Consider the following 288,358-nt stretch of genomic DNA (forward strand, 5'->3'; position numbering starts at 1 on the left):
GAGGAAAAATATCCTTTACTTCATGGCCATGAGGGAGGTGGAGGGACAGAATTGAGCTCCACTCTCTGGTGACAGTGGCAGGATCCAAAGGAATGACATGGAGCTGTCAGGGGAAGGTCAGAGGAGTGTGAGGAAAAGGCTCTTCATGGGAGGACAGTGGGTATGACACAGGTTCCCCAGCCCTGAGCTGCCAGAGTTCAAAGAACATTTTGGTACCACTTTCAGACATAAGGTTTGACTATTGGTTGATTCAGTGTAGAACCAGATATTGGACTTGATGATCCTTACAGGTCTTTTCCAACTCAAAATATTCTGTGATTCTGCAAACAATGTTGCTTAAATATCTCTTCCGTTTCTATCATTTTGAAAATACAGATAAGTATTAACATTTTTCAGAGTAAACTAGCCATAATCTTTGGGAGCCCAAATCAGAGAAGAGAAATTGGAAGAGTGACAAAGGCAAAGAGAGAGAGCAGATCACAAGTTGCAAGCAAACTAAAAGTTTGAAGAAGAGTTTCCATACTTAAATACAAGCAGTAAATAGCAGTGGCTCAGAGCAGAACATACAAACAGGCTGCCCAGAGAAGCTGTAGTGCCCCATCCCTGGCGGCACTCAAGGCCAGGTTGGATGGGGCCCTGGACAGCTTCAGCTGGTGGGGGACAGCCCTCCCCATGGCAGGGGGTTAGAACTGGATGACCTTTAATGTCCCTTTCCATCCAAGCAATTCTATGGGACTATGATTTTGACTGTCTGAATCACAGAATCAAGAATGGCCCGGGTTAGAAGGGACCTCAAGGATCATGAATCTCCAACCCCCCTGCCACATGCAGGGCTACCAACCTCCCCATTTAATACTAGACCAAGTTGCCCAGGGCCTCATCCAACCTGGCCTTGAACACCTCTCTGGGCAGAATCAAGGCAGAATATTTGCATGTTGCTTGCAGCCTTGTGACTAGAAGAAAACCTTTTTTTTTTCTCTTCTTTTGGAGGGAGAGGGGAGTAGACAGTTGTATTTTGATAATAAAATCTAATGCTCTCTGAATTATTTTTGTTTTTTTGTTTTCTTTTTTTTCCCACCATTATTGGAGAAGTCTGGGCAATGTATACATCTTTGAGTTTAACAGCTCAAATTCATTACAACTAATTTAAAAAATAATCAAAGATCATAACACAGCACATAATATATCAGATATGGTGGGCTTGCAGTCTATCTTTAATGCCTCCAGAAGAGATTCGTGAGCTAGTGTCAGGATAGACTCATCAATACAGAAAAGCTCATTTTTCTAAAGCTGAAAAATAAAGAAAAAGTCAGTTGAAACTTTCAAAAAGCATTCATTAATGTTGAATTTCTCACAGAACTGAAAGACCTTGTAAATGGTTACTTGACATAGCTGTAAACTAGTGGTGAGAAAAAAAGTGCAAAGATATCTCCTATCAGAGCTGGCGGACAAACTAAATGCAAACTGCTAGGTGTTCTTTCCTCCTAAATACACTGAAAAGTGTTTTTTAGGATTTGAAAGTTGAAATCTGACATGTCTTTGACCAAAATCAAAAAAGGAAACATCACTTTGCCTTTCTGAAATCTGTAAAAAAGAAGGACATCACTAAAATCAATTTCTTCTGCCAAGTGCTTATTTTATCTGAAAAAAGCTCTCGTTTCTTTATCATCTCTGTATTGAAGAGTTTACTTAAGAAATGACTTTGGGATTCTTCATTCTATCTCTATAACTGTAAGGTCAGTCTCTGGTACACTGAGCACTTAGTGTACCACAGGGAGTTGGAGCTTGTTTCAGAAATTCAACAGAAATTCAACACACTTTCTATGACCAGCTTTTTCTGATTGTTTGAGCCTGCTGCAATTTTGCCACTAATGGCTTGAAACTGGGATTTTCTATTTATGGTGATTGTTATTGCTACACAAAACTTCAGGCTCACATCAGGACAAACCTTTATTATTTTCTAGTTCAGTATGCTGATGCTTCTTTTATTATTGGGGATTGGAAGGGAGAAGTTTGGGGGAGGGGGAGGTACTTACAGTCCATGAGAATTCTGAGTGTCAGAGAAATGATTTCAGTTCCCTTCTGTTTTAGGATATAAATCCTTAAGTGTTTCCATCAGGATAAAACTAATTTTCTGAAGCATCTGTTGAACTACATCCAACCACCATTTGGGAGAGTTGTTTTGACTCTCTAAGGATGATGTGGTACTACTTCTCTTCCAGCCTGCTGTGAGAAAACCCTACGCACCTGGAGCCCAAGAGAATTGCAAAGGAAAGTTCAGAGCATTTCTTTCACATGGAGAGACCGTGTAAATACCAGCAGTATCATATTCATAAGGTGAAAAACAGGAATCTTCCTACCCCAAATATGATAAAAAAAACCCACCCCCTAACATTTCTAGCGTCATAATAAAAAAGCACAGCAGGAAAATGGAACCTTCATGGAGGTTCAGATTTTCAGGTGATGTCTTTGACAAAGGGGCAGAAATTTGTATGTGTTGCCATTGTGTAACTTGTATCTATCTTCGTTTCTATCTTTATCTGTCTGTCTGTCTACCTATCAACTATCTTCTTTTTCATCATTACTGTCATCTAAGCCTGTTTGCACTTCAGAATCCTTAACTGTGCAAGTGTGTGCGTTCATACATATGCATGTTCACTGTGCCACTGAGCAGAAACCAAACAGACTTGACCTGGGACACAAATTTCTATCGCCAGGATACTCTCTGATTTCCTGCTTCCTCAGATGCTGCCTGTATGTTTTTGTGTCCTGAAGATTTCTACACCACCAAGTCAGACGTAGATTTCACTGGATTTCACTGGATTTAGGATACAGTTGTAACTTACGTTTTAGCGAGCTTTGACTACAAACTGTCATGGGTCTGTGATTTTTGGTTTTCAGTATTCCACATCATAACATCATGTGGGGCACTGGGAGTTTAACTGTTAATGCTCAAGTTCTGGGTATCTGCCTGGAAGAGAAGAACTGCATTCCCCAAGGGACTTCGTGGTCACACAGAGGAGATATAACTCCTGGCAAGGTCACCTGATGCGCTCTTCTTCACCTGCTCTTCTTCATCGGCTCTTCCCCCATCTCCCTGCTGCTCAACTGGACTGCGCATCTCACCTCAGCGCTGTGGTGAGGCCTACCCACCTTTCGGACATTCTCTCTCTCATTATATTTGATTTATTAGTTTCAATTTTAATTATATTGTATTATAGTGTGTTATCTTGCATTCCAATAATATATTTAGTAAATTAGTTTATTTCTCCTCAGATCGTTGCTGCTGTTTTTAATTATTTTGGGGTCCCCTGTTCCCTTTTTTCCAGAGGCACAGATTTTGCAAATCCCTCCGCCCTGCTAGTCATGGAACCGGGCCAAACCAGCCCATAAACCGTTGACATTCTTGGTGTAGAATGCAGGCAAAAGCTGCTTTTTAGCTTTTTAGAACAAATCTCTCCCTATTCTCGAGAGATTCATTGGGAAAGTTTATCTGTTTCACAGGTGCTCACTGAAAACTTGACCTTGAAAATCCAGGCGGACTGCCAATATTCTGGGATATTTGTAAACTTTGAGCACTGCTATCTTGCTTCTGTAAAGAGAGAGAAAAAAAAAAAAAAGCTTTCTCTTGTAAAACTGCCTTTCAAGGGTCTGCATGCCATCATTTTTTCTTTTTTAATGTTCAAAACATACTGGGCCTTAATTAATTTTGCCACTTTGCTCTATGGAGCTATAGTTATATACAATCGATTGAAAACACTGATGGAAATATGTACCTGGTATCTGCATACAATATGGCATACAACTCCAAAGGGAGCTGCTAATTCTACAGAACTTGTGATTTTTAAGCAGGCTCCCAGTCTCTCCTTTGAATCCTTTATTCATTTTTTGAATGCTCATCTGATCACGTCAGTCTCCCTAAATGTACTGTTCATCATTTCACTCAGTATTTGAATTTATCATATTTTGAGGAAGCCTTCCCCAAATCCAGAGAATACTGAGTGGCAGGGAGTGTGGAGAGACTTGGGAGAGACTTTAGAGAGATGGACATCTTTGGTGTCATGGAACTTCACTCCTGAACACCTGAAAGACTCTGAGAGCTTAAACACATATTTGATACAGGAATGTTGCGGCTCAGGCAGATCTGAGGAGGCACAAATGATTTGGGGCCTAGCTAATGCTTATCGGGCCTTATTCAATAGTATCCCAGAGAGGGAGAGAGTTTGTGAAATTGAGAGAGAGTGTCTGAGAGCTGAAAGGGAGAACCTCAGGGAGACATTACAAAATGAGTGAGAGAGTCTCCAAGCTGAAAAGGTGAGTTTCCAGGAGAGACTCCAGGCAGAAGGGAGAATCTCCAGGCTGAGCGAGAGAGTCTCCTGGTAGAGAGAAAAGTCTCCAATCTGAGCGAGATGCCCTCTGGTCTGAGAGGGATATCCTCAAGTCCAAACAGGATGCCCTCCAAAATGAGAGATACTCCCTGCAATCCCAAAGAGAGAGTCTCCAGGGCGAGACAAAGAATCTCCAGGTTGAGAAAGAGAGTCTCCTAGCCAGGAGAGAGAATCTGGAAAGAGTGTCTCCGAGCTGAGAAAGAAAGTCTCCAAGCCGAAGGGGAAAACCTCTGAGCTGAGAGAAGGAATCTCCAATCTCAAAGAGATGCCCTCCAAATCGAGAGAGACTCCCTGCAATCCAAACTCGATACCCTCTAATCTGAATAGGATACCCTCCAAACTGAGTGAGACACCCTCCAGTCTGAACTAAATGTTTTCATAATTGAACAAGACAGACTCCAAGCCGAGCTGGAGGGTGAGAGCATTGGAACTGACCAACCTGATCAACCACAGGAGGCACCACAATTGATGTCAGTTGCCCCTGTGAGAGGACGGAAAATGAAACGAATCTTGACTCAGTTAGAACAGAAGAAAGAGGAGCAAAGAGGTCCAGAGGAGTGGCTCCGAGATCCAGGGGAAGCGCCCCTGAGTCCAGGGGAGGAAACCTCAGTAAGACCACGGTCACCAACGTCTATAGGGGCAACAAGAAGTCCTGAAAGAGTAAGAGGTGAGCAAGATATCGTTACCACTGTTGATCGATCTCTGAAAATGAATGAAATTTGAAGTCTGAGAAAAGACTTTTCACGTCACCCAAATGAGCCTATTGCCACTTGGTTACTTCGTTGCTGGGACAATGGGGCCAACAGTGTGTGGCTAGATAGTAGAGAAGCTCGCCAGCTGGGTGGCATTGCTAGGGACTCAGCCATTGATAGAGGTATTTGTGCATGCCAGAACAAGACCTTTACCCTCTGGAAGAGGATGCTGTTAGCTGTAAAAGAAAGATACCCCTTCAAAGATGATCTGATGCCTGAGAAAAAGAAATGGACTGATACAGAAAAAGGCATCCGTTATTTGAGAGAATATGCTGTGGTGGAAACGTTTCATTCCTGATGAGCTGGATCAACAGCATGATCCTGAAAGAGTCAGGTGTACACCAAATATGTGGTGTACATTCACAAAGACTGCACCAGAAAGGTACGCTAGTACATTTGCAGCAATGCATGGCAGAGGGGAAAGAAGACCCCTTATAAATGAACTGATTAATAAACTGTTGGCACAAACTGACCATGAGAAACATGCCCATGGATTATTCTGCTATTTGATCTTTTCCATTTGAGTGCCTGCATTTGAGTCTGTCCTTGTGTGCAGAACAATTTTTTATGCATGCTGGCATCACCCGAGATGGTGATGAAGTGTGAGCTGAAAGTTGCACACTGTCTGCTCAATGGGAGAAGAGGGCTTGATGGTGCATCACTGATTAGGCACGAGCCTTAGCATCACCTACACATAGGGTGGGCAAGAATAACACCTTCTGACTTCTGTACAGTTTATATCTTTTGTTCTTTCGGAGCATTTTGAGGTTGAGGACAAACAAGTGCATTGAAGAATGTTTTCTTCCCCTCTGGAGGCTGACTATCGTCTCTCAGAATCTTCTGAAAGAAGCTAAGTAAAGGTGTGAAACAGGGCTAAAGAGCCCTCCAGAAGGGTGGTAAGGGTGGTTTTAGTTTGCTTTTAGTGCTCACTGCATTAGCCTGTTAGTAATAAGCAATAAATTACACTGATTTCCTCATGCTGAGTCTATTTTGCTTCTGATTATAACTGGTGAGTAGCCTCCCTGTCCTTTATTCAACCCACAGTCTTTCTTTTTTTTCTTTGCATTTTCTTCTCCAGTGCTTCTGAGGAAGGAGACTGAGAGCAGAGTGGCGGCGCACCTGTCTGGAGTTTGCTTCTCTCTGAATTGCTGAAAGGAAGCAGGATATAGAGGAGTTCTCTAGCTAAAGGTGCCTTTTTCTTGAAATGCATAGTCATGTTAACAAGTCTGGAAGTGTAGATATTTAGAAAAAGAAGTGTTTCTATTTTTGGCCTTCTCTGTCAAGAAATCCTATGGCAGTTCAGATGCTCTCTTCTCTCCTGCTTGACTAGCTAATGGTTCTTACAAGGTCATTTGGAAACTGAAAGCAGCTGTGCTTTCAGCTAAACACTGAGAGATCCTAAAAGACACATGCAGCTGGTGTAGAAGAGACCTCACTGGAAAATGACCACAGGAGAACACATAAGCCAAGATGGGATTTTTATTTTTTATTTTTTAGCAACTCAGCAGGTTCTGATAGTTCCAAGGCTTGCCATGAAGAAATTGTCATCATGATGAGAACTACAAATGTAAGGATAAAGCTGCCAGAAGTATGGTCTATTGCTGTATGGTCACTGTTGGGTATCTAATCTACATGCAAATGGAAAGTAACCTCTGCTTATGCAGAGAAAGACAGGTACTGCTCCCTGCCTGAAGATGCTTTTGCTATGTTCCTCAGGTACTGATTTTTGGCCTTAGTTGTGCAATTTTTCCTAGAAACTTAAGGGAAGATATTGAATAATAATTGAAAAAACATGCTTGTTGAAAGGAAAATTGATTTCTTAATAACATCTGGAGGTATCTATGATTATTACCATTTGCACTAGCCATTTAGTTCTGTGTGTTTTCAGGGATAAAACCTGATTTTTGAGAGCCTTCCTTCCTCTTGTGAAGGATCTGGCAGAGGAAAGGCAACCTCAGCCTGACAGATGAGTAGTTTGATATGGCAAGAATTTCCTTTTATTTTTTCTTTATTCATCAAAATTATTTCAGTGATTGTTTCACTGTGAGTAGAGGAAACCAGCTGAAGTTGGGAGAAAGAGCAGGGATTTTTTTTTTCCCCCTGTGATTACACATTAGGAGACTTGAGTTTGAGATCATGAAAGTGTGGTGATTGTAACTGGGCAATTAAATCCGTTTGTTTATTGGTTATGTTCCTTTTGTTTAAAAAAAGTGTTTTCAGAATGCAAAACATGTTTTGATTAACATTTCTTTTTTTTTTTTTTGTACATTCAGCAGATGTAAGGCAGATAATATAAATAAAAGCAGTTTTTAAAGGCTGTTTTGCAGACCTAATTAATTTCAATTTTTGTTCAAATACAACTTGACATGATGGCATAGCTATAAAACTGATTCATGTTAGGAAAATGATGTTTGATGCATTTGTACTAAATAAAATTAAGACCCCAAATATATGCAATATAATTGGCGTAGTTTTCTGATTACCAACAATTATTAAATTAAAATTGCTAGGGGAAAAAAAGGAGGCAAATGTTTTGGAAGCTAACAACCATTATAGATGTAAAATAGGGCTGATGCTTATTTACATCATCATGTCCTGCTTCCTGATTCAAATTCTTCTGCTCCACTATGTATGACCCAGTTCAAATGGAATAACTGAATGGTCTTAGAGCCTGTCTTTGTTTGATATCTGGATTAACAAGGAGAGTTTGTCCACAACTACAGGTAAGAATTCAGTATGCTCAAATTTATGAAGAATGGCTTCAGATTAAAAAAGAGAAGCCCGGACATGGGAACAGCATTCTACACCAAGGATTGTGCTTTGTTGGTTCAGTTGAATGGGTCACCAGGTTGCCTGATCTAGTGGTTGGCAGCCCTGTCCATGGCACAAGATTGCAACTGAGTGGACTTTGAGGTCCCTTCCAACCCAAACCATTCTGTGATACTGGAATACTGCGGTGGAGCAGTGAAAGAATGATGAAAGTCTTGCTGAAGGACATGCTACATATCTTTCAGAGAAAAAGCACAGGTAAAGCCAAATCCATCACGATTCAAGAGTTGGAGACATCCAGGTGACTGCCCCTGTCTCTAATTTTTCTGTAGCACAATCATTTGTGAATGTCAGAAATCTTAATATTTATTGAGAGCAGAACTTTGATTCCATATTCATTCTTAAGTGGACTTCAGTTTGGAGTAACTGGAAGAACAGCTATGTCCTGTGCGTGTCCCCCGAATACCCTAATGCCAACCATCTCTACCAATTCTCTTTTTCTTGAAGGAACATCACTCTTTGTCTACAGGACAATGGGTTTGGAGGAGGCACATAAAGGTGAGTTGTTTCATGTGAAAATGGAGAAAGGATACAGGACAGGAGGGAGGTGATACATCTTATGAATATTTGGTGGCTTGTGAATTGCGGTAACTCACTTCAGAACAGCAGGACATCTGGATGCAGACACTTCTGTTGAGTCAGCAATTCCTCCTGTGCATTTGAATGCCCTCCAGACTGTCAGGATAGACTCCTGCTATCTAGAAAGGCGAGTGTTCTCCTGTGTTCTTTTTGAGGCTCTGGGAGAGGACTCAACTCAACTCTCTTGTTTTAGAATGAAGGCACAAACCTCTTCTCTCACTGAATGTTGGTGGGTGTGACTTAGTAATTCTTTCTACAGCGGGAAGGTAGGACAAATGAAGTTGTTCTTCTTGGAATCAGCTAAGCTGAGCAGGCAGTAAAAAGCACGAGGAAACTTTTACATTTCTGTGCACTGCAGTAGTGAAGCTGTGGACTGCTTAAGAGATAATTAAAAATGAAAGTAAATCAGGAGTTGAGAATGCCACAATTGTTGAGAAATTAAGAAAGTCTCCTGAAGTTATGAACAACAAAAAAATAGGAGCGCTAAGTAATTATAAAAAGAAGAAACTGTAGTACTCACGGAAATTTATTTATTTTTGTTTGACTGCATGACAGCAAGTTCTCAGAGCTTTTCTAAATGAATATTTATTGAGAGCGGTATTCATAATCCTTATGTGATGATTGCACTGAAAATCAGCCAAGGAACACAAGCTACTTGAATGGGGACAATAAGAAACTGAGATAATTAAATGTTTTGAGAGTCAATTTGATTTAACATTGCAGTGATTCCTGCCACAACATGAGTTATAATTCTGTCAGCATTCCCACTGCAAAGGCAAGATCTTGACTCAGCCATACATATTTTCACCCTGGAATTGCTTGGCAGAAGGAATCCTGAAGATGAGCAACAGTAATGGAAATAATGTTACTCTTATGTAGGTCTGTTGATGAGTTACTGCCCCTGTCTAAATGATTAGTAGCGTCTTGCTTCTGCTGCATTGTATGAACTCATGTAGACATTCTGTAGAATAATGCAGACTGTAGGAATGTGGAAGTAATTGTGCTGACTTGCTTAGAAAATATATATATATATATATAAAATTATATATATATTTTTTCCCAGGGATAACTAGAGCTGGTGAAAGTGCGTTCTGGTGACCAGAATCACAGCTCAAGTTAAGGCTTATCAATCAAGTCAAACAGCAGCAGAGCACAAGGCCTGGAATCTAGCAGTTATGTCAGTAATAATACAGAAAATCTGGTTTGAATCATACTGAATGGGGACCTGCACAACTGTAACTAACAAACCCTGTCCCTACCCAAATTGTGTGTCAGACAGTGCTATCTATAATTTTCCACTATATGTCTGATGCACAGAGGCCAGCACTGATCACTAAAAAAGAAGTGAATGATTTTTGCTGCATGCTTTTCAACAGACATTACTTATCATTTCCTTGCATCAATGTTGAAAACACATTCACCTCCATTCTCAGTCTATTACTACGTGAGACCATTTAATTAGGTCAAAAGACAATAGTAAGTGGAATATTATTAGTATCGTTAAGGGAGCTAGCTTAAGTTCTAAGACTGACTCAGATGTATGTCTCCAGAGATAACCAAAATATGACATGGAGAAGACCTGTGGCCTGTCCAGCTCCAGATCTGTTGGCAGTCTGTTGCTCCTTTCAAGAGTCCAGATAATATCTCTACGCTGCATCACATAGACATGCCAACTTAGTTCAGAACAACAATATTGCTTTCTGTTGCGTGGAGGTGGCATACCGTAACTAACCATCTCTAAGGGCCAAGAGACAGTAAGAACCTGTGCTGATGTGTTTGAATTGCTGGACATCTTTTATCAGTCTTTTGCTGGCACCACAAATCAAGAAGCCAGGTGCTATCAAATGCAGTGTCTACATGGATTTAACATTGTGGTTGTGGCTGTGGTCAGTCATCTGAACTTCCAGATGCATTCAGAATAAATTCGGGTAATGGATTCTAGAAATAAGCTCTCTCTCCAAGCCATCTGAGTGAGCTGAGCAACTAATGAATCCATCTTTGCATGTCTGACAGCCTTTCGTGCTTCTGGGCGTTCCTTGATAACCACTTTTTTCCTTTGGATGTTCATAAGTAGTTCTCTTTAAAAGAGTAAGATAGAAATCAAAGCTGTCTTAGGGGCAGAACTCAACACATCATTCTTTTTTTTTTTTTCTGAAAACAATGACTTTTTTTTTTTTTTTTCCTGTGGTATGTGCTGTGCCTTCAGACCAAACCAGGTAACAACAACAGCTGCGATCATAACTGCCAACCAGACATCACAAAGCAGTATTTTGAAGGCACTACTTGAGGTTATGGGAATTTACTCTGTCTCTAGTGGGTTCATATAATGACAGGCAATGTATTTTCGTTTCATTTCTAGGTGCCCTTTCATCCCTAGATAGATACCAGGAACTTGCTTTGACTTTTTTTAATAATTGTGATAAAGAAACTAGGTCAGCATGACCTCAAAGGTCAGACATTAAGTACAAAGGAATGTCTACAGACATGGCTGTTCTGCTTAATAAAGTTGCCACAGGGGTATTAGTGTACATCCTGAAACTTCTTAAAATACAATGCATAAGAAGCAGTGTTTCAACTGCTCAAAATTAGTATTGACCTTTTTCTGTCAGGACAGAAGGAATTTAGAGATTAGCAAAATGTGGTCATTGTCATGGAAAAAATAAACCTTCATCCTGTTTGCAGGCTGTAAAAATCTAGTGTCTCTAGTCTAATCGGTCACAACAGTGATGACTCAGAAGAACTTAGTTTCTGAACCAAGAAGTCTGTGTTTTGGAAATGTGTGCTTTTCTTTGTGTTGGTCCTATGAAGGATTATTATGCTATAAAAAACATGTTCTATTTTCTTACTGTACCTTAAAGCAAGTTCTTTAATTCCAACTCAATGCCGTTAACCTTGTATGAATAGATTCCTGCTAGTGGGACAGTCAAATGATCTCAGTGTGGCATTCCCACTGACTTTAGCAGCTCTTACATTGAGCCTTTATATGTGGTACCTAGATTTCACAGATACTCCTTTTTCAGCTTTTTAGATCTGTCACTGAAGACTATTTCCTTTCATCTTATCTCTCTCAAGAGTAATCTTTTAACACTCCAAAAACATTTCTATCAAGAGGAAGTTTGAATGTGAAGGGAACAGAGCAAAAATAGCATCAAAAATGTTTTAAATCTTTAAAATCATCACCCTTAGTTTAGATTTTTATGAAGCCCATCAACTCTTAGCAACAGCCTCTCAGCAAACAAGAGGAACCCTGCCCTGAGACTGCCATTACAAGTGACACCCATCTATGCCTCTGATACCTGAATTTTATTGACTACCTAAACCCAGCTAGGAATCTGGGAGACATGAAAAAAATTTCTATTTGCATATTTTCAAACAGAATGAATCTTGGGACGGTGGTAAATTTGTGGGAAGTGAATTTTTTGTTGAATCTTTTTTTTTTTTTTTTTTTTTTTTTGTGAAATCAATTGTGCAACCTCTTTTATGTTTATACAGCTTTTAGGATAGCAAGAAAGCTTGCTATTGTTACCATATTAGATCAGTGTTGTTAGACCATATTTGTTTTCTTGTTCACTTTCTCTGACACAGTATTAGTGTTAGATGTGGTATTTCTGAATGTAAGTAAGAGCTTATGATACTTTATATCATATTTTTGTTTATTATTCCAGTATTCTGCAATGCATGCTAGGCCTTTCACATCTTGGAAATTAGGAGCACTGGTTCTGACTAGCCACATATAAACTGAAGACATTAATGAGGTGAAATGCTAACTATCAACTTTTTCTTGTGTCCTTATCTCCCAGTGAATTGTGAAAAATGATTTTTTTTCTCATCTGAGGGATGTCTTCATCAGAACGATTAGCTTTTCTTGAAAATTAAGGGACAAAAAAACACAACAAAAACCACATTCACAATAATATAGATTTATTCTCTCACATTAGTCTTCCAATCCTAAATGGGATTCTCCCTGAGAGAAAAGATGACTGTGAATCCACAGAGATTTAGATGTAATAAGTCTAAACTCTTGATGTCTAAACCTTTTGTAAGTTACATGAGACAGGAGAAGTTTACAGCTAGAAGTGAAGTCTTTGAATGTTGAATGACCTAAAACACTTGTTATCAATACTCAGCAATCAGACTTCACAGAACACAGGCACTTTTTCATTTACTGCCTTTGATTAATGAATTTGCGTATTTTCAGCTTTCTGGCTACCAGCTGCAAGTTTGTATGTGGAAAAGACTGAATGTGAGAAAGCACTACGTTTTTGGTGGGCCTGCTAGGCCAGGGAAGAAAGACAAATAGAACTTTATTCTAGGTCTTAACTGCCAAATCTTGTCTCCTTTCTCCAGAAAATTTAATAATGTTAGTCTGACCTCAGGATCTCAGATGAATGTCTAATACAGCCCCAACCCCCCATATTGGAGTTTTCATGACACATCATGTTTCCTTGAGGTCTACCTTAGTTGAGTGTCTGCATAAGGACAGCAACTTCACAACACACGTACCATTCAACTCATGCTTCCTAAAATCGTGGAAGCTAGTAGCTACGGGAAACACAAAAACTTGATGGAGAGTCATGGCACTAATTTGTGCAAAAACGTGAAAATCCTGTTTGGACTTCAAAAGGAAGTTACCCATTAGTAGAAAGAGGCATATAGAAATAGCAGACTGTGGGTAGGTGCTGCCTGTTTCTGAGGTAATTTGCCAGGCTTGCTTAGAGTGACTTCATACTGAATAAAAGTCCTGCTCTCAGGGTGTTTGTAGCATCCTGGTTTTGTGGAATTTTCAGAGTCCTATTTTTTTGTTGTTGTTGTATAGATTCAGAGGAAAGTCATCTTCAAGAAACATAGCAAAAATGTGTTTGAAATAAGATGCCACTCATCTAAAAAGTGTTGCTGGATGTACATATTTACTAACTACAGTTATGTCTTTCTGGACTTTCATGCCTTGCTCCTGGCTGTAGTCCACAATTCCCAAAAGAATAAATCTTTATAGAAACAGAAGTTGCAAGTTGCATCAGATATTGGTCTTTCTAGCTCAGGATCTCAACACTCTATGTCCTTGCTATGGACTAAAGCTAAGACAGAAGAAAGTCAAAGCACAGTTCTTATGGAAAAGTTTGTCAAATGCGGAGAGTTTCAACCAAAGCAGAAAAGGAATAAAAAGCCTGAAGTTTGTGGAGCATGCAGACTTCTGTCACCTGGTAATTTCAGGATTTTTGATTGTAGGCTTGCATTCTGAGGTTATCTATTTATTCATTTACTTAATTAATTATTTTTTTCAATTAATTATTTTATTAATTATTTTATTAATTTTTATGGGCCAGAGACGCTTGCAAAAAAAAAAAAAAAAAAAAAAAAGAAAAGAAAAAAAGAAAGAAAAAGAAAAAGAAAAACAAGAAAAAATCTGCCTCCCAATGAGGAGACCAGTTGGTTGAACTGCTTCCAACCCTACTGATTCTGCTTTAGACCCGAGGAGGAGTATGTATACAAAATCTTGTCTTGGGAGAAGACTTCTGTTCTTTCCACAAATCATATAACACCACCTCAAGACAGTTCTCCTCTTCCTTTTACACTTACGGCCACTATACTGAGAATGGTCTAGGCCTTGTGGGAATCTCCCACCACCAGAGAAGAAGGAATCTCTTTCTATGATGACTCAGGTGCAAATTGTCACCTTGGTGACTGTACTGGTAATAGCCAAATTCCTTTTCTTAAGCAGATATGTAGGTTTTCTGTGTGACCTCTAATGCACCATTTATTTTACTTTATTCAGGTGCTAATAATAAAACCAGTGTTTTATTCTTGCATAAATCGATTTGTGACCGTGGCTGTGTCTTATTCTACATACTCTTTCTTCTGAACTCTGCAAAAATACTAATAAATAACATTAACATCAAAAGATCTTCTTGTAGAGGGATAACTGTATCATAGAAGAGGTGCAAGAAGCAGACAAAAACATTCCCATCTTCCAAAAGTTATGGCCATCTCTCAATAATAACACATGCCCCGAGGCTGGTTAATTGATACTACTGAAACCACAGCTTGCAGGACAAATTGTATTTCTGATGTGTTAAATGAAAATGAAATTAGAAACTCAAAATGTCAAAAATCTATTTCAGATCACACACAATTCACTCTCAACCCTGACTTCAGAATATTCACTAACTAATCATCATATTCCTCTCCTTTCATCTAGTCAGTTTGATAAGGTCAATGAATGCACATGAAAAGTCTTCACATTTAGTATTCAAAGAAATGCCTAGTCTGTATAGGATAGCAGCTGCCACATGGAGTTTTCTTCTCCTTTCTCCTCCCTTGAAAATGAGCTTTTATTGTTATTGGTTCTTTCCTTGGTCAAAATGAATAAAGAGAGTACTGTTGTTAAACAAAATGTGCATTCACCCTCTCATGATTAATATTTTTCGTATTTTTTTGTGAGACTGCTGCCTTAATACTGGGGAGTCAAAGTTGTTGCGCATACTTCATGTGTTTCATTATAGTAAGGGTTTTAACTGATCTATTCCAGCACACTTTCTTCCTCAGTCAAATGAATTTATTCCCCACCAAAAAATTGAGTGCTATTAACTCCATCTGTGGGTGAGAACTAAAGTTCAGAAATGAGGACGCCAAGTTGCAAGGCATTTAGAAGGAAGGAATCCAAGTAATCAGATCTTGGCATTCAGAATTACTTGAAAGTTGCTTGAAGGGGTGGCAGATATATGTTGTTTATTTCAAAGAGTGGAAAGATCATGGAACAAATCCTTGTAGAAGACATATTAAGGCACATGAGGGATGAGCAGGTGATTCAAGACAACCATAATGGCTTTAACAAGGGAAGGTTATGCCTGACCAATCTGGTGTCCTTCTATGTCCATTGGTGGACAAAGGGAAGGCACTAATGTCATCGACCTCGACATGTTCAAGGCCTTTGACGTGGTCCCCTACCATATCCTTATCTCTAAATTGGAGTGATACGGATTTGAGGGTAGACTATTTGATGGGTAAGGAGTTGATTGGAAGACTGTAAACAGAGGGTTGTGTTGAATGATGCTATATCTGGATGGAGTCTGGGGATGACTGGTGTACCCCAAGGGCTGTCTTGGGACTGGTGCTTTTCAACATAATCAAGGACATTGATGATGGGCTTGACTGCACCTTCAGCAACTTTGTTGATGACACCAAGTGAAGTGGTATGGTTGACACATTAGAAGGAAGGGTAGTCATACAGAGAGACCTCAATAAATTCAAAAAGTGGGCCCGTGTGTGAACCTCATGAGGTTCAACATAGAGAAGTGCAAGATTTTGCACTTGGGTTGTATTAATCCCAGATACATATACAGACTGGGAGACGAACTCTTTGAGAGTAGCTCTGTGGAGGAGGACCTGGAAGGATGAAAAACTGAACATGAGCCAGCAGTGTGTGCTTGCAGCTTGGCAGGCCAGTGGTATCCTGGGCTCCATCAGAAGAGGAGTGGCCAACAGGGACAGGAAGGTGGTTTTCCCTCTCTGTTTGGCCCTTGTGACTCCCCATCTGGAATACCGCATCCAGATCTGTAGCCCTCTACATAGGAAAGATGTGAAGCTTTTGGAGAATTTTCAGAGGGGGGCATGAAGATGATTAAAGGGCTCAAGCACCTCTCCTATGAAGACAGACTGAAGAAACTGGGCTTGTTCAGCTTGGAAAAGAGAAAGCTGTGGGAAGACTTCAGTGCAGTCTTCCAGTGTTTAAAAGGTGTTGTGGTTGTATGATTTTTGTTATCGGTATTTCACATCATAACATCATGTCAAGCACTGGGAGTTGAAGAGTTAATGCTCCACTTCCATGGACTGCCAATTTTCTGAATACCTGGCTCTCAGAAGAGAAGAACTATGCACCCCAGAAGACTTTCCATTCAGAGGGGAGGATAATACCCACAAGTCACAGGACTCGCTCTCTCTCTTGCTGCCTGGCAGTGTGTGGGTGTGCTCCACAGCCATTTTGCCTTCAATTCAGTGTCAGGCCTTCGGTTTCAGACGCTCTCTCTCTCATTTTATTTGATTTATTAGCCTCCATTCAATTATATGTTGTGTTATCTTCCATTCCAGTATCATATTTAGTAAATTAACTCTCCTTCTCAGATCATTGCCGCTGTTCTGTTTTTGGGCCCAGCTCCCATCTCCCTACCATTCCCCCTTTCGCTTTTCCCCTTTGGGTCGGTGGGCCTGCTGTTCCCCTGTTATGGAAACAGATAGATCTAGATAACTCTGTGACAAAAGGGGATTGTAAACAGGAGGGGAATCAACTTTCTACTCAGGTGGATAGTGATAGGACAAGAGTAAATGGTTTTTAGCTCAAGGAGGGAAGGTTTAGATTGGATGTTGGTGGAGGTTCTTCACAAAGCGTGTGGTGAGGTGCTGGAACAGGCTGCCCAGAGAGGTTGTTGATGTTCCATCCCTGGAGGTGTTCAAGGCCAGGTTGGATGGGGCCCTGGGAAACCTGGTCTAGTACCAGATTTGGAGGTTGGTGGCTCTACCTGTGGCAGGAGAGTTGAAACTTGATGATCCTTGGGGTCCCTTTTAACCTTATTCCAATTTAAATTTCTATATCCAATCATTCCATGATTCTATGGTTCTATGACACAGCCAGCCTCCTGAATTGGAAGATGTCCACATCAGCAAGCAATTACAAGGATGTGTGTTTTGATATTGCATCTCTGTGGGAAACTTAGCTGATGATATTTTCTAGAAAACACGGTCTATTACCTTCTTTTGAAAGTATCTGTGATAAGACAGTGGAGCAAGGGACGGTTCACAAGTGGAAGGAAGTGAACCAGCATGTTCCAGCCCTTTTGACTAGGATGGATAAAAGTAGCTTTGGGACAACTGAAAATTGAATACACAAGCTATCGTGTAAATCAAGTAAGTGGAAACTGATTTAAGACTCAAAGTGGCAATAAAAGTGTGTCTGTGGTTCTAAAGGTTCAGTGGTTAGTATTTATGTTCTCATAACCCATTTGATTATGACTGGAGGAAGGGCCACGTCACTCCCATTTACAAGAAAGGGAGCAAGGAGGACCCTGGGAACTACAGGCCGGTGAGTCTCACCTCTGTGCCTGGGAAGATCATGGAACAGATCATCCTGGATGACATGCTTGATCACATGAGGAAAGGGCGTGTGATCCGTGACAGCCAGCACGGCTTCACCAGAGGAAGGTCATGCTTGACCAATCTGGTGGCCTTTTATGATGGAGTGACGGCATCGGTGGACAAGGGAAAGGCGACCGATGTCATTTACCTGGACTTGAGCAAGGCCTTTGACATGGTCCCCCACCACATCCTTCTCTCCAAACTGGAGGGATGTGGATTTGATGGGTGGACCACTCAATGGATAAGAAACTGGTTGAAAGGCCGCAGACAGAGGGTGATCATCAATGGCTCTATGTCCAGGTGGAGGCTGGTAACGAGCGGCGTCCCCCAGGGATCTGTCTTGGGACCGGTGCTCTTTAACATCTTTATCAATGACATTGATGACGGAATTGAGTGCACCCTCAGCAAGTTTGCTGACGACACCAAGCTGAGTGGTGTGGTTGACACAGTTGAAGGACGGGATGCCATTCAGAGGGACCTCGAGAGGCTAGAAAGGTGGCCCGGGTGAACCTGATGAGGTTCAACACAGCAAAGTGCAGAGTTTTGCACTTGGGCCGGAGGAATCCCAGGCATCCCTACAGACTGGAAGGAGAGGTCCTTGAGAGCAGCCCTGTGGAGAAGGACCTGGGGGTCTTGGTAGACGAAAAACTTAACATGAGCCAGCAGTGTGCCCTTGCGGCTCGGAAGGCAAATGGGATCCTGGGCTCCATCAGAAGAGGGGTGGCCAGCAGGGACAGAGAGGTGATTGTTCCCCTCTACTCTGCTCTTGTGAGGCCCCATCTGGAATACTGCGTCCAGGTCTGGAGCCCCCAGTACAAGAAAGACAGGGAGCTGTTGGAGAGGGTCCAGAGGAGGGCCACAAAGATGATCAGGGGACTGGAGCACCTCCCCTATGAGGACAGGCTGAGGGAGCTGGGCTTGTTCAGCCTGGAGAAAAGAAGGCTGCGGGGTGACCTCATTGCAGCCTTTCAGTACATAAAGGGAGCCTACAAAGAGGAGGGGAATCATCTCTTTGAAAGGGTGAGTGACAGCAGGACAAGGGGAAATGGTTTTAAGCTGAGGGAAGGGAGATATAGGTTGGATGTCAGGGGGAAATTCTTTACGGAGAGAGTGGTGAGGTACTGGAACAGGCTGCCCAGGGAGGTTGTGGATGCCCCGTCCCTGGAGGTGTTCAAAGCCAGATTGGATGGGGCCCTGGGCAGTCTGGTCTAGCATTAGGTGGAATGGTGGTGGCCCTGCATGTGGCAGGGGGGTTGGAGATTCATGATCCTTGAGGTCCCTTCCAACCCTGGCAATTCTGTGATTCTGTGATTCTGTGAAGTAGTGCACAAGCTGTTGAGTGCCACTCCCTGGCTTTTCCCAACAGCTGGTTTCATCTCTCAAAAACAGGGTATGTTCTGCCTTGTTGAAAGCATTGTTGTTAGAGAGATACTAGCTGGTTGCATCGAGGGGGAGATGAAACTGGTTGAATCGTTATTTATGGAAAGACTCAGAGTATCTTGGACACTTCCACCCTGCTAAGATTTGTCCTTGAAGGGGCAGTGAAACTGGGAAGAAGGCATCTTTTTCTTCTCTCCAGTCAACCTGCCATTTATCATACATGATTGCACTTTGAGGGCTGATTGGTTGACAGTTCACTTATGGTTGTGGATTTCTGTCTTTGCAACTACTCTTTGTACATGATTTATCTTGCAGGAACAGATAATCCATATTGTTGTAACTCCCTTATACTACTAGATGTTTGGAAGTTCTTCATAAGCAGGGATATGAGGAAGACTTGATTTGTTGGCAGATGTGAATCAAAACATTTAATTTCTGAATGAAAAATCCATAGATATCTAAGCACTGACAATATTTAATAAGGCACCTATCCTTCCTCTTCTTCCAAGCACCAAGAATTCTTTTTTTTATTTGCCTTCTCCTGCTGGCTGCTTTTGGTAGTTTCAATCAATTCAGTAAAAACCTAGGGCTCTTCTTCTCCACTGATTCTGATAGAATCACAAGTCATGTCTTTCAAAAGAACAACTTAGGCTCTGTCTGCAGTGCTTCTTTAACCTCAGACCTCCAACTGTATAATTCTAGAATATCTCAAACAGTAGCCTGTGCTAAAAATGAGAGAGTTAATTGTGAGTGCATTCCTTACGGTCTGTTTATATTCCCAAGCAGTTTCTTTGCCTCAGGTAGCAGAGATAGTACTTTCTTCAGGGACAGTAGCAGCTGGTTTTCTGTCAATTCCTGTGCTTGGTGCAAATCACATGACTCATAAAAGTAGCATCATGAAATTCAGAAATGCAGATGTCTCCCTGCTGAATGCCCATTAGCCAAGAGCAGCGAATCAGCATTAGGGAGAGTAGCTAATCCTTTGAATAAGACCTTATAAGATCTCATAAGCCTTACACTAAAGTAGAGAAAGAGTCAGATCTGTGAACTAGTGGAAATTAAAAGCTGTAAGCTGTAGATTCTGTGAGTGCCATTAAAGTCACATTTAATTTAGTGTTTTTTTTTCCCTTTCCCTTTTCTCCCTCATAGTGTCACTATAAGGCAGAGTTAAGAGTCGTTGAGTGATTTAGCTGTGCATTTTTATATACTAAGATTTCATTTTCAGCACAACACTAACTTCTCTGTTTCTGATGCTTATTCCTGGGGAATTGCACCATCTGTGCAATTTAATTTACCAATATGTACTCTGCCCTTTAACTCCATCTTAATGGCACTCGTGTGGGAATCCATAATGTACTTTAACACCACAAACCACCCAATGGCTTAAAGTTTAAAGTTTTTTTTTTTTCCCTTCTGCTTTATAAATGAGCAATTAAATTATTTAACAACTGTTCCTAGAGCTGATTTCTCTCAAAGATTGTTTGCAAGGGGAATTTATTTAGCACACATTTCTAGAATAGCTGTTTCCCATGAACTGTTTTCTTTCTGTGCTAGCCATTAGACTGTTCTGAGCAGCTAGCCAGTGTTGTGAAATGTTTGAAATGCTTTTAAACTATTCTGGTTTTCTGTGTGAAGTGTGGACTGCTCTGGCTTTGGTAACATCTGTTTTCTCACGAATAGCCTAAATTCTCAGCATGGGCCTTCCTGAAGATAGAATTTAACTTGTGGTAGGGAGGAACAAGTTCTTCCTGCCCATATTATCTTCTGACAAGAAAATGTCAAGGTGAGAACACTTAATACTTCAATGGTAGGTGGAGATAGCAGTGAGCAATGTGATCCTGTATGAATGTCTTTATGTTAGTGGACCTAAATTGTGTAATATCCCTCTATGGGGCTGAGCTTTTAATAAGCTTGATTTTTGCCCATACACATATATATTTGTTTTTATTATTGAGGACTATGGGGAAAGAAAATTAATCAGTTTTTCCCTGTTTATAATATACACAAATCTTCTAAAAAGCTTTGTACTTTTAGGGGCAAGAGCCCTAATTGTTGCTATTTGACTTGGAAACAATCACAGCTTTCCTCTCAGGGGCAGTCACAGCTGCACAGTAGATCAGGTACATAATTTAGGATTTGGGAATGCCCTAGCTGTCTCGTGTTTTCATAATCTCAGACAAAGAAGCCAGTAGTTGGAAGCTGTTGAGAGTTGCTGGCCAGCTACATGGCTTATTCCTGAGAGATCTTCAGAAGTCCACTTCTCTTTGAGCATCAGCCAGATGCTTGTAATTGAGGCAAGGCTGGCCTGCATCAGGGTAAACATGCTTTTTGCTTGGGTGGGAAGCACCTTGTTGCCAGACTGCCACCTCAACTTTGTCCCTGACAGTCTTCACTGGAGACATCCCACCATCTGGAGGGGAGAAGCAAGGAGTCAGTGATGAAAGAGCCTGCCTCTTCTCTAATGTTTTCCATGACACCGTAGTGTGCCCCTTCTTCGACACTCTTTTTCTTCCTTGTTCACAAGAAAATGGGAAAATTTCAGTTCTGCCTTCTTGGATGAATATCTGTCTCAAATCTTCTTTTTAAAGGTGAGCAGGCAGCAGGCCTCCTAGCAGATGGGCAGAAAGCTGTTATTCAACAAAGAAATAGCCTGGCTCAAAAGGCCTGGCTTGTCCTGATTTGAGAGTGCAAAGGTGGATTGGATCAGAACTGTGGAAGTACTAGGCTGATTTCAAGCACACGTCACAGCTTTTCTAGTATTATTTCCTTGAGGGATTCGTCTGTTGTGCCTGATTTCCTATCATGCAGTTAAAGGCCCCACTTAAACAGTGAAATGTTGTTTCCCTCTGTATATGAACACTTAGGAATACTTCTCTGAATACTCTGTGCTCCGTTCTCCTCTGCTGGCTATGTCCTTTGAGCTATGAGTAGCTGTTTTTCCTTGAAACTTGGACCTTCGGATGATATAAAGACCAAGGCCACTCTCTTTTACTATCAATAGACAAAATCCTTTAGAAAAAAGGTAGCTGTCTCTGTCTAGTTCTTTTCTCTTTCCTTGGCATTTTTGTTGGTTTTCTTCCCTCAACTGACTCTTCAGAATAGAGTCAGCAGAGTGATCTGCAAACACTCTCTTTTGCCTTGCCTTGACAGTCTGGATGTGACAGATATGAAAAAGGAGATGTTCTTCTGCTGCCAAGTATTTGCTTGCTTGTGTTCCTGCCTACACACCTGCAGATGGACAGATGCACATATATGCAGCAGCTCAGTCAGCTGTTTTCTCTGTTCTCAATCATCTGATCAGAACAGATGTACCATCTCACATAGTCCATGCGTTGAAGGATGTTGCTTCACAGAAAATCTAAAGTGGTGGCATGTAAGAGTTTTAAACACCTTTGCCATCTCTGCCATGGAGCAAATATATCTTGTGTCAACTCAAGCAAACATATTCAGATAGACAGCTTTCCGCCTTAGTTTGCTTAGATGCCATGTCTTCTTTTTGAGCCTGATACCTGTTAAACAGGAGGAGTTTTCACCAATGCCTGTTTGATTCTCCACCATCAGAAGACTTTCACTGGCACTTGTCTTGGATATACTGCAGGTATGAATCTAACTAGATACAGACAAGGAAAAGCAAGAAGGATTTGCAACTATATCTTGTACAAAAGGGTATCTCCAAGCTGAGAGCTGAGACCTAGAAAAGGACTGTTGTGCTGAGGAAATGAGTCTTTGCCACCTCAGATAAAGCAGACAGTTAGGATGATTTGGAGACACAGACTCACAAATTGTTTTCATGAGCAGATGCATTCCAGCAACTGCTGTCTCAAGCAAAGAAGAAATATATAACCAGACTCTAGAAACAGCTTCCCTTTGGTCCCCATTAAAAGCTATAGAGGAAATGCCCTGGACAAAGCAGGACGTGTTCCTCTGGGACTGTTCTAGGGTGAAAAGAAGATTGTTTGGTACTATGGATTAGATGCCAATCCTGAAGTTTCCCCTCACATGAGAAACAGAATTGTTCATACCAATGAGGACTTCCTCCACCACTGTACTGTACTGTTGCCAAGTACAGTGGTTATCAGGAGCCAAATTATAACTTGGCATGGTAACACAACCAAGTCTCACTTCCTGGTGCAGTAAGAAAGCCTGCTCAGTTGGACATGCATTAAACTTTAAGCAGTGAATATCAGTAAAACAGCTCTGATGTAGTCCTGGCCTGAACAAACCCAGACCGTGGAGGACAATGCTAAATAATCATGATGATGTCTTGAAACTTGAGGCATGAACCTGTGACCGCAAACCTCTCCTTGCTTGTGGAAGATGATGGTGAGGAGAAGCTGCTTGTGGACCCCAGCCTGGATGCGCAGTGGAGCTTTCAGCAGAGGTATCCAGCAGCTGGCTTCCAGAAATGGGCATGCTTGTCTGTCACCATCAGATTAAAGTGGTTTTCAGGCACCAGCTTCAGTCAGCCATCAGAGGAGGCCCATAATTCCATAATTTAAGGAGAAAGTGCACAGCTTAGGAGGAACTCATGTAAGAGCAAGCAACACATTTTTAAAATAAGACACAGCACTTTAATTGTGACCAAGAGAGACAAGTAAAATTATGTTAATCTTCAAATATGTAGAAATTCACCTTTCTGGTCCATGACAAATAGATATGCATTTACATGTATAGGTCAGAATTAGTTTTTGCCAATAGCACTTGGACTTGATGATCCTTATGGGTCCCTTCCAAACCAGGATTTTCTATGATTCTATGTCAGGCATACACCATCTACCTGGGTGAACCTGAAGGGACTGTGAGAACATGGAACATCTCCAGGAAGATGGAGAAGGCTGTTATGGTGTTTCCAGTAAGAGGAAACATAAGAGAAAAGTTCCTCCAGCTAGGTTATTAGCATTACAGATCTCCCTTCATTCCAGACTAGCAGATCTGCTTCTCCTTTTAGTCCAGAGCTGCAGCACTTGGTCCTGTGTTTCGTTCAGGCTTTTTCACCTCTATAACTTTTTCAGGTGACTCAGGTAAAACACTCACTCCCTTCTTATATGTAAAGCAAAAGCTCCAGCATTTCTATGTAAGCTTTTCTGTTCCCAAAGGAAGTATGCAGAGGCAAGTTAACATTCATCAGTTTAATAGAGAGATACTCGTTACTGGTAGCAGCCAGCCTGTCTCATCACTGGTGGCAGCTGTCCTGGGGTTTCCCCAGCAGATACCAGTGGCAGGCCAACAAGATGTTTGCTAACCCTCCTTAGTACCATGGCTATTTGTTTGTAACAGTGGGAGACAATAAAACATCATGTATCGGGATATGCAAGGCTGTTCACAGAAAGTGAGGAGACTTGGTTGAAGCTAGAATGCAGTTTCTCACAGATAAGTTTCCTCTAGCTGCGCAGAGAAGCTCAAGGCAGTTTACTTTTATGCTCCTGAGCTAACAGAAAGCTGTTGATCATCTTGAAGTCTCAAACCTGACTGTCTACAATGTTGCAGAAAAGAACATTTCAATTAAGAATTGTCTTCTATCTCGTGACAGATACTATAATTTCTTTACTTCCAGGAACATTTTGTCTGATAAATATCTTTTCTATATTGTTATTTCATATTTAGTTAGTTAGTTAGTTAGTTAGTTATTCACGTATTTCATATCCATGATTCACTGAGATTTTTTGTTGTTCCTAGTAGGAATTTGTTTTTCTTAGTTGAGCCTTGAGCAGGCAAAGAATATTGTATTTTTCTTTAGCAACTCAGATAAAATGTAGATGCCCAACACAAGTAAGTAGCAGATTGGTACACATAATTCTACCACTACCTTTTGCTGGCATCTCGTTCTGGAATCTTAACAACTCTACAGTGGTGCATATCTTCCTGTCTTTCTGCTCACAATCTCTCCTTATTTTCCTTTTAACTAATACTTCTGCAGGAATCCAACAGTTGTGTATAGGCTCAGTCTCAGGTAGTACTTTGAAACCAGGAATATACTATCACCTTAGTTGGATATTGCTTACCTCTGGGTTTTAGGATGGAGCTACAGTACGTAGTCTTTAGTCAGGGAGGACTGATGCAAGGAGTAAAGGAATAAGCTTTTTGCTGTGTTGAATGGGGACAAAAAGCTAGAAACATATTTAAAAATCCAGATGGAAAATTCAAGATGTTAAGAGAAACTCCCTTACGGCAAAATAGTGCCAGCCTACCTTTCATTGCACAACTTTTTTTTAGAATTCTCCGGTGGGTTCTCCATCCTCCAAAACAGACTTGGACAATATCCTCATTTTCTGCATCCAGAATGAGTGCAACAGCAGCTTCCTTCATCCTGATCAGTAGCCTGCTCTGATCTTCCAGGGAAGAGCCAGGAGCACTCAGACTACAATTGCGTAAACCAGTGTGGTTTATGAAGCAAACATCTGTGAAAGAGGATAGAAAGCTATGCATTACTTGCTCCATGCTGTGCCTCAGTTTTGTGGGCTAATCGGGAGAACATCAGGAGTATGCATTTCATGCTAATTACGGCAGGGCAAGAGGACAATTTGATTACTTGTTAACAGCTTAGTATTGCCAAGTGATCTACTTAGTTATAAAACAAATAAGCAGAACCTAATAGCCATGGGGCAGCTTTAATTCAGTCATGTATAAAAACAGTTTAATCCTCCTTACTTGTAGTTAAAACAATAACCAGAAATTCTGTTCACAAATGTGCTGTCAAGGAGAACACGATCTTAATTAAAGACTTCTTCCTTTCACGGAACTTTATTTTATGGTGTCCCATGATAAATGTAATTAAAATTCTTGGGAAGTTGGATACTTAAGCTGAGTTAGAATTAGGCCATGGGACATCAAAAATGCTGCTGCTGAAAAGTAAAAGGAACTTAAGATCTGTGATAACTGAAAACACACAGGATGTGTAGGATATGTATAAAAATCTTCTTTTACCTTCCAGTCTTCCCATCCCTTGCGTCAGGCCAAAGCAAAAGCATTCATCATATTAAGTGCTCAGAGCTCATACTGGCTCCCTGCTAAAAAAAATTCACCTTCAGCAAGTTTGCGACTTCACTGGAGAGCCGATTATCTGAACATCTTATCCAGCCTGATCTTGGTAGGACCTGTGATGGAAAATGGAACTCAACAGGATCCTGAAAGCTTATGGTCATCACTTGGGCAGTAAGAAATTCATATGGTCATCCATGTGCCTCTTCTGAAAAGAATTCACAGCCAGCATTTTTCAGTGACTTTCTTTTTCCCCTGGGCTGTTACAGATGCTGGACAAATGCTTTCCTTCACAATACAGAAACTGTTGCCAGCTAGTCTTGGCTGAGCTGATACCAGAGAAAACCTGCTAGTGTTCAGCCAGGACTAGCCCAGAATCCTGAGGCTGAAAGAGATGTCAAATAAAAGCAAAAATGGGAATGGTTTCTCTAAGGAGGCAGAGCGAGAGAAAGAGAAATAACAGTTCTAGATAAGTTTTTTAAAAGATTTTAAAAGGCTAGCGTTTAAGGGATTTTTCTTTGGTTTCTTTTATTAAGCAGGATTGAGAAGATCATTCCTTAGAAGAAAAAAACATTGCCTTTGCAGAGGAGCAAGAGAAAGAGCCCAAGGCAGCCTGTAGAAGAGACTGTCTGATTTGTCTTACTGTTCCACAGATTCTCACAGTCCATATCCAGATCCATATCTAAAGCTGGCCTTCCATTACAGACTGTTATGCACATCTACTGCTCTCAAAGACCTATAACAGATCCCCAGAGCAGTGTGTTCCATGGGTAACTCTTCCCAAAATTGCATGGAGTGTGAGCAAAAGTCAGCAGTGTAGAAAACTGAAGAAAACCCTGACAAATCAGAACTTCTTTGGTTTATCTTTCCTCTGCAGTGGCTAAGCAAGGCTGAAAATCCACAGCTCTTCCATTGCAGACCTTTATGGAGATTGCGGTCTTAGTCCTCTTCTTTTTTTCTTTCTACCTCAGACTTATATCAACTTCTACTCATCTAGAAGGACTTCAAAAGTGATTGCTTGCAACTGAATCTGTGTTTGAACTGTGGAATTTAGATATCAGAACAAGCAGCAGGTGGATTAGGCCACTAGAATTCAAGTGGCTCAGGTAGATTTGGCCTGACAGTATAAGAATGAAATTTTTCAGCTCGGTGGGCCATGTCACTTCAGGCCATCAAGGAAGAGGTGCAACATATAGATGGGCTCAGGATCAAAAGCTGAATTTGACTATGGACACTATTGCACAGATTATCTATGAATGTGAAACATATACTGTAATTAAACAAACCAAACAGATAAAGTCTCTTTGGTATGGAAGATGATGGCTGAAATTTAAATCTGAGGAGGCCTGGCAGGAGGATTATCTCACCCTCCCACACATCTGCCACAGCAAATGCTATGTGTTTACAATAATGGAAGCAATCACTAGATGGCTAGGAACATATTCTGTGCCCTATGCCACAGCTTGAGATACTTTCCTTGGCCTTGAAAAGCAAGTCTTGTGGCAATGTGGCACCTGGAAAGAATTGAGTCAGACAATGGGACTCATTTCTAAAATAATCTCATAAACTTCTGTATCAAAAAGCATGTCATTGAGTGGGTATATCACATCCCCTACCATGCAGCAGCTTGTTGGAAAAGTTGAAAAATATACTGGATAGTTAAGGACAACACTGAGAGCAATGTGTGCTGGGATGTTCAAACACTGGGATACACATTTAGCAAAAGCCATCTAGTTAGTCAGCACTCTGAGATCTACCAATTGAGCTGGTCATACCCAGTCAAAATAGTTTTGTACTGTAGAAGGAGATAAAAAGTCCTTGTAGTAAATATGAAAAGCATTCTGGGTAGGACAATCTGGGTTATTCCCACCTCATGCAAAGGCAGTCTCATCCATGGGATTGCTTCTGCTCAAGTATCTGGATGCAGTTGGTGATTAATGCATAAGGATGGAGAACTCTGCAGTGTACCTCAAAGGGGATTTGATACTAAGTGAGAACAGTCATAACCAATGGCATTGCAGTAAGAATTACCCAGATTAAATAATGAATTCTGACCTTATTATCCAAATCAGAACTGGCTCTAGAGTGTAACAATACAGCACTGTGCATCATCTCTCCTGCCCTGAAGGTCTGTAATGACAGATGGAGCTGAATGGACTAAACGAACTCCTTCGATGATTGAGAGATGGCCCATATCATATGGGGATGATATCTGTGTAATAAATCAGGGGAAGTGTAGGACCTGAGAATGATGTAAATAATATGAAATAAAGGGTGGTTCTACCTTTGTATGTTATTCAAGTCATGTATGCCCAACTCAGACAAACTCCTTGGTTGCAAACTGTAGGTGCAGTCCCAGTCCCTAGATCAAACAGTTGCAGGCTTGGAGGAGCAGAGTAGAAAGAATTATCCCACTTCCTCTCCCCACAAAAGGGCACTGTTCTCCATTATAGAGGAATAATTAAGATGTATACTGCGACCATAAGCTGCTGGTTAAATAGCCCTGCCTACTTCAGATGAAATCTATCCCTTTCAGGCAGTCTGCAGCAGAGCTGAAAAAGGAATCCAGATCATCATGTTACCTGAGCCTGTTTCAGTGGCTCAGCTTCTGAAAGGCCAGTCAAGAGACAGCCCTTAAAAACCCTGACTCGCCGGGAAATACTGGCTCCTCTCCTGCAGTTTTCTGTCCCAGGCAACTCAAGTCAAGCACACAAGCCATAAATGGGAGGAATCATTAGATGACACTCTGAAAAGCCTGAGGCAACAAGCCTGATTTGTGCTATCCGGGGACTACTACAGGATTTCAGAATCATAACTGGATTTCCAATGTGTGACCCATTAACTCTTGGGAAAAGGAAATGCTACTCAGATTATTCAAGGTACCAACTTCACACACTAAAGCAGCGGAAAATCAGCAAAAGGCACTACAGATCAGTGAAGAAAGAAGCCCTTCATCTCACCTGCCTTTCCACTGTATATGCTTCAAGCACTCTGAAAATCAAGGAAGACAGCTGAACTGCGCTGTAGCAGCCACTGACACTGCCCCATGGGCAACAGCATACAATAAGCATCTGTGAAGGAGTATCTGTAATTAAAAAGAAATGGGGGAGGAAATCTACCGACTTTCCCCCCACTTCATTCAGAGTATCCACTACTTCCATGACTGCCCTTCTTATGCTGTCCAGTACCTTGCATTACACATCTATCTGCAAGGAGAACCTTTGTCCTCTTCTCCCAACAGTGACAAATTGTTCTGCAATACTCCCCCCCCAACTCACCAAGCACAGTAGGAGGCTCTAATCATGTTCAAGTGCAGCATTCAAATATAGCACCTACTGGGTAGGCGTTAAAGTCTGCTACTCACAGCAAACCAATTTACCGTGGGGTAAACATCACAGCAATCAGAAGAACCTGCTATAGCCTAGTCCCCATCCTGCAGAAATTCTATACTAAAAACTGTATTTTGTCACTGGTAGTTTTTTCTGTTTGTATGCCTCTATTATGTTATTGGATGGACCGATCTGGATGTGGAAATATTTGTTATTTGTCCTGTCACACCAAGACAAACACATTACTTAGAACATTATCTCTTAAACAAGTAGGACTGCTTTCCCCCCTTTTTAAATAATTACAGGGCACACTGTGTTGTGACTTCAACGTTCAGACTGCTCCATCTTTCATTCTGCAAAATGTTACAGTCTTAGCATTTGCGCTGGCTTCTTTTGCTCAGTCTAGTAACACCAGTTGAAAGAATTACAGCAGAAAGCAAGAGTCTCTCTTTGGGTTACTTATTCTGTTCACATGGATACTGGTGAAAATAAAGTTTTACTAACAGCATTGACAAATCAGATCAAGACCTAGAAATCACTGCCCACCACCTGACCCATGAGATGTCAGTCATTTCCTGATTATCACCTAAATATAATATTTAAATATCAGATTTCTTTTAGAACTGAGAACCTGGAAAATTTCACTGGGCATGGGAAAAATCTGCAGAAGTTTCAGTTTCAATCTGCCAACATTTCTCACTAGAGATGGCTATACTGGGAAGTTCCTGAGTAGGCTGGTGGTTGAAGCCTAACGTTGATATAAATCTAGCAAAAGGACCAGAGGGTTCAATCCATGACACAACAGCATGACAAACAAAGACGGTAATAGCAATCTTCATCCAAACAGTTGATGTGAGCACACGCAGAGCCAGCACATAGATATTTGGGCACATACTGACTTTCAGACTCATTTCCCAGATAACAGGTAACAGTAGTCACAACCCACACTTGCAGTACAACTCTAACAAGGCATTGCTCTCATAATGTAGGGATTAACAGCGGGAAGGAAAAAGTAGATTTGTTAATTTCAGCTGAAAAGACTTAGCCACCTCATTTTCATGTATTAGAGAAAAAAAATATGTGTGGGAATTTAGGGAATAGATTATACAGTAACCAGAGGGGATTCTACTGAAAGAAAAGAGTGGACTGAAGAGGCTACTTTAGTACAAGAAAGCAAATTCTAAAGGATATTGAAGATTCTTCATGGTGGACAGAGGTGAGCTGGTAGAGTGGATTATGTAGGTGTTAAGTTGAAGACATGAGTGAGGAACCGACTTCAGTGGAAGCATATTTAATAGTCTGCTGGGGTTGGGGTGCTGCAGGCCTACATAGAGTTTCAGCCTTATGTTCCAGTTGTTGAAATAGGTGACCAACAATTCCAAATCCTTACCAAAGACACGGAAATGATGGCTGAAGAAAAGGTTAGATAAGGACAAGGGCAAGCATTCAGATCTGTAGAAGAAGAGAAGTGGATTGGAACACATTTTCAGCATTAAGGCAATGGGCAAGCATCCCTCAAAGACTGAGGAGACAGTAGGTTAAGTAGCATCATTCTCCAGACAACAGTCATGTTCTTTCCTGTAAGTCAAAGATTGCGAATGAACTTTCAGAGTAGCCCATTAGCTTGAGAGAGAGACTGTAAGTGCACAGCCCCATGATCCAGGTTTGTCTGGTACTCTCAGAAGACCGTGATACTAATTATGTGAAACATACACCAAAAACGTGTTCCATTCTTATTTGTATATTCTATTCTTGCACTTGCTTCAAACATGAAATGCTAAACTACACTTAAGATTTTTTTCTTACTAATGTGTTCTAACTTAAAATATGCTTTTAAGAACAGATTTGGATGATTAATCACTTGAATATGTTCTTTAAAAAGTCAAACTAGATATCACAGAATCACAGAGTCACAGAATAGTTGAGGTTAGAAGTGAACACTGGACGTCATCCAGCCCAACTGCCTGTTGTACAAGCAGTATCATCTCGAGCTCACTGACAGTATCATGTCTACATGTTTTGTTTTGTTTTTTAATATTTTTATGGTTGCCCTCTCCAGGAGGGCTCAGTCATCTGCACAAAGAAAGTGTGTTTCATTATGTTCAGGAGGAAATTCTGTTTCAGTCTGTGCCATTTGCCTCTTGTACTGTCCCAAGGCACCACTGGAAAGTCTGATGCTGTTCTCCTTTTTACATCCCAAACCGTACTCTATTCCACTGGGCTTTAGATTTCCTAACTTCATTCCTTCTTCCCAGGTTTCTTGTCCTTGCTTTCAACATCTGAAGGCCTCTTTTTTTGTTGTTGTTTACTTTCTTTTTCTTTCCTTGTTCATCCCTTTTTGCCTGTCTTCCTTTTTATTGATATGGACATCTCCTGAGCTTTGAGGTGATCCTTGAATATTAACCAGCTTTCGTGGGCTTCAATTTCCTCCAGGATCTTATTCTATGAGACTCTACCTAACAGATCCATGAAACAGCCTAAAACTGCTTTTCTGGAGTCCAGGATTGTGAGCTTTCTTTTCACCCTCTTTCCTCCCTGAGCATCCTAAACTTCACCATCTCACAATCACTGCAGCTAAAGGTGCCCTTGGCCTTCACATTCCCAACAAGCTCCTTATTGTTTGTGAATATGAGGTCAAGCACTTCTCCTCATTGGCTCTTACATCACTTTGAAGAGGAAGTTTCCATCATTATACTGCAGCACCACCATTGATTTCTTATGGCCTTCTGTGTTGTCGTGTTGCCTCTCTAGCAGGTAACTGAATGATTGAAGTCGCTCATGAGGGCCATGGTGTGTGAACATGAATCTTCCTAGAAAAGATGTAGGAGATTTACCCGTCATAGGCACTTTTATGTACTTCCATGTACATGTAAGTGCTGGAGGTGATCCTGCTTTAGCTCCATTTTGTTTATTTGCTGATCCCTTCCTGTCACATCATCCCAGGTCCTTTAAAGGCTAAGTGGCCATGCCTGTCACTCTATCACAGGACTACTGGCTCCTGTTTCTCTCCCCTGTCATTCTTAGTTTAAAACCTTCTTATGACATCTGCCATCTTATTGGTGAAAATACCTTGGCTCTTAGAGAGATGAATCACATCTCTCTCAAGCAGATGTTGAGCTGCAAACACAGCCCTATGTCTGTAGAACCCAAATCTTATTGCCAGCATGTTTTCCACAGCCAAATACTCACTTTTTTTAATTCTGAAAAATAACTGCTAGTTCACTGCTATGACGGTAGGGGTAGGAAAACAGAAATATTTAAAAACTTAAATCAGACTTCTTATTGTGATTACATAGATGTGCTGAGCTATTCTAGGTAGCCTAAGAAGGAGGAGAAAACAGTGTGTTACTAAAGATCCCTCAGGTTTATCCTGGGAACTGTCAGTGACAAAGACACAATGCAGTGAAACAGGACTGGAACGGGACCAGGACTTTTCCTCTTTGGAAGTAGCACTGACTGCTTTTGGTCAAATGATTCCTTCCTTCTATGGATCTTATCCTAGTGTTATCTGGACTGAAGTCTGGTGTAGTGATAGAGTCTCTCTACTGCTGTTCTTCCAAGGCAAGTATCCAACCCAGTTTTCAGATTACCTCAACATGGCTGAGAGAAAATATCCCAAGTAAAAACTAACAGAGCCATCAGAAAAAAGCAAAGAGGCCTTTTTGAAAAGAGAATCAAATCAAATAAAGGACTTGGAGAAACGTGTTTTAGCCTGGACTTTAAGGTTTCTTTTGCAACTCCAGCCTACTTTGACAGTAAGCTTCTGAAGAGGAAGTTCTACCCCGTGACATTTTATGTAGAATCCTTAGCCCTCTGGCCCCAGTCCAGACAAAATTATGTCTTTCTTATGTCTTTCACTTTACCCAAGTACCAGAGAAAGAATGTTTTTCTGCTTTTATGGGAAAAAAAAAAAAAAAAAAAAAAAAAGGAAATATAAACTGTAAAGGTAAAAAAAATAGAATGACGATAAGCGGGGGTCTTTGCAGGAATTCATCTAATGCAAAGACATTTGCTGGCTCTGTAAGAGCTGACATGGGTTATGTTGGTTCTGTTTTCCTGCAAATATTTTCAATAACTATTCAGGCACTCCTAAAAAATGCAGATAAGGTCAGAAAGCTGTCTCTCCTTCTGTCTCTGAAATGGGGGGATATAATTTATTGTTGCAGTACCTAGCTCTGCTGTGCTAATTAAGACCTTGTCAGCTTTCCTATTATAAAGCATGTTTTTCAGCTATTTAGCAAGAGCTGAATGAATGAACTCCAACAAATACTTGATCCAGCAAATTTGCCTTCTGTCTGAAACCAAGGAATGTAAATACAAGCCACAACTATTTTCCCTTAATGAATATGTGTTCATGACTCGTAACAACCCTGTCAGAGATTTTATGATGCCTGGACATCTGGGATCCTCATACCTTGCTTGATGCCTGGTTGTGTATGTTAATGTTTCCCAAGCTGAAACTGATCACATCAGTAGCAGAAAAAAGCACTGGATTTCTCTTATGTTCTATCTTCTGGAGGCAGCTAAGTACCACACAGTTGGGATGGGGGAGAATTTGAAAAGTAAAAGTGTGCACAGGATCAGATAAAGACAGTTTACTATGTTTACCAAAAGCTGCAGAACTAAAGCAAGGAATTACAGAATCACAGAATTGTAGGAGTTGGAAGAGATCTCTGGAGATCATTCATTCCAGCACCCCTGCTAAAGCAGATTCCCTACACTCGGTTTCATATGAAAGTGTCCAGGCCAGTTCTGAGTATCTCCAGAGAAGGAGATTCCACAACCTCCCTGGGTAGTGTGTTCCGGTGCTCTGTCACCTTCACAGTAAAGATTTTCCTTATGTTTGCATGGAACTTCCTATGCTCCACTTTGTGTCCATTGTCCCTTGTTCTGTCACTGAGTACCACCAAAAATAGGCTGGCCCCATTCACTTGACTCCTGCATTTTAGATATTTATAAGCATTGATAAGATCTCCTCTCAATCTTCCCTGAGCTGAACAGCCCTAGGTCTCTCAGCCTTTCCTCATACAGGAGATGCTCTGGACCCCTCATAATCTTTGTGGTCCTCTGCTGGACTCTATCTAGATGCTTCCTATCTTCCTTGTGCAGAGGAGCACAGAACTGGACATGGTACTTCAAATTTGTCCTCCCCAGGGCAGAATAAAGGGAGAAGATAACTTCTCTTGAGCTGCTGGCCAGGCTGTTTTTAACACACAATTAGAGCACAATTGGCAGGTAGATGTTCAGCCACTTCCAGAACAACAGGGCTCATCACATAGAACAGTTTACTGAGAAGACAAAGGCCATCATTTTGAACATCCTTCCCTTCCTTCTGCTTTACCGTAGCTTTTATTGCTGAACATGGACATCATGGTATGGGACATCCGTTTGGTTGGTTTGGGTCAGCTCTCCCAGTTTTGTATGCCTCCAACTTCTTGTGCACCTCCAGCCTCCTTGATGGCAGAGCTTCTAGAGAAGTAGAAAAGTCATTGACTTTGTTAACATAAAACATATAAAGTCAATAACCATTGCTCAACAACAACCAAAACTTAAGTGTGCTATCAACATTATTCTCATTCTAAATCCAAAACATAGCACCTTATCAGCTACCTGGAAGAAAATAAATTTTCTCTCTACTCACACCTGGAAAATACCCACTTCTTACCATTTATATAACAGAATCACAGAACCATAGAGGTTCTAGGACCTCTAGATATCATCCAGTCCAATTCCTTGCTAAAGCAGGTCATAGCTTTTTATGCATTATGTAAATATAGGGTATGTCATAAAAGATACAGTATTTAGTATGGATTATAGTATGAGTGCCATGAATCAGCAAATACCACAAGATAATAAATTTTTCTGTTGCGTCTGAAGCCTCAGACACATTGTCTTAATCTGTAATGTTATCCACCAGCCAATTTTTCCTGCAACTTGAACAATTTACACCCAATGTTTGGGGAAGGTTCTGAAGTGCAGTCAGGAATTGTGATAGTGTGTTTTTTGAAGATTCAATCCCCTTGTTTAAAAGAATATGTGCATACTTATGGACATGGGAAGGACATTTTGTCTTGCATTGGTAGCTACTACGTTTGTCTAAGCAAAAATGAAATTTATGGAAACCAGGGAGGACTGTGTTTATTCTTACCTATGTTCATCTGGCAGGAATATTGGGATTACTGAATCTTTTTAGACTAGCTGGAACTACTATAATGTTGGAAATGTGGATTTTTGAAAATGACTGACAAAAATAGATTCAAAAATCCCATCTGTAAAACCATATGGATCCTGATTCCAGATTAAGAGAATCAAAGCAAAAAAAAAAAAAAAAAAAAAAAAAAGGCTTAATGAAAACCTGAGCTTTAAGAATTTCCTCAGACTTGTAAGGAAAGTTCACTGCTTAAGAATAATCCTTTTTGAGCTTTCCAGTGACTTCTCTCCCAGTGAAAATGTTTACTTGCCTCACGCACCTTGAAAGAAATTTCGAGAAACTGCTGTTCTCATCTGATGTTTGTTTGTTGTACAGCATTAGTATTAAGGTGGGGAAACTAAATAGAACAACAACGTTTAATATGAAAGCTAATGAAGGACTGTTTTCTAAGGTGTTGCATGTAGCAATCTGCAGAAATTACTGACTTTTCTTGAGTGTTTTTATAGTCTCTGTTTCCAGCCATTCTTGATATCCACCAAAGAATCACAGAAGTGCTTCGGGTGAATGGGGCCCCCTGAGATCAACTCGCTTAGTATGCCTGATCAAGCTGGATCATACAGAGAAGGAGGTCCAGGACTGTGCTGTCAGATTTTGAATATTTCTGCTCCACACTTACACTAGACAACTGGTTCCACTGCTCTACACCTTCAGAGTTAGAAAAGGAGATTCTTGCATTTGAGTTAAATTGTGTTCTTCAGTTTGTACCCTTTGCCTCTTACCTTGTCACTGGTACCACTCAGAAGTGTCTTGTTGTATGTTTTTGTCTTAGTTTCAGCTGGGATGGAATTCTTTCCTTCAGAGAGTCTGGTACAGTGCTAGATTTTGGTTCTAGGAGAAAAAAAAATTAATAGCATACCAATGTTTATAGCTGTTACTAAGCAGTGCTGTACAGAGCCAAGACCATTCTCAGGACTTAAACTCACCAAAGGGATATTCCATATCATATGGCATCATGTGGAAGAAGTTTTAAAGGGGGTAGGAATTCTTACTGCTTTTTTCCACAGCTTGGGGGGGCTGGTGGAGCATCAGAAAGAGTTCCAATATATGCTAATAGCTTCTACAGCATCAAGGTTAATGACTCTATTCAAACTGATGTTCAATATCTCTTTCTCAAAGAGATCATTAAGGATGCAGGGGCCTGTGTATGTGCACATGCATGCATGCAACTAAGATCACCACAAGAAAAAATGAAGTATGTTTTACAATATTGCTGTATGAAGCATGGCCATACATGTGATGCTGGTCCTTTTCCATCTATCTCAACATATAGGAAGATAGAATGTACTATTAAATGATCTGAAAATCAGCAAAAAAAGGACAGTTGGTTTGTCTCGTTTAATATTTAGAAGGATGGAGTAAACAAGCCTGAATCCAATATAATTGATGACTTCTAAATTGTATGAAAAGCCTGTTCAAAAGGCAATTTGTCCAAAAGACAATTTGTCCAAAAAGCAGCTAAGACAAATATGAGATGCAGTGAAGACTCAGTAGAGAGCATCCACTATATAAAACGGGTCTTACTAAGAGAAGCTGGATGCATTCATTTTGCTGCTGATGAGTGGATACAAAAATGCATGTGGGTAGCTTAGAGATCATTTAAATAGAAATCTCTTCCCCCTTCAGTCTTGCAGTGAGATTTGCTACATCTTCATCCTACAGTGTGAATGATTGAAAGAGAACAGTATAATATCATGTACATTTCCTGAACATTAAAGGAGAAGATTACTGGGATGTGTCAAATCACTTTGAGACAGGAAAATGTCATACATAATTGGTGGGTTGCTCCTTCCTTGACTCCCTACATGGCATAGAACTTTGTAATTGGCAGATAAACACATTCAGGAAGCCATCTTACAGTTTTGGGACTAAGATATTTTCAGGCCAGAATGAAATGGGCATTCTGCTGATAAAGGTCAAGCTTTCTCTACTGTCCAAAAATTCAGATGGGTTGAAGAATCCTGTCCATTTATTTTACAAGTCCCAGATGAAAATCCAAGTCATATTCCTATACTTACCTGGATAAAAAGAGTGCTCCCTGTAATATTACAGACATAAAAACTCTTCTAGCTTAAAATATCACAGGAGACAGAAAATGAAATTAATCAACAAGCAAACACAAATGAGACCTGATCTTCAAATAAAAGAAATGGAACTTGCAAGAATAGCTTTAACTTTGAGTCCTAGAAAACAGGATTCAAAAAAAGTCCACAGAGGGTAGTATTTTTCATGATGGTTTACATAGAAAGACATTCTTACTTTAGATTGGATGCACCTTTTCCTCCATTTTTCACAAAATCTTCATATAGATTTTTCTCTTGTGAATGAGTAAAGTCTCAGGGAATATTAAAGCAAAACATCCTTCAGAACTCCTAAGCTTATGTATTTCTCTCAAAACAAACTGAAAAACCAAAGACTTCAGAAGAAAATATTACTGACAAAAGACCGATATTGTAGAAATTTCTCATTCATTTCTATTTCTGGTTTATAGAGGAGAAAATACACTCTGAAGCACAAAAGCAAGTTCCCTTTGTAAAATGTTTCTCAGTATTACAAGTATGTTCTCTGATCACAAAGAAAACTAACATCCCTTTGTTTTTGCAGAGAAATTCAATGGAGCAAAAGGAAAGAAGGTGGTATCTCTTCTTCCTAGGAAGAAGAGCTAAAAATATAAATGTAGGAACCTTCTGTAAACTTCTGAGACTCAATTAACTTCTAGAGAAGGGAAAGAAATAAGAACATATTGTTCTCCGTTTTAAAATTAAGTCTTCCAGACAAAGACAAAGACAGCCTCCAAAATCTAATTATCATCAGGTTTCATATAAAAATTTGTTCCACCAGTTCAACAGTATGAGGGGACCTCAGACTCATCTGGAAAGTGTTCCTAACTTCTGACATGGTATTTTAACAATCCTTAGCTCGTACTAGAAATTCCAAAATTGAAAAGCTTAATAGTTCAACAACCTTTTCTCCATGATTACCAAACTATATGCAGAGCTGTGATAGAGTTATTGCTTGATGACAGTACAATTTTATGTGAGCGTCAGTTTAAGCTGATTACTTGCATTGCTTAATTATAAGGTACATCACTGTTGAAATGATTTACTGTTTTGATTATTGTATCACGTGATTGCCTGTTTCACAAAAGTAATTACACTCAAACAAAATCACTACTGTAAGTCTAGAGGAATGAACTCCTGTGGTGAGTAAACTATGTCTCCTTATGTGGTGGCTGTGGACTTTTTTCTTTATCTTTTCATTTTTAAATCTTGTGCTTCTTAGGAAAGTCATGCCTGAAGTAGTACACTGAATATTTGCTCTGAATTAATTGTATGACCTCATCCTTTATGACTCATAAAATAGCACAGATGAAATATAATCTCTCCTAGCTGTCAGCTGAAATCAGTCAGGCTTGACATTCTTGTCAACCTGTCAGGAATAGGTGGTGGGTGACAACACTTACAGGCTGTCATGTTAGCACCTCTCTTCACAGGAATTGGCATTGATATTTTCACCTGTACATTCCTGTGCCAGGTTAACTAGAAATAATTTATAAAATAATAATTATCCCAAGACCTCCAAACACATGTTTCTCTTCTCCCAAGCTGCACAAAAATCATTCTTCTTAAAAATTTGAAATAAGGAAGTTACAGAGAATTTTTGTTGAAAAACTGTTGTTCCCATATGCACACCCAACTTCCTGCAGGAAATATTTTCCTTTTCTTCTTCTCTTGAAAAGATTTTTCAGGATTTTTGGAGCTATGGTAATGCACTTTCTTCACTGCAGGGAGGTGAGGTGGGGTGTAGAAAAACTGAAACCAATAATGATAATAGTTTCTTGTGTGTGGTGAGCAGAGATAAGTAAGTTCTTCAGCCCCAATCATTTAGCATGGGAAATAGCTTCCTTGTCATTTTTTACTTTTCCAAGCAAAAGTATCCTGTTTGTCAAATTAGAAAAGAATCTGCCTTTTGAGGGCTTTGGGAGGAGCCTGGAACACTGAAGCCTGGAACTGAAGCTAACACTAAGACCAGTTGTGATGGTGCACACATTGGCTGTGATGGACAGATTTCTGCATTGTCATATCAAAGGCCAAGTCCAGCCTTAGGACCCATTCCTGACCTTTTTTCAGAGAAGGAAGTCACAGCAGGCAAAGCAGGAAAAGAATCACTGAAACCTTCAGTGTCACTGATGTGGACAGTGACTTGTAGCCTCAGCTCTTATAGGAAACTTCTGTCTCCCATATCCAGCACTGCTCCATTTGCCTTTCAAGAAGCATTTTCATTACTTCACCAGCAAGGGAAGAACAAAAGCAAAAAGGCTAGAGGAGAATACATGCTGCAGAGTCTTGTTTAGTGAACTTCTTCCCCAGTCTTCATGCATCAGAGAAGTGGTAGATAGTATGTTCTCAGGATGGATTATTTCTGGCAGAACTCTTAATAAGGTAAGCTACTAGTTGGTTTTCCAGCTAGACTGAAAGTCATGGCTATGGGGTGAAAGCATAGTAGGCAGCCAGAGGGAAAAAACTGTAGTGTAGTTATCACAGAATTGTAGAAACATCTAGGTTGGAAAAGACCTAGGAAGTACATGCTGAAGATAACATTAATAAAAGGGAGAATATCTGTCTATGAATCCAAAAAAATTTCTGTTCTTGGATTCAAGATATATGGACTGAGAGCAGCTCCCCCTCTGTGCCTTCACTGTATCTATCCATCACAACACCCCAGCTGTGTGAGTTATCCCACCATGAAACCAATGAGATCATTATCTTCCAACAGCACACAGGCCAATAACTCCTGTTTGCTCCCTGTACTGTGCACATCAGAGCAGAGAAATTTTAGGACACTCAAGCATGCTGATTTCCCAGAACAGGCACGAGAACTGCAGAATATATGGGGACTATTCAAGTGCAACATCTGACTTAAATGAAATCATAGGAATGGAGATTGATGTCAAAATTTTCAAACCCATATTGGTTTGAAATTGAATTCATTTAATCACCTTATGAAGAGAAAGACTCTACTATCTTGAACAGAAATAATTGGTCAGTTTTCTTTAAGCATTTTGAAATATCACTAATGGTTTTTGTGTGTTTGTTTGCCTGCCTTTTTGTTGTTGTGGTTCTTCACCACCCTCTGGTGAAGAACCTTTTCCTGATACCCAACATAAAGTGCTTTCTGCTGTGATATACATCACTTGCAAATAAGTGCAGTTCATGCCGTTTTCTCTATTTGTGAATAAGAAATGCAATGAGGCCGTAAAAATCACACAATGGTTGAGGTTGGAAGAGTCCTCTGGAGGGCATCTGGTCCAACTCCCCTGCTCAAGCAGGGAGAGCTACCTACAGTGATTTGCTGAGGATGATGGCCAGGCTACTTTTGAAGATTTCCAAGAAGATATTCCACAGCCTCTCTAGGCAGTCTAGTCCCGTGTTCAAAGAGTCAGACAGAACAATAACTTTATTTACTGGTTTCATCAACTCAAGAATCAAGCAACAAGAACTCATCCTCTCTCTTCTTTTACAATTGACTCCTGTTACTTCAGGAAAGTGATTTGGCTCTGCAAAAATTCACTTTGGTTTTCCTGATGACACTGGAGATATTCTCTGGTGTTGTTATCTTGTTTGTGGATTAGCAAAATGTAGTTCCCGAAGCTCACACAAACCGCACCAAAGCAGAGAATTGAGGCCATATTTGCAGCTGTATGAAAAAGACACGTTATCATCAAATGGTTCTTTCCACCTGTTTTAATACAACAACCATGTTTAGGAAACTAGATCATAAAGTAGAAAAGAGGCTGAGCAGATAGCTGACATCTTGCTTTTCTGAAATTTATTAATGAATATTTGTATATAATTACACTTCCAGGGTTTATTTCAACATCCAATGGAGTCAGTGGAAAAGCTTTCAGTGAGACTGAGTCCATTCATTGGCAGAAATAAGCATTTTGACGTAGGGTTGTTTGTTCCTCTTACTCTCTTGCACAAGGAAGGTATCTGAGACAGGAATTCCTTGGCTGCCTGAGAGCAATTGAAAACTCTTAGCCTTCTGTATGCAGACTTCAGCCTCCTTGTCACTGGCAATCATGTCTAAGCACATAATCACAACAATAAAAAGCAAAAGAATCCATTCCTTTTCTGTGAATTTCAGATAAAACTTCCAAGTGCATGGCAAGTCAATAGAGACTGACACATTCACAGACAAGAGGAAATGGAAAATAAAACTCATATGTTAAATGTGAGTGTCCTCATGGTCAGATTTGTACTGAAGATCATGGAAGAAGAGGATTCTGTTAGCAAAACATATGATTTATGCATCTGCGATACTTTAAGTAGTTAATGCAGCAAGATAGAAGTGCCTCATTGCTCTTTAAGAGTTGCAATTAGACATTTCAACAATCTGAGTCAGAAATACATTTGAGGCCACTTTTAATTTACATTAAAACATTCTCCCTCCCCTCCCCCCCCCTTTTTTTTTAAGCTGGGTTAATCTGAAGGTTTTTTGATATCTTTGTCCTTATTTGATTACACTTTCTAAACCTGTCATTTCCTTTTTCCTGCCCTGCCGTTGCATGCTTTACATACCAATACAAATTACAAATAAAAATATTAGCACATAAGTAGTGGGGATACTAATGTAGACTTCTGAAGAAGTTTTCATGTAATTTATTTTTAAATGATTTCCACTATAAGTACTTATCCATTTTGTTGACTTCTGGAACTGGAATATTTCCAACCTCCTGTCTTGTTTCTGTCTGTCTCAGGAGAGAAATAATATCATTATACCTGCTTAATTTGAACTCACCACGCATCTAAGAACTGACTAATTGGCGACCCCTTTGATGTACAGCCTGTAACTGGTCACATCAGTTTTCATTACCAGCTGGAAGAAAAGTTGAGGGTCATTATTCCGCAGCAGCTTTGCTGTACTTATTCAGTCTGTAAGCTGCAACCTCATTAAACTCTGCCCACAAAGCTTTCTTAATAAGGAGATTTCTGAGTTGGTAGCTAAACAATAATTAATTGAATAGCACACATCTAGCTATCTCAGCATTATCCAGGTGAAGAAATTACATGGGCAGGAAATTTCAGTCCTTGTTAACTGTCAATCTGTCAGACCTGAGTGAAAGGCAGCAAGAACTCCCTTTTCCCCTTTTAGTCTGTTTGGGCTTTTCAGATCTCTTCTCTGGTAAATCTGAGGGGTTTACTCCTTTGCCTAAGATCTCCTTTGAGTCCAGACTGTTTTTAGAGCAGAGTTCTCTCCCACGCCATGGCTTACTTAGAGTGAGTGGAAGGGAAGAAGCTGGTACAGTTTTCAAAGATGTATTCCCTGGAGACTCTGGGCTTTTATGCAGTGTGTGGCTGGAGGCCATGAGGATGAGCAGAATGAGCGGAAGTGTGTGCTTTAGTATATCGAGTCTCTGCCTCTTGTCTGCAGGATTTTTGGACCAGAGAAAAGTCTTGCTGGGACAGATGCTGACATGGGGCACTGCCAACTTCTGTTCTAAGAATTTTGTCATCCTCTGTAGGAAAGAGGGGCTAAGACAAAGTAAAGTACACTGTGGAAATAGCCAGACCTTTCTTGGTGCTAAGAATGGACTCATTCTCGTTTCAAAAATCAGCTGGTGCAGGTGTCCAAACCACAAAACAAGCAAATTAACTGCTGATTCTTCTCCCAGACATGTAGGTGGCCTTGAAATGCCACTTGTTTGTTATGGCTTGTGTTGCCTCCTTGGATTGTTGGGCCCAGAAAGCCATGACAGTCCTTGTTCAAGTTTGTGCCCTTGATGCATACTCTTTCTGGTAAATTCATACCCATTGCTCTCAGAGAAGGTTTTAGATACATGGATTCTTCTGGAGTCTCATGCTGTGGGGCTAGTCAAATGCTATGAAGCATTTGAATACTTTCCTACTACACAAAAGAATTGGGAAAAGTAAGGCTGAGGGTTGGGAGAGTGCTGATAGATAAGGATGGGTGGTAATTTAGGTAATTTAGTTGGCAAGTAGGTAAATGCAAAGGTAAATGCATCACAATACCTAGTGTTATGAAGAATTCATCTGTGCATTTTTCAATGAATTCAAATTAGATCTGATTTTCATGTTTCCAAGTGACTGTGGTACTGGCAGCTTTGCCCCTCCTTGGAAATTAGTTTCAGGTTGAAGCTTTACTACCTGTCCTACATCACAACTGTGCAGAAGCTATATTGGTATGTGGTCTCATACTTCCTCTGCCCTGATCTAGATGCAGACACGACAGCTTGCCTGCCTTATTTAAACTCAGACCTGCCTCTTCACTGCAGATATGCCGATAGATCCATGGACTGTTTGACCTTGACTAGTGTCTCTGACCCTTACCCTCACACTTGCTGCCCTGCATCTTGCTTCTGGCTGGGGAGGTCTCTGTTCAGGTGTGCCTTGTTACTGTGTTTCCTCTCTGCAGCTTCAGCCAGCAGCAGAGCTGAGCACCTGTCCCAGTGGCAGACATGCATACGCCCAGAGGACAATGGCAGCACTAGTTCCTGCCCTAGCCCAGATGCTGCTTACAGCAGCCCCCATACACAGGACCCTGCACTCAAGGGGGTCCTGCAGGCCCACACATCACATCTCTAGTTCAGCACACACACACACCACCCCCAACAATGCATGACAAGCAGCCTGCCTGCACTCCAGGCCTCTCACCCACACTGAGGGCCTCTGCTCAACTGCTGGTCCCACTGCGAGCTTGACAGTGAGTTACACATGTACCCCACATGTGCTCAGGTCAGGAAGAGGCAGTATTGGACCCAAGGACTGTGATCTCTGTTCTTGCCCAGGCACCAACACAGAGCCCTGTATTCACCTGGTCCCACAGGAGGGCTGGGGACTCCAAGCACAGTCACCAGGGGAAGGTCATGCTTAACTAATCTTGTGGCCTTCTATGATGGAGTGACGGCATTGGTGGACGAAGGGAAGGCAACTGATGTCATTTACCTGGACCTGAGCAAGGCCTTTGACATGGTCCCCCATCACATCCTCATCTCCAAACTGGAGGGAAGTGGATTTGACGGGTGGACAACTAGATGGATAAGCAATTGGTTGAAAGGCCGCAGACAGAGGGTGGTGGTCAATGGCTCTATGTCCAGGTGGAGGCCGGTAACGAGCGGTGTCCCTCAAGGGTCTGTCTTGGGACCGGTGCTCTTTAACATCTTTATTAATGACATCGATGAGGGAATGGAGTGCACCCTCAGCAAGTTTGCTGATGACACCAAGCTGAGTGGTGCAGTCGATACGGTGGAGGGAATGGAGGCCATTCAGAGGGACCTTGACAGGCTGGAAAGCTGGGCTCGGGTGAACCTAATGAGGTTCAATAAGGCAAAGTGCAAGGTTTTGCACTTGGGCCGGAAGAACCCCAGGCACCTGTACAGGCTGGGGGGAGTTGTCCTTGAGAGCAGCTCGGCAGAGAAAGACCTAGGGGTCCTGATAGATGAGAAACTTAACATGAGCCAGCAGTGCGCTCTGGCAGCCCGGAAAGCAAATGGGATCCTGGGCTCCATCAGGAGAGGGGTGGTCAGCAGGGATAGGGAGGTGATTGTCCCTCTCTACTCTGCTCTTGTGAGGCCCCATCTGGAGTACTGTGTTCAGGTGTGGAGCCCTCAGTACAAAAAAGACATGGAGATTTTGGAAAGGGTCCAGAGGAGGGCCACGAAGATGATCAGGGGGCTGGAGCACCTCCCCTATGAGGACAGGCTGAGGGAGTTGGGTTTGTTCAGCCTGGAGAAGAGAAGGTTGCGGGGCGACCTCATTGCAGCCTTTCAATATCTGAAGGGAACTTACTCCCAGGAGGGGAGTAAACTCTTCATAAGGGCTGATAATAGCAGGACACGGGGAAATGGTTTTAAGTTAAAAGAGGGAAGATTTAGGTTGGATGTTAGGGGGAAGTTTTTTACTAGGAGGGTGGTTAGGTGCTGGAACAGGCTGCCCAGGGATGTTGTGGATGCCCCGTCCTTGGAGGTGTTCAAGACCAGGTTGGACGAGGCTCTGGGCAACCTGATCTAGTAAAGGTGTATGTTTGGTGGCCCTGCTAGGCAGGGGGGTTGGAACTACATGATCCTTGAGGTCCCCTCCAACCCAGGTCATTCTGTGATTCTGTGAGAGCCAGAGGTTACAGGGACTGGAGCAGAGACCTCAGGGCCCTGGACACCAGCCACACAGGACTGCATGGCTCCAGCCTCTAGCCTTGTCTCCACTCACCACGGTCTCACCAGTGGTGTGCATTCGGTCCATGCAACACACACACACACGAGATAAGGGTGAGGTCATGCAGAGGGCTCATTAAGAAAGGATATAATGAGAAGACAGGGTAGGCTGTGGTGCCCACATGCAGGGCTCATACAGACGGACAAACCGACCCGCTGTGGATGCACACAACTGACTCCTTTGAACCCTTCTTCTGCCCATCCACTCTCTGCTCACCCCCGTTCCCCTTCCTAGCACACAGCTCCACGGGCCCTCCAGTCTGGGCCTTGGGTTTGCATCCCTATCAGCTGCAAAGTCCTTATTTGCCTGCAGTTTCTTCATAGTCAATCAGTTGGTGTGGCTGATCAGGGCTCGTTGTGGTTATTGTCTTTGTTAATCCTGATTTTACAAGTTTAGGAACTCTGTCTCCCTCCTTGTCCTCCCAAGCAAGAAAATAAACATTATAATTATCTTCACACTCCACATATCCTTCCCAGTTAGTGCAACTGATCAGCTTGGCCTTATTGTGACCTCTTTATCATTTGCCATTCAGGTTTATCTCCGCATGTTCTTATTTGTGATTGCCAGGTATCCTTCAAGGAGCAGACATTTTCTTCCACATACTCTTTCAGCATATAGTTGAATGTTATGGGAATTAACCCAGTGAAGTTCATTGAGATAAACATAGAAAGAATACTGCTAACTACTAGCCCTAAAGAAAAAAAAGTGAAATGATTGTAAAACAACTGGGGATGAGTCACAGAACTGCTCTTTCCTGCTGTGATAAAACCTTACTTGTTGTTTTGTTTTGCAAAGCCAGATGCCTTCACTTCCACAAGTAATTTTGTTTTAATTAGATTTTTAGTTCACGGACACCAAAAACTTGTTTTAATACAGACTTTGGGAAATTCAAATTGGGAGTAAAGGTCAGCTTCACAAAACTCTCAGTAATTTGGCAGTGATCAAAGCTTCATGTATTTATTCTTTATGTGTCCCAGTTTTATAATGAATTGTTCTTTTGAGAATTAATGAGCTTTATAAAGAGCTGAAAAAATTTTATGCATTTTTTTGTTTGTTTTTATAAAAGGTGAAGCTTTGATAAAAGAAAACTCACCTCTTTAACTATTGTTAATTGGATATTAGAGCTGCCCCATGAAGTATCTCACACGGAAGTTCTTTGACAGTGTAGTATCAAAAAACAGATAGGAAGCAGTCATTTGCTTTGCATGTCCTTTGCATGTCCTCCAGCTCCAATAAATACAAAATGAATGAAAATGCTTTCCTAGACATGATATCAGCTGGCCCCATCTGGCCAACGGGGTGATGATCTTGCTTTTTGTTATCTGCATTAAGCTAGAAGAAGAGGTTACTTTTCTTGCACTGTACTTGAAGGGAAGAATGTGAAACAGTCAATCAACAGACTTCAAGGAGATTGCCATCCAAGAAAATGGAAATGTTTCAGAACTGCAAGGAAAGTGAGGTAGCTAAGGAGAAAATCTTTCCCATTGGGTGGGGAAGAAAACAGAGACTACTGATTTATTTCCAGGCCCCTGTGCTTTGCTTTTTCACTTGCTCACATAGACTGTCAGTATCTACCTGCATTAAATTGTTTATTTGAAGGAAGTGAATGGGAGTAGAATTTACGAATGCAGAGAAGACAGAAATACAAGAAAACCAAATCAAATGGGATCAATTAAAGCTTTGAAATAGTTAGAAACAAAGGGAATTTCAGCTGTTCATCACAAGTCTTTGTCCTATTCAGGAACATTTTGTAAGCAGTTTCATTCCTCTTTGTGTGGAGGCTTGATGAATCGTGGCCTCATGCTTTCCACTGACATGCTAAGGGTAGAAATGTGTGAAGACATCTCACCACTCAGTCTTCTCAGTCACATGATATCCAAAAAAAGAGGTGTTCTTAAAGAAAAAATGAGTTGACAATACTGTCTTTTCCCAAAATCTGTTTGCAGCAGCTTTCTCAGAGCACAGCTGCTTTATGTATTTGGAGGAGGCATTGTTAACAAAGTTCTTAAATAAGTCATGACTTGTGTTTTTTTTTTCCTGTCTTTTCTTGGTCTGTCAAAGTAATTGGCAATATTTGACCTGCATTTGAATGGATGAGTTATTAAACAGCAACAGCAGATCAGTGTTCTTGTGATACACAAGGAGAAGCTGTTTTAAATGTTGTCATTAATCATGACTCAATGGAACAGCTCTGTGAAACCATCTATCTATCTATCCTAAACACAGGATTCAGCAGGAAAAACAAGAGGCACTGTCAAAGCTTAGGAACATTCTTCAGATCTATGTGCATAGTAAGGGCAATAGCCTGTGCTTTGTTATAACACTAAAAGGTAGCTAAGCTCCACCATACCTCCCATGTTCTCTCATCTCCTCTCCTCAGAAGGACAGAGGAATAATATATGATAAAATATGATGAAAATACAGTTTGAGATAAGGACAGGAAAATCACCCATTACCATTACAGGCAAAACAGATTCAAGCATAAGAGAGATTAATGCAGTTTACTGCCTGTTACTAACAGAATAGACCAGTGAAAATAGAAACAAACTAAAACCATCTTCTTCTCATCTACCTTCCCAAAATTTACACAGGGGAAAGGAGAATGGGGGCTGTGGTTAGTCCGCAACACTTAATCTCTGCCTCTCCTTCCTAGTCACTCTCTGCCCACTGTCCAGCTTTTCATGATAAGTGGAAGCGGTTCCTAAGGACCAGAAGAAAGCAAATGTCACCCCCAAGATTAAGAAGGGCAAGAAGAACGATCAGGGAGCTACAAGCAGTTAGTCTCACTTCAGCTCTTGGAAAGGTGATGGAAGAACTGATCCATTTCTAGACATGCCAGATAAAAAGGTGATTGGGAGCACTCAGCATAGACTTACAAAGGGCAGATCGTACTTAACCAACCTTGGCAATCTTCTACAACAAGGTGATTGGTGGGGTGAATGAGGGCAGAGCAGTGTATGCTGCCCTTCTGGATGGAATTTTAATGTCTCCTGTCGTCATAGATAAAGTGATGGAATACAGGCTGGATATATTGAAAACTAGGTGAACTACCAGGCTGAAAGGGCTGTGATTAATGTCACAAAGTTCAGCTGGAGACCCATCACACTGGGCTTTGTGTCTCAGGAATCAATACTGAGGCCAATACTGTAACATTTTCAGTATTGACTGGGACAAAGGGGCTGAATGCACTCTCATTAAATTTTCAGACAACAAAAAATTGGAAGGAGCTGCTGATACACCAGATGATTATGCTACTGTTCAGACTTCAGAAATGGTCAGGCCTTATGAACTTGAACAAATGGAAGTGTGAAATCCTGTATCTGGGGACAAGTGCACACATGATGTGTAGCATTATGTGCTATGGCCAGCTGGAAAGCAGCTTGACGGAGAAGGACCTGGAGGGGAACCTTGTGGACAAGAAGCTGACTACGTACCAGCAGTATGCCTGTGTAGCAAAGAAGGTCAGTAACATTCTGGGCTATGTTAGAATGAATGCCACCAGCCGCTTGAGGGAGGTGATCTTTCTCTTTGCTTAGCCCTGGGGAGATCACACATGGTGAGCTCTGTCAGTGCTGGGTCCTGCCCATTCAAGGAAATACATGGTCTTAGAGGAGCTAACACATTGAAGGACCATAAAGGTGATTGAAGGGCTGGAGCATTTCCAACCTAAAAGATTCTTCAGAATGAGGAGAGGCTGAAAGAGATGAGGTTTTCAGCCTTTTCTGAGAAGACTCAGGGAAACCTTATCAATATGTATAAATTCTTGATGAGATGGCATACGGAGGAGAGAAAAAGACTCTATTCAGTGGTACCCAGTGACATGGTAAGAGGCAGTTAAAGAAGAAAACTCCATCTGAATACTAGAATCTCTTTTTCTTACTGTGAGGGTGTGAGCAGTTGAACCAGTTGTCCAGAGTAGCTGGGAGGGGTCTCTGTTTATAGAGAGATTCAAAATCTGACAGCACATTCCCAGGCTACCTGTGCTGGGTGATTCAGCTTGAGCAGACAGTTTAGACTAGATGATTTCAAGAGGCCCCATCTAGCATATGCTCTCCTGTGATTCTCTGATGGACATCAAGAGTGGCTGAAACCAGGGAACATAAAAGCATTGGAGGGAGTCAAAAATTTCTGCAGAGTACTACATTGAAAATATTAGAAAACTTTCCTTCATTAACTTTCAGATTTGTTATTTATTCAGTTGTTATGGTGTTCTTCTCTGTTTTGTTTGCCCCATGCTATTTGCAGTGTTTTTCAGACATGACTCTAGTTTTCTTTTCCTGTTTGCGGTAGAGAAGGAAGACTGTATATGTTCAGTGGAGCAGCTATCAGTCATAGTGAATGCACTGTTCACATCTCAAAGTTAAGTGTATGTGGCTGGGTGTCAAGCCATAGATGAGCTTTGTATTCCCCCCATCTTGGCTTTCTTCCTAATGGGATTTGTTTTTCTTTCTGACATAAGACAGCCTCATGGCTACCTCAGATTTTGTTTCACGGGAGTATGAATGGGCTCACAACCATGTTCATTTGCACACACATATGTAGCCACTCTGCTACTAACAAAACTCGTCTGGTTACATACTCACAGAAAGATTTTCTGAGTTAACATAAAGCAGCTTTTCATAGACTCTAAGTTATTTGAGAGTGATGGTGACTGTTTCTGTTCCTGCACTCAAACCAGGCAAGTTTCATCAGGATCACCAGAGTCCAACGTCTCTCTCCCTCAGTACTTGTATGGATAACTTTATCCCATATCAACCTGCAGAGAGAATGAAGCTGTGGGTGAGCATCAAGGTTATGGCTATGCTTTTCCACTGTACCTTCATCTTCTTCAGTGAAAAGTCCTACAGAGAAGGGGGTCAGTTTCCAAGGAAATATGGTATCCCATTGAATGAACACAGAGTAGGGCATGTAAACTTGTCATAAGAACAGGCTTAGCAAGACTATGGAAACATTCTTGTACAATAGCAGTGGCCAGTAGAAGAGTGGGCCCTATACCTCTGTTAGGCCTGCAGAGAACTGCAGTGGATGAGAAAGAAACATTAAAATCAGAAACTGAAGAGCAAAGACTATTTGGTTAGTTTTGAAACAATACTGATTGCAAAGAATAAGTGTTTTTTTTAGTACAGTTGACTGAGACTTTTTTGGTGAAACAAATTCTCATCAGAAATCAAGGTTTCTTCAAATATGACAGTGCTAGAGTTTTGCTCCAACATAAAGAGGTTTCTTGTGCTCAAACTGCAAGTGTTTGTCAGAATTAATGACAAGCAGTTGTAATCAGTAATTCTCCATTCTTTTGCTGTCGATGTCAAAACCAGTCAACTCTTCAGTCACATCCAGTCATGCAATGGATGGAAATGACCTATGTTGCTGGGCATTTTCATACTTTTAATTATTCGCTAATATCAAGTGAATTACTCTGGTTGATTTCTTCCCATATGCTTTCTGACCTCTCACTCTAGTCAATTATAGCATGTCTGAGATCTCATTTAAGTCCACTTGCATAAACCCAATGATTTCTAATACTCTTTCAAGGAAGCCAGCATTTTTTGCAAAACTTTTGCCAATCTTAATCTTTTTTCTCTCAGCAGAAACTGGATGGTGATAGAATCTTACAGGCAGAGGATGTGAATTCTTCAGGATGTGCACATGATGGAAGATAACTTATATGGTATAATTTGGCAGACAAGGATCAAAAGAATGTGACTGGATCTTACAAGATTGTGGCAAGCTTTACTCTTTACTCTTTTTAGTATTAATTATTCATTATCAAAGATGAGTCATTCTAAATGAAGTCTACCAAAGCTTTTCTTCCCTTGAAGACTGCTGTACCCAATGATTTACTGTCATTTGTGTGCCTATGCATTTAAAACTAGATCTGTGACCATGGAAGAGAAGTGAATACCTTTACTTAATGATAAAAAAGAACATACCTACCTACCTACATACCTACCTTCCTACCTACCTACCTATCTACCCGTGCAATTTCCAGCCTCTTCACTTAGAAGATATTACAAATAGTGAAATCATTGATTTCACTTGTGGTGAGACACTCTTCTTATCAGGTATAAAATAAGAGAGTAGAATTCTTATGTGAGGCACTTGCATAGCTAACTTATGCAAAGAAATCTGTGATCTACTGTGTGGTGGTCCTTAGAAGTGATACACAGCTATGTTGACCCACTAAGGTCACTGACAAATGTCTAGACAAGGTAATTCCTCCTCTGATAGATAATTCACCCGAAAATAGTCCACTACTCACAGGTCACCAGCCTTTTAGAAACACACTTGGCACTCTTGTATCAGCCAATTGTCTGAGGACTGAAAGTAGCAACTCTAATTATTAGAGTAGCTCTCTAACTTGAATTCAGTCTTGTAGTTGGCTGGTCCAGGGGTGCTCCCCAGCAGAGGAGATATTTGACATCTAAAAAGTCATTATGAATAGAGTTAAATCTAGTTGTTGGTTGATCTCAAATGGTGCTCCCCTGGACAAGGCCAGTTTTGTTTAGTATTTTTGTCAGCAATCTTGATGAGTAACACCAAGTTACTAAGTTGTGCAGGACTTTTAGTCTGCTTGAGGACTGAAACTCTGTGCAGAGGCATCTAGATAGGCTAGATCAATAGGCCAATTCCAATTGTATGACACTCAGCAAGATTAAGTGCCTTTGGGTTATAACATAGCTGTGTAGGCTTGGGGAAGAGTGGCTAGAAATTGACCAACAGAAAAGGAACTGGGCCTGCTGGTCAACAGTTGGATGAGCATGAACCAGCACTATGCCCGCTGTCATCATGATCTGCATCAGAAATAGTGTGGCCAGTAGGAGCAGGAAATGATTGTTACCTTGCCTGCAGCACTGGTGAGACTGAACCTTAAACAATTGTGTTAAATTTTGGGACTCCCACTGCAGGAAGGATATTGAATTGCTCAAATGTGTAAAGAGAAGAGCAATAAAGCTAATGAAGGGACTAGAAAACAAGACTTACAGGAAGTCTTGCTGAGGGTTCTCAGATTGTTTAGTTTGGAGAAGAAGGGGCTGAAGGATGACCTCATACTTCCAGCTACCTGAAAGGAGATTGTAGTGAGGGAGATACCAGTCTCCTTCTCTATCTATACACAAATTTCCATGAAATTCATCAGAACTCTTTATTTCTGAGACTTTTACTCCTAGGTTATATGACATTGAGAGACTTGTTGATGCATTCAAAAAAAAAGAGTAGACAGATTAATGTAACCATGCAAATGGTTTCATACAATGGTTCGTACAATGGATTGTATGGACTCTATTTCTAAATTAAAAAGAATTTGGCTCCTTTTATTCTGTGGGACTCTGCATCAAGCTACAGCTGTTTTTCAGTTTAGGGTATGCTTAGCCACTGACTCCTAACACATTATTTTGTATGGTTGTCGCTATCTGACTACAGTACTGAAGCAGAAAACTCTCCAAAGGAAGTGAGTGATTTAGTCCAAAGTGTAACAGTGGTACAGACAGAGTGGAAGTGAAACAGCAAATAATTTGTAGAGGAAGATCCAGAAGGGAATTTGACACCATTACCAGGAAGATTGGAAACCTGGACAAGAAGTAATTATAAATAGAAAACAAAATTTTCTGTGTGGTTGCTGAAGCTTGTTTTGAATATTAATTTCTTAATTCTGCGTGGGCCAAGCATGAGTGCAACATGAACCAGGTCTCTCCAGCTGAGCTCCCCCAGCCCTCCCCCAGCATCATAGGTAATTTTGAAAAGTGCATAAATTATCTCATTCTGTTATCTGTAACTCGTGCAGCAAGGGTGAGCTTTCAGATAGGCATTCATTTTTTATCTGCAAGAATAATTATCTGCTTTGGTTGATAGGCATCAGCTGGCTTTGTGTATTTGATAAATGCTTATTTGATGATTAGATTTTACAAAAGGAGATTAGATGAGAAAAGGCACGTAACTAATTAGTGGCAAGTAATGTGGAATTAAAAGGCAGATAAGTATATGGAACAATGCTTTTATTTCACAGAGATTCAGGCACATTAGTGATTAAGCATTCAAGTCATTGAATCCTGAAATGCTTTGACCCTCAACATAGAACATCTCCATCTATATATTTGCATCTCCTGAAAATTCACTGAACACAGTGCATTTTCTCATTTACTCTGTGACTAATTTTAGCAAGGACTGATCATAAAGGAAGGCCTAGGGTAAGAGTTACACTGACAGATCATGTTTCTGAATCACATCATTTGTATTCAGGGAAACTCATTGGTTGAGATGTTCATGTCTACAGAAGCTAATTTGAATTCAGCAAAGCATCTACACATGTGCTTTAATGAAAGTATTCACTTACATCCAGTTTTTTCAGTGTAGCCTAAGGAGGTCCTTAAGTCAAAAACCTTCTGTAGTGCTTTTGCTGAAACTGGGATCTGTGTTTTGGCCATTCTTTTCTATTACTCATCTCATTTAGATTTAAAGACTTTTTTTTTTTTTTTTTAATGTCTACTGAAGTATTATTTCTGCTAGTCAGTAGTCAACCATCCATTTCATGATAATTTAGTAGATTCACAGCTAATGCATTCCGCAGATATGGAATCAATACAATGGAGCTAAATTTTTTTCTTTTCCTTTTCATTTACGTCCACTGGGCAAAAGAAGAACATGGAAATGGAAAGAATCTAAAAGTCAGCTCTTTTTGGATCTATTTTAACCATAAATGCTATCACAAGGTCAGGATATATTTCTGAGGTCTGATTTGCTTGTTGCTATGCCACAAGAAAATAAAGAAATACTGTAATAGACCTAGTAAATCTGATATAAAAATCACCCTACTGAGAAATGAATTAAGGCTGAATTAAATATTTTAGCTCCATCTTCATTTGTCGGCACATGTGGACACCTTCAGAGAAAGAGTGATGGCATACAAACTTATAGTATTGTTGAGAGATCGTGTCATTTACTGAAGAGGTCTCAGAAAATATCACACATACAGAAAAAAATAAAGATGAAGACATATATCATAAGCTGACAAGACAAAGATGACTCAGGCAAAAGGATATTTGTTGATATTTTTGGAGCCTCTTGGAGAGAATTTGATGAAGGGTTAGTTAGTTATACAAGGCTGTGGCTGCTCTTGTAGATGGTGTTCCTCATTGCATGTTCCTCATGTTTGGTTATACGTTGTGAAGGTACCGTTTCTAGTATTTCTATTTTCATGTAACCTTGTTCCTACAACACCAATGGAGCTGTAATTGTCTGACACTGAAAGAACGAATGGAAGAAATACCAGAGCAGTAAAAGCTGGGAATACATTTATTGAATTTGTTTACTTATATGAAATAAAAACTCAATTCTTATGGTTCTGCTGAGGACAAAAAAATATTCTAAGGTGAAATGTGCATGTATATATACTTCTTGTGGATTATACAGACTTGTTATTTCCAGCTGCTGCTATTTCCTTTATCCTGACACAGCAAATATCTCTCCCTAGCAGATTTCTTCATCCCATGCTTATGTTCGTTATTGAAGTGGTGTTGTGTGAAAACAAAGATCCAGACTGAGACAGGAAGGTATGAAGACTCATGAGTTCAGTATGTTGTTCTATATCTTGTTATTATGGTCCCTTTGGAGACATATGCATGTAAACAGCAAAATGTATTAACTGCTGAATTGGTCAGCATCTCACAGCTAAGAGTAATTGTGCTAAAAGTATCTGAAGTATCTAAGGATACTTCATGCTTAGGGAAAAGATAAAAATAACAAACAATTAAGATGTTTGTTGTGGGTTGGGAAATTATACCTACTGATCTGAATGGCTCCCTTTCAAGCCCAGAACTTGGGGCTGCTTTCTCTAAACAGGTAGGGAACTATGGGTCACAGCATCTGTTACAATCTAGAGTCTCAGTTGAGCATGCTGTTTCCCTCTGTTCCTTTCCTTTGCCAAGAAGAAGAGTAATGACTGAACGCTAAGCATAGATATAGCTGGCAAAAAAGGAAATGCTGTTCTAAAGTATGCTTGACAAACCTTGATTCCACTCAAAATTGTAACAACAAAGGAAAACATAATGTGAAAAGAAGAGCTACTCTAATATGGTGAAATGTTTAGTTTTGATACAGACTTGCTTTGCTAGAGAAGTCCAGGAAAACTGAAGTAAAAAAGTGAAGCATTTTTTTCCATATCTCAACAGTATACAAGCAAGTCAAAATATTTTCTTTAGATTTCTTGCCTTTATTCTTATGCATAAACTGGCACATTTTGGTAAAACATACAGATTTGGATTATTCTTGTTTGCTGATAGAAAAATTTCTGTAAAACATACCCAAATATTAATCTCATAACAAAAGCTTGATATGCTCTGAGTAGATCATCAGAATAATTTAAATGGATTCTCAGCTTTGTGGCCAAATTCTGCCTGCAAAAGAAATCTTATCATATAGAGCTGTAAAACTGGGATCTACAGGATCTTTACAGCACTGTGCCTATCTGCAGGGATCACAGCCCTACTGAAACATGACTCTTAATCTGCCTGACAAGATAGGAGACAGAGGTCTTGTCTGGAGAAAGGGTACAACACAGAAAGAGACAGAGCTACAGGGGCAATGGGAACAGATAAGAAACCACCAGCAAGTAGATAGAAATTGTCACTGGATGCCCAACAAGGAGGCCTAATATGCAGGCCTGATTATGCATGTAAAGAAGGCAGGGCAATACATGTTTAATTCAGGTTTTATAAGCACAGCACCTAAAAAATGTTTTTGTGATATCTGTAGCAAATACTTACCTAGAAATCTGAAGTGTCTTTTTCTCTACAGCTAGCAGATATTGTTGAAAAGTCCTCTCATAACTTTGACTTACAGGGAAACTACTACTTACAAGATAAAGTATATATTTTTTTCTAGTTGGTTGGAAAATAAAGAATGTAATATTTTCTGTATGTTGAGTGGACAACAATAAACAAAGCAATATTTTTGAAGTGAAAAATTGCTTGAACTTTGAAATGTTTTGACAAGCAGCCACAATTGACAGCTCAAGAGCAAGCAGGAACATGCAGAATGTTTGTGTTCAGTGAGCTAAACAGCTGGAGGGTCTGGAACTGCAATGTACAAACTACATTAGCAACTGTCCAACTCTTCTGTCTCAGCAGCTATCGATCATTTTGCCACTAGCTAATCATCTTGCCACTGACCAGGTGCTTCCTGCAGTGTACTGAACAGTGCAGCAGTTATACCACAAGGTGGAAAAAGAAAAAAAGGAAAGGAAAAAAAGGAAGAGGGAAGAGTGTATGCGTGTGTGTACGTATATATATATATAATATGAGAAATGTGGCCATAACTGATTATCAGCTTACTCCACCTTCTTGAAGTGACATTCATAGACCGACAGATTTCCAGCTGGTAACCAAGAAGCCTGAGTTCTAAAGATAAAGTTTCATGGAGAATTTTGTCGTTAATTTTCCATGTCCTTCATCTGCACCAGACGACATAGCAGAGTGGATGCCTAGTACTCTGATTCTGCAAGGGAAGAAACAGACTGCGGCCAAAATCAGGACAAAGCAGAACAAATTTTGTCCCAGAGACGGCGGCGGAGCTCCTCTGTCCATGGTGCTGATAGAGAACCTGTATCCTTTCCCTGACCGGATAAACACTGCTATTTCTGTGGTTTGTTCTTGTCCACTAAAACATACTATCAAACTGCATTGCTGCCAGCTTCACAATGAAACAAAGTTATGGCCATAGTCTATGCCATCAGAAAGAAAATACATGGAGCACTGCTCTTATCATTGCTATGACTGGGCAAGCTGTTATTTATACTGTAGCCAAAGTCATGCATTTCTGATAAATCACATATCAGATCCCCCAAAGTCCACCCATACAGATGGGTGTCTCAGCATACTGAGGAAAAGTTGTGTCAGGCTTACTCTGTTCCATCTCAGAAGCAAAAGTGTTCTCCAGAATTCTTTCTGAATCTGTTATTAGGCAAAGTTCTATGAACTACATCACCTCTTTTTTTTACTATGTCCTTCCTTGTCTCAGTATTTGAAACCTGTGTGATGATGGTGAGAGTACTGGTGGGGTCTTTCCTGACTGATAGGTTAGAGTACCTTCTGAAAGAAGACACCAAAATCAGGTTTACAAGCATTTGAGTTTTTGTTGTAAAGGTACATCGTGTGAGAGTTGAGAGTTGCATGGAAGCTGATACTTGGGGTAGCAGAGAAATCCTGAAGCTGAGACTGTGTCTCACTGAGGTTTATAGTCTGGTGTCTAGTTCTTATGATGAAAAATGGACTTTGTAGTGATGGGTGCCATGAATCATGTGTTTTCGGTGCCATGAATCATGTGTTTTGGGTTTCTCTGGCAGCTGTATCATCTGGAAAAAGTAGGCACAGTTTAGGGAGCAGACCACTGGAAAGGACCTTTGGATGTAAGTTAGGGATTAAAACAAGAGGGCTTGTTTACTTGTTTCTCCCATCCTTGCTTGTTATTATTTTTTTATTTTTCTGAAGACTGTCAGTAAAAGCAAAGCACATCTCTATCCAGCTGAGCTTCCTAGGTTGATATTAGGGTCTGTCTGAGAGGTGACTTTCTGGAAGTAATCTGGGTCAGACCCAGGGAAGATGCTGGCTTGAGCACTGAAGCATGCCTTGCTGTGCCTGCAGCAGACACCGAGAAGCCACGGTAGCCAGCACTGCTGCACTGTAAGCAGGCTCTTTGTCTGCCGTGCATGCCAGACCTGCTTGTCTTTCCCTGCGAGGCTCTCCCTGACCTTCAGACGAAGTCAACTGGCAAGACTATTTTACTGTGTCCCGATCAAGCCATTGTGCTGCTCCCACAGCCCGGGCTCCCCCTTTCTACCATCCCCGTCCTCCCCCGATCACTTCAGCTCCAAAGGGGTTGCACCAGGGGTAGAGTCCCACCTCTCCTACTGGTGACAGGAGGCCCGATCCGCTGCAGAACTCATGCCCTCTCCACCCAACCCCGAGAGGGCTGTCGGCATGCTCTGTGCCCGGGGTGGGTATTGCTCTGCTTGGAGCACCGCTCCTTCCTCTTCTTCAATATCCGTCCCGAACCCGGGATGGACAGCGGACCGCAGCCTTCACGATCTACAGCAGGCGACCGCGCGGAGGAGGGTCCTTCTCCTCCCTTCCTTGCCCCCGCCCTCCACCCATCTTCTCTTGGGATACAGACGGACCTGAATAGGGAGGGAACGGAGAGCTCAGCCGGCGGTCCCTCCGGCCACAGTACAATCCAAGCCGAAGGAGAAGAAAGGACGAGGCGCTACTCTCTCCCTGTTTTCGTCGCTGTCTGCCAACTCTTTCCAGGACCTAGGGAACGAGAGGGGATGTCCAGGAATGACCCAGAGCGGAAGACGCGGATCGCTCCCACACCTTCCCACCTTTTGCAGGAGAGCAGACGTTTCCCCACAGACCTGAGGATAAGCAAGGAAGCAGTGGCAAAATACAGCAGCGGGCTAATCCCTCCCCCATCTCCGCCAGGCGAAGCGGCAGGGATCCGGGCGCACGCAGACAGCGGGGGATGGGGCAGGGGTACACACATGGACTCGCGCATCCCTCTGCGGGGCTGGCAGAGCCGGGGACCTTCTCCGAGACGAGCGCCGAGGGGCGAGGGCGGTGCGGGGAAGGGGCGGGGGAGCGGGAAGCAGGGGGAGGGCGAGAGCCCGGTTTCTGCAGCGGGGGGAGGAGGAAGGAGGGACCGTGTAGGTGGGATGGTCCGGAAATCCCGTGATAAAAAGAGGAGCGCGGGGGAAAAGTAGAGAGAAGCTCCGGACTCATTCTCTCTCCTCCACTCCACGTCCGCAACTTGCCCGCTGGCACGTGGGCGCCAGAACGACCCGCAGCACCTGTCTAGCACCGCACAGCGCCCGCATAGCTAGCGAGGTACAGGCGCGGAGCGGGCGGGACGGAGGGTGCGGTGCCGTGCCGTGCCGTGCTGAAGGGTTGCGTGCTGGCGGCGTGCGGGAGGGCAGCGAGGAGAGGCGGCTGTGGGCACGCGGCGGTCGGTGCAGCCCCCTCCCCACCGGAGAGCCGGCGCCGGGACCAGCGGAGGGAGGCAGCTGGCTGCGCGGAGGAGACACCGCGCTGCGCCCGCCTCCGGTCGGTCCCCAGCTCCGGCGGAGCATCTCCCGGGGAGATACTGGCGGTGCGCTGGGATACCTGGCGAAGTGGTGTCGCATCCCCGCGTCCCGCCGCCACGGCTGCATCCCCGCCGCTCGTCTTACCCGCTCGCCCCGCCGGGCACACGCGGAACGTTTCACCTTCAAATGCCCCCTCCGGAAAGCCAGGTGGCGGGAGGTGCGGGCGGGGAATAGAGAAAGTTCGGAGCTTTAACGCTTTCTCGTCCGGCTGCCTGCGGGCGCGCTGCCGGCCACCCGCCTTCTCGGGCCACCGCCGCTCCCCTGCCCTCTTGCCTTCCCCCCTGCACTGACTGGCATCCCCCTGCCTTGTCCTGTAGAGCCGGGGTCCGAGGGACGGCGGCTGGAAACTTGGCAGGGAAGGAGGGCGGTGGGGATGGAGGGAGCAAACAGTCGCCGTTTTTCCTCCGGGAGAAACCGCTCGTCTCGTGTCTGTACCCCTTCCCTCAGGCTGCCCGCCGCCGATTGCCGGACTCCGTGCATGCGAGGTGTGAAGCTGGGCTGCGCCCCTGAGCCATCGCCATGGATTTTGTGATGAAGCAAGCTTTAGGAGGTAAGTACGGCCGGCATGTGGAGGGTCTCGCATGGCCCTTTCCCCCTCTGTATAAGAGGTGAGGGACTGCTGAGAGCCTCCGGTGGGTCTGCGACCGGGAGCTATTTGGTGGCTGCAGGGGCCAGCTAGATTCGTGATCCCAGAGCAAAGTGCTGGAAGAATCTGAGCAGGAGAGGGCAGCAACAAGCAGATACCGAAGCCCCGTGTCAGAGAGGGAGGGAAGCCTCCCACGGCAGATGTGCTGGAAGTACCTGGGCGGTGCTGGGAACCTACCAGCTGTGTCCTGATGTACCACGCATAGGTGCTGTCTTGCTTTGTGAGGCAGCAGTGGAAAAGACAGCAAGCAGATTTAATCAGGGGACTCCCAGAGACCTTTCCCTTTGTGAGGGAGCCTCTCCTCCATCCTTCCCCTGAACTTTGGGCAGACACTCACCAATAGACAGTGCAGAGAAATTTGGTTTCTGTGACCTAGCATTTGGGAAGTGATGTTTGTTAGTACTATTGCTGCAACAAGCAGGAAAAAATAAGGCATTCCCTCATAACCGATGTAGTTACAGGACAGATCTTTAATATGGTTTTAATATATTTTCTTCCATGTGTGATGAATCGCTTTAACCTAATGGTGGGAAGTAGAAAAGGCAGCAGTGTGGGGAGAAAAACGGAAAACAACACAAAAGTGTTTGGGAGTGAGATTTCTTTTTTCTGCCACAGTTGCACTGCCTTGCTTGGCTGCTTGTCCCAAACGTTCAGAAAAAGTGAAATTGTCATTGGGATGATACCGAATACAGGCTGCCACTGTAAGGTGTTTGGCCCATGAGGTGTTTCTGATCATTCTCTCTTTTTTACTGTAACTGATGTGTGCATTTTCCATTAATTTTCCTTTGGTTAAACTGTAGCCATGGGACTGAGAGGATGTCTCATGCATAGTGTTACTGATACCATATGCTGCAGTACATGGTAGAGACATTTACTGCAGGACAGTTTTCTGTGGCATGGAAATGTGCTTTTCATTTTTGCAAGGAATGAACTGTTTTCTCACAAGGGAGCAAAATCTCATGATTAAAGATGGAGTGATATCCCAAGTTTTCACTGTGGTTTTTGAATGTGAGGGCCTAATTGAAGAAGAAAGGTATCTTCATATCCTGTCATTTTGTGTGATCAACTAGATCCTATGTGAGAAAATAAATGTTCTTATGGTAGCGGTGTTGCATTTCATCACTGTTTGTGCTTGTTTGAAGGAGAAATACTCCTGAGGAAGGCAGGTTTTACTCAGGTTATCTACACTGTAAGGTTGCTTACATGGAAGTAAAATGGGATCTGCGTGGAAAATCCAGCCCGTGGATTTCAATTTGGAAATCAGACAGCCCACTGAAGAGAAATAACTGCTTGTAGACTGAAGTTAGAGGCAAGGGGTGGAGGGCTGCAGCAGTGGAGCAACAGCTGAGATGCGTGCTCTTACTGTGGAATAGTGACTAGCTGGAGTAGGGAGCAGTGCATGCTTGCACCAAGCAGCATTTAATCTGGGCAGACATTCATTCTAACATAATCCTGCATGCCAGGGTCAGGATTTGCATTATAAAAGAAGATGCTGAGAAGTCAAGTTCAGAAAGGATCTGCTGGTGAAGCCTGAGTATATCATGTCTCCAGCAAGATGCTGCCCAGGGCGCCAGCTTTTCTGCCAGATGACATAGTATGTTAGCAAACTGTGCCTGGCATTTGCTCCTTGCTGGATAGAGGAGAAGGCTCTGCAGACTAGTAAAAAAACAGGAAATGTTTATTCATTATGCAGAGATGTATTTTTAACTTAGAAATGGTTTTGAAGAGAAAATAGCTACTTCCAGGGCAGATATATAATATAGAAAGTTAAGGTGCTTTTGGACACTGTTTTTCCATCCAGAGGTAAAACCACAAGTGATGCAATCATGATCCTTCTGGGAGTTCTCCCATCTTTGAGGCAATCTCTGAACAGGTTTCCTGGGTCTCTAGTGGCATGTGACAATCAGATATGCATTCCCCTGGAGCTTTTCTCATTAGAGGGATAGAAACCAGGAAGGTATTTTGGAAAGAGACTGAGGTGAGTTAGCAAGCAAGAAAAGGCAGTTGTGTTGTGTGGTGTAGGAGTTTGGGTGTCTGTGTGACTCCAGAGGATTGGGGTTATGTGAAATTAGTTTGACAGGTTATTCTGAAGCAGAATATATTCATTCTCTGACCTGTAGTTAAAGGGGGTCTGCAGAAGCTTGCTCTGTCTGTGCAATGGAGATCTTTCCTCTGTTGTGCTGCCAACACTGGGATTTTGCTGCTAGTCTTGGCAGCAGTCATTGCCTGGCTGTTAGCAGGCTTGAGATGTCTTTGCAAATTCTTGGCCCCTTCAACGTAAAATTCCTGACCCTCTCATCAGCAGTGGGGGCTGTGGTTCAGTAAAACACTACAAAATATTACCTTACTTGGCTAGCTAGTTTCTATGGCATTTTTATTTTTTTCTCCACTCAGGACATTTCACTGCCCTCTGTAGAAAGTCCCCCCTTGTGTTGTTTATGTTACAGTGCAGGCATCACAGCTTTGAAATGCAGTCATGATTCTGATTTGTTGTGTGGGATGACAAGAAGAAAACAACAAGGGGAAACTTGAGAGCTTAAAATCACTGCTTCTGCCAGAGAAGTGACAATGACAGCAAAAAGGTATTTTTACCTCTGCCCATAGCCAGATCCATGCCACACCAATTGATACTGACACAGATGTCTTTTGGTCATTTATCTATTTCTGTGACAATTCACTAAGTGTACACAACCAGAGTGGTTACATGATTACATTTCACATTAGGAGTGTTCTTCAGCAAGACAAATCAGAGCTCTGTATCATTGTCATCATGATTTACAGATGAAGATGTATGACTTCTCAGGAAAATGTTGGCAGTGAAGGACCTCATACAGTCCCAGGAAGAACTTAACTATAGTATTGTTCAATGAACATCACTTACCTTTGCACTGGTTATGTGAAAGCAAGGGTTGCTTTCATACCTGACTGCTAGTCACACTGCACTGGCTCATTTCCTCTAGCACTGTGGACTGGACAAACAGAGAAAATGGATTGAAGGAGGACAGATGCTAACTCTCATTAAGCTTTGCTTTGCCATGTCCTTTTACTGGAAGTCTTGAGGGTCAAGGGACTTAAGCATTTTCTTAAAGAAAAGAGAACTGGAGAGCCCATGGAAGGGTGAGGCAGATTTTGCAAATATGTGATCACCATGCAGGCTGAAAAGCTATGAAGCTAAGGAAATTACAGGGCCGCCAGAATAGCTCCTACTCTGCTTTATATAGTGTACTACTGGCCCCTTTTAGTGTGCTCCTTTTATCAACAGACAGGAGAAACATATAACTGCTATGCCTATCCTTAGTGGTGACTTTTCCTAATGTCAGCCACTGTATTAGTCACGTAACATATTTCATATAATGATGCATGTAAAGGGTACTGTCTAAATTCTTTCTTCATACTGTCCTAATCCCTTGAATTCACTGTTTAAGCCCCATGAAGGAAGAAGAGCAGACTTGTGTTTCTGATTAGACATTCACTGGGCTGTATTACAGGCATGATTTTCAGTTTTATTGGCAGCAGCTTAGAGAGAGGACTACTGCTTGGCATTGATTCTTTATCCATCAAGATTCAGTGGAAACTTTTTCGTAAGGATTCCTAAAATACAGTAGGCAGAAAACAAATGCAAGCAGATCGCCATCTGGAATATGTCAGCAGGTGGGACTGACTGCTTTCTGTCCCCCAGCTGCTGCTTTGGTTCCATTACGTATATCACAGATCTCAGTCAAGGAGGAATCCTCTTGTTCTTGAAGGTAGGCAGAGATTTAAACCCTCCCAAAGATAACGAGATTTAAATCACAGCCCAAAAGCTCTGAAAAAGCAGGCCCTATGCAAAGTTTGTATTAGTGAAGATATGAGTGTGAAAAGGGCAGCTAAGTCTGGATGGAAACTATTGGTGTTTAACAACATTTTAGCAGCTTCTTTCTCTGAAGCTTCTGAAATGCACGCTTTGCTGCTGGACTTCACTAGTTTGTGATAGGCAGATTAAATCCTTGATTTGTCCTGGAGATGTGGATAAGATTGAGCACCATGAAAGACAACACATATCTGTGTATCTGTCCAGGGTGGCACAGAGTGTGAAATGGGCACAGTGGTTTCAGTCTTCTCCTCTGACTCAGCTTTTCTCTCACATTTGCAACTCTCTGCTGAGTCTTTGCTGCTCTGGGACCTCATGCTTCATATAAGATGAGCTCCACTGCTTATGTTAATGTTTGGTCTTGGAGTGGGGTTGAAACTGCAATGCAGAACTACAAGTTGTAGCACCTAGACGTAGTGCTGGTATTCACAGCTGGGGTCTCCTTTGCCTGTAATCCTTGAGATATGTGACACATGAGGTATATTTTTTTGCTGCCAGATGCTTCTGATTTATAGACAGGAGAATCTCAGGCAGGAGACCTCCAGCACATTGTGGCATTTGGTGAGTACTGGGGGCCCAACTGCCTTTGTTCTCAACTTATAAATTGTTAAGTGAGTAAGAGCATGAGATGAAGTCTGCAGCTTCAATCAGTAATGTGATTGTGCTGCTGATCCACTGTCTTCTAGATCCTTTCTTCTTTGTCTAATGCTTTGACTGCATGCATTTTAATGACATTTTGAAGATGAAGAGGTAGCATTGATATCTGATGGATACATTTTTCAGAAGGGATGGTTTTATTGAATTTTTTTAACGCATACTGCTGGCAAAGATATTTTCTTCAAGGAATTGGATTATGCTGAATGCAATCATGATGTCTGTTGTCGAGATGGGGGCAACAGAAAAACAAAGCAAACGTAGATTCTGTAATTGTTCAAGGCCTTTTAATCTATAGCAGATAAGAATCTTCCTTGTTCATTTTTCTTGGTGCCAGATCCTTCTGTGGTAAGCTGTAGACATTTGTTCTTCAGGAATTCCCATTAAAACCAAGGGAAAAGAAGTTTCTCAAGGAAGCAAATCACTGGCTGTGGAGATGATCTGATGAAACAATGTAAGTGGGTGCCAGCTGACTTATTTCATCTATAATCCAAATTAGAAAAATAAATACTGGCAAAATTATATTTGCTTACTTCTGTTGGGTCAGTTGATTTTAGAACCATATAAATGCTCCTATGTTTCTTATCTTACTTCTGTTTGTCTTACTTGTAAAATTGTACAGAGTATGTGCTTACTTAGTTTCCTTGCACAAAATGAGCAGCCTTTGGCCTGCTGATTGTAGAAGATGTGCCACGAAGAGCTCAGCTAAGTCTGAGCATCTTCTTGCCACGAGCCAGCTTGGAGAAGAGTGATATGGGTAAGGAAGAAGCTTTCTCTCACAGTGACAGAGAATATGAGGAAACTTCATGTGCATTAGGGAATTCACCTAGAATTTGTTAATGGCAGAAATAAACTTCCTCAATGCTTCCTCAGTGCTGTCCTCTTTGACGGAAGTTGTGCATACTTTTCATTTAAACATCCATTGCCATACATGTGAATCTTTCTGACTTTCTTTTACTGTATCTTTCATAATGAAAGTTAGCTATCCTGGAGACCTAAGGAGCGTGGGGCTTTATTACCAATTGAATTCTTCTGGCATAACTTGAGTTTGTCACTGCTGAATTTTTGGCCTAAGCTGCATAGAAAATACCTCTTGCAGTAGCAGATGTGGAGATGGGTGGGAGTCCAGGCCATGACGTGTTACACTTCTTCAGGCTGTCCTGGTAACAGTGGGACTTTGAAATGCATGCCACAGTTTTGTCTTTGTGTTGATCCTTGGGGAGCAAGAAGTTCAGATGCAAGTTTTAGGGCCTCCAGGATGGAAATCCAACAGTTTTTCAGGCATTTAGAGAAGGAATATAGTTTTCAGAGTGGTGGGATATGAGTCCTCAGTACTGCTGAAATTTCTTCTCCCACTTCTAAGAATTGCAGATGAAGCATACTGTATCTCCTATGAGCGCTGTTCTCTTCCAGTGATAAAGCAGAGAGCAGTTTGCCTTGAACCCTTCTGGGAGGCTGCAACTCTTCACTACCTCTGTTTTCTCATTACATGCGCTGGGGTCAAGTGCTCGCTTAAGGCTGCACAAAATGTAGAGCATTAGCTAAGCTGTGGCTTTGAGAACTGTTTTGGTTGCTGTCTTACTGTCTCACCTACAGCTTGGTTGCAAAAGCTTAGTTATAGTCAGTTCTGCCTCCAGCAGGTTGGTATTAGTGAGTGGTGTAGGTCATGGCTGAGAAGGCTGAGAATTTCCACAGGTTGCTGAGTGGATGATCATGTGGTTTGCTAAGGTAACAGCTGTAATTACAGGCATGGTTGAGGTTACTAGTGATCTTCCTATCATTGCTATGAATCACAGTGCATATTAGAGACAAAATAGCTTAAGCAAATTGTGTATCTCTCTACTAGGAGCAAATCGATTATCATACTGTGCAATTCGATAATTGATTTTTTGTGCAGTTTTAAATGAGCTGATTCAAATCAGACACCGTCACTGCATAAAAGCATTAATACAAACAAGTAAATTTAATCTACTTTCTGATGTGCATCTTACTGAAATTTGAATTTTTCATTATGTACAAGAATGAAGCTGCTTAGCATCTACTTATTGTTTTGCAGCATAAGTTGAATCTTGCAGCTTATTTGCAGAGATTACTGACCTTGCAGGAATGTCAAACATGCAACAACAAGAGGAATTCAGGATTGAAAGGGCTGTGCAATATCTTCTGTGGAATATAATGAAAGAAATGAAGAAACCCAGTGTGGTAGACTGATGGCTACACTGCTCTCTCATTCTCCATCCTCAAATGAAGTTGGGATGGGGGAAAACATGATGCCAAAACCAAAAAGCTCACATGCTGAGATAAGAATAATTTAAAAAGAAAAAAGACAATCAAAGGCCACGTGGGAACGAAGAGAAAACAATTATTCTCTACTTTCCATCAACAAGTGATATTTGGTCACGTCTTGAGAAGCGGGGTCTCAGTATGTATAGCAATTGTTGGGAGGACAGATGTATTCATAAAGTTTTCTACTTCTCCTTTCCCAGATTTTATTGCTGAGTGTGATGTCATACAGTAAGGAATATCCTTTTTGACAGTTTAGGCCACCCGTCCCACTTGTGTTTCCCTTTCTCCTCTTGTCCTTCCTCACCTACTAACTTTAGGGGTGTTGGAGATAGCCTTGATTTTGTGCCAGACTGTTCAGCAATAGACAAAATATCAATGTGATGTAAATGGTGTTATACCTAGAAACCCTAAGAACAGCACTGTATGGAGGGAACCCCATCCCAACCAGACCAATACACCTCAGTCTGTAATGGTGGAGCTTTTTTGATAACTCATTTACTGGTAGAATGGGAGCAACAAATGGGAAGGCAGACAACGAAGGAGAAGGGATGGTAAAGGAATTTGTGTCAATGCTTAAGCTGACAAAAAGCTGAACTGTACATGTCTCTGCATCCCTGGATTCACCTCTTTTATGCTGCTGAGCACAGGCAAAGTTAACCAGCAGAACAGAAGTTTGAAGCTTGTGTTCAAGGTAGCTCGGTGAGATCTGATTGTCGCAACTGCTGGACTCATCTGTGGGAAAGCACTGAGTGTCCTTGGGACACTTGCTTGCTGGGTTAGACGGTGGCTCTCTCAGCTCTCTTGTATAGAAAACAGTTTGTGGTTTCATTATCCCAAGAGCAGGACAGGGTCAAGTGTGACCTAGGCACCTGAACATTGACTTCCTCATTGGAAGGCAATAGCTTTCCATTTTGTTCTAGTACTCCTTCCTCTGCTTCTTGGTTCTTGGTAAGACTTAATGGGCTTAGATGTTTATCCTTGACGTGATATCTGCAATGAACATGACTTTCCACTATTTTATTGCATATGCTGAGAGACCTTCTGCATGTCCTTTGAAGGGATAGCAGCTGTGAATCTGCTTGCTTGGTCTCTGTTCCAGTGCCTGTCCGAAATGTACTTATCTGCTAAATTCCTTGAAAATGATGCAGGTGTTAGAATTTAATTTGCAAGAGGACTTTAGAAAGAGTTTATTAAAATGTGGGTGTTTTTTTTTTTTTTTTTTAATACATTTTTTATACATAATTTGTATTTTCTCAGCAATCAAGAAGAGAAAGGCTTAGCATAAACTTGAAAGACTGTGCAAGAAAAATACATCATATCCAAACAGCTGTGTTTTTAATCTGTGACAGCCCGTTATTTTATTCTGGCATTAAGTGTATGTGTGCCACTCTTCCCTGACACCAGAAAAAGAAAAAAACAGAAAGAGCCAGTTTGTAGTATTTGATGGTGATGACAGTATTAATTTTTAGGACCTAGGCATCCTGTGAGAATTCATGGCAATTTTCTTATTGCCTTTGGAAATAGCTGAGTTTCATCCAATCTATTTCACTTTCTTTTAAAACACAGTTTCCCTAATCAGATGCAGCTGTCAACATCTTTGTTTCCCCATCAGTTATACATCAGTTGCAGCACTGAAAGTACTCTTGTCCAACTGCACTACTATTGCAGGTGAGACTGCTCTGTTGTCTTTTGAGCACAGTTCATTTTTCCAATTCCAAATGATGCTCAAGAGTAGGGTGTAGGTGTAGGGTGGTAATTGGCATGGAATTCAAACATTTGGTCTGAGTGTTCAGTTTAAGCTCCTAAATTTTTGATGAAACATGCAAATAAGGCAGCCCAAAAGAACAGCAGAAGTTAGTGCTGTTTTTTGTTGTTGTTGGTGGTGGTGGTGGTTTCCTCATTGAAGAACAAAAAAGAGATCCACGAGTGGCTCTGAGTGAAATGTTTCATTCCTTGTGAATGAACCGATTTCTTTGTACTTTCCTTCAGAACTATTTTTACATTAAAGATTTCTTTTTCTTAAAATTAAAAAAAAAAAAAAGAAAAAAGAGGAAAGGGAGAAATTGTTCAGAAATTGCCATTGTATTACCTATGTCTTTGCACAGTCCTATCCACAAATTAAACCACTTGTGAGAGTATTTAGACAAATTCTGACCTGTGTTAGAGACAGACAAGTCTCTGCATTTTTTTATTTTATTTTTTCCCCCTGTATTCTGTATTCTTAAAACTCTCTTCTTGTGTCAGTTGAACTTTCTTCTGTGTATTTTTCTTACTGTACAGTTTAAAAATCAGCTGTTCCTGTTCCACGTCAGCCAGGCTGCGCAGTGACAAATTAAAAGGAGCATGAAAGAGGAAAATTATAATTGCAGGGAGAAGCATTAAAATGCTGAAGAAAAAGGTTAAGAGGGGACACAACTTCTCTCTCTAAATACACGAGAGAGGTGAGCACTGCAGTGAAGAAAGAGCTATTTAAGGTGAAGGACAATATTGGTAAAAGAATAATGGGAATAAATTGGCCATGAATGTAGTTGAGTCAGGAATTAAGAGTTTTGAGTCTAGTGAAAGAGAGGAGGTGGGGAAGCCCACTGCTGGGGAAAGCAGGGAGAAATAGAAACTGCTTCTCAGGTGGGCTTCAAAAATTTTGTCAGTGTAATTGTGCATGCTACAGATAGGGCTAGTAAGGCAGGAAATTGTTTTCTATTCTGAGTACTTTTATACCTTCATAGCAGAGATATAAGAGCAGACAGCCTCTGAATGATCATTTATAAGAAGCTCCACAGTAACCACCTCATCTTTAAAAGAGGTTTAGTTTTTATACTCCATTTTGATATTATTCCAGTACATGGTAGTCTCTGAAGTGGTCAAGGGGTCCTGCCCAATTCAGTGGGAGTCACCGGTGTGCTCCTTGAGTGAGGGTGTCACAGGGCTGTGGTTACATTTCCCCTTTCTGAAAACTTTAGTCTTATTGTGTCTGTGTTTGAGGAGGAGGGAATGCCATTTGTATCATCTTACTTGTTCAAAGATGGTCTGAAATCAGCTGTCAGATTCAAATTGAAAGTGATTTAAGTTTCTTCTGAGTAAAACAAGTCCATATCTCCTCTGGATAGTTTTCTAGCTGTGATATTTTGGTCCAAGCAGAGATTTTGGGCTTCAAGTAACAGCAGTAGTTTGAATCAACTGTAGTTTATGTCCTGTGGCATCAGAATCTTTAGTGTTGTATCACTGAATCATAGAATAGCCTGAGTTGGAAAGGACCACAATAATCATCTAGTTTCAACCAGAGGCGAAGTGTAGGTGAAGTGGACTCACTGTGAGCCCTTCTGACTGGCTAAACAGAATTATACATCATGCTATTAAACTATGTCAATGAGATCACTTTCATCTATCCGTCACCTCCTTTTCCATTTTTGTTGTCTTTTTCTCTCTGTTCTCTATTATTTCAACACGCAGTTCACATGGAAGCAAGTTTTTCTGTAATGTTGTTTTCAGCACATTTGTTCATTTGTTTATTTTACATTACATATGAGAAATTAATTATTTCAGAGCTAAATGTCCCTGTGAAATCTCCTCCCAGTTTTGAGTAAGTGTCTGCCCCAGTAGATAAGTTAGAAGTGTGTTTTATATGCTGGTTTAGCACCCAAGCAAAGAGGCATATTTTCCTTGTAGGACTGAATGACTTGGTCTCAGGTGTATCCTGCTGCACTGTGAGGTTCTGTCCTCATTACTTGGTAATTTCCCACCCTAGACTCCTGCAGACTGCGGGATTACTTCAAAAGTGTATAGCCAATGACAGCCTTCACCAAAGCTACCCAGGCAGATGGCAGGAAACAAACTCACTCCCATAGTAAGATACTGGCTTCTGGAATAGAAGAGGAAGAGTACCATCCCTCTTAGCTGTCTGTGTATCTTACTGCATTGCCTGGGAGCATTCCTACCAGGCAGAGACCCCAGAGCAATTCATATTTCTCTGAACACCATATTCCCTTAGTCAGTGTCAAAGTGCTCTCTTTTTTGGTCTTGTGGCTGGATCTGTCCTGAGTTAGAGACGGTAGCTTGCCCTATGCTAGAAGGACATGATGGTTTTGCTTTTCAGCAGTCAACCGATTAAATGTTCCGGGTGACTGTGTTTGTCTGGTTTGCAGTTCCTCTTGTCCAAGACATGGGTCCTTGCTGTGCTTGCAGCTGTGCTGACGTTTTCTTGAAAATAGGTGGTGAAATGCATCCTCTTGATCACAACCACAGAGAAGATGATGACTAAAGTGAAGACAGACATGCTACTGTTTTAACTGCTTCACATCCCACGTTGTCTCCCCAAGTTGAATGCAGGGTATGTCAGTTTCAATGCTGTTTTAAGTCCAACAATAGCCAACTATTGTGAACTGCCTGTCCAGACTTAAGAACACACATTATTTTTGTCTTTCCATTGTGAACAGTTGTTTTACTGATGGTTCTTACATGGCTATTTGCCTGATATTTATTTAGGACTCACTTCGGAGTGCATTTTGCTTTGTACTGTATAATACTAGGTCCTTTTTACACACTTACAAAATTACTTCTAATTAAAATGCAGCAATTGAGCTCATCATTAAATAGCTAATCTAGATCAACAGAGACAATCTCTAGATAAGTCAGTGAAATCCTGGGCTTGATTCTGTTCCTACAGATCCTGAGCCTTCATGAGCACTACTCCGATACAGCATAACAAAAGTTACAAATGCCATCTATTTTAAACATGCTCTTTTGGGCAGAGATATGTCACCATACAGCAGCTAAAGACCAGTTTTTCTCCAGTTTTTTTTGCAGATGCAAGGAGAATAATATACAGTCTGAAAAGGATGGATCATATTTGACCATCTCCACTGCTGCAAATACATGGAAGAGGACTTTGTGGCCCATTCCTAGGGAGAGGCTGGCTAGCTCAGGCATGATATTAGTTACATAAGATCTCAGACATAGCCCAAGTACAGCATTGATGCTTTGGAGTGAAGCAATTATCTATTTTGTTGACTTAAGAGCAGAACGACCTAGATTCTCTCTTCTTTTTTTCTTTTTATTCCTTTTTTCTCCTTTTTCCTTTCGGGTTGGCCCACTTAGTTGATTAAACTGCAACTCCATTATAACTGGCTGTGTTACAATTGGGAATAAAGCAGATGTAAAGAGACAAGTTGATAAAGTCATTTATTTTTTGCCTTGTTTGTTAACTGGAAATTATGGTTGGGATTAAATGACAAGCATGAATTCTAGTAGCTTTCAGGTGAGAGACATCTCACAGTAGCTTTTCCTGGCATTATGTGGATCACATTCAGCTGGAATGCAATTCAAAGAAAAGTTGTTCATCTCAAAGTGAGGAAAAGAAAGGCACTGGTCTAATTTATAAAAGATTTAAAATGAATGTTAAATCCAATGGAAGCCCTAAGTCAGCAAATAAAGCAGCAGCCTGGTTCACATTTTATTTGAAGTGAATCCATGAAACACGTTGATATTCATGCACTATTTATAATTTTGATGCATCTGCAAATACTCTAACAAATCACCAGAGGTATCAGAAGGGAACATAAGTGATCCAGGAAGAGAGTACATATTCAGTGACTGAACTCCATCTGAAAACAATCCACGTGACACAGTCAAAAAATTATCCTTTAGGTTAAGGACATGACAGCTCAGTAGAAATAAACAACTAGCAAGGTAGTAAAGCCTGTTCTTAATGGAAACTAACATTGGCCAGGGTCGTATTTGTTCCCTCAGCTGCTGTTTTCTTGTGAGCTTTTTGTGAGCTGAGAGGACACAACAGTAACAAAACTAGTTAGTGCAGGACAACCTGGGAAATAAAATTTCTCTTCCTGTGAAGTTCAAGGAGGTAAATGATCCAATGAGATTTCTAACTCCTAAAGACAGGCAGAGTAAAATTGCATGCCTGGGTGGGTATCTGTAGGTGTATACCTGCAGCAGAGACTGAGCTTTAGGTGAGACCCAGCATCAAATTTGTTCACTGGCTCTAAGTGGAGGGAAGTGCACCTTGTGTCTTTTTGGGTCTTTCAGCCTTTGAAAGTGGGCTCGTGGAAAAATGCAAAGTCTCTTCTGCAGAGTGTGAGAAGGGTAAAGTCCTCATCAGCCTGGATTCCCATTTTAGTTCGGCAACTGAGAAAAGAGGTTTCCACTTGTGTTAAAAATGGCCTGGGATACTTTGGGGCTTGAAGAAGCCCCTCAGGGACCAGAGAAGGCCTCAAAAAGAAGGGCCCAGGAAAATCACTTTCTTGCATTTAACCTTTCTCCACCATGGAGGAGCATGCTCGTAAGGTAGCAGTGTGCAAGAAACACCGTACCAGGATGATGGCTGAGTTCATTTATGTCATTAGAGCCAGATCTTCTCCAAGTGCAGCTCACGTAGATCAAAAAAGAAAGATCGCACTCTTCTATCTTCACTTTGTAAGAATGAGGTGTTTTTCATCTGCATGGGGAAATATTCCTCCTTCAGGAGGGATTCATCAGATACCACAGAAGATAAAAGCCAGTGCAATAATTTGAGGGCCTTGAAGGCCCTAGAAGGCCTTGACTCAAAGCTGACTGACATCAAGGGGAAAGCTGCATTTGATTTCAAATTGTCAGAGTGCTGTTTGAAATTTGAAAACATCCAACACACTTGCACAACATTTCATATACTTTTTGTATTTCTTCTATGTTGTGCTTTTGTATTGACTTTCATGGTTAATTTCCTGTCCTTTCTCAATAACTAATACACAAAGGCATGGATATTGGTCTATTCCACAGTCTTTTTTTTCTCCTTTTCATGTACTTTCCTATCAAGATGTTCTCTATTTCTTTTACTTTGGTGCTAAGGTAGCATTCAATACACTTAAGAACAGAGCTTTGAAAGGTTCTCAAGGTGAGTGCACCAGGATCAGACTGTTCATATGGTATTTTTCTTGAATCTAGTGACATTTTGCTAATGCTATTTGGTCAGGTCAAAGCTGCTGTCTGTGTTTCATGGAAATGCTGTTCTTCCTTGTCACCTTTTATTAGGACAGTGATGGAAGGGAGGAAGTGAAACAACAAATCTGGTTTCATTGAAAGACAAAGCATTCTAGTCATCCACCACTGAACAGAAGGTGCCGTTATCTTTCTGTGCACTGCTGTTCACTTGCAGCTATGTGCCTATGTTCTGGCTCTTGCCATTGTCTAACATCAGGGATTTGCCAGCAGTCAGGACGGGGACAAGTATGTGATACTATGTGAAACTGTACAGCACAACACTGTGGATTACAGAGCTAATGTATAGATGGTGCTGCTGAGAAGCTGGTATGAGCTGCCGGCAGACCATGCATGCCACTGTTAATGCTGTTAGAGATTGTCTTTCATCCACTTAGACTTGGTGCTGTTTCTGCTCATGATGACATGGTAATTTGGTGATGAACTGTATTCAAAGTGCAACTGTAGCAATTTATACTGCAGCAAAGTGCGTGCATCTGTCTCTGAAGAAACCAGGACTTGCCTTTAGTGAGAGAGTGTGGTGAACTTTGGCAGGAATGTCTGTCCATGCGAGAGCCGGCTCTTCTGCAAGTGAGGCATTTCTCAGATCTTGGTGGCAGTGTACCCTGTACTATTGCCGAGTGTGTTGTACTGTGGAGTCTGTTCACATCCTCAATTCCGCCAGATTTCTCCTCATCAGAATGCTCGCTACACACTTTGAAGAGCCATTCTGTGAGGAAGAGGACATTTTGTCTCCCTCCCCATCTGTTAGATATGTTCATTGTCACACACACACACACACAAAACCACGTTGGCTTTGCTAAATTGCTAGCCTTGCTGAGATGGTGACCTCTCTGTGTCTCCCACTACTGTGCGCTCACAGTACCTGCAGAATACTGCTGTTGTGCAGGGTACTCTGTTGTACGCGGCAAAAATTGCTTGACTGCATGTCTTTCCACACATTTGTGGAGGTGGTACTGTTTAGCTCATAACGAAAATATTGAATATGAGCAGAAATGAACCCTTCCTTCATTGCATTGATTATATAAGGAAAGTAAGCTCAGAGTCCCTGTTGTCCACAGGAATTCTTTGTAATTTATAATCCTTATGCAAGTTTGTCCCAAGGAATCAATGGGTTGCCATGATTATATCACTGGCAGTATCCAAGTAGTTAAACACAGTTCATGGTTCAAGCAGAGAGACCTGAGCTTTCTTATTCTCTGTTAAATGCTCACTGCTCATGTTTGTTAACCTTTTAATTAGAGCCAAAGTTGTAAAAGGTAACTGGGTGGAAATGCAGAGCACTCTGTAGAGCGTTCATTTTAACAAGGCTCCTCTTCCCATTCTACTTAACTGCAAAGCTTTTGTAAGGGAACAGCCTCATGAGTCAGTCTTACATGGTATTAAAACTGGTAATAATTGCTCTTTAAAAAAGAAGAAATTAGTTGTGCTGAGCAGAGCAGGGTTTTTTTTTACTTTCACTCAAATCCTCTCCTATGCCCTTAAATGCAAAACAAGAAGCATACACCGGGGAGTAAGAAAAAAAAGCATCACCAGCATAGTTTGTCATCTCCTTGGAGGAGCTGATCTACCCTTGCAGCCTCTGCTGATCAAGGACAGAGCACAGCACGTGTAATCAGCCCCTTGGACACCTGGCTGACTTTTGGCTGACTCCGTGGACATGAGCTCATACCTATTTGGTAAATGAGGAAGAAGTGCCTATCTAAGGATTTTTCTCCCTCTCTGGATTAGTTCATTTTTCAGAGTGAATGTGGAAATCCCTGCAGTTTCACAGCATATCCTGGGTCTTGAAGAGGTTTGAGGGCACAGGAGGGCAGGCGGGGAGCTTTCTGCTTTCAATCCATCATCATCATAGCCCCCTACCTGAAGCTGGCATAGTTATCCTTTAAGCCCTCATTCCCAGAATGTCGTTGACTTCAGTTCCACAGTGCCTGTTAATTGTTCAGCATTTTTCCCAACACTGTTCATGCATACTGCCAACAGACCAGTTCAAACAAGCCTGATTTGGCTTTTACCTTCACTGACTTTTATGTATATCAGGATGATTTAATTTGTCATTTGGTGAGTTCAGAGTGTATGCCTCAAACCACAAGTCTTTCTTCAAAGATGGGATCTGTATCCACAAGTAAGTGAAAGGAACACAAAACAACAGGTCAGACAGTGTCACTGTTAATATTTTTTAAGATATAACCTTAATTTTCTGGTGCAGTGCCATAGCGGAATTAGCTGGGCTTCAGCAAGGAGTGGTCTGTCTGAAAAACAGTGGTCCTTTAGTTTCACTGCTACAAGATCCACATCAGACAGGTTAACAAAAGCAGAAGTATGTGGTTGTGTGCTGCAAGCCACTTTGCTGCCCAACATCAGAGACTGTGGAGAGTGGAACTGGTTTCAGTGGAAGAAGAAATTTGTAATGAAAGCTGTTCATCATTATCTAAACTTCAGCTTAATTAACTTGTGACAGACTCATCTGTGTAACTTTCCAGCTGAAGTGTTGAAGTTCCCAAACAAGCTCATTACAGTCCTTGAACTGGTAGACCAGCTTGACAATGGAAAGAAACACAAATCATTTTAACTAAAGATTGTTTCATTACGTAACATTTAAAAAATGTGCTTTTCTCAAGTAGATCTCAGTACCTCTGGGGAACGTTTACAGCTTCTTCCTGTGAGTAAGTGTGTGTTCCTTTTCTTGCCCAAAAGGTGATAATGAAGTCTTTCACAGGATCTATGGTGGTTCTTTGCTATATAGGATGAAATACAGCATCACTGTATATTCTGGCCAGCAATGAAAGGAACAGGGTGAAGGTCATTTAAACATTTTCAGCAGATCACAATCACTCAGAACATTGGGATGATTTATTGCCTGCTATACTCACACTATGCCAGGAAGAGAGAGAGCTGTATTTAGTAGCTCTTCTCTTCAGTTTGCAACATGAGCTATTTCCTGGCACATTGCATTGATTTCCATCTCATCATGATCTTGTAATAATTGCAGAGGCAGGACAGAATTTCAGCTAGTCTCATTTTTCTAGTATCTTCCATGCCGTAGCTGTGACAGTAGTTTAAATCTCTCCTCTTTTTCTGCAGAATTGCTAGTGAGTCCCCACTCCCCACACTACTTGTGCTTGTTCACTTGAATACTCTTCTCTGGGTAGACAGCTTTGGTTTTGCAGCCTGTCTGTTTCTTGCTATTATTTGAGAGCACTTGTGATGCTAATTTTGCCCTGTGTTGCAGCTCCTTTTAGCTTGCCATCATCCAGATAAAGAACAGTAGACAATCTGGTGTGCTTGAAGGTTACTCTCTCCTCCCTCTCCTCCCCTCCTCCCTCTCCCCCCCAGTGCTTTTATTTTCATCCACTAATGCAAACTATTTTGTCTCTCAACAAGAACATCTCATACTTCCTTACACTATCCAGCTTACACTGCTGTAACAATAGGATAAGCATCCATGCTGTCATTCAAATAATTAATTAAAATGAGGTATAGACTTCGCATAACACTCTCCCTGCAGCAGATCCTTCCAAAGTGACAGTGAATCAATAGTATATGGGGTTCTAGACTTACCAAAGCAAGACAAGTGGTCTTGAGGAGCCTTTTTGTAGTTGTTTCTGCAGTCTGATGAACACACATAACACAGTCAGAGGATTCTGAGGTCCCCTGAGAGAAGCAATGTGTAGTGAGCTTAGGGACCTCCCAGAGCAACTGACTCCATTCAGGTGTTTGGAGAGGGCACAGGCAAAATGCCATTACCATATCTGCCAGATGGCTGTATTTTCTGAAGTGAATCATACTGGGATCATCTCCTTGGCAGAAGAGAAGGCTCCAAATGGTCACAGCCAGAGATACAAGCCAGGTTGTCTAAAAATATTTGCACAGAAAAGATCTGCTTTTGCTTTCATGTCTCCTAACCAGAAGTTAGATTTATAGCTTCATGATGACCGTTTTACTCTTTTATTCCTTCATCCCTGTTTATGCTCAACAGACACATGGAGCAAAGAGGGCAGAGAAATAGAGAATGGTCTCAGAGGAATGAGGAGCTATCCTGACAGCAGTACTTGTAGTTTGACTGGTCTTATGTTACCAGCTGCCACAGAGCTGTAGGTATCTCAGTAAAGAGACATGCTCCTCATCTTCTGGAATTCAAATAATAATGGTGGTGAAGAATCCATAAATTTTATCATACCAGTTAAGCCAAATTGTTGCCTGTGCTATATATTCTAATGTATTGCATCCTTTACAGGTGGAAGGAACAGATTATTGCATATTAACACTACAGCTATTCCCTGTCTCTGTGTGCACTTCAGTCTGTTTTGGTAGATGCTGATCCTCTTTTCTTGGAAAAACAAAGTGCCTTCCAGCACCATGGAAGTTCTCTCAAAGTAGTATTGTGCAGAAAGGGTGGCATTTAAAGAGGGGGACATCTGAGCCTTGGTTCAGTATGTGAACCCAGCATGACGAAACTCTCACATCTTACAGCAGTGTTACTTTATATTTTGATAAAAGGGAGGACCTAATTAACATGAGCTATTTCCATGTTCTGTGGCTCCATTTTTCAGTGCAGCATGTTCCTGGTGGAAATATAGCAAGAAGCAGATCTCTTTCTGAAATCCTACAAAGAGTGTTTCTAAAGCTGATGTAGGTGAAGTCAGAGGAAAAATCTTCTCAAGTAGTTTTCATTTCCTAAGCTGGAAGGAAGCTTTCATAATGTCAGCCTGATACCAGACAAATTCCCTTTCTCCTTTGGACTCTCTTGTGGGAATTATCCTCTTCATTTGGGCAAGCCAGTGGTAAGATGAAAGTGCAGAGATGTAGCAGGTTTTCTGCACCATAACGTGGCCAGGAAGGCTGCAGTGAAGTTAGAACTGGAGTTGTTAAACAGGAACCAGTTTGAGGATACATGAGTATACATACTCATTAAACACGAGTCTGTTTAAACCTTCATTATCTCCACTGTCCTTCCTTGATACTTAAACTTTCCCATTGAGAGTGTGGCCACGCAAGGATACAGGGCAAGTAGAAACTTGAGGCCAGAAATGAAAAGAAGATGTCCTGTAGTGGATTTCTTATGGCTTTCTAAGCTGTATGAATGCAAAGACAGATTATCTGATGAGACAAGAAGAGAATAAATGTTCCTGTAGTTTGTCTGTGGAAGTGACAATGGTGATATTTCTTTTGTTGCTGCCCTTTATTCGTGCTCCTGGTACAAAATCATAACCCTTGCTAGAACCAACAAAGGGCTATTTTTATACCTAAGCAACACAGTGAAGAGAGGAGAGGAGGAAATGGAAGAATGTAGAAAAGATTCCATTTTCACACACAAACATAAAAATAGAACACAGTTTAAAGGAGCTAAAAAAAAAAAAAAAAAAAAAAAAGATTACAGGGGTTGCAATAGTAGTAGGTCCCTGAAATGTGCCTGAAGTTGCTGTAAGATATACTGCCCCTCTTTTTGCCTATCCATCACAGTTTCTCTTTTCTCAGACTGGGCTAAATGACATAAGCTTAACATGACACACTAGTTTGAATATGCCTATCAGTCTAACAGCATTTGAGATTTACAGCCTAACGAGTCAAGCAGCTCTTCTTAATTCAGTCTTCCATTCTGCAGAAACACGTAAACCCCATGGCAGACTTTAGGTTTGTGCTAGTTTGAGAGCACATTTTAGGACTATTCTAGCAATTTTGGTTTTTGCTCTCTTTGTTTGCATGCCAGTTAACAGAAGGAGGCATGATTTCCCAGAAGCTGGGGTCAGCATAGTGTCCACTTGTGTATGTTGTCTACGTATCTCTGGGAGAAGAAGGGAGGAGTGGAGACGAAGGAAAAATCTGTTACCTTTCATTCTGTACTGCACTGTGAACAGTGCAGAGTTCACAAAGCAAGCAAACCTATTTGCATCCTCTAGAATTGGATAAATGGAAATTAGCTTTTGGTGTTTGTGAAAGGAAAAAAAGAAATTGATCTGACTCAAGGTTTGAACAGATTGTCCTACTTGTAGTGTTAATGACAGTTATAGTTTGTCACTCCACAAGGATTTACTTCATTCAAACCAATTTATTTTAGTGGTTTTCTCTCTTTCTTTCTTGTATTTGAAGCTGTGTCTTTGTTTTCAGTTCCAAGCAAAAACAAAACTTGAAAGAGCTATTTTGGTGCAGCTAACTGTTCACCAGTTCCCCACATCTCTCTGTCTGTCTTGAAGTCCCTGTGTGTCCCTGAACCTTAATTTCAAAGAGGAAAAAAATGTATTGTCTTTTAGTAGTTGTGTTGGTTCTTGCCTTAAAAATGTAAGTCTTAGTATTAAGACGTGACTTTCTGAGCAGACTGAATAATTGGGATATTTAGCATAAGGTGATGAAAATCAGTGGGATTCCTGTGATCTTGACTGACGATTTCAAGTGTCAGTCTGGAGATACCTTAAATTAATGACCATCAGAATATGTCCAGTCCCCGTCTGAAAAGAGCATTTCAACATGAGCAGACCCCTTGTCATCGGTAAGGGAAGGCACAGGCCAAAATGCAATCATATGTATAGCTCCTGTGCTGAGCTAGGACATTATCATCTTTTATACAGAATGAGAAAACTGAAAGTTTTGCCTTTATAGATGCTCTTCCTTGTTATTTTGGCCTTGACTGAGATCTCTGTGTGACAGAAAGTCTTACATCAATGAGAGTAACCATATGCTGAGACTTTTGAGAAGCCCCGGACTATAGTCATCGAGTGCCAGGATGCTTCCCTTTATAAGATAGTCTCTAAACCTTGTTTCCTGTAGCCACTGACATGTACTCTTGTCAGCAGAAGTACCTGCTAGGCCCTCAATTTTAAACATTTGCTGTATGTTCTGTTTGAGGAGTGTGCAGTCACATATTATTAAGGCCATTGGAATGGCCATCTTTCATATTTCTTTGCATCAGTTCCATCTACAGTATTGCTTCAGATATGGAAATTCTTCTGGGTTCCTTTGCACGGCAAATTTAAAATCAAGATAAGTGACTGACAGCTGGGATTGTGGCTGAGGAGGTAATTAGCTCACAGGGACACTTACATTTTCACAAGCAATTTTAGGGCTTCTTATGATAATCTGTATTAGAATGATAGAATATCCCAGATTGGAAAGGACCCACAAGGATCATCGAGTCCAACCCCTGGCTATACTTGAGGACCACTCAAAAATCAGACTGTATGTCTAAGAGCTGTGGACAAACTCTCCTTGAACTCTGGCTCTTGGGGCTGTGCCCACTGCCCTGTGCATCCCGTTCCATGCCCACCGGCCCTCTTGTGCAGACCCTTTCCCTGACCCCCAGCTGTCACACAGAGCAGAGCTCAGCGCTGCCCTCCTCTCCCTGTGAGGAGCTGCAGCTGCCATGAGGGCTCCCCTCAGCTCCTCTGCTGTGCGCTGAGCACACACAGAGACCACAGCCAATCCTCACACGCCTTGCCCTCCAGATCCTTCCTCACCTTTCCAGCCCTCCTTTGGATGCTCTCAATAGTTTTATGTGTTTCTTATATTACGGCGCCCAAACATAAGAATAGTATTTGAAAACTGCCCATTCCCTTAGGACTAAGAACCCAGTTTTTCTGTTGGCTTGATAAGTAGTAACAAAACCAACCACATATTTAGGAAACAGATAGATTTCTCATACCCCTCCCAGCTGTACATAAAATTCTCCTGGATGCACTGGGATACCTTTTCATAATAACAGTGAATCCTGTTTGTTCAGAAATTGCTAGAATTTACAGCATTATTTTCAAGGACAGGAAAATATTAATGTATTGCTTTTCACAAAAGTCAGAGCTAAGGGATAGAGGCAAAGGATGCCAGTAGAGTAAAACTGCCATCTGCCTGGGATCTAGCTGTATCCCAAGTGTTCATCTTTCCTGCCATTTTAGTGGAGTGATAGAGGGCTGACAGAACATGAAATACAATTTTATTCTGCTCTGATTTTTAGCCTCAAGTATTAGCATTTCAAACAGCAGTTAGTAGACTACCGGTCTTTAAAATGAACTCAATCACCAAGGCATATGCAATATAGGAGGAGACTTTGCAGCAGCTCAAAAGGGACTGTGGAAGGAAATGGATACATTATGCAAGGAAAGAAGACAAGAATGAGGATGTTCTGAAGTTTCTTTTACTGGAAACTCAACTTAAGCAAACGTGCCTTAAAGGAATGTAATGTGAAAAGTTCCACATTTGACCCTACTATTAGTAGAGTTTGTCCTGGAGAACTCTGAGCTCTCTTCTGACCCAAAGGATTCGGTGATCCTGTTCTGTTGACTGGTGGTTCTTGCTGGATCTCTTGCAGAGAGCAGTCAATGTGAAGGTAAACTAGAGGTGAGAGCTTGTTTAGTCTGAGGTGCTGCTTTGCACCCTCAATAAAGATGCAGCATGCCCTTCTGTTAATCTCAAGATCTTGCTATGAACACAAAGAAAATAAATCTTTCCTAAGTAAAGCCAAGAACTTATTGTTAGTGTAACTGAAAATGTAACAGATCAATCAAATATTTATTATTAGTTCTTATTTAGTTCTTCTAGAGAACTTATTTAGTTCTTCTAGAGAAAAGGAGAGAAAAAGAAATGAAAATTACTGTGCAGGGACACTGTCAGTTGTAAAAAAAATGCAATTAAAATTGTTATACATACACTTCCCACTGTCTACTTATCTTTGTTGTGGTATACTTACTCTTCCACTGCTCGTTGTGGTCCTAAGGAGGATTGCTTCCTTCTAGCTGAGGGTGGGCATGAGTCATCAGTGGTAGATGTCCTTCACCTGGAGAAACATGGTGGTCATGCTGATGCTATCCTCTTCCTCTCTCAAGAAACAAGCCAGGGCCATTCTTATATATTTCCTAACACATTTTCATCTTGCTCTTCCTTTTAATCTATATTCAGATTAACTATATGTGATGCCACGAGTTTAAATTCTTTCTACTCTTTTTTACGCTATGACTGCTTTTGTCAGTCTCCGGGTCTGGATTTTGTTAACTGACCATTAGTATGTTGTAAGAACTCCTCTTCTAACCTGTGCCCTACCTACTGTCGCATGCTCCTCTTCACAACATCCAGTGCCTCTTGTCAGGGTACCTGCTATCATGCTAGGTCTATGTTCTTCTAAACTATGCCAAATTATGCTACAGTCTTAAATAAAACAAAACTGAATAACATTGCCTGTTTGAACTATCTTCTCAACAGCATTATTTTAGTATAGAAAGATGAACAAAAATAAAACAAATTAGCTATAGCAATTTGGCCCCTCCCCTCCCCTGTCACTAGGAAAAAATGGGGGGAGGAGGAAAAAGGCTAAGTCCAGTATAATCATAGTTTCAGAGAGTCAAAATCTCATGAGAAAAAAATTCTTTCAAGCCTCTACACTGAGGCTGTGCAAAGTCACTGCATAGTTTGTGCTTCTGTACTTGCACTGGCAGTACTGCGTTACTGCAGGGCTGCACTTCTAGAATAGTTCCAAAAGGCCAGGGTGAACTGGGAGGAATGGTTGTTGTGGTTGCCTCCTTGTCTCTCATCTTCCACCTGGACAGCTTGGGCCCATTCCTTTTTTCAGATTTCCTGTTTCCAGATGCACTTTGTATGGCAGACATACCTGTGCAGACATCCTGCTCTGACAGTGTCATTATCTCATTTTTTTTTTCAGCTCTTAAGGAAAGTTGTGGCTCTACAACCAATTTAACTTCATTTGCAATTTCATTATTTGATCCCTCCACACTGACCTATCACTCATGCAAATGAGGATTACACAGAGGTAACAACCTGAATCTTTTGATGCTTGCTATCAATATCCTGTTGTAGAGACTTTCCAGCCTGAGTCCAGTGCATTGCATGGAACAATACACTGACTTCTATAGCATTTGCAGGATCTTGATAAAAATATGAGACATACACTACTGCAATTTGTTTTCATGTGAGATGCAATGCAATCTCAGCTCAAGATTTATATGTTGCATTCCTAAGACAGTTTGCCATGGATTTGGAAGGTGACCCAGCTCTCATGTGGAAACTAACAGCACTGAAGAGTAAAACGTATGTAACTATGAGCAGACAACATTCAAACTCTAGTTGGGAAGGATTAAAAATAAGTAAAAATAAAAAAGTAATTAAAAGGGATAATGAATGGCCAGAAAGATTATTCCAGGAAGCATATACACATTATCCTTATCACTAATTATGTTATAAGTGAGGCAGAAACAGAGCAAAAAGGATACACGCAACAAGGATATATGTTTATTTCTGAGAATAAGGTGCAATTTTGACTTATGCTGTGCATTTAGGTACCCATCCCGCACTTTTTATGACACGTACCAAGGCTGCAGGTCTCCATTCAGCAGGGTGTATTTTCCACTGATACTGACTACCAGAATTGCAGGCTGCTTCACAGCATGTAATAACTCAGTTTTCACCCGTGGCTCTCTGAAGAAGTAACTTCTGTGTCCCCTTTATACACATTTTTACTGGTGGTGCAAGCTGACTAAAGTATGTGGGAGAAGATGAGTTCTGTATGCACATGAATTTAAAAATGATGAGAGGCTACAAATGGTTTCAACCTACTCTGTAATCTAATTTGGAAATGTAAAGGCAGAATAAATTACAAAGGCACAGAATTTCTGCCTTGCAGTGAGTTGTAACAATTTTTGTATTTGTCCAACAGGCCAACAGGCTTACAGGAAAGCATTTTTTGTTAATAAATCTAGGACAATCACAAATGGAATCTTGTTAGGAACAGATCATGGTTGCTAATAAAGAAAGATTCTGCCCTGTGGTCCTCAGCTGTGCTAGTATGCAGCAGAATTGACCTGGATCATTCCAAGCAGCATGATGGCAGCCATGTAAGATGAAAATCTTCACTACAGATCTGGTTGAAATAAGCACTAAGCAGAAATATTAATACATTAGAGTTGGGTTTGGGGCCTTACCTCGGGGTATGTCTTAGCAGCTGCTTTGTGGCTACTGTGACTGAAATTCCCCCAACATTTAATTCCTATTGTACTCCCAATTCTATGAGTTTAATCCTTCCTCTCAAACACCGGACATTGTAAATCTGTGAAATCAAATTTCCTGCTGTTTATGGTCAATTCAGAAGATTCCTAGATTTCAGGATTCTGGCAGATAAAATGAAAGGACCATATAAAACTGTTGTGTGGATATGCTGGTAAAACAGCAAATGGATGAGTGCAGTAGGACTCTCCCAGGATGATTTCTTACCTCCAGCAATTGTGAGTTCAGATCTAGATGTTATACTTCTTATTTAATTCATAAGCATGACCACTCTCTCAACGCAAAGGTTTTTTTTTTTTTTTTAATAATTTGATTGGGGATTTGAATGGAGAAGGACAAGAAAATTTGTTATTCATCAGCTTCATAAAACCATAAACAAAAACAAAGTGAAACATCCCATTATTTTTATGTTTTTATTCCTCTCTTTTTTTAATATTCTTAGAAAAATATTGAAAATAAAAATATTTTGCTACTTATATATTAACGATAAAGTGTATTTTGCAATGGTTGCTCTCAAAGTAATTCCTCCTGTTTTTATTATGTTGGCCCGTAGCATTGGAGGTGGATGTTGATGGTATGGCAGTAGTGGTTGAACCCTCCTGTTTTATTGCTGTGTAACAGATGGCAGCAGAGGGGCAGTCTGACAAAATGGCATACAACATCGAAGTGCATATGAAGCAAAGGTGTGTCACTGAATTCCTCTTTGTGGAAAAAATTGCACCCAGTGATGTTCAGCAATGTTTGCTGAATATTTATGGAGACCAAACCGTGAGCACAGTGAGTTGGTGGGTGATGCATTTCAGCAGTGGTGACCATGGGCCACTGTCACTGGTGCAGATTGTTATGAGTGTGGCATGCAGGCTCTTGTTGACAAATGTTGACTGATGACAAAAATGCACAGCTAACGGTGGTGACTGTGTTGAAAACTAGCATTTTTTAGTGAGAATTTCCTCTATCAAATAATGTTATGTGCTCTTTGTAGCTGTTGTTGTTTCTATGGAAATAAATAGGAGGAATTACTTTTGGACTGACCTATACATATGCAGCCTAAAACCTTCTATTCACTACATGTGACCCAAGCAAGACAAAAGGTTGGACACCCATGAGCTAAGGCATGTTTTACTGAGGGAATTATACAGTTGCCTCTTGAACACTGGCAGGCATGGTGCTACTAAAAACTTCCTGTGGCTGAGAATTTAGATTTCGTCTGCACTCCAGACAAATTTATTACAGGATACTTGGAAATCATTGGGAATAAGGATGTGATGGGGTCTGGAACATGATAAGCCTTGTATTTTTACCTGAGCTAGCAATAAGAATACTCCTGATATTAGAAATGGATACACAAAAATATAAAGTGAGTTTTTTTCACCAGGAATCTGTGTTTTGTGTACACTGTAGAACTAGCTGCTCTTGCCTTCTTGTAGGTGTGATATGTTAGAGGGAGTTTCCCACAGGCTGGTATACTTTGCCACTGGGAACAGAGATATTAAGTTTAAATAAGTTTTACAGTAGTAAAGTTAGCAGATGTGAGAAACACATTCTACAGACATGCTGGTAGATGAAAATTAGTTCATTAAAAATGGCAACTTAGATGGTATTTGCCTGTAAAAGTGTTACAGGGTGAACTGTGGAGAGCCTCAGGAGACTGTTCTGGCCATGCCTATTATATGGGTATTCCCATGTACACTACAAATTATAGCAACCTTCAGATTTTCTTGCAGAAATTTTGCACAAGCAAAAAATAAAATCAATCATTGATACTTTTTTGTAAATCTCTCAAGTGAGGGAAAAAGTGTCCTACAAGAAGACAAGGAAGAAAATAGTGTAGAATGGAGAAGCCTTGCTTTTCTTCTGCTTTTGACTTGTACGTGGTAACTGAGTTATCATACAGAGCTCTTGAAATCAGGAAAACAGCCTGGAGAATGGACCAAGAATGAACTACAATAGCACTCACACAGCAAATTGTATTTACGTGGCAACCAATATTCTAGAATTTTCTTAGCATTTGGAAAAATTCTTTGTGAATCCTTTTTTGTTCTTCTATGGCTTTTCTTTTTCCAGCACTGAGCAAAGCTGTCATATATGCCATGTGCAATGTTCATTTTGTGAGTGGGGTGTCACAGCTATGACAGCACTTCCTACCGCACAAAAGAGGTATGGAGACGATAACTGCCTTTTAGAGTTATTTTTTTTCTTTTTTTCTTTTTCTCTTTTTCTTTATTTTCTCTCTCTCTCTCTTTTTTTTTTTTTCCTACTCACGTCTCTTCACAATATCTTGAATGGAGAAAGATTCCAAGGTAAGGTGTTTGTGAATATACATTGACATTGACCTGGCATGCTGAATTTATAAGGACTGTCAGAAAATGAGAAGTAATGAAATATTTAGTATCTTCTTTCAATTCCAGAAAAGCATAATGCTTTGTCCAGAACAAAACCTTTTACTGTCTTTACCTGTAAGACATTTCCTGATAGTACTGTTTGGATCCCACACTTAGCAGGAGTACCCTCAGAAGCACAAAATCACTGAGCTTGGAAGGAACCCGTTGAGGTCATCTAGTCCAACCCTTCTGCTCAAGTATTTCATATTTACTCAATGAAGAAGAGAGAAGCCATTCTCCATGTATATTGCGATGACAGATGGTTTAAATTGAGTTTAGAAGAGGAAGGACGTACAAGAGTCTGGATCTCTGTCAGAGAAAAGTTAAACTTTTGTTTGGGAGCAAGCTGGAGTGTTTCTTTATCTGAGGGTTTAGAAACAAGTCAAAAAATGATCCATCAGATAATGTGCTACAGAAACCGTTCATGAGTCATGATAAGAGAATGGTGTTTATGATTTTTTTGAGTTCTTTTGAGTCCCACTTCCCATGATTGTTTTTCCCTGATATAACTCTTTTAAATTATTACTTTAATGAGGATCAAAAATTTCTCATTTTAGGTTGTGACAAATTATTACAGTATTAATTAGAGCTTGCAATGCCAATTTCTCTTTTTTTTTTTTTGAGGTTTTAAAAATGTTAATTACTTTATTAGTAGTAATTAGCATGCTCACTGGGAATTGCAAGATTCTTTTCTTTTTTGCAGATATTTGCCAATAAATTTATTTCTTCAGATGTGTTTCTTGTTCTCATCTTGATGATGCATTTTCACTTGATATGTTCAAGTTACAGTTGTCTTTTTATTCTGATAGGACTGGTAATGGATGCAAAGCAGTATGGATGTGTGACTGACTGTAAAAACACGGACTGCCTTTCAAACACTGCTTAGGGATCTCTGTGAATGGGAAACCTCTCACCCTGAATGTAGAGTTAGCTTCAGTCCAGCATAACATACACTTGGTGTAGCACGGTTTTGTTGTCCCTAAACATATTGAAAGAATAGAATTATAGAATTACAGAACAATTTGAGAAAGAAAGAACCTTAAAAATCATGTAATTTCAATTGATCTAGTGGAAAGTGTACACCATATCAAGTTGCCTAAAGCCCCATCCAACTTGACATCGAACACTTCTTAAGATGGGGCATTCACAGCTTCTCTGGGCATCGTGTTCCAAATGCTCATGATGATGAAAAATTTCTTCCTTATATCTAATCTGAATCCACCCTTTTTTAGTTTAAAGTCACTACCCCTTGTTCTGTCATCTCTCCTGTAGGTCCTCTTTAACTACTGGAAGACTGTAATGAGGACTGTCCCAGGGGTTCTCCTCTCTATGCTGAGCCCCAGCTCTCTCAGTCTGTCTTCGCAGTCGAGTTGCTCCAGCCCTATGAGTCATTTAGCTGTGGGTTGTTTCTTTTTTTCCCTAGTGGCGCTATTTTTTGGGAACAGCGCAGCAAAACTGTTGCAGTTGTGAACTGATCTGGCTTATTGTTTTCAAGACCCCTGAGTACCATGTATATAGAAACTCATGGCCAGGGTGTTCAGTGGAGTTTGCTAAATTCTGATGTGAAATTAAGAGGCCAAGTTGTCTCCTACCATGGTAGTAACAGTTATTCTTTGTTCAGTAAAATCAGTTATAGTTCCTGTCTAACACTCCATTTCAGGGAGTGCAAAGCTAATTAAATGTGCAAAGTCCTGAGCCTTTTTTTTTTTTTTTTTTTTTTTTAAATCCGTGGTCATCAAAATAGCTCAAGAAACAGCAGAATAAAGTCTCACCTCCTATGAACCTCTGATAATTTTGTTTGTTACCTCTCAACTAAGCTCTCTTTGCTTCTCTGAAGTGCCCTCAGTTCACTGCCATTATCCCTAGGTTTTCAGTGGAATTGCAGCTTTTTCTCATCTACTTTGTGCCCTCACTCAGGTTTTTTTGTTTGTTTGTTTGTTTTGGTTCTTTTTCAGCCCATCTGTTTAGGTGGCTAAAGAAATGCTGACTGACCATTGTTCCTTGGAACAGGGAAGATCAGCACCTGTGGGAGCTGCTGATTTCAGTCTGCCTCCCCTCCTCTGTCTTCTGATTTTCTCATAACATGTTGAGTTTTCAAGCTGGTGTACTCCATTCAGTCTGTTTCCTACTGGAAATCCTATCTGAAACAGTGCATATTTACCTGTTCAGTGAGACAGTGGAGATGGCTACGTGTCACTACCATACTGTGGTAGCATATACAGATGGTTTTAAGGAAGCAAACTTAAAAATCAGAGGAAAAAACTCACAAAACTACAAGATTCAGCAGATAATGTAGCAGGTATTTTTCTGAGAAATCAAAGATGTCCTACCTGGTCCTGTCAAGTAGGAGAGATTGCAATCAGAATGAGAAGCTGGTGAGGAAAGGTCTCCAGAGGCTCTGAGAAAATGATCTGTGCTTACTCAAAACTTCAGTCTTGGTCCATAGATTCACAGAGTCTTCCTTCCAGGCTTCCTGCCATGGACTGATCTAAGGGCTCTGCCAGACTATCATTTTTCTCTTTTTTTTTTTTTTTTTTTTGCAGAGGTCAAAGAGCAGCTGCATTTTGCTCAGAGATCGGGTTCCTAACCTCCAATTATTGCTGGCCATGAAACTTGCTAAATTCATCTTCAAAATGATTTCTTGGTTTCCCACACAAGTTAAGGGATAAATGACTGTATAAATGGGCCTCCAGGGCAGGACTAGTTTAGTCATCATACCTGATGCTGTGGTTGTGTCTTCCTGTTCCCTTCTAAAGGCACCAAATGCCACTTTGAAGAATGAATTCTTGCACTGCTAAGAGATGGATTTTAGTCCCAAACTGTTTGAAGACCTGGGCTGAAGGTCATTTGGGTCATTAGTAGAAACGAGGTCTTCTACCTAATTAATGTTTGCTTGCTGTTGAAGGTTTACATGAGCCATTAGAGAAATAGCAGCATGAACATGTTTTTGTGTCCAAGATGTAAAGAAGATGGGGACAATGAGTATCTCTCCTGGGAGGCATGTGTGACTTCCAATAGATGGAGGCAGAAAAAATGAAAGTGTTAGGTGTGTTGCCCTAGGTGCTTTAGGTGTGTTAACCAAGATTTGGTCGGTTATGACACCAAGTAATGTGGAAAAAGCTGAGCTCTAGGCTCCTTGGCTATCCACTTTCATGTCAAAACAACACCAAACTCTGCTCTGCACTACTGAACAAATGAGATTCTTCAGAAATTGTAGCTGCCTGTCACTTTCATCTTCATTTTTTGTGTGTGTGTGTTCCTTTATATACAGAGAAGAGCAATTTATCTTCTGAGGTTTGGAAGGCCCTACTGGCCTCCTGTGCTAGGAAAACTTAAAGAAGGTGCCTGTTGTAACCTTCAGAGACAGCACTAGATCCAACCCTTATGGCTGTTTTTTGCAGTAAACCATAACATCAAACAGACCTAATGTCACACACAGGTCAGTTGATTCTATTTTGAACTCAAAGGAACTGGCAGTCTGGACATTTGTCTTGGATAGAAATGTATCTTCATTCATTTGTACTCACACTTGTATGGGCACAGCCATGATCAGCCCCTTTAGCTGCTCAGTACAGTCCAGGTAATCTCTGCTGAAGATTGAAATGAGCCATAGCCTTCCCACCACCTTCTATCCCATTGGAAAACACAGGGCATCTTCATTTCTATTTTTTTGAGGGAGCTGTGTTGAGTGAGACCGGAGCTGTTGTGAGCCTCCTTGCTTGGCATCTATGGGAACACTTAGGTTCTTGCTGCAAAATGCTAGTGCCTTTTTTACTATGTATGATTATACTGCAATGCTCAGCTTCTTATGCCATCTTTTTGATGAGCATGGGTTCTCCAAAGGCAGGCTTTCTCTAGAAAGATTTTTCTTCTGAGACCTCCTATGAGGTCTCCTGTTGATAAAAAATCAATTTCTTCTTCTGCCATCTGGGATCTCACAGTTAGAATGTAAATTTCATCTATACGTAAGACTAAGTGATAGAGGCATGTTGAAGCCTACTGTGCTCACCTGCATCTTAAGCTATATAATGAGTCCTAAAGTCTCTCTCTAATTATCTGCTTCTGTAGTAGATAAATGTATGAGATACGGACATAGGCCTTTTTTTCAGACTGGATGCTTAATCGCAGACCTTGGATATTCTCTCCTTTGACATAACAGTTGTATTTTATTCCCTACTGAAGGCCATTCTGTCATTATTTTTGTAATAAATTAATAAGAGTAACACAAGGAAAATGCATGGATATGAATAAGATAAATAAGATGAACTTTTTAAGATAAAAGTTCTTCAGCTTAGTCAGTTCTCTATCACTGGTTGAAGCCTGAGGGCTTCAAGACTTGCATTTGTCGTTTTCTGTCTGGAGGCCAAATTCATTGACTTTGTCCCTTTGCAGTAGATCTTCTGTACTACCAGATCTCAAACACACCTTTGCATGTGTTATACTGACTGCAAAGCAGTCTTCATGCAATGGGTTGAGGGAATGTGGTCAGCCAAATTAACCCTTCCTTACTACATCCCAGGGTTTCTGGACTGCCCCTCATTCCGAGAAGATATCTCTAAGTTAAGTTGACTCTAGCTTTGTTGGAAGTGGTTTGCTGACATTTAGCCCTCTTCTAAAGCCCTGTGGGAGCTGTGGAATAAGTTGTGACAGCAGCAGAGCAGGTGGTTCCTGATCTCCAGGGCTGAATTGTTCCTACAGGCAGCTGAGGATTGCACAAAGCTGTCGCAGAGTTCAGGCTGTTATGAGGGTAGCATAGGAATCACACTAAGGTAACTTCTGTTTTACTGTGCTTATTAATTACTGAGCTATTAAAGAGCTACTTGGATTATATTTTTTCCAGTATTCAAGTAAAAAATTCCAAGTTGTTATCATATGACTCTAGAGGTACTTGGGAAATCACATCAATGCCAAGAGAGACCTACGATGGGCTTGTAAAAGCCTCCCTTTTCATGATCAATTTGATACAATTTGGGCTTAAAGGACTGGTCAGGCATTCTTTCTTGGCAGACATACACTGAAAATGTGGTATAACCACTGCTAAGTTCCAGGGAAGGAAACTGGTAGTACACAGCACCACTCATGTGTGGACCATGAAATAACAAGGCTTTTGGAAGCTCACTGAAGCACAGAAGATGCGTCACTAAGTGAAACTTTAGTACACACCATACCTGAGCTCAAGTATTGTCTCAAAAAAAAAAAAAAAAAAAAAAAAAAAAGCAGGTGTGTTGCAGTGCAGTGGAAATTGTGGTACAAACAGTGCATTTACCTTTTTTTGATGTAAAGTGGATGCTGTCAGGTTATAAGGTAGCAAAGTCCGTATTCAGAAGTAATTATAAGGAGAATGCAGAAGACTAAATTGTTGAGCACAGCAGTGATTTACTTGTGTTAAAACAGGGTTGTCAGAGAAACTTAGATTGTGTAGAATCATCGCTTCTAATGCTTTTAAATTACAGTGTTAGCTCCTGCTTAATGAACCGGATATCAGAAGCTTCTAAATGTAAAGCATTTTGGAGAGTGCAAGAACTGTCTGTGTTGCAAGGCATCAACATTCCTCTGCAGTTGAAAACATAGGCTAGGAATTTTTTATTTGTATTCTTTTTTTTTTTTAACAATAATTAATTTTGTCAGTCATACGCTCCTTTGACTGTAAAAACTAGTTAGATGCTGTTTTGTTCTGGTACAATTGTTCTGGACAATGTAGCCCTGAATTCAGCAGGAGATGAGATCACCCTCCAGATGTTTATTAATACAAGCAAAAGATATTGAAGCTTAAGTTCTCCTTTGGAGGATATTTTTCAGCCCCATGGGGTTAACAGATATGGGGTCTTTGAATACAGGAGGTATTCATATATTTTTTCTCTTTAGATTTGGATCACAAGACTTAAATACAGGTATGTTGTCCTGTTCCTTTAGGCAGCAGCTCTTTTCCTCTCTGCCCCCTCAAAAAAGGCCAAGCTTCTGAAATCTAGAAGTCGTAACTGGAATATGAATGTGAACAAACTATTTTTAAAACAGTACTTAAAGAAAATAAATAATAAAAAATATTATAAACATGTTCCCCCTGCCTCTGTGCTTAGGAGATGTGTCCTCTTTCAAGCCTGAGTTTCAACCTCACTCAATGCCCTGCTGTATTGCAGGGCAATATAACAATGTATTTCAATATATTTAGCAATATAGTAATACAGCAATTCATTGCAAGATATTTTCCACTTTCCTCTGCACCAGAAAATCCCCTTCTATCACTACAGAGCTTGGGTTGTGGCTGCATCTCCTCCTATCTGTATCATCTCACAAGCTAAACATGCAGTGTCTAGATTCCCTGCTACCCAGAGGTACAAGGAGATATGGACTGCCTAGATTGCCTAGAGTACTTCAGATCAAACAAATAAAACATTGTATGAAAAGAAAGGTTGCTATTTAGTGAGCTATAATCTGCATGTTACCAGGTAAGGAAGTCATATAGAACATACATTTGGTTTTATAATTTGACAAAAAGCTGCAGAATGTCAAGGGACTGCACAGGTTTATTAACAGCAAACTGAAAAACCTTGATGATCAAAGCAGTTAGGGCCTGAATGCTTGGAGACACCAGAGTTACAAATCTTTAATTGAGCTTTCCAAATTTCCCTATAACATTTTAAAAAATATGGGACACCATGTGGTTCCCTGCTCATGTCTTCTGTATCTTCTCCTGCTTAGCACTGAATGTGTGAAAACTCATCCTCTGTCTGTTTTTGAAATCTCTGGGGGAAAGAAGAAATGGTTGTGCTGGGATACAGATGAGGGATAGTGCAACTGCAAGCACTCATGGCAGCCCATCAAAATCTCTTTGGAGAATTTGTGACTGTGCTCGTGCATGCATCAAAATTGTTGAGCTCCCAAACGTTCAGCACAGTAGCCTGTATCCACACCCAAATGAAGCTAGGTCAACTGAATCTTCAAATGCTTCAGATCTCATTCCCTGGGCCTGTGCTCCAGACCTGAGCTTTGCCAGCCAACTCTGTTATATGAGTGTGAAACAAAGTAGGCCAGATGAAAAATTAATTCCTTGCAGGCTGTGTCCACAGGAGAGCTGACTCTGGAATTAGTACAAAAGGTTTTGTCACAGAAATCCTGTGTTGGTGTCAGATATTTTCCAGTTGCCTTCTGCACTGTTCCCACATTTGTCTGTGAGAGAAAAGGAAAGAGAGAAAGAAAAAGAAGATGAAAAGCGGTAAACTAAATAATTTTCAAGCAGCGAGGTCTGACACAGCTTCAGTAAACATTTAACTTCAGTGCTGTAGTTTTGATTTCCATCTGTCCTTTTCATTCTTCCTTCCCACTCATGAGGCTTATTCTATTAGTCAGGGTATTGTGTACACTGGATGACTTCTAACAGGTCATCCAGAAAATTCTGGTTACTGGTTACTCTGGTTAAGGATGTGACTGTCAAAACAGGGACTGTCAAAGTCCAGGTCTTTCCTCTTTTCATTTATGATTCGGATGCTCAGGTAGACATATTCCATACCTCTATTATGAAGTATTTCTGTAGAGCAAATACAGCATTGTCTTACATTACAGTAGATCTTAGACTTGCATTCATAAGATTTTTTTGTTTCCAGTTCCTGAGGTTGTTTAGAATTGTTGTGCATTTGTTTGTGTACATTCAGCCATGGGTTTTGTTACACCGCTGATAATTTCAGGACTAATATTCAGGAGAGTGTCTTAGAGCAAACTACAAACTGATGATTCTCTAGAAGATACACAATCAAGTTCATCTTAAGATTTATCTGCATGTAGCTTTTTTCTTGACGATCTTATTTGGGACTGCCAGTTCTAGATGGAATCCAGAGCAGTCAAATTCCCTTTCAAGAATGCTGCTTTTTCCCTTAAGCTGAAAGAAGTTGTGGAAAATATTCCAAACAGCTAGTTGCATTTTGTAGATTTATATTTAATAGTGTACAGTTCTTACCAGTGATTAAAAATGTTCCTGACCATCATCAGAGAGGGTATGGAAAATTAATATATTTTGCTTCTGTAGATGTTTTTTTGTTGTTTTGTTTTAGATTTTGTTTGATTTTGTTTTGTGTGTGTGTGCATGTTTTTTTTTTTTTTTTAAATAGAACTGGTCCTTGTTAGTGATATAAGAGTGATAATGTTTGCATTTTAAAGAGGTGCCTATGCAAAAAACTGTCTAAATATTGATAACACTGTAAAAACAGTCATGCAAAGCAATTCAGCAAATATTTTAGTATGGAAAATGAGTGCTCCTCTTATTATCAGTTCTGTATTTCTAGCCTGATTAATGTTTGCCCTTATTTTTAAAAATGTCATGTATGTTTAAAGTATCCCCGAGCAAAAACTTTCATTGAAACCATATTTGCAAGGCAATAGACTTGAGTAAATTGTGTGAGTGTGTGACCGAAATGGAACAAGATGTCATAGCAAAGAGACACTAAGTGGAGATTCCAGGAGAGGCGTGGAAAATTCGCATGTGGCCACAGCTTACATCTTTTCTTTAATGGTAACTGAGCTTGCAGTGTTCTCCAAGGAAGGGAGATGTTCAGTAAGTGTTCCTATTGACAGAAATAACATATAAAATCAGTGAAGTCTTTCCATTCCAACAATATAAGAGTTTTTACAAGACCAAAAGTTTTAAATTGTGTATTGTTGAGAAGTTTTTTGAAAACTGAGAGAAGTCCAGAAGAAAACTTTTATTTCTTGAACAGTTAAGTCTTGAAAGAAAAATGAGTGGATTCAGCTTCAGCAGCACACTGGGGGAAAAACAGACCAAAACAAAACAAAACAAAAAAATCCCACAAGCAAACATCTGGTACAAGGAAGATAAATGCATATTTATGCATAAATGATATAATTAATGCCAGTTGATAGGAATTTTCTCAGTGGCTTATCATGTCACATTATGCCAGTTCCTTCTGGAAGAACCTGACATATCAGAGTTAGAGTACTGCTGATATAAAATTGTTTACCTGGATTTTAATAAAGCATCTGATACTATCTTCTACATATTATCCTGAAGAAATGGGCTGTTCATGGCTTGGTCAGGTATGTAGTTCACTGACTGAGAACTAACTGGATGATCAGCCTTAAAGGGTCATACTGAATAAAGTTCAATCCAGTTAGTGGCCAGATGTCAGTGGCATCCCCCAGGGCTCACTGCTGGGGCAAGTTTCATTTAACGTCTTTGTCGGTGAACCAGATGGAAGGATCAAGAACACCCTTAGTAAGTTTGCAGATTATACCAAGTTAGGCTGGAATGTTGATCTCTCGAGAGTAGGAAGGGTCTCCAGAGGAATATGGATAGGTCAATGGGCCAAATCCCATCTCATGATGTTCAACAAAGCTAAGTGTGGGGTGCTGCACTTGAGTTACAACAATCCCAGTAGTTGTACAGGCAAGTAAACATGAGCCAGCAGTGTGCCCAGGCATCCAAGAAGGCAAGTAGCATGCTGGCCTGTATCAGAAATATTGTGGCCAGCGGGATCACATAAGTTATTGTCCCCTTATAGGCAGCACTAATGAGACCACACCTTAAATTCTGTGTTCAGCTTCAGTCTTCTCACTAGAAGAAGGATGTTGAGTTGCATGAGCGTGTGCAGAAAAAAGCAACATAGCTAGTGAAAGGAATAAAAACAAGCTGCTGAGGGAACTGAGACTATTTAGTCTGGAGAAGAGGGGCTTGAGGGGAAACCTCCTTGCTCTCTACAACTGCTTGAAAGGAGATTACAGTGAGGAGGGTGTGGGTCTCTTTTTTCAACTGACAAGTGGCAGGATGGAAGGAAACAGTCTTAAGTTGTGACAGGGGATTTTAAATTGAATATTAGGAAGAACATCTTCATAGAGAGGATGATTAAGACGAATTGGAACATGCTGCCCAGAGAAACAGTGAAGGAAGACCCCAATCCTGGAGACATTTAAAAAACATGGACATGTCACTGAAGGACATATTTTAGTGATTGGATTCCTTACATCAGATTGATGGTTGGACTTGGTGATCTCAAAGGTCTTTTTCAACCCAGATAATTCTATGATTCTGTGCCTTGGACTTCTGGTAGTTGTGTGTGATGTCATTGAATAGTTTAGAAAATCCATGCAGAGCGTACTAACTGGATTAAAGCAGATTCCTAGATCAAGCTCAGTGCCCCTTTAAACAGAGATGGAGTGTTCACAATGTGCACAGTTGTGTGGTTGGCAAAGCAAGAGCTGGTAAGCCCACACTGAACTGATTGGATGCAGATGTCATAGTCAAGGGCACCATGCTGCCAGCTGTCTGCTAGCCCCAGGACCCAGCAGTGAGACAGCGAAGAACCAGGGAAGATCTTCTGTACCTGCATGTCAGGTACTCAGTAATAGCTTTCAGATATAATGCTGTATATTGTGAGCTGCCACCTGGCTATTGACAAGCCAGGCTGTGCTCAGCTGCTGTAGTTCATTGATTGATGCCTTGAATGCAACATAAAGCCCAGTGAGAGGATTATGTTTAGAACTGTTCTGACAGCTAATTTACTGTAGCAAATGTTGACAAGTACATTGCATGTATTTCTGAATGCAATATGGACCAAAGCTTTAAAAGCTGCTGTACCAATAAATTAGTTTTTAGCAGCATCAGATTAATACTCAGAGCAGATTTGTCTGATGGCTGCATACAAGTCTTACCTATACGGTAAATAAGGCAGCTATCAAGTCATTCTGAGATCTTGTTCGTGTTTTATATTATGCACAAGAAAATTTCAAATTTCCATGACAGATGGAGAAAAAGAATGCTGACAATACAGAGGGATCAGCACAAAGTTTTGGTGGAGCTTGTCAGCTAAATGAAATGATCCAGAAAAAACTGTTTATTTAGTTAAAAAAGGAGGTAGGGCATGTCAGGGGCAATGCCTTCATTACACAGTTTGGACAAAGAAGTAAGGTTGCAAGCTTTTACTAAATTTTATTAAGAACAAGTATGCTTTGAGATGTGCAAAGGAATGACAAAAAGTGCCTGTATGTCAGGCCTGGAAGATGTTCAAGTCTTTGTGTATTTTAGCAGCAGCAGCAGCAAATGTAATAGAACAGAAAAGCCAAACCAGTACAAGGCATCTATTCCATGGCAGTGTAGAAGCTAGTCCAAAGAAACCAAGATGAGTAAAACTCAACATTACGTGGGTCTGATGATTGTCTTGAATTCTGATGCTGAATGAAATCCATGGGGACTTGTCAAGAGACACTGTCCGGAAGGCAGGAGGCACTGAGTATCTAAAAAAGTCATGGAAAAGTTTAATATTGGCAGCTCTCTGGACTAGAAAAACAATCTAGTTTAACTCAAAATAAAGGCAGGAAAGAACGTGAAATGAAAGTGCAGTGATTCAAATGCAACAGAGGAATCAACAGATAGCACTTTGGGCTGTAGAGCCACCTGGATGACAAACACATTCTTGTTTCCGTTTAGCTTTCCAATCAGCTGATGAGTTACCTTAAGCAAAGGCTCTCCATTCCTGGGAAGCCCTTGCTCTAATTAGTGGTCACATAGACAACCTGCTTCCCTGTGTATGTCTCTTCACTTTGAGTACAACTTTTGCTTCAGCATGAATCACATTTACTAGCCTGCATTCCCACTTTGGACTGCATTGCTTCTTCTGAAGATTGTCCCAGTACATTCCCAAATCCTTTACCTTCTGATTTCTGTTCACCCAGTGTCCTTTAAGGTTCTCTGTGAGAGACTATCTGAACAAACTCTACCAATATACAGGCAGATTTTAATACTGTTCTGTAAATATTGCTGTGATGAAACAGATTGCATGATTTCCCCTTGGTTGGGATGGCAGGAGAAAGGACACAGCCATCTGTAAAAATCTTTGCTTCATAGCCCTTAATGAGCCAGGTGGAGTTAGGAAAAGAATGCCACCAGGAATAGCCTGTGGTAGGCAGCAGGACTGGACAACCCATTGTGTATTACAAGAACTGTCTTCTGACATCTTTCTGTGCCATGGTGCTACTGCTTGTGGTGCCTGGGGCAGCTGGAAGTCACTATATCTAGCAACGTTAACTGTTCCTGAGCAGTCACATAATACTAGGCCAGAGTCTCTAGTTATTGTAGTTTTGACTGTACAACAAAGTCAATTCAAAGTCTATTATTAGTTATCTGTATTTTGTGTAGTCCTTGTAAGGTGGTGTGGCAGTGTGGTGTCAAATAAAAATAATTTGAGGAGTATGAGAGGATACCTTTGTAATTATATAACTATATGTTTGTACAGTTATGCTGGTATTACAGCTAAACTCAAAGACACAATTAGCCTATGTATAGAAGTGCCCTGTGCTCTTTTAACCTGGTCCTTACCTAGCATGGAAGCAAACAACAATGGACTTCAAAACCCTTTCTAATAGTCTGCTTTGTGGTGGGATTCCTTGGGCAGCTGAGAATATTAGAGTTGCAGAAAGGTGATGCTCAAAATGCTTCACAGATATTTGAGGCCTCCCTGACCACAAAAATGTGGCCAGTTTCATTTTGCAGATCCATTTCAGATCACTAAAAAATGTCTAGAATTGAAGGAGTTAGGAAGGTAATTTCAAGTAAGAAAAAGAAGGGACAGGAATTAATGGTTGAATATAATGAGTGTCAGCGATATGTATGTTGTCTCTAACCAGTAAAGAGGATCGTTTTTTGAAGAGACTTCTAAGGGTTATTGGTTACATGATTCTGCAGGCTCTTGAAAGATGATCTGGTGTTATCTTTGGCCTTATGTATGTGTTGGAGTGGTACCAGGAGAGCTGCTGCCTCTGGGAAGCACACGGGGACTGCCTGGGGAAGGACGGTAGCCATGGGAGGGACCCTCATGGGACAGCAACACAGAGAGACCAGGGAGTGGAGATGGAGTGCTATGGACGGAGCGCAGCGCCCATTGCATGTTCCTGTATGCTGCTTGGGGGGAGGAGGATGTGGATAGAAGGAAGGTGGTTTTATTTTGCTTTTAGTTCTCACTTCTCTGTCTTTTATTACCAGACAGTAATTTACACTAATCTCTCTTTTGATGAGTCTGTTTTGTTCATGATGGTAATTGGTGAGTAATTTCACTTCCCTTACCTCAACACATGAGATTTTTCATATTTTCTCCCCGTCTTCCTGAGGAGAAGGAGTAGGAGGTGGTGCTTTTCACCCTACTGAGGTCAAACCACAACCGTGGTTTCTTCGCAGAGGAATAAATTCTGTAATACGTCTCCATCCACTGGCAGAGGAGCCCTGCAAAAATCTGTGCTTAGATGTTTGGAGTTACAGAGGGAGGGCATGTGTGAGGGAGAGCATGAGGCCCAGGCACCAGGTCCTGTCAAGGCAAGTGCTCAAACTTCCATATATCTCAGCTGCACTGGGGTGCAGCATTCTGTACAAAAAGATCTTCAGTCAGGTTTTGTACACATGCAGAGGCATCGGTAGAACCTTAGGCAAATGACTGAATAAAGTGTAAAATTCCTCGGTTTACTTGTTTCCCTTCTTCTTTCTCAGAGAGTCCACTAGCAAGAATATTTGTATTAGATAAATAGCTCCACAAATTTGCAATTCAGATGAAAAGTACTTGTGTCAGTGTTTGACAAAGCATGACCAGTGGGGCGCCCTCTAATTCTATCACTGTGCAGATGGGAGATGAAAGATTATTGCTTGCTGTATTTCATATAGACAGCGCATTGCCCATCACAGATTTAATCCTCACAGCTGAAGTTTGACAATGGAAAAATACTGATGAAGTAAAGTGTATCCTGTTGAAACAGCAGGCCTCCATTTTAAGATTTTTTTTAATGGAACAATTTTCAAGCTTCTAGACTTAAAGATTAAAGAGGGTATATGTATGTTCTTGAAATAAAATGATGTGATGAATAAGCAACAGATCTTTTATCTGTTCAATTATAAAATCTGTTTAAGGACAAGAGGTGGGACTGACTGTGGGGCTTACAGAAGTGAGGGTGTTTGCCTGTGAGTGTGCATGCCATTACGTTTCTGAGGCAGAATATTTAGAAGATGTATAGTAAATAGAACACCAGTGCTTTCATCAAATTTATGTACAATTCTGGGCCAAAGGGACTGGTAACACACCACTGGAATTATCTTAGAGTTCTAGTCTTAATAAATAATGTTAGAAAAAAGTGCTTGATGAAGGCTTGGTAGGAACTCCTTTTTCTGCTGTAATGTTTGATGACAATTTTGATTTCTAGTTAATGTGACCTTCAATTTTACACTAAAATGCAGCTTTAGTCTGTGTACTAAACTCCAAAACTCTGAAGCATGCTTGAAGGTCTAGCTATTTCAAAGCTCTTAGTTTGATAAAAGAGCATCTCTCATGTAGCAGAGAAGGACAATGCGTTAGCTACCAAAGCAAAACAAAATGATGTGAAATTGCAAAATGCTTATACTTGCCTTTGAGAATATTATCTCCCAAACACCGTTCTGAAGTGAAAAAAATTTTGTTTATATCCTCAGGGTTACTATCAGAAGTAAATATCAAAATGCTTAATTTGAATGCCTGTAACCAAAGAGCGTTGACCTTGAGTGGTAGGCTCTATGTTCTTAACCTCATAGACAAATTCTTCACTATGACAGGCCCCACCTGCTAAAGGACAACATTCTTAATGGGTCTAGCTTTATTTGCTCCCTCACTTACATGGTTCTTTGCCTATTACGTGGTTTGCAGCCTATTTCTCTACATAGTTATCCACAGATGCTGTGAAAGAGAAAAAAGAAAACAGAAAAATTACTCTTGCCATGCCGAAAAAATGGAAATCCATCTTGGCAACCTAAAGTCAAGTGTCAATAAATCTTCCTCACATTCCATCCTTATCCTTAGTGTTGTTTTACGATTGTTTCCTATGAACCTAGGCTCAGCTAGATGTTGAAAATGCAAAATCATTCATTTAGAAATGCTGTGTATTTGGAAGCAGGACAAGTTCACCTTTCAGAAAGAAGCTAAGGATTTGTTTTTTGTCTTAGCAATGAGTTAATGTGTGAAAGTGATGTCAGCATGAGCTCAGGCATCTCTCCCTTGGTAGTCCATTCCTATGGCCTGAAGGAATTCCCCCTCCAGCTAAGAATGGGATGGAATGGAGTGCAGTAATTGAGTACATTATATTTAGTGACATTTCATTTTACTTATCAGGAGATCTTGTTGGTGGAGCAGACTTAATGTGTCTAAATCTTCTGATGGTAACAGCCTTTTTTAGATTTTCAAACACCAAAAGATTGTGCATACCATGTAGTAATGTTGTAAAATACACACACATTGCCTTCATCACATGGAATAAAAAGCTGCAAATAAACTCATCTCTTTATGGGACATCAAAGAAGATGAGCCTACCAGAAACAATGATAGAATTTGTAAAGTCAATTTTTTTTTTTTTTTTTAAGGACACTCACACAAAGGCATTGGGTACCATTCCTGTCCTTGACCCCACCCCTATTCTGAATCCTGATAATCTAAAGGTATTAACTCTCAGTTCATCTTTATGCTGACTCAGGTACATCTTGAATACAAAGGCGTTTGTTTATTCTTTGGATCTTCTTTCTTCATTGTCTTGCAAATGGAGTCTAAGTTACACATTTATAAGAACCGAGTGCAATTCATGAGAAGTGCTGACTGCACATACACAGCACATAATGCACTCTTTTTCACAGATTTCCTCAGATTTTTTCTGTTAGTGGACACAAAAAAAGCTTTATTTATTGCTAGAAGATTTTTCTAACCTTTGATCAGCAAGTACCTTTTTACTTAATTTGACAGATATTCACTTTTTCCTGCTGAGAATGTAGTCTCTTTAAATCTTTTTTTCTCTTTTTCCTGTATAGTGTGAATGGCATAATTTTAGTTTTTCATAGAAAAAAACGGGCAGTTTCTCAATCTCAGCCCATCTGTTTGCAAAAACGAGGCTGAATTCAGTGGCACTTGAGATTTCTGATAGATTCAGAATAACAGTCCTTCTTACTAATTCCTCTGGAGTGCTTTTGTTAAACATCTCAATGCTGAAACTGCCCTTTTGATGTCCTTTTTTGTGTCTGCCATTCTTCTGAGTTCTAAATTAGGCTATGAGGTATGGTTGACAGCTGAGCAATCTTGACTACCACTTGCAATACTTGCTCCAGAGCTCAAGTGAAGAAATTCTATAAAGGGTTGAAATTCTGTGTTATTTAAGTAATAAGCTGTTATTTAAGTAATGTAAATCCACATGAATTCAAGAAGTCAGAGCTATAGTCTTACTCAATAATTTTGGTCTTCTTTTTTAACACCTGGATAGGCATTAATAGAAGTGTTTTGTTTTAGGATTGTGTTCTTGACTCTTTCGTTTATTCAATATTCCTGTGAGCTGAGGTAAATTTTGAGATGTAAGACATTAAAATATTACTTTATTCATATTTGAATGAGAATTTGTACTCTCAAATTGGGCAACATTTCAAAATCTTCAATAGAAAAGTTCCAGAAAGGTATTTTTATAGCCCAAAATTATTTCATGCACTTCAATTCTCTTTTGACTCTACTGCAGTAAAAAGAAAGTACAGAAATGACATCAATTATTTTTCTTGCCCAATTATCTCCTGATCTCTTGAGCTTTTCTGAGTAATTCTATAGATTAAGGTAGCTCCATACTATGCTGAAAAATGCATGGATCAATAGCAGACATGGCCTATATATTAAAAAGGGATAGAAAAGCAGCTGCTGATGGAAGACCTAAAATAGAACAACTGCAGTTTCTACAATCGAGGCTGTAAGGTGACTTGCAAGAGCTTTTTACTTCCTAGGTGTTTAACAGCACTGTGAGTCTTTCGTTTCCTGAAGTAAATTACTATGAAATTCTGGAAAAAAACTTAGTTTTCCTTCTTTTATGAGCACTCATGCTGAGATCCGTATGTTTGAGCAGGGCTGTGTAGGTCTCATTCTGATCGGGAATGAGTGAGATGCCATGAAATTAAAGAAGCACCAAGAGCAAACCTGACTCTTCTAATCTATTCTGTGTATGCAGGTTCTCTTCTGAATGATGCATAAACAGTGCTGCTGAATCAGGCTGTTTATAATGTTTATGCAGCCTAGTTTTAACACAGAGCCCATGGAAGCTGATGGCAAATGGAGTGGTCATTGTCACGTCTCATCCTGATAGCCTTGCCAAGGGAAAGATTTCTCATTCATGGAGTCCTTTGATATTTGTGTACATAAGAGGCAAATCCTTCCTTGCTTTTTTTTGCTTTCAGATGGACTAAATCTTTAAAGTATATTATAAATGGATGCTCTTTTCAACGAAGTAATAGTTCTACTGGACTTCTCTTAGCTTTCTTGTATTTTTTGGACAGGAGAAGACAGAATTCCTTTGCATTTGGTTATATGATGTGGCCAGGCTTTGGCTAGCACTTCAGGTGGCCATATGAATCTTTCTCAGTCAAATTGCTTTCACAATTTATTTTTCAAAAAAAGGAGATTTCTTCATCTTGGCATCTTCAGAAAAGGTTGTGGTACAAACCCCACGTTAGTACACATAAATAGAATGCCCCTACGTTTGTCAGCAAATGGAAACAAATCAAAGCAAATCCAACCATCTTCTGTAGGAACTGTATCACAAATCTTTTTGTCAACATGAAAAGAGGAAGATCCATAAGCACAAATGTTGGAAGAAAGAGAAGGCCTTACCTCACTGGTGTAAATATGAGCAGCAGAAATGGTATGGTATTCAGTTTGGGAGCAGAAGATATTTCCTGCTATTTCCAGATATTTTAAGCAAATCGTCTTTTCTTGGAATGCTCTTAATCATGAGAGATAGTGTTCAGGTAGTCAGAATAGACTTACCACTCAAAAACTGGCAGGAAAAAGTGACTTGTGTGTGTGTGTGTGTGTGTGTGTGTGCGGGTGTGTGGGAGTTATTCAAAGGCCAGCTTTGCAAACTGGGATGATATGCTTGAAATTCTTGACAAAAGCATAGTCACCTTGATTGAAAGGAAGATAGTAATGCAGAGTTCCTGATAAACTCTAAATACTGCAGCAGAATGTGGCTAGTGCATTTGAAAAGAGACAACAGCCAGGCCAAATGGCAGCAGCTTTGTACAGTGAATAAGGAAGCATGGGGATGCAGCTTCTCACACTCTCTAGATTCTTCTAGGAATTTCAGGCCTCTCTTCTTGGATACAGACTTCAGAGAACTTGCAGATCAAGCATTCCATACTGAATCTTTTTCCTGACAGGATAAATATTTTAAGATTTGTAAATGAAATACAATAATAAGAGAATAACTTCACAATGACAGTTTTGAAAATAAGCTCACACATCTTGCCTAGTTACTAGACTTGAAGCATGACCAATACTTAGCAAACTTTAAATTAATCTGACAGAATTATTTTTCTTGTGTTATATTCTCATCCTCTAAAATCTCTGGTGATTTGAATGCATTTTCAGCCTTCTGTTTGCACTTCCAGGCTCTTACAGTATGAAACAATGTAATATGCTAATGACTGCTTTGCCTTGTGAGTTTTCTTACTTTTTATTTTTTATAAACTAAGCCATAAATTTCAAACAGAAAGATACTTCAGATCTTAGAGATCTTAGCTTTTCATGACTGAATTTTGTCATCTTAGATCTCCAGAATGCTTTGAACTCTGTTGGGTCTAGCTGCTCCACAGTGCTTTCTCTCCACCTTCCTGGAATCTTTTGTTGTTTCTTTTTTTTTTTTTTTTCCCCAGCTTTCTGAAAGTAGGCCACTTAGTGACCTACATGGATTCCTTGAAAGGCCAGACAAGCACCTTGCTAAGTTAAATAGCAGCAACCAGAGCCAAAGCCATGGGAGATTGAACTGTGCTTAGAAAATGCTGGGCATAGTGTGCTATTTCTTTCCTGAACTAATTCTGTCTGCGCTTGCTATTAGCTCAAAATTAGGAAGGCAGGTGGACAGACAAACAAATTTATTGCAACTCAGTTTTAGTGGTCTGGGATACTCAGTGCTGCATACTAAGCTTGCCTGCACACAGCAGCACATTACCATCTCATTTCAGGAAAACTTTTCTCCTAAAGTTTCACTGTTGCCCCAGAAGAAAGGTTACGAGATGTGTGGCTTTGTGGGGAATGAAGAGACTGTACATGCTTTTACATGGATCAGAGACAGCTGTGCTAAGGGCAGCAGGAGATGAGAATGGTCTGGGAGCAACTTTGGAGCTTCTTTGACACAACAGCATAGTAGCATGGATGCAGGTCCATCAAGCCACAGTGATGAGCAGGCCCACAGATAAGTGGCAGGGGAGAGTCAGCCTGGGCAGGATTGCTGGAGGAAAGCAGGCAGAAATGCTTTGTCAAGTGAGCCCAGAGGAGAGAACTACGGCTGTGCAGTTGGTGATACAGTGTCTCCTGCAAGAGATGCCACTCAGACATCATGAGGTTTAGAAGCACCTCTCATATGAAGCCAAAAGCACACTCCTCTGCCTCCACTGTAGCAAGCAAGCCCTTGCAGCCTGGGAGTCATGTTTTGCACCTTCATAAAAAAGACTGCAAAGTACACTGTCCCTGTTCTTCAGGGATATATGTCTGTATCCTTTTGAGAACTCTGGTTCAGCCTTAGCAGAGCTTTAGAAGGGCAAGGATTGTAAAAGATGCCACAAAACTGCCTTTGCTTAGGGAACTTTTCAGAAATTGCAAATAAGTCTTTCATTTCAAATGTTATCATGTCTTTTAATGAGCTTCTTGGGGTTATGACATGGATGATTTCAGAAGCTGAAAATTTCTGAAGTGATTTATATTTAATTGAGGGAAGGTGGAAGCTTTTGATAGCTTCTGTTCTGATAGTCCTGGAGGCACACTTTGCCTTTTGCTGTCTGAATTTTTCCTTCTGGATGAATTTATCTGTCTGGGGTTTTATTTATGTTCCATCAGTGCTGCATCCTAGATAAAACTCCCACGTAGACCTGAAATAGCCCAAGCTGCAGGGAGAAGATGGAGTTAGTCTGGCTAGCAGATACAATGTTTGTGTGTGTGTGAATGTATATGTTATGTTTCTGTCTGTGGGTGTATAAGAACTGCTGAGAGCAAACGAAATTAAAAGAGATTCCTTCTGGGACTGGTGTGTCTGCAACCACTGTTATTTCATATCAGTGTAAATCTCACTGCTTCTCTGGAAAACTCTCTCTTCAACTTGCAGCTTGGACCTATTGACCTTCAGGCTTGTGAAAACATGACACATAATTAAATCATAGCACAGAATCATAGAATGGTTTGGTTTGGCGGAGACCTTAAAATTCACGCAGCCTAATCCTCCTGCTATGGGCAGAGCCATCACTCATTAGATCAGGCTGCCCAAGGCTCCATCCAGCCTGGCCTTGAACATTTCCAGGGATGGGGAATCCACAGCTTCTGTGGACAGCTGTGCGAGAGCATCACTACACTTTCTTCCTTGTATCTAATCTAAATCTTCCCTCTTATTGTTTAAAACTGTTGCCCATTTTTCTATTTCTACATGCCCTTGTAAAAAGTTTCTCTACATCTCCCTTATGAACCCCTCTTAAGTACTCTTAAGTATTAAGGCTGCAATAAGGTCTCCCCAGAGCCTTATCTTCTCCAGACTGAATAAGCCTCAGCCTTTCTTCACAGGAGAGGTGCTCCAGCCCTCTGATCATCTTTGTGGCCTCTTCTAGGCTCACCCCCACAGCTTCACATCCTTCTTGTTCTGGAGGCCCCAGGCCTGGACACAGTACTCCAAATGGTACTTCACAAGAGCAGAGCAGAGGCAGACAATATCCCGTCTCCCTGCCACCACCCATCTTTTGATGCAGGCCGGGGTATATGATTGGGTTTCTAGGCTGCAAGCATGCATTGCCTGGCAGTCCACATCAAGTTTTTCATCCACACTTATCCCCAACTTCTTCTCTAAAGGTCTCATCTCAATCCCTTCATTCACGAGTCTGTACTTATGTATGGAATTGCTCCAGTCCAGGTGCAGCAGCTTGCACTGAGCCTTGTTGAACTCCATGAGGTTCACATGGAGGACTCTTCTAAGCCTGTCCAGAACCCACTGGATATCTTTGCTTCTTTCTGTCATGCCAAGTGCAGCACTCAGCTTGATGTTTTCTGCAAACTTGTGGAGAGTAAACTCAATCCCATTGTTGATGACATATTAATAAATAACAGTACTGTTAAACAGTACTGGCCCAATTTTGACCCCCTGAGAGACACTACTCATCACTGAACTCTACCTAGACATTAAACTGTTGACTGCAACTGCCTGGATAGAATCATCCAGCCAATTCCTCATCCACTGAGTAGCTCAGCCTTCAAATCCATACCTCTTCAGTTTAGAGGTAAGGATGTGGTGTGGACCACCTCAAAGTCCTTACAGAGTTGCAGGTAGATTACATCAGTTTGTCTTCCTTTGTCCACTGATGAAACCACTCCATCATAGAAAGCTATTGGATTTACCGGGCACAATCTGCTCTTGGTGAATCAGTGCTGGCTCTCTCAGATCACCTCCTTATCTTGCATATTTTTAAAGGTACCTTCCAGGAGGATCTGTTCCATGATCTTCCAGGCACGGAACTAAGATTTACCATAATGTAGCTCTTAGGGTCTTTCTACTCATTTAAAAGAACTTTATCTGACCAACATGACTTTTCACATATGACAGAGAAGGGCTTGACACTTCCCTCAGGTCTGGATGCATCTCATTGTCATCCTTAGATTTATGCAAGTTCAATTTTATTGAGTGGTCTCAAACAAATCTTCATTCACACTGTGAGGGACTTCACTGTCCTAGTCCCTGTCTTAAGGTTCAGGGACTTGAGAGACTTGAGGGGAAAAGTGATTGCCAACGAAGACTGTGGCAAAAATAGACAAAGCAACAACAAAAAAGAAATCACGACAAAAAAGCACTGACAGAAAAGATGTATGTTAACATTTCTTCAAGTAGAACTTGATTGTATGCAATAACATGTGGTTTATGGCCACTTAATCATAACAACAAATCATTCCAAATAATATTTTTATCTATTATCTATCTCCACTGATAACAACGTGGCTGCTAAGAAGCATCCAACACCAGTGTGTTTCTACTAGCAAGCATTTAGGTTTTTTGAAATGTATTAAGAAAATATATGATGGGGTACTTACTACCTTAAAGAATTTCATGCCTTTTTACAATAGCTTCTGATAATTTCTCTGGTTAGAATGTATAACACTTGCTTAAACCTGCCTTCCTGTTATGGAGAGATGCACAGAGATACCTCATCAGAAGAGCTCAGCCATCTGGGAAAGGCTCATCACGTTGAAGATCTGGGCCACAGCTCCTTTAAAATATTATGGTGGGAGGGTGTTATATTTTAGTGATAGTTTTGCTTATTTCCAATCCTTCTCTTCCTAGTTCCCCTATGCAATATCATTTCCTCCTGCCAATAGGTTGTCTTTCATCCCTTCTTCAAAGAGAGATGCCTTCCTGGGAAGCCCTGCTGGTGCAGAGGAGAATGGTTTGCAATCTTCCACTTATTGGGGAAGTAAATGACATGGTCCTAACATCTTTCTAAAATACCATTTTTGGCTTTGTTTTTTAATTTAAAGGAAGTTTTTGTTTTCATGCCTGTCATGCTGCTAAACAAATTTATCAGACTTCAGCTAACAGAAATATGGATCTACATAACATTTTTTAACCTAACAGGTATGCTCTGAGTACCACGGAATACAGAAGTCTACATAATGAGCAATATTTAATGCCCTTTCCTGGCAATAGATAAATGTTACTTACTCCCACCAGAGGGAGAAATTATGGCAGGATGTTGTTCTGACTATTTCTTCAGTCTCATTCCTCTCTTCAGAGAGGCCTTAGCCTGCTGCCTATTGTGAAACACTGTATGTGTATCTATTAAACATGTCACCAAAGGTCCCATTGTGTTGTATTGCTACAGCCTCTGCAAGCTTTTCTTTAAAACGACAGGGTGTTTCCTATCAGCAGGATTGTCTAAGAGGCTGATGTCTGGGCTTCCTGGGTAGGCTCATTATCCTCATCAATCAGAAGCCACGGGGAAGACTTTGATTTTCCAAGGCAACAGAGAGGGTCTGGAATCTGTCACTAGAATAATTTTCAGCCTGCCGTTAGGAAACCTATTAAACCAGCAGAGATTTGCACACTTTCCAGTGTTGTTCTTTCCCTTTGGCTCTTTCTTGGGAAGCTGCACAGTGAGTGGAAGTGAATGGAAAAATAAACTGAGACAGAAGAAAACTGCTGAGCTAATTGTGGTTGCCTGTGCTAAAGTGAATAATTTCTGTGAAGCATTGAAAGGAGACTGAAACAACTATAAATCCCAGGCAAATAAATACTGTGGCAAATAGACCTGCTTTCAGGTTCGTTTTTCTTATGGAAGTAGGAATTGCATATGATTAATGCTGGGATTATGCAATGCAGGTGGCCTCCTGTGAACAGGGTGCCTTTGTCCTCTTTTCCATCAGTAGAAAGCTGGCCAGGATGTCTAGAAGATAATTATCTCCCTAAAGCAGATGTTTTTACTTGACCATCCCAGCTTTCTGACCACCTGGACTAAACCTCATGGGTTAGAAAGAGACCCTGGACAGCCAGTTTGTGGCATCTGGATAAACAGTTAGTCTTTATAGCTGCATGCTCACCATGTTCCAGGAGGTGAATGGACAAGACAAGCATTTGCCAGGGATTATGAACAGCAACAGGAGCCCTACCACCGCATTTATGGTAAAAGTTGCCCCTTCTGAAGACTGAAATCCTTGAGAAGGAGGAAATGAGGGTGCTGTGAAGCTCCCTCCCAAATATGTATAAAGCAGTTCTGTAACAGAGAAATCAGAACCTCCTGTTTCGTTTGTCTTTGTTATTTCTCTCAGTTTTAACCTCACTCTCAATCCCTTTTCCAGTCACAAAAGCCAGAGTTCTTTCCTTTAGGGAAAAGATTTATATAATATATACTTTAGAAAGCATTTCATACAGTGAATGAATAGCTTCAAAAATGACTAAAACCATATAAATACAATGTGTCTGAAGGCAGACCCAATGTTTTTCTAATCATTCACAGCATAAGTAAAAGTCTGTGGCGTTCCAGGAACCATGGAGGAATAGCGACTTTCCAAACAGCACTCAAGTTAGCAGCTCATCCTTATGCACTTGGATCATCCCCCATCATCTCTGCATCGTTTTCTTTTCTCTTCCCTTTCCTGCTTTCTTTACCCAGTAGGGAAACAATGGTTCAATATCATCTCATTGTTGTGTGCTGAATGATGATGATTGTTTCAGGCTTTTTCCTTTTTTTCTCTGCTGCCATGTAGCAGGATTTAACTGACAGGAGTTAGATAAGAAAAGGCTCAGGAACCTGCCTGCTGTGTTTGCCTCAGGAATAGAGAGGCAAGTTCCTTCTGGCCACTCCTGGCATGTCTGCAGTGCCCGGTCCTTGAAGGCCCACTGGCGTTCTTTACCAGTGGGCACAGGCACCAGCAAGGGATTGGGAAGTAAGAAGGCTCCTGCAGTATATCTCTTTGTGAAGATGTTTGCATAAAGTATGCAGGAGTGAAAGCCTAACTTTTGTCTTTGAAAAGATTTACAACAACGAGGCGATAAATTAGCTTAGTATTATTAGTATGATGGTGTATTCCCAGCCCAGGCTACCTTTGTTAGGCAGGCTTGCTGGTACCCATAGTTCTGCTCATACTAAGCTTTGCAAGTGCATCCTGAGGTGTTGCCTTGTATGAATGGGTTGGAGATACAGATGTGCTCTGTAAACACGCAGGCGCGCTTTGTATTTGTAATGATATTGGAGTATAAGTTCTGCGTGAAGGGCTGCAGAAAAACTCTATTTGCACTCTATTTGTTTTCTGGTTAAATCTTCAATAGGGTCTGTTTGGTGTGCTCATCACTTTTTCAGCCATTCTCTCTGCAATCAGTGGGAATGTAAGTTCTACCAGTGAACACAGTAACATTCATCCTTTTTTAAGGGCTTGTGAGACAATAGAAAAAGGGCTTTGCCCTTGTTTGAGTATTGTAGAAGGATGCATTCAGATGGAAAAGAAACAGATCTCCTGTAGAATGTGAGATGTGTGTAGGTGTGAAACTTGAATTTTTTAACCTTTCAAAACCCACTTGCAGCAGATTGAATGAATAGACCTTTTCACTGACCTTTGCTTTGTTTCTGCTGTAAAATCTTACATTCAGCTCATTCACCTGGGCTTGTACCACCATATTGTGTCTACTGACATGAAATGATGTCATTTTGTGACGTCAGTAGCCATCTGGCATACAAGACATTTATGTATCAGAACACAATTGTTCATGCTGCCTTGTAGGCTTCATGAGAGATAACAGAAGAAAGCAAGCAAGTAAGCAAATGAAACTCAGTCAAGGAACATAAAATGATACAACTAGGAAGTGTGCTTAATTTTAGAGCAAATCCCCTGATTTAAAAAACAGGTAAAAAGAACACTGAGTCTAATGCATACAAATGAGTTACCACTGACAGGCCATCAACAGTGCTTTCACAATTCGATTGAAAGATGCAGTTCTTGCTCCAGCAAGAAACAACCCTATCAGGTCATTCTGAAAAATACTTATTAGCTCAGTGGTTGTTTGTAACTTTGTCATTAAATAGGAGCTATGGTTGCCATAAAAAAATAAATCAAAGAAAGACCCCTATAATTTCACTGTGGGTCTGAGAGAAGATCAGACTAATGATCTGAAAATGGTTTCTCCAAATACAATACTTAGATTTACTTAGAGACTAGTAATTAAATTCTTATTAGTGCAAAATTAAAAGAATTTAGCACCAGTGCAGAGGAATAAATCATAGAATCATAGAATCCTTAGAGTTGGAAGAGACCTTTAAAGGTTTCTAATTAAGTTCCCTTGCAATGAACAGGGTCTACAACTCAACCAGCTTGATCAGAGCCTCATACAGCCTGGCTTTGAAGGTCTCCAGGGATGGGGCATCCACAGCATTTCTGGGCAACCCGTGCGAGTGCTTCACCACCCTCACCATAAAAGACTTTTTCTTTATATCTAAGTATGAACATGAGGAAAAACTTCTTTACTCTGAGAGTGGCAGAGGAGAGTCTCCCTCTCTGGAGATATTCAAGACCCATCTGGACTCTTTCCTGTGTGATCTACTATCAGGAACCTGCTTTAGTAGGGTATTGGATTTGGTGATCTCCAGAGATCCCTTCCAACCTCTATGATTCTACGGTTTTGTGTGATTCTGACAAAAAGCAAACCAAATTATATTGCAGAGCCACCCAGTTGTTGACTACAGCTTTTCACTATTTTGCCTTCACCTCTATAATCTTTTGATAGCACATCATACAGAGGACTGGCAGGAATGACAAGGTCAGACCCTTGGGCAAAGTACAGATGAGACTGGTGTCTTGAATTCTCACTTAGTTGAAAGGTAATACATCCACTGAGGTAAGGAGGGAGAGAAGAACAAAATTAAAAAAAAAAAAAAATCTATACCTTATAAATGAAGTAAGCTGAAGCTCTGAGTGTTCATTTTTGACTCCCTGTATGGCCATTTGTATTCTGCCACTGGATAACTTTTGGACTACTCAGGATTCATAGCTCACTGCTTGATATGTTCAGACTGACCTCACTGGGATCCTTCCAACTGTATTTTTCTGTGATGTTTCAGAAAACTAAGCACTGAAACTGTTAGCCATCTCACTAACCCAAAAATATACCTCAGGCCATAGATTGGCCCAGGGAGCAAAAATGCAAATTGATGTGTTCCTTCTCATTTGTTTAAGATTCTTCAACTGAGTGGATCTGAAGAAGTGAACAGAGCTCTATGTCTCCTTTGAGCTTTGAGAGTTGAACTGCATCAAGAATTTTTTCACTTAGTGCAATGATAATTATCCCTATCAGAGATCCCCACTGCAGCAGAAGGAGCAGAAATTGGCCTTTCCAAAGTTGTTATGATTTCTCAAGTACTTCTTAAGTGAGCTTAGCATTAGTGGCTTGTTTACAGAAGTGAGATCTCTAATGTGTTTCCATAGGTGTTAGTTAGTTGATAAATTGTGATGGCTCCTTTGGAGCTATTCAGTACTAATGTACAAACACAGTATTTTGTTTGCTGTTTTGGTAAAGCATATGATACTTTCTTGGAAGGCTGTTACATTTTTACTCAAATTTTAGTAGGAAGTAGTCAGTCTTTTTTCAGCTGAAAGGATTGATGTGGTATTTACCTTTTGACTGGGAATTGGTATCTCATGTGTAATAAAACTGCAGAAAGAGAAGACCCTGCACTTTTATCTCTGACTTGAAGGAGTGTAAGACAGATATTAGAAGAATCTTTGTCCTTGTCTTTGATGAGATATGCAAACATCTGCAAGAAAACAGCTTCCTAAAGTGAGAAATGTACTGTTTTACTCCAAAAACATTCCTAAAATAGCACTGTTTTCTTTTGTACCACTTTCAAGTGGATCAAGAGGAGAGGTAAGTCTACTTTCTGTACAGGATCATAGTGGCTACTCTCTTATTGTAATGATATGATGTAAAGGTAAGATCTTTCTTTCTGAAACAGGTGAAGCAACCTGGATTACTGTGGGCCAGACCCATCTGTGCCTTTCTCATTTCCATCAATTGGATAGAAAGGCCAGAGTTTCTGTTAGTCTTAATACAGTGATTTTGGATTATGTAATCTCTGTTGCTCATGACAATTTTGATAACTTTATGTTGAGTTATAACAAACTCTACACTGGAATAGGCATGTCTGGTTGAGGTGGATTCAAAGAAAGAAGAAATTGCCAGCTTTTTTACATCATGTATTTCAGGAAAACACAGAGTCTTTGAGCAATATTGGCATCTACTTTCATTGCTGCTTTAATGATGAAGAGACGGAAAAGGGGAGATGTAGCATGTTATGTCTGAAAAATTTGTAATATAAAGATGATAAGTCTTGGAGGAAAACCCAGAAAAAAGCACAGAAGATCTGCCTGAGTAGAGATCTTGAAAAGGACAATTCACACAGTCTACTTTTTGCCTTCTGCACCTGTAAATTAGTTTGGGTTTTATACTCTGTCACCAAATCAAGATAAATTTGGACATTAACTTGCTGATTAGATGACTTTACTAGATCAGAATAGTTAACGTGGAGCTTGCAGTGTAAGACAAGATAAGGAGTTTATGTGAGGTATAGATGTCTGAGATAGGTATGTAAGCTCACCAAAGATGGGTGTGTGCCTTGCCTGGAACCTGATGTGACCTTGGACTCTCTTACTTGGTCGTGATTCAGGCACTGTAGGAAATGTCACTGATAAAGCTATAGACATAAGGAACTGAAGATCATTGTGGGCTTCCACTTGGTGTAATGGGAAGCCAGATAGCCATCAAACACTGAAATATCTTTGAGTCCAAACCTGAACATTTAGCCATCCCTGTTGGGATTTCACCCTGATTACGATACATGCTCTTTCAGTCTATCTAGCTCATTTTACACTTCACACATAATTTGCTGGAGGAAAGTAAACAGGTTGGAGATGCAGTTTGATATTTAGACGAGGGAATGGGAAAGCAGAAGCACAGCTTGTATTTTGTCTGAAAGAATCTCACATACTGATGTGTATTTTGGCTGCAATGGAAGACCAAGCTTGTGTCACATTAGCCAGAAGGAGTAATCTGCAGGTATTTCTGTAACATGAAAGAGGTTTGGCCAGGAACATTTGGATAAGAACTGATTCCTTTGGATACGATTCACATTGCAATAAAAATTTGCATATAAGAGTACTTTGTTTATTGAAGACTTCAGATAAATATTAGTCCAAACTTTCCTGCCAAAGTAGTGATTAAGTGTCTTGATTTCTAGGCAGATGAAGGAATCCCACAGTATTTGCTACAAGGTTTTTTCTTAATAGCAAATTCACCTTTTTTTTTAGCACCATAACAGTAAGTAAAATGGTAGAGGTCAACTACTAAACCATCCATAAACTAATATATGCACTGTGGCCAAGATAATAAAAAGTTTCTCCCCAGTAATATCAATAATATGATGTTAGTTCTGGTTCTGAAGTGATGCTGCAAAACGAATGGCCCATTCCTTTTCCAGTGTGATTAGCTGCAGGTGTTTAGATAATAGCATGAAAGTCATGCTGCTGTTTAAAAACCCTGAAACGTCAGTTGCCCTATCTGTTCAGTCTAAATGTGGTTCAGCCACAAATAGTAGTACCAAAACATCCATCTCCTGGGCTTCCTGTCATGTAAGGCAGGGCAAAATGAGTTGCCATCTTTTACTCTTTTCAAAGTGTAAGTTCTAAAAGGAAGGCTATTTTGACAGTAGTTATTGAATGTTTAAGAGAGAAATGTATTTTTAAAGCCATTTTTCTGGCCTATATACAAAACTTTTTACCTGCAGAATATCCTCAGGGCATAAATGTTTCAAATAACCCTCTCACTGCTGCCTCTGACACCTGTGATTTAGAAGGGGAATTTCTGTAACATCCTCTGAGATCTAAGAGCAGATATTTATGCAGCCCTCTTGAAGACAGGCATAAGGTGCTATTTATCTGCATTATGGAATGAGTTTCGTGTTAAAGAAGTTCTGCTGATTTGACTTAATTACCTTACCTGAAGCAATGGCATGTGGAAATTTCCATCATTCTTTGCTTGATTAAGAATGCCCAGGATGTTCCTATTAATCTTTCTCTGCAAGTCATCCTTAGAAATGCTCTTCTATACAGCTTTTGCAGAAAAGAACTGTACATGACAATATTTAGGAGATTTTTTTTCAATAATTCTTTTTCTTTTTGAATCAATAACAAATTGAGCACTGCTTATTCAGGTTGATTTTGTGTTTCATTTTCCTGTGTAAAAACTTGATTGGTGTCAGTGAGGTACTAAAAACTACTTAAGGATCTTAGGAGATGGTGCTCCTATGCCTGTGGTCAGGAGGACTAAGAATTTACTTTCCATCAGTTCAGATGCAGGATGTGTTTGGATACGTGCTCTGCAACCTTGCTCTTGCAAAATGCACTTTCATTTAACATTTGTTCTTGTGAGATATCACAGAATCAGAGCACTGATGTTTGTGGGGATCCACTGAGATTGTCTAGTGTAATCCCTTTCTCATGAACTGGCATGGAACAGTCCTCTGAAATTCTGAACATCTCTTCAGAGGGAGACTCTACTTCCTCTCTGTGCACCCTTAAAAAAAAAATTATTTTTCTTATGATTAAATGGGATTTGCTGTGTTTCAGTTTGTGCCCTTTTCCTCTTCTCCTGGGCACTATGGAGTGGCTTGGCTCCTTCTTCTTCATTCCCTTTCACGAACTGTTTATGCATACTACTGAGATACTCCCTGGGCCCCTGACCCTTCTTTGCTCCATGCTGAACAGTTCCAGCTCTCTCAATCTCTCTTTATATAAGAGATGCTTCAGCCCCTTAATCGTCCAATTGACCCTTAGCTGCATCACTCCAGTAGCATCTGTTTTGTATTGGAGAGCTCAGATCTTGGCACAGCACTCCAGGTAAGGTGTAGAGGGCTGAGTAGGGGGAGGGCTGAATAGAGGGAAGAATAAGCTCCTGTAGTCAGCTGGCAGTGCCCTTTCTAATGCAGCCCAGAGGTTGTTGATGTGCTGTGCTGGATTGTTTACTACAGCCAGAAAAATGACAGTTTGCCCTCGTTTTACATCTGCTAAGAAGTAAGGATCAAAAGCATGTTCTGGAGCTTCAGCCACTTCTGGGTTCATCCTGTCGTCTTACCTAGGGATACTGGAAGTATGCTGATTTCAAGCTCCTCACTGATTAGTGATCACTTTGACATTCTCTGTCTTATCTTTATGTCACATTAGATGTTATGATTGGGATGGTAAAGAAGACAAAAAAGACACAAGCTTATCACATGAATAGATTCAGTGTTTCCTTCTTCTGAGTTACCTCGGAAGCTTCAGAAGACATGAGGACAGAAGTTCAGCTCTCTCTTCCAGCTTGCTCCTGTAATTGTAGTGTTCTAGCTGTATGCACATAAATTCTCTGAAGCCCCTCCAGTTAGCAGATTAAAAACAGAAGCTAACAGTAAAGCACAATGTTTAGGAAGACAAAAGAATTTTAAAAAGGTTTTCTACAGCAAAAGTTATGCAGGAGATTGGAATTAAAATGTACTGTAACATCTTGTTTCTCATAATACATTTCCTTCCAGTTCATTAACAATGGTACCACAAAGCAGCATTGCACCCATTTAGAAGGTGCCTTTGAAATATGGGGTGAATTGAGAGAGTCTGTGAAGATCTTGGGGTTTATTCTTACTCCAGTAGGTGTTCTGTGTGTTGAATAGCTGTAAAATCTAATGCTTAACATATTCAAAATATTGTCTGAGAGAGAAAAGAAAAATAAGTCTGCAATTTCATTCTTTGCATGATGAACAGAGGTGACATTGTAACTTAATGATAACCTGGAGGAGTGCTTAGAGGGAAAAAAATCATCTCTTTCTGCTATTGAAATCTGTTTCTTAAGTAACTAGCATATTACACTGTTTGGGTAGCTCTAAGTGGAAAGAAACTAAAAGAGATAAACTTGATAGAATACTGAACCCAAAGGAGTTTAATAATCAGCAGAAATGTTTATTGAGAGGAATCCAGAAATTAATGGGTCATCAGTTATTTATACACAGAAAAGCTCCTTATTGATGTACTTGCTGAGTATGTACGACACAACTAGACTGCACTGCTCTTCTGCTTTCTATCACATTCTAGCAAATCTTGCTTGCAATTTCAGTTAGCCTTTTTTTGCATCCAAGGAAAGAAAATATTGATTAGGCTGAGTGAATTTGTTCCCAAAATGTTGAGGAGGCAAAATGATAGTAGACACAGGATGATGATAGCAAAGGAGCACAAATATTTCAGCTGGTTTGTTATGGGGTGGATCTCTGAGTGTCTTCTTTTCCTCAACAGATTTCCTAACAGTATGGAAGTATCTAGAGGCTTGTGATTAGCTTAGCTGAATGGAGGCAGTCATATTTATTATTTCCCACATGTCTAAAAGCCATTTATAGATGCTAGGGGTTGTTAGGCATAAAATGATCAGCTTCCCCATGCTCCTCTATCAGGCATGTAAAGGCACCATTTCTCTTTCACGTTTTGGAGGCACTAGAGAGCTGCTTTCAGTTCAGGGCTGCTTTCAGTTTAGAGCTCTGGGAAAAGAAGTGCTCTGGGAAAAGAAATGCAGGTGGAATAAAAAAGAAAAGTCATGCAAAAGCTCACATCTCCACAAATTCTTTGGTGATTATTAGAGACAGTGATCATTCTGACAACTGTCCTTGCCAGGGCAATTCAGGAGTTGTTACCCTGACATATTGCAGATGTCTCTACCTGTAAAAACCAATATTCCACTCTCTCCATCCTGGGAAGAGTAACTTGTAAAGCCTGTGAAAATCTCTTCTCCACACTTAACCTCTAAGAATGCCAATGAATAATTATTTGAAAGGATTTTACCAGTCTCTTTCCAGCCTAAATCCTCTTGAGTGGGAGAAATGGGGAGACATGGCATCATGGTGGTTTTCCTACATTTTTACAAGGCTGTCTTCCTCTTGTGCTATCTCTAGGGGCTACCAAGGACATGGGAAAGATGCTAGGTGGAGATGAGGAGAAAGACCCTGATGCTGCCAAGAAAGAAGAGGAGCGACAGGAAGCCCTCAGACAAGAAGAGGAGGAGAGGAAAGCCAAGTATGCCAAGATGGAGGCTGAAAGAGAAGTTATGAGACAGGGGATTCGAGACAAGGTAGGGATCTGGCTTTCAGAATGCACTGAGTGACTTACAATGCTCAATGGAGAACTGCTATTTTCAGCTGATTTGTAACCAGTCCCTTGAACACTCAGATAAAGCCAGGTGATTACTCTGGCACACTGAGCTTTCTATTTTGTACACTGTTCCTGGATCTATGTACTTGATTAAACACACCTTTCATACTGAGAAGCACTGGAATATTGATATAGGGAGTGAAGGTGTGAGGTGAAAACTGTTTTTCTCATCTTCTGTTAAATGCCCACATTATTCCAAATGCTATAGCCTTCTTTATTCCTGCATATGTGCTCTCCGAGCTTACATTTGCCATTTATGAGAAGTGTTCGTCATTCACTGTGCTTCTGAGAGATAAAGTCTATATTGCTTTGGAGGCTTTATTTGTGTTGATGGTTGAAATGGCACCAATCTACTCAGCTTTTTATATTTTGGCTTCCACTACTCACTACAGGGAAATTGACTAGGAAGAGAGGTTCAGTTATCTGATGAACTTAACCATTGGAAACCAATCTTTTCTACTGAATTTAATTGCTGATTCTTAGAATGTTGCCATTTGGTGTGAAAAGAAAACAAATAATTGTGAAGATTCAGAATGAGACAGAATGAGACAGAGATGTGTGAAATCTTTTCTAGACAAATTAGCTTAATCTAAGATAGCTGAACCCATTGTTACAATGCATTGGGTTTTGGGGATTTGTGCGTGTACAGAGAAGGCGGTTTTGCTTCTTCATCCTCAAGACCAAATCAAAACAGCCTCTTTAGAAAAACTTAATTTTATAGGAAGAGGTCCTGGAGCTCAGACAACTTGGAAACAAGCATGGCTAATGGCTGATGAAGGAGTTCCTAATAGTAAAATCCTGTGCCATGGTTTACATTACTTGCCAAAGAATAAAATGTCTGGAAAGGAGTAGAGGCTGAATGCAAGGACAGGGTATGGTGGCTCAGCTCCCATGGCATGTTCAATAACAATTTTAGACCAAAACCTATATATTAAATGGGGAAGTCCTGTTCAGTATAAGAGATATACCATGTGCTGTGCCTACAGTGCAGTAGGAACATATCTGGGAGAAAGCTTCAGGTCTCAACACAGTGCTGAGAGTGCCTGTGCACAAACAAAACAATGACAACATGAGGCCGACCTTCTGACACAACAATTATGAGTCAGGACCGAAGTGTGAATAAGATGTGTTGTTCTTAAGTCAAAGTGCATCTTGGAAAGAGGTATCAAGAACTGTTGTGCAAATAAAAAATTTGGAGCTGAAGCTTCTAAGAAGACATAGAACTTAATGTGAATCATCTGGCTCTGACTCTGCTTCTGCCAGACAAGGGTATTCATATGTTCCTTAAAGAGAGGGTATTAGTTGTAAGGCAGACAGATTCAGAGCTTTAACTTTGTCAAAATCTGTTATTTTGGGGGGCATAGTTAGTCAGTATATATCCCCATCTTGTAACATTTTAATATAAATATGTTAATGTGTGCACTGTGTGCTTACTGTGTTTTGTGCGTTTCTAAGCATTGGCATGGGTCTGATTTTGTCATTAAGAAGTGTAAGGAATTTCTAGTTGCAGGTACCTGGTCTAATGCCTTTTTTCCAGTAGTCACTATCTGCTCTTCTATGCCACTGAAGTGACAAGATAGATGGGGACTGCATTTTTCTTGATGTTAGATACACTGTAATGAAAGCATTTAAGTCACCTGAGATGTTCACTGTTACAAATCATAGGTGACCTTGACCATCATGTAAATATAGAATAGGTTGCAGACAGTTTAAGCTTGGCTGAAACATCTAGCTGATAGCAGTTTCCCTGGTATATTGACAGCTTTGCTCAGTCAAGCTGAGTACTGGGTATGGAAGTCTCTTGTAAATACACTGATACCTGATCAGTGTTGCTTTGAGTGACAAATTGTTGGCTGTGCATAGAGGGTAAATAGGGACACTTGGAGGAATGCTGTTTGACCTCAGTCAAAGCTCTGTGCTGCAGCTCTTATAGCAGTGTTGGTTACCTTTGGGTTACCTTTGGTATTAGCAACAGGGTCTTGTGAAATGCAGGAGCCCCATTCACTGGTTTACTCTTGTGGGGATAATCTCAGGTAGCACGCGTTTGAAAGAGGAAGCTATTTGCTGCAGAATCAGAAAAGACAGATAAGGCTATAGAAAGGAGCAGTTTGGGATTTATTTTATTTTTCTTTTTTCAGCTTGACAGATGTGAAAGAGATTGCTTTATCCTGACAGAGATCAATTCGATCAAGTATTGTAACTCGGTGACTAGAATTGTGAAAATAGTTTTAAAAGACCAGAAAAAAGCAATTGGTTTGTTTCCTTCCTTGTTCATTTAGAAATGACCTTTGAGTCTTTAAACAGAAATCATTTTCATTTCTCTGAAAGCAGAAATGTAAAGGAGTAGAAAGCCAAAACACAGCTTCTGTGTTAGACAATAGAACCTGTTGTTAGCGAGTATGAACTATATCTGAGAAGTTTTAAATATTAGACATCTCTGAGATGATTTGTTCCTTTTTATGCAAAGGAGTAAGAAATGAGCAAGTAAATTGAGAGTGTGAGTAAAAATAGATTATTTATTCAGAAGAAAAGTTTGAAAGTGCAGCAACTGGATCACATACCCACAGTCACAGACACAGCGTTAGTGTGGACCAAGCACAGGTCAGAGTGTAATGGCTTCATGAATCAGCTAGTATTGCTCTAGGTAAGGTCAACACAAGCAACTGGTTTTTCATGTTGTTTTGGACTTTTTACCTTGGTACAACACAAAAGTGTCATGAATAGCATCTCTCTTCTATGGCTTCAGGAAAACATGGGAGCCATGGTAGAGCTTGAAAGGAATGATGCAGTACACATGCTCCAGCTAACTTCTGGTTTTTAATCCCCTCTTTTAAACTGAAGTTACGTATGAACTCAGCCAGCATAGCAGCCAGGCACAAGGTATCTTTAGGGTAATTAAAGAATAGATTATGCTGCAACAAAATATTTTTTCATTAAAAAATATAAAACATTTTTGTCTAGAAATAATTTTCAAGAATGAAATTTGGAGATGACATTTTGAATTTTTTTGGCACCAGTTACTACCTGACATAAAAGCCAGCTCCTTCCTAATATTAAAGTTCAGACTCTGATACAAAAATGGATTGATAGTGTGTGAAGAACTTCCTCCTACCCCAACACCTATGTATGGAGCTTGCTTTCTGGCCTGATCCAGGTCTGACCCAGGCTTGATCTGAACGCTGCTGCTTCATACATCTTCTGGACCCTTTCACAGTTGTCTCTGGGGAAAGGTGCCACACTCAACTGCCACAGACAGGACTGCTGAGGGGCCTTTAAGGCCCCTGAGCCAGATGAGTCGGGTTCTGATGCCCAGGTGGAGGGGCAGTGAATAGATAATATCCCTTTTAGCTTGATAAGAGCCAAGCACCAGTACTATCAGCATGCCATGCAAGAGCAGCCATCTTGTTTCCAGTGCTCTTGGGTTGAATATCTTGCTTCATAATCTTCTGTTACATACTTGCACATCAGGCTGTGGAATCTATTTACTTTTCTCACTGTAAAAACCCCTAATTACTTAATTACATAACTAATTGTTTCCTCCATTGTGGTGGAACTCAGGCCTGAGAGAGCCCTAGGATGTGCTTTGTAATTAACACTCCACCTATCGGCTGGTAGTGAGACAATGCCTGTAGTATGGCTTCCTGCAAATCTTACTCATGCTTTGGAAAACAGATATTGCTGAGTGCACGCTGAAAGTTAGCAAAAGCTTGGGACTGTCCTCACAGTGATGGGTTTCAATGAGAAAGTATTTAAGCATGGTTCTCTGTTCAAATGGCTTGGCTTCAAGACAGAAGTCAAGTTTGTAGTAGCTATTGTACACTCAGTTCTCAGTGTAAAATGGGGGTAGTGTCTCTGACCTATCTTGCTTCTGACTAGCCTTATGTGCTGGAGAGAACAAAAGTGAAGTTTAGTTATACTGTAAAGAATTTCTGCCCTCAAAGCTGAGCCTGCAATCTGCATGAGAAGCATAAATGTCGCAAAGAGAAAATCCAAAATCTGGAAGAAGTTGCCTCTATGAATGTAATTTACCTTGTTGGATGGTGTTGTAAAATTGTGACACAATGCTTAGTGGCACAGTCGTGTTCTGTTTGTGCTACTAGAAACCACACTTCTCCCATTGCGTGCAATGAGCTGAACTGCTTGTTTAATAAGCAGATGTACAGTACTTCATCTCTGCCATCCCAGCCTCACTTTCTAGGCAGTATCCAAATTCTTCTTCTTGTTGCTGTGCTTTCTCTAGCATAGTTGACTAAGATACCCACAAGCCCTTTACCCAAGGTAGATAGGTCTCCCTAATTTTTCTGAGATTTATTTGGAAAGGGAAAAAATGTTTGTTTGCTTTCTATATTCAGAGTTTAAAAAAAAATAAAATAAAATAAAAAATAAAAAGTCATTATGTATTTAGAGCCCTGGTGGCAAAAGAATGTTGATATCTCTTTGCGTCAGCTGGCCCCGGTATGCAGCACTTGTCTATCTCAATGTTGGCTGGCAATGAGAAAATGGTGTTGAGAATTCTGGTATTTGTTCCTGTAGGCAGCATATCAGACAATAGGAAAATGTGCAGTCCTTGTTCTGGTTAAGTGTGAATCCATCTGTCTCTTGATTAGAGCCATTAATTCTCAGCTTCCTTTTGGGCTGTTAAATGCTCTCAGTTGATTAGAAATTTTCATCTGTAGGCAATAAGATTCTCTGCAGTATTTGGAAATGTCCATGTCCTATGAAAAGCATGAAAAATTTCCAGTTCTTTGAAGATATTTAAGACTTCTGTAATTTCAATATCTCCTCAATTAAAGTTAGGTGATGTCAGAATATTTGGATTACTGACAATTGGAGAAGTTAAGGCTTTTGTACTTTCCAAAAGGAAAGTATTCCTATATAATACTGCTATCTTCTTTCTTTTTATTTGTTTACTGCTTTCAAAAATTCACTTCTGGTGTTAAATCATTCAGACAAAAAGACAAGCAGAACTTTTAGCTCTAGCCTTAGATTCTTGTTTGATATAATCAACATGCAATGTAACTATGTAATATAATTATTTACTTTATATTTCATTTGTATATTTGCATCTGTGACTAGTCATAGGGCAGAAGTAAACCAGAATGTGAATTGACTCTGTTTTCCAGCAGTTTCAAACCTTCAAAAATATGCTGCAAGCTCAGCAGTGCAAACTTAACTTTGGTAAAACTTTATTATTATAAAATAGCTTCACAGTGTTAGCTAAACTCTTCTGAGTTAGTGCATTTATGGAACATTTCATTCTTGGCTAAGTCAAGAAGCAGATATGGCAAGAGGTTTAAAAATTCCTGTTAAAAGGTATGAAATTTCACTGCCTGAAAAACCAATTCTGAAGATTCTTCCTTAGGAGGAAGAAATTTATGTTACATTTTTCATTGGAGGCTATCAACAACCGAAAAAAAAAATAGAAATTGTATTCTTTGTGTGTCAAAAGATGAAGAAGAGATTTTCCTCAGTTCTACAATTCAAATAATAACATTCACATCTCAGTGAAACAGCCTGTCTGATCTCTTCCCTTTTAAATCATTGGTATTAAACCAGCGATGTGAACTTTTACCCAACGTGTGATCTAATTAAGCAGTAAGCTGTGGTTGCTGTTGTTCAGTGTGAAGATATTAAAAGATTTTCAGAAATATGTATGTATTACCTAAATGGAGAGATTTTATTCACTTGAGTCTTTTTGTGCTTTTGATAGTTTCAGAAAAACCCAAAACCTACGGCAAAAAAAAAAGAAAAAAGAAAAAATTCCTTGCTTAGTATTTACAAGTGCGTCACAAGTACTCTGACTATGAAAAAACAGTAGATCTGACTACGATACTCCCAGTGTGATGCTCTGTAGGACAGGGGTGGTATTGTGCATTCACAGAAGTAAGCTCTTGCGTGAGTGGATACAATCATATCATCACTAATGATGATGACCAAGCAGAACTGCATTCCTTACAAGAAATTAATCATGGGGCTCTCTGGCTATAAGCTGCAAGGACATGTCCTGAATTGTTTAGTGTATATCTAGACAGATTTGATTCATTGGCTAATGAGGACTGTAGAAGCTGGATTAAATGCAGGCAGAGTAGAGGAAGAAAAGGACATTTGCAGTGTGAGGTGACTGAGGGGGAACCATACCACTGCAGGTCATTTTCATACTGGCATTTGGAGGCAGTGAAGATGATAAAGACAATTTGAACTGTACTAGACTTCCCTCCTGCCAGAACTTCCATACTAACCTGATCCATGCGAGGATGTCTTGGCCAGCCTGTGTTGTCTCTGAGCTAAATTCTTAAAGTCCCATATCACTTTTCCCCATAACATTGAGTAAAAATCTTTAGTATGGAATGCTTCAGCGTAAAGCCCTTTAACATTTTACTAAACTAGCACTTTCAGCCTTTGGAAATACACTTTCCAGGTTTGCATTTCTGCTTTGTATTTCTGTAAAAGTCTCACTTGGTGGTGAGGCAGGTAACAGTCTTTTGGAAAAAGACTGACAAACTAATCTCCAATACCAGAAAGCACAACTAGAAAGCTGAAGGTTAGCAAAGTTATCTGGATATGCCTTAGTTCAGCAGCATCTCTTGAAGGCTGAGAGATAGAACACTAACCTCCCAGATATGCTTTTCAGCAGCGACTGCTGTCCCAGCCAAGGAGCTTCAGGGCCAGTAGTAAACAGTCATCTTTGGATTGATTCAAAGAAATCTGTAATTAGCTAACCCTTGCAATTTCATCTTTGTATTTTCATGAAAGTTTCCAGGATATGCAGTATGTCTTCGTCTTCATGAATCCAGACACATTTATAGAATTTCCTAGGAAGTCTGAATGAAGGTGTATTTGCAAGGTCTTAACATTAAAATAACTGATCTTCTCTAGTGGGAAAACCTTTGTGGATTCCTCTATGTGTTGTAGGTTCAAACCATTTTTAACATTAGGAAAAGGGAAGCACTTTTGAACTCAAAAACAAATGGACATCTTCTCTTCATCAGTAAGATCTAGAGGTTCAGTTATTTAGAAGAATTCAGCATGTTCAGTTTCCAGCTGCTTATTCTCCCATTCTCCCAGGGTTCACCCTGCAGCTCTTTTTGTGTAGGTCTACTGTAATTTCATTCCTACATTTCTTGCTAATCCAAATTTACACCAGTAGATGTCACTTTGGATACTTGCTAACTAGATCTCATTGGGTGATACTTCTGAACTTACTGAAATGTCTCTTGAAATACAGCCTTTTTTACCATTATGCACTGATTGGGTTGCCTATAGAGTTATTCTACTGAAATCCTCACTTAAACTACTTCTGTCTTACTGAGCTGGTTGGCAAAACCCATGCACATTGCTGGCACAAGACTTCGCCAATTCTGGATTGAGTGCAAAATAAACCCATGGAGGTGACACATGATGATTGGTGCTGGGAAGACTTACGAGTGGTGTCTCAAAACCTCCTAGCTGTGGCTTCTTGAAATATGAGCTCCAGACATTTGGCTCTGGCTTGTAAAAGCGAGAACAGTGGATCCCCCAAAATGGGGTATTGCAAGCTCTTTTCAGGTACCACTGTACCTGAGCATCTGTGTCTGACCAGCCACCCCACTGGAGGAGCTGTTCTGTCACCTCACTGTCCAATACACACCAGGATGGCATGCGAGGATATTCCATTGCCATATGATCTATTTGTAAACAAATATCCAGCATTTCCATTAAGAAATTCTGTCTTTGAAACAAAAATCTCCTCAGCCCTCCATCATTAACTCATCAGTTACTTATTTATGTTACCTCCAGAGGAAAAGTGAGAAGGCAGTAGCTGTTGGTAATTTTTTGCCTCATCACACTGTACAACCTCTTTCTGTTTCCCTTGTGCACTTTGCTGGTTGAAATACTGTTTGAGGAGTTTGTTTGGTTTGGAGGTTTTTGGGTTGTTTGTTTTTCTTTCCAGAGCAAACCAACAACATTGCAGAAAACAGTATGCACAGCCACTGCATATTGTCTGATTTGAGTGCAGATGCAAAGAAATATGTATGTAGGGAGAGACTGAATAGATTTTATATAATTTGAAATATACTTTTTCTTTGCTCATACAAATGGAAGAAGATGAGCACAATGGGAATGTTTGCAGTGTGACAAAACCTCTATCTGTTGTAGTCTGAGTGGCAGTCTGCATTCACCTTTTTCCATGTGTAGTCCATAGCCTGAGAAAGTGCAAGGGTGACCTGTCCTTGTTCAGAGGATTAGCAATGATAGTGGCTATGATTGAGTGATTTGAGCTATAGCAAATTTGGTGGTAGCATTTACAGCCATCCTGTCACTGACAGATCAAAATAACTGTATGAAGAAGGAAGGAAAGCTTCCTATATGCTTGCTGAATCCACTGTTCCTTTGTTTCAAGGTCTACAATCTTCCAGCACGGTACACATAGCCCATGGTGTGACTCAATTTTGGCCCTTGCTGGCTTTCCAAGGCAGGAACTTTCCAAGCCCATAAAAATGGAGCTAAGAAGAAAGTGATGGCTGGTCTTTTCAGTGTATTTCTGCCTGGATTCACTATGAAAAACACTCATTTCAGGAAGGTAGCTCTATTTCTGCCTTTTCGATCCTTCTTTGCAAATGCAAGTGTAGCCACATAGTGCTTTTTATACACACCAGCCAGCAAGACCTAACTATGAATAAAATGTTTTTCTCTCAAGACAGCTCCAAAATATGAATTTAAGTATATGTATAGCATTACTGTTGGTAAATTACAGGTGGAGAAACTGAGCTGTGGGAAATGGAAGCAACTTGCCCAAAACCATGCAGTGGCTGAATTGGAAATAGATTTCCAGAGCTGGATGCCTAGTAATCCAATCTTCATGAAAATGGATTTTCTTCTCTTCCTCACAACCTAGGCACTTCCTCAGGCAATAATTCATGACAAAAGTTTAGAATGTGGAAGCAGAGACCATTTCAGACCTTATTCCCCTTGCTACTGCTCTCTGGAAGTGGTTGCATTGCCCATACTCTGCCACTTGGAACTTTCTTAGCCAGCAGAGCCAAAACCATCTGGAATTTAGCTCTTGGCTAAAACAAGGGTATGAGCACATCACTTTGTACCAATAGGCAGAACATTTTATTTATTTCTTTCTTGTATTGAGGGAAAAAAAAAATTATTCTTTCTTCAGTAAAAAAGCCCCTTGATCAGGATGGTGTAAAATTTCACTAAGTAACTGGAGGAACTTCTGAGCTCTTTCCAGCACCTTCCCCTCAATTTTTTTTTATTTGTTTAGTCTTTTAATGTAGTTAGATCTGTTCTAGGTCATGCTGCTTGTGTCAGCCTCAAAATGCAAATGTATGAGGTAATTTAATCAGTACTATTGTCTGTAATAAGTACAGCTACACCATTACATCATTTTTTTTTTTCCCTTGTACAGCTGTGGGGTTGCTTTTTTCTTTTTTTTTTAATGTCAAGCTAATTCAAGGACTGTCAAGGTCATGAAACAGGATATTAAGGTCTATTCCATTTTTGCTGCAGCCAAAGGACTTCCACTACTGTTTCAAATCAGACATTAGCCACATTATGTCTCTTACATTGGCAGTTCATTATCTGAATCTTGAATGAACAGATAACTTACCAGGACTTAATGAGACTAGTGGAATTACACCTGCTTGAGAAATCAGCCTGATGCCTTCACAGTTCTGCTAATGGATACATCATTCTTTGCTGTTAAAAGTTATCAGAGCTAGACACAAGCTTTGAAATGCAGCTGCTTCCTTACAGCAAGATGTGACTTCATGCTGGCCTCACCGTAAAACTAAGCGTCTATTCTGACATTGCTTTGCGTTTCATCAGCATGGAATTTAAGACTGTCAGAGAGAATTAGTCACCTTGTGTGCATGATAGAAGATGGTTAGTAGAAGGCCAGATCTGAGTTTGGGCAAATGTGAGAAGTTTAGGGCATGCTCTGCTTATGGTAGCTGCATAGTCTTTGCCTGCCTTTGCAGTGCATTCCCCATGGACTCTTACTTCTACTGGTTATGCTGGGGAAAAATGGAGAGTTTTCATATTGTCTCAATTATTGGAGCAGATGGTTCAACATATATAATATACCTGGAGAAAGATTAAGGCAGCAAATGAAGCCAAATGCTATCCAATTGATTTATTACAAATTCTAAGCAACTAAGGAACGTGTGGAAGATGGGAAAGTTAGTGATAGTTTTTATCCTATTTATGGTTGCCAGGGGTAGCAGTTGGTTGTCAAGGGTGCTTCTGTTTTGTTCATCTGGGCTCGCTCTAGTTGTCAGGAGCATTTATGTTTTGTTCATCAGGGGCATTGGTAGTTGTTAGGAGCACTTATGTTTTGTTCATCATCAGCAGCAGTATGTCTGTAGTACATGCCCCTCCTGTCGGGTAATCAGCAGTTGTTGCATGGTGGGCTGCTGGGTATGCCCACTGACTGCATGGTGGTCCTCTCCTCTGAGATGACCCATAAATCAGCTCAAATGCCCAAAAGAAGCAACAGCTGAAAATGTTTCTCCAGTTTATCTAGCCACATATGTTTCTCTTACCGCTGTGGTAACCATTAACTCCAAAAGCTTGTTGAGCAGGTTATGTCTTGGATGGGTGCTGAACAATTTTGAGCCAAAAACTGTTCCAGTTTCTTACATATTATTCCTCTCATTATCAATTCACATAGCCTTCTCAAGGACCTCAGGACTCAGGAGTTCCCTTCCTCACTGGCCAGCCTTTGAGGCAGTCCTAAAGTGAACTTAACTTATTCTTACCAGACTGCAATGCAGGATGCCCAGTCCGGGGGTGCGGACCAGACCAGCTCTCTTGCTGATTCAGGAGGTCTGTGACCTTCTTCAGACCATGCTGGGGAAGATAGTTTGCTGCTGGGGGAGAAGTAGCAGCATGTCCATGAAGCCTCACCTCAGCCTCCTCTGCTTTGGCCTGAACAAACCAAGGGACCTCAGCTTCTCCTCATATGTCTTGCCTTCCAGACCCTTCACCACCTCTGTAGCCCTCATCTGGAACTTCTAATGGTTTTATGTCCTTCTTATATTGCAGTGCCCAAAACTGCACAGCGCTTGAGGTGAGGCCACACCAGCAGCCAAGGCACACTGCTTAGAATACCTCACAAACTCAGCTTCTCAGCATACCAGGAGAAGGAAAGACACAAACAGCCTGACGTTTATAACAAAGCCTTTGAAACTAAAGCTCCCCTACACAAAGCTTGAAATGAAATGGAAAGGACCAACTGCACCCTGGGATGCAGCATTGTCAGCCAGATGAGAAGGGTTGTCCTGCTGTGCTCTGCAGCCTCACCTCCAGCACTGCCTGCAGGCTGGGTGCCACAAATATGAAGGACATGAAACTACAAGAGAGTGTCTGAAGGAGGGCGACAGAGACACTAAAGGGTTCAGAGGGCAAGATGTGTCAAGAGCAACTGCAGTCCTTGGGTGTGCTCAGCGCAGAGCAGAAGAGCTGAGGGCAGCCCTCATGGCGGCTGCAGCTCCTCACAGGAGCGGAGGGCAGCGCTGAGCTCTGCTCTGTGTGACAGCCACAGGGCCCGAGGGAACGGCATGGAGCTGCGTCAGGGGAGGGGAGCTGGGGCCAGGGAAAGGGTCTGCACCAGAGGTGGGTAGAAAGGCTCCTCAGAGCAGTGGTCATGGGTGATCCTGTGTGGGGCCTAGGTGATCCTTGTGGGTGCCTTCCGATATTCTGTAATAAAAGTAGCAAAAAGATCTTGTAGAGAAGCAGGGGTTCAGACTCAATATGTCTGTGTGCCTGTTCCAGCTGCTTATCTCGCTAGAAAATTCACACTTGCTATCTTCACATTTACTGTGCTGTGATGTTGTTATCACAGATTTCCATGCACTGCAATTAGGAGGGGCTATTAGGTTTGTTGAGACAGCAGGAAGCTAGCAAACTGCCTTCAGTGAGTTGAAGAGGAGCACCTCCACTTTTGCAGTCAATCTAAAACCAAATGACAAACAAGACCTTTCTGCTCCTAAATGTTTTGAGTTAGTCTAGCGTTTGAGTTAGTCTGTCCTTTCTAATTTAGAGAGACAGTTCTCACACTTGTGTTACCCCCTTCAATAAAAGTGGCAATAATTCAGATATTCTCAATTCTGCTGTGTGCTTTTGTTCTTCGTGTGCCTTTCTCCTATGTTGTCTTGAAGGAGGAGGCAGATTCCAAAGAAAGAGCTGAGGACCACAGATAAAGCTAAGCACTGCAAGAGAGTCTTCGTATTGAAGTCTTGCTGGGATGTCTGATGTATGTGGACAGTGAGAGGACCATGGACTTTCATCTCTTTATAAGCAGTTGAAAAGGGTTCATTTCATTTCCCTGTAGGGAGACGATGCATGTTCCTGTTCTATTTCTTAGAGTTTGTTGCAAAGGAAGATAATATATTGTTAGATTTCAGTGCAGAGAGAAAAAAATTTATTCCTTTTCAAAAAAATTTGTTAGGAATGGTGATAAGGATTTACCTACTTTTGGATGAATGACCATTCTTCTGTGATTCAGACTGGGTGTTTGGCAAATGGTTTGGGGGTGATTCTGTGCTGCCACAGGCTTTAAAAGTGTATGTGGGTGTTGAAGAACGTAGGAGCAGCTCTGTGGCTTCACTTTAGACAGGTAGTGGGAGAACCTCAAATCAGAAACTGCCAGATAGGGCTATTCCTGCTCCTGCAGGGAATCTGACACTGTAAGGGGAAGAGGAGAAAGCTGGCTTAGGGCTGCTCTGCTATGGAGGCTCTTTCCCTTGACAGAGGTATGTGATCCCTTGTTCAAACTTTTATTTTCTCACAGATTTAGCATTCAGCTTAGTTTGACAGGCTTACTAAGAGTCAAGGATAAAGGCCTGTCACTTATGCTGGTTGTAGTCTGCCTGTCACTCTGATGTGTCACATTAGAGCCTGTCTAAGAGGCACCCTGCACCCTTACAGCTGGATCGCAAGTCTTGTCTATGAGATCTTTGGCAAGAACCTCTGAGTGAACTTAGTTGGCAAGTGCAATTGCAGTAATTGAGGATTACTCAAGACACCAACATTTTTATTGATTTTTCTATCCCACCCTCTAGCTGAAAACTGGTGCTATTTACATTGCAGGGTCGATTTGTGTTCACAGCACTGCTTTTTATCTGTGGTTGCCTCAAAAATGCAAAATAGGATTAGAACATGAATAAAAAAGAAAGACTCTGTTCTTCTTCCACTGACTGATCCTAAGTTTCCAAAGGGCAGCTTCCCACTGCAAAATACAACTACTCCTCATGAGTAAACTTTGAATTTTGAATACTGAGAGCAATTTCAGCATTCTCATACTGAATTAGATCTGACCTGCCTGAAAATTCTTTGTGTTTTTAATTTAATGATGCACATAACCAAATGAACGTAAGAAATTCCAATAGTTTGATCCCATTAAACTGATTTAAATCTGTTTAACATAATTATGTTGATAGAACTTAGGCAAAAGTTTTCATCCTCAGTAACATTTTCAACAGGTGTCACTAATTGGACACTTCCGAGACCTACTTTTCCAGTGACTTTGGTATCTGTGTTGATTTTCTTAGATAGGTCACTCTGAAAGTAATGTCTCCTATTTATTTAAATGGAAAATACAACAGTTACAAAAAGCACAATAACACCACTTGATAGAGCAAATTCTCAGCCACAAAACATTCCTTTCCAACACAGTCATCACCATTAGCTCTGTATTTTTGCCAGTGATGAACAGGAGTCCACATCCTATGCTTGTAACAATCTATACCAGCGGAGGTAGCCCACTGTTTCACAGCTGCTATGATTGCTAGGCATTATTGCTAGGAAAATATTGCCCATGCAGTCCGGCTTTCACTGTGCTCACAGCCACTGTTTCATCTCCAGAAACATTCCACAAGCACTGATGAATGTCAGTGGGTGAAGTTTTGTCCACGCAGAGGAACTCAGTGACATACCTTTGCTTCATATGCACTTTCATATCAGCATTGTGTCAAGCTGCCCCTCTGCTGCCATCTGCTACCCGGCAATAAAATTTAATGAAATATTTGTAGAAAGGTTCAACCTCTACTGCCATACCACCAACATGTGCCTCTGACATCGTGGGCCAACATCATAAAATAGGAGGCATTACTTTTGTGGCATTCCTTGCATATAATTAATGCAGATAGTGAAATCCTGGCAAGAGATGGCATTTCAAACCACTTCCCTACAGTGTGTATCTTAGCAAGTGTCTTAACCGCAGCACAGTGTGAATGAGGGTACTGGTATAACCACAGTGGCTTTATGAACAGTGCCAAAGATGTCTATGATTTACCATCTGCTCTTAGTAAGAATATCCAGAACTGAGAACATATACTTCAGGCTTAGTGAAAGGATTCTTTTGATGGATATAGACTGTTTTCCTTTTAGTGGCCTGAAGTAGGAATAAATTTTATTGTTTTTTTTTCCCAAAACATAATTATTGAAATCCTTGAATTTCTCCATAGCCTGATGTAAAACACTGATGAGGATCCAGCTATTAATTTACAAAGGAGTGTGTAAGTCAGGTGTATTGAGGCCACTATATTTTGTCTGTTCTGATATTACCAAACAGTATGAAATTGATTCCCGTATCTCACATGTACACACAGTAAGCTCTGAATACACAATATAACATTGCTTTATTAGAAGAATTTCTTGACATTTGCTCAGTGGTGGCTCACAAATAACCTTGTTAAGCTTTGCACTACTATGTGCATTTTTTTGTACAAGATTCTGACAAAGAAGCCTGAAATACAGATTTAAAACCTTTGACACTAAGTAAGCATTCTTTGAAGGAATTTGGGAAGAACCACATGGGACAAAGCTATGTCTCTTCCTAGTAAAGCTATCTTGCAACAGAGCTTCCCCAAGCCTTTTGTAATCAGAGCATCATGATTGCAAAGTAAAGCAGTTGCTTGGAGGATACTAAAAATGTCACAGCTCCTATAATTAAAATCAGACCTGAAAGCTCTGAAGTGTTGACAAAGTAAAGTAATAGTTATTAAAGCACCTGGGTCTTGCTAGGAGAATTCAGATCTCTCAAGCTTTACTGTAATCAAGGGCACAATGAACAATTTCACTAGACGAACGAAAAATCAAACTAGAAGCTGCATCATGGGATGCCTGTGTAAACAGACTAATTCATAAGATGATTCAGAACTAAGAAAAAGCTACATTGGATTGATTTATCATGATTTTAATTAATAAAACACAGTGCTACTTTCATAAATACAATGAAATTTGTAATCTACATGTTTTCTAGTGATCATACTTTCCAGCACAGCTCTCCCTCCTGTAAAACCTGCCAGTGTTGCTTGCAGTATTCTCCTCACCATGCAAAAACATAAGATGGTTTACAAAATCAGAACTCAAAGGCAAGAAATTCAGTTATGTGAAGTGATTGGGAAGTGCACCACGCACTTGGTTTTAGTGTTATCCCTGTTATGAGGGCACTACAATAGGGGCGTGCCAAAGTGAGAGGAGAAGATGCAGAGTAGGTATGGTGTGGACTGGCTTTGTGCAGAGCCTGTCTTCCTCCATGCTCCTTGAAAATGTGGTTTATGATAATGCAAGGACTTGTCTGGTTCCTTTCTTAGCCAGCTGCCTTCAGCTGGGAGGCAGAACATTTTTGGAAGATGATGCTACAGCTAAGAGCAAAACACTCTGTGTGAGAGAAGTGCCATTATTGATCCTGCTACAGATTGCTATTCTAATGATGACAGCAGAGCTTAAGTTTGTCACGGTTCCCATCACTCACATGCACACAGTGTTCATTTGAGGAGCCATCCCATTGGAAAGACTACCAGAGCATAGCAAAAACAAATACATACAAGCTTCTTCTGAGTCCATGTCCTTTTGTATCCCACAGCAACCCCTGCCTCTCACCCCTAGAGGAAAAAAATTTTGAATCTCAATTAATTCAAAGTCACAGTAGGTTGCTGATTGCAAGCACAAACAAGATAATCATGCATGGCTTTTTCACTTAAAAAAAAAACAAACATCGAACAACACATTATACTAGCCACAGGTTAAAGTAACTGACATTTTTATTTAGAATTCTTAAACTGCAGAAAAATGACCTACAATATTTAATACATTTAAATGCAAATTTATGGATTAGTACAAGAGCTATGATACTGTTATGCTAATCACAATTTTTTTTTTATGTTTTCCACTAAAAAATGGTTTTCCATTTCTTTTGTTTCATTTTGTTATTTCCTATTCCTCCCTGCATGTCTTCAATACACCATAGAAAAAAAGCTCTTCAGTATTCTCTTCAGGTTCCCATTCTATAAGAATTGAAGCATTCCTATTCTTTGTTCTTAGCCAAGGAAAGTATTCTTATGGAAAAATGCAGGGTTGTTTTATTATGTATATTGCACGTACTGCAAAGGAGAAGGTTTGCATTATTTTCTATGTAAATATTTAAACTCCTTCTGTGTGAGTTTGTGTGGATGAGTTGGTCGTTTCTGGTTTGTCTTACCTAAGATATCAGCCATTCTGCTACATGACTGCTTTTCAAACAGTCTGTGTTTTTTGCTCTTGAAACAAGTATCACTGTTCAAAGAAAACTTTAGAACTTGCTATTATATCTGACATGAACAGAAAACATTCACTATAAATTCAATAGGTCTTTCCTATGTCTTTTATCTGTTTAAGCCATAACAGAACATAATTTTTATTAATTTATGGCAAGGCACAAAATAGAAAAAAAATCAGCCAAGATTTAAAGGCACTCCTTAAAGAAAAAAAAAAAAAAGAAAAAAGAAAAAAGAAAACTTCTGTATTTGTGTAAATGGTGGTAGATACCTGGCAGCTATTTTTAAGCCCAGCTGTGCAGCTGCTGGTCACTCCCAGTTCTCAGTGCATTCCTGGACAGCAGGTAATATCTGGTATGAGCTGCTGGGTTCTGTTGCATGCAGGAATAAAGTGCTATTAGCAGAGCTTAGACTGTACTCACAATGCTAAGTTGGTAGGGATAATCATGAAAAAACTGAGGAAGAATAATACAATCAATGTGATAAAATGTTCCAAAATTTATAAACAAGGGAAAAGAGCGGAAGCAGAAATTTAGAATGGTAGAATTAAGGGCAATAAAAACGTGATTAAAAAATATATATATATATATTGAGAAAGAATAACCCCAACATTATTGATTTGCCACAAAGTGAATGCTGTAAACCTACTAATAATATTGGAAAGTGCCAGCAGTTGTCAATATTTATTTATTTATTTATTTATTCTGGAAGAGGAGACACAAATAGTGTATATAAGGTGATTTTTTTTTTTTTAAGTCAGTCACAACCGATGACAGTAACAGCTCCAACACATTAAAAGAACAAATTTAGATGTCTGATATTGTAGATACTAGGAATTGGGCCACTGAGATTGATATATCCAAAAAAGAAATACAGGTACGATAGTACCAGTGAGTTTGTATTTGTCTTAGGATGAAAGGCTGAACTGACTCTTGTGTATGATTAGAAGTTTGGATCATAATGTTACAGGATGTTCTCAGGTATGGCAAAATATCACATTTGAATTGTTAGCCTTAAATATATATTGCCAACAGAATCCCTGTCAAGTGTGTAGTTTCTAGCTGAGTCTTGTGAATGATTAGTCCAGACCAGTGAAGGTTTACACTAAGGAGATAAGGAGAGTCATGGCTAGAAAGTACAGAAAACCTCTTTCCTTTACTGTACATCAGATGAAGAGTGAGAAATAACATACCATGAAAAATGCAGTGAATCATCATCAGTAACAATGCTGTAGGCAGTGTTCATTCCAGCCAACAAGTCTGCAGTTCAGTAGTGAAAATAAGAGGAGCTCCATTACTCTTAAAAATTGCTGCCCTACTCAAAACCGCTGTTGAAATCTATTAAAATAATAACATTTAAATTTAAAAAAGAGGGAAAAAAAACATTTCATGGTAAAAATACATTGTGTACAGTCATAAACTGTTCTGCATTCTCTCAGACAATTACAGGCAGGAAAGAAATTGTGCGTTGCATGGTGCTAGGGTAGGAACATTGCTCTGCTTGCTTGTGATTTTACTTCACCTAACTACTCCTAAGCCACTGGTGATACCAAAATTGAACAATCAAATTTGAAATATGAATAGATTTCTGATAGCTTGCTCTCCTCTCCAGGAGTGAGAAGAGAGAGGGATGTAAAAGCTTGAAAACTCCCTGGACCGAATTCTTCCCAAAGAGTTTTCATCCATAAAGATAAATTTTATGCTGACTGCCTAAAGGGCATCTCTGTTTTGGTCAGTGTGCCTCTGAAAGTCCTATCTACTGATTGTCAGAGAAAAAAGTGTTGCTGAAAAACTGATATTGAAGACTTTTCAAGAAAATGCATTGATTTGAAAGACATTTTACTGACTAACTGAAGAACTGTATATTTCTGTCATGATGAAACAGTCCTTTCTTAGACACTATTTTTCTTTAATACTTTAACAGTTCTTCAAAAGAGGATTCATCATTGAAGCAAGTAAAATGACCTCTGTAGAGGAATGCCTTAATTTTAGTAAGACAGATCGATTCAGCCTTTGTTTGAAACTCATTTCCATGTAGTACAACTTCATTTTTATTAATAAAGAGCAAATTAATGGAGAGAGAAAATAATGAAAAGTGCAGAGCTTATTCCAAAACTGCAAATTATTGCACCCTTTGAGTTTTTGTTAACACTAATAGCAAAAGCACCACTGAATTCTTTGGTGCAGCATAAAATGTAAACAGCTGGTCATAAAGAGGTCAAGACAACAGAAAGAATACCGAAGAAAGGAGGCAAAATAGGTTAAATGAGATCATCAAGGTGACACAGCAGCTTCATGGTAAAGCTCATAAAAATACAAGTTCTCTGAAATTTTGGATCTGTTTAACTGTGTGGTTCTTCAGCACTGGAAGATGATCCCACTGAGTTCCAATACTGTAAACAAGAAAAGAAATCCAGTGGAGATTGTTCGTTGGTATGAACAAAGGCAAAGCACAGTCATGTGCTTTAGACCCTGCCAGAGTAGGCAAAATAGTCTACTTTTTACAAATACTCTAATACTTTCCCTTGGGGTCCTATTGCTACCACAGGAGAGCAGAGCTCAGCACTGCCCTCTGCTCCCTTTGAGGAGCTGCAGCTGCTATGAGGGCTCCTCTCAACAACTCTGCTTTGCGCTGAGCACACCGAGGGACTTCAGGTTCTCTCACTTCTCACCCTCCAGATCCTTTATGGTCTTTGAATGCTCTCTAATAATTTCATTTCCTTCTCATATTATGAACTGCACCAGCACTGGAAGTAAGGCCAGAGCAGAGCAGAGGGGACAACCTTTCCCCTCACCCAGTGGCAGCACTGGGCCTGGTGCAACCCGGAGTATGGTTGTCTTTTTGGGCTACCAGAGCACACTGCTGCTCATGTTCAACTTGCTACTAGCAAGAACCTGCAGATCCTCTGCAGGGCTGCTCTCCTGCCTCTCATCCCTCAGTCTGTGCATGTATTCAAGGTAGCATCATCTGAGATGCAGAATCTGGCACTTGTTCTTGTGACTGTCTAGTTTGCCAGAATCTCTCTGTAAAGCCTTTCTGCCTTTGAGGATGTCAACAGCTCTTTTTAAGTTAGTGTTGGCAAACTTACTTAGTATGAGCACTCATTACTACAGCCATGGTCCTCCAACATAGGGCTCCAGGGGTAACAAGGCCCATCACTGGTGTTGAAGACAGAGGGGCAGAAGGCATGAAATGCTTTTGCATTATCTGCATCCCTATTTGTGAAGTGACAGTCCCCATCAAGTAATGAACCAATCTTATCTCTCATCTTCCAAATAATACCTTTTAAATGGTGCCAATGCTTTGTGAATTATAAAATGTAAATTGGTAAAGGGCATGGAAGTGGTTAACACACAAAAGGATAAGCATACCAACTGGAAATATGTACATCTCTTCTTTTCCCAGAATGGAAAATTAGGAAGTCATCTCTGATTTGCCTCTTTAGATCAGTAAATTCACATCAGGATGTAAGCTCAGTTAAGTCTCATTATGAAGACAACACTTAATCTTAAAGGATAGGATGGTAAATGTTTATCTGGCATGTTTCTTTATTCTTTATCTACATATTCCAAAAACATACAAAGAGCTTACATGTTTCTGACTTTTGTATGCATTTTGTATGTCAATAATAAATAAGCAGTGTGCTTTAGAAGCATATATTGGAAAAAGCATTCATAGCACATTTCAGTTTTTCTTAAAAAATGAAGACAGAGTCACCAAAATAGAATTCTGAAAAAATGGATTTCACTAAGTATTGAAGAATCAATTGGTGTGTTTTTTTGTTTTTTTTTTTTAAGAGCTTTGAAAATTGAAATGACACAGAATGGGAAGATCATGTACAAAAATGTTTCTCCAACAGTATGTTCTTACAACCCTGCTCTAAAGTTTTAAAAGAGAAAAGCCAGTTAGCTGACTTGTCCTCTAGGAGTCAGGTCTGGAGTCCCTGTCAAGACCTACCTGGATTCTTTCCTGTATAACCTACGGTAGGAAACCTGCCTCAGCAGGTAGTTGGACTTCCAAACCCTACAATTCTGTGATTTTGTAATTCTGTGTAACTCAAGATGTGAAGAGAGAAAGAAAGCTGAAGCTTTTCTCCTGGACTTTTATCTGTAGGAGCTCTCTGACTCAACAGCATAACTGAAAAAAAGGTCCACAGGTCACTGCTGGGAATAGATAGAGTTACTGAGGTGGGGCATCAGGCCTGACATCTCAAGAACTCATCTATTCCTGCTGCACACTGAAATGATCATATCATACATTATCCCCTAACCTGAGGGGAAGGTAACAAATATTCTTAGAGTGACTGGGAAGCTGTGAACTCTGTTGGAGAAATTTAATGTGAGGGGAGACATCTTCCTTTTTCCAGTGGAGTGCGAGAGCAGAATCTAGTGAAGTTGATTTATGTTCCTCAAAGAAATAAGCCCTGCATTTAAAAAGAGCTAAGAGCTGGCAAGCAGCAAGAAGTCATGTTTTAAAGAAAGGGTTGCTTGAAGACAATCCTGGAACTGAAACTGCATCCATGTGTAAGTAAGCTAAGTATACTAAATCAGCATTAAATGAATGTAGTTTGCCCTTGATTATGTAAAACTCCTTTCTCTTTCTTTTTCTTTGTGCTGGCTATTAGCTGTGAAATGATGTGTTTCATAATGTACACTGGATCCAATTGGGATAACTGTGAATCTCACAGCTATTGCCAGCTTTCATTAGGAGAACCCCAATGTATTCCCAGGCTGTCTCCATTTCTTTAGAAGAACTGAACTAACATAAGGAACAGGGGGAGAGAGAAAGAAAGGAGGAGGAACCTTGCTGCTTTCGCATTTTGGAGAATCAGGCAGAATAAGAACTAGTAAGTAAGTATCTGTTTTAAAAAACTTAAAGAACTTCACAAGGGACACCCACAGAGTTTGGAGTCAGAGGGAAATGAAATCAACTGAGGAGTGAGTCTTGGGAGTATTTTGTTATCACATTAGAAATAAACAAGTTCATTAAGGAGTTTACCTTATCAAGCTTTAGCTATTTATTTAGTTTATAGTCTCCAGCTAAGCTGGTGGTCAAATGCTTCCTGAGCACTCAGTAGGGAGGAAAGTATCTTCAAGGGCAGCGTCCTAGTTACCTGCCTTGGGATAGGATGTATTGCTATCTGCATTATCCATTCTCTCTCACTGACTAGAATATCTCAGAACTGATGTTTAACTCATAGCTGTTTCAAACCAAGCAAGATGCTCTTTCTACTATTTTACTACTAAGAGAGCTTATTCTTCTTAATCTTGTTAAAGAATCAGGGCTTCTTTAACTACCAGCTTGCAGTCTGTGTCTCTCCCTCCACACTATTCCTTTTGACTCACTCGCTTGTGTGGTGAGTTTAACCTCAGATGGACACTGGGTGCAAAGCTGGCCTCTTTCCCTCCTCAAGAGACAAAAAAAAAAAAAAAAAACAAGGAAAGCTGCTGTGTTGTGATAGAGACAGGAGGATGAGCATTTCCTGTCATGGGCAAAGCAGATTCCATGTGGGGAAATTAATTTAATGTATTGCCAATTGAAAATAAGAGTAGGATGGTGAGAAACGACAACAGAAATAAAATCACCTTCCTCCCAAGCCACTTCTTCTCAGCTTTTCTCTTTCAACTACCAACATTTCTTACCTCCTCCCACAGGAGTGACACAGAGAGATGAGGAGAAGGGGTTGCAGGCAGTCCATAACAGTTCTTCTCTTCCATTCTTTCCTTTTCAGGATTTTCCCCTGCTCCAGTGTGTTTACCTGCCATAGAGTGCAGTCCTTCCACTGCTCCACGCGGGTGCCTACAGGCTGGGGAGGGGAGGCCCATTCCTCCATGAACCTCTCCTGCAGTGCAGGAAACTGCTGCTCTGTGCCTGGAGTGCCTCCCACCCTTCTCCTGCGGTGAGCTGGGTGCCTGCAAGGCTGCCACTCTCTACATTTTTATTCCTGCACACTCTCACATCTATGGCACAGAATGTTTTTCTCTTTTTTTAAATCTTATCAGTGAGGCATCATGATATTGGTTGATGGGCTCAATTTTGGCTTGTGGTATGACTTGAGCATAGGGCAGCATCTGGACTTTTCTCATTGATGCTACCCCTGCAGTCCACTCTGCTATAAAAACATTGCCAAATACATTGTGGCTTACCAGGCTTTTTCCTTTGGGCTTCGAAAATGTCCGTCATTTTTAAATCACAATGTAAGGGGGAATTATTCTTTTGTCTGGTGTTCTTGTCTTTTGTTTTGAACATACATTTCAGACGATACCCCAGAAGGGAAAGCCACAGGGCAGTGGAAAAAATGTTAATGTCAGCTAACTAAATTCATTGAAACAAAGCTCTTCATCACTGTCTGTAGTGTTACTGACCCACCCCCAGCATGAGCCAGCACATCTTCCTGGGGGGTGTCATGCCTGCTCTGATAAATGCTGATAAAGTTAGTACCCCAGAAAAGTCATTTTCCAAATACAGCCTTAACAGTTAGACAAATAACATTTCCACACAGCACTACTGTACAATAACACAGTGTGCTCAGGCCTGCTGTGCCATGCTGGAAAGCAGGTGTGAAATGGAATGGTGATAGGATAGTGTGAAGACAGCTATGATCGTGCTGTCAGGGAGATACTCTGTCTTCAGACAGTAAAAGACTACGCATCTCCAAAGCTCCTACTTTCTTCTCCTGACACACCTGTGGGAGGTTGATTATGTCTTGGAGGGAACTGAGTCTGATGAGCAAGAACTGGGGCTGAGGAATATGACACACTGGGAAAGTGACAGGCAAGCTGTTACTGGTAAGGGTGCCCAGAACATATGAATATATAAATAGGAGGAAATTTTTCTATCAGCAAGCAAACACACATCATATTTCCCACTCTCTTTGAAAAAACTTCAGAGTTAGAAGCTTGTGCCCAGCATAGTAATCTGCACACAAGTTTTTTGCCAATGAGTTAACTTCCTATTGCCCTCCTCCACCCAACCCAAGCCCTTTTGCCTAAATTCCTGTAGATGGGGGATTCTGTCCCTCGAGCCATGTCAAGCCAAGAGCAACAAGTGGCAAAATAGAAATACGTGCCTCTCAGCATTTGCTAAGCAAGATCAGAGAGGTAACATACCTGCTCGACCTGCTGACAGAGTTCTAGGAGCCACCCATCAAAGGGCATGACATACCATCTCCTTTCCAGTCCTCCAAACCCAGCCAGCTCAGACACTGATAATCTATTGTCTATTTCTTTTGGTTTCTATTTGTCTATTTTGCTTGTCCTGCCCTGGCTTTTTCATTTCTATGGCTCCCACTGGGCTGAGTTGTTTGCTGACTTCTCTGTTTAGACTCCTTTCCTTTCTAGTGTTTCTCAGAGACAATGGTTTTTTTTCTGCTGATGTTAGTTTCTGTTTTCCTCATTCCATTTGTTCTAGTTATTCTGTGGGTATCTGCATGACAGTAATTTCTGAAATACTGTACTGGTAGTAAAAAAGGCCCTTTATTGAACAAATGTCTTCTTCTGTAACAGCAGACATTGAGATTTCAAAGAGATTTTCTTCTTTCTTCTCAGTAAAGACCATTCATGAAAAAATTCCAAGTTTTAGAAGCAGATTGGATTACCAGGGCCTTTAATCAAGCATGGTGAGGCTTTGGCAAAAAAAAAAAAAAAAAAAAAAAAAAAAGCCTCAGCTGATCCCCAAAAGCTCATTTTCTTTTAATTATTCTTTTTACATTTTAAGAATGACTGTTATGACTGTTTATTAATAGCCTGAAGAGATGGAAAGACAATTTCCGAAGTGATAGCACTCCTATTGGTTCATTACTCTGTTAGGCATTCATGAATGCTTTATGAAGGGAAAACTATGGGAAAGTACTAAATAGTGATTGAAGACATGCAATGGCATAGTCAACTAAGCATGCTTTTGGTGTGCATGGTCGTGCTGTGAATTCAGGCTATATTATTATTTCTTTCTACATACTCTTTTCCACTTTACATCATGCATGGTTTCATTTCTGTCTGGCTCTACAATCTCTCTCATGCATGTCCCCACGTCCCTCAGGAGTACAGGAAGTCCCTAGAAGACAGAGCTAGTTTTCATTTTTCAGTCATCAGAGCAGCCCAACAAATTCTTTGACAGATCTCTCTCTAATTAGCTCTACATCTCTTAGTTTGATGCAAGTCACAGAGCTTCATGGGACCTGGCATTTATGGTGAGAAACTTATGTTCTCTGATCATGGCCAAATAACAGAAGTGATGAGAATGGGTTAGCAGGTGATTCCACCAGAAGCAATTGATGAACAAACACCTGATTTCTAGTGCAGATTTTGAGGTACCAGTCTATGCCATTTGCAGGCTATTGGAATGGTGGGAGCTTTATTTTGCAGTAGCTAATCACAGGTGACATCAGTGTTCTGAATTTGCAATAGCAACCCTGCCATGCAGCACTATAGAATTTAGTCTTTCTAGAAGCGGAACATCATTCATACTATTCAGTTCATTGTTAAGGATGCACCAGGTATTCTGTCTCACTAAATTCCATTCGCTACACACATGACTTCTATAGCCTACTGAGGAGCAAGAAGACTGTGGTGACAGATGAAAAAGGTCTAAGAAGAGGTGACAGTTGTCCCTCTGGAGGACTACAGAATGTGAATAAATTAAATTTAAATAATTGTTTTAAATTTAAAAAATTTAAATAAATTAAATTAAACTTAAATTTTCTTACTTGCTCTTTTTAGCAAGAAGCATTCGAACCATTTTTAAAATGTCTTTATGTTGGAGTTCTCCTCTTTATTTCTGGTTGAGGGGACTGAGAAGTACTTCTTGTATTTCAGATGGGATTGTTAGTTGAAAGCTTGAAATTAAGTATTAACCATTTTTGATTTTTCTGGATCTTGGCTCTTACCTTAGAGCATTACTTTGGACTCCCCTATAAACTGTCAGGGCGTGTGAACTAATTAGATCCTAGCAACAGTGGGGTATGGCAGGATTTATTCTACACGGAATACCCAAAGACCTGATGACAAAAACAGTCTCACAGCAAGGACTAAAGATAATCACCTAACTAATTATTCCTGAGATTTTACTATTGCAGTTACATTTTCTTGCGCTTTCAGTGCAGTCAGTATTGAAAAGGAAAAAAATCCAAGTGAAAAATCTGGGGGATCTTAATGTCCTGTAAACCTAGCCCTTTCAGTCAGGGGATATATTTAGGGCAAAATAACCTTTTGAGAATAGTGTGGAAGTAATTTTTTTTGTAATTTAGTGTGGCATCACAACAAGCCATGACAGTGTTTCTTAGCAGATTCTCGTTGCAGCTTCTTAGGTAGGATAAACATTACCGGTGTTCTTTGTCCACAAAAAAGAAATAAATCCTCTGTCTTATGTGTCACTTAGAAATCTAGGAAAATTACAGCTGAGTCCCTAAAGGTCAGTCTAGGGGACTGTTTTTCCTCCAAGTTAGCTGCCAGGATTCTCAGCAGTGTCGATATGAGTGTCTGTTTTTAAACTGGGACTGTCAGTTGATCCTTTAGACTCTGAATATTTTTGCTCCTAATATTTTGAATTATTAATATTTTTTAATTCTAATCTTGTGTAACAGATATTAAGCCATGAGTTTATGATCTATTGTCTTTGTTTGGATTGAATTTCATTTTTTTAATATTTCCCTCAAATCTGCTGTCTTGAGGACTGTAACTGAATACAATTGTTCCTTACAGTAAACTGCAATAGAGAAGAAAAATGTGACTGGAGCTTACTTTCAATCACATGAAACAATATCCCTCTCTTGCCTTCTAAATGCTTTCTAAGTTTCTTTCTGATATGCAGTGACATGCTCTGTTCTCCATCTGTTTCTTTGATCGTAGCACACTTTTACATATTCACAGAATCACAGAATGGCCTGGGTTGGAAGGGACCTCAAGGATCATCAAGCTCCAAACCCCCTGCCACAGGCAGAGCCATCAACCTCACCATTTAATACTAGACTAGGCTGCCCAGGGCCCCATCCAATCTGGCCTTGAACATCTCTAGAGATGGGGCATCCACAGCCTCTCTGGGCAGCACTTCACCACTCTCACAGTAAAGAACTTCCCCCTGACATCTAACCTAAATCTTCCTTCCCTCAACCTCAAACCATTTCCCATTGTCCTGCAGTTATCTACCCTTTCAAAGAGTTGCTGATTCCCTTTAGGTACTGAAAGGCTGCAATGAGGTCGCCCCGCAGCCTTTTTTTCTCCAGGCTGAACAAGCCCAGCTCCCTCAGCCTGTCTTCGCAGGGGAGGTGCTCCAGCCCCCCAATCGTCTTTGGCTCACTTCTGGACCTTCTCCAACAGCTCTCTGTCTCTTCTGTACTGGGGGCTCCAGACCTGGATGCAGTATTCCAGATGGGGCCTCACAAGAGCAGAGAAGAGGGGGACAATCACCTCCCTGTCCCTGCTGGCCACCCCTCTTCTGATGGAGCCCAGGATGCCATTTGTTTTCTGAGCTGCAAGGGCATGCTGCTGGCTCATATTAAGCTTTTCATCTGTTAAGACCCTCAGGTCCTTCTTTGCAGGGCTGCTTTCAAGGACCGCTTCTTCCAGTCTGTAGGGATGCCTGGGATTCCTCCGGCCCAAGTGCAAAACCTTGCACTTTGCTGTGTTGAACCTCATTTAGGTTCACCTGGGCCACCTTTCAAGACCACTGAGGTCCCTCTGAATGGCATCCGTTCCACCGTGTCGACCGCACCACTCAGCTTGGTGTCGTCAGCAAACTTGCTGAGGGTGCACTCAATTCTGTCATCGATGTCATTGATAAAGATGTTAAAGAGCACCAGTCCCAAGACAGACCCCTGGGGTCACCGCTCGTTACCAGCCTCCACCTGGACATAGAACCACTGATGACCACCCTCTGTCTGCAACCTTCTAACCAATTTTTTATTCATCAAGTGGTCCACCCATCAAATCCACATCCCTCCTATTTGGAGATAAGGATGTGGTGGGGGACCATGTCAAAGCCCTTGCTCAAGTCCAGGTAAATGACATTGCACTTTCTAGTGTGCTACAAAAAGCTGGGGACAACTTAAAGTTCATAATAGCAAAGGTTGATGTGCACAGAAAAATGAATGCATTTAGTTGCATTCTAGAGATCTGATGTAAAGAGGTTATATACTTTATCTACTTAAGAGTTGAACTTGAAATTCTGCTTCAGCTTCTGAATTTTGCCTGGCTTCAACCTTTGGTCTGCCAAAGTACTTGTGATGAATAAGGTAATGAGACCTGGCCCAGCAAGCAGAAAGCTAGCAATATGCAATCTTAATCATATCTAAGCTTCATGAACAATGGATGAGTTTCCTATCCCCTGGAGAGAACAAGCAATACTTCCTTTGCCCATTATATACATCTTCAGTATCTTCTGCACAGGAGGACAAAGTTGACCCCTCATCTTACAGTGAACCAGTTCTTATACAGTGGGAATACTTGTTCTTATAGAAACCCAGGCCCATGCTTACCTTGACTGGACTAGAGCTCTGAAAATAAAATGAAACAATGTAAAACACACACACACAAATAGCTTTTCACACACAGTAAACAGAAGCTATGGTAAATAAATAGTTTTATCTAATTCAAATTACTGCAGGATCCTGAGGCATTAAATTTACAAGCCTTGTTGTCAGTGGCTCTAAGTCTGATTGGATGCTGGTGACAAGAAGTGCTGTCCCACAGGCATCCATCTTGGGACTGGTACTCTTCAACATCTCTGTCAGCAACATAGACAGTTGTTCAAGTGTACCCTCAGAGAGTTTGCTGATGATACTAAGCTAAGTGGTGCAGTTAACACAACAGAGGGAAGGAAGGTAATCCAGAGCAGCCTGAACAGGCTCAGAAATTGGGTGCATGAGAATCTATTGAGGTTCAGTAAGACCAAGTGCAAGGTGCTACATCTGCATTGAGGTGATCCCAGATATGAGGACAGAAGAAATCAAGAAAAACCCTTTGAGAGCAACCTTGTGGAGAAGGACTTGGGGTTCCTGATGGACAAAAATGTGTACATGAGCCAGGAGTGTACACCTGCATCCCAGAAGGCCAACTGTACCCTACGCCGCATCATTTTTTACTCAGAGGGAGGGGAGGCCCTGGCATAGCTGCCCAGAGAAGCTGTGGGTGCCACAACCCTGGAGGTGCTCAAGGCCTGCCTGCACTGGGGGCAATCTGAACTGCTGGGTAGCAGCCTTGTCCATGGCAGTGGGTTGGAATTGGACTTTAAGGTCCCCTCCAACCTAGGCTATTCTATGATTCTATATTATTCTATGAAAAGGAATGCTTTCATTTGGCAAAACAAAAAATTACAGGAGGCAAGAAGGAGGAACATCTTATACTCCACATCTTGATCTTGAACACATAAAAATACATATGTATATATATCTTATTGTGGTGGGTTAACTTTGGCTAGTTACCAGGTGCTTACCTAGTTCCTACTGCTCTCACTCCTATTCTTCAAGAGGACAGGGGAGAAAATGCATTAGAAAAACACATGAGTTAAGGACAGAGAGATCACTCATCAGTTACCACCACACGCAAAACAGACACTGCTTGGGGAAAATTAGTTTGATTTATTGCCAGTTACTAACAGACTAGAACAGTGAGAAGAAAAAGAGCAAGCTGCAAATACCTTTCTCACATCCACTTTCTGCTACCTCCTCCGCCATAAATGGCTCAGGGAAATGAGGTACACAGAGGCTGCAGTTAGCCCATAATGCTTCATCTTTGATACTGCTTTGCAGGTCACTGCCTATAATTTCCAGTGAGGAATATGTACCTTTCTTCTTAACCTATCTCAGCTGCTTTGAAAAATATCATTGATCTAGATTTTTCTACTTGGAAACCCCAAGGTAGGTTCTGGAGGAAAGATTTTCCAAAACACCTAACAGGTTTAACATAAGAAAATGTATGGTATTCATCTTGGCCCTGTGTTCATGAGTCATTGTTGTGATTTTTGCAAATCCTCCAGGTAGCAAAAACTCAATATTTTGGAGACTTGTATTCTTCTTCATGAGTCAGATATTCTCCGCTTACTCTGGAGATTTATTCTCTGATTACAATATGGAATTCACTGCTATTCAGCACTAATTTAATAACCTCCACTTCTGAAACTTTCTACATCTCATTCTCTCTCAGTGATACTGAAAGGTCTTGTTTTAATGGGCATTGTGTATAAAGAAGAAGCAAATTAATATATTTGCAAACACAAGGAAATATACAGTTTTCTGCTGTATATTTAGAAAACATCATTATATGTATATTGGATATTTATGCCTGCTATTCTTTTTTTCCTAAAGAAGAATAATTTTGTTCACAAATTGCAGTCCACACCAGTTCAATAGTAAGTAATAGAAAAAAGAGTATTTTATCTGGGACAATGTAGCATAGTTCAGGCAGTGGGTTACTAAGCACTAATAATTCACTTTGTTATACGGTAAGCACCCACAGTTGATCAAGCTAAAACTTGTTTCCCATCTCCCTGTTCATATCCAGTTCACTGAAGCCAGTCGAAAGCATCCCCTTGATCTGAGTCTGCAGCAGATTCACAGGATGCTAGAGGGCAGTAGGTATCCCTATAGGAGTTTGTTGTTAGTTCCTCGTCCAACTGTAACAGAAAACAGGTTTGTGGTTCTTAGGCAAGATTGTGCAGAGGAGGAGAAGGAAGTGACACATATCTGCCTGTTTCTTAACCACAGCTTAGTCTAAACATCACCACTGCCCTGATTATTTCTCCTTCTGTCATTGCCCTAGACTTTCTGCCTTGTTGTTTTTTGAGAGGGCTGTGCAACTAAGGAGGAAAACATGCTGGAAAAATATCTCCTGCTCTAGAAGCAGTATGGCCATCTCTATTTACTCATCTGTTTTGGACTTCAACTATTTCTGTCATCTCCAAACACAGTCTTTATGCCACACAGTATATAAATCATGTTCTCACTGCTTTGCCTTGATACACTGCAGACTGCTAGGTGGCCAGCCTGCTGTGCTCTCTGACCTCAGCATCCTTCTACTTCTGTTTGCTGATTCAGTCTTTAAATCATGGTAGGAAACAGCAATAAGCTGTCTTATACAATGGCTGCATGACCATTGCATTGTGGCAGGCCTTTGCATATCTCCAAGAGACCCATGTTTTTCTGAACATTTTGCTGCAGAAGTGGAGCTGGAGATAACATTTAACAACTTAAGATATGGCAGATAACAGAGACATATTATAGTACTGGGAGCCTGCTGAGCTAGGCATAGTTTGGAGAGGATCTCTTACCTGGTTCAGCTACTGTACCTACAGTTACAGAGGTGTGTATGCATTATGACCAATAGGTCTGTCTTTTTCATCTACTGTTGGATAACACAGAGGACTTGATCATCTGGGAGTGAACAGAGTACAGAAAAAATAATCTTAGGAAGAATATTTCAGTTCACCTGCTTTGAACACAGGTAATTGTCAGCTCTGGTTCCCTAGCAAGCTGGGAAAGCAGGTATTCAGCAGTACAAACCTGTCACCTTCTGACAAAGCAGTGTGTACTGATAGAAGACCTTTGTCGTTATCATTCAAGGGCATCTGGGGAGTGTCATCATTTGTGTTTCTTGTTTTGGATCCTTAAACTAACTTCCATCTAAGAGCCCTTCAGCACAGTTCTGATTTCTGTCTTTTAGCCTCAGCAAAATGCAGAAACAATTGCAAACAATTGGTGTCATTCATTAGCCTTGTTTGTTGAGGCAGCTCACCAGTATGTACAATAGTTGACCCCTGCCTGCAGTTATCCCTTCTGCATGTCCATTCCTTCCATGGCAGTTCTGCTAAATCTTTTGAACTACTTGTTCAAACAATTTCTTGGTCACTGATTTACAAAAAAAAAAAAAAAATTGAAAAAGAGGAGAGAACCCAAGAGTGCTCGCTCAGTTCTAACACAGATTCCTCAGTTAGGTTTCAGCTTGAGGTATCTGCACTGATAGTTCAGTGACTCTTGACTGTAGACAACACACTAACAATTCATAAAGTACCTTTTAAGAATGGACAAAGTCATTCTTATTCTTTTATCTTAATTCTGTCCATCAAATAATTCACGTTCTGGCATGGGATAAATTCTTAGAAATCACAACATTGAGAACAACATATTTAATACAATTTGATTGGAAGAAGATCTTCAAACTGGTTAATGTGCAACATTTGTTTAAATTTTTATATATGATTCTAATGTTTTGAGTTGAAAAGTTGAATCTTCTTTTAGTTTATATAAAGTAAAAAATTTGAAAGGCCATTTGAAAGATTTAGAGGACTGTCATATCCTGCTTTTTTTTCACTTCCCTCTTCCAAAAATGTACTGAAGCATGAAGCATAAATATCTTTTCTGCAAATATCCTCTTCCTTCTTTTTTTTTTTTGCTAATGAAGAATACTCAATTAAAAAAAAAAAAAGAAAAAAAAAAGCTAAAAAAAAAATTGGAAAAGTGCTGTACATGTCCCATGTGTGCACAAAAGATATTATGGGTCAGCAAAGAATATAATTCTGTGATTCTGAAAGGACCTTGCTCACTGCTTTGTGGAGACAAATATCTCGAGTATTAGCTTTCTGTTTGTAGAGGCTATGAACTATAAATTAGGCATAATAAAATAAAAAAGATGCTGAGGGGTGAAGATCTTTGATATGATCATGGTAAGGGAATTCATAACGGAGATTCCCAGATATAACTAAATTAATATTATATTCATTTTAACCTGGTGTAGTTAGAACTTACATTGCTGACGTGTTCACGAAGTTAAAATTTAACAAAATGATTTTTAAGAAAAATCTCAAAATATTGTATTAACGAAAAGGGATTGCCCAAAGTACATAGAACATTTTGAAGGTGAAGCAAGGGGAATGATTTTTTTTCTACTGTCTGGAATATCTTGCAGCCTTCTTTGGAACATTTACTCAATTTTGCCAGTAGGACACTTATTTTTTCCACTGTTTTCAAAAGAAATTACTTTCTGTTCCCCAGGCCTTCAAAGTTGTGGAGTTAAAGATCAATTCTAAGACCTAGACTTCACTCAAAATTTGTTTCTGGCCTACTGTGGCGGATTAATTTTGTCTAGACACCAGGTGCTCACCTCACTCCCCTTCCCCAACAAGATGAGGAGAAAATAAGATGAAAAAGCTTGTGGGCTGACCTTAGGATGTATAGTTCATGCATTAATTACCATCACAAGCAAAGCAAATTTAGTTTCAGGAGGAAAGCTTAATTTATTGCTCATGAATAACTAAAACAACAACAACAACAACAACAAACAAAACACTTGTCTCCTACCCTTCTTCTTCTGAGATTTGATTACAGATTCAGTTATTTTACCTTCTCCCTTGCCTGAGTGGCAGAGAAGAACATGCTGTGGGTGTTGCGGTCAGCAGCAGAATGGAAAGACTGAAAGAACATTGCACTGGTATTCCCTTTGGTAATGGAGGTGGAAAAAATAACTTAGAACAAATAATAAGTGAAACCCAGCAGGTTGAAAGATAAATCTTTTTGCAATACCCATGTCTTTTCAGTTTACCAGATTTCTTTGATTTAAAAAGTCATCTCAGAAATAATCAGGTCAGACTTTAATGATAGAGAATTGTAAACTTCAGGAGTAGGTGAGAATTCTCCACTGCAGAAGGCTTTTAGTAGAGGACTTGTTTATGTCAAGCTAGACACTGTGATATCAAGGTGGGCAAGCTGTTTTCATTGACTTCTCTAAATGTATATTTTCAATTTGGCTGATAAATACGTTCTTTTGTTGTTGTTGTTATAGTTTGGAATGTGAATGAAATTTTATAGACAGTACTGTGTAAGAAAAGGTATATTGTAATTTATATAGGAAGCAGGTAAGGAACAGGTACTGAAAATTCTCGGATAACTTTTAAATGCTCACTCACCTACTGATTAAATTAGTAATTCCAGAGATGGCTGTATTTGCTATGTATGTTTAGGCACAGATTCTGTTCCACCTTGTGGCCACACAAAACCAGTGGGGAGAAAAATCCCCTAAAGAGTAATGTAATCATTCATTAGTCATATGTCAAATTTTTCCTAGAAACTGAAACTGATAGCTAGCTGATATGCAGCATTATATTCAGGAAAACTAAAAAACAATGTCAGGCTTCTCAGAGAACCCTGGAAAGATGAGCTATTTACACACTGGGAGAATAGTGACACTGCCAGTCATCCTCAGGGACAAGCAGCCATGAACAATTCCCAACACTGTGGGTGGTGCACAGCTGTCTTTTGGGGTGTCTTTATGCATGTCACCAGGTGCCAACCCTCCAGATGTAAACACAGTGTAGGAACTTAAGGGATTCTGACATCTCCTGGTGGGACGCTACAGCTGGCCATAAGCAATCCAGGAGATTCCTGGAATGCACTAATGAATGTACTGATGATAATTTTCTTCTCCAAGTGACAGGAGAGCCAATGAGGAGAGGTTCTGCGATGGACCTTGTTTTTAACAACAGGGAGGGTCCCAAAAGCAGTCTTGGCTGCAGTGATTTTGAAATGGTAGAGTTTAAGATCCTTAAGGCAGTGATGGACATCACTGGCAACAGGAAGGGCTTCTACAAGTATCTCAGTAATAAAAGAAGGAGTAGGGGAAATGTGGGCCCTTTCCTGAAAGAAACAGTAAACCTGGTTACCTGGGAAAATGAAAAAGTCAAAGTACTGAATGCTTTCTTTGCCTAAATTTTTAACAGCAGAACTGGTCTTCAGGAATCCCAGGTCTCAAAGGCCAGGCTGAATGGTAGAAGAGGACCAGGTCAGGGAATACTTAAAAGTGAACATTTACAAGTCTATGGACCTTCATGGGATCTATTCATGAGCCCCGAGGGAACTAGCTGATGTGATTTTCAAGGCTACTTTTTATTATCTTTACTTGATGTCAAGTCAGAGAGTTGCCCAAAGACTGGAGGAAAGCAAATTATCACTCCTATCTTCAAAAAGAACAAGAAAAAGGACAAGGGGAACACACCTTGATGCTTGGGAAGGTGATGGAACAGCTAATCCTGGAAATCATTTCCAGGTACTTGAAAGAGAAGAAAATAATAAAAAGTTGCCAGTATGGGTTCACCAAGGGGAAATCATTCCTGACCAACCTGATAATCTTTTGTAATGAAATGGAGAGATGAGCCTGACGTATGAGGGAAAAGCAGTGATTATTGTCTTCCTGGACTTAATTCACTCCTTTGGCATTGCCCCCCATAAGTTCATCATAATGAAGCTGTTGAAGTATGGGCTGGATGAGCAGACAGTGGGATGAATCAAAAATTGACTGAAAAGCTGGACCCAGAGGGCAGTGGTCAGTGTATCCAGGGATCAGTACTGGGTCAAGTCCTGTTTAATATTTTCATTAGTGATCTGGATGATGAGGTAGTGTAAATAAAAAAAAAATAAAATAAAAAAAAAAAAAAAAAAGTATAAAAAGCAAACGAAAACAAAACTGAAGGGAATGACTCACTCATCAGTTGTTCATGCTGTCACACCTAGAGACCTTGACAGATTGGAGAAGTCAGCTGGCAAACACAAATACAGCCTCTGATACTAAATTTTGTGGAGCTAGACTTTGAGAAAAATATGAAATTCTTCTCATCTTTCACATGTTTTGGAGGTAATGCAATTTTTTTTTTCCCATCTTCAGTAAAGCCAGAGAATGAAAAAGGCCCATCATATTTTTTGGTTATATATACATATTTGTAAAGTTCTTTATTGACTTTACACAAAACTTTTAATGTGAGGAAATTACGATGCTTGTTTTCATTATTTTGTTCCTGTTACTTTAAGACTCTCCTTTCAACTTCATCTGAAGCAGTTTCATTCCTAAAGAATGCCACTTTTCTATGCTGCAAAAAAATTACAGCATTGTGTTTTGATTATAGAGCATTTAAATTTTAACACTGAATAATCAAAACTGACCTCTTCTCAGAAAGAAATGCTTTTGATGAAATTACATCTTTCTCCAAGGAAGAATATTTTTTTCCAAAACATAAATTACATTTGGGTATTAAATAGGTACTGAGTGTTTATAGCTGCTTTTCTTCGTGTTACAGCATCATGACTGGCAGCAAACAAGAAAAACACATTTTTGTACTTTCAGTTTCTGCCAGTAAGTTGGTACAAAGGAATCTGGTTTTCTCTAATGCTCTTTCAAAGTGAAGATTTCTCTCCCAGCCCTCTATTGCCCTGCACTGCGACTGCCCATAAAACAGCCGTACATTGTAAAAATCTAAGGTCAGTCTAGCATCATGAAATTCAGAGAGAACAATCAGTAAAAACTCCATAAGGAGAGACAGAAAAACAGTCTGACAAGTACAGTCCTAATTCTTTCATATATTTTAGGGTTCCTGTAGTAAGAGGACACAGTAGCTCTTGAGTAATTGCTTTTGTTCCATAGATTTTGATCCCTGGATGTTTGTTCAACAAGTTCATGAGCTACAGAATCCACCAGCCATGAAATGATACTTGAAGTGAGAAGGAGTTGCAGGTGACTGGTGGATTACTGTGATCTGTGTGGTCTTTATCCAGCTTTTCTCCTCTGACTGGCAAAGCAAAGTCCTGTCTGCAGATAGAAGATGCTGGGAAACACCTGAAGAGGTTAGGTGTAACTTGGGAGAAACACTGTTGCTAGGTGTGTCATTTCCCCTGCAGTGCTGGCTATGTTGTTTTGGCTCTTCTTTTCCAGTGTTCAGCTCAGTGGCTGCGAGTCAGTCAGATGTTTCCTTAGCCTCACATCACCATTTGCCCCGAATATCTCTCCCATGAAGTCTGATTTGACTGGCATCCACTAGGTATAAAAATCATAAGATGTCATTAATGAACATTTTGCCTTGGAGAGAACTAATTTAAAGTATCACTAGATATTTTTTTAAGTTACTGGCTTCAGTTTTACTGATCATCCTAAATACGAACGATGATGGAGAAAAGAACCAAAAATGTTGCCTTTGTTCAGAAATGTTTCGAAGTTTCTTGTCAAAACCCAAAACATCTGAAGTCAGAAAGTCGTGACAGCAGCAAGGATTATTCTTTGCTTCACTTGTGAATAATTCGGGCCCTTTTTTATGGGAGAAATGAAAAGAGCAAATTGTGAAAAAGACATTTACTTCATGTCTGCTCAGCAGTTCTGTACTATTGATAATGAGAAAATATTGGATACTTTGTACCAACACAATTCTTTGATCCTTTTGAAATCATACCTAATTTTCTTTTCAGAGAGGCCAAATGTTTTACTCGCCTTTGCAGGATTTTAAGTTGGTTAGTCAATTTATAATTCTTATATGCTGAGAGCAATCTTAATTCCCTTTGGTACCTCAATTAAAATTTAAGCAGAAGTAAGGGAGTGGCTCTAACACAGCAAGAATTTTGAAGCTGACAGCTGCTTCAGCAAACCTGAATGCCCTTCCCCTTCCTCACAGAGGTCAAATGCTTCTGCTGTAGCTGAAGTGAAATGATTTCAGTAATGATGAAGGCAGCTTGAAGATATCTTTGTTGCTGTAGATTTACATGTGACAGTTTGAACTGATTTTGGTTTTGTCATCTATCACTATTATCTCAAAAATTTCAATGCAAGGACTTCTGCATATACCACTAACAATGGAGAATTGCTTAAACGTATGAGGGCTGAGGAGTGATAAGAGCTGGAGATACAGGAATTATTTTCCTTGGACATGCCTCCTAACTAGAAGTTGGAAAGAAAACCCAAGTCACTGTGGGAGTAGAAGTACTACAGCACTTCTCTCCACAGTCTCATTCACTCAGGCATATTCTTACTCCCCTATTAAATTTAAAAATTTGAATACAAAGTCATGAAATGGAATTCTGGTTATCCACATAAAGTCTTACTTCCATGTTTTTAATTCTCATTTAGAGCAGTGAATTTCAGATATCCATTATGGTCACAGGCATAGGAATGTTCCTCTCCAGACACGATGTGTCAGCTTTATTTCGTGTAGAGTTTGGTATGCCAGTCAGTGTCTTATGAAAGTTTATTTTCATTGAGAGGTCTTATCCAATCTCAGTCTGTCTAGAATTGTCATTTTCATTTCAGTCTGCCTGTCTGTCTTAACCACTTTGCTCTACATTGTTGCTAATTAGCTTTTCCTGAGGATGAGGTCTTGCCTCATCCATATTATTTTATTATAAAATGTTGCAGATGGAATTTCAAAATCATTTCAGATGATCATAGAATCACAGAATGGCCTGGGTTGAAAAGGACGACAATGATCATCTAGTTTCAAGGCCCTTGCTACGTGCAGGGTTGCCAACCACTAGACCAGGCTGCCCAGAGCCTGGCCTTGAATGCCTCCAGGGATGGGGCATCCATAACCCCCTTGGGCAACCTGTTCCAGTGTGTCACCATCCTCTCAGTGAAAAACTTTCTCCTAATACTTAAATGTCTGCTGTCAGTTTAAAACCATTCCCCCCTTGTCCTAGCACTATCCACCCTCATAAACAGTTCTTCCCTCTCCTGTTCATATGCTCCCTTCAGGTACTGGATGATGGCCTTCGGCATCAGACTTAATAGGTAAGAGAAAAGGATAGGATTAACAACAGTAGAATACCATTCAGAAACTGACAGAGCTGGTATTGTTTTTGCTAGGCATATGGCTCTGTGGTCCCAGATTCTCTCCTATATTTGTTTCTGAATGATCTGAGCATCTGATCATCTTGTCTTGAGAGTGCTGTCTATCCACTGGGCTGTATTTAAGGGACAGCTGTTAGGAATGGTAATTTGGGTGTCTGTGAAACAGCAAATGCAGAACATTTGCAGTGGTGTGAATATTATAGAATATGAGGCACCACACACAATAGCTCCCTTGATCAGCCAACCTGTTGAAAGTGTGACTAACAGTGTGTTATCTTTTCCCCACAGTATGGGATAAAGAAGAAGGAGGAAAAAGAAGCAGAGGCCCAGGCTGCACTGGAAGCTAATGCTGAAGGAAGCCTGACTCGTCCAAAGAAGGCTATTCCTCCTGGCTGTGGGGAGGAGGAGGAGGAGGAAGAAGAGAGCATTCTAGACACAGTCATCAAATACCTACCAGGTCCCCTGCAGGACATGTTTAAGAAGTAATAACTGCAGACTGCTAGATGGGCATAAACAGTACTGCAAAGGATTTCTCTTTTGCCCAATGGGGATTTACAATCTTGCCATCCATCATGCACCTCTGCCCTATATTGCTCACTAGGAGTCCTTTTGCTTCCCATTCCCACTTCCTCTCCCCTTTGCCTCTACCCCAAGACTCATCAGTCGTTTTTTTTTGTACATAGTCACATCCAGTAGATGCCTCTGAATGGATGTAAAGATTAAAAAGCTGCAGACTACACAACTTTTATTATAAGCCATAGTACTATGTATGTTAAATAAGGCAACTGTACATTAAGCATAGAAAAGGAACAACCTCACATGCATTTTGACCCAAAGCAAGAAGTGTTCACTAAGTGTGAACAGTATCCTTTTTAGTTTTCTTTAATTATTATTACTGATAATAATTATTAGTTATTTTTATTAATGTTCTTGTTGATTGGGTCACATTAGCCATTTGTTGTTGAGCACATCTACCCTTGGAAAGAATATCTCAGTTTTCTCCCATGGAAGCAGAGCTTTTCAGTTTTAATTCCATCACTGGCATAAATAAAAAATCATTTGGAAGCTAAATCATGCATGACTTACACAGCTGACATCACTCAGAACGATAGAAGAAGTGAGTCATCTGCCCTCAGATGCTGATAGAAGTTAAATGCCTCAGAATCTAAGCAAGAGTCATGTCACTTTGGGAATTAGCCATACACTTAACTTGAAAGAGCAGATTTGGTCTGACAGGTGCCATATAGAGAGCCAGAACTACAGTAGGGTGTGTGGTACTAATAGAAGACCTCTCCACTTCTATGAAGTCAGTCACCAAGAATGTTGGCCTCTCTGATTAACTAAACTTCCTCTTTCTGCCCAGTGCCATATTTGATAATCTCATTCCCAGCAGTGCTTGCAGGAAAGGCATTTGGTCTCCAGTACATTGTTACTGCTGTGTTCTACCCATCCTTCAATGCAGCTGTGGGAGTGTGAAAGTTAGACATGACACCAGAGAGCCAGAAATTCTAAGTTTTCTACATTTCATACTAAGTCGCTTTGCTGCTTTGGAGAGGTAATTTATTTTTCCAATTCAGCTCCTCCAGCCATTAAACTGAGCTTTCAGTCTACACCTACTGTAAAAGGATGTAGTAAGGATGGATTGCACAGTTCTTTTCCAGTGCTTTGCAGGAGCTAATTAATATTATAGCAGTGTGTAGTATCTGTTGATTCTATAAAAGTATGAAAAAATCTCTCTCTCAACATTGTCTTTAATACCTTAGCCAGACATAGGTACAGATGTTTTCCAGTACAGCACAGTAAGCATTGAGTAACTAAGTAAGAAAAGCCAAATTCTTCTGGAGATGTTGATTTGCTAGTACATACACACTCAACAGATTTATTTTCAACACAATCCCTTGCTAAGTTTTCTGGACTGTCATCTGAAAAGCTGATCATAGAATTTTTGTAGTTGGCTACATCACTGTAGTAGCTGCTGTAAGAGCATCACACCATCTCAGACTCACAATCTTATAGGATAATCACAGAACCATAGAAACATTCAATATCTTGTGTTGGAAGGGACCACTGAGTCCAACTCCTGTTCCACTGCTATCCCAGTTTTCTCTTACACTTAAACAGGTTCACCTAATTCAATAACATGGTATTTCTTTTTTGAAAAGGTAGTTTCCTTTCCTTTAAGGGTGAATCTTGGCCTCCCCACCAGTTTTTCAAAATTAAAAAACCAAGTCACTGTATTAAAGTGGTAGGAATCTACTGATTAAAAAAGGTAGAGAACTTGTAGTTCACCAGCATGCATCATGTACAGTGGAAAGGTATCATCTCCATGTAATCAGGGTTTGCCTCACAAAAGTAGTTCTGTTTATCCCTATCATGGAAACAACAGGAACAGCAACAGAAAGGAAAACAATCTGAGATATCTCATTAGGTATCTAAAATTAAGCATTTTACCCTAATGGAACTTATTTGATTCACTTGTTCAGCATATCTTAGGCAAATATTCCTATACTTTTCTGGATACAGAATTTAAAGAGATATTTGTCATCCTTTCAAATAAGTATAAGCATCATAGTTAAGGCAGTGAGCCTTAACTATGTAAACTAGTGTGAATTCTGTGTTTTTTACCAGCATCTTGCACGGTAGGAAAAAGAATATTGTGAAAGAAAATAAATATATTCATTCTGTCCTTTCACCCAATAATTATTTGGGTTTATCAGCAGTCCTTGCTGCTTCCCAACCAACTTCAGTGGCAAGCTTCTATCAAATCTAGGGTGGAAGCTGAGGATGTTTAACTGATCTACAAGTCAAAACCAGCTGATAAAAAGGCAATTTGTTCTGGGTTGGATCTACAAACAAGACATGCAAACTGCTGTGAGTTTTGCAAGGAAAGAAGAAGGCAGGTTTTACTCTTTCAGATAATATCAGTGCTTTTTTGCCCTTTCATTTAGAGTGAGATGAGTGTGTCCCACTAAGACTTCAGTGACCCAGAACACTCTTTAACTCTGGATCAATGCTTGGGTAGCGCTGAGCAACATATCATTTTCTATGGATGTCCTACTCACTCCATGCAAATTCAGCAACTACTAAAGTAGCAAAGCCTGTTTAAGTAAATTAAACAAAGCTTATTTAAGTAGATCTCAAACAACTGAAAACTCTCCTGCCACAAAGGCAGCAGCTTTTTTTTTTTTTTTTTTTTTTGATGCTCTGAGAGAGAATTAGATCCAACGCCCTTGAAAGCTAAAAGGTAGAGAGCCTGGTTCTTTGCTCCAGCCATTCATTGGTAGTGAAATCTGCTGACACACTAACATCACATCTTCTGAAACACTCTGACTGATGTGAGTGGCTGGTCAATGTTCCCTAATGCATAAGTCGAACCAGCACAAAAGTGTTCCCCTGCTAAAAGAGATATATTCATTCATTTATAATCTCCCCTGGTCTTGTCTCAGAGGAGTCTACAAACAAACAAACAAGAGGGTGAACTCATACTGCTTTGCTTTGGATTTCTCTAAGATTTGTTTGTTGACCTATCCCTAGCCCCCATCATGGACTCATCTCTTAATCCAGTCAAATACTGTCCATGGGGCAGAAGCAAGGTTTGCTACATGCTGTCCCATATGTTGGATGATACTGCCAATTGTTTGTTGGTTTTCAGTCTTGCTGGCACCTTGATGGGTGCACTTGTGTGTAGAAGAGGAAACAACAGAGGGTCAGGAGAGAGAACAGAGGGATATTTGATATAATTTTTTCTAATTGTGCCTCAACTGACTGGTCTAAGTCAGATCTTGTGTAGCCAATGCTCTAATGTCATAAGCAGGCAGTATTATTCCCATGCTCAGAGTATTAAAAAAAAAAGGTATTTATTTTTGTGAGCTGAGCCCATGAATGGTGTGTACATCTAGATCCAAACTCTGAAAAATGCTGTGGGAACATTGTGTGGAGTTTGTTATAAGCTAGGCTCACAGAGTAGGAGCAAAAGGGGAAGTGGTTTATTGAATAATATTTGATGAGCATTATTCATTGTGGGAGCTTTCCAGCCCAGCCATGTCATCACTTGTGTACCTCAGCTCTCCCAGCCCACAATAGACCTTACTCCATGGACAGTAGAGTTCAGCCAGTTGTGAGCTGCCAGATATTAATTTTCCTTATAATTTTCAATTTCTTTCAATAAAGAAACATGAGAGAAGACCTACTACAGGTACTGGGCAGATTTTTCTTGTTTTTGTCTCAGATAACCTTTGGCACCTTGCATGAGTTCTGGGCCTCTTCCCAAGGCATTCTTTCAGCTCCAAAGTGCCTAAGCCAGTCTGAACAGACACAAAAGCAGGCACTCCCCCCTCCCTTGTGCCCATTCTTTCCCCTTCCCACCCTGCACTACCAAAATGGTGCACAAGACCTTTGGCTGATGTATGGGTGTGAGAAGCATTGTCTCAGACACTATCCCCCTCAGCACACAAGCAGGCATTGAAGTACTTGAACAAGACCAAAGATAAGTATGGTTCATTGTTTGGATTCTGAATTTCTCTTTGTCATTCCATGCCATTGTTTTGTTTGTGTTGCTAGTCTGTTCAATCTCAGGTAAATGAGGTCTTTTTTTCTTTTTTTTTTTTTCTTTTCTTTCTGCCTCCTTCTAATCCCCCTCACCCCCCCATTTTTTTGGGGGAGAGGGGCTGGGGGGGGGAGGACTGGTTGGTTTTTTTTTTTGGTTGTTTGTTTCAGGTGGCAGGTGTTGATTAGTTTTAATTTACACAGAAATGCTGGTGGCTAGACACTGCAGCCATTTTCCTTTGCAGCTCCAAGACCTTTCTGGTTACCAACAAAAGTCAAGGGGCCTCCATCTTTTGGAGGGCAAATGAGTTTGCCACTGACCTTTGCAAACTCATACCTATCCTTAGAGAAAGCCATATGAAATCAGACTGCAATATTAATTATGAATGATACTCGTGTTTAAAATAAATAAAATGAGATACAAGATCATGTGCTAGATCACTCTGGAGTTCCTCAGTCTATGTTTCTGGTACCATATGTTGGCTTATGTCCTTCCTAGCCCCTTTCCTTCGTCAAAAAACACCACACCAATGCTGCTTAGTACATCTTTTTGCCAAGCTTACTGTGCTAGAATAAGCGTTGTTAGAGATCAGCTGTTGTGACCTCGAAGTAATGTCTTATGTAACTGAAACTTGTCTGTATTCAATCTGAATATGTTATCAAGATACTGTTTCTTCATGTGATGAGTTAGTAAAATGTTTCAATACTGACATTAAAATATTGCCTGTTTTCTCTCTCTGTTCTCCACTGCTGCCCACACACATGCACAGAGCAAAACTCAATCTAACAATGCATTTTCTAGTAGAAATGCTTCCCAGCGTTCTTTAAGATGCATGCCGTACTCTCCAAGCAGCCAGAAGATTATTTGAAGTATAAACTTTGTGAATGTAAATTTTATTTGTTATTTGCCTGCTACTTTTTCCTGCATGATGTAGGTAAATGGTATGATGTTCTTTTAAAATGGAATCACAGACAATAAAAAAAAGAAAAAATATTTCATACATTTTTGCAATGCTTTCCTATGAAATTCCTACACTAGGAAATGAAAGTAATGCTGTTTGAGGTTACGGATAGAGTGGAAACATATCTGAGGAGAAACACAGACATTCTGTGATTATTTTAATACTGATAAGAGCTGGCATCTACAGATGATTACCATAAATTTTAAATACATTTTGCTATTAGGAATTAGTTTCCTCTAGGAGGAACAGAACAGAACAGCATTCCTTGAAACAAACTACAGGTATCTAACAATGTGCAAACATATTTGAATCTTAAAACTATAAGAGTAAAAAGCTGATTTGCAATGATATCAAATATGTCACTGGATGCAGAACATGTGATACACATAAAACTCACGGAGTGACAAGCTGAACACAGATAGTCCTCATTTTACTTCCTCAGGGATGAGTCAGAAGTTGAGATATTGATCATAAAAGCATTGCATCATTGTGGAAAAAGAAAGTGAAATAAACATGCAAGAAATGTTGATACTCTTTCCCCTGGGGAAACTCTCCTTTGAGAACACTGTATGTATGACAATTTTTATTTTATTTTATTTTATTTTTTATTTTGTTTTATTTTATTTTTGATCAGGAAAAGCAGCCACAAGGAGCATAAACCTATATTATTTACAACCTATAATACCTACTCAGACTTTGAACCCAGCATTGCTGTGAAGAGGACACACCAATGTCACTGCCAACTGTGTGCTCAGGAACAGGCTTTTCATTTGCTCTATGCACAATTCATGACCTGTGCTTGATGAAAATAGCAAGCGAAGAAAGTACTTTCCAATGATTCCCCTATGAAGCAGTGAACTCAATGGAGTCAGAATAACCATATCACACCTATGTGTTATGGGAAAGGAAGGAAGCAGGTGATTCTAACAGGCTTCATTCTGTAATAGCAGTGAATTATTTCTGGAACCAACTTCTACTTTACTATTAAGAATACAAAAAAAATCATTCTACTTCTTCCTGCTTTAAAAGTATACTTTGTCAGGAGAAACTTTCTTGAGTAGAATAAGACAAAGAAATCAGGAAGCACATCATGAGTTCTTATAATGGAAAAAAAAAAAACACTCCAGTTATGAAGATGTCATTCATGATCCCTGCTTTAGATATCACTGTATTTTAGGATGCAATAATCAGCCTCCTTACAAGCTCCCAACACTCACTACAACGGAGACAGAACACATGCTTGGGGAAGATACCCAATACTAAACGAAAAAACTGAGTGCAGTTATCCCCACCATAGGCTATATTAAGTCCATTGTATGGCTTCATTTCATGAAGAACCACAGACAATCTAGGTCTCATAATGCTCTTTGAAACTAGGACTTGAATACCAGTGTGTTTTACCTACTGGCATCCCAGGAGGTTTGTGGCTATTACCATGAGTTAAAGGAAGCCAGTCAAAAATTCTCAACCAAAACTTTTAATACTCTCCCTCCAAACACTTCCTCCTCTCTTTGGGTGAAAAAAGGCTACAATTGCATTGAGATAGTCCTTGTTCAAGATAGCTACGCTACACCCTGTCTTTCGTGATTTTGCAGATGGTTTGAGATAGGTGGTGAAACCATAACTAAGACATACAAATGTCTGGGGTATGTAACGTCAAATATCCATGCTTTCTTGAGCCTTCTGTGTTCAAAGGGGAACAGAATTCTGCTTGGTCTGAGGGATTGCAATTATTTTTCCAGACTTTTTTTCCTTCAAAACAATGTTTTTTTCTGTGAGAGGGTTAGGTATAGATAGCAGTATATTTGGAAGCTCAGACACCAGCTGCAGAAACTAAGTGTGCTTTGAGTCAGAAAATAACTTATTTAAAACTTATGTCTAAAATGTTTCAGATGGACTAGGAGTGATTTAGAGCACAATGTGCAATAACTGCGTGATCAAAAATGTATTTCAGTTTATTTCATTTTTATTCAGAAATTATTTTTAAATTCACATGAAATGGATCAAAATCTTCCAACCTTTTCAAAAAGTGATTCCAGAATAAGTCAAAACAAAATAAAGGTCAGGTTGCATTGGAAGGAAGACCATGTCCTGATATGGAATTTAGGTATAAAATGTTATTTTCTATTTTAGTTTCCACTTGACCAGTACTGAAATAACCACAGTATATTTTCAATCACAGTACACTGAACAAGGTGTCTGAAGCTCACGCAAGATTGCTATGGGACTCTTTATTAATCGTATTTCTTACGCAGATAATCTGTGAATTTTCTGCATAGAAGGACCCAATACCTAGCATCTGGGTTTTTAACTGCTGTAAATTAGACACCTTTCCAAGTTTCTCTATCTTATCAGCATCTGAACAGACACTCATCAGATACTCATTCCTCAGTCCTTTTTTTTTTTTTTGGTGTGTGTGTGTGTGTGTCTGTGTCTGTGAAGACCATTTCAGGTGAATGAATTTATAAATGAATAGATTAATCGAGATTATTTCTCTGAAAAAATATTTCAGTAATGAAATGCAGAGAATTAGGAAGAAAAATCAACTACTTTTGTTTTTTTTTTTTCCTAAAAGTCATAATTCAAGATATTCTAGCATGTCTGTTACTGTTTGTGAACAGTCAGGTTACAGACTGAGAGCCCTTATTTAGATGATTGAATAAACAAATAGATTTTACAGTACTAAATGAGGATTAGAGGTTTTTCATGTAATATTACAGGATATCATTAGGAAGTTCTTTATGATCTCTTGTTTTTCCCTGTAAGAGAGATTCTTCATCCTCTGTGGTACTGCAGAGATTTTTAGTGAGAAGATGAGCCAGACAAGCTTACCAGACTCTGACAAAGAGAGGAAAAAGAAAATGTCCACTACTCAGTTAAAATCATGAGCTGGCAGATGGTGATTGCTCATGATTTTTTTTTTTTTTTTTAGGTCAGCCCAGCACAGCACTGCTCTACATTCAAGGGAAGAGAAATGAGAACAGAACATTTTAATGGAAATTTCCTAGGCAGGGGATACAAGTTCTCTCATTTACCAAGATTGTGAGGAATAGCTCACAACCACAGGAACACTACAATCGTGCACAAGAACAGTCTGTGGAGAGCCAACCTCATACAATTAACATGGGAGCACACTGTCCAGTTATTATTTTCCCATTCACTTACCCAGTAAATAGTCAGAGCTACAGAGCTCCTCATTTTCCCTCGAGGGTAAAGTAAGGATAACGAGGATAATGATATTGATGCCTCTTTGAGACCTCCCAGTGAAAAGCACTGCAGAATTATGCGTGTTATTTACATCCGCAGCCTTCTCTGAGGACTCCTGCAACCCACATCTCAACATTACCTAAGGAACACATGGCAGACTGACTCTTGGAAATTAGACGAAACAAATGAAAAAGATGCAACGTAATAAAAGGCTATGACACCAGCAAAAAATTAGAGCAGCAACAGTGACAGTCAGATACCAAGGTTTGTTTAGTGTTCAGATGGAAATTAATTTGCCTGATGTAAAGTCCACTACGTACTTACAAAGTGAAGCACATGGTGAGCCTCTTTAAACAGCTAACTGTGGCTCCAAAGTTGCTTAGCAAGCAGAAGAGACATAACCACTTTACTGCAACTAAATGTTCAGTGAAGGTAAAATTGACGCTCTGTTTATTTATTTTCCCCACATGAACTGACCTAAACTTCTTCAAAGCTGGCATTTAAAGTAGCCATCTTTTCACTTTGTGTTCCTTCTTGTTTATGAGTCTGCAAGTGTTTTGTATTCAACAAATCTCTTTTTGCCCTCATTTCCTTTCTCAGATGCTGAGACTAGACATTCCTGCCTGATCAAGACACCCTGCAGATGTCACATGGGTGTTCAACCAGTCCTCAGCAGGACCAGTATGTCAAGGATCTCAAAATGAATCAAAAAGTTCTCTGGACTATTTAGTATTTACTCCGCATTTTACTCATAGAATCATAGAATCACAGAACAACCTGAGTTAAAAGAGACTAACAAGGATCACAGAGTCCAACCCCTGGTTTCACACAGCAATACTCAAAATCCAAACCCTATGTCTGAGAGCAGTGTCCAAATGCTCCCTGGACTCCATCACTCAGTGCCATGCCCATTGCCCTGTACAGCCCTTTCCATGCCCACCAGCCTCTGGTGCAGATCCTTTCCCTGATCCCCTGTTGCCTCTCCAGTCACTCTCAGTTAAATGACCATAAGTTTCCATTTAAGATCAGATTCCCCATGTAAGCCAACAGGGCTACAGACTTACAGAAAATAATTGGACACACATTATAAGGAAGCAATATCCCAAGGTCTCAAACATGGCACTAGCTGATGTCTGGGAATAAATACTGCCCTACTAGTTAGGGACTTCCTCCCAGCATATATTCCATGCCATAAGACTATTATCTGATCAATGACCAAAAGGGAAAGAGACAGCACTGCAATGAGGAAGTTATGGTGCTAAAACACACTTGTATTCAGATAGCTGTAAAAAACTTCCTAAACCTGTAGTCCTTGCCTTGGAATTCCCTGGTGTGGTCCTACCCAAAGGCAGAACCAAAATTTAATATCTAAAATCAAAAGGTGCAAGAGCATAAATACACACAGTGATGTCGAAGAACATGACATTACAGGCAATGGCTGCTCAACAAGAATAACATATGTCAGTGAAGTGTTAGTAACTGATTCCTGCTCAGGAGAGGCAAGGTTGAAGAAAACAGTCATCACAGCATCTCTCTTTCAGTGACTTGTGAGTCTATGCAATCAATCTGAGCAGTACACCAGTTTGAGGGACTGCAACCACCAGGGAAAATGTTTTGTTTGGGAAGCTGAGGGCTTCACTATGGGCATAGTGGAAGTACTGATCAAAGATGAAGCATTATGTTTGCATTACTTGTGACAACTAAACTCTGCCAGAAAACCCACACATTTTCCCTGCCCCATGCAGTGGCACAGTTCCAGGTCAGTCTGTCCACTACAAAGAAACGCATGGCTTTCTCTAAAGCATAGAGATCTACAGATTCCTTCTCAAGCCTCTTTCTTAAACTGGAACATCAGAGGATGAAATAATTGCAGGTGAAAACAGTTTTTATCAGTTCTTGTTCTGCATTAATTAGCTCTTATATCTCCATTACCACTTACAAATCTTTTCTGCATTGACTCCATGAAAATCCCCAACACTGCTTGGAATTGTTTGAGTTGGAGGAAACCCTTAAATGTCACCCAGTCCAACTCCCTTGAATTGAACAGGGGTGCCTACAGCTAGATCAGGTGCTCAAAGCCCTGTCTGGCCTGGTTTTATGTCTCTCCATGGATGGGACATTCACCACTTCTCTTGGTAACTGTTCCAGTGTCACTGTAGAGCAGTGACTGTCCTTCACTGTGAACAGATCAGAAGACTAGTAGCTTCTTTATTTCCTCGCCTCTTGCCCCAGACATCTCGGGCATGTTGAGCTTTTCCCCAAGTAAAACTGGCAGGGAATGTGTTAAAGACAGCGGAGAAGGCGGCTCTGCTTGGCCTTCATTTGCGCTTAGCATGTTGGTGTCAACATGTACTGAGAGACCGAGTTCATACTACACCTACTGGAACACATAAGCTCTATGGCAGTAAGTAGAACCTTCAGACTTCACACCTTCCTTCCATACCTTCTTCCATGCTTCCCTTCTACAGCTCCTTCTATAGTGCATCCTGATTCTTCTTTATTTGTTTACATATGCATTTGGAGAGAGTGTGAGATCAACTCTGAGGTATCAACGAGCTAGGAAGATAGACTTGCTATCATTGCTCACAGACAATAGCAGCTGAGCTTGCACTGCACATCCATACTGTTGCCAGGGGATTCCTTGTGCCTGGGGGCCTAGCACTTGCTTCTCCAAAGTGACAGGATTAAGATGCTTATTTCTCTGCCAGGTTGGCTCCAGTTCTTTCTCAGGAGTGAGTGCCTCACCTACACTCATGCAGCATTTCTGCATGCAGACACCACAGAGTGTTCAGATAACTAATGTAACAGCAGCACCTGTCAGCTTGAATTTGGAGATAATGCACAACAGCCTTTCCCTAGTGTTTTGCTGTTTGGCAGAGAGTGTCTGGCTCTGATCCACCCTAAGTCTCTGCAGGCATATAACACCATTCTGCTTCATTAATTGCTGGGGACTTAAGCTTACAGCTATCACAGACTGCCTCACTATCACCAAAAGACTTTGGCAGGTAACAATGAAGACATTCCATTCATACTTCTCTGAGGAAGACCAAGAGCTAAGGAGGGAAAAACAACAACTCTCTTATTCAGGAGGATTAATTATGCCTAAGCTTTTTATACTTCTGAGACAGGGTTATAAAAGTGTGATGAAGAATGACAGATCAACAAGAAATTTACCCATATCAATGAGCCTAGAGTTGGATTGGTTGTAGGGAAATTAATTTTAATTGATTCAGCAAAGAATGATTATTCTTACCATTTCCCACTGGGTTCAAAAAGATATTGAATTGAAAAACCTTCCAATGCCTAGAATTTTGCATTACCTAAACAAAAAATACACTACATACAAAGTCATATCTTTGAGTTGAATGCACCTTTGAGCAGAACAGTGATCATGTGAACAGACATAATCTCAACATGACCGTTACATTCTCACCCTCTCAGGTGAGCATTCCTTCAGTAGGGTTTAATTCAAACTTGTCACATTTTTCCTTAAGGCCCTCCCTAGTCTGGCCTCAGTAGGGGCTGAGGAATATCCTTATTGCAGAGCAATGAAGAAAGCTCTTCTCATCATGCCCTGAAATTGCAGCTGTCAGACTGACCTGTCCAGTTTCTGCAGGAGCACATTTTGTTATCATTGGAGCAATTGCTATACTCCAACAAATATTTATGCAAGCACACTACTTAGTCCTAGAAATACTGTTAGATGGCAACATGATATAACATGTCATAACTTTGGCTGACAAATAGAAAACAGTTCTGGAAAATTTCTATCTTCTCTAGGAGTTACAGTCTCTGATTAGTACTTAACTCTACACTGTGCACATAGAGCAATTCCCCTGCAAGTGGTACCCATCACACTAGATGTCTACATGAGCAGAACAGAAGTACTTGTGTGAGGACCAGACTGTGTCTCAGAGGCTTCCTACCTTGCACAGAATCCCTGATTTAGGGAGAATCTGATTCTTGTATATGACAGGTGCCATATGACTCTGGTATGCTATTGTGCCAAGTGGAAGCTGTAATCCTAACAAGCATGTGGCTGACCAGCTGCATCCTGTGGCAGAAGGTGCATGGAAAGAATGATTTACAAATGATAGTTACAAATGAGGTGGGGCAGAGCAGAGGATAAGGATATTCAAGAGAACGAGATTACTTCTATCATCAGAGTCATGCATGTTTTCTGTGGACACATAATCCAAAATTAAACAGTGACAAACTCCAGGCTCAGCTAGTAATGCTTTCTCTACCATGTCCCCAGTGATCAGATCTGTCAACCCATTTTGTAATTACCCCTCAAGTTTCTCATAAATTCAGGCTTAACTGAAAGCACAGGCTGCTTTCTAACAGAGCCACATGTAAAACAGCAACAGTTGAACAAATAGCCTCTTCTTCTTTAACCTCTGCCTTAGATCTCTTAGACATAAAAGCCCCATAGTCGAGAACCAGTGTTTGCTCACAGTGAGAGCTCTGGGCAATACACAGCAGCCAACCATTTCAACTCTGTTTTAAAAGAGTAATAAGTGAGCTCTCTCAAATTCTCTAATGCAATAGCCATAACCAAGCTCTAATATTTTTATAGCAGTCACTGCAGAAAAGAGTCCAGTGGGGCCACAGCATCCAAGGCAGGCATTACTTTGAAGTGTAGCATTACAGCTCATCAGGACCAAAATAAACAATTACTTCTTAGATTAGGCAAAAGTGGGAGGAAAAAATAGAAATCAACAAACCAGATCTGCTTTTAATAATAATCACAGCTTTGTATTTAAAATCCTTAGGCATGCGTGCTTTTGTCACTGTCAGATGGCTGCATGAAACTAACAATTATGGCTGATAGGAGCAGTGTAGGAACTGATCTTGCAGCAATAAACACAGCCTTCAAAACCAACCTCCCATAGTTAAAACCAGACTGCCTGAATGTGGAGGGCTAATAAGAAGCTGCACATGATAGCAATTGTCAGAATTGGCTACAAGTGACCTATGAAAATTGCTCAGCAAGTCCAGAAAGCACATGGAGTTTCTGGAAGAAAAGGCTACTGTTTGATGTGCAACTAGTAGAACACACTCAGATACATACAAGCATGCACTCACAGTCTAATGCAAGACACAATATCAAAATCTGCAAAAAGAAAGTTACCTCACGAGCGCTGTGCTCCTGGCTAGCAAATGTCTCCTTTCACAGTAGCAAACTTGACATAAGAGCTTATTTTTTCAGCATTTTCTTGGCTTTGAAACTTTGCTGGCAAAAGGTCTTGTTTCGAATAGGGCAAAGATTCAGCATTTCTCTCACTTGACAGTAAAATTCCCCACATCTGAGAATACTACATGACTGTGACCTAAACAAAGTGAGTGAGCACCAAAGTGAAAGAGCCCTTCATCATGTCAGGGAACTGACTCATTCCAGTGATGTCAAATTGGATACCAGAAGAATGCTGGAATGTCACTTGCTTGGAATGAAACAAGTAAATTGAGTTGCCAGACTGGGAGCTAGAGAAGCTTTCTTCTCTTTTCTGGCTACCTTCCGCCTGTAAGTTGTGTTCACATCAATGTTTTGTATAGAGCCAGCAGCAGAGGTTTCAAGTGGGGCTCCCAGAATATAAATTGTAATACAGATGTGTATTTACATTGCAGAAACAAACTGCCAAGACACAGGTGAACTTGATTTACAAATAACATAAAACCAGTAGAATATGGGGAGTTTAAATCTTATGGCAAGGATTAAAGACTCTTTTTGCAAGAAAAAAAAACAAACATCTGAAGACTCCAAGGAGTTTTCCTTTTGCAAGAACTATCAGAAGGAGTCTGTTTATAGATTTTTGCCTTGTATCTGAATTTTACATTAATTATAAATGCAAAATAAATGAAGATTTCAAACTTTTAGAGCTAGTAAAATATTCAAAAGCATGCTTCCAGATCTAGAGAAATGTTCTTCTCTTATCTTTATGTTACATGCTGTAAGACAGGATTTGTTTAAAAAAAAAAAAAAAAGGGAAAAGAAGGGAATGAAATTTAGGTCTTTAATCCATAGCACTAAGAAAATATGTGTTCAAAAGTAGAGTTTCAACAATCAGTGAGAAACTTCATTGTTAAATCTTAGTCAACACTGCATTTTGACTATGTTCTGCATTAAAATGTGGTGCATATAAAGAAATGATTGTAATCCTTGGGTAAGTTCACGTTTCCAGCTTTTCTACATTTGACTTCATCGGAGTTTTGTTCTCACTATGTAACATACTCAATGGATGAGTTTGTAAAAAGAGTACTTTCCTATGCCTCTCTGCAACAATTACCTGAATTAAAAATCAGTTTATGGAGTAACTATGTTAGTCTGCCACTGGTAAGTGCTTACTGCAAGTTAAAGAATTGTAATTGCTCATTACTTTGCAGAGCTTCCTCTCTGAAAGGAAATTTGGTGAAGGAGGCTCATGAGATACCAATCTGATGCATCCTATCTTGGTTGCACTACTGTAAGTTGTCCATTCCAGCACTGACAGCAGACACTTGCTCACTTCACCTCCTGCATCATCAGCACTCAAGAGTCTGATTTTGGACCATTATGTGTTCTTGCTGAATCTCTTTTCAGCCTTGCTTCTTCATGGATAAAGCCTGAAAGATTTCTAACAGTACAGTTTCTGTCTTTTGCTGGTCTACCTCTTCTCCAGTCATAAATTACTGAGGATGTAATTTTGCATTGGAATGCTGGACTATGCTGCAACTTGGGGGGAAGAAAAGAGTTTACCACCTTTGGAAGAAAGGGCAGGTGACTCAGGAAGAGATTTTGCTAGGATATGCAGAGGGAAAATCAGAAAGACAAAAAAAAAACCAGAAAGAACTCAATCTGGCCACCACTCTAAAAATAGCAATATGCACTTCTACAAATGCATTAACAACAAAAGGAGGGCAAAGGAGAATATCCATCCTTTACTGAATGCAGTGGGGAACATAAATGGCAAGGAAAAGGAAAAGGCTTCTTTGCTTCCTTCCATCTTTTATAGTTAGAACAGCTATTCCCAGGGTACTCAGGCCCCTGCTATAAGACTGGGATGGAGAGCAGAATAAACCCCGCTTCTAAATCACAAGGAAACAGACAGTGACCTGCTACACCACCTGGACTGTTATAAGTGCATGGGGTCAGGGAGAATCCATCTGAAGGTACTGTGGGAGATGGGGGAATTGGTTGCTTTCTATCATTTATCAGCTGTCCTTGTCAACTGGGGAGGTAAGAGATGACCGGCGGCTTCTCAATATGATGCCCATCTACAGAAAAGGGTTGGAAGGAAAATCTAGGGAACTACAGGCCTGTCAGCGTGACTGCAATATCGAGGAAGGCAATGGAGCAGATCATCCTGAGCTCGATCAGATGGCACATGCAGGACAGCCAGGGGATCAGTCCCAGCCAGCACAGGTTCATGAAAGGCAGGCCCTGCTGGACCAACCCGATCTCCTTCTACAAACCAGGTGATCCAGCTAAGTGAATGAGGGAAATGTAGTGGATTGTAGTGTCTAGATTTTAGTAAATCCTTTGATACTTTCTCCCCCTAGTATTTTCCTGGAGAAGCTGTCAGCTCATGGGTGAGAATGGTGTGCTATTTACTTGGTAAAAAAAGGGGCTTGGATGGCCAGGCCAGAGAGCACTATTGACTGGAGTTGAACCCAGCTGGCGCCTGGTCACTGGTGGTGTTCCCCAAGGGTCAGTATTGGGGCCCTTCTTTTTTAGTATCTTTATTGATTATCTCATTGAGGGGATTGAGTGCACCTTCAGTAAGTTTGTAGATGACACCAAGTCAGAAAGAAGTGTCAATCTTCTTGATGGTATGAAGGCCCTACAGAGGGATCTGGACAGGCTGGGGTCAACTGTATGAGCTACAACAAGACCAAGTACTGGGTCCTGCACGTTGATCACAACAACCCCATGCAACACTAGAGGCTTGGGCCAGAGGTGCTGGAGATCTGCAAGGAGGAAAAGAATCTGAGGGTGTTGGTCTACAGCCATCTGACCATGAGCCAGCAATGAGCGTGGGTAGCCAAGAAGGCCAATGGCATCCTAACTTGTATCAGAAATAGTGTAGTCAGAGGACCACGGAGGTGACTGTCCCTCTGTACTTGGACCTGGTGAGGCCATACCTCAGGGACTGTGTTTAGTTTGGAGTCTCTCACTACAAGAGAGACATTGAGGCACTGAAGTGTGTCCAAAGAAAGGCGATGAAGCTGTTGAACATGTCTGGAACATAAATCTTAAGGGGAGTGGCTGAGGGAAACTGGGATTGTTCAGTTTGGAGTAGAGAAGGCTCGGGGAGACCTTATTGATTTCTACAAATTCCTGAAAGGATGTTGTGGTGAGGTAGGAGTTGGCCTCTTCTCCCAATTGAGGGAGAAAGAGTGGTCAGGCATTGGCACAGGCTTCCCAGAGACTTGGTGGAGTCACCATCCCTGGAGATGTTCAAGAAGCATCGAGACGTGACACTGAAGGATGTGGTTAATGGACACTGTGGGGATGGGATGATGGTTGGACTTGAAGATTTCAGAAGTCTCTTCCAACCTTAATGACTATGTGATACAAAGTAGCAGGGACTAAGCCATTCTGTTCCAGCTCCTATCTGTGCTTGATTCTCATCCTACAACAGGAAGAAGGAGGAACTCTTATAAGGCAGACCAATACAGAATGCTACAAAAGTGAGACCAGTATTGTTTGCAAGCTAATCTCACATATCTGATGCAACTTTCTTGGCTAACATGAATCACTACTGACTTAGTATATAGAAACTAATTCAGACTAGGGCATTTACCTCCTAGAAACCTGAATGAGTTTCTGCAGTGGCTTTCAAACAAAAAGGCAGCATCAATCCTCTGGTACTTTAAAAACTAAAGCTTTAAACTGCAATTTACAGGATTTTGTTTTGGCAAAGATTAGAACATTTTCTGTTGGTTATGTGTTATCCCTAGAGGAGCTTTTTTTCTAATAGTTATTCTCAAGGAAAGGGTTAACAATTTTTGACATCATTTAATTGTGTAATGGTTGAAAGTCACTTCATATCATTTAGTAAAGACGCTGGTTTAATCTTTTTTTTTCTTTTTAAATTAAATTTGCTTCAGTGATGTATTTGCATTATTAAATCATCCTGCATTTACAAGAAGATTTTAAAAACAATATATTTTTAGAATGACTCATGCTCAATCAATCATCTGAATGGGCCTGCCAGGAGAAAGCAGGCTGCAGAAGGCACGGCAGAGACAGAATTTCCCCCAGAGAAGGATGCAGACCAATGTGGTTCACTGCAGCATGCACTGCATCAGTCTTAAGCCAGAGCTATAGAAAGGGCTTTTGTTAAAAACCTGAAGTGCCTTAACATCAATAGGAGGAAGATATTTTCATTGTCTGATAAAGGTCATTATTTTTATTTTTAATTTTAGAAAAGGGTTTTGATCAGCACTGACAAGAAACTTAGGATCAGAAGTGGCACACAGCAGTTAAAACCTATGCTTGGAAAAATGAGAGCTAAAACCATGTTCTGTGTTCCAGGATTGAGACAAGCAGAACTGAGTTTAGAAACTCCTTGCTATACTCATTAAATGGCAAAGTCACTGTCAGATATCTATCCTGCCTTTTCCACTTGTCTCCTGATAATTTTGCATAAGCCAAAATGCTGAAGAAGAGTCTGTCTTTATAGTTGGGTTCCAAAACCCACTAAATCAACACAGCTGTCATGGACAATGGACAGATCTCCGTGCTATCCCACGTCTTGTTCTCAGAGTTTTCCAGCAAAAAGACAGAAGAGCTCCAGACTGAGTTCTGAAAGGAGTGACTGCTTAGCAGCTCTGAAAAACAGTATCCCAAGGTCAGTCACTAGTCTACAAAAAGCAGTTCCTGCTTTCTTATTACACACTGTGTCTGTCTACCTCTTGCTTCTACAGATTGCATGTAGAACAGTAGTCTAGCTACTGTTTTGTGGGGAAAAAAAATTTACCTTGTTCTACATTCTTTCCATAACAAGAAGAAATCTGTATTTGTACTGTCAGTGCTCCCATAGGACAACACTACTTTCTTCTTACAGACGTGCAGAGAAAGTGACAATCCACCTCCATATTACAGTATGCTCAGCTTCATCTTCACCTTCTCTCAATATCTTCTCTCTTAATTACAACACTGAGATTTTGAATGAAGCTTAAGAAATGTTTCTTGCCAAGTAAACAGGAAGAAAAGTTAAGACATTTTTTAGATATTTTGGAGAATTAGAAATGCCATTATGAATGGGTTTTATTGCCTGCAGGTATTTTTATAACTAGTAACATGAAGTTAACACTTCACATTAGTGCTTTCTTTATCCATGGCCTTTGCAGGTAAAATGAAATGTTAAGAAATACATTTTTTAAAGGATGAGTGCACTTTCCTTGAAGACATGAACTATTCAAAGGACCGTTGAGTTTTCCAGAAGAGAACTCAGCTTTGGCAAAATCATCTTGTAAAATAAACCATCTGTCCATCATAGTCCTTCTGATCTGCCCTCATATGTGGTATATGTGCCGCACATTAAAAGTTCTTCTGTAGAATTTCATGATTCTTTACCTTCTTCAGTCCTTTTCATTACTTTCAGGCAACAGACACCTTGCAAACGGATATGAAAGGATGACTGAATCTGATGCTTTTTTTTTCACAGAGAGACTTTAAATTACAGAAACACCTGTGCTGAACACTCCACTGCTCCTCAGATGCTTTGCAATTTGCACTGCTCAACAGCACTCAAAATTATAGTTAAAGTTTCTGTAAGGCATAGTAAATTAACCCAGTGGCACTGAAATCCAGACTTAGATATTATGTTTCTTAGCCTCAGTAAATTTCAAGCTCAAAAAATAAAAGAAGCAGCCAGCATCAGACAGAAGTTTTCCCCATTTTATGATCTACTTTTAGCAATAGCTCTGCTATTGTACTGTCATGGTTAAATACACATTCAGATACCGTAAGGATGGAAAAAAAATCTAGTCATAGCACACTGCCTATAAATAAAACTTCAATCATCTTAGAAGTTTCAAAAAACAGTTAATTGGTTTCTAAGAGTTGACCAATTAAAACCTGGCCCCAAGAAGAACTCCTGTGCTATGCTTTGTTTATTAGTAAGCTTGTTGTTTAAAAACATCCAGTGCAATAAACGAACAAATGAACAAATAAATAAAATATAATAATCTGTGAAAAGTTAAATGAATTTCTGGGGTGAAAATGTCTTTGCTCATTAAGAAGAAAATAGAGCAAGAATTTGCTTTTTTTTTTTTTTTTTTTTTTTTTTAGCTTACATCATGGTCTGTCAGCACAGTCACACTAAGCTGGAAGTTTGAAGATTAATTATCCCCAATATCTCCCATGAAACATTAGCTAATCCTCTGTAATATTTCAGCTGTGTGATACAGAGGCAGTGAGTTCAGAACAGTTCCTCACCCATCTGGTTCCACAAAAAGCAAATTCTGCCTTCAGAAAGCCTTGGAGTTAATTTGGATGGTTCAGCTGACTTAAGGGTTGTCTGTCACATTTCTGAAACAGACAGCTAGTTTCTCTTCCATCTTCTCCAGCTGTTTCTCCACCCATCACTGCTCCCATTGGCACAGCTTGGGATTTCACCTGTTACAGGCACTCCTTACTCCTCCATCTGTGTGTCAGTGCCAAACTGAGTTTCTGATTCCTACCATTTTCAAGCTATAATGGTAGTCATTTTGCCTGGTACTCTCACAGCTGATCTTTCCAGAATCTTGGAGCACGAGTTGTATTACTGAGAATTACATTCCTGCAGCATCAGGAACTCCTGGAATCCTGACAATTTCCTTAGCTTAGTGCTGGCTAATAAGCAGGTCTGATGCCTGGGGCAGCAGAAGTTTCTTCTCAAGCACTCATGAAGTTTCTTCTCTGGTGCTGTTCCCAGGTCCAAGGAATTTTGCTAATGTTCTATGTTCCCATTCACTAATTTGTTTTCTTTTTTGACTTTACAAGAGTGAACAATATCATAAGAAAAGCTAGATGCAAAGATGCAGTTTTTACAAGTGATCTTAATGATACCAAGCAGACACATTAACAACTGTGCAGAAAATAAAATTGCAAAAATAATTTAAAAATACTCAGCTTTTATGGTGATCGGTACTAAGAAAACATTTATTGGAAATGCACTGCTTATTTTGTTCAATATATAACTAATCCTTTGGCTCTTACAGCACTGTGTGTGCAAGACAGATCCAGCAGAAGCACTGCCATGTATTGCCTGCATCTCTTACTACAGAGAAGTAGAGTTATGGCACAGGTCAAGTCTCTTACCTGCACAAACATCCCACTAACTGCTCTGGTCTCTGGAAAGAGGGAGATGGAATACTCGACAAACTAAGGAAAACAGACTGTTTTGGTGAATTTAGGAAAAAAAAAAAAAAAATAGCACATCTGGGGACTTATCTGCTCAAAAGCATAACTTGAGAAGTGCTTTCCAGGTATGCTTTTGTTGTGCTGACCAGTTGGCCCAACCTGCTATACTGAACCAAGTTTCTCACTGATCTCGGTTTGAAATTGGTTTAAGCCCATGTGATCTGAGTTGGAGACTGCAGCTATGACATATCTGGGTGCACAGTCTCACAGCAGAAGTATTAGAAAAATGTTATGAGTACTCACAGTGCCAGCTGAAGCACAGACTCCTTGATCTGTGTAACGCATTCAACCACAAACACCCCGTGGTCAGGAGCAAGGAGAGCAGCTGGCTATTAGGCTACTGACACTCATGCTGGGTTACTGCCAACAAGGGGCTGAGAGCATTGTGCAGGCACAGTGCCAGACACCTTGGGATTCTGGAATCAGCACTCTGACAGGTTTTCAGACATTAATCATTTGCACTTCAGTCTTCCAGTTCCTTGTTTGCTTAAACTGTTGTTTCTAGGGCTATATACAGATGTCAAGTCTATTATCATCATCCACTAAAGTTATTATAGTAATTGAAATGGGTACTTTTCCTTACGACCCAAGTATTTTCTCCAGGTTCTTAGATCAAGCTGAACCTACTCAGATATTAGGCTTCTGAAAGCACTCAATGGGCAAAGCCCTCCACATACTTTGTCTAAAAATAGACAAAAAGAAGCAACTTGCTTCTTAAACAAAAATATTCTGAAAGCACTCTGAATACAAGGAACTGCTGTCTGCATTTGTTCCTCCTAGGTTCTCCAGTGACTCACCATTGCAGAATTTCACAGGAAACAGCTCTCTAAGATGTCTGTCTCAGAGGGCCTGTGCCAGGCTTAGTAAGGAACCAAATGAATTAATCACATAGTTCACACAAAGAGACTGCATCAGATATTTGTCCTTGTAAATCTCAACTGCACAGAATAATAAACCATCCCAGGGATGCTGCGTTGCCTGGGAAGGCTCTGCAGACCAAGTGGGATGTCTTCTCCTAAGTTCAAAGTCATTTCAAGTCTCCCTCTTCTTCACAGAATCCCAGAATCGTAAGGGCTGGAAGGGATCTCTGGAGATCATCAGTCCACTGCCCTGCTAAAGGAGGTTCCCTACAGTAGGTTACACTGTAGGGAAAGCATCCAGAAGGGTCCTGAATATCTTCAGAGAAGGACATTCCCCAGTCTCTCTGGGCAGTCTGTGCCAGTGCTCTGTCACCCTCACAGTAAAGAAGTTTTTCCTCATATTCAGATGTAATTCCCAATGTTTCAGTTTGTGCCCTTTATCCCTTGTTCTGTCACTGGGCATTACCAAAAAGAGCCTTGCCCCAAATACTTGACTCCCACCATTTAGATATTGATAAGCACTGATAACATTCCCCCTCAGCCTCCTCTTCTCCAAGCTGAACAGCCCCAGGTCTCTCAGCCTTTCCTCATACAGAAGATGCTCCTGGCCCCTCATTATATTTGTGGTCCTCCACTGGACCCTCTCTATAAGTTCCATGTCTTTCTCGAACTGGGAAGCCCTGGACACAGTAATCTAAATGTGGTCTCACCTGGGCAGAATAGAAGGGGAAGATCACCTCCCTTGAACTGCTGCCACGCTCTTGGTAATGCGTCCCAGGATACCACTAGCTTTTCTAGCCTCAAGGACACACTGCTGGCTCATGGCCAACTCACTGTCCACCAGCACATCCAGATCCTTCTCGGCAGAGCTCCTTTCCAACAGGGCAGCCCCTAGCCTGTATTGATGCATGCAGTTAATCCTTCTCAGATGCAGGACTCTACACTCACCCTTGTTGAACCTCATAAGGTTCCTCTCTGCCCAACTCTCCAGTCTGTCCGGGTCATTTCAGGCTTCCTGGTTTTAGAGGCACGTGCTTAAAGCAGTTCAGTGACTGAGAAAAAGTGACAATGAGGAGAACCACCTGGGTGGCCTTCTTTCATTTTCCATTTCCAGTGTGGAAGGAGGTGGAGCCAGCAAGCCCATGTTTCATGAAATCATTCTGGATGTTTCTCTTCAAACGGGAAAGAAGTAGCAACAGGTAATTATCCTTACATTCCTGAAATGTGGTGATGAAATATTGATCCAAATACCTTTCAGGATCCCTTCAGCCTGGCACTGTGAGTTGGGACAAGTCAGACAACTGCATGAAGAGTTACTGTACTATAGGTAATTTCCCAAACTCTGCTGTAGATCCATCCTGTAAATGGATATTCTCCTCAAATCCACTACTTCTCTCAAAACAAACCATGGCCTTCCAAAAAATCATATACAAGAATGTTGATTACGTGAATTGTTAGCTGGTGTATCACTACAAGTAGTTTGGTTTAGCACAACAGACGAAATCCTTTCACCTTGATAATCTCTCTCCAAAATAAATCATTGGAATGCTCTGAAGTCATTAGCAATGTTGACTTTAGAAAGAAAGCATTTTCTAGATTTTGGAATAGGGAGAAAGAGACATTTCAGAAGCAGTAAGAATTCCTTTAAGATTTCTGATAAGATCAAAGTGTATGAAAAGGGAAAGAAGCAGTTGCATTATTTCAGTAACAGTATAAAAAGTGTTCTTGTTCTTTTGGTAAATATTTCAGCTTTATTTTGGTAAATGTTTAATTCCATCTGAGATGTTTCTGTATTTTCTTTAGTAACGTAATTCATGTCCTTCAGTGAGGTAACTTGCCAATCAGAAGTTTTTTTTTCTCATAAGCTGCAGCAAAATGAATTTTCCCTCTGGAAACTGGCAGAAATGAAAGAAGAAAAAAAGAAAAAAGGAAAAACAACAACAACAACAAAAAACCAAGATAATTTCATCTAGGTATTATTAAAAAAAAAAAAAAACCAACAACACCTCCCATTATTTAATTCTTCACCATTGGCAAGGAGATGCTTTTCTACCAGGAAGCTCTATTAAAACAAAAATTTAATGCTAGAATTACGTAACACTAAAAACAAAATGGAAATTACCCTCACAATGTCTCACAAGAGAAATGATCCAAATGCCCAAGCCTGCCTTCTCCCACATGCAAGGAGACACCAATCCAGTAGTGATGTGACAGAAAGGAAAACAATTTGTTGGCTTTGGCAAAGCTTTCAACTGTTCTGGTCAAAGCAAAGTACATCAGATGGTTCACAGCTCACCTTACAGGGGTCAGCTTGCTTCAAGATCATTTTCAAAGCTTTCATTTCATTGACTACCAAAAAATAAGACAAGATTTCAGAGCTGTAATCAGTTATTTCCTACTCCTGCCACTGGTGCTTAACATTAAATTGATGATTTATGGCTGTTTAATATTTACAACTTTTATCATTTATCATCACAAACAGATAGCAAGACTCAACTGCGTATCCCATGTATCACAGCCTCTTTATGTAACCTGTACTCTTAATCATTCCCTGATTAAAGGCATGTCAACTCCTCACTCTCTTGGGCTAACTCACTTGGCTAGAAAATATGCCTCTCTGCTATGTCCTGATAAACTGCCTGGTTGTCATCTCATTTTCACTGATCTTGCACCATCAATACATAAGGAAGCTGAGGTGATTTATGCTATGTCAGCACAAGGAACATGACGTTCAAAAAGCATGCCTATGTAGATAACATTTTAACTTAAAAATATGTGAGAGAAGAATAAATTAAACTTAGTTTTTTAACTATTTATCATCAGAATTTTTTAAAAACATATTTTTTTCACAGCAAAGGCTGTGAAAAAATTCAGATGTTGTCAAAACAAAATATTTAGCACAACAAATCTGTTTTTCATTCAAAATCAAATTTCATTAGGAAATCTGAACAGTGCTGCTGTAAAACTGAATGCTTAAAATGTCTGAAGTTTTCAAATTCTTACCTCTAAAAAATAATTTTATCTCATCCAGTTCGGGGCGAGAATGTTAAATCTTTATTTTTCCATAGCATTACTTAAGGGTGGTTTAATTACTTTCTTGTTAGTATCTTCCTGAAGATAACCCTCAAACTCCCTTTTATTTTTACTTATTTATGGATGGATTTCATTAGGGCTAATAAGTAAATAGCTCTAAAATTAATGAAATTTTTATGACTGGGTCAATACATTCCCTAGGAAATGATAATTATCCTAGCCTTGCCCTCTTCAGAATTTAGTATTTCAAGCACATTCTTATCATTTAATTCGTAATTTAATCATCATGAATTCCTTTATCACAATACACAGCTGTCTCCAGCGTCCTGCCATTTCATCATCTTTCCTAAGAGGAATCTGCATCATCCTATTCTCTACGCACTGTGCATCAGTATCTCTTCCCATCCTCATCTGTGCTCTGAAGTGTTTTCATAATGCTACATAAAAACTGTCTGGCATGATCTGAACTCTGTGCCAAATTACATTCAAAAAGGCAACCTGTTTGGTGAATACTCATTCACAAGAAGGAAGTGCTGGACTTCTGCATATTTTTGTGTAATGCATTCAAAAACAGATGTGCAAACATCTGTGATTCTAATCTTCTAATCTGTACAATTGCAGAATAGGGTGGTGTTGCAGGACTATTTCACTCCCCTTCATTTTTCTACCCTTTATATGAAAAGATGACTGGCAAATTTGAGCTGGGTTTTTGTGGAGCTGACAAAAAATAGTTTTAGTGCTTTGTTTTATTTTTCAAACATGTTAGTATTAAAGTCAAACCTCGAAAAAATCTCAGAGTTTACAATTAATGTTTCTGATCTTATGATATTTCCATTCTTATTTTCTAACTGATGTTTTTTCAATTAGCTGCAATTCCTGAAGACGTTCTTGTTTTTTTGCTTTGATTCTTTTGTTGTTTTATTTTAATTTTCCCTTGGAAATTGTAGTTCTCTTCCAATAGGGTTTATTTTTTACTGATAATAACAACTCACTTCTAGTTAGCGCTAACTGATTTTTATAGTCTCACATGGACCAAACTTACATGGCAGGACTTTTTTTAATTCTGAAACGTGCTTGACTTTTCAGTTTCTTCTTTTTCTGTTGAAGCATACTTTGTGAATTTGTTGTTGGGGGACTGAGAATGAATATTTTCTTCATAAACATTAACAATAAACAACAAAATGAAAAAGGAACATCTCCAGAATAAATTACTTTTGTTTATGCTATGATATTGTCAGCAAGGACTATTTTGCTTTTTTGGCATTATTCCATCTGATTCCTTTGGAGCAAGTGACACTGCAGTTCCTCTGCATAGAGAGTGATGAAAACTATAAGCTTGATAGAAGGAAACAAAAAACAGAAAAGGAAAAACACAAACCCTGCAGAGCTGTAGGCTGAAGGAAGAGTTGAATCAACAGGGATTATTCTTTTTTTCCTTAGTCTTTATTAACTTTGTCCTTGGTCTTGCACTGAACAGTTACAGAAAAACTACTGCCTAAAGACAAATTCAGGACCAGATACTCATACAGGCTACTTTCTCTTACAGAAGGGACCAGAGAAGGCCCATCCACCAAACAGGAACAGATAGAAGCTGTAGGCTATAAATGTTGGTCCAGACCCACTGGACCAAAACCAGATAGTGTGGAATATACTGAAAGCACATGTATCAACTGTTAGGGGGAGACATGCTAGAGAAGACAGAAAGGGTCCCCAGGGCTGCAAACTGCTAATTCCAGTGAAGGAGAAATTCAAGTACAGCAAACATAAGGATTTAAACAGAAACCTAAACTGCTTCTAGTTTCAGATTACTCTGATTAACAATTTATTCTGGAAGTTTCACAATTTGCAATAGATGTTAACCTCAAACACTAGCATTCAGAGAAATACATAAAATTCTTATGGCATCAAGCTGTTTTAAGATGTCTTTAGAGAGAAATTACGTGATCATCCCCAGTGAAATGCTGGACTTCAACTTGTAGCCTAGAATAAAGATGGTGAAAGACGAACATAAAAAAAAAAAGTATGTTCTCCAAATTTCTCAAGTTCTTTGTATTTATTTTCCTCTCTCCAGTTCTGCTAGCCCACATCCTAATCAGGGAGAAGTAATGAAGTGAAGTGAGTGAACTAGAAAGTGAATGCAGTATGATGAGGTGATGAATTCCAGTTTCACCTCTCAGATGACATTCTATTATAACCTTACCAACCATATTTATCATTTACTACAACAGTTCCTCAATGTTTTGCATTATATCATATCACATTTGCATTTTTTTTTTTTGGTATCCCAGCTTCAGGAGGTCTTTACAGAATTTCCTTTCCACAGATGAGAATCCACACAGCTGGGAAGAATGGACCTCATACTTCAAGCTTTTCACCATCAGCAAAGACTCCAAAAATGACAGCATAGGGGTTGGCTAAAACATATTAAGGCACATATCACAGACCTGGTCTAAGCTCTGCATGATTTTCTGTATATTTTTGGGGTAGAAATCTGATGATTCATTGACATTTGTGGAGAAAGTTGCTAATTGTTTTCCATGGGGTCCAGCATGAGCCTTAGCTTATTCAATTTTTTCACTAATGACCAGGAAGATGGAGAGGAAAGTGCCCTTGCAGCATTTGCAGATGACACTGAACTGAAAGGGGCACTTAGAGGTCTGGATCAGAATTCAAAATTATCTTGACAAATTTGAAAGATGGCTTGAGGTCAGCAAGATTAAATGCCATAGAAACAAGCAGTATGTTTTGAGGGGGAAAAAAGCAAGTGTTCCATTACAAAAAAAGGTAGACAGATTAGAATATTAGGTATTTGGAGACTGGCACAAGCTCACAAACTAAAAATGCAGGAAGATGTTACTGAACCTCCTGTGGGATATGTTAATAGGACTATGTTAATAGGACTATGGAAAGTACAGTCTGGAGAGGGGGAAAGGCTGCAGTTCTCTGACCAGCTTGAAGCATCACACAAGAAAAAAAGGAATACTCCTCTGGATTCTTTCCTGTGTACAAATGAGATCTGAAAGAAGTTAGAAGACATTCTGGTTACCTCCAGTTTCCTCCAGTTATTTCCAGCTCAAGTCATGGAGTCATTCAGTGGAAGAATCCAGTGACAGAGAGTATAGCTGAACAAAGGGCATGGGATGACATGGCTGGAAGGAATTAAGAAACAACAAAATGGGAATTAAGCAGAGTTACCTCAGACCTCACTGGTTAGAAGGCAAAGTCTGCAAGGCCCTATTATGGAGAAGTCCCCCAAACACTTTCTATGAATATAAATTGGAGTGCCCCACTTAAGTACCTGTACACTAACTCATGCAATACTGGGGAACAAGATGAGTTAGAGATGTGCATATGGTTGCAGGGCTATAATCCTATTAGCATTGCAGAGATGAGGTGAGATGGCAGCCATGACTGAACTGATGCAGTGGAAGGATAAGGGTAGCCTGGGGAGACAAGAAGGGAGTTTCACCCTTTATATCATTGAGCATCCATTATGCCAATGAATGCATGGAATGGATGGCTAGGAATGGATGAGAAGCTGACTGAAAGTTTATGGGTTAGGATTACAGTGAGAACATAATTATGGGACACTGTAGTGAGGGTCTGCTATGGGCCCTAATAATGAAAATCAAGCATATTAGGCCCTCTACAGACAGACGCAACATTGAGCTCACAAGCTGATGGGGAACTTCAAACATCCCAGCATCTATTGGAAGTACAACACAGCAGGGCATAAGCAATCTGGGAGGTCTCAGATTTCTCATCACCTGACATGCATTTCACAGCAGTGGAGATCAATGAGGTGAGAGCAATGGCTATTGTGTACCTAACTTCAGAAAGGCTTTTGACGTTTACTCCCCTAAGACAACAAAAGGCAAGCTGTGAGCTAGAAGAACAGTAAAATAGAGTGAAAATTATATGAATGACTGGGCACAGAGGGCAGTGATCAGCACTGGAACAGGTTGTCCAGAGAGGTTGTGGAATCTCCTTCTATGGAGATATTCAAGACTCATCTGTATGTCTACCTGTGCAGCCTATTGTAGAGAATCTGTTATAGCAGAGGAGTTGGACTCTTATGATCTCTTGAGATCCCTTCCAACCGTGCAATTCTGTGATTCTGTGTAATGGTGCAGAGTCTGGTTGGAGGCCAGTAAGTACCAGTGTATCCCAGGGGCCAGTACTGAGTCCAGTCTTTTTCAACATCTTCATTATTTATCTGGATGATGGGCTACAGTCTACCTTCAGCAAGTCTGCAGATGACACAAAGCTAGGACTTTGTGGATATAACATTTGTTAATGTTATAGTGGATATAACATTTTGTTAATATGCCATCAAGAGGGACGCTGCAAAGCATCTTTGAGAAAAGGACCTGGAAGTCCTGATGAACACCATGCTGAACAACAGCCGTAATGTGCTCTTCGTAGCCTTGCTTGAACAGAGATTGGACCTGATGATCTTCAGAGGCCCCTTTTAACTTCAACTATTCTGTCATTTTGAAATTTATTACAGAAAAAGATTAGCTTTTCTAAGAGGACTTCATGGGCTTTAGTTATTGTGATCACGAGAAATAAGGCTGGAAACATAAGCATAAAGAATGCAACAGGCATCTTCATGTCTGCTTTTGGAAGGCCTGGCACTGCCACCAGAGTTTCTGTGTCATGTTTCTTTGTTAACCCTATCCAAACCAGCAGTGCTATTGCTGCCAGATACTCTTCAGCGGGCGTGCTTTAAAAAAGCTGAAGGAAAATTGCAGTTACGTGATGAAGAGAAGGTTGGTTAAGTGCAGGAAATGCCAAATTTCCATTGAGTGGGCACTAATTAATTGACTTGTACAAGCACAAAATTCATTTTGTAATGGTTTTTCTGTGCACAGAAATTCTAATATGCAAACCAGATTCACTTAGGCTCTTGGTTCTGTGAAAAAAGATCATTTCCAGTTTTCACAATTAGCTTCTTCAGGTAACTGAAGAATGCATCATTGTTTTGACAGTGCTTAATGCTTTGCTGCATTAAAAAATTAAACATTTTTCATCAAATTCAGCACAACTCATTTGGGTGCTCGGTGCTCAGTTAGAATCCTAATGCCTAATGTCTCCTTCAGCTATCAGTCTGCATTGTGTGACAATACACAGCTAGTTTCTTCTCCTTGCTTGCTATTTTCCCCCATCTTTTCTGTTCTGCATCTTTTCAGTGAGCTTACACAGAAGCCTGAAGTTTCCAACTAGCACATAAAAATGCATATAATTTTTTGTCAGAACTACTCTGTTTTGATGTGAAGTTCAGAGATTTATTTTTCAAAGACAAACCCCCAAATTTCCCTCCTTTGCACAACTTCTGTTAGTGTTTTGTTGGCAGTCAATTCTGTTTTCAGTAAAATAGTCCTCAAACTATAAGAGGAATGACTTTACACAAAATGAAAAATTTAACTTCTTGCTCATTCCATGGTGTGATCCAATTCAATCTTTCTCAGGTCATATCATGTATTAATTTAAATGTTTTTTTACATTTACAGAAGTTCCTGTCAGGTCATTTCTGTTTTCTTAATTAAGTTGGAGTGCCCCACTTAAGTACCTGTACACAATTCAGAGATTAATCTATTTAATATTTCTTGATAAAGTAAAACCAAAAGAAAATGTTACAGTGAATCAGGGTTAGCCCAGTGTTGGTGTAAATGTTTTTATTGGGTTGCTGCCAGAACCTTTGTTCTTGTTTTCTATGATTGGATTCTTTTCTACAAGTATGTTATTTATTAACTTAAAACATATATTTAATGAGATGTATGAAGCTCTGTGGCAGGCCAAAAGAGTCTGAGGTTCCAAAATGGCAAAAAAAAAAAACCAGAACCAAAACAACACCCCACCAATAACTCAGTTCTTTATTATGTTGCTCTCAATTGTTTAGCTACAACTTTTCCAAGTATTTATGAAGGAGACCAAGTCTAATACACAGACATTGCTCTGGAAAAATACAGAGACACTTCACTCTGGAAAAAATCACACATGTTCAAGTACCAATTTATTGCTCTCTGAATTAGAATTCAAACATAGATAAGCAACACTTGTGAGATGCAATTTGTTTAATTATTTCATTCATGGGATTTTTTTTTAATTATTATTATTATTTTTGTTGTTAGTTTGTTTTGAAGGTGGCGGGAGGAATTTTGTCTTGCTACTTCTGACAAAACAGTTCAGGCTAACCAGAAACCCTGTTAACACAGGAGAAAAGCAAGCAGCAATTTAACTACCTGGCAGGATAGAATACGCAGCTCTGCAAGGGTATGTGGGATGCAAGAACGTTTACTCCTTGAAGTTGAACTGCAGGACTGAGGGGTCTTGCAAAATTCGAATGACAAGGAAAGGGGGGAGAACAAGCAGTTTCAGGCAGCAATCTCACTCTCTGTCCCATGTGCCAGGGGCCAGCCCTCATGATACGTTGATATTTGATCAGGCCGGAGCCTGATCAGAATTCGCCACACGCCCACGATGCCAACAACTGCAGGCCATGAGGCCTCAGTGCCAGACCCTGGGGTATGGGGATCTGTAACCTCCAGCCCTAAGAGCAGGAGCTGAGCATGTCCCCACCCCACTGCAAGCCTGGGCAAGAGCAGGGCTCTGTGCCTGTGGCTGGGGCAGAATTAGGGAGCCCAGAGGTTGAGCAGGTGAGGCCTGGGTTGAAGCGGCTGGAGGAGATGGCCATGCTCCTTATAGCGCTTAGCAAACTCAGCCCCCTGACTGCGTGTGGTAAAGCTAGCAGAGAGGAAACTTGCTCTGGTAGTCGCTTTGAATACTAGATTTAAGTCCTTTGCCACAGATGTAACTTGTAGTACTGGTACTTGGGATTGGAGTTTGATTTATCCGTGTGTGAAGTGAAGCATCTTCTCTTCAAAATCTGCCCTCTTCAGATGTGCCAAAACATTTGCCAAGATCTCTCCACCCTGGACCACAGTGTGATCCTGAATGTGACCCACAATATGTAGTCCCAGACCACTCTGAATCACAGTTCCCCAGACAGTTTGGAAATCCTGCTGCATCCTAATCCACTCGGGGGACATCACAGCAGTTGTTTTTGCTTCTGTCCTCCAACTGGCATGTGTCCGTGCTCAGTTTGTTTCCCCCACAGCTCTCCTGTCTTGTGTGGGCAGAGGGACCTGCAGCTGAACAATCAGAGGAAGAAAGGCAGAACTGTTGTTGCTAGAGGTTATCTCTGATTTGTTCCATGGCTCAGCTAACACTCTCTCATTCTTACAGCTACTTTTTCCAGGAAGCTAATTTACCAGGAGATCAAACCAAACACTAAGAAGAACTGAATCAAAATAGTAAACAGTCATCAGCTTATGTCGTCTCATCTTACAATATACCACAGTCTGTAATAAGTAACTTCCAGTCAGTAAGTTTTTTTTTGGTCTGTGGATCTTTTCCCATCAGTTTTTTCCTCTCATGAAAGGATGCTTTGCTTAGTACCTAAATGGCAAGTGTGGGCATAATCAAGCTACTCTCAAAAGAGGAAGAGCCTAAGTAGAATCTTAATGAAAGATTATTTAATTATTTAACTAATTGAAGATAAATGTGTTTGTCTTTGCTTGTGAAATTCCATTTTTCCACAGCTACTGGAGAACTCTTTAGCATGCTGCAGCATAACATATAGTACCTACAAGGCATAGTAATAAATGATAATCTGTAGATTTGGCCAGTTCATTGTGTTTGGCCATAGCTCAGAACACTGCAATAGAAGCAGCTTTGGGAGAAGAGCAGATTTCTGTGTGTCACACTAAAGATAGCATAAAGAATCCAGCTCCACATCATGAGGAGAAGGGATTTCTTTTACCTCTCTCAAGCATCTTTTTAACCTTCCACAAGATTTTTTTATGGTGATATAAAAGAGCTTTAGAAGCTCCTCACACCAACCACAAATTTCCAAGGGAAAAGAATCTTGAGATTGTGGCCTCCATGATCTCTCTGCGCATAGGAAGCAGACTGCTTTTCCCAGATGTAGACATATCTGTTCAAATTGCCTAGAACGGAAGAAAAAGTTTTGGTTCTCTTCTCTCTCTCTCCAGCATGCATCTGCTAGTATATTTCATACACAGATATGAAGTTTGATACAGATCTTCATTCATATAAAGCTTCCATGCAGATGTCTTTCCTCTCCCAGTATTGCAGAAAAGCGTCCTAAGACAGTGACAGATTAAAAAACCTTGGTCTGATGTATTCATAGGCTTAGGATGAGACACCTCTCTGCTTCCAGCAACGTAGTTAACCAAAGAACTACAGGAGTAATAGAATTGTAGGCGTTGGAAGGAACCTCTGCTGGTCTAACCCCCTGCTAAAGCAGGTTCCCTACAACAGATTGCACAGGAAATTGTCCATGGAATTCTAGAGTACCTTCAGATAACAAGACTACACAGCTCCTCTGTCAGCCTGTTCTAGTGCTCTGTAAACTAACTAAGTTTTTCCTTATGTTCAAATGGATCACTGCATGTTCTAATTTGTGTCCATTGCCCCTCATCCCTGGCTACCATTGAAAAGAACCTGGCCCCACACACTTGACTTCTGCCATTTAGATATCGATAAGCATTCCCCTCTCAGCCTTCTCTACTCTAGGCTGAACAGTCCCAGATCTCTCTGCCTTTCCTCATACAGGAGATGCTCCAGGCCTCTCATCATCTCTGTGGTCCTCTGCTTAACTCACTCCAGCAGCTCCCTGTCTTTCTTGAACTGAGGAGCCCAGAACTGGACTTACCAGGGCAGAGAAGAGAGGATCACCTCCCTTGAACTGCTGGCCACACTCTTTTTAATGCACCCCAGGATGCCACTTCTTGGCCACAAGGGCATACTGCTGGCTCAGGACCAACCTGTTGATGATGAGAACCATGAAGTTCTTCTCTGCAGAAGGAGGAGGGCCTAGATCTGCTTTGTGCTGTGAGTGTTTGATGACTCTCCAATAATGGGAGGCTGTTTATTTCTCTGACATGTTTGTCTTCAGATTTGTGAGTTACATCTAGTACATCCTATTGTGTTGTGGTACATTATGCCAAAGAGCACTTCAAGACCTATGGACAGAAGAATTTCACAAGGAGTGACAAGCTCATCAAAACACACGTGAATCTAAATATTGTATACATGTAATAACTGTGTTCTTCCTGTTTGTTGAATTTAATTTAAGGAAGGTAGCAAGGAAATACTGCAAAGAAACTTCTGGATAGCTGAAGAATTTAGAGCTGGTCTATAAGAAGATTGCAGACAGATAATTGATATCAAAATAAGAATTAATAATCTACTAAATAATAACTCAAGGGAGGTCTCAGGATCTGTAAAGTCTGCAAAACTTTTGAAGGTGCCATTAATCTTTCTTTAATAAATTCATTCTCAATAAAATTTTTAACTGTGCTGATCCTAGCTAGCTTGGAGTTAGAATGATTACTACCAGCTGTGTGATTACAATGATGAGGAAGATATCTCTTCCATTTATAAGTGACATTTAAGATATTCATGAGCCTGTATGCATACATAGGGAGCTAAAAATAGGCTCAAGAATGATATCAAAAATAAAAGATTGTTACAGAGAATGGTGTGCTTAAAAGAAAAAAAAGAGAAAAATATGCAATAGTTATTTAAAAAGTCCACCACTTACAAAGCATGATCATGTATTGGTATGAGAATATATCTGAAGTCTATAGCTTTGAGATTATTTCTCTGATTGCCTGAATAAGCCTTCACCAGCATAACCAAAGCTTCCTCTGAGCAAACTGACAATAAAGGCAAGTGAAGGGATACCCAGCCATTCACTCTTCCCACAGACTATCACAAAAAGGGGTAGTTCCTTAGGGAGAGAGCCAGTGGTGCTAGATCTTCAGTTGTACCCTGGGCTCATTGTCCTCCCTCCTGACGTATTTTACTATCAACTGCCATAAATCCTCTGCTTCAGCAACATGTTTAATATGAATTAAGTAGCCTATTAATCCATTCCTTGAGAAGGAATAACTACGGATCACCAAGATATTTAAGATGAGTGCCAGTAAAGCTAGAAGGACTTCACTGAGGGGTTTGGTAGTATATAAACCTGAGAAGGAATCTGGGGAGAGAAAGTGACATACCCAAGGTCAGTGGCACAGTGTGGAACAGTTCCTGTAAGACTACAGTTATCTGATGTCCAGATCATTTTCCCAGCATTCTTTTATGCAGTAGAGATAGCTATTATGAGTAGTCTGACTCTTAGAACAACCATAATGTCCCTTCATGGATGTTCAAATATGGAAATAATATGTTTTCTCCATAAACATGCAGTGCAGCTCTTGGGCTTTTTCTGGTCTGGGCCCTGTTGATTCCCTGCAACTACTGGAGACCAAACAAATCTGAGGCCACTTTAAGAGTCTCAAATGCAGCAGCTTGTTCTCTCTGCCATAGCACACCTGGTTGTCTGGTAAGGAGTGACAAAAACTTCAGTTTCTCAGTTACAATCAAAGGGAGCTTGTATTCTAGTGCAAAATAATGTTGCATAAGTGAGCCATTTCCCAGCCTTGATCTATTGTATGGCCCACATTATGTAGGCTGCTGCACATTCATAAGCACTCTTCGTTTGCTTTGTAACTCATGATATAAGTTTACATAGTACAGACCCACTCCTACTTCCTCTGTGAAACAAACAAACAGTATTAAGGACTGTGAAGATGAGTGGCACAGAAATTGAAATTGCTCTCAAAAGCTTCATTTGGCCCCTGCTGTGCAAAGACCTGCTTGCTTTCATTTCCCATAGCAACTAAACAAGCTCAGTCTGTTCCATTAAATTGTTTATGAGGTTTAACAAAAGCTAAGGGCAAGCTGGCAGGGCCAGTGCTGGAGCTGCCTAGGTGAAAGGGAATGGAACCTAAAGGGTCTTTCTGAATGCTGCTATGAAGGTATGGATTGCCATGATAACTGGGCAAAAGGTCTGGGAGAAGAAGCTGATGTGAGAATACTGAAGGTTTTGGGGCTGACAAATGCATAGAGCAACCAGTAGCTCATCAGTACACTGCTGTCTCATTTAATCCAACCTGTGAGGGGATGAGGCAATGTAAAAGAGGCTGGGGTAGAGCTTCCCTGCTGTCCTTGGAAGCTCTGTGATAGCCACACGGCCAAACTCCAAGCTTAAAAATATGCAGAGGTTTCAGCAGATACAGCAAGAGCTGAGGCTGTGGACTTGCATGTAGAGTTACTTCACTTCCCAGCTTTTTCAGCTGGTGTTTGTTGTCTAAAGGGAAATACTTCTGCTAGCATTTTGTGTGCACTTCTATTCCTCCCTGCATGCGTAGACCTTCTCCGCATCTCCAGGCCAGCAGCAAGAAAATACCAGATAATGTTTCCCATTCTTCACCATGGCTATGTAGGGGCTGCTTAGATTTTCACTGCTGTCACCTGCTGCTTTTCCAATTTATCTCCTTTTGTGTCTGCTTCCTAAGCATTTTTTCAGACACAATTATTTTGCTTTTTCCTCCTTGATATGAGGCTGTGTTCTGAAGGCAAAGTAAAAACAGTGTTTTAGGGAAAGGCTACATGGTCTGAACTCTTGTATTTCAGAGTAGCTAGTCAGGTCACAGGCAACAGCTCTGTATCTCCAGCAGGGAGGCAACAAATTGGAGTCATTCCCACAGACAAAGCCTCAGTTACCTTTACTGTTTCTCTGCACTTCTTGTGTGTATGGCTGTATGAGAACAGATGATTAACTTTGGCAACAGTAGCTCAAGACATCTAAACAGACCTTTTCTTCAGGGGAAACAGAGATAAGGAGTAAGTTTTACATCTTTTCAGATGCTGGGAGTTCATGGTTCATGCAGCATGGGAAGGATCACAGATGGATTTCCAACGGCATACTATGCAGATCCCATTATGGAGGGAGGTCGCTCCTTTTGGATTACAAGGAAACAGCTCCATTCACCACTTCTACTGTCACTCAGAAAGGATGTTCACATGCGAACTTCCAGCTGCACTGCCAGAAAAGAAAAAGACAAGGCTGTACAGGTGCTGTGATTACCAGCGCCGACAGGGAGCTCCTTCATGCAAGTTGTTTGCGGAGTAGCACAGCAGAGGTCTGAAGGCCATGCCCTACATGCAGCACAGTGCCCCACAGCACAGGTCTGAGAACACTCAGGTTAGATCTCAGGTGTGACTCCTCAGTGTACAACCATCTCCTGATTGTCATCACTACTGGACCCTTTAGAAGCACATTCTCTCAACAGCATGCTGGTAAGTATTGTGTGCTATCCTCCTTCCATCTTTTTCACTCTCCATGTTTTGTCTCCTTGTGCTATGTTGTGCCCTGTCATTATAGACCTTCAAGATAAGGCTGGATGAGGTCCTGAGCTACCTGATCTAGCTGTGGTGTCCTTGTACATTGCAGGAGAGTTGGACTAGTTGACCTTTAAAGGTCTTTTCCAACTCTAAGGATTCTATGATTCTATGATTCTTACATTTGGTTCACAAGTTTCTTCAACTAGTAGTCTCTTTTTTTGCAAGTTGATTGTATGCCTCTTTGACATGGGGTCCTTTACATTTACTGTAAGATTTACTAGGCACAAGCACTGTGAAAACCTAATTGCACAATTAGTCATCACTAAATTGATGTAATTATATCAGTTCTGCATGTAAACCAGCCACTAGGACACGCTTAGTTTTCTTCTGTGTATTTAAAATTCTTTTGATTAGGTGCAGCACTTGGGGTAGCTGGCTAAACAAAGGTGGATGGATGGAGAAAGAGCCCTCTGGTGCACTCTGTGCTGGGAGGGTACAGCCTATTCTTCTAGATTAAGTCCAGATGTGAGCAGCTGTCTGCCTATTTTCATTCATTTTTCATGTATTTTTTAGAAAATTACATCTAGCATAGAAATTACTTGGTTTTGATGAGGAAAAAAAATGTGACTGCCTTATGAATCATCTTGTAAATATGAGAGCCTTTGCAATGTTTAAATAAAGTATCATTCCCAGTTTTGTTTTTATCATCATTTTTAAAAGAATGATGTTTCTTGTCAAGTAGGACCTTTTCTCAAAGGGCTATTGTGCTAGGAATCATGCTGACCGCAATGAACAAATATATAAATTAATCACAGATCAAAGCCTAGGGAAGAAAACCAAGCCCAAAGTAAAATTTTAAGCTACTTTTCTGCAGATTGCACAACACGTGTACATTAGACTTACATAGCTCTTCTGCAGTGTCCCCACCTGCGTATTCTGTCTACGTGAGCTGGGCAGAACTAAAAAGGAGATGCAGTCAGGCTGCTTACATTACCTGAAGGGAGTTTGTGGTGTGGTGGGGATCAGCCTTTTCTCCCATGTAACTAGCAGTGTGCACTTGACTTAGGACTGGAAGTGCTGGCAATTAAGCAGATAAGAAGCACATGCAAAAGGAGGAGGAGATGACATGGAGCATCAGGTTTGTCCTGAGAGCTAATGTAGACATCCTGTTACTTCTATAAGAGATGAAAGAGCATTTGGTCACTGAGGTAATAAATTGGACAATACCTCCTAAAACTGACGGTGCACCATATCCCCTAAATAGATCAAAAGTACTGTAAGGAAAGGAGTGCTGCAGGAGACAATTCACCAAAGCATTTACAGCAGCAACAGAGATCAGAATGTACATCTACATGTGTAATTAGCGTGTGATTAAATTGTGAATTTGCAACTGTGATTTTACTGGCAAAGAAACTGAGAGCACTGAGGCATAAACACAAAAAAAATTTAGATGGAAAAGAAGTATTTTGCCTTTTGTTGATAAGCATTCAGCAATAAGCTATTTCATAGAGCCCCCCAGTCATTTTAAGCCCAGCATTTGCCGTGTAGTGTTGTCCAGTTCCCCTCTGCTTTGTTCTCTCCTCATTTATCAGTCATGAGATGTCACAAATAATATACATGGGAATACTGAAGGTGGCTGTGGAAAGGAGACATTGAAGAAAAGCTGAGGTGCATGCATACCAAAACTGGGAAAAGGGAGGGCATTGCAAAATGGAGGGAAACTGAGAGTCAGAGAAAGGAGGTGGGTGTTCCCACTTGCCACTGTGTTACAGCAGCAGATATCAAATTCATGTCTTCCTAGTATTATGACCTTTGTACCTCCCTCCCATAAAACCAGAAAGTAGTAGCAGTAAAGACAGATGTGGTGTGAGTAAATGGCAAAGCACACCGTCCTGATTGGAAGCTAAGTCTAGAGAGATTTGGGAAAGCACACATCCTCTGTCACCTTCTTCTGAGTCATCTAACTCTGACAGATTATTGCTACAGACATAACCAGGAGGAAGTCTGGATACTGGTAAAGACCTTGCATTTTCTGGAAATAACATCTTCATTACAGTTTCATTGCTTTCATTTCTTGCTGGGCTTCCCTTGAACCCTGGATATAGCAATTTGTTCCAACTCTTGACACATTTTCCAATCTTCTCAGAGCAGCAAAACATATGTGCCATGGTGAGCGCATGGCATTCAGATGCAATCAAAAACCTGAAACTATTAATTCAAAGGACATTTTAAAACTTCAATTCATCTGTAATCTTACTACACAGGGACCTGTTTAGCTTGCCATTACCTAGTAATAGATATAAATCAAGCATGAAATAGAAGATAGTAAAATCTTTATGACTGTAACATTTAGAAGCATGGGATTTGTTACCACAGATTAGGAAGTAGGAAAGCTTCATTTTTGAACAGGTTTTGCTTCCAGCTTGGCTTGAAATGCTGCATTTTTAGGAGAGTTTGGAGAGCAGATTGGATGGCAGGATCCAGCATCTCCCAGGAAAAGATCCAAGTGGGCTGTGTCACTTTGGCCATGGCCATTGGACTTTTGGAAATTCCTGTGCAAGTTTTCAGTGCTCACTGGTAGCAGATGCACTCAGTTCTCACTGAAACTCATTAAGTGAATTGCAATTCTCATGTTTCCCCTGCAAGATTTCTGTAGTCTCCAAGTTCCCTGGAACAGAGACTCTCTTTGAAGCACTTCTAAGACAGGGAGACATGTGACTTCTTGATGGAGGCCCATGGTTGCTATGCTAATATAAAAAAATAAATGTTACAAGTAGAATAAAGTGGCCTGGCAATAATAAAGCTTAAAGCAGCACCGAAAAAAGGTACAGTGATAAATCACCTGGAAAATGGGAATTTCATTTTTATCTTTACTGTCCATGTGCTCTCCTTTCATATCAAAATATATAAATGTATGCACCCATATGTGAGACTCCAACAAGAAGAGGCAGATTTTTCATGTTTCAGTTGAGTTTGTACATGTGCTGATAGAGCTGTAAAGAAAATGTTATTTTAGGTTTTCAAAGGAGTACTGCTTTTTATACAAACAGGAAAAAACTTTCAGAATAAAGAAAATTGAGCATTTTAACTAATATTCAGAAACAAAATTTCTAACATGATTTACTCCAATCTGGGCTGGACTGGAAAAGCCTCATTTCTCATTTCTTTCCCTGAAAATCCAGCAGTAATAAAGACTGCTAGGTTTCTTGCTTTTATCTTGTGCAGTCTGGCAACTATTCTATTTCATCACAGAGAAGGGTTGCTTCTTTCGATTACCACAGTACTTATCCAGAAACCTATCAAGTATTTTACAATTACTTAAGAGCACTGAGGCAGTTTAACATGCTTCCCACTTTAAAAGCCTTGATTACCTACCCTCCCTTCTCTGGGAAGTAACTATCAGCACAATTGTCAAGTCCAGATTTGAAAGAAGAAAAATCTGGTATTTTTTTCAGCATCCACTGAGCTTACCAAAGGCTCAGACAGTTACACAAACATGAGAGAGGTGTCTGAGTAAGATTTGAACTACGTACTCCTGCACGAAGTTCAAGTGTTTGTGGTGGTATATGATGTTGATACTTTACTTCTTTGAACATCCATGTCTGAGCCAAAGCTTTTGTGATTCTTGTTGACTCTGTGGAGCTCCCAAGCCCAAGTTAAGCTAGCATATCACAGACCAGCAAAGAGGGGCCCAGCAATGTATCATCAGCTTGTTTGATAACCAAATGCCAGTTCAATTTTTTTAATTAAGGGAGTTAAAAAGCAACTCCAAGTGAGGCTCCTTCCTCCAACTGACCACTGTGTGTGGTGCTCAGCCAGAGCTGGGTCCTGGTCTCCTCTCCCACAGCTTGCTGTTTTAACTCAAGATACGATGCAGATCAATTTTGCTGTATTTCACTCAGGATCTTGTGCATCTTATAAACACTGCAAACCTAAGGACTTGCAAAGGCTCCTCTACAGCTTTTTGCTTTCTGTGGCCACAACTCTGCAGACTCTCTAACAGAGCCTAAATGTGATAAATAGATCTGGCCAGCTGAGGTTATACTACCCATAGGAGCAGACTGGGAGTGGTATGCCAATGCTCTCTGAGTATCCCTGCCCTGAATGCCCCATAGCCACTATGCTCCAGAGCCAGTTTGTCAACATGGATGGTCAGCAGGCTAGCACTCCTTCTCTCAGCACGGCAGAGATAGCCTCTCTCAGCAGACGCCTCAGAGGTGGAAAAGAAACATGCCCTGAATTTGCAATCTGCTCTGGTACCAGCTTCAACAGTGTAACAATAAATGCTGCATTAGCTGACAGTATCCATCAGCTAGATGAGGATCCGTGCTCTGCTATACCTTGTGCTATTTCAGTGCTCATTATGACAAAAATGCTGGGTTCCCAGAAAAATTGTGGAAAGCAGTGTGAGAGAGGAATTAACCCTTACCGTGGCTTTTATAAAGAAAAAATTAAGAGCTACAGTGTGAATGTCATTAAAAGGACACTATACACAAGACAACCCAGCAGACAAGTTCCCTAAAAAAGTCTAATGCAGCTTAAGCTATTTTAGTTCAATGCAGCAAATCAATAATTCTCTAAGAAGAGCCCTACAGAGAAAAGAAGGACCTGAACTCTGACAGGTGATCAGTGCAGAGTCTATAATGGCAAATACTTGATTATTCCAAGAAGTGAAATTTGGCATTTCTTTGTGTGGCTCAGTATTATATACAAATTTACCATCAGTGGGAGGACATCATCATTGCAAGTAGAATGTCATGAGGCCTAAAGAGGAAAGAGATCAAGGTCTTGCAGTATACTTTGTTTTCACAAATGGTGTCAGGGAAAAGGTAGAGAAAGAGGTTGTCCAAATAATTATGTTTGTCAAAACAAAGGCTTCATGAAAGAAATTCTCACACAAACCAGTAGCACAAGATAAGTTCAAAATCAGTTTTAACTTGGACTTACTGAATACCTATACTTTGTGAAACAGCTGGAAATATTGCAATATTGCACATATTAAGACATGGTAGCATCAGCAGAAAAAAAAAAAAAAAAAAAAAAAAAGAATAATCAGCATGAGCCTTCCACAATTCTAATATATGAAATACACTGCATTTCCATTTCAATTAATTACTAAGCAGGAACTATTTCAGTCATAAGACAGATAGAAAATCTGTGCAGCTTTGACTTTAAGTCCCAAAACTATGCCTGCAGTAGAAATTATCTAAGATATTTCCTTTCCACAATAAATGACTCTTTTCCTCTTTCACAAAAGAATGATGAAATTTTATTTATACATGAGCTAATTATTTCTATATGAGTAAAATGAGAACATTTGTATGAGACAGGAGCTAGATTTGCAGATGTGTTTTGTCTACCAGCAGTGGATCATAGCGCTTACATTCCAGCTTGCACAAATGTCCTCAATTTTCCTTCTGGTCCATCCTCTCTGCCATTTGTGTGGAAGAGGCTCCTGACTGCCCAATGAGTTGGGCGTACAGGTCAGAAGCGAGCGAAGTGAATCCCATGCAGCTTGTCAGGGAGATAAGAACAAGACAAAAAAATTATCAAGGACTTGTGCTTCTAAGGTCCTTCTAAGACATGTTCCAGTTCTTCCATCATTGCCAGGATTGATGCAAGACCTACCAGGTGAGGCCTTCTCTTCTGTTACAGGGTAATTCCAGAGATCTCTGTTGCTGTGTCCTCTGCAAATTTCATCATAGATCTCTCAGAATTAGGGCTGCTGCATGCTGAATGGAGTGCCAGCACAGACAGCAGAATTACGTGATCTGAGATTGTCTTTTCCAAACAGATGAGTAGCAATGTACCGACAAAACTGGAGGCGTGTAATGAAAAGTTAGTACAGCCATCAGGACCCGCCAGCCACAGAGTTAGCTGTGAATAGAAGCAATAGAAATCAATCTTACAAGAGGAAATATTTGGACCATAAGCCACTTTGTGCTCAGGTTAATGCAGATCTTTCGTTTATTTTCTGCAGAGCCTGGACCAAGACATGTTTAAAGAAACACGGAGAGATAAAAAAATGAAATACACAAAGAGTACTATATCCATCTTATACAGCCAATGAAATAAAAGTAATTGTTTGGAACCAAGAAAATATGTTTTCAGAAAAACATTTCATTGATTTAACAACACATAATTAAGCTCAATTTGCAAAGGGTGAAATCCACTATGTACACACTATAAGAATAAAGTAAGAAGTATATTCTGGAAAGATTTTCTTACTATGTATACTGGTTTGAAAAACCTCAGGCCTAATTTATCAGAACACATTTGGAAATGTTTAAAGTCATGCTAATACATGTAGGTCATTCCAAAAGCAATGCTTCCTATTTATTTCCTTGGAAACTACAACAGTTACAAAGAACACAATAACACTATTTTGATAGAGCAAATTCTCTGCTACAAAACACTCTTTTTTTGACACATTCCCACTATTAGCTTTGCATTTTTGCCATCAATTAACAAAGCCTGCATGCTGCACTCATAAAAATCTGCACCAACTGAGGTGACCCACTGTTTCACAGCTGTTGTGACATATCATTGCTAGGAAAATATTGCCAACCCAGTCCATCTTTCATCAGCCGGAACTGATGAAAGTCAGAAGGCATTAGATCTGAACTACGCAGTGGTGTGGTAGGGCAGTCCAGCCAAGACTGGCAGTGTGCTGCAGTGTCTGCAAACTGTTATGGGGCCTGACGTTATCATGCTGCAAGATAAAAGTTGTCTTCTTCTCTGGCCTGGCTCTGGGTGTTTGAGCCTTCAGCTTAGTCGGTATTGTGATGTAGCAGTCAGACCTGACGGTTTGTCTGGGTTCCAGGAAATACAGAAGGATCACTCATTTCCTATCCCAAAAGACAGTGCACATCACTGTACCTGCTAAGGTCTGTGTTCTGAGCTTTTCTCTGGTGAGGAATTCACATCACCACTCCATGGACTGCCATTTTAACTCTGGCCTTTAGTGGTGATACATCTAATCCCTTGTAATGATGCAATCCAGGAAATAGTCACCTTCAGCCTTGTATTGGTTCAGTAGGTCCTGACTGTTGCCGTAAATGTTAAGATAACACTATCACCCGTTGACGGTGCCTAATACAACACCTGACAAACTTGTGTACAGTCTTCTTTTTCTTCCTGTGTGAGCATCTGTGGGATCAGTTTTAAGAAAACTTTGTGATATTACAGTGTTGTCACTATTACTTTTAACGTATTGAAGCCAATTTTCAGCTTCATAAGCAGTTCTCTGGTCCTAATCCTCCAATTCTCATGGATGAGCTGATCAAGATGCTCTTCATTTCGTGCTGACAGCTATGCATGGCCATCCAGAATGCAGCTTGTCTTTCACATCACTGTCACCACTGCTGAAATGTACCACTCACTGCCTCACTGTGCTCACAGTCAGTGTTTGGTGTCCATAAACACTCACCAAGTGTCAGTGAGTATCAGTGGGCACCACTGGAGGAATTCTGTTCCCTCCCCCCCCATTTGCTTCATCTGCATGTTTATGTCACACATTCTGTCAGAGAGCCCTTCTGCTGCCATCTCTCACATGGTAACAAAATGTAATGGGATATTGGTGGGAAGGTTCCACCTCTACTGCCATACCACCAACATCTGTCTCTAATGGTGTGGACAGACATCATAAAATTGGAGACATTACTTTCAGAGCAGCCTCCATACATGGCTGAGTTAGAACCATAGTGAGGAAACAGTTCTTTGGTTGGCAGCTTTGCTCCTTTTCTTTGAGTGGCTGCTGTCATATAAGATTTACCTGTAAAGCCCTGTTACCATAATGGAAAGGGATTATCTTCTCATCCTTCTCAAAAATTCAATTGTGCTTTCCCAAGACAAGGATCAGCCTTGGCACAGCCTGTCTTCAACTACAGTGAGATACTGCCTTTCATTACTGCAAACAAAAGATCTTTCTAACTGCTGTGACTGCAGAGAATTCAAACCACACACAAATGGAGAACAACAAAAATGTAGTGAGCTTGCAGTTGGCTCAATTCACAAATCCCAGATATTTCTGAATATACCTCTAGGCTCCCCAGATTGTACCTACACATGTATAAGTATACAGTGCTGATTCCGCAGCATGACTGCTATTGCATTTTTGTCATACACAGAGAAGTAAAAAATGAAAATCGCATGTGGAAGTAGCAAGAGCAGGAAAGGATTGTGCTTGCTTGAAATGTAGAGAAAGTTTTTTCAGCGCTCATGAAAGAGAACATAGCGGAGGCAGACTACACAGCCTCGATGATAAACTCGTAAAACAGGGGAAACTTGGTCTTGTTCAGAGTCCTAAAAGTTAAGTTATATCTGTCTCCAGCATTAAGCCACTTGTCTAAGCTGTCAGTCACACAGGACCTCTTATGTTCCTTATCTGCAGCTCAAACAGAGCAATTATCTGTAGGGATCAGAGAACAGCTATTGTGCAGCACTTATTGTCTCTGCTGGCCAGTAAAGCATCTCCTCTTCACTGCTGAGCAGTTCTGCAGGCTCCCCTTCAAGATCCAAGCCCATGCAGATATGCATCCCACACTGCCTGGATGGATGTTGGGGAAGCTGCAGAAAGGTGATCTGGTGTCACATCTGTCACGTCTGTAAGCAAAGAAAGGGTGAGCCAAAGTAATGGTAGCTTTTTGTTAGACTGTGCATTCCTGCTGCAGTACTTTTCTCAGATATTCTGATGCAAACAAGCAAACAAACAAAAAATGCAGATCACACAAAGCACAGGACATGGCTTGCAGGTCAGAAGTGAGCAAAATGAATCCCATGCAGCTTGTCAGGGAGATATGAACAAGACAAAAAAATCATCAAACAGATACCAGAGGAGGCATCTCTCCTGCCTTTTTCCTCTGCTGCTTCCTTCTCTGGTAACTCCCATTCACTTCCAGGAAGTACATCTCCAGCCACAGATCTGTTTTCATACTTCTTTAACCCATTTCAGCTCTTTCTGTCTAAGGCAGTTCAAAACCACATATTTAGTCAGCTACTGCTTCTTCTGAAGTGTTTTATAGAATCTATAGAGTCTAATCTCAGTGAATCAACTTCACCACATATACAATGTTTTTAACAGGATAGTACAAATTATGAAGTACAGTGCCAAAATAGGACCTGTCTGAGACTTTCATACTGCTGCACAAAGGGGGAAGTTCCATTTCATTTATTATATACGATTTTCCAGTACCTCATTTTCCTGTATTGACACGTTTGTCTTCAATTAATATCCATTCTCTTTAAGACATTCTGAGATTCTTTGACATCATTTCCAGGGAAAGAATCAAAAAAGCACATAAAACCTAGAAGAGAAAATTGTCAGCTTAGGCTGGTGAAGAGAACTTTATACTATGCAACATAACTGCTTTGTATCTGTGGCTTTCCCCTCTGCACAATGCAGGTGCAGTAAGGCTGAGGTTATTTTAAAATCTTGTCCAAGTTGAAAGCACACACTACAGTTTTCTCCTTGATTACTGCCTAGCAAGACTACAACCTTTGCCAGGGATCAATAACAAGAAATGACAGGAAAGCAAATGCTCATGTCCATCCACTAAATTGAGGTAATTTGTTTGCTTGGATGAGAAAGGAACATGAGAATTATCAGGAAACAATTAAAAAACCAAACTTATGAATTTTTCCCTAGAATAAAATTTCTGGGGGAAAAGAAGGAACAATTTCAGGATAAGTCAAATACTAAAACATCATCAAAATGTTGCACTGCAGTATGAATTGTTTGTCCTTACTATTATAAGAAATCAAAACAAATCAAGACAAAATCACTACAAACAGAAAATCAAAAACTGGCTCTGAAAAGGGCTGACCTTATCAAAGTACAGTACTCCATCCTTTTCAAGGAAATTTCATCAGAATTGAAACATTTTTTGTGGAGTTTTTATTCTGATGAAGTGGTATTTTTGGAAATAAGAATATTCAGATAGTACATTTGCAAACAGTTTCATAAACAGAACATTTATGGAGACCTGCTATATCATTATTTGCTTGGAAGATCTATTCATTCTTTAGGTAATATGTGTACCAGCACATAAAGTTCCTGATGAAGTAATATCTTTTCAGACTGAGACTCCTCCACCACTTTAACAATAGAGCTATTCTGGCTTTACATAAACTGAACAATTATGATTTTGTAGCTGTATCAATTATGCTATATTCTGAAGGCAAGCTACTGCTGAAATTGAAACATCAAAGGACTTACAACACAGCTCACTGTTTTAACCTTAGCTTGCCAGCAATTCTCTTTCCTGCCTGTGTACCACAGAACTGTATTTGATATATATGGTACCAAGAACAGATCACAGGGACATATTATTTAATTACTGTTCCCAGGCTTTTGCTGTGCTCTGTTTCATGTCTGCCCATTTGTGATTTATGCCACACGTCAAAGACATGCCTTTTGCAAAAGCACAGAGTCCCTCTGTGAAGCACAGCCTGCATGCAGCCACTCTGGGGAAGGAAAAGAGACAATCCCAGAGACAGCATGCAGAAGGGCAGAACTGTTATAGGGTTCCTAGTCAAGGGGAGAACACTGCGTAAGTGGAGACCAAATATTTTCGTTGTTATCATTTACTGACCTCTCAACACGAATACTGTACTTTGGGCACACAGAATTATTGCATGCAAACCTTATAATACAGAACAAACAAATGCTGAGGAGACTTTTCTTTAATTCCTGCCTTTCTTACTACTCCTCTCCTCAAGGTCAGCTCCTCTGAGGTGGAGCACCTCACAGTGAGGCAAGGGTCAGTTCTCACAATACTGAGCAGATGCCTTCTGAGCTCCAGCACTGAAGTGTTCATGCCACTGCGTGGAATGAATCTTTGGAGGCTGTCCTGGGCACTCACATTTGCTTTACATCCATAAGATCTGTAAACTGTCCATCCACCTATCCCTCCTCCCTCTCAGAAGCATTCTACCAGGCTACTCTAAATTTGTCGATTCAGTAGCTGCCAGAGCCGTCTCTGGAGATGTTCTTCAGGATGAAGGGACTGTCCAGCTTTAGGCAGCAATTAATCCTGACCAGAACATTGCAGTTAATGAGAGATATTGGCTCACTGCCTGCAAAACAGATGCACTTTCATCTTGGCTTGCAGAGCAATCAAATTTACATTGCAGTTGGCATACAGCCAGAAGGGAGAGAAATTTCCAATGGCTGTGAAAAACAAAACAAAACAACAGAAACAACAACAACAACAAAAACCATTAAAAACATTGGAATTTCACACTTTCAGTATACATTTTACAAAACCCTACAAACATGTCATGGCCAATAGAATTCGAACATCCAGGCAGATCCAGTTCTCAGCAGAGCAGCGCATTCTGTGAATAGCTACAATAAACACATCTTTACTATTTGAGTGTCTGGACAGTCAACCCTCACTGAAAGAAGTTTTTTTAACAGCTGTTTTTTTTTAACAGCAGACCATAGATAACTGAACGCCATTCTACAGAAGGAAAAAAATAAATCATGAGTTCCTGCTCACTTTTTGTATATCATTCCTAGAAGTACCTCCTGGAGATAAAAGATCCCTTCCTGCTCTCATCAACAGCTGTGAATTTTCCTGCTGGTCTTGGCAGTTCCACACTCTAGAATTGGCTTTCTCCATAAATAAAATCCAAGAAGCTGTTTTCTGGCCAGTTCCTTCCTTCACAATCCTGTAAAGCAGAATGACATCGGTAGACTTTTTTTTGTTTGTTTGATTGCTTTGTTTTGCTGCTGACCCATTATACAAGAGGCTTTTGATGCTAATGTCATCAAACATACAAACGGACCTTTTCTTATATTCCTGTAAAGCCATATTCTTTCCTGCACAGCACTGAAGTAAAGGTACAGAGAATTTGCCAGAAATCAGAGTGTTCTTTCACAGTTCTCTGTAAATATCAGTGCAGGAGTGAAAACAAACAAACAAACAAACATGGTTAAATAATGATTGTAAACAAATTATTTCTTTGAGGATGAGTAATGGGTGTACAAAATTTATATTCAGTATTATTTACACAGCAAATCACAATCATACAGCTTACAATATCTGAAAGCTCATAATTCTGTTCAGAAATAGCCATCAGAGAGAAGAATGGTATATTACTCTATAGCAAATGTAGGAAAAAATACCAGGTGCAGGGAACATCTGTTCTTTTCTTTGCATGATAGTTAACAGGTTATGTTCCCCTTCTTGAATCTGCAGAGATCTCAGCGGCATTGCTTTGTTTCTGCCATCAGGAAAGATTGAGGCTGCTCACGTATTAATCTTTAGTAGCAACTGCATTTCAGCAGCAAATAGAAGACAAGCAGAACTAGTGAGTCATCCTCTCCTGCACCCTGAAATCCCGCACAGCCTTGTGCAACTCATGTAACACAAGACACAAGAACAGGGCAGTAATAAGAGGGAATTATTACAGAGATTCTGTGCATTTAATTTTAGCAATCTGCTATTAAGGCACAATCTGCAAGCTGAGGCCTCTTGTATAGACAGTGGTGGAATTCTAGCACATCTCATCTGAGATTCACTCTGTTCTCATCCACTAGACTGCACTCAGCTCCCCAGTTCCACCAACTCTGACTGTCCCTCAGGCCCTCACTATTCTCCTGCCCAGAAACAGTCTCTTCTTGAGGGAGCTGAGCAGTTCATAATTTAGCCTGTATGAGTATTCCCACACCAACTCTTCCAGCTGTGTCTCTCAGATAGCTTCATAAAGAAGGAGACTAGAATCTTCAGTGGCTAGCACAGGTCTTGGTAACTAAATGAGTAACAGAAAAATGGCAGATGATATCCAGTATAAAAAAAACAGAAGATAATATGTCTAGAGAAAAGTAAATTTAAGCCAGGTCGATGTAGCACTTAAAGCAGAACAGGATATTAGAGCCCAGGACAGAGCTCTCAGAGTCACTGCAGACAGGTCTCTTAAATCATTAACTTGGTACACAACAAGAGAATGCTAAGTACCAACAGGGAAGGATGGAGTAAAAGACAGGAGAATCATTCTTCAGTACATAAAACCATAGTATACCCACCTGGTAAGCACCGTGTGCAATTCTGGTCTCTACACCTCTGTAAGGGCATGGTGGTGAAGATCAGAAGGGTAAAGGCAATGAAATGGAGGACTTTTAGAGAAAGAGGCTGAGTTCAATTTGGAAAGGAGAAGTTTGAGAAGACTATGAAGGGGTTTACAAAACCATGACAGTAGAGTACAAGGTAGATGCAGAACTGCTGTGCAATGCTTGAGCAAGAGGCTATTCAATGAAATCAGTATGAAATTGGTTTAAAGCAGTAAACAAACACAGTAAGAAATAAGCCTGTGGAATCTCCTGCCACAAGAGGATGTGTAGACAGATTGTGTCAAGAGTCACAGACATCAGAGCTTTAAAAAAACAGTGTTCCTTTAACAGCCTAGCTCCAGCAACAGGCTGAGTAGGAAGGCTACAGAAACTGGCCAAGTTACCATGATCTCCTTAAGTAGCATCTGCACTGGTAGATATGGAAACAGAGCATTGGCCTAATCCAGCAGGGTATTCTTTGTTTTCCTACAGCACCAGTCAAACCTGCAAGGATATCTTTGGCAACCTTTTCTCCAGACCCCAGAAGATGCAATGGAGCCTCAGAACAACAGCCCAGCAATGCCCACTGGTTTTAGTGACTGGGACAGAAAAAGATATTCTGGTATACTGTGTTGACACTTATGAACCATGTTAGAAAATCAGAAAAGAAAAGTCAACACAAATTGTACCATAGATATATTCCCCTCAAGGTTTGCCATTGTTAGATTGTTCACCCACCTGTTTGGACTACAGCTCAAAAGCCATAAACAGCAGATCGAACTTCCAGAAAGTCATGACACTGCAGCCAGAAGTCAAGATATTTCTGATCTGTGTCAAACATGCCAGGAAATGCATTTGCAGAGACTCGTAGAACAACATTCTGCAGACAGCAAGCATGGTTTAAAAGGAGTCAAATGGATTTAAATCCATGTTCTCTATAACTATTATCTCTAAACTGGAGAGATACAGATTTGAAGGCTAGACTATTCATTCAAGGCCAGGCTGGATGTGGCTCTGGGCAGCCTGATCTGGTGGTTAGCAATCCTGCACATAGCAGGGGGGTTGAAACTCGATGATAATTGTGGTCCTTTTCAACCCAGCCCAATCTATGGTTCTATGATTCTATGAATGATAGCAGTCAGAGGATTGTTGTCAATGGCTCTACGTCCAGGTGGTCATGAGTGGTGTCCCTGAAGGGTCAGTCTTGGGACCACTACTTTTCAACATCTTTATCAATGACCTAGATAGTGGGATTGAGTGTACAAGCAGCAAGTTTGTTGATGACATCAAGCTGAGTGGTGGAGGCACTCAAGACCAGGTTGGATGGGGCCCTGAGCAGCCTGAGTCCGTGGGTGGAAAACCTGCCTGTGGCAGGGGGTTGGAATTGGCTGATCTTTGAGCTTCTTTCCAACCTAAACCATTGTATGGTTCTGTCTTCTTCTTCAACTGTCTCTGTCTCCTGTTTTGCTGCCACATCCCACACAACATTCAACTTCTTTTCAATTTCTGAAGGATGCTGTGTTGAGAACATTGTCACTGCAGGAGAGCAGAGGGAGCTGGTAGCAACACTGAAACTCTCAGGATGAGCCCTTACAGTATATCACAATAGCAATGTGAGAAAAAAGAGTTTTAGCCTCTTTACTACAGAAGTGGCTCCATCTTTTCTGACAGTATCAGGAGAGAACAAACTGGGAACAACATTGAGAGAGGAGAGCATCTACATAGTGGCTGTTGCCTTTTCTACAGGTTGAGAATAAAGCAGAATGACTCCTTTTCATGGTAGTTTTTTGACAGTCTGACCCATCATATGTCAGGAGACAGAGCAGTTGGAACAGTCTGGAAGCAAACAATAATTTGGATAAACTCCCCAGTGGTGGCTACATGAAAGAAAAATAACCTACTGGAATCTAAGGAAGCACAAGCAGACATGAGCTGCCATGACAGTCTGATTTGACCAGGCAGAACAAGAAGGCAGGAACTGATCTTTAGGAAGGAGTGTTTCCCTGTATCAGCACAGACATCCACTTTCAGAAAATGGAGATAATGCATAACCAAGTGGTCTCAAAGAGTCTTGAAATAAACAGAGTAAATGAAAATGTGGCAACCTGTGGAATGGTAGGCAGTTCAAGCACAGAGAATTTCCTTTCAAAGCTCCCCAAGAATTTATCACTCCCAGCTGTGGAGCAGTACCACATCCACCACAGCTTTCCTCCTCAGGGCAAATGTCTCATGTTTCAGTGGCAGAGCAGGAGGGAAAGAAACTCCACTAACAAATATTCTTAACCCTCTGGGCTCACCTCAAAGGTTCTTTTGGTAGGGAGATACCTGAATATTATAATAGCAGAGACTCAAATAGGAGTTTAGTCCTTCAAACATTACCTCTGGTAAGACTACATTCTGACCCCACTGGAGGAATGTTCCTTTAGAGGCTTTGAGCTACACTAAAGGTAGGAGTATGTTGCAGTACCCGACGAAAGCTCTGCTTTTAAATTCACTCCCTGCACTCAGAATACAATAGATACGTGCTTACTCAAATGCTATGATAAAAAAAAAAAAAAAAAAAAAAAAGAAGGTGAGATGATCATTTAAAGGTACTGGGAGTCTCAAAGGATAGCACTGATTTCATGTATCCTATGGATAACTTTAAACAAGATGTTGAGAATGATTGCTGGGCAGAGTGCTGGGTGGAGAACAGTCTTCCATTTCAGAAGATCCTTGGTCCATTCCTGTTACTGACTGCTGAGGAAGAAAAATTATCCAGAGATCCCTTCTCTTTACTGGCTACCTCCATTTATTTGTCTAATTAGAAATAACTTTCACTACTTGGTCTATGTTGCTTTTTATATCAGCGTAAAAGCATGTCCCCAGGTGTTCATGGTTGTTGCATATTTTAATTGAATCCACTGTGTGTAGATAGCCTAACTATACTATACAGAGACCAGAATGCCCCTAAACAGCCTCCAAGACATGCTAACTTACTGTGGTGTTTGCATTCTAGCTGGCAACATCCCTTTATGCTGCTTATAGAATTGATCGGTACATTGGAATCTAATGCCCAGCTGGATCCAGTATATATTACATGCAACCCACTGCCAGCAAAATACGATAATGAATGGAGAGTCATGCAGCCAGCGCATGCACTAAAAGAATTTGTCTTATCTTTAAAGTGTGTGGAATTTAAATCAGACAAGCTGACTGCTTGAATGTCAAAAATAAAGCTGGTTTCAGGCCATTTCAGTCTGATCATAACATCTGCCTTTTATGAAGATTATTTCAAATCCAGAAGCCATATTTTGTCTTTCTTTCTCTTCATCTTTTGAGGAGGAAGGAGCCATCCTTTCAAACAGCATAATGTGTTTTGTTGATAAATATTGTGTAATGGAACTTTGCAGTTCTAGAAGAGAAGAAAAATTTTTTAATTGTTTCTAAATAAACTTTTTCCTTTTACAGAAAGCAGAAACAGTACAGACAAATAGGCAAATGCTAAAACCCTGAAGCTGTCAGAGCAGCTCTCTTGAGAATTTTTAGTCTGCTGGACTCGTCATGGCCCATCACACTGATTGCTATGTCACTTTGCATCTTAAATAAGCTTTTATTAGCAAAAGAAAGCTAAAGTTGCCTCCTTCACCAGCCCACCTTCCCCACAACTGAGACAGAGTGCTGATGCCATTTATACACTCCTTCAGCACATTAGATATGGTTTTACATTTCTTTGCTGCTGAAGACTCAGAAAACACTGAGTGTTTAGTCAATCAGCAAAGATACAGAAAACAACTCAGGTTTTGTTGCTGTTGCAATGTCCTAAGTTTGTTTCTGGAAACTTTTTGTAAAATGACACGTGTACCTTCATTTCACACTGCTACATCTCCCCACTCTGGTGAGAGAAGTAGGTGATTAGATTTGGTGCATGAAGGTGAGGAAGGAAACAGGGCAATGGCCTGAATATGTTTGCTCTTTGAGAGAGAGAACTGGTGAAGGAAAGCAGTGTGTAAGACATCTCATGATCATGATGAAAAAGTGAAAAACAGTGGGGAAAGTAGGATTAGTTCTATGTTTTTGGGCTAACAGTTTTTCTTCGCAACCATGCTTTTGAGTTGAGCACTGGGAGCAAATCAATAAAAGTTTCTCCTGAATTGCTCAGCTCTTAGACTTCCACCAAGGCAAAGAGCAGTGGCAAAGAAAGTGACTTGCCTTAATTAATTTGAACAAAAGAGGAGCATCATGAGGTTCTCTGTATGATTCATAAATGCAGAGCTTCTTTTAATCTAATGACTACAGAATTTCAAATCTAACTCCATGGGAATTTTCCTTTCTGCTCCCCATTTGGTGAATTTTTTATGACTGTTTCAACTGCTAAAGTAGCCTCAGATATGCTGACCTGGAAAAATCTTTTGCATTAATGGGAAACAATGTCTGACGCCAACTGCATTGCTGACACAGCTATTAGCTGGTAGCAGAAGCGTGGGGGAGACCAAGGAATTGTGGTAGGCAGTGTCTGCAGGCCTCAGATGCACAGCTGGTTTCTCTCCATCTGACCCAGTGGGTCTGGTCTTCAGACCCACCTTATTCTTTCCTTATTCTTCTACCCTTTCTTCACTAGAAGATCCCATCTCCTCACTCCAGTAAGCCTGCTTCATTCCAGTGCCAGGCAGGAAGTTTTCAGTAAACTTTTCCCAAGTAATCAATTTTTCCAAGCAGACAAAAATAGTAATCAATTCTTCCCCACTTTCCCTTGTCATTTCCATGACTTTCCCCTACCTCAGGCTCTGCAGCCAGCTCCTGGTGCTGGCAGAGCCTTCCAGTTTCCTGTGGCCTGCATACCATGTGTGCATGAGGGGAGAACTGCAGAGCTGATTATCCAGAGCTGATGGCAAATTAATGTAAAATGAAAAGCTCTATGTACACCTGAAAGTCTCAGCAAGTTAGTACATCATCATCTTCGTTTCTGAGACGTCTGAGTGTCCTAGCCTGCTGTGCTGCAGATGTGCTTTGTTGTGTCATAATTCTCACTACACTGCCTGATAGGTCTAACAGAGTCAGAGAAATTGCCTGGAAAAACCTCCATAAACTGAAGCTGAAAGATAAACAGGCAGGTGGGAGCAGCAGTTCAAAGTGCTAGTCTCATTTTCCTCCTGGAACACTTCCTTATTTTTATTGTATTACTGGGATCTGCTATTAGGGCCCAAATTATGGCTCACAGTAATAAGACCTGATAACAAGTCACAGAAAGATGATAATTCACCTTCAGCCCACCAGCAACCTCTGGAACTCAGTGACCAGGTATTCAGAAAAGAACTGCAAGTTGTTCCTTTCAGCAGCCTTGGTTTTTGAAGGGTCTGATAAATAATGAACAAGACAACAGCAGAGCTGGTTTTGCTGGCACACTGCTGGAGCAAAAATCAGCTACAGATATAGTTATGGCATTTATCTGTGGCAGAGCACCACCATATTTTCTGGGGATTTATGGCCTGGCATAGTTGCTCTCTGAAACTATTTAAAAGCAATTACTGAAGTAGACAAAATTTTGAGCTGATCAAGTTGGAAAGTGGTTTTGGAAAGTGAATGAAGAAGATGGCAGAGATCTTGGTGTCTCAGGAGCAGTGCTAACATTTGAGCAGAGGGTCACATTTACATTTACATTTACATTTGTTTCTGGCACTTGGGCCATTTAGGTATTTGGGAAGATTGCCTTTTCCACTTTATTACCTCAATCTGAATTTCCTGCTGCACAAAGAAAGTGCACTGAAGTCATAGTAACTTATTCTGCATTCCTGAGCATGAAAGTTTCCATCAGCACATATCCAAAGGAGGAAAACAGCATCTTTGCAAGAGAACACTCATTTCAGATTTCATGCTACAAACAAAGAAGTTCTCCATAAAGGCAGGGGTTAGGAGAGCAAGACACTGTAGGATCTCATCTTCCCTTTCTGTGTCCATGGAGGAAAACCAGCCTGCTAATTTCTGCCTATCCCTGCATAGGTCTGTGATACACATTTTAACCACAGACAGAGGCTGGCTTGAGCAAAGCCCTTTTTTCCCCTTTTATTTATTTATTTATTTATTTATTTATTTATTTATTTATTTATTTATTTATTTATTTATTTATTTTCTTTGGTGGCCACGGATAAATAAAATCCAACCTATTCATTTAGTCCTGCAATTAAGAGACACAGGATACAGCACTGAAAGGGAAGAGTCTTTGCCAGCTTGAATCACAAATGTCACATGTAGCTTTCCACAAAGGCACAGCCACTGCCAATTTTAGCAGTTTCTGACATGTCAAAATATTCAGCAGCTGCATGACAGAAGACAAAGGTACTAGTACTATAGTTGGCTTTTTAACCTTTTCAGTGACTGTCTCCCTAAAGACAAAGTAAAAATCTGTCCGTAATTTCATTTATGTGATTCTTTCATTCATCTAGTAAGAATTTGATCATCAGAATCCCACAGACTCATTTGATGCTTTTATTTGGGTATTTACCCTCCAGAAGCTTTCAGACTGATGTATTACTTTCCTGTGAAAATAATGTGTTTCTGCTTAGCTAATTGAGACAGGCAGCAAAGCAGTGTGAATGACAGTACTACTCACTGGGAATTTCTTCCCTCAGCCAAATAGTTCATTCTGAAAAATAACAAATGCTTCACCTTTCCCTCCATTTTCTCTGTTACAAGCTGAGCTCACTGATACAAACCTTATTCTCCTGGCCCCATTCCCTCAACCTACTTAAGATGTCTTTAAGGACAGGCTTGAGCCAGAAGAAGGGTAACCCATAGTTGTGCTATAACCAGTGCTGAACACAAACCTAAGATAACGATAGAGATGTATGGTTGTACTGTGTCCATGGGAGCGAAGGAAAGGATCTTGTCTGAACAGCAAAGAAGTAATACACTCTACAGGAGAAACCTGACATAAAAAGAGGAGCTGCTCCTGTGAGATCTTTTCCAATCTGGGTGATTCTATGATTCTATGAAACTCAGGAGATTTTGCCTCCAAATGTCTTAGCCAGTCACAGCAGCCATTCCCCATAAATGTCTGTTCCCAGTGGAAATGGGACAGATGGCTTCCTAACAGTTTACAGACAGCACAGGAACATCACATGCAGTGCTACCTCTCATAAAGCATCAGGAATAGCTTGGGGCAATTTTGGCAGAGCCCAAGGCTAGCAGGTATTTTGTGAGTGTCAAAGCTTAGAAGCATGAACAGCAAGTCTGATTGATCAAGGGTCTCTCCTCACCAATATAACCTTGTCCCAGCCCCTGAAGGTGCAAAGCTCAGATCAGTGTGTGTTGCTGCACAAGCTAAGCCAGTTATGAAGCACAAACAGGAATTTGCTGCAGTGTAGAAGCTCATGAGGAACGAGGAACAGAGCAGCCACAGCAATGCAGAATAAACATGGGAAAAGCCTCTGCCTGTCATGCCCATACCTATTTATCAATTACAGGGGCTGACAGTATCAATCTTGTTCAAAACTTATGTAAGGCACTCAAACAAAAGTCTGGAAAATGTTTGATTGTTAAATACTATGATGCACATGGAAATAAAGAGCCTCATAATGGCCAAAGAAAAAGTTATCTTCAGAATATTCTATTGGCTGCAGCTCAAACTTGTTTACCTGCAAATGTAAACAAACAAGCAGGAGTTCACAAACACCTGCTGCCACTTGCCTCTGCAAATGATGGTAAGAATCTGTTAATCGAAATGCAGTTATTGTTACTGCAGTCATTACATGGTCTTAATTTCTAAAGAGAATAGTCAGATCTTCACTGACAGACTTCTCAGCCTGTGTTCTCACCAGTCTGACTTTGCCACAGAGCAGAATTTGGCTCTTAAACCTAGAAAAATCTGAGTTTTGCCAGTGCAGCTGGACTGGATTCTAGCACATCCACACCACCTCCTATCCCTTCATCCTTGTATTTCCCCACCTTCTACCCCGAACTCTGCTGATTTCATCAGTATTCACAACATTTTTCTCCAAAGAAGTATGAACAAATGAATTAAAGGAAGAAGGAGACAAAGGAGAAGTGTTTCAAGGGAAATTTATCATAATAAAGGCTAGCAATTCTTTTGAGGTTTTCTTTTGAGATTTTCTAAATGTAAGGACTCTGCACACCAAACACACTGTCCAACCTTTCTGGACATGCTCATCTAGGGTCAGCAAAGATATTTATCCACTTCTTCATGAAAAATGCCATCTGCGCTGAGAGATAGGGAGCTAGAAACTGCTGTAATATCTCATCCACTGTATGATTAATAGCAGTTCTGTACCCTGACAAACAAGATGAGAAAGAAAAATCAGCTGGGTGGGCAAGATAAACCTCTGCAAACAGTTCATACTGAAGCATCAGCATCTTCAGAGCCCCTCCTACCAGCAATATGAAGGTGTGAACCACAAACTGCTGCTGCTCACTGAATTATTATGGAAAAGTCATGGCAGGATTAATCTTTCCACTTTATTCCTACTAGAATAATATATATATATTTTTAAAAAAAGTAAGACATCAGCATGTCAAAAACTGTATTTGCACCCAAGCTGTGTAAAGGATTTTGTTCCTTTTCTTTCCATACATTTTGGCCACGGATACCCCAGCCCAATAAGTCATGGGAATTAAAGACCTAATCTCAAATCAATGATCCTTAGCAGGTTTACAACATTATCAACTCCTCACATACGTAATTGTACTTTACTGATTTCTTATCAAGTTTAAATAAATTCTGCTGTGGCAGAAACACATTGAATAAATAAGTTTGTCAGCTAGAAGAAAGTAGGTGTCATTTTCTAAGTTCAGTACTGACTAACTGCATAAGAGTTATATATACAACATATATTCTGAGAATAATTTTTCTGAAACTGATGAAGAAAAATGTCCAGCAAAAGAATTCTAAGAGCATAACTCTGGGAATCCCTCATCTTTAAATAAAAACAAACCAGGAGAAAAAAAAACAATACACAAAAACAGAAAAAAAAAAAAAGAAAAAAAAAAAAGGCTAGAAAAAAAAAACCTGTGAAAAATAAAAAAAGATAAATATGTGGTTGTCAGGAAGTGGTTTTTACTTCTGCCTTTTACTTTAGGCAGTGGCCCTGCAGACAGCTGACAACACCTGCTTTGTAATATCAGCTGCAGAACTGTGCTTGTCCACTGGCTATCTGCCCTAGGTTTGGGCACAGAGGATGGATCTGAGCAGCTCATAAAGTTCTTTAAACATTAACAAAACCTAGGAACTACTTCTAATTGTCACATACATTATGCAATAGGGGAAAAGCAAGGTGAGCACTAATGTTAATTAATCCTACATGGAACAAAAAACTCAAAACTGAGTTTCAGTGGTGTGCATGCTCGCATTCATGACCTACACACTTGCAACAGGAGAAGACAAAGCCTTTCAGAAATCTTACACAACAAACAAAGCAAAATACAACAGATATTTCTCTGCTTTCTTGGTTTTAAGCCTTCCAGGTTTCACATTGACGCCCCTATCTCAAGAGTTCTGAACTGCAGAACATGACTTTTTTTCCCTGAGTCTGATTTAAGACTCATTGCTTATTCTGCTTGAAGTCAATAGCTTACCAAGGGAAGTTTTCACACAATTCATTCTGTCTCCTAAATGATCTAACAGATTCTAAAAACAAAGATTTATGTGGAAATACTTTGGGGATGTTGTGTTTGATTGTCTTCATCATTAAAAAATATCACCACCTTGTGTTGCTTCCATCCAGCAAGACAGACTTTTATATGTAAATCATCCCCTAAGCATCCAAATGAGGTACATAAAACTGCCTCCTTTTTCTGAGCAGAGACTCCATGGAGAATTCTCTGTTCTGCAGCTCTGCTATAACTTATGAGCAACCTGGGGAGCACACTAATGTATCCAAAGCGGCCTTAACCTTTATGGAGTAGTCAATAAGTACCCAAATCTCAATTCCTTACTCAGTACTAAGCATGCTTTCATGTCATTCCAAAAACAAGAAAAGGTAGAAAGATTGGAGGCAGTTTCATATTTTCAAGATAAGACTTCTTGGTTAAAAAACGAAATCAATATGTTTGCTGACTGAACCTTCCTGTCATGGATGTTTCAGTGGTAGCAAAAGGAACAAATATTCAACTTCTGTTATAGGACACATGTCAGGTGAAGAATTTATGACAGCTGAATACTGGGTGAGAATCAACATAAATTCTTGCAGGAGCTGGGATAAAGTGGCACTTCCATTGCCCTTGGAACAGCAGGAAGTCTTAGTGGGCATCAGTGACTTCTTTATACAACGATAGGGATGCTGCCATAGGAGGGGTTGGAGATCTATATGTTTCTGTTTCTGACATTGTGGCATTAATTCTGTACACACCGATTCTTCAGCAAAGAAAGATTTTGCCAACACAGTCTCAGAGGGCAGTACAGGTGTACTCTGACCTCATGTATCATACTCACTCAGGACAGGCTTTTGTTCTGTGAGAAGATGCCCAGAGTGATCCTCCATACTGCTAAATGCCAATGGTGTCCAGCTTTCATGGGATCTGGCTGGTGGCCTCTGGAACTCTAGGCCACTGTAGTGAGTTCCACAGCTTTGTTCATCCTATTTCAAGTTTGTAAATTCTGTGCACAGACTCAACATCTCCCATCAGAAGGCCAGACAACCCCAACTGAAAGACACTTGTGGGTGTGCAGGGATGAAGGCACCAAATAGGTCTGCAAGGCTTACTTTTTAGTTCTGGTGGTATGGCCTCAGAGTGCCTGAGATAATTCCAGCAGCATTGTGCTTGCATGGCTCAAAGCGTGCATAGATAACAAGCTTAGATCTGACACTCTAGAAAAACTTGGTACTCAAACTACCAGCCAGCCTGCCCTCTTGAGGAAGCAGGGTTGGTTGTTTGTCTTCCTTAATGGGCAGTCAACCAAAGATGATTTATCTGTGGCATCCCCATCAAACACAAGCCATACTAAAGCACTGGGATACTGGACTGCAGCTTACTGTATGCGTGCAAAAAAGCATACAGTTTTCAGCTGGATTAGCCAAGGAAAGAAATGGAGGGCATGAAAAATCATTTTGTTCATGAATTGATAACAGATCCTTGAAGCTCTTTTGACAAGAGGTGGCTTAAGTCAGAAGGATCAAATAACACACTAGTGTGCAATGCATCCAAAAGTGCCTTGCATATCCTCAGTACTCACAATCAATGGATTAAGAAGATTGATAAATGGAGTTCTAAGGGCAGATGAGGCCCTTGTATATTGGAGAATAGGGCAGTGAGGTAAAAGATAAAATGCAGATAAAATGCACAAAGAAAAGTCCTGAAATCATTGCAGCTTAAAAAGTAAATGCAAATGGCAGTCCCTGAAGACAGCAGCACAACATTTGGAAAACTGAAACACAAACATCAAAAGCCATGACAGGAGAAAAAAAGCTCAGTTGCACAAAGTTCAGACTTAGTTAACTGCATAGTAATTAACAAAAAATAATAGAAAGAAAATAAATAATAAAATAAAATCTATAAATCAAATCAAATAAATAAAAAAGAAAATTAAAAAAGAGAGAAAAAGAAAAAAAAATGAAAAAGAAAAGAAAAAGAATCTCCTTTTTTCAACGGCGTTCTGTGAACATGAGAAATGTCTCTATTTAAATGCCTTTATTGTTAAGACACCACTGTGAGCATCTGCAAGAACAAAGAGCATATCAATCATTAAAGTCCTGTGCTAGTGAGCTTCTTTGGTCAGCCTTCTCCAAAAGAAAGGCAAAACAGAGAAACACTAGAGACTTTGCCTAAACTGTCCAGATGCAGCCCTTCTCCCAGCAGTCCCTGATCATTAGCAGTGTCAGTCTGTGCATGCCTGGAAGGTATTCAGGTAGCAGAACGAGCAGGACACCTCTCTACTTAAATCTACTTTGAAGAGAGGAAGAAAAAAATATGCTTTCATTAAACCACAATTCTTAATTACAATCAGTGACATGATAAGAGAGACCAAAGCGTTGTGTCACGCAACTCTGCCACAAGTAATAACCAGCTTCTAGAATTTGAAGATAGCTGCAAAACCATGCAAATCTTTCAGATTAATTTTCCAGCATCATGCAGAGTCACTTCTTAACATAAGAACGACCACTTTTGCTGTAAAGCAAGGGAACACTTTGCCCAGCTTACCTGTACCAGTAGACAATAGCAGACGTATTAGAGCTACAGAGCTGTATGAGAATGCTGCAATGCTTTAGAAAATACTTTTCTAGCCACCAGTAATTTTGAATTGAAAGACTTTCACAGCCAGAGATATGTAACGTACAGACATTTTCTCACAGTGATAACCATTCCTAGAATATACATGATCACACACGACACACAGGTTGCCCCATTTCCAGAAATATCCATTTGCTTTTGTTTAAAGCAGTAATGACAAAAGCTATTAACATACATTTTGCTATTTATTTCAAGCCTTTTCTCTGAGCTTGCAAGACCAGGTTTTCGTAGGGAAATTCTGAGACTAACTGTTGCCTCTGCAGACTGGAACCCAATTTGAATTTGAGTACCACTGGCAGCTTTCTGAGATTCTCAAGTTCTATTATTACACAAAAGAACTCCATACAAGGTGCAATATTCCCTAGCTCTCAAGATTACAGCACAAAGCTATATAATGTGAGTCAACAGTACCACGAGAGCTCAAAAACCATGAGGAAAATAAAGTGAGCCTGGCATTTGCTACAGTCACAAATCACAAGCCAGACTTGCAATTTCACAGAGAATGATGCAATTTTGTATACTTCAACATAGCCATACTTTCAGATTAGTTTAAAAGCCATGGATAAAAACTTCTGATAAGCATAAATGAGAAGAGTGTAATTGCACTGACTACTGCATGAGTATGAAAAGAGATGGCAGGAAACATACAAAGGTTTTTCAGAAGAGAACTGAGAGTGTAACTCCTGTAAGAGGAGTGTTCAAAAAGAGAATAAAACTGCCTGCTGTGGTTGGAGAAAAACAAAACAAGGCACAAAACAAGAAAACAACAACAAATTGATCTGGAGTAATCACTCTTGAAGAGGCAGTGTAAGCTTATAATAGTTACAAGGAGAGCTGGATCATGTCTCAGTCACTCAGTGAAGTACAAGCATCACCTGCAATACGGAAAGACTGTTTCTTTCTAATGGTATGAGCTGCAAACCTACTGAACAGGATGAAACAAAACCAAAGAGCAGTAAGCAGGCCTGTGCTGCTTTTCCTGAGGGGGTCTTATGTAGAAGCCTGACCATGATTTGTCATTATTCATAGAATCATAGAACGACCCAAGTTGAAAGGGACCACGATGCTTCCCTCCTTCCAGTCTCCTGCAGAAGGGCTCTGCTTCTTGATCTGTGTACATCACCAAAGTGGTAGTGGTCAAGTAAGCCATAGTTAAAGCAGTAGGTAATCCCCACTCCTTTCAGAACTGATGTTTCTAAGATTGCAGTTACAGACATAAGCAAAGATAACTTAGTGCAACTACTGAGACAGAAATGGTAAAACAGGGGAGAGAAGGGTAAATCCCTCATCAGTGTGGTAATGTAAATATTTATGGTGTTGAGGTATTTACTCTGAAGGGAACATTTTTTCTGTAATAAGTGACATTCTTCATTTTCTGTTTTCTTCAGCAGTCAAAAATGACACTTGCATACTTTAGTTTGACTTGTGGGCATGAGCTGGAGAACTGTGTAATGAGTTATTTTTATTAACAGTCACTTACAGGAATAGATCTAAACATAGAAATAAACTGCTTACATAATCTTAAAAAAAAAAAAAAAAAAAACACAGGGATTTTCTGCCAATGAAATTGTAATATTCAGAGACCATTTTTTTTTTTTTTTAATTGCTAACCAACATAGAAATGGTGATTTATTAAAAAAAATTGCCTCCTGTACTTGACAAAAGTTTGAGGCTAAGAAATTAAAAGGGGACAGCATGTTTCAGAATGCTTTAGTAATAAGTAGTTAGCTTTACCAGAAAAATTAAATTCAAGGTAAAATGGCCTAAGAGATAATCACCAAACTGAAGGATTAAATAATCAGTGAAACTTTCCAATCTGCAGAATGAAACTGCAGTGATAAAGCTATTACTGGGCAACTTATTAAAAGGAAATTAAAACGATCAAAAGAGAACATAACTGACAGCAATTCACCATAAAAATTACCACATCCAGTCATCTGGATCATTCAAAGCAGTGTTTGTTCTTTATTTCTCTGTTAAGTAGGAAGGTGTCCTGTCTTAAATGACAGACAGCCCCATCAGCATTGTTCCCAATGGCCACACATCAGGAGAAGGTTGTACCTTTTCATCTGAAACAGCCGAAGACAATTCTTTGACAGTATTTCTGAGCAAGGTGCAGAAAAAATTATTAAAGAGAGAGGTTTTTACAGAACTGGAGACTACTTCTTTTAATGTAGCCTAGCACTTAAGGCTTTCAGTAGAGAAAGAAAAGCAAATTTACTGTATCTTTGACTAGATCCTTGGAAGATAACTAAAGAAATGAATGTGAGTCATCACAAAGAAATGTATGTATGTATAGTTTCTGAATTCACAGTAACATTCAAGACAGTGGAAAGCCAACAAAACCTAAAGAAAAGCACCAGTTATATCAGAAGTGGGGTTCTTAAGGGATCACTAAAGTAAATATGCATCCACATCTCTAAAAAACAATATAAAGAATATATAGAGCTATGAAATATCAATCTATGCAAGCAGCTTTCCATGCTCAGACTTTAACAAGCTGATCTGAATAGATCCACCTCATGAATTTTAACTATCCTTCCCGAACAATGACTGTACACAGTAAGATAAGCTCTTGAATTTCACCTTTCCCACTGCATCACAGCATAAACGTCCTGCAAATGCCAGGGTACAAAAGCTAACAGTGCTACAGAGAAATCAATGCATCTCAATCTATTGAAGCAGAAATATTCTATGAATATATGACTCATTAAATAGTGAGAGACTGAAATCACATGGCAGTATATCTCATTGTTATCACTCAGTTTACAACAGAAAATTGCATGTAGTGGGTTTAATGAAGACCCAGTTGACAGCAAAGTGAAAAAACAAGAAATAGCTGAAATTAATGAGGAAGCAGGATGGGAAGCTGAAAGGGTAGAGTTGCTCCTGGTCAGCATGGTTTGATCAACATCTCTTCTCACTGTCTGAGCTCATAATCCTCATTATCATGAGGGCAGTGAATTTATTTGCTGCACACTGTGACCTTTATGCTGACAATCATAACATTATTCTATCAGTTCCAAAGGCTCAAAGGAGTCTACATTTGCCTACAGTGCTGGGCTGTTAGTTTAGGGCCCACTTTTCTCTAAGTGTCACAGTTTTCCTAGGGTCTGAATCCTCCAAAACTCACTTCTGCATTTGTGGAGGAAATCAAAGAAATCCCAGCACATTTGAATGTGGCATACAAATCATTAAGTGAGATTCTTCTGTGCATATCTTTCCATCTGAGCATACAGCTAGATGCAGATGCAGACCCTGAATGATTCTGAGTTTAGTGAAACAGAGGAAACTGTTCTTATCAGATTAATTTCCTCAAGTGGAAAACATGCTAGGGAACACAGTGGCCACAGTTTTGAGCCTACTAGTTCCTTCTTTCCAATGTGACATGGAACTAAAGCAACAGATCAGTTTTCTCATTTATAACTGAATTTTCTCGAGAGAACTCCATCAATTTATATATGTCCCACCTGCAAAAGTTTCTTGAGTATAATTGCTTTCTCTACAAGAGGCTGTTATCATTGTCTTTTTAATGTTGACTTTTTCATATTGTCTTTTCCATGAGGTGCAGTTTTCACTTCTTTCAAATATGTCTTCAGATTCTGTCAATACTCTGCCAAACAGAAAAAGAAGTAAAAATAAACAGAAGTCTCCTAATCGAACTGCATTTCTCAGACTGATGTGGTATCCTCATTGATCTAAGAGGAATTTTTGACATACGTTCTGCAAACATAAATGAAAACATTTCCTCTGTTTTGCATAACAGACCAACCTAGAATCTTATAACATATATTTGAGTCTTAAGCTTCTAAGTCTGACCTTTATCTAAACAATACACAGATCATTTGAAAAAAACTACAACAGCTCTTATGTTGGGCTGCAAACTGTGCTAGAGGTCTAGCAACCATCATCCAGAAAGAGATGGTAGAAGGTGATAGAAGGGTGTTGGACAGTGTAGATGCACTTGTATAGAAAGAACTTCTGTAATCATAACTAATTTTACCTTAGCAGGGAGTCTGGAGGGAAGGAATCATGGTCATATAATAGAAACTTACAATTAATGGCACCTGAACTGCATGATATCCCACCAACAAACACAGCAGAGCAGGTGAACTATACTTGCCAGGGGTGAGCTGAGAGGAGACTTATAGTCACTGCACTACTGAAACACTAGCTAGCTGAAAAGTGAGCAAAGATGTCAAAGGTGACAGAGATCTGTGGGCACCCTCAGTCACTTCTAGCCCCAGAAAGTAAAGCCTTTCACAGGATGATGGGGATATAGAGAAAAGCAAACTCTGTCCCATGCTTCATTATGTATCCCATTCCATGAATTTTGTGCTAGTTGAGTTCCGCCTTACTACACTCGTGTCATGACCTGAAACTGGGTGTGAACTTCAAGTTCTGAGAAGTCCAACACAGTCACAAGTAGGCTCCATGCCTCTTCCTTAGGTAGAGGTATCACTTTTTTGTTTGCACCATTTGACCTACTTCAGTTCATCACAAGGGAAGATACAGGGTGCAACTTTTGGAATTCCTCTCTATCCAGCTCCCCACAACTCAGCTGCCTGCACTGGCTTTGATCTTGTCCTCTCTTAGGTCACAGGAGAACTTGGAGCAGTGGCAGAGCTGCTATCTGTCTCAACAGATTACACCAGTCATTTACACAGAGCATGTTGTGACTACAGTGACATGAAAGCAATGCCATGTGCCTTCTGAATGCTGTTCTCTTACGTCTGAATGAAGACACGCAGCCAGGTGGACAGATACAAACAAACACAGGATATCTTGAACGAATTCTGCTTACCAACATGTATTTCTAATTACAATGTTCAGTCATTCTGGGTCAAAATAATTTCTCTGGAACAAGATTTGAAGAGCACAGAGGATGTAACAGTCACTTTGAATCAGGGGAAAATGGAAGAAGGACAGCATCTCAGATTTCTCCACTTCATAGAAAAATGATTCAGTTCTGAGACTGAACTAATATTACTGAAGGTAAAGAGAAGGGAGTCAACACTTCCCGTGCTGACAGTGGAGTCTGCATAAACATGAAAAAATATTTAGGAAGCATTCAGCTCAACTGCCCAGAAGCCTCTCCAAGATCCCCCAAGTCAGGGTGCTAAAAATTAGAATGCATTTCAGGTCGAACACCATAAGCTTTTTGTTCTCTGGTGTGAGCATGGTCATACAATTCATTTCTGCTGAGGATACCGAGAAATAGACAGCTGGCTCTGAATTCTCTGTTCTACTGTAGAACGAGCAATCATACATGCAGGCTGAATGTGTGCAGGGAAAGGAAGATGAAATAGAAAAGGGAGCATGCAGAAGACCCACACGGATGAAATGGAGATTATTTGAAGCATATTTGCCCTAATGCAACTCCGCCTCTCTGTGCAAAAGATTCTTCATTTACTACAAAGCTGCATAACAAAGAGGAGACCTCAGCTTTCCCACTGAGAGAAAAATAGTTAAAGATTAGGTAGTGTCCAGGGAAGACACAAGTCTGCACACTTAGTCACAGTCTTTTGACATACCTGAGTAAAGGGAAGAAAGACAGGAACAGCCATTGTCCATAGTTTTTTTTGCTTCCAGAAGCAAAAAAAGCCAAAAACCACAGTCAAGAATTAGAGCTTTCAGGACTCACAGGGTTCCTAGGATGGCAGTAAGTAAAGGGGAGGCCCAGTAGTAGCCTCTGCTGAGAGGAGAGGGTTCTGAACACAACCCCATCTCAGTGACATCTTATGACTTTTGATCTTGAAGGTAATTTATGTTTTCTTCACAGTGAAGCAAAGCAAGACACAAAACAAAAGGACAGGCCAAGAGAACTGCTTCCAACTGTATAGGAAAACAGGGACCCACAAAGAGAAATCTTTTAATCATCAGGAAAAAAAAAAAAAAAAAAAAAAAAGTTCATCCATTATCTGATTGAAATATGGCAGAAATCAAGGTAATGGCCTTCCGTACCCTCTGTACAGAGTCTAAGCCTGAACTGTGCTAACAAAGAGCATCAAGCTGATCAGCAGCGACACTGATCAGCTGACATCATGACTTTAGGGTTCTGAGAGTGGCTATTCCTTTACAAATGATGCTTCTCCAATAATCATCACCTTCTGATGTGCTGTGAACACACTTACATGCTAGGACTCTGCCTGCTGTTGGTATGAGTGAGATTTTTGTTTTTCTACATGAACAAGAAGCTATGCTGTTAATAAGCCTTCCTGCCACTAAAGGTGGGGTGTGGAGAGATTACCATGTATCACTTAAATCACCTACAGCAGGGTGGTAGACAACACAGCATGCCACCATGTGCTTCCCATTGCGAAGAAACGTGATGTATCCCATCATATGTAGACTATCTTTAAAATTTCACACAGTGGCACACTGGGAATCATCAGGGAATCATCAAACAGTAAAGGGACAATTGTCTTTCTTAGAAAAGTCATACAACTGCTGTTGATATCTTTTTTTGGGATTTGTGACTCTCTCTCCTCTCTGCTTTGTTCTGATCTTTTGTCAGGACTCCTAAATTACGAGAGATAGCTTGAGCCTCAATGGTTCATCATCTTATTGAGTTTTTATTCCAATGCTTTATTTTATTTTGAACTCTAATTCATATTCTCAGTACAGGATAGAACTTAACATTTTAATTTATAGTCACTCATTTCCAGAAATGTTACTGTGCACCATAATTCTGTTATTCCTCCATATAATTCATTCTTCTCTAATGATCTTTGGTCTGTCTATGCAGGAAGCAACAAGAGACCATGTTCTCTCAAACACATTTAATAAGACCATGAGATTGAAAGTGCATTTCCCCACATACTTTAATTTTATGATTTTTTTTTTTTTTTCCTGCAGTAGCACACAGAAAAATGAGAAACTTAATTTGGAAACATCCTGTCCTTCATAGAGCACATGTTTCCTCCTCAGATCATGATCTGGCACAAAAAAGAGAAACTACTCTATGCCCTGCTGATAGCTGGATCACAGTCAGTTGGCAGACACTGGAGGCTCGTGATTCAGCACAAGAAGAGCATTTCACACCACTCTGCAGAAAGAAAATTTGCCTCCTGGTGGGCATTCATCAGCTGCACACTTTTAAGAAATATCAGCCTTTAGTTGAAAGATAAGGAGCATGACATCAATCCCCTTAAAATACACAGCATTTGACAAGACTTGGGAACTTTAAAAAATGAGTAACTGCTTTCTCCATTTCACTATAAGAACTCCAAATAAGTACTTTATTTACATGCTTAAGCTTCTGCCTCAAGCACTAGGTGGAAGCTAATGAAGGTGGGAGATGCAACAAGAAAGATCCATATGACACCCTGCTTCAGCCACACTCAAGCCAAAAGGATCCCAAGGGACTTCACTGGAGCCCACTTTGTAAGCTAAGAAGTTAGTTTGGCCAGGAGGTCCTACTGGAGACTTTATGTGAGTGAAAAGAATCACAGCCTGCAGAGCCCAAACTCCCTGCTGCCCCTCTATTAAAGAAAAGAGTTGAATCTGCATTGTCTTGCACAGTCTTCCTGAGATACAAACTCTGCCAGTGTAAAACCTTCCTCGAAATTGTACCAATAAAGCCTGGTATTCTAGAGATTTTCTGTCTCTTGGAAGTATTCTTGAATGTTTGGCAGACTGCAACAACACATTCATAGCTTTTCCTGCAGCAGAGGTGTCAGTACCATCTCCATTCTAGGCAGTACAACATTTGACCTTTTGTCACTTTAAAAATCTTGAGAAACAGGACTCTCTGCAAATTGAACTCACTTTACAATCAACATAAAGCTTAACACGATTGTCACGGGGAAAAACTACTGCTTATGTACCAAGTCTGCCTGTCTCCTTTGCCTCACTCACACAGCCTATTTAGGTGCTTCCTTGCCACCTCATGTAAACTTTGTGTGTCCTCACATGAGAGCAAAGTTGCCACTTGCCTTCTATTCAGATTAACAATTTGCCTTTGGGTGGCTTCAAATAGGGGACCTGCCCAGAAGCACAGTAAAGCTTTTAGAAAAAGTGCTGGCATGGACCAACGTGGCATGGTGCTACTATACACATGTAAGACACATGTAAGAAATGCAGCTCTGAGAATCTTTGTTGAAGAAGGTATGAGGGAAACTGGGTGCAAGTAAAACTTCTCCAGCTTCTTTTACTTCTATGCCATTCTCTGAATGAGCAAGGCTCTGAAAAAATTGAGCACACTTCTGTCTCCTCAGCTAGCCTGCCGAGACCCAGGAGCAAAACAGGATGGCAGACAAACCATGTGATCAGAAGAGGGCTAAGACTTCAAGACTAGGTGGCAGGCAGGGATAGGTATCTGCCAGAAGCTGGGTGTGAGTCACCCACCATTTCTCAGTGAGGGCAGGTAAGACCATAGTGTGCTTAAAGAGCTGTTGGAAAGTCTTCAGGTGTTGTAGGAGAGAATTTTGGACAAGCGCGAGGAGAGCAGGATAGGGTTTTACATTCTGAAAGAGTGATTAATGGCTTTTTTTTTTTTTTTTTTTTTTTGTTCAGTACACCATTTCATTTTATTTCTCATGGAGAATTCCAGATAATTCAGAATAAAAACCTATTCTGTTTTCCCAGTGTGTGGGATCAGCTTTCCTTAACATCACCGTTACTTACCTGCATGTATCAAGAGACAAATGGATGGGAGTGGGTTGTGAGTGACCTGGAGTAAAGAGGGGTTAAGTGGTGAGTACCATTCTGAAAGTGTCGTGGTACTAAGTCTTTAACTGCAATGGCACAGACAGCACAGCTGTGTCTTTCAGTCATTCCCTGTCTTCTATTTTGTCCCTTCAGCTTTGTCAGTGGAAATGATACGTTTGCTGAGGCTTGGTACAAAAAAGCTCTTCTGTCATATCTGCTCAAGAGGTTTTTACAGATTGACCTCAATTGTCAGGTTCATTCATCTGCTTTCAGTGCCTTGTCTGTTTGCCCAGATTTTCCCTGAACTTGAATGCGTATGAAGCAAGAGGGAATATGTGCAGGCTGAAAATGCCGTCAGCTGAATCATTATGTGAAATCCAGATGCCCACATTTAAATCTTTTTTTCTGCCCTTTCCTGGGAAAAGCTGGGTCTCCAGGCTGTGCCCTGATGTTCAGTTCCATCCCTTGCCTGGTGGACAGAAGCATTTCAGCAGCATTTTAGCAGCAGACCGTGCATTTGAACACATGCCAGCACTCCGAGACAGTGGAAAGTGACTCATCATATAGAGAAACCCATTTTCTTTTACTCTGAAACAGCAAAGCAGACAACTAGGAGAAGCAGTAGGAGAGCACTGTAGCTGTAGCACTGTGTTTAAAATTATGTTTTTCACATTAATTGTTTCTCCTTATTGTTTCAACTGACTTCTTGTCATCAGAAAGCCAGAGCCCACCTACTCCAGTAAGATCTTGGCTGTCCAGGATTAAACCTAGTGATCAGGACACACGTGCTATTACCCTGCAGTAGAATTTGCTGGGGTGTGCTCCCCGGAGATCCAGAAGCACTACAGCTGATATCAGGAGAATAGAGAAACTTCCGATTTTGGCTAGGCCATCGGTCAAGCTGAAAACAGACCCCATGTTCTCTGGATTGCAGCCTGGTGCTTTATCCTTTTGATGTTCTCTTAATCTGGTGCAAAATAAATATTGAAGTCCAAGAGCTGCATGAGAAACAGCCTTTCCATATCTAGCACACAAAGCATGGGCTTCGCTGCATTTGTAAACTTTGAAGTGGCCTCGACAACAGGTTCCTGTCCATACAGATCCTGAGTCTATCCTCTGGACATACAGAAACTGTCCAAGAACTGTCCCCTGCCCTCTAAACACCATCTGCTCATTGATCCTTAAGTTTTTTTCCATACTAAGGAATAAGACAGTGGCACACTCACATGCAGAAGACTTTAAGAGAGCTCCTGCTGGAAACATTCTGTCACTTCTCTCCTTTCCTCCCTCTGACTGCTCCAAACTCTACATGACACCTGCAACTGCTATGAAATCCTTTAGATTTCTCAGGTCTTCTGCTAACAGCCCAGGCCCTACAGAAAACTCTCAGCATAGTGGAAGGGATTTCAGAGATTTCACATCCCAGCTTTGCTCAACCCACTGACAGGCTAGAAAACAGCACTGCTGCTTCCAGGGCATAAAGTCATACTTTCTGTTTGTGTGTCTGACAGCTGCCTCTCAGCTCCCGGGGATGTCCTGGGGCTGAGGAATGGACAAAGCTGTCACTGACACACTCTCTTCTTTACACGATGAAAAACGAAAGATAAACACAGACTTCTGCTGTTACAGATGTTGGCACATTGCCTTGTTTCCTCCAATTCCCTTTCTGTCAAGATGTCTGCTTTAAGACTCACTTTTTCTTAAGCTTTGAATTTGAATATGAACATGCTGTCTGGTTAAGCATGGTTTAGCAGCCAGCTGACGCTGTCTGGTTTCTTGCAGGCAGTTTGTTTCCAGAGACCACATTCAGTTCCTAATTTCCTGCTAGTTTTATTGATTTAGGTGGATGTATTACACTGCAAGTAACAGGTATACCTTGTAGGTGAGCAGGATCTGCCTGCCTACCCCTCAGGGTGGGCCCATGTGCAACCCTGACCCCAGAGCTGAGCGTTCCCACTCGTGTGTCACAACACCACTTCGCATAAGCATTTCTGCCACCGCATGTCTTGGTTGGTAGTCACTGAATTGCACAGAGCAACACAGGTGTGACAGACAGCTTTTGGCACTCAGAGAGCCGCAGGAATCAGCCATGGGAAACTCCTTTTCAGACACACGACTGTCTGAACCTGTATAGCAGCCTGATGTGCTCCGTGTGCACTGTGTTAAAGCAGCATGCACACTTAATCCTCATTTGAAAAGCATTAAATAGCATTGTTTGTGTCATGCTAGCTACATGAACACACATGTGAAAATGAAGTGTGTTGCCACAGCTGAGTTGCTATGTAGTAATTCTGTAAACTCAAAAAATCAGTGATATCTCTGAGCTCTTAGGTGCAAAGATTCCACTCCTTTTACAACTATATAACCACTCTGTGTTCCGCACCTTAACACCTATTGCTGCTCTCCTCGGCATCTGCTGACTGTGGACCATGCTCTCCTGACCCTCACACTTTCAGACACCTCCCATGGGCGGCACAGGCCAAATTCCCAATTCACTAAAATCACCAGGTCACTGATTTTAAGTCTGTGAAACTATGCAGATTTATACTTTGTGCTGAGAGTTTATCCACTGTCAGAGATGACAGGTTTTCAGGTGAAGCTAAGGATGTCTTTTAATTGTTTTCTAGTATCGTAGTCAGGCAAAAAGAGAGACTTAGCACAGATGCTTTAGCAGCTAGGCAAGGGAGAATGATGATGGCAGTTTATACTTTGTGGTCAATTTGTGCCTCACTGGGACGATGGCAGCTATAAAGCACTGTACAAAAGCACACTTCTGTGTCATGGATGGCCTTCCCCAACTGGCACATTTCAATAGATAGGAAGGCCTTACAATGCATTTATCCCTATCTTCCTTTAATTCAACTTGCTGCTTGCTTCACTTCCAAGAGCTTGATTGCACGTTCAGCCCAGCCACTCAGTATCTTACCTCCCAGGGTGGCAAAGATCCTGCTGATGTAATCACCATTATTATTCTTTGCATTTTAATCTCTTTAAAGGTTGAGATAGCAAGGGAAAAACACTGAATCTCATCCAAGAGGGTTTATATGAAACGTGGTGGAATCTTTCTCCTTCTCTCAGTAAAAAAAAAAAAAACCAACAAAAATGAATCCCAAACAAGTGTTATGCCTGGCATGAGGTCACCTCAATAATCAGCAGGAGCAGAGGGCTTTGCAATTGTATTTTTTAGTTAGTTTTATTTAGTAAATCTACAAGTCCTCAAACTATTCTGTAATGTTGTTGTTGGTCTGGGATAGAAGTGGTGCTGAGGCAGAACCTGAGCTGCACTGCACCTATCACACAATAGAGATTTAATCTGTCTTACTGCATTTGAGTGGTGAAAGTAAAAATAATTGTTTTTTAGAAACTGAAATTGGATATAATATGCATAGCTGATGTCTTTCAATATGCAAGTGCTATGCAATTGCTTCGAGAACCCTGTGTTTGTATCTTACAATTTAAGGACACACAACACACTAATGCCTGCATTGTACTCAGCTCTGATAGCAGAAATAATTGCTGCCCTTGACATGTGTAAGAAACTGGAGAGAAAAAGATATTATGAACACTGAAAAGTGCTTCTCTTTTTTTGTTGTCTGTTTGCAATCAAAAGATTCTGTTTATCTGTTTATTTATGGTGAATACACTACAGGTCTTATTCCATGCCTTTTCAGCTCCCAAGCATGCAGGAAATGAAAGACATCTCTACGTGAAGCATCTGTAAAATAGCAGGAAATTTCTGAAATATGCAGATAATAACCCAATACTACTTATTTCTTGGGCACTTATGAGAATGATTGGTTGCCTTGAGGCAAAAATCACAGAGAAGTTCAATCTGATAATTGATTCTTGTAGACATCTCTTGATCAGGATGCTCTGTCAGAAGATAAAGTTCCAATTTAATGTTTTCTTTTTTGGCTCCTTAGGTGAGTGAAAAAGGAATCCTCTTCTCTTCTGTATTATCAGATGTATTCCCCAAGGGTGTGCTGTTCTGGAGGTAAATTGTGCCCTGAAGTCTGTCTTGCTTTATCAGGTTCAGCATTTTGAATACCCTTACTACTTCCCAACTTCAAAGCACATGAGTCTTACCTGTTTTGATGTATGCGTTTCCTTGAGTGATGTTTTCATTAACTTTTTTTTCCTAAATGCTTAGTCACCTAGCATAGAGATGTGAGCATGTTGCCACTGTCATCAGGGAAGTAACACACAGAGCAAATACTGTCACTGCCCAGGCCACTTCTCTGAGCCTATGGGAAAACAAACAAAGAGCTCATTCCACAAATTGGAACTTGGTTGCAAAAAAGCATTGGAAATAGTCTTTGGTGAGGATGCCCTCTATAGAGAGGCTTTGGGGGCACTCATTCTGTCAGGAGGAGACAGACAGGCAGGGTAGTGGTGTCTTTGTGGGGAGGGCTGCGCAACGAGGTGCACTGATGTCTCTTTGTACGCAGGGCAGAGGAAGGTACTGCAGTACTGCAGCAAAGACAAATGCATGAGCTTTTTATTTATTTATTTTTTTAATGTCTATGAATCTAGTTACTGGGTTTAAATAGCTGCTTATATTTATAGCCCTAAGAGTTCTCATGCTGCTTGGGGATTAGGCATAAACAGCTTCAGAGAAAATATTAAAGAAAGGAGGAAAGTTAAAGAGTGAACTGAGGGAGAAAGGGAGAAAGGAAGAGAGGGAGGGAGAGGAAGGGAGGAAAAGAGCTAAAGAAAAAGGAATTTAAAATGCAAGGATAGTAAATCCAAATATATTCTCTCTAAATAAAAGGTAGTTGTATATCCTTCTAATATTCACAGATAAGCTAATGTCTCGAAAATAAGCAGTGTCTGATTAAGAATGCCTTGACTAACATACCAAGGCGCAGTGGGTGATTTATTCTTGTTCATCTTCCCTTTACCCCCTGGGAAGGCAGGGAGCAAGGCAAATTGCAATAATTTGTGACTGTAAAGCAAACATGGAGATCTAATTATACTGTTTTTCACTGACAGTCACTTTAAATACAGTGTCCTGGCCTGCATTTGCTTTTCTAAAGCCCATTAATTCTGTCAGTTGTTTTTTTCTTGAAGGAAAAAGTTATTCTTGCTGAGTAGCCTTTGATTATTTTCATTATTATCTGAGATGCTTGTACGACTTCCAAAGCATTCGCTATGCCCCCTGGCCACTTCAAATGCTACTGTCTCTCTTCAGCATAGCTTGATTAGGTTTGAGAGACTTACATGTGATTCATATGACAGGAAAATGTTTCAACCAGGTTTTAAAGTGGGTTTTTTCCTTGACCTACAAATATAATTTCCTGTCAGCAGTTGCTCTTTGGTTGTCTTAGAAATTTAGACATAGATAGATGTACAGACATGCTCTATTCTGCTGTCACTTTATTTGTTTATCCTCCTGAATATCATGGTATATGCCCTTATACACGTTCTGTCTTTCACTATGCTGGTAGCAAACTCTGGGCAGCAGTGGGTTAACTGTTCATTATGCGTCATAATGTTAAGATGACAGCAGCAAACCAACTTGCAAGGCTGTTGCTTTAAGGATGAACAAGAAATCAGGAATGCAGATTAGACAATTGTAAGTTATCTCTTATGGGTCTGTGCTGATGGCTCCTACTTGAAGATTTTTTTCTTCAGAAGGAAAATAAAATGTGGAAAAGTTAATTGTGTCATATCTTACATGAATGTTGTGTTCTTCCAAATTTTTAATCTGCTTCTGTATTGTTAAGTTAGGAAGGGACTACATCCTGGTACAGATATGACCTAAGGTTGCAAGACATGAAGTGACATAACATGAGGTTCAGTGATACAGATAAGTACAGTGGTGACACTCATTGTGCTGAAAGAGACAATGAAAATGGTACTTCTTAGAACTGAGAGGTTTCCTCATTAGGAATTTCCTGTAGGTTGCAATAGCTCCATTAGAAAAGACCAAACTCACATTTCCAGAATCCGTCCTGCTGGGAAAGCCAACCAGCAATTTCCCTGCAGCTTGCCTTTGCTCAAACTCTCCTCATATGTCCTAGAGCCTTCTTATCTGAGATTTTTCTCTTCACTATAGATGGGGCAGAGGATGAGGTCCATCTTGCCTGGAGGTAATTCTGATGTTTTACAGAGCAGAGATATTTGAAAAATATGCTGTTCATTTGCTTACAGGAGAGTGAAGAAACACATGACACCCTAGGCTGATATCTTAGGGCATAGGGGTTAGGGATTCAGAAATTGAACTACTCTAAAAATAATACCTAGATTTCTGCAAGGCCTTTGACATGGTCCCACACCACATCCTTATCTCTAAAATGGAGATGAAGTATGTATTTGAAGGTGAACAATTTGATGGATAAAGAGTTGATTGGATGGCTATAGCTAGAGGGTTATGGTCAGTGGCTTTATGTCCAGGTGAAGGCCAATCACAAGTGGTGACCCCCAGGAATCAGTCTTAGGACTGATGCTTTTCAACATCTTATTCAATGACATAGGCGGAGGGTTCAAGTGCACACACAGCAAATTTGTTGATGACACCAACCTGAGTGATGTAGGTGATACAATAGATGGGAGGGATGCCATTCAGAGAGGGGCCTGGACAGCCCTGGAAAGTGAGTTCATAAGAGTCTAGTGAGGTTTAACAAGACCAAGTGTAATGCAATGTGTTGCACTTGGGTTGGGCCAATCCCGGGTTACATATACAGACTGAGAAAAGAACTACATGAGAGCAGTCCTGCTGAGAAGGTCTTGGAGGTCCTAGTGGATGATAAGCTGGGAAAGAGCCAGTGGTGTTCACTTGCAGTCTGGAAAGCCAGCTGTATCCTGGGCTGAATCAACAGAGGGGTGGCTGTGGATAGAGGAAAGGGATTGTCCTCCTTAACTCTGCCCTTGTGAGATATCTGCAGTACTGCTCCTAGACCAGGAGCCCCCAGTACCAAAAAGATGTGGAGCTGATTGGAGTGGATCCAGAGGAGGTCACAAAGATGATCTGAGGGCTGGAGAACCTCTCTTATGAAGACATACTGAGGCAGTTCAGTTTGTTCAGCCTGGACTAGAGAAGGCTTCAGGGAGACCTCATTGCAGCCTTTCAATACTTAAAGGGAAACTGACTTTTTACAAGGGCAGTTAGCAATAGGACAAATAAGAATAGCTTTAAACTAAAAGAGGGGAGATTTAGGTTAGTATTAGGAGGAAATTCTTTACTCAAAAAGGTGGTGAGGCCGTGACAAAGCTGCCTAGAAAAGCTGTGGGTGCCCCATCACTGGAGGTGCTCAAGGTTAGGTTGGATGGGGCTCTGGGCAGCTGAGCTGGTGGGGGGCAGCTCTGCCCACAGCAGAGAATTGGAATTTGGTGGATTTTAAGGTTCCTTTCAACCCAAACCATTCTGTGATTCTATGATTTTATGATTGTGTGATTGTGTGACTCTATGATTCTGATTCTGTGATTCTATGACTTTTTTCTTCAGTGTACAGCTTTCAAATCCTCTTTGTTTGGTAGTTAAACATTTACAGAAAATACATTTGCTGCTAGGAATCATAGAATCATTGAAGTTGAAAAGACCACTAAGATCATCTAGTCCAGCTGTTGACCCATCACCATCATGCCAACTAACCATGTCACTCAGTAGTTTCTTCAGACTGTCTCCACATTCCTATAGTAGGACAGCTTTGATTGTGTCAAGGTGTGAAGTAGATCTGAGGTGAGCAGCACTGTGCAAACCAGAGTGAATTGTGAACTGTTTCCAAGAAAACCATGATGATGCTCTGGTTTTGCAGTTTATTTGCCATTGGTTTAATGTGATCCTTCAGCTAATAGAACAAGAGCACCCGTCTTCCAAACTATTGGTTCACTTAACTTAAGAAATGGCAGTTGTAATTGTAAGTAGCTTTTCAATCAGAGTAGAAAGCGATGCTTTTGAAATGCTTCTCAGTGTGTGAGTTTTTAGCCTGTTGAGTGGAGTGAGAAGGAGCAGACCCTAATGTTTCAGGTGACTTAGGAGATGCAGTCATTCCACATGTTGATATATCCCAAGCAAATTATTCTGGCTTTTAAGCAATCAGTCAGTGCCTGGAATGCCTGAGAGGGCTGGAAATATATCTTATATTACTCCTTCCTGTCTTGCTACTGGTACTGAGCAAAAATGAACTTTCATAATGCCTCCCTCTGTTAATCCCAAGAAGACAAAATTTAGCTGAGAAGATTTACTGCAGATCTTTGCCTCCTGCTGCAAACTCCTGGTGGTAGCTTACATGCTAAGCATTCAGTTAATGCCGAAATTAGTACTTAGTAGCCAAAACATGTAGCCTACTTTAAAAATATTTAGTTTAAATATTTTTTAATTCTTACACTTTCTATACAACGTATTTTTGTGATTAAATGACTCTATTCTGTTGTTTATCTGTTTTAAAGAAGAGTAACAGGGAACTTTAATTTAGCACAGATATCATTTGAAAATACAAATACATAGTTGAGAAACATTCCTCAAAGCCAAAAGAGAAGGAAATAAAAATGCTATTAAAGGTGATTTTTTATTTCTGAAAAGTCAAGTTTTTTAGTCCAATGTTTAAGTAACAGAATACATTGTTTTGAAGTCTTTTTTCAACTAAGATCACTGTTTATCATAAAAAAAATTGACTATCCTTATTGATTGTGTTTACATATTTTTTAAAGCAAATTATCTCTGGGATTCCTCCTTGCAAGTAATTGATAGATTACAAGTGGGGTTTTTTGCCATTTTCACTTTATAGGGTGGTGAATAAATTCTTTTCATTGTGCTCTGGAATTAGAAGAGTCTGTGTTTTGAATTTCCTGAGAAATTCTGATGAGGAATGTCCCTTGGTAAGATTTACGAATTGTCAAGACTCCTCTTTGCACCAATTTTCTTTAAATTGTTCTTTTTTGACGTTAATAATTCCACCAAACTCCACAGATTTACAACTGTCATAGATAACTAAATACAAGTACTCTAGCATATGGATGAGAAAAGAAAATAGAAGAGTTGACTATTTGTTCCTTAGTGCACCAAGGCATCAGGTCTCCTAATTCACAACATTAATTTCTAATTCATTGTACTAATTTATGGGTCAAATGTAGGCTTCTTTTTCTTTCTATTCAGTACATTTTCAAGTACAGTGTCATCCAAACTAAGAGACATTAGGAGCGATTCTAAGCTGTCTGGAATATCAAAACATACAAATTTATATAAAAGCATCAAATATATTGGAATACCCAGACTTATTAAGTCCAACTGACTTCCCCAGGGATTACCTCCAATTTCTGAGTGAGATAAACACATGCAGCTGGTTTTATCTGACAACAGGCATGCTTGTCATTCTGATACTGATGAACACGCATTAGAAATTTTCTTTTCCTATGGTTTCTAATAATAGATCAAAAATAGTCTCCTTTTCTACATTTCATCTCTAGAATTATTGATCTCCTATGGCATCTCAAATATACATATATATTACTTCCATACTTAAGAAATCTATCCTGTTAGTTTTATCTGTCCATTTTCTTTTTGGCCTATATCCTCAAGCCTTTTCAGCACCACTGCCCAGATTATGATTTTGTATATATTCTTTCTTCCTTTGTCTTTCTTTACATCAGTCCTATTTCACCTGAGTCATGCTATCCATTTCTGCTAGTATGGTTAATGCTTTCTGCACTCAAAATGTTCCCCTTTGCTTCCCGCCTCTCTTCAATTGGATAGAAATTTCATAAACACTGAGGTTTGCTGCCATGCGTTCTTTGGAAACTGTGCAATCCACCAGTGTTGTAGTCTTGCAAATTCCGCCATTTGATTGAGCTGCTGTCCAGAAGTCCCTTAACAAGCTAGACAGATGGTGCTTTATGAAGTTCAACAAGGATAAGTTCTGCATCTGGGAAGGAATAACCTCAGACACGATAGGGGCTCCTCAGCTGGAAAGCAGATCTGCTGAGAAAGAACTGCGAGCCTGGTGGACACCAAGCTGAACGTGAGCCAACAATGTCCCCTCACAGCAAGGATACCTACTAATGGTATGCTGGGTTGAATCAGGTAAAATACTGACAGCAGATCGAAAGAAATGTGATCCTTCCTCTCTGCTCAGCATTGATGAGGCCATACATGGAGTAGTGTGTCCAGTTCTGGGTTCTTGTACTGTGTCCTGTACTGGAGAGGGATGGAGGTACTGGAGAGAGTCCAGCAGAAGGGCAAGAAAAAGATGATTAAGGAACTCAAGCATCTCTCCTGAGGAAAGGCTAAGAAAGTTGGGACTGTTCTGGGGAGATCTTGTCTCCTGAGGGGAGAGTACAGGTACTATTCAGAGGTGCCTCAAAATGGGACAAGAGGCAATGGCCACAAAGTGAAGCATAGGAGTTACCCCTGCATATCGTGAAAAAATTCTCTATTTTGTGAGTGACTGAGCAATGGAAGCAGTTATCCAGAGAGGTATTGGAGGCTCCCTCCTTACAGAAAATCAGAAGGCATGTGGACGTGATCCTTTGAAACCTGCTGTAGATGCCCCTGCTTGAGCAGGAGAATTAAACCAAATGACCTCCAGAGGTCTCTTCCAACCTCAGCCATTCTCTGATGCTGTGATTCCATGAATTGGAAAGGATGGCTGCCAGTGAATACTGCAGCTAGTCAGTGTCTCAAGGTAAGGTTTTTAATACTTAAATAATCTTCATTTCACCTGGAGGCACAACACTGACTCCTAAGTATATTTGATTACAGGAAATTTCATCCTCAAGATCATTCTGTAAGCACTATAATTTCAACTGGAAGTGATATAAAAAGCTGGTTTACAAGCTGTAGGGGTAATACATACAGGAATAACAAATACATTTTGAATTACGTGAGGTCTAAGCAGCCTTTGAACAGAACCTAAAATAGATAGAGTCATTTTATGTTCAACAAGAAAAGAGGTATAGTCAGAGCATAACTCTTGCCAAGTGTATTATGCAAAAAGCTGTTTACAGCAGCCTAGTAAGAGAGAGAAGGGAAAAGGGAAGAAAGGATTAGGAAGTGTTCTGTCCTTTTTTCTTCTTGCTTATTGTTTGAACAGACAGATAAGATTGATGATCCAGCAAATCACACAAATCTTCAAGTTTTAAATACCGGGGAGACTACACCAGCATCTTCTCTCTCCCACTAGTTATCCTGGACGTCTAATTCAGTGCGCCTGAATTTGACATAGAAAATCCTCAGTGCATCTTCTGGATTAAAGTAATGGTTGAGTACCAGAATGCAGAGGGGGGTCCACAAACTAAATTTCGTGTTCAGGCTCAGATGTGTAAGTGTAAGCAGTAGAAGTGCCAAAGAATTAGTCTTACAAACACAGCTGCATTCAAGACGGAAAATTGAGAAACAGGATGATGCAATTACTATTAACAGACTCTTACAGAAGGCACAAACACATTCAGTAAACCAATATAGCACTGGTTTCAGATAAGTTACTCCCTGGAATGAATGAAGGCAGGCGGCTTCAGATTCCATGCTGGTCTATCCTTGTCCATTTTGACTGACAGGTCTCAGAAGCAGAGACCATCTTTTGCAGAGCTGGCAACAAATAGCACTACTATAGAGGATCACAGAATTATAGGGTTTGAAAGAGACCTCTGGAGATCCCCTGCTAAAGAAGGTTCCATTGAGTAGGTTGCACAGGAAAGCATCCAGATTGGTCTTGAATATCTACAGAGGAAACTCTATAGCCTCTCTGGGCAGCCTGTTCCAGTGTTCTCTCACTCACACAGTAAAGAATTTGTTTCGCATGTTCAAAAACTGAACATCGTATATTCCAGTTTGTGCCTGTTGCCCCTTGTCCCTGACCACCACTGAAAAGACCTGGCACAATACACTTGACTCCCACTGTTTAGATATTGATAAGCACTGATCAGATCCCCTCTCAGCCTTCTCTTCTCCAGGCTGAACAGCCCCAGGTCTCTCAGTCTTTCCTTGAACAAGAGATGCTCCAGGCCCTTCATCATCTTTGTGGCCCTCTGCTGGACTCCTAGGAGATCCCTGTCTTTTGAACTGAGGATGCCAGAAATGGACACAATAATCAAGATGTGGCCTCACCGGGGCAGAGTAGAGGGAGAGAATCACCTCCCTTGACCTGCTAGCCCTGCTCTTTGTAATGCACCCCATCATACCATTGGCCTTCTTGGCCACAGAGGCACATCTGATATTTAGAGTGTCAAAGAACTGAAAGAACTGTCTATAAAATCATTGTTGAATTTTGTTTGGCTCTAGTGTGTTGGCTTTGAGATTTTTTATGATAGATTGCCTAATTCCTGTATAGATGAATTAAATCAGAGCCATAATTGGAAGTTTGATACAGTGCTATGAGTGTGACCTAGTCATGCAGAAGATCGCTTAGAAATGAGAAAAGATTAGAGGCTCAGAAATTCTGTTTTCTGAAATTGTAGAAAGGGCCTTTGAAATGCAGAAAAAGTGTGACTAAAAGGGTCCATTTTAGGTGAAGTGAGAGACTTAATAACTTAGATAGAATCTTTTATTTCAACTTCAGTGTATGACAAACAGGAAATATATGACCTAATTGTCCAGATAAATCTCTTGTGTTTTTTAACCATAAATGTTTTTAATTTTTTAATAGTGTCTTAAATACAAATAGTAAATTTTCAGCTCATTGTTTTTCTTATTCCTTATAAACAGAGAATATTTACACATAAATTATCTTTATATATATTCTGAGTACAAACATAACTTATCAGTCCAGGAGTTTTCTGGAGGGCACTGAGGATAACTTTTTGTGATTTGGCTTGCCAACGGTGGTCACCCACAACATCTGACATTTACAAATGAGAGAACTGTTAGGGGATGTAAATGTCTGGAGCAACCTTGGCTGCAGTGATTGTGAGACAATGGAGTTCAAGATCCTGTGGAGAAAGCAGGATACAAAGCATGACAGTAACTCTGGCCTTCAAGAGAGCAAGCTTAGATGTCTTCAGTGATCTGCTTCGAAGGATCTTATGGGACAATGCAGTGGAGATGAGAGGTGCTAAGAGAAGACCGGTTGTTGGTATTAAGAGATAAAATGCTTCAAGTTTATGAGTGGTCCCTCCTAGTTGGTAGGAAGTTACTTAAAAGTGGCTGGAATACTGCACAGATGAACAAGTAGCACCTGACAAAACTCAGACATTACAAGGTGTGTCTCATTTCGATTTTTGGAGGGAGAAGAGATTCTTTGATATATGTGTACCTGATGGCAAGATTAAGACACAACGGGTCAAATGTTGCCTGACCAGTTTATTACAAACCTAGTCACTCAGGGAGGGAGTGGTAGGGAGGGGAAGATAGGAGATAGAAAAGTGATAGGAAATAAAAGCAAGGAGTTTCCTTTGTTCCTGCCTTCCAGGCCTTGCAAATTTAAGTCAGCAGATAAGAGGAAGCAGGGAGATGCCAGCTTGCATCCTGTCTTCACAGGATACAGTGTTATCATCAATGTCCCATACCAAGCTGGAATTATTTGCTCATAGGTCAGGTCTTCCACCAGTAAACATTCCTGGTCACTCCCTTTCGAAGGCAAGCATATCCAAAGAAATACTTTCAAATGTGAAATTGTCAAAAACCCTCACACAGGACCTTTGAGCCAAGAAAAAAGAGGAGTTCAGACCAGGTAGCATTACGAAAAGTGAAAGTAGGGTTGGGGACTTAGAAAGAATATAAAGATGCTGTATGATTGTGCAGGGGTGGAGTTAGGAAAATTCAATCTTCACTTGAGAAGGATGTCAAAGGATGTGAAGGGCAACAAGAAGAGTTTCCATAAGGATCAAAAGGCAGGCTAGAGAAAATGTGGTCCTGCTGCTGAGTGGAGCACGTGCACTTGGTGACATGAGGAACACAAGGAAAACCGAGATACTCAATACTTTTTCATCTCTGTCTTTACTGAATTATTCAGGAATCTCAGACCATTGGAATTAGAGGGCTGGGGCAAGGAAGACTTATCTCTAATGGAGGAGAATCAGGCTGGAGAACATTTAAACAAACTGGACATACATGAGCCTTGATTGGATGCATCTATGGGTACTTCACCTCGATACTTTGGAAAATGATGAAGCAATTAATTCCTAAAGCCATTTCCAGATACACGAAGGACAAGAGGGTAATAGGCAGTAGCCAGAGTTATTAATGAATGTGAAATCATACTTGGCCAACCAAATAGAGTGAGATGATTAACTTACTGGATAAGAAAAGAGCAGTGGATGATGCTTATCTCACCTTTTGGAAGGCTTTTACATCATCTCCCATATATTCCTCATGAAGAAATTGATAAAGAATGAACTAGATAAGTGAACACTGAGGTGGACTGAAGAAAAGATGAATGGATACATTCAGTGGGTTCTTATCACAATCATAACTTCCTATTTGAGCTAAATTATCAGTAATGTGTCCCAGGATCAAAACTGGGGCCAATATATTTTTAAATCTTAATGACCAAAATTATGGGTTAGAGTGCATCCTTCAGAGATCTGTAGATGATATACAGTTTGAGTGGCTCAAAGAGGGAACTTGTCAAGCTGGAAAATTGGGCCAACAGCAATCCAGTTTGAGTGAACAAGGGGAAATATGGAGTCCCCTTGGAGAGGAGCAATCTTATACACCACTATAAACTAGGAGTCGATCAGCTGGAACAAAGCTCTGCAGAGAACGATCTGGAAATCCTGGTGAACAGCATGCTGTACTTGAGCCAGAAATGTATTCTCAGGACAACAGTGTTGCCTGGACTTTCTTAGCAAAACTGCTGCCAGAAGGTTGAGGGAGGTGATCCTTACACTGTACTCTGAACTGGTGGTAAGGCCACATCTGGAGTCCTGTGTCCAGTTCTGGGCTCTCCTGAAGTCAAAGAATGAGGACACGGTTGGCTTTCGTGGCTGTGAGGGCACACTGGAGGCTCATGTCCAGCTTTCCATCCATCAGTACCTCCAGGTCTTTTTCAGCAGGGCTGCGCTCAAACCTTTCATCCCTCAGGCTTGTATTGGTAGTGAGGGTCACCTTGACTCAGGTGCAAGACTGTGCATTTGGATTTCTTATCCTTATGATATTCACTTGGGCCCACTGCTCAAGCCTGTCGAGGTACCTCTGGATGGTATCTCGTCCCTCTGGTGTGTTGACTGCACCCACAGCTTGGTGTCGTCAGCAAAATTGCTGAAGGTGTGCTCAACCCCACTGTCAGTGTTACTGAGATTGAGTACTGATCCCAGCACTGACCCCTGCCTCCATCCAGACACGGAGCCATTGATGACCACTCTCTGGACTTAAACCAGCCAGTTCTTTGTCCATCAAACACCCACTCATCAAATCAATATCTTTCCAATTTGGAGAAAAGGATGTTGTAGAGTCAAAGGCCTTACTCAAGATAGATTACATCAGTGGCTCTTCCCTTGTCCATTCATGCAGTGACACCACAATGGAAGGCTTATCATTATCTATCAATAATACATAATTTTTATACCTGTCAGAATCTCTCCAACAGGTAGAAAAATCATTTCTTTATAGTTCTTTCTTCATAGTTTCGTTATAGTTCCTGCACAGAATAAGAATCAGACATCATTACAGTGTGAATCGGTGGCAAAGAAGTGTGTCTCACAAATTAATTTCTCTCAAGTCTTCTGATTCTTCTCTCTGTGAGGTGTGGAACTAAAATGATTTTTAGCTTCAAAAACAATTCTCTATACAACCAAGTTTCTGACAGCCAAATTACAGCTCTCGAGTTCTGATAGATGGAAAAAAAAAAAAAAAAAAAAAAGGAAGTCATTTTCCTACATTTTAAGCTTCAAAATGATAAGTCAGATATCCATGGAACACTGAGAGAGAATTCTTGAAGATGCTGTTGATATGTGTCAGGAGAAAGACGCATCCTCAGAATTGCAAAACACACTTCCTTTCAGAGGAGAGCAGGTTAATGAGATGATCAGAGGAAGAAAAAGGTGTGAAAGTTTCCTGTTTGTGAACCATACTATGAATTCAAGCGGAGTCAAAAGGCTGTAGCCCTTTTAGACTAGCACCTCATTAATGCCCTGCTCAGACTAATAACAGTTATCTCTGTCTGGAATGGGAAGGAGATTTGAGTCCTACATCCACCAGACCTTTGCACTGTTTTAATTCAAAAATCAGTTTCACCCACTGGTTTGCTACTGGAAAAGTGTCCCACATCACAGAAAAGAACACATTTTGTTCTAAAGCATAGAACAGCCTTCCCCAAGTCAACAGAAGCCTTGTTCTGGCACAAGATGTGTCTGCTATTCCTACAGCTTATTTCTAAACTTCAGAGCACTGAAACAAACAAACAAACAAACCAAACACAGCTAAAATAATATACCAGTGTCCGTGGGGATCTAGAAAAAAAAAAAAAAAAGAGAAAGAATATTGCATCAAATCCTTAGTCTTTGAGCAAATGTATGAACTTAAGTTAAATCAGTTCACTAGAAAACATCCCCTGATGAGCAGTGCCATAATCTACCACTTTCCTAGGTGTCAACAGCACCTTTTTAAGATGCTTTCTGCACTATTGCCTGGCCTTCTTGTGGACAAGGGCATCACAAAAGAGAAGAAAGCAATGTAAATGAAGAATGAAAGTCTGCAGAGGAGATCATAATTGCTTCCCCTTCCTTTGAAATGATGACATCAATCACAGAAGAGGAAGTTGTTTAAGATGTTGCAAGTCATAACTAGAGACAGAGATCACATACTGATGCAGTGCATATTTAGTCCCAGTCCACAGCAAGCCAAAGTTTATCAGCTTTGAAATGTTTTATGAGAAGTATGAACCACATCTGGAAAATGCCAAAAGACACAGAAACAGAAGGTTTCTCATAGAGAAACTATGAGGCACCAGAACAGCTCCAGAGAGCATGGAGGAGGCAGTCATCTGGTCACAGGTGAATAAAGAAGGATAGAGTATGGAAAGGATGCAAGGAAATAGCCAGATGCCAGAAAACACACGTGGTAAGTAGAGTGAGGTACTCAGGAACCAGGGAGTCCTGCTGCTAAGGGCTGTGGAACAGCAGTGAGGGCATCTTGACATAAGGGCTGCAGGAACGCTGCTAGGATGAGTTCAACAAGAAAGGTAGTACTTTCACTGGTAAGCCATATAATACTGAAGAATCACATTCCAGCCAGAGACATTTTCAGCCTTTAGAAGATTTAATTACAGATTTAATTACAGACTTAATAACAGATTTAATTGGAGAAAAACATTCCAGCCTTTAGATTGCCATTACACATCAGAGGCCATCCCGCCCAACCAGAGATCTGAGGTAATTTCTGTCAAGAGAAGCAGAGTGGGGCAGAGCTATCCAGTACCAGAGTGTAGCAGCAGAGGTATACATAGGAAAGAAACTTCCCAGGGATCAACCTAAAGCCTGAGCACTATCTTTGCCTCTGCTTTCACCAAAGGGATGTTTCCTGTTCCCAGACGTTTACACGTCAAAGCTCGTAGCAGGACAGCAACAGTGTTCAGATGGTAATCACTGTGCTGAAGGAGAACAGAGCATGCAAAACCCTCAGTAAATTAGCAGTTATAAATATTTTTTTAAATTGCACAGCTTCATGGCCTATAATGAAAAGCAGATTTAGACATAACAGGTCCTGCCTTCCTTTACACGCCAGGATCAGGAAGACAAGTACTCACAGGACCCCAACATACTGGTTAGAAGTTTTGTAGTATAGAAAGTAATGATTTTACAGAATCATGAACTTTAGGGGCTGGAAGGAACCTTTGAAGATCATTTAGTCCACTCCTCTGCTAAAGCAGGTTCCCTACAGTAGGTTACACAGGAAAGTGTCCTTGCAAGCCTTAAGTACCTGCAGATAAGGAGACCCCACAACACCTTTGGGCAGCCTGTTCCACTGCTCTCTCATCCACACAGTAAGGGATTTATTTCTCATGCTCAGATGGAACTCCTTGTGTTCCAGTTTGTGCCCACTGCCCTTTGTCCTGCTGGGCATTACTGAAAAGAGCCTGGCCCCAAATTTTTTTCAACCTTTATATATTGATAAGCATTGATCAGATCCCCTCTCAGCCTTCTCTTCTCCAGGCTGAACAGCCCCAGGTCTCTCAGCCTTCCCTTGAACAAGAAATGCTCCAGGCCTCTCATCATCTTTGTGGCCCCCGACTGGATTCCTTCTAGGAGATCCCTGTCTTTTTTGAACTGAGGATGCCAGAATTGGACACAATACTTGAGATGTGGCCTCATCAGGGCAGAGCAGAGGGGGAGGATCACCTCCCTTAACCTGCTGGCCATGCTCTTTGTAATGCATCCTAAGACATCATTGGCCTTCTTGGCCACAAGGGCACACTGTTGGCTTATGGCCAATCTGTTGTCCACTAGCAACCCCAGGTTCTTCTCTGCAGAGCTCCTCTCCAGCAGGTCACCTCATAACTTGTAGTGATGCATATGGTTTTTCCTCCCCAGATGTAGGAACTCTACACTTGTCCTTATTAACCTCATCACATTCCTCTCTGCCCAATTATCCAGCCTGTCTAGGTGACCTGGTTTTATCAGTATTCCACATCATGGCATCATGCAGCAAGCTGTTTAGTGTTGGAACAGTGCTGGGGAGCTCTGTCAACTCCTAGCAGTCTCAGCTACTTGCACTTCCCGGGTCCTGGCAGCACCAGCTATTCTTCAGTGATTTCTGGCACTCCGAGAGGAAGATTCACTGACAAGAGACAGACTACAGTTCCCAGAAGTCACAAGTATTCTCCACGTGATTTCTCATTCTGGGTAAAAGAGGTAGAATAGCACAGATATGGGGTTGAAGGCTCTTTTTCACTTCCACTAGTGCAGCAAGCAACATGATCAGAACTCCTCTCACTCCCATTTGTTTGATTTACTGTAATCCCTTTTCATATCATGTCTTACATCCTTTTATCACTTGCAGTAAATTAGTTATCCCTCCTTATCTTAGTCACATCCTTCATACTTCTTCCCCCTAGGAAGAGCGAAGAGGCAGGGGGAGGTGAGCCCTGTCATTTGGGATAGAATCAGCTAAACTGCAACACCAAGTTTCAGTGAATGGCAGCATATCTTTCAGCCACTTCTCCCAGCATCATATCATCAGCAAACTTGCTGTGGGTGCACTTGCAGAGGGCAGTCTGTCAGTATTATCTGTCACCCCACTGATGGCTAGGGTTGATTCAGGTGATCTTGCTCTCTCACCACTCCATGTGCATCCCTCCTGAAGCTGTGTGTTTGATCAAAGAGGGCAGCTTTCCCCAATAAAGATGTTCATCAATCAAGAGTATATGGTAGCTACACTGCCTGGCTAGAACCTTGAACAAACTTCACAGATCACCATTAGAAAAGAGTACACATCAAGACTTCAGTCAGCCATGCTGAAGTTCCAAGCTGGAAAATATCCACTGTGCGTTTGACTTTATATAAAGATGTAGATATGATAAATAGAGTAGGACTGTTCAAAGTGCTGAAGATGGGCCTGATGGCTGCACCTCTGCTAGCACATTATAAACATTTCCAGGAATGATCCTGGGCACATGGAAACATGAGAAAGCCTGACCTCTTAGTAATCTGTCTTACTTTCCATAGTGGGGGGCTACAGGCCAAGTGCTCATGGGGAATAATCACTAAAAGGTTCTTTTTGGATGGTGGTAATTGCTCAGGCCAAAAGTACACCAGGAATCAATCGAATCATCTAGTCTCCTCTATTCAGAACTGGTGGTGAGGCCACATCTGGATTACCACGTCCAGTTCTCGGCTCCCCAGCAGTACAGAGATGAGGACTTCCTGACACAAGTCCAGTGAGGGGCCAGAAAGATGATTAAGGGACAGGGAGGCTTCTCTGTAGATATTCAAGACCCTCCTGTGTAGCCTGCTGTAGGGGGCCTTCTTTGCAGGGGGGCTGGACTTGATGATCTCCGGAGGTCCACCACACCAACAATTCTGTGATACCGTGATTCTGTGATTCTTCCTTAAAAAGAAGTAAACAAAAAGAAACTAAGAAGTAGCAAAAAAACATGATTAACATTTTATTTTAAGTCAAGAGGAATACTTAATTTGTCTTTTAAACAACTTATTGTTTGCTCTAGCAGAAAGAAAAAGGAAAAAAGATCTCACTTTCATGCTAACCTAGAATTAAGTCACTGAATAGCATGTGCTACTAATTGATATGTAGTCACTTACATACAAGATTATTTAGGAAACTATTCCATGTTCTTCACTATTTCTTCAAAATGAATACGGATCTTTCATTACCAGTCTGCAGTTCACAACTTCCCATAACAAACATTCTATTACCTTTCACATCTTACTGGTCTCTTCTCAGATAACTTGATCTTAGCTTTTAGTACTTACAAGATAGTGGATGTTTTTTATCCTTACTGTATGCATGATCCATTTTTGTATTATCCTTTTTTAAAAAAAAGAAAGATAGTGATAGTTATCTAGCACAGTATATTTAAGAGGCCTACAAAATTCCTATGATAATGATACCTAATTTGGAATCTGTGTAGGTATGTCTGTTTATGCAGCCCATGTGTTCTGTTTTTACCAATCTTTCATTTGCTTAACCTTCTGTTCTGTTTGCTATACGGTTATTTATCTGACTGCCTCATCTGTCACACCTTTCTCCTGTTAAATACATTGGTGATGGTACATATTTTTGTTTCTTTGTCCAGTATCATGTTGAAACCCAGTCAGGCTCTACAGCCACTCCAGAAGGTCGAATTCTTGTCTGATGTGGATACAACCTTCGAAGTTACTGAAATAAAATACAAACTTGAGAAAAGTGTCCACTTTAAACCACAGTGCTGGAAGGAAAGGGAAGAATACTTGAAATACAATATGAGTATTACCAGTTATTGATAAAATTCTTTGCTTACCTACATTCACAATAAAAGCCTACCCAAAACTTTGACCTATCACAAGTATTCATTTTCTGTGAAGAATAGGATTGTATAAATTCTCCTCATAAACCAGCTGGTAATGACATTATAAATTTGGTGCAAAAGAAGCATACAGCATAAAAAGTTCTCCATGATTTTCAAGTTGCATCTAATGGCTTTTTCCTAAAAGCCCGTAACAAGCTTTGTGCAAATGGAGTTTATGAAAAGAAACTTCTTTGAAGCACACTGTGATTTCTCTTTTGTTATACTTTACAATGCCAGCAGAAGCTACAGCTAACGTTACATTTCTATTTCTATTCTAAACTATTCCCTTTACAACCCCTTCTATTCCACTGAGCTTTCTTTCTTTTCTTTGTTCTCACACATAGGAAAAAAAAAAAACGAGAGTGACGAAATCTTTTACGAAAGGGAAGAACAAAGGTTTTTGGTTTTTTTTATTGGAAGAATTGCCTTAAAGATCGAGGGCCAGCAGTTATTTTCAAAACTAGATGCATGAAATTGTGAACAAGATTACTAAGACTGTCTTCTTAGAGCACTTAGATGCACTCTGAAGAAGAGGGAAGGCTGTTTTCCCTAATGTCACTGAGGTTCTTCCCATTGCCAGTATAAATCATAGAACCATAGAACCATAGAATCACTAAGGTTGGAAAAGACCCACAGGATCATCCAGTCCAACCATTCACCCATCACCAATTGTTCTCGCTAAATCATGTCCCTCAACACAACATCCAAACATTCCTTGAACACCTCAGGGTTGGTGACTCCACCACCTCTCTGGGCAGCCCATTCCAGCACCCGACCACCCTTTCAAAGAAGTAGTATTTCCTAACATCCAGCCTGAGCCTCCCCTGGCGCAGCTTGAAGCCGTTCCCTCTAGTCCTATCACTAAACTCACGAGAGAAGAGGCTGACCCCCAGCTCACTACAACCTCAGGTAGTTATAGAGAGCAATAAGGTCTCCCCTGAGCCTCCCCTAAAGATTTATTCTCTTCAAAACTCAACTAAATATTTGCCAGCAAAGAGAAAATGTATGACAAAGAAACCATGACAATATACAGGACTGCATTATTAAGTAAACTGTGGGTCTGCTAACCTATCTTACATCTTGTCCCACTCAGTCACAAACAGAATATGTTTCAGATGGAACTTCAAAGACTCCGCCAGTGAAAGACAGGAAATAATCCCTTTTGTTTTCCTAAAGTCCCTCTTCACAATGATGCTGTCTGATTCAGCAGAGATGAAGAAAATGGATGAGTCCAGAGGCTTAATATTAAACTTTCCTTTCTGAGCGTGCATAAAGAAATACACAAGCACAATATGATGAGGATAGAACTAATTGGGAGACGTAGGTAGAAGAGAGTTTTTAGTAATAACCTGTTAAATTAACAGAGCAATCAAATGAGATCCCATTGGTTTTCACTCTGATTCTATTTTTCCCAATTTATTAGCATCTTCGATAGCACTACTTACAAAAGTTGTAGCTAATAACATGAGCAAGGGCAGCACATAGCAGCTATCTGATCTCAGGACCCAAGATCACTGTAGAAAAGGTAGTCAATGTCAGCAACGGTGTAGAGCCCAATACTGAGTCCCAAACATAAGGAAGGAGAAGCTTAATGTGGAAATAAATGGGGAAGAGCCAGTAAGCCAACAGGAAAGCAGAAACGGGTTCTCAGCTATATCAAGTAACAAACTACATGAACCCATGGTGTCAGGGAGATAAGACGTAGCCAGCACTGGGGCATATTTACAGCGCTATAGTATATAAGGGGTGGAAGACAATTATTCTTTTCCAATCTGTTCAGCAGTTATATTAACTCAAGTAGCAAGTACTTTTCCAGGTAGATCCCAGAAGACAAAGAAGATATACACAAGCTGAAAATGCCAGAGAGAGCAGAAAACATAGCCTGTTAGAGAAAGGTTGAAGGAGATGGATTATTTTAACCTTAGAAAGAAGACATAGAGTATGTTTGATTAGTTCATCCCAGTAACAAGGCTTCCCTGATTTGTAATTTATTCAGTCTAGGTAACATGCTTGTCCTTGCAAACTCTCTGATGTCCAGCATCAGTCATGCAGTCAAGGAGACATTCTGCTATGGAGAGGATGACTTGTTATTGTCTTAGGGTTGTGAGGTTTGAGCAAGGAGCAAGAAGCCAGCAATTTCCATTACGTGCAGGAAAGATCATAATTAAAAGAAAGTGAAACATCCTTACTGTGGAAGTAACAATGTTTGGTGGTTGGGATTAGAGAGGCGATGGGGCACACTGTTCAAGGAATGGTGTTACTGCAGCAACTGCCAATGTCCTCTCACAGAATCAGACAGATCTGGCTACCCTCTTTGCAGCAGAGCCACAGCAGTGATATAACAATTAATTGGGAAAATGAATGAAAAGCCTGTATCTTGTCAATCTGCATGGCTGACATACAACTGTGTTTCCCCAAGGAAGATTTCAAATACTCTTAAGAATTCTCGCAACTTGTTTATCTACCATCTCTTAAACTACTACTACTTCCTGGGATCTTCATTTCCAGAGGCTTTTCTAGTCTCTTTTTCTGACAGACATCAAGGAAATGACCTATATTCATGAAGTGAAATTATTTACTGACAATAAAACATAAAGAGCTGATAATGAAGCCTCCAAGACAGAGAGTTTTTCAAATTTCCTCCAAAGGATTTTACATCATGTCCTAATTTACAGGAGAAATTATGTGGAGTACATTTAAGGATGAGATTAAGGCATTGTGCAAATGCATTCAAATTCTGTATAATTTCCATGATTACGTTCCTGCCAGTCGGCATGCATTTTAAAGCATTCTTCAGCACCTGGTCCTGAATAACAACCAAATTACATGCTACCAACACAGCTTATTTGCTTTATTGAGTTATAGCTGGATGAGTGAGAGAGCAACTCAAAATGTTTTTGCTTCAGGTAATTCAAGTTTCTGTTTCAAAGATAACTGGTCTTCCTACTTGTAGTTTTCCCAGCAAAATGGTCCAAGACATTTTCAAGCATCTGCAAGAACTTTCTTTTGTTCATGCTTTTCCATGATTTTACTTGAGTCCATATGTGTGTCTGCATGCATGAAGAAAGGCGAGCTGAGGAACAGATTTGGATGAGGTGAAACATAGTCTCAAAATGGAAAATTGTGTGTTTTATTCCAGGTCAACTTAGTAGCCATAAGAGAACTATTTATGTTTTTAGACAGGCACTGATATCTGTACAAGAAGGGAAACAGTGAGTTTCTGCTCCTTACAAATCAACTCTGGCTGCCTGGGGATGCCTCTTCATCTCCATGCTTGCCTACTATCTCTACATGCATTTTTGCACCTCTATTATTTACAGTAATGAACCTAAACCTTAGGTCTTGCAGAAGCAGGTGAAAGAACAGCACTCAAACGGCATTCCCAGATGGCTAAAAGCCATACTTTCCTTGCAGACAGCATTCAGCAGTGACTAGGGAAGAATTTCTCCCATGCAGGTTAATAAATGGAGGTTGGTTTGGATTTTATTTTGCTATGTTTTCTTAAAGAAAAAAAATGGACTTTTCTGGAACAATACTAATATGGCATTGTAAGGAAGATCTTTGTTGGTGAGGAAAGATTTTTCTCTTCATAGGAGAGGATATAAAAGAAATTGCACAGGAGCGTTCATTGTGTCTATTGCGCAGCACAGACACATAGAGGAGTTTAGGGATCTTGAAGCTATAGCAGGGAGGAAAACAGAAGCTATTCTACAGCCCTGAGAATCTGAATGAAGTGCAACCATTTGTGTGCCTCTGTAAAGACTGCAGCATGTCTGAGTGTCCACAAGGATGTCAAATCTAGCTCTGTAGGGCCTTTCCAGCTACTGAAGAAAAAAATCTTAGTCTCAAAAGGAAATAAGCAGACTCCTTTACTGAGCAAACTTTACTAACAAATGGAACAGCCATCATAATGAGTTTCAAGAGCTGGAATAAGCATTACCTTACATTCTTGGTAAAGGAGAGAGCAAAAAAGTTTGTTTCTCACATAACCACACAGAAAAAGCAACACCCATCTTATGCTGTGCTATCCAGAAACACATTTGCAAGACAGAGTTGATGGATGCTCTTCTCACAGACTGAAACCTTCAAATTGAATTTAAAGTCCTATGTAGAACATTTTGCAGAAATCCAAAATTGGCCAGGAAGACAGAAGATGGATGAGGAAAAAGAATTCAAAAGACTCAACCTGCAAAGATATAGGAAACACTGAAACCTTTCTTCTTGAAGTTCTGTAGCTGTAAACAGCAGGACTGAAGAGAGAACACAAAACCAGGCAAAATGAATCACAAAACACTGAAGGATCCTGGATGCTGCTGCAGGAACTGCCTATGTCAGCAGGAGTTGGTCAAGGCAACACTCAATTTCAGTTCTCTGGCCCTTCAGTTTTTAAGAGAATGTGAACTTCGGCTGAATATTTTGTTTGTTTGTTCGTTTCTTTGTTTGTTTCCATCATCTCTCTTTATTACAGAATGTATTTTGTTAAACTACAAGCAGTAGTTTCTCTGGATTCAAATTTCTATACAAACACTGTCAATCCCTACCACTCACATTCTTAATCCCTTGCCTTAATCCCAGTGTTTTCAGGCTCCTGGAGTAACATCATGAGATGAAAATCAGTTTCCACTAAGACAGAGATGGAGAGGAAAAAGCAAAAAAGTTTGTTTCTTAGAGTTACAAATAAAGACCTAAAACTGTATTTTCTCACTCTGTTTTTTTTTTTTTTTTTTCCCAGCACTTAAAATAATTGTTTTTCATAAGATTATCTTAAAAATAAATATTCTTAAACTACATGTGGTTTCTTTTTATGACTATTTAAATTTTTCCTGTTTTGAGTCTTAAAATTTAAATATGCTCCATTCTCAAACCCTTTGGTGCACTGGGAACATCTAAAAGAATATTATTTTAATGAGCAAAATGAATTAATCCCACAAGTCCAGAAACTGGTGTTTTAAAGCAGGAAATCTGATTAAATGCCAAGAGCTGATCATTCTCTATTGGTTCAGATGTCTCCAGGAACAAATTTATACCCCTAAAACTCTTCTTACCATTCTTCCACTGCCGTGTATTTGAAGATTATCAATCGCAGGAAGAATAATGAAAGCAAGTTACACAGAATCCCAATCAAATATTACTAAAATGACTCAGAAGATGCACTTGGCAATTCACTGCACCAGAGCTGCCTTATTCCTATCGAGACAATGCTAAAGAAACTGCAGCTACCTGTTGTATCTGAATAGTACAACTCCTCTCATGTTTTATACAGAGCATTAGGTTTGTTTGACAGTTTCACACCTTGAGATGTGATTTAATTAATATTAAGAGAAAAATTAATAGCTTTTTTATGTTACTATAACATAACGCTGCAACATCTGGTCTTCTTCATTTTTCTTTCAGAATCACCAGGCATAATAAATAGATATGTAATTATACTGAAGACCCTGCTATTCGGTGCAAATTGGATTGCCAAACATACCTCTAAGATTTTCTGGTTTCTGGCACACAGGTTAACATCAAGTGACAATGATCATCACTTAGAGAGCAGAAGAAATTAAAAAGCTTGAAGTAGGATAAGGTTCACTATGACTGTGCATGCCTCACAGAACTAGCAATGCAGTTTCAGTATGCTCTGTAGCAATAAAAGAAAAGCCAGATGACAGATACAGTTTCATCAGCTGGATATAGTTCCAGTGATCAATCAGCATCTGTGCTGAGAAAAAGATGTAATCCAGCAGAATATGTAGTAAACTGCAAGTGACTTGCTTTTCTGTAAGATTTTCGAGGGTGATCAAAATCACAACTGAAGAGCCATAAAATCTGGATCCCCAAGATAGTAACCATTACATTTGGGGCTACACATTATTCTTCTGTTTATGTAATGGCACCTTGGAGGCAAAGTGTCTCTGTTGACTCCAAAGAGATACACAGTCAGAAATAATCACTTCCCCGACGTGTCTGCAACTCATACTGATGAGAAAGGATGGGATTTAAAGGTGCCAAGAGTAAGTTCAGCAGCAGAGGCTACCTCAGGATTCATATTGCCTTAGTGACATACAAATATCTGATATATCTGACGTATCACAATATATGAGATGCCTGCAGTCTGAGTTTAGTCTTGATCATGATAGAATCAATTGAAGAAAAAAGAAAGAAAGAAAAAAAAAAAGAGAGAGAGCTCATAAAATAATTAAGCGGTAGCATTTCTAGCCTTCAAAACCAAGAACTGCAGAATCTCTACCTCCTTAAGTTTCACAACAAAGAATTAATATGTGGGAGGTGTGATGCAGCAAAAAGAATAACTTACGTCATAACTTAATCTTCACCAACTGTCAGTGGGACAAATTTCAGTTAACCTTGGCAAATGAGGAAAAGCCTTGAGGGCGGAGGTTTTACAGCTCACTAACCTCTTCTGTGCTACAAAACATCACTATATTCAAACCAAGCAGAGGTCCAGCTTTGAATTTCTGCTCACAATAATTGAAAATTTGCTTCTCTAAAGTCTGAAATACATATGAGAAGCAGAACAAAATAGACAAAAACTTCATAAAGTATGGAGTGCAAGATACTTAGCAATTTGAAGGTAGATATAATTCAATTTAGTTTCTAAGAGATAATAACACTTTTTTATCTTCTTACTTAGCAAATAGGCAGTTTGTTGGACAGTGAAGAATATAAACTCCACTTGAACTTAATCTGCAGTTTAGTGGCAATACATTCCCTAGTGGGGTAGCAGCACATTCTTGACTTTGGGTATTTCTGGAAAGTATGCAGTTCACTGACACCTTCTGAAAACTCAACAGTGCATGAATTGTTCTTCATGATGAGTAGCTTCTTTGCAGATCTCATCCTGCACTGGAAAGCTGAGAAGCAGAGCCTGGATAAAAGACAGCTCTGTAACAGAAACCAAGGGAATTTAGAGGAATATAGGCTTTTTTGACAAGCCTACTTGCAGGTAGATTCCATACTGGATAAAATTGATCCTAAGAAGGCAAAGTTGGATTTACTAGGGAAGCATATTAAATCTCAGCTCATCCTGCCTGAGACATTCTTGTAAAATCTCTTCTAAACAGATCTCAAAAATGAATTTCATGTTCTTTGCAAGCCTATACTCAAATTCACAGGCTAGTGATGGAAAGTCAGCTCTTTATGCATTGCAGAGAGCTGCTGTATGGCTGTACATGGGTCAGCCAGGCCTGCTAGCTCTATCTGTTACTGATGAAGCTATCAGGAGCTAATAAGATTTCTTGAAATGTCCAAGCTTTTGCCTTCTTCTCTTAGTAAATATAATGGCAAAAAACAGCTTAGATGACTTTTATGTATCCTAAAACAAAAATTTTGCCAGTTAACAGAAAAAGTGGTGCTCTTTCTAGAGGTGCTCCCTATAGGCACTCAAGGCCAGGTTGGATGTGACTCTGGGCAGCCTGACTGGTGAGTGGCAGCCCTGTCCATGGCAGGTGGTTGGAAGCAGCTGGTCTTTGAGGTCCCTTCCAAACCAAGCCATTCTGATTCTATGACTTTCCCTGAGAACTCTTTAAATCACATCATGGAGTGAATTCTCCCACTGTCTGAAGTCCTCTTTTTCTCCACATTGACTATCAAGTGGGTCCAGGGCAGCCAAGTTCAGATGCTTTGTTGAAATTAAGATCTACCACACTTTCATCTAGAAGACCAGACATACTGTCAAAGAAGAAAATCATATTGGTTTTATATGATTTATTCTTGATGAAACCATATCAGCTGCTTTCTGTCCCTTAATATGCTCGTGGGATCTTGTAAATGTATTGCTTAATAATTTGCTTAGGAATAGATAAAGTCTGGCTGGTTTTTGTTCCCGATGGTCTCATTTTCTCTTTTTACAAAGAAGTAGAATGTCAGACCTTTCCAGACTCCTGGGGCTTTCTCCAGCCTCCACAACTAGTTAAATATTGTACTGCGGCCCCATGAGGCCCTGGCAATAAAATATGGCAGCAAAGAATTGGATCTTAAGAGCTGCTTAAGGAATCCTATCAATCCATGTGTCTTTTTCCCTAATTAAATTGAACAGGCTGTCTTGCATCCCTGGTCGTTTCTAGTCCTTTATGATTTAAAAACAACTTGCAGAGCAGTCAGAGGGGACAGCGCGGACAAAAATGAAGTGAATAATGACCTTTGGTGCCAGTATAGATCAAAACAGTCAGGCAATCAGTATGAATTCAGTCCTTGATTCCTAGCTGTCCTGTAGGAGTTTCTCTGATGCAGTCCAGTTAACAGATACAAACCATTTAGCAGCATGTACCATAAGTCAGTTCTTCAGGATTCACCAGATAGCTGAATGTGAAGATCTAGTCCAAATTCTATGAAGCTATGGAAAGGAGGAGCTGTCAATCTTGACTTAAAACAGCGTGGTTTTAGTAGCATGTTTTTAGCAGCATGTTTTGAGTAAGCATTTCCACAGTTTCCTTTCTGTTCAAAACGTGACTGAATTTCCTTCTGAGTTCTGCCAGTGCAGTGGAGTTCAAAAACCTCAATTTTTTCAGTCAGTTTTTGGTTTCAGCTTTTGATTCATCACCTACCTCATGGCAGGTCTGTAAGACCATGCACGTTAGGACAGTCACTACTGCAAAGTGTGAATCATGAAGGTTGGAAAAGACCTCTCAGACCACAGTGTCCAACCACCATGCCCACTAAGCATGTCCCTCAGAGCCACATCCACACAGTTCTTGAACACCTCCAGGGACAGTGCTCCTGGGGCAGCCTGTGCCACTGCCCCACCGCTCCTTCTGAGAAGAAATTTAGTCATTAGCCAACTACCATGACTGAAGTGTGGCTTGAATACGTGTAACACAAGAAGACACAGTGAAATGATATGTGTATCTGACATATGAAATAACACCTATCTAACACATGCAACCTACATAATACAGGGATAATAATGTACTTTATTTTCTATGAAGAAATCTGTACATAGTTCAGCACTTCTGGACACCCACCTTTGTTCTGAAAGAAGTATCAGATTCCTCTTGCTCATGTCAGAGGACAGAGGTTCTGGCAAGTTTTCGTTCCCTCAGAAACAATCTGCACCATGAGAAATTATACTGTGGTTTTAAAAGGTACAGTTAAAATATAAATGCTACCACATCTTTGGAAAAGTCCCTGAAATTGTTCATTGTCTTCTATCTGAAAAGCAGGAACCTTACTTGTAATCTGAATAGAGTCTAACTTTTGTTTCCAGACATCAGTTTTTCATAGCAGATTTTGTAGCTAATCTAAATCTAAAGCTAATGCCTAACAATCCTGATGTGTGGGTCTCACAGGTAGTCCTGCTTCTTAACCTTTTCACAGACTTAAGTGGAGGAAGGAATAGCTTTCTGCAACTTAACTGAACTTTTTCAATCCTTCTCTTTTTCACATATATCATCACATCTGAAACAGGGTCAAAGCAGTAATAACCTTATGCTATGACTCAGTGCTGGATACCCTTCCTGGCAGAATGATGTCCTTCCTCCAAAGAATAACTATGTGACCTCTGACTGAGAAGATGAACTCAGAAGTGAACACCTGCTCCTCATAGCTTTGGTTTTGCTCTTTTCCCTCACTTGCAAGGATCACAGAATCACAGAATGGCCAGGGTTGGAAGGGATCTCAAGGATCATGAATCTCCAACCCCCCTGCCACATGCAGGGCCACCAACCTCCCTGTTTAATGCTGAACCAGGCTGCCCAGGGCCCCATCCAACCTGGCCTTGAACACCTCCAGGGGCATCCACAGCCTCTCTGGGCAGCCTGTTCCAGTACCTCACTTCTCTCACAGTAAAGAATTTCCCCCTGACATCCAACCTCAATCTCCCTTCCCTCAACTTCAAACCACTTCCCCTCGTCCTGCAGTTATCTACCCTTTCAAAGAGTTGATTCCCCTCCTGTCTGTAGGCTCCCTTTAGGTACTGAAAGGCTGCAGTGAGGTCACCCCGCAGCCTTCTTCAGGCTGAACAAGCCCAGCTCCTTCAGCCTGTCCTTGTAGGGGAGGTGCTCCAGTCCCCTGATCATCTTCGTGGCCCTCCTCTGGACCCTCTCCAACAGCTCCCTGTCTTTCTTGTACTGGGGGCTCCAGACTTGGATGCAGTACTCCAGATGGGGCCTCACAAGAGCAGAGTAGAGGGGAACAATCACCTGCTGGTCCCTGCTGGCCACCCCTCTTTTGATGGAGCCCAGGATGCCATTTGCCTTCCGAGCCGTAAGGGCACACTGCTGGCTCATATTAAGTGGAAAACTGTTTCCTTTTCTTTCAAAGATGTAAAACCTCCACAAAATTTCAGATATGAGAATACATTTAAACAGTGCTTACCTTGAAGTTCTACCTGTGAAATTTAAGTTCTCCCACTTATAAGAAAGTCCTCAACTATAAACAAAAATAAAGCTATATGTTAGTGTCCACTGTGTCATGGAGTACAGTGCATTTATATTTAACTTCAAATATCATCACTGGAGAATAATGTTCTCCTTTTGTATACAAGTAAGAACAAAAAAGTTGCTTTGATATTGAAATACAATTCCAAAACATACTCTTTCAAATAAGAAAATGAATAATCACGTTATCACCAAAGTGTATCAAAAATACTTACTTGTGATTTTTGCAAATATGTTGAGACACAGATAGACCTTCACTTACTGACCAGTCTATATCTATTAATTCAAGGAGCATTGGATGGACAGGAGGAGAGATGTGTAGGCCAGTGGAAAAATGGAGGAATTATTTCACAAACAGGTGAGTAAAAGTAGGTGAAGATAGATATGGTACCAGAAGAACAACCTTCAAAAAGTCAGAAAAAGATTAAATGAAGAATCGCATTGCTTTTTATACCTCACAACAAAAGATGGATATAAGTGATCTTTTCTAAATCATTATAAGGGTGAGGAGAGGCCGTTCTCATAATTACTTCGAAAATGATAATTTACATTATAGCACATTAAGAACTGTACGTACTATGATGCCCTTACCATCTCACCCAAGAAAGGTGTAATCCACAAAGACTGTAAGTCTGCAGGGACTAAAACACCTGGGGCTCTCAAAACATATGCACTAAAGTTTGAACAGCGGTCAGAGGCCATTCTGCAAAATACCAAGCTTCTCCAGGAAAGCGTGTGGTAGAGCAGCCTGATCTGAAGGAACAGAGACAGCAAAACACAAAGCATAGGCTTTATCCAACATTCATAAAGAAATTCATTAAGAGAGGTGACAACAAGAATATGAACAAGAGATAATCTCAGCTCAATAATCATGGGGGAAATAAGGTTGCTTATAGTTTCATATTTTCCATCAGATTCAACTGTTCAAACACTATCGCAATACTCAAAAGCTTGAGCTGGGTAATGGTTCTCACTGGAATAAGGGAAACTCACAGCATGTATATTTTGCTTCCCTTCCAGCACTCCTAATGCCTCTTTTGAAATAATAATAAACAAAACAAAAGACAAAATCAGAAAAACTATTCCTGCTAGACTGTTTCCAGTGCTTTGTGATGTGTATTCTTATAAAACAAGAAGTCAGCACTTGCCATTGAAATCTTATCATATGAGGCACTTTCAACAGGAAAGAACTGTTCTCCTAGGTCAGTGATCTCCAAACTTTTGATGGCACATCCCATCCGTAAAAATTTGGATCACACACACACTGAATATGTATAGTTAGGGTACATATGTATATATATATGTGTTCTCCTATATCAATATACAGGAGGACTGCTCTGAAAGTAATGCCTCCTGTTTTATGATATTGGCCCACGAGATCAGAGGTGGATGATGGTGGTACAGCAGTAGAGGTTGAACCTTCCCACCAATATTGTATTACACGTTGTTGCCATGTGACAGATGGCAGCAGAAAGGCACTCTGACAGAATGGCAGCTGACGTAGAAGTGTGGATGAAACAGAGGTGTGTCACTGAATTCCTCCATGCAGAAAAAATGGCACCCATTGACATTCATCCGTGCCCGCTGAAAGTTTGTTGAGACCAATCAGTGGATGTCACACAGTGAGGTAGTGGGTTGTGCATTCCAGCAGAGGGGACTGTGATGGGAAAAACAAGCTGCATTCCAGACAGCCATGCAGACTTTTATGAACGTTGCATGTAGGCCCTTCCTTACTGGTTAAAATGCACAGCTAATGGTGGCTACTTTGTTGAAGAGTGTTTTGTAGCTGAGAATTTACTGAATCAAACAGCGTCATTGTCCTCTCTGTATCTGTAGTAGTTTCCATGGAAATTAATAGGAGGCATTGCTTTCAGAGTCACCTATGTATATAAATACATAAGCTTCTCCCCACGTGCCTAGCCCACTTGCCAAGGTTTTAAAGAAGACTCCACTCTCAGGTAATAACAGAATTGGCAAAGACATTTACAAGATTCCCTTCCCCTTTTGAAATGAAATAGTTAGTTTGACTAAAAAATTTATAAGCAACAAAGGCAGGACAGCCAGCTCCTGAAGCAGATGGGAAAGAAGGTAACACTGCACAAACCTGCAGGGCTTCTTCTCTTACCATATGTTCTAATTACGCCTGGTGCTACTCGAAGACATGAAAAATTTGGCTCACTGAACAATGCCTGAAAAGCTATTACTTTTCAGCAACGCAGGTGGCTCATACTGATGATACATTAACTATTTATACTGCCATTCAAACAAACACTAGATTCTACACTAAACAGGGAGTCCTCCCATTGGCATGCAAGCTTTTATGAAGTGAAAAAAGCAGAGAGGCTATCAGCTAACCCCCATGTCTCTTTCATGGACAGAGAGGTGACTCTGTGCTACACAGCTGACAGAGAATGTGTTGGTTTCACAGGGATAGGCAGCTCAATTCCACCAACCTGTGCTCTCACTTCCCCACCTCTAGGGAAGAAGGGGAGAAAATACAATAGAAAAAGTGTTCCAGGGTTGGCGTGAGGACAGGGAGATCTCTCACCAATAACCATGGAAGGAAATACAGACTCAGCGCAGGGACAATAACGCAATTTATTGCCAATTAATAGCAGACCAGAACAGTGAGGAATAAAATCTCTGTAGGTATCACCTACAGCTCAGCTCAGACAGTGGCAGGGCGCTGCTCTGACAAGGGGCTGCTGGGTGCTGTGAGCACTGCCTTCTGCAGCCCCTGGTACCAAAACATGTAAACACAGCACAGAGAAGCAGGAAGAAGTACACATAGCAATCCCACCTGATAAGTGTGGTGAGGACTGTAGCCAGTACAGCCACTGCAGTCTCTGCTGCCTCAAGTTTCCCTGCTGTTGCAAATGTCTTTACCAGATGGATGTAAGCTCCTCTTGGGTGCAGTGTGTGTTGCAGGTGTTGGCATCACCTTAAAATAGGTTCCAGGTCACAATTATGCAGCCTACTTTCCTTTTTGAATCCAAAACTGGACCCTTAACAATGAATGGTAATTAGAGAGACAAGAAGTGCTTTTGTACATTCCCAAACTCTTTCTTCATAAACCTATAGCACAGGTGGTACTTTCAGCACCATTTCATGGTTTTTACTAAGTGACAGCCAAGACTGCTGCAATGTATCTGGCAAATGTTATTCTGAAGCTATGTTGAAGTTGTCTCCAGTTCTTACATCTGCATTTTTTCCTCCACAAAGGTATAATTTTGCAAGTAACTTTGCAGCTTGGTCAAAAAATAATTTTTGCCTCTTTGCTCCCCCCTGAGGATCTAAATCCTTTCCCAGTCACAGGTACCCTCTTCATTCTCTGCTATCCAGCTCCATAAATGTATGATTATTAAATGCAAAGCCAATTAAAGGGAAATTGGAAAATGAGTTGTTTGAGTATTCCAACAAAGTACCAGCAGACTTCTGCTGGGAGAGAAGAAACACAAATGAAAACAAAACAAAACAAAAAAAGAAAGAAAGAAAGAAAAACACCCACTTTACTGTGTTTGTCATAAGGATCACTCCTTCGTAAATAATGCAATATGAAAAATCCAATTCAAAACCTCTAGATTCTCAGGAAAATACTTCTATGACCACAAGTCCTTCTCAAAAGTAAAAATTCTGCAGCATTAAAAGCTAGGGCATAGAAGGCTCTGTTCTCATGGTGGCTATCTCACGGGAAACACAATAAAGGAGTCACGTCCCCATCCTACATATATTCATAAAGTTGCTTATGTTTTTTTCTGTTCTTGCCTGTTTCACCCATGTGCTCCTTATCAGATATAAGAACCCTGCTGTTATGTCCTCTCTTTCCTTTTTTTTTTTTTTCTATAGCACTATCCATCCCACTCTAGCTCTCTTGCAAATGTTGGATACTACTCCAAGCTTCCACCTCCATGTATTTTGTCCAGCAGCATCCAGAGAGGTGAGCTCTGAGGGCACAGTTCTGTGCATACTATGGCTCAATGGTCATCCCCTCCTGGGAAGAGTTTTCAGTATTGTTATACAGGCAAGGTGCAAGTAGCAATTATTATTGTCACTGATGTGGGGAGCAAGGGCATGAGTTTTTCCATGCTGTACCAGAAGGCTGTGACAGCGCCGAAAAATGGAAAGCCCTTAAGCTTATTTCTCATGCAATTATCATTTTACAATCCAACAGTTCAAAATTCAGGAAGTTACAGTTTTGGACTTCTGCTTCTGTTTTGCACTGCTGGAGAAAGACAAATCCCAGTTGTCTACCAAAATTAGAACCAGGCCTTCCGTGTGTTCTGTAAATTATACGGAGCCAAATGCTTTCATGCAGGAAGGACAAACTCAGCTCTAATTGTTCTCAGCTTTGTGCATGGTGCTCCAAACTTTTAGCAGGATCTAAGAACTTCATTTTATCCCATAATTTTGTGCTTCACTGCTTTTATAATGTGTTTGTGTGTGTGTGTGTGCGTGTGTGTGTATATTTGCATTCATATGCATCTTATTTTATAAATTATGCTTTATTTTACAGGGAAATGAGAAGACATGGCAAAAAATCTTCAGCCGTTAACAAGCACCACAAAATCCCAGAAGTTTAAAACCTCTTATTAATGTATTTTTAAAGCCTTCCTAGGGTACAAGTGGGAAAAAAAAAGAACAGCAAAATGTAAAATTCGATGTTAAATTTGATGGAGTTCTTTATGTAAAGCTCCACAGAATAATGCTTTACAGACCAAGATGGACAGGAGGGCAAAAAATTTATTAATACATTAGGACCAAGAAATGTAAATGAATTTCATTGCAAGCTTCAAAGAAGGACTAAAGCACTGTCAATGTCTCTGGTGACCCTCTCCTTTATACCACTGAGTATCTAGAATAAAGCAGCAAAAGCTTGATTATTTTGTACCTTTTCAATATTATGTTTCCCTTTATTCCTTTCCCATAGAATATGTGCTGTGCAACATTTTGCCACATAAGTGGTTTGTAGTAGTTTCATATGTAAGGTGATAACTCTCATCTTGTTTATGCAATATGATGTAGAGTAGAAAAGCTCCAGGACTCATTGGTGGATGATGGCTTGTTTCTACCAGATACTTGCTAATATCAGAACTACAGCATACAGAAATTTGCCTCTGGTCAGAAGCAGGAGGGCCTGGAGAATATGTAAAAAAATAAATAAGAGTTTATCAAGAGTTTATTATTATATTTGAAAGGCAGTGTCATTGAACACTGCAAAAATACTGGAAAGCAAAAGCTGTTTCTCGGGCCTATCTTAAGTGATTCAGTCCCTTGGCTTCTATTCCTTGGCTTATAAGAAAGCAGTAGGCTGTGCTCTTAACCTCAGGGTAAGCACAGAGCCTCACAACAGTTGTAGAAGTTAAGACTAGGAGATACAGTTTGCAAAAAGATGAAGAAACCCACTTCAGTTCTGCACTGAACCCTTCGGCCAAGCAGTCTTGTGTTGAAACAAAAACATGCGTTACTTTTCCTCTTTTTAGGATAGCTCACACAGTGTACTTACCCCAAGATAAATAATAAAAAAAAAAGAATACCATATTCTTAATCATGAAGGCAAGTTCCCAACAGTCTAAATCACTTCAAAATGAGCTTACTGCCTCCATAGCAAGACTGATGTCAGACTTGCCAGGAGCTAATCTGTTCCCCACCCTTGTGTCTCTCCATCATTCCCATGTGAGCAGGAGAGCTTGTTGTCACAGACCAGAAATCTTTAAGAGGTTTATGTCAAGAAGAGAGCAACTCAAAAGTAGCAGTGTTCAGGAAGGGATACAGAAGAGACAAATGGAACTATATGATCTGCGTGAGATTTATCAGTGACTTTAGTTTGGCTGAACAGTCTAAGCATTTTACTTTAATGGCAATTCAGATATTTTCCAGGTGCAATGATGAAAACAGCATGGTACTTAAGATCATGTGAGAAGAGAGCTTGGATAAAGATGTAGATGCAGGAATGTCAGCGGATGTCACTGACCTCAATTTAACAAGACTTTCAACACGCTTTAATGCACCATGTCCAGGAGACGTCTACATGGGTAGATTACTATGTGGTGGAAATAGTGATTGGATTGTTGTGTTCAAAAGGTAATGCTGATGCAACTCAGAATCACAAAATAACAGTATGGTTGAGGTTAGAAGAAACATCTGGAGGTCATCTTCTCTAGCCCTCTGCTCAAGTGGGTCCACCTAGAGCGGGTTACTCAACACCATGTCCAGGTGCCTTTTGCAGACCTCTGAAGACAGATACTCCACCCAGCACCTCTGTGGTTAACACAGAATGAAAGTGCTTCCTAATGCTTAGGTGGAACCTCTTGCATCCCACTTTGCACCCACTGCTTATTGTTGTGTTACTGGTAACAACTGAAAAGAGCCTGTCTTTCCTCTTTGCACCATCTCTCCAGGTACTTATGTACACTGATAAATTTCTCCTGAGCCCTTTCTCATCCAGGCTAAACAGTCCCAGCTCTCTCAGTCTGTCCTCACAGGAGAGGTGCTCCAGTCCCTTCATCTTTGCAGTGGCCATGCACTGGGCTCCTTCCAGTGCACATAGGTTCCTCTAATACTGGAGTCCAGAGAAATGGATACAGCACTCCTGAAGTGGCTGCATCAATACTAGCAGAGTGGAAGGGTCACTTCTCTTGACCTGCTGGAAATGTTTGTCTAAGGTGTCCAAAAATACAATTAGCCTTCTAGTTCACTTGGGGTCAGTCACAGGTGGCTTTCCTGAGTTTTATCCAGAAACCTAGTTAGTATTTGATATTGTTACCAATAAACTGAACAAGAAGATGTAAAGCACCTCAACACATCTGAGGATGACACAAAACTGGGTTGTAGTTTATCTACTCAAGGCAGCACAAGCACAGAGCAGAATAGGACAACCTCTCCCCTCATCTGATTGGCAGTGCTGGGCCTGATGCACCCCAGGGTACAACTGGGTCTTTGGGCTTCCAGAGCATACTGCTAGCTCACATTCAACTTCTCATCAACTAAAACCACCACATCCCTTCCTGTGGGGCTGCTCTTCAGCATTTTTTTTTTTTTTTTCAGTATGAAATCACAGAAATTGGAAGAGATTTCCCAGAGAGGCTGTGCAGTCTTCAACTTTGGACATTTTCCAGACTTCGCTGCATAAAAGCTGATGCAGTTTGATTTGAATTCACTACTAGCTTTGAAGATGACATTGGATTACATACATATGAACTGAATTCAGGAATGTGGTAATCTCACAAGGAATGAGAGATCATATGTGTCAGCTGGCTTCCCAACTTCCCAGGCATTGAAGAGCCTCACTTGTCCAGACTTAGACAAGATCTGTCATTTTGACACAGTGAAGGCAAATTCTTTGTCTCTCGAAGATCCATCAGAATAGAAGACATGCAGTAAAAAAGCACACCATACCCTTGGATTGATAGGTAATCCCATCAAGGGCCATCTGCAGAGAGGGTCCTCTGAAAACATCTGCCATATCCTCTTACGGATCCAGGCAGCAAATCATACCAAAGATTATTGTCCACATACTCTGGAAAATGGCAGCTGCAAGTTCCACAGATAATCTGTCTCAGTTATAAGCCATATATATACTTTGTGGAAGCACACACAAAAAGCAAAAATTTTCTCCTCTAAATTAAATACCTCCCAAAAGAAGCTGGCTTTTCCATCCTGGCATCACTGAAAGGAGGAGTCCCACTGTGTCACTTAAGATGTTGCTCCATGTCATAGATATGTTGGGGTTAAGAACTTATTACTCTTTCAAAATTTATATCAGTTCTCTACAATCATATGAACCCATACCTTGTAAAGCATCTATCATCTCAATTTATGTCATCTCTATGCATCTTTCTCATAAAGATTTTCAAAGAATAAAAGTGAAAAATCAGCTTTTTGTTTAGAGGCAGGATACAAGCTGCCATTTGAGCAGGCAGGCCATTGGACCAAGACCCAAGAAACTTAGTTTTAATTTCTGAGTTTAATTCAGATTCCAAGGAAAAAGTGCTCAAAGCAGCACTTCTATCTCTATGAGAATCTTGGGGCTGCACTATAAAACATAGAGTTAATAGTAATCACGTGGAATTTATACAAAGAAAATTAATTGATGAATTAAGGCTTTCAGTTTTTGAGAAGAAAACAGCAAGTAATTATATTTGATGACAGTATCATGTTTAGTCATAGACACTGTGCTGTCCTTCGCCTGGAATTTGCCATGAAGACAATGAAGGCAGGAGCATGGCCAGCATACAGAAAACTTAAGAATGGAAGGAGGGAGAGTCGGAGAGCAAAATGGTTAATTGAGAACAAAATTCTGCCAAGTTGTTCCTCACACTATTTGCATTTGAAAATTCAGCCCCAGAGAGGATCTCTCCAGTTTTGCTTATAAACACATGTAATTAGGAGTTTATAACGTGCCCTCAATAACAGAGGAATCTACATTGCCAGCTGAAGTCAAGATCATCCCCATCTGAGGTAATGAATTTTATATCTTAGAAGTGAACTGACTCAGAAAATTGGAAAACATTTCATAGACTTCTGACATCATGATAGCTTTCTCCTCAAGTCGTCCACTTCTCTTATCACCGTTCATCATATTTATGGTCACATTTATTCCCTCTCTTATTTATACCTGTTAATGATACTATAATAAGTTGTGTGCAACACATTTTTCAAGAAGAATAAAAAAAGAAATGTATGCATGTTTTGTTTCCTGTGGAGCTATAAAAATCTTTCTATGATGTTCTAGTGAAATTAGACAAAAAAAAAAAAAAAAAGAGAAAGAGGTAGAATCAATTTAGAGTAGAATCAGTGTTGCACTAAGGAAATCCACTTTAAAATACTGCATAGTAAGTATGTTATGGAAACTGAGGAATATATGTAGCTGAGAGACAGCATGGCCATCTTTAGATTTATCAGCACTGGAGCTAGCATTGCTGTATTACAAACCCCTCTCAGAAGTTCACATGGCAGATGAGTGAAAAGCAATTTCAGGTTTTTAAACCCACAACACTGAGTTTTCACTGGGCAAGCAGAGTCATGCTGTGAGCAGCGTGATGCTGTGAGGTGTACCATGCTCTGTTTATTATCTGAAGGCTAATAACATATTTCCTTCAAGTGGTGATAGATATATGGTGTCTTTTCCTCTACGTGATCCTTTCCATTTCCTTAAAACCTGTGCAAATGGAGCATTGTTGGACTTTTCATTTCTTTCCCCAATTTGGTGACATAACCGTCATCACCTACAATTATTAAATAAAGTAAAATATTTGTTCAGATTTAACAGAAAACTGTGGAATAACATAGTCTTATTTTTTTCTGAAGGAAACAGTAGAAATTGAGTTTCATCTTAATCTATGCCCTGTGCTGGTGTCTACTTCTTCATCTCTTATTAATAAATGGAAGAAAATCCTATCAACCAATAGTTAGATTAATGAACTGCCTAACACTGCATAATGGAAAGAATATCTAATAAAAGCTATTCCAATTAAAATACTCTCCTTCTTTAATTGAATATTAAACTTATATATTTTTAATCATGTATTCAGTTCCTTTGCTCTGCCTTTCCTATCACCAGAGCATAGAATTTCTACCATGAAATCTGCTTCTTGAATGTACTACAAAAACATTAAGTTCCTGACCATACGAAACAATTTAATCTAAATAAACCTGTCATCAATGGCAGCCTTTTTTCTCTTTTAGGACAACCAGCCCTATGTGAATTGATCATGTCTTTATGCTTTAGGATATTTCATATTGTAGTCTTTCAAGAAGACCACAAGTAACCAATTGTGACAACTGCTTACTCTGCAGAACTTCCTAATGTTAGCCCCAGAGTAAAAACTGTGTGAAAACTTTAGGTCTACAGCTAATGAAACATAATGCCACTGCAGATTAGGTAAAGACTGCCTTATTTCCCTTTAGCCACACCAGTCAGCCCCACTGCAGCAATACTGACCAACTAAATTACTATTCTGATACAGTAAACAGATGGCTTGTTGATTCTTCTCAGTTCTTTCGCTCTCTTCCAAGATCTTTGATTACTTGGCAGACACTGAATCACAGAATCATTTACGTTGGCAAAGACATTCAGGACCATCAAGTCAAACCATCAGCATGACCTACTGAGTCCCAGCATAGAGCTGTGTCACTTAGCGCTTCATCCATGTGATTCTTAAATACTTCCAGGGTTAGAGACTTCACCACTTCCTTGGACAGCCTATTCCAATAACTGCACACCTTCTATATGAAGTAATTCTTCCTAATGTTCAATGTAAACCTTCTCTGGTGTAACTTGAGGCTGTTGCCTTACATCCTAGCGCTTGTCACCTAAGCAAAGAGACCAACGCCATTCTTACTCAATCTCTTTTTAGGTGTTTGTACAAAGTGATGATGCCTTCCCTCAATCTCCTCTTCTCCAAACTAAACAGCCCCCGAATCCTCAGCAGCTCATTATATGTCTTGTTTTCTAGTCCTTTCAGCAGGTTTGTTGTCTCTACACAGCAGCAACCCAATATCCTTCTTGCAGTGAGAGGCCCAGGATTAAAGATACTATTTGAGGTGTTGTTCTCACCAGCGCTACCTATGAGGGCACAGTCTCTTTCCTACTCCTGCTGGCAACACAGTTTTTTTGAAGGCCACCTGGGCACACTCTGATTCATGTTCAGACAGCTGTGCTGCACCACTGGGTTCTTTTCTGCTGATTGACCTTCCAGCTACTCTTTCCCCAAGCCTGTATCGCCACATGGGCTTGTTGAGACCCAAGTGCAGCACCCAACCCTTAACCTTGTAGAGTGTCATGTAATTAAGTTTCAAGCATCCATCAAGCCTATCCAGGTCCCCTGCAAAGCCTTCTTACCTTCAAACAGATCAACTCTCCTGCTTAACTTGGTATCATTCGTGAACTTAACTAAGGTGCGTTTGATCAGCTCACCCAGATCACTGATATAAACACCCTGGGAAATTTGTTCAGACAAGAAGGATTTGCAAGCACTTGTTAAAATTAAAATACATTCTTCGTGACTGGCAGGGAAACCAGGCCATCACAATGGTGAGGTTGTTCTCTGAGTGACGTAAATGAAGAAACAATTAGCTTCAGTGTGGAGAACTGAAGGCTGAACTTCCAAATATTCAGTGAAAGGTAGAGTCTGGTACTTCCCTGTTGACAGAATTTCTTTCTAAGGAGTAGGGCTGACAGCAAATTATAAAAGAAGAAAGAAATAACAGTGTATTAGCTAATTCTTCTTGGAAGAATTTACTATAAAGTGACCAGTCAAAGAGCAGTTAACTAGAGAAACTGCATCCAGACATTTCTCACAGCACAGTAGAGAAACAACCTGCACCACATAAGTATTGTACAATCACACACTCAGAGAAGTCAGTTCAGCTAAGAATGTGACATGGAGTAAATTTCTTTGAGTTGGATGTGGCCTCTATAGAGGTAGTTCTTCATATTCTTCAGGTTCTTCAAGGTTCCATTTTGCATTTTCTGGATATTACTGACTTGAAATCAGCACTCTACACAGGGACATGGGATCTCCTTGATATTCTACTACAAGTAGAGAATCAAAGATGAACATTGGCATATCTGTGAAAACCATGACACCAAGTCATGGTCATGCTTTCTTTTTTCAGCTATGTCAGTGTATCTCTTTGAGATGAAAATCCTGGGACAGATTTCTTAAGATACCCCTTAAATCAGAAGTAGAAGGAGCTAGAATAAGTCCATTAAACACAACTAGAAGGGATTTAAACAGAAGAAAATACAAATATTGTTTTGCTGTTTACAAAAGAATTGCTAGAACAGTATCAGCTTGGTATCTTTCAAAGTTTTAGGTATGATTACTCTTATGGTATGCTTCTCTTAAATGAGCTTCCAACTTGCTAGACTTGAAGACAGTTTTCAACAAACAGTACAGGAAGAAAAAAAATGGAAGAAAAAAGAAAAAAATATACTGTGATCGGTCACAATTTTAATTCATAAATAACAGTACAGTTTTTTCCTTTCAGGCTGACTGAACTACTTTTTCCTGAGTGGCTGCAGCACTGCAACACAAGAATTCACATATCGTCAGTTCTCTTTCAATGAGTTGACCACAGTATCTTATCTGCATTTCACATTAGTGAAATTTACAATGGATTCAGGCTGGATATCAGGAAAAGATTCTTTACTGAGGTGGTGGGCATGGAACAAGCTCTCCAGGGCAGTGTTCAAGGCACTGAGCATTCCAGAGTTCAGTAAACAGAGTGCTCTCAGAAATGTAGTCTGATTTTTGGACAGAGCTTTGTGGAGCCAGGATTTGGATTCTATGATTCTTACGAGTCCCTGTCAGCTTGAGATGTTCTATGATTATAAGATTTTATGATTCAGGGAAATGTAGCCAGACATAGTTAGTCTGGGATAGATAGGTCATAGGAGGCACTGTACACTCTCTCTCGTGTGAAATGACATATGAGAGAAGCAATCTCATTTTATTAACCCAAAATAAATTTTTGAATTAATTTGAATAACAAAAATTTTAAAATTTTAAAATGCCCTTTCTTCCCATCAGAAATCTGAGTGCATTTTGTTATTTTTCACTTTTGTTTAATTGATGTTAATGCTACCACATTTTCTCATTATTTTCTGGATCAGTTTTTATCTACCTACACTTTACACAAAGATTGCTGCAGCTTACAAATGCTCTCATTCTACTCTCTAAGAACATACATACATCACTCTGGGTGAAAACTACTTCACACAAATAACCAGGAACAACAAAGTAATGCTGATCTGGACCTCAGATACCAGTACATTTGGAAAAAGCCAGCACAAAAAAAAAAAAAAAAATTGCAATAAAATTCTCTTATTATAGCAACTGATTAAAAAAATAAAAGTGTTTGCATCTATGTTGAACATTTCTGAAACATAAAACCCCACAAATTCTCAGTCCCAAGGAAGACACAAAAATCCTTGGATATATTTGTCATTAGACTCTTGCAAAATCATCATAGCCATTTCAATTATTCATATGCAAATGTGCTAAAATATAATCTGTTACTTATAAACCGTTTGGTGGGGTTTTGCATTGATGTAATGATGGAAATGTCTCTTAAAACATGATTCATTGCATCATAAAGCCATAATTTGATCTTCTGATTTCTTTTATTATCTAATTCTCCAATGCAAGTCTCCATCTGTGTGTTCCAGAACGGTCACATGCAGAAGGCAAATACTTCCAAGTTACTAGCTTCTTCCTTCCTTCCCTTTTTATGAAGGAAATAATACCAAGACTGGCCTTTTAATTTGTTCTCTTTTTTTTTTTTTTTTTCCTCCAAACATCCAGGAGGACAATAGTTAGAATAGAACCCCTTTAAAGAAGGTTTCACTCGCTTTTTGGTGAGATAGGATTTGCTTCAGAGGATCTTTTTCCACTTTCCGTCTCTGCTGAAGTAAATGTTTTAAGCTGATCAGCCCACAGGTGGATGGTAGAAGAACTGCAGAGCATCTTTCATCCATTCTAGGCTGCTTTTGATGAAGGTATATTGTGGATTCTTCTGAGCAATGCAACTGCTGAATCTCCATCACAATTAGAACTTCTATTTTTATTAATTTTCCCTAAATTAGTGTTCATGGAAACTAGTAATAGCATGTCAAGAAATGATAGCTCAATTGTTCTGATGGGTTTCAAAAGTAAACTGAAAAGGATTTTAATTGTCATCTCATATATAGTCAAAGAAGCGTCTTTTCATCCTCCCACACATTGGTGTCTCAGTCAGACACACATTTCTAATTCCCTTTAAAGGATACTTTTTCCCTGAAGAAAGATTTGCAGCACAACACAATATGAATTAATATGTGTAGGGTTGTAGCACCTTCCTTGTGACAAGAAAATGTTCTGTTATTTAAGATGTTTTGCTGTTGTTCTTGTTTGTTTGTTTGTTTTTACAGTGTGGCAAGCATTGCTAACTTGTGTTTTACAGGTTTTCCTTTTCACTTTCCTTTTTTAATTAAAAAAAATCTCTCTTTAAGACCACCATTACACTTACACCGGTAATACAAAAGCAAGAGCACACCATAATTGTCTTTTTTCCTCTCCTTGACAACAGATGGATCACAGATTAAATATATTAGAAAGATTTAATGGCCAAACAGAGGGACAGTCCCTTCTAAATGTGCTACACGAACAATAACTGAACAAGAAATATGCCAGACTGAAGCTGCACGTACATCTCATTTTAAGCTGCCCATTGTGTTAGAAGTGTTAGACTGGCTCTTATTAGTTTGAAAAGCAATGGGTGTGTTAAAAATAGGTTTCTGGAGAATGGTTCTTTCTGTGAGCTTTAGAGGAGATATCAGCACTTTGCAGTCAAGAGCACTGAGCCTATTTTCCACAGAGATGATCAAAGGCCTCGTGGCAGCTTCACCACTTCTTGATCTGCCCCATGAACAGGCAAGTAAATCACTGAAAGGTCATTCACGTTGTCTTCCAGGAGAATGAGGACAAGATGTAAGTGCTTCTTTGTTTAAAATACTCAGAATTTTTGCATGACTCTGGTTTCGTCAACATGTAGCTCTTCTCCTCCTGCTGTTTATCTCAATAAAAACAAAACAAAACAAAAACTTGGGAGCAGTCTTCCTGTGTCTAACCAAATGCCCACTTGCCATGAGAGATGTCCTATGTAATGATCAGGTCAGGGAGCTCACAAGAACATGGTACGTGCTTCAGCCATCACTTTCAGGTACATATTTCTCATCTTCAGAAATCCCAGAGCTCTGGTTCTTAGGAAGGTCTTCAGTCTGGCAGGGGCTTCTGCAGACGCTGGTGTTCCAGCAGCAGCTCTGAGGGAAGATACCAACTCTTTGCTAGGAGATACTTGTCTAAGGCAAGAAATTCTGGCAGTCTCCTATTTGCTATTCCTTTCATTTACAGGGCAGCGTTCTTTGTACCAGTATTTGAGAAGGAGCTCTGCTTTGCATAACTATCTATGCTTGTCTATGAATGGGGTATATTTGCATCTGATCGGGCTTATTTGCATCTGAATACACAGCTCTGACAGAAGTCCTTGTCTGGCCGCACCACATCACTCGTGGGGACTGCAACAGGAGAAGTATGAATATTAAATCATTTGATGGAGACCGAAGCAGCACCATCTCTTCTGCTCTAAGAGAGGCACAGACCCCACTGCTGTTAAATGCAGGTGCCCAGATGCATCACAAAGTTCTGAGCTGTCCAGTATCAGTAGACTACAAGATTTTAAATGCGTAATGCCAAAATCAGGCTGAGTTATCTCATCTCCTCTTAAAACACTACCTTCCAGCATTTTCTTCCTGGATAGAGAACTGGTTTATATAACAGGACTATGTAAAGAGGCTGCAAGACCACTACCCCATGACCTTGCTGACCAGAGCTATTAGCAGATATGTAAACAATTTCTTGCATCAGCAGACTTCCTTACATTTCTGCAGTCCAACACAATCTGAGAGCCTCACTACCATCAGGTTCTTCCGAACAAGAAGTAGTTTGGAGGTGCCAGTTTTCAGCCACCAGAACCACCTCTCAGTGGTGGGAGAAGAATGGAAGAAAAGGCCAGAGCTACCTCTGCTGCTCCTTATCCCAAAAATCCAGCTACTCACCATCACAGAACATCTGCACGGGCCTTTCCCAGCTTTGAGAAAGATAGAGGGAAAACTTCCAGATTCCTTCTAGCTTTTCTAGGTCATTCATGGAAAAAAACATCAGCACTCCTATCGAGCAGGAATTTATTGTTTTGTATCTGCTCCTTGGTCTGTGCTGCTGTTCTCCCATCCCTTTACTCATATATATTGAATATATACTGAAGAATCATATAAAACTTTTTTTTTTTTTTTTTTTCATTTTTGGAAAGCAGTGCAACATGCAGACCTCTTCGGTGCAGTGGTTGGTTGTACATAAGAAGGCTGCCAGAACAGCCCTGCTTTTTCCCACCTGACAAGGAAACAGAGGATTAATTCTTGCAAGTCTCCTAGCTTTTACAGAAATATCTGAAAAGAACACAGTCTGCTCACAGATGCCACATGAATGGCAAAACAGGTTTAATCCCACGGGTGAACACTTTGCTTGTTCAACCAGATCTAACTTTCAGCTTTTCACTGCAGCTTTTCAAAAGCTCAGCAGCTCTGCAGTGTAGCATTGCAGTCTTACACTGCAGCCTCCAACGCCTGCATTGAGAGCTGATGACCGCGCACTGCACTGCGACGCTCTGCTGCCACAGAACTGCAGTCTGTGCAGGCTGAGGGCAGCAACAAAGCAAGAGCTTCTGGCAGAACTCGGTATCCTGTTTATCTTCAAGGACACTGCGCTGAGGAAGCAGGACTTCATTGTTTTAATGCAAAATGGGAAAAGGAGAGTGCTGCTTCTTTGATTTCAGTTCTGACAGGCAGTCTGTGGTTGAGGATTAACTGTGAGATGACAGAGGGGCCGTGGGGGCATTCTGTGCTGTATTAAGCTCCATGTTTTCCTTGTACTCTGATGAGGAGAAGTTCCTGGCAGATCTGCTTAGCACTGCATAAGTTTCCAGGTGGTACTGGAAATTTTTCTCCCTCGCTTTGGGTTTTTTCCTTGTTTGCTTCCCATCCATCTTCACAGAGCAGCATTTCTACACGAACAGGCAGAGCTGTGCTGTGCTGTGGAAGGCTGTGGCATACAGCCCCATGCAGAGAGCAGCCCGAGCACTGAAGCCTGAAGGCTATGGTAGTTCCATGTCCAGAGATACTGGTCTGTATAGGAATAAAACTGAATAAGTATCCCAAGGCATTCTTTGCAAGAAACTCTGCTCTTGACTAAAAAGCCTGAATACACAGACAATATCACGCATAAGATGACAGATTCAGCCCAGCCCTCTTTCCTACATTACAGGAAAATGTGCTCACTAACTCCACACTACTGAGATCCTTCACCCTCCATTTAAGTCAGTGGGAGTGTCAGATTTGTTAACTCATTAAGTTTGGCCCAAGTTACCACAAAGAAAATGAAAAGATGCAAAAGAGTAAAGTAAAAACATGACCTAAACCCCATCTTGCTTGTTATGCTGCCTACTTACAGTCAGAAAGTACTTTTCCCTCTACCACGCAGCAGAGACTATTGCTTTATGGGAAGATGGAGTTTCAAGCACTGACACAGTCAAACAGTTTTCATCCTGAATAAAAAGGCTCATGCTTGGCATTCATTCTTGGTTCCTATTACTGGTGTGAGTCTGGTGAAGAGATGTAAGGGAGATGTCAGGCACTTTCAGGAAATACTGCATAACAGATTGATTCTTCTAATAACTGCTGTCATTTTAATACCTCAAAGTAGCACTATTTTTGGAGCTATTTAATAATGCTGCTTCAGTATTCTCAGAACAGAAAAGTCTGGCAAGCTGAACACTTGCAAACTGGGAACAACAAGAACAGTTCTCTCTATGTAAAGTACAGAAATAACTGGAGAGCAGCTCACTGGATACCTTTAAACCACACAACAGAGACTGTGAGCTTGGCCACACCTGCTAACAAAGAAAGGAAAGAAATGCTCTTTGCATTTGACCTTAGGAATTTTACTTTATTCAAGGCTATCTTCTTCTATTTCAATTTTTCAGCACAAGAAATCGAGCTCCATTTTTCTTTCCCTTCTAATTTTCTGATATGCTATATTCCTCCACCAGTTTTATCATGCATATTCTTTTACTCCAGAAAGGTAGCACGAATTATCTCGAGCTTTTTCTTCTGGAGTCTGTTCTGCCTTTTAACACTCAAGCTGTGCTTCTCCAACCTGACAGCCTGTTAGACCAGAATTTAACTCTTCTCCTGGCAGTTCTGCTGAGACAACAGGTACCTCACAGACAGGAATTTCCTGAAACTCTGTGTTCAGAAGTTATGCAACTTGTTGTGACACCTTCATTCTACTCACATCCAGCTGTGCTTACAAATTCTAAATGCAAAACTGTGAACAGGGAGGTCTCCAAGCAGGCAGTTTGCAGTGTTACACTCAGACCCAGCTCTTGAGCTTCCACGGACAGTATAATAACACATCTGTAGCAGCAGCAGTCAGCAGGTCACTTCATCGCTCTCTATCACGCTCAGATGCTTTTCCCCATTTTAAAGTTTCTTCCACGCTGCTGCAGGAATCATGCTTATGGCAACAGATCCTATTCCCCCAAAACCAATTTTCCATATGTGACCTCAGTCCTTCACACTCAAAAGAGTTCCTCCTACACATCCTGATGTACCGTCATTCTCCAACAAATCTCTTCTTTAAAACTTGCCACAGGCCACAGAGGACTATGAGTCATAATAACTCCTTACTACACTAATCAAAATTATCCACTGCTTCCTGTGATGCTCTTCTGCACCTACCAGTTTTACCTTGCCTTCAAATACAATTATCTCTTTTTGTTTAACATAATGTTTGTGGCAATCAGATGAGTGTACCTGCCTGGTAGTGAAAAATACTGCAGGAATACACATAACAAACCTGTTCTGATAATCCACTCTGGAGTGGACAAAGTTCATCCCAGAGTGATGTCAGCAAGACAGAGATATAAATGTACTGCTGATGCACAGAGGAAAGTAATACTGAGAGTTAGCAAAGACAACTGTGATGCTACAAGACTGGCTCCTAGAGATGCAAGCAATTTCAGCAAATGAAAATTTAAAAGACCATATAGAGGCCAGGAAAAAATATTTTTCAGGTGGAGTATGTGGAGCAAGATTCTGCAGAAATGTTCCATATTTAAAAGATCCACAGCAACGACAAAATAATAATAATAATAATAACAATAACAATAATAGGGAGATATTTCTAAGATACAAATTCCTGTTAATATGTTTTTTATATTTTGTGTGCTCTCTTGCCACACTGTGAAATGTCCTTGTATGATGGCAGGAGCACAAGGGACTGGTTAACAAGCAGGTACCACTCCAAAATTGCAGCCTATAAGGTGAAAGTGTTGGGAGCAATAAATGCATTATCAGAGAAGAGATCAGAAACACACCCCTGAAGTTCAGCCTTACAGTATAGAGAGAGAATCAGGGTAAACATTATGGCAGACTTTTGGTGCCACATGCCTTCCCATCCCCAGTAGCAGCCCTAGTGTTAACTGATGTCTTTCTGTGAGGGTGCCATCCCTTGCCAGCAGTAGCACTCACATTGCCTATGTAGGCAGAGGCACTGACCCTGGTAGAAATGTGAGGGCTGACTCGAGCACATCGTAGCCACCTTCTCTGTGTACAGCACATGGTATATGGACCAGCACTCATCCAAAGCTGACATCACACGTTTCTCACTGACCACTGGGCCTCCAGAGCAGTGGGTAACTCTGGGAGGCAAGCTGTCATTCATATAAGGATGCCAGAAGCTAGCTGCTCCCTGTGAAGCATTGGCTATTGCAAACCATCCATGAGGGCTGGTTCATCAATCCTGACTTCTACCCAGAGCTACATCTGACCTAGATGGGGATTTTTCTCTCTGTTCCCGCCAATAAACAGGCAGATGGATTCCAAGCATGACTGCTCTGACCTATTTTGGTCACCTGTATGAATACACACTGAATCACAGCACCTAGTTCTTCCCTCAGGCTATGATGGGAGGATAGGGAAGTGCAGGTCTAGGCATAAGTCAGGACAGAGCAAGTAGCTCCATTCCCCTGGAGCTGAGAAACAACCAGCTGTTAAGAACATACCAGTTTAGGTGCTCCTCATCACTAGGCTGAGAATTATGTTGAGGAGACCAATTTCCCTTCACAGGCCAGGGTGGAAATGACTCCAGTTCATGCTTTACTGCAGTGGACAAGCAGAGGAAGCTTTCAAAAATACCTTTTTAACTTGTACTCATCTGTACATCACTATAACATTATTAATTCAGATCTCATTCAGGGTACATTCTGAACTAGCTTTCAGCAGTCTAGCTGGCACCCAGCAGTAAAGAAAGTGAGTCCCTCTCTCAGTTTTGTGCATGTGAATCCATTTGATGTGTGTGAGTGCAAAGTGAGAGTTGCACACAGAGATCAAGCACATGCAAAAGCCTCAGGAGCCATGTGTCAGATATGCCTGTGCCTTCTCAGATCTACAAATGCAAGCTTGAATCTGGTCACATTTTATTTTCTTACTCCAACAAAACACTGGCAAATTAAACTATGCACCACAAAGAGTGGTTGAAAGGACACTAAAGGGTAAATTAAGACAATTCTCAGTATCCCTAAACTTGAAATCAAAAAATGGAAGCAGTTTCTTGAAAGAGAAATCTAAAATAGAGAACACTGAGTAATCACTCATTATTTCAGGAAGCTTATTATACATACAAATATCTCTTCGAGGAGAAGAGTTAAACTTTTGTTCTTGTTTCTCTATTCAGTACTCAAATTCTGTAAATTGGAGTTGGATTTTAATGTGTGAATGAATGCTTTCAAACAAAAGGACTCTGCTTTCATCCACTGCCTATAGAGCTACTGTGGTAAACCAAGTCCCAGAGGTGACAGTTTAGATTACACTGCTGTGATTCACTTTGCTGGTATATAACTAGTCTGGTTTTCAAAACTAGTCACAGCTTTGAAGACCACTCATTCTCCATTTTTCCTCATTCTTCTTCCCAGCCTTTCACAATTTACATATGAAGCTTCCAGCATCAGGGAGAGTGTCTGAGTATGTGCGTGCATCTAGCATATGAGAGGTCCAGTTCTCAGTCAGTGACTGCAACTGCTGAAGTAGTGTAGTGCTGAAAATGATACAGATATGGATATGGATATGGACATAGATATATTTGGAAGCAGAAAATGCCTAGAGAGAGAAATTGTGCTTCAGAGTTTAATATCAAGGGCAGCTGTTTCAGTAATGCTTTTGTGACCTTCCATTTTTAATCATTATGCTCCAAGTTCTCAACTAGCCAAAACAGCAGATTGGTTTTAAAATGTCACCCAGTAGTTATTTTAAATAAAAGAATCTGCCAAATGCTGAAAATTGTATTACTAGGAAATCAAAATCATTAATTTGACATTAAAGTAACCTTTAAAAATCATTCCTTAGAGACAAAGCTAACCTTTTTACCTAAGCGATAAGGAACATTGCACAAGTCCATATTAGAGCTGATACTTCCCATCAGCTACACACATTGAACTGTGAGTAGGCAACAAGCACCTTTAACCTCCAAAGGCAGCTTGCTCAGACATATCTGGCCAGACTGAGTCTTTCAAAGATGCATAATTTTTTTTCTTGTGGAATTTTTATTAAACACAATCCCAGATGATGAATAAGGGCAGATGTGAGACGCACTGATCCATCTCCTACTGAACTTCCCAAGGGACAGAGGTAGAACAAAGAGACAATCACCTCCCTGTTTCCAACCAGTTGCTAAACTGAAGTACTTAGTCCATACTTACTGGTAAAATCCTCCCCTATGGTTGGAATCTGTTGCCCTGGGCATGAACTCAATTTATGGCCCATTCTGATCTGTATGTGGATCAGCTTTAGTCCTGAATAAAGCAGGGGATAAAGATGAACTTTGGTCTTGAGTTTCTCCAGAACAGAGAGCACTGAAGAAACAATGTTCTGGATTGTTTCAGTTCTAGAGCCTGGGTGGCAACAGCACAGATGGAAAATACTTGCATTAATTAATCCAGTGTATGAGCGCCCAATTAGGCAAAGAAAAAATAATGAGTGGCATTTTGCAGTGTGTGCTGGCAGTGTTACAGTTAATTCATGAATTAACATGAAGAAAAATTTCTGCAGCTGGTATTTAATTGAGAAATAAATGGTTAGAGTGCTAGCCACTAAGAGAACTGTGTTTACATTGCATGAGCTAACCAAACTGCATGCTATCTACACAACCATTTAGCTGGGCACTCTCCGAAGCATTTATTATTTACCCAAGAAATCTGGCAAGGAATATAGCAATATACTTCACACCACAGCTTAAAGTGTTTCTATCTAACCTTGTAGTTTTCCTTTCTTAGAATCCTCCTTTTATCAGTGACAATACTGTGAAGCAGACTGGTGAAAGAAATCATATTCTCATGATTCCTCTTCAAATCTGGGTCAAGTGCAGGTTCCCATATCCCCACACTTCATGAGTTCTTAGTGTTTCTCAAGGAGCCCTTGGGGGTCAGAAACATTTATTTGTCTTAGCTCAGATCTGAAAAGCTTGCCAGCACATTTTGGCAGAACTGGCTCCTCTCTTGTGAGATCCTCTCTTGCAAACACTGGTGGCTTAATGCTCTTCAAGAAGTGGTAGTATGTGCCATAGCTGACCCAGAAGCTCCTGGAGTGCTAGCTGGTGCTACTCTGTGCAAACAGGATTACTGTCTGTCTGCTGCCTCCAAGGAGAGCTGAGACCTGCATGCTTTTTTCTCAGCCAGGGACATCATATTTGGATGTCTTTCCTCAAAGAGACCTCCTCAGCTCAATCAGCTTCAACTCAGCTTGGTAAGCAGGTTTAAAATTAGATGTAGGAAGAGAAGATTTTTCAACAGAAGAGATGTTGAAAAATAGCTGGGTAGAAATAGCAACTCCATTAAACTTTTTTTTTTAAAAAAAAAAAAAAACATGAAGGCATGCCTATATAAAATAGAGTGACAGAAGCATAAGGAAAGCCAGACAAAATATATTTTTTTTCCTTTGGTTTCTGATCAAGAAAATGTGAAAAATGAATCTATAAAGGGCTCTTCCAGAAATGGCATAGAACCAGTTGCTGGTTTTGGAGAGGGTCTGGCATCACGCATGAAGATGCCAATGAGATAGCAGAAGCAGATCTCTGCTAGACTAATTAGTATAGACTGATAGTTGAACAGTGTTAGCTGTCAAGAGTGAAACGAATTACAGAATAGCCCTCCTGGAAGAATAGGATGTTGGAAATACACTAGAGTGGTATTAAACATGCAACAGGAATGTTAGCTCAGCAAACAGTAGAAACAGTAAATCTGTCTCAGAACAGCCAGTTCTAGGGTAGCTGGTATTGTAACAGTGAAACCTCACTATGAAACTGGCTAGGAAGAGGCTGGGGAGTCCTCTGCATGGAAGTGTAAGGTAGGAGAGAAGTTTGGAGGCTAAGCTTTCTTTCTTTGTTGTTGTTGTTGCTGTTGCTGACTTATTATTTGGGGGGGGGGGGGGTTGTTTTGTTTTGTTAAAATAATACAATAAGAAGCCAGATAAGAAAAAAAAGTTTGCAAATTGCAAGATTGTTGAACTTGTCTTTCAAGTAGGATTGACTGTAGGATTAAGATCACCATAAAATATTACAGAGTGCCAGAGATTTAGGACACTGTGTACAGGAGGTGTTGGCAGTCAAAGGAGCCACTGAAGACCCCAAGTTAACATCTGATAAAAATAATAATTTTCTATTCTGAGGAAGTCTTGCACATCAGCAATAGTTCTGTGGTGAGGAGCACAAGACTTTACCACTTTGAGCATGAAAGCCAAAACATTGCAGACAACGTGAGACAAAATGTACCCAGAGGTCACAAGACAGGGAACAGCTTGTGGGCTGTGTTTGCTGCAGTAAGCACTGCAGACTGAGGCTGTGCTGGCACAAGATGTGGGAACTGGCAGAGCCTCATCTCCCTACAAGTGTCTGTGGATACTCGTAAGTAGAACAGCACAAAAAGGCAGAAAACAACAGTGGAGAGATTGTTTACAGGAGCAATAGACAGCGCTGTATTAGAAGATGAATGGACAATCAGGTTAGAAACAAATGGGACATTTATTCATTTTGTGTTGAAAACAAGTGCACCAGCCAACACACAGAAGTTTGCCAAAAATGACGAAAGCACTTGAGGGAAAAAGGAGATTTCAGTAATAGGTAGGCAGGTAGGACCCTAGGGTTCACAGTAATGATATTGCTCCAACTAAGTACAGAAATTAAAACTGAATGGATAAAAAGCAATTAGGAAAAAAGAGTTGGAAAATTGGAAAAGTACCAGTCTTAGACAGAAGTGTCGTGTACCTCATCAAGTTGGTACTTGCATTGAAGAGACAGCTGCACAAGGATTTTCGGAAGAGAGAGTAACCCCAGCAGAACATGGCAGTCAGACAGGAGGTATTGCCTTATAAACAAGAGTTAGTTAACAGTGTAAAAGATCTGTGGCACAAAGAGTCGGGGGCTACAGACAATCATATGCCAATGATCTTAAACAGTGTCATTTCTAGACTCCATACAGAATTTGCATGACCCCTGAGCTGAGGAGTGCAGAGAAATGACGGTCTGGTAAAACAGCAGAGGCCATGAGAAGAGGAGAAAAAGAACGTGACAGCACATCCTAGGGTCACTGCAGGTAGTTGCAGCCTGTAGCTGGACAAAATTGCATCTAGGGATAGCTAACAGAACAAAGAAATAGCATATTGAGGTGGCACTGTATGTAGACATTTGGGTGTAATACAGAAGAGCCTCTCAGCAAGCATAAAAATGATCTCAAGTTGTTGCCAGAGGAAAAGAGAAGAAATAATCAACATGAACATCATATTCTTTCTGGCAAATGACTCTCGATGCTGATGGCTCTCAGTCACAATCTGTCCCTATCTCCACCAGTATGAAACCCTCAACCCTAGGGTACAGGGGAGCAGAGGAAGGGTAGGTGTAACACAGTTATAGAAGTTCCCTTACTACGTGGCTACTCCTTCATTTTCATAACAATTAGACCTGGATTAATACTGAATGAACTCTTAATATTTCACTTATGCTAACAATGTATTCCTGGCTTTACTAAAACATAAGAGGTGCATTCTTCTTGACCATATGCAATACTTTGAGTGTAAGCGCTTGGTTACTGCATGGATCAGTGAATAATAAAAGTTCATTGACTGAAACAGTACAGTACCCTTTTGCCCAAGCCTCTAATCAGAAAGAAAAAGAAAGAAAAAGAAAGAAAAAGAAAGAAAAAGAAAGAAAAAGAAAGAAAAAGAAAGAAAAAGAAAGAAAAAGAAAGAAAAAGAAAGAAAAAGTCAGGTCTTATGAAGACCAGATCTTGCTAAAATTGACAGCACCAGAAGAAAATCATCATTCACTTCCCAGAAGCACAGAATGGCTGATGTGGAGAACACCTGGTCCAACTTGCCTGTTCATGCAGGGTCAGCATTAGCAGATTGCCCAGGATGATGTCTGGATGGATTTCTATTATCTCCAGAAATGAGGACTCCATAACCTCTCTGGGTAATCTTTTTGCCAGTGTTTGGTCAACATCAAAGTAAACTTTCTTTTTTGCATTCTATTAGAATTTAATGTGCTTACATTTGTTTCCATTGCCTTTTAATGTTAGGGATCCAGACCCATAAGCTTTTTGAGGAAAACTTTCTGCAATAAATTCTCTCCTGTCTAACTCAATTATTATATTGACTGTATGCTGTGCCTCCTCTCCCCTCCCTTCCCCCCCCCCCCCCCCCAAAAAAAAAAAATAATAATAATAATAGCAACCTCTAGACAGGAATTAGAAATAGCTTCTTTTGTCTTGAGATGTGCATGGGAGAATTCCAGAAAGGATTCTTCTTGTATGTTATGTAACGAATAACTTTATCACAACATCTGGCTTTACTGCCCATTCATCTCCATTTGAAAAAAAAGAGCACCAACTTATAAGCGCTCAGTCTTTTACCAGAGTGTCACTGATAATGTTCAAATGGCTGTTTGACTCCACATCATGATGAATGGCTCATTTCGTACACAGATCTAACATAGACTGAAGGTTAAACACAAAAAAAGCAAAAGCTTTCCTGAGGTACATGAATGGAAGGTTGGTTCTGCAGGATATATGACACCATCTCCTTTATGGTTTCAGCTAGTGTACGGTGTCTGGCCTGGGGATTTGATATTTAATATATACATGTGACAATTTAGGTAAGCAGAAAGAATAAGCAAAGATTTGCATAACTAAACTTACCAAGAAAGACTTGAAGAGAGGTGTAGTAACAGTTTCAGACTTACAAAAGACGGTTGTAAAGAGGAAAAAAATAAAATTTCTTATGTACAAAGTGTATTGGACAGGAAGCAGCACAATTAAATAAATGGAAGAAGGCTGGCAAACTCAGCAGTAGAGAGTATGTGATCTTCATCCCTGGAAGCTTTTAAAGACAGATTGGAAAATGATGTGTCAAGCATAGTTAAGATAGAGTTAGTCCTGCATCGAGACATGAATGTAGACTGTATGCTCCATTGGCAGCCCTATTCTGTCTGATTCTTCTTCACTTTCTGTCCAAACTTAGCAAAGCATTAAAAAGAGTTTATCTGTAATGAAAGAATTAAATCCAGTTGACTTCAGCAAAACTACTTAAGCATTTAGAATTAAGGAAATTAAGCTTAGCTGAACCAGGCCTTAGGAAGAATTTAATCAAACCATGAATTAACACATAAAATCCCTATAAAAGAAGATAAACGTTGCACTTCATATGGAAACAGATTATTTTCAGAAAATCTAATTTGTTTTACTTTCTCTTTTTTTTTTTTTATTTTTTTATTTTTTTTTTCTAGAATCAATGTTCCCAGAAGTTATGCAGGCTTTTTAGCCAAACATGACATCTCTACAGCCAGTTTTATGTCTACTATAACTCTGGAAGTACACAGTATTTTTTCTTTTTCTTTTTTTTTTCTTTTTTCTTTTTTTCTTTCTTTTTTTTTTTTTTTTTGAAAGGATAAGTGGAAAGATTCTCAGTGATTCTGGAAGGATGAGGTTAGGTAAGAGTGGGGGGAATGCAAATACTTTCTCATCATTCTTTTGGAGTAACTCAGCTTCTTGGTCTCTATTAATTAATCACTCTGGACTGCTCTCTCAAGTGTAGTCAGACTTCTGATATCTATATCCACAACATCCATGGACTGTTTCCCTGAACCATAAGGCGATATGGAAAGATTCTGAGTTTTCTATCTGATACCAGCAAAAGACTTATCCCAAGTCACTAGAAACTCAGTGAGGGGAGAAAGGATAACTAGAACAGTTCTCCTGCGGTCTGGCAGGTAACTTTGGTGAGCATCCTTTTTCTCCTCCCCCACTGACATACACTTACAGTAACTAGATCAGACCCACTAGAGCTGACGCCACAAACATTACTGCTCCTTGAACACTCTAGAGAAAGAGAGAGCAATGCCATGACAAAGATGGTTGGAAACACTATGAAGATGAGAGGCAATGACACTACTTTTCAGAGGTTCCCTGGAGAGTCACCAAAAATCTATTGCCCTCAAAGTCTGACAGGTCCTTATCTGCTCCCTCAGGAGTGGTTGTGATGACAGCATCACTATCTTTTCATAGGTGCCTGAGCCCAAGCATGTGATGAATACAGTTAATTAACATAGAAATATCAATCCACAATATTATAGTGTAGAGTAACAATAATAGTGATGCAGTGAATACCTACAGTAATTTCAAG

The 288,358-nt window shown here is 40.4% G+C and overlaps 2 protein-coding genes and 2 long non-coding RNA genes across 5 annotated transcripts; 1 reads left to right on the forward strand and 3 right to left on the reverse strand.

The window, feature by feature from the left end:
* Positions 1 to 28,807: 28,807 nt before the first annotated feature.
* LOC149912712 (uncharacterized) lies at positions 28,808 to 36,392 on the reverse strand. The gene is made up of 3 exons (XR_016461422.1): positions 36,292 to 36,392; positions 34,703 to 34,830; positions 28,808 to 29,117 (listed from the first exon to the last, which is right to left on the reverse strand). It is a non-coding gene; the product is annotated as an uncharacterized LOC149912712 (long non-coding RNA).
* Positions 36,393 to 57,279: 20,887 nt separating this feature from the next.
* LOC149912713 (uncharacterized) lies at positions 57,280 to 60,623 on the reverse strand. The gene is made up of 3 exons (XM_090132000.1): positions 59,949 to 60,623; positions 58,967 to 59,099; positions 57,280 to 58,144 (listed from the first exon to the last, which is right to left on the reverse strand). Exons 1-3 carry the CDS (start codon positions 60,510 to 60,512, stop codon positions 58,110 to 58,112), a joined length of 732 nt encoding a protein of 243 aa, XP_089988126.1. The 5' UTR covers positions 60,513 to 60,623; the 3' UTR covers positions 57,280 to 58,109.
* Positions 59,636 to 159,422, forward strand: CPLX1 (complexin 1). Of its 2 annotated transcripts, XM_031602658.2 has the most exons (4): positions 59,636 to 59,672; positions 60,377 to 60,479; positions 120,232 to 120,407; positions 158,886 to 159,421. In XM_031602658.2, exons 2-4 carry the CDS (start codon positions 60,449 to 60,451, stop codon positions 159,081 to 159,083), a joined length of 405 nt encoding a protein of 134 aa, XP_031458518.2. In that variant the 5' UTR covers positions 59,636 to 59,672; positions 60,377 to 60,448; the 3' UTR covers positions 159,084 to 159,421. The 2 variants fall into 2 exon arrangements, with proteins under 2 accessions (XP_031458518.2, XP_089988127.1); XM_090132001.1 differs by lacking the exon at positions 59,636 to 59,672 and having other exon boundaries at positions 60,372 to 60,479; positions 158,886 to 159,422.
* A 41,737-nt stretch (positions 159,423 to 201,159) lies between these two features.
* Positions 201,160 to 213,885, reverse strand: LOC149912714 (uncharacterized). The gene is made up of 4 exons (XR_016462275.1): positions 213,672 to 213,885; positions 207,361 to 207,532; positions 205,053 to 205,164; positions 201,160 to 201,736 (listed from the first exon to the last, which is right to left on the reverse strand). It is a non-coding gene; the product is annotated as an uncharacterized LOC149912714 (long non-coding RNA).
* Between the last annotated feature and the right edge of the window lie 74,473 nt (positions 213,886 to 288,358).

The sequence above is a fragment of the Phasianus colchicus genome, chromosome Z (genome assembly GCF_987193195.1).
Source record: "Phasianus colchicus chromosome Z, bPhaCol1.hap1.1, whole genome shotgun sequence".
NCBI lineage: Eukaryota > Metazoa > Chordata > Aves > Galliformes > Phasianidae > Phasianus > Phasianus colchicus.

Coding starts and splice junctions, on each gene's coding strand:
- CPLX1 (XM_031602658.2), top strand. CDS start 60,449: ATGGATTTTGTGATGAAGCAAGCTTTAGGAG. Junction 60,480..120,231: donor GATGAAGCAAGCTTTAGGAG/GTAAGTACGGCC, acceptor TGCTATCTCTAG/GGGCTACCAAGGACATGGGA. Junction 120,408..158,885: donor GACAGGGGATTCGAGACAAG/GTAGGGATCTGG, acceptor TTTTCCCCACAG/TATGGGATAAAGAAGAAGGA.
- LOC149912713 (XM_090132000.1), bottom strand. CDS start 60,512: ATGCGAGACCCTCCACATGCCGGCCGTACTTACCTCCTAAAGCTTGCT. Junction 59,100..59,948: donor ATGCGACACCACTTCGCCAG/GTATCCCAGCGC, acceptor CTCGTTCCCTAG/GTCCTGGAAAGAGTTGGCAG. Junction 58,145..58,966: donor TCCGTTCCCTCCCTATTCAG/GTCCGTCTGTAT, acceptor TACTTTTTCCAG/ATGATACAGCTGCCAGAGAA.